Source organism: Paramormyrops kingsleyae, chromosome 20, assembly GCF_048594095.1.
Source record: "Paramormyrops kingsleyae isolate MSU_618 chromosome 20, PKINGS_0.4, whole genome shotgun sequence".
Lineage (NCBI taxonomy): Eukaryota > Metazoa > Chordata > Actinopteri > Osteoglossiformes > Mormyridae > Paramormyrops > Paramormyrops kingsleyae.
The window spans coordinates 18863740-19149976 of record NC_132816.1 but is presented as its reverse complement, the minus strand read 5'-3'; the positions used below and the strand labels follow the sequence as shown (position 1 = coordinate 19149976).

The 286237-nt window shown below is 45.9% G+C and overlaps 10 protein-coding genes and 3 long non-coding RNA genes across 31 annotated transcripts; 6 read left to right on the top strand and 7 right to left on the bottom strand.

Annotated features, from left to right (window-relative positions):
• Positions 1–6233: 6233 nt before the first annotated feature.
• Positions 6234–14585, bottom strand: cxcl12b (chemokine (C-X-C motif) ligand 12b (stromal cell-derived factor 1)). 2 transcript variants are annotated; one of them, XM_023820558.2, is made up of 4 exons: positions 14439–14585; positions 12387–12504; positions 9963–10070; positions 6234–8268 (listed from the first exon to the last, which is right to left on the bottom strand). In XM_023820558.2, the coding sequence occupies exons 1-3, from the start codon at positions 14497–14499 to the stop codon at positions 9983–9985; spliced, it is 267 nt and encodes an 88-aa protein (XP_023676326.2). In that variant the 5' UTR covers positions 14500–14585; the 3' UTR covers positions 6234–8268; positions 9963–9982. The 2 variants fall into 2 exon arrangements, with proteins under 2 accessions (XP_023676326.2, XP_023676325.2); XM_023820557.2 differs by having other exon boundaries at positions 9987–10070.
• Positions 14586–16347: 1762 nt separating this feature from the next.
• Positions 16348–19425, bottom strand: LOC111848458 (uncharacterized). Its single transcript, XR_002839309.2, has 2 exons — positions 19125–19425; positions 16348–18983 (listed from the first exon to the last, which is right to left on the bottom strand). It is a non-coding gene; the product is annotated as an uncharacterized lncRNA (long non-coding RNA).
• Positions 19426–58095: 38670 nt separating this feature from the next.
• Positions 58096–62644, top strand: LOC140581362 (uncharacterized). 2 transcript variants are annotated; one of them, XM_072703918.1, is made up of 6 exons: positions 58096–58531; positions 58929–59013; positions 59387–59506; positions 59945–60111; positions 61087–61183; positions 62018–62644. In XM_072703918.1, the coding sequence occupies exons 4-6, from the start codon at positions 60036–60038 to the stop codon at positions 62328–62330; spliced, it is 486 nt and encodes a 161-aa protein (XP_072560019.1). In that variant the 5' UTR covers positions 58096–58531; positions 58929–59013; positions 59387–59506; positions 59945–60035; the 3' UTR covers positions 62331–62644. The 2 variants fall into 2 exon arrangements, with proteins under 2 accessions (XP_072560019.1, XP_072560018.1); XM_072703917.1 differs by lacking the exon at positions 58096–58531 and having other exon boundaries at positions 58833–59013.
• Positions 62645–62857: 213 nt separating this feature from the next.
• Positions 62858–72271, bottom strand: xpnpep1 (X-prolyl aminopeptidase (aminopeptidase P) 1, soluble). 5 transcript variants are annotated; one of them, XM_023820314.2, is made up of 21 exons: positions 71891–72271; positions 70943–71007; positions 70330–70457; positions 69747–69810; positions 68505–68609; positions 67846–67938; positions 67593–67736; positions 67390–67485; positions 67016–67097; positions 66703–66913; positions 66129–66218; positions 65959–66009; positions 65737–65795; positions 65200–65277; positions 64883–64954; positions 64495–64555; positions 64238–64307; positions 63789–63962; positions 63536–63612; positions 63342–63440; positions 62858–63172 (listed from the first exon to the last, which is right to left on the bottom strand). In XM_023820314.2, exons 2-21 carry the CDS (start codon positions 70950–70952, stop codon positions 63053–63055), a joined length of 1884 nt encoding a protein of 627 aa, XP_023676082.1. In that variant the 5' UTR covers positions 70953–71007; positions 71891–72271; the 3' UTR covers positions 62858–63052. The 5 variants fall into 5 exon arrangements, with proteins under 5 accessions (XP_023676082.1, XP_072560017.1, XP_023676083.1 ...); XM_072703916.1 differs by having other exon boundaries at positions 71895–72271; XM_023820315.2 differs by lacking the exon at positions 70943–71007.
• Positions 72272–72409: 138 nt separating this feature from the next.
• On the bottom strand, positions 72410–86007 carry cusr (Copper-only SOD repeat protein). Its single transcript, XM_023820312.2, has 10 exons — positions 85848–86007; positions 81947–84014; positions 79863–79962; positions 79222–79299; positions 78579–78683; positions 77996–78128; positions 77668–77782; positions 76994–77118; positions 73549–73632; positions 72410–73248 (listed from the first exon to the last, which is right to left on the bottom strand). Exons 1-10 carry the CDS (start codon positions 85885–85887, stop codon positions 73163–73165), a joined length of 2934 nt encoding a protein of 977 aa, XP_023676080.1. The 5' UTR covers positions 85888–86007; the 3' UTR covers positions 72410–73162.
• Positions 86008–95038: 9031 nt separating this feature from the next.
• On the bottom strand, positions 95039–96997 carry LOC111848375 (uncharacterized). The gene is made up of 3 exons (XR_002839288.1): positions 96840–96997; positions 95260–95334; positions 95039–95149 (listed from the first exon to the last, which is right to left on the bottom strand). It is a non-coding gene; the product is annotated as an uncharacterized lncRNA (long non-coding RNA).
• On the top strand, positions 95115–161680 carry add3a (adducin 3 (gamma) a). Of its 5 annotated transcripts, none has more exons than XM_072703984.1 (16): positions 95115–95249; positions 108510–108556; positions 140525–140756; positions 145338–145476; positions 146192–146343; positions 146741–146821; positions 149298–149447; positions 149655–149798; positions 149893–149991; positions 152332–152505; positions 153408–153671; positions 154495–154611; positions 155671–155754; positions 157376–157499; positions 158465–158557; positions 159078–161680. In XM_072703984.1, exons 3-16 carry the CDS (start codon positions 140559–140561, stop codon positions 159326–159328), a joined length of 2070 nt encoding a protein of 689 aa, XP_072560085.1. In that variant the 5' UTR covers positions 95115–95249; positions 108510–108556; positions 140525–140558; the 3' UTR covers positions 159329–161680. The 5 variants fall into 5 exon arrangements, with proteins under 5 accessions (XP_072560085.1, XP_072560084.1, XP_072560086.1 ...); XM_072703983.1 differs by lacking the exon at positions 95115–95249 and adding an exon at positions 95847–95997; XM_072703985.1 differs by lacking the exons at positions 95115–95249; positions 108510–108556 and adding an exon at positions 116380–116569.
• Positions 161681–172330: 10650 nt separating this feature from the next.
• Positions 172331–190554, top strand: mxi1 (max interactor 1, dimerization protein). 2 transcript variants are annotated; one of them, XM_023820466.2, is made up of 6 exons: positions 172331–172960; positions 175936–176038; positions 178545–178574; positions 185850–185964; positions 187303–187468; positions 187857–190554. In XM_023820466.2, the coding sequence occupies exons 1-6, from the start codon at positions 172732–172734 to the stop codon at positions 188030–188032; spliced, it is 819 nt and encodes a 272-aa protein (XP_023676234.1). In that variant the 5' UTR covers positions 172331–172731; the 3' UTR covers positions 188033–190554. The 2 variants fall into 2 exon arrangements, with proteins under 2 accessions (XP_023676234.1, XP_023676235.1); XM_023820467.2 differs by lacking the exon at positions 172331–172960 and adding an exon at positions 175218–175682.
• Positions 190555–196056: 5502 nt separating this feature from the next.
• Positions 196057–199573, bottom strand: smndc1 (survival motor neuron domain containing 1). The gene is made up of 6 exons (XM_023820257.2): positions 199418–199573; positions 198598–198717; positions 198124–198266; positions 197581–197739; positions 197353–197506; positions 196057–196935 (listed from the first exon to the last, which is right to left on the bottom strand). Exons 2-6 carry the CDS (start codon positions 198715–198717, stop codon positions 196798–196800), a joined length of 714 nt encoding a protein of 237 aa, XP_023676025.1. The 5' UTR covers positions 199418–199573; the 3' UTR covers positions 196057–196797.
• A 595-nt stretch (positions 199574–200168) lies between these two features.
• Positions 200169–222216, top strand: dusp5 (dual specificity phosphatase 5). 3 transcript variants are annotated; one of them, XM_072703445.1, is made up of 5 exons: positions 200169–200264; positions 201667–201743; positions 218429–218574; positions 219727–219946; positions 221450–222216. In XM_072703445.1, the coding sequence occupies exons 2-5, from the start codon at positions 201737–201739 to the stop codon at positions 221842–221844; spliced, it is 768 nt and encodes a 255-aa protein (XP_072559546.1). In that variant the 5' UTR covers positions 200169–200264; positions 201667–201736; the 3' UTR covers positions 221845–222216. The 3 variants fall into 3 exon arrangements, with proteins under 3 accessions (XP_072559546.1, XP_023676391.1, XP_023676390.1); XM_023820623.2 differs by lacking the exons at positions 200169–200264; positions 201667–201743 and adding an exon at positions 215643–215781; XM_023820622.2 differs by lacking the exons at positions 200169–200264; positions 201667–201743 and adding an exon at positions 216372–217562.
• Positions 212757–216384, bottom strand: LOC111848527 (uncharacterized). Its single transcript, XR_002839329.2, has 3 exons — positions 216138–216384; positions 215596–215756; positions 212757–213103 (listed from the first exon to the last, which is right to left on the bottom strand). It is a non-coding gene; the product is annotated as an uncharacterized lncRNA (long non-coding RNA).
• A 1680-nt stretch (positions 222217–223896) lies between the features above and the next one.
• smc3 (structural maintenance of chromosomes 3) lies at positions 223897–236194 on the top strand. Its single transcript, XM_023820465.2, has 29 exons — positions 223897–224107; positions 224875–224950; positions 225040–225078; positions 225349–225416; positions 225508–225579; positions 226019–226098; positions 226334–226412; positions 226622–226739; positions 226952–227127; positions 227247–227327; positions 227618–227782; positions 228336–228457; positions 228746–228959; positions 229120–229223; positions 229576–229675; positions 229771–229931; positions 230057–230198; positions 230638–230788; positions 230991–231143; positions 231615–231766; positions 231998–232156; positions 232930–233037; positions 233120–233228; positions 233379–233626; positions 233741–233953; positions 234075–234266; positions 234586–234763; positions 235004–235110; positions 235205–236194. The coding sequence occupies exons 1-29, from the start codon at positions 224093–224095 to the stop codon at positions 235274–235276; spliced, it is 3654 nt and encodes a 1217-aa protein (XP_023676233.1). The 5' UTR covers positions 223897–224092; the 3' UTR covers positions 235277–236194.
• Positions 236195–236425: 231 nt separating this feature from the next.
• rbm20 (RNA binding motif protein 20) lies at positions 236426–284731 on the top strand. 6 transcript variants are annotated; one of them, XM_023820414.2, is made up of 15 exons: positions 236478–236568; positions 236884–236926; positions 268143–269196; positions 269646–269707; positions 270109–270206; positions 270681–270772; positions 276417–276560; positions 276982–277113; positions 277207–277286; positions 277950–278610; positions 278891–278968; positions 279707–280286; positions 280402–280506; positions 281165–281286; positions 282896–284731. In XM_023820414.2, exons 3-15 carry the CDS (start codon positions 268360–268362, stop codon positions 282953–282955), a joined length of 3051 nt encoding a protein of 1016 aa, XP_023676182.2. In that variant the 5' UTR covers positions 236478–236568; positions 236884–236926; positions 268143–268359; the 3' UTR covers positions 282956–284731. The 6 variants fall into 6 exon arrangements, with proteins under 6 accessions (XP_023676181.2, XP_023676182.2, XP_023676180.2 ...); XM_023820412.2 differs by lacking the exons at positions 236478–236568; positions 236884–236926 and adding an exon at positions 241489–241923 and having other exon boundaries at positions 277950–278249; positions 278340–278610; XM_023820413.2 differs by lacking the exon at positions 236884–236926 and having other exon boundaries at positions 236426–236568.
• The last annotated feature ends 1506 nt before the right edge of the window (positions 284732–286237 follow it).

The following is a 286237-nucleotide window of genomic DNA, read 5'->3' as shown; positions in this document are numbered from 1 at the left end:
CTGCCTTTCAAGGATTTTTCGGATTTTCCAGGAACAGCAAACAAACAAAGCAAGTGACCAAAAAACCATGGTAAACAGGGAGCCGTGAATTTAAGACCCTCTCACTTTCTTCCAACAAAAAGCGAAGGTGTGTGCCCTAATGTCCATGCAAAAGTGTCTATGGGCATTGTTAGTCAAGATCCCCCCTGGAGTTCACCCCCTTGTAGCTATTTACTGACCACCAAAATGGCATACACTTTGTGTCATGCTCTGTCCTTAGACTTAAACCAGCCAATTAAACAGCAATGCAGACATGGACCTGCTGATGCACCCTTGAAAACTGAAACACATATACATCCTTATTGGTCACCCAGTGCCGTGCTGTATCTGCAGCGCAACTTCAAAGTTAAGCAATGAGTCCCGTCATTTTCTGCATGCAACCAGCCGTTCAGCAACCATGCCGCACTAGCGAGCCCTTAATGACCAAAACCTCCACTTAACTCTCCTCAAACTAACAAAAGTGGAAAGCAAACAATTCCTCAACGTCAAATGCTTCGTTCCTGTGCAATGGAACGTATCCCGCTTTGGATGAAAAGGGAAATCGGGACCAAAAGCATGAAGCAAATAAACAATAAAAAATGAGAAATAAACAATGTCAAGCCGCAGAACCTGGGCCCATGCGAAGGGGGCTGCTAAGTGTTACAATTCTATTCTCGTGGATAGTCTTAGTCCCATAACAGCCTGCAGTCTCAGTCTCCTCTATGTCACCCACCACAGGGAGATCCACCCCGACATATTGTACCTGTCATTGTCCTGTCATAATAGTACCGATTATTGGGGGGGCTTGGCCCAGCGGATGGTGGAGTTGTGGGGTATCTCTTTTTCCAGCTGCATGAATACCTCCTGCTGTCAGGTGACTGCAGGCTGCCTCTCCTATTAGCAGCTGGAGATGATACCAACAGGACACACAGCAAGTGTCACATGACCAGCAGCTACATATGCAAAAAAGGAAAAAGAGGATAGGTGGGGGGAGGGGGGATTTTAGGACCAGATTAAAAGTCATTCCTAGCAGGGGCGGGCATACTATAAGGCAGCCCCGAAAACTAGGGGCCCCGTGAAGACAGAAATTCCAGAAGTTACATTTAAGGATATAACCTAATATGATTATTTAAATGACAACAATATGTCTGTTATTTGCATTTTTAGCAACGGTTTTCATGATAGACAAAGTTGCCCCCATCCCGGCTGTAATGGACTATTCCACTTTGCGCTACCCAGCTTTCATTTACTGCTGGAGTCTACTGGTTGTTCACTGCCGAGAGAAAACGAGACAAAGATACAAGACTAGCATTACATCTCCCTTGTCTGATACTGTCTCACATCACATCTCCCTTGTCTGATACTGTCTCGCATCACATCTCCCTTGTCTGATACTGTCTCGCATCACATCTCCCTTGTCTGATACTGTCTCGCATCACATCTCCCTTGTCTGATACTGTCTCGCATCACATCTCCCTTGTCTGATACTGCATCTTAAATCAGGCTGATCGATCCAATGATGTGATAACCACCTTCCCCCTATCAACAAATTTTACTGACAGGATTCCCGCCCCCCACCCTTATCTGTGAGTTTTGCTGCTGGCATCCCGCATTTTGATTGGAATATTATTGATCTTCCATTGTTTTTAATTCCCACTTGTTTCTCCTTCTGCTCCAAAAATATCTATGGTGGCCCTCTTGGGCCCCCTACCCATGTCAGCCTGGGGCCCCCAGAGAAGTTAGTCCCCCCGACATTCATTTTGCAATTATAGGGACAATTAAATCTGATGCAAGGGATCAAAAGAGGTGAAGTGTGATATAGGAATGAAATTTATATACAGTTTATTACAATTGTATATAACGTATATTTTTGCATGTGTAGTGACTCTTGCCAGTTCTGGAACCTGAATGTCATTTATATAGGTATTGCTACACTTTCTGTTCATGAACGTCTTTGTTTCTCCTCATATGTCTTTTATTACCGCTGTAGTCCGGGGATTATGGTCATACAGTATGTAGCTGGTGTGTTTTTCCCCATTGAAGGAAGAAAGACTCTATTGAGCTGTATGTTCAGGGTGAATTTAGAATGGAAGACTTTATAAGGGACTTTTCCTTGGAGGGTTTATATCTTGCCGTCATTTAGATAAATATGAAGGAATAAGGGAAAATAATGATTGTATACTTTGGACCAAGCTAGACCCTCTGGGACTAAGAACTGAATTTAGTGTCTTGGGTAATAAAATGTTCATTAAAGGCTAGGTGACCACTGTTTTTTTTTTTTTGGAAAGGTTTTTAATGACGACAAACTCATTATCTGCGCAAACTAAAAGGAATGAAGAATGGAGAAAAGGTTCTGTCAGAAATCCAGAGAACTCTGCCTGCTGTTCTCTGCATTATTATTTGTTATCCAACCAATCACATTTTAATTGGTCACCTGACCTTCTTTCCCATAATTCTGGCCTATTTGCCCAAGGTGGTGTTTTTTCGACAAGGCTTCGCTCTTTTTTTAAAAGAGCAATTACGTCAAATTTCTCACGGTGTATTAATCTATTTTGTTTTTTTACCATTGATGGATCGTCTTCACATCACACCAGTTCTCGAAGACATTTCTCATTCTTTAAGCAAATGTCAGGTACTTTGATGCATAGCACTTTTCCTGGAGATAATTGTGTAGGAGTGAGGTGTTTCTGAAGACTGGAGTCAAACTGCAATTCACCAAAACCCCCAATCAATCCCCAACTTGTATTTACGCCTTAATAAATCTCATGCTGCTCTCCAAAATGCTCAGAACCACTATTCTCTACCGTATTATTGTTCAAGTTCAAGTTTATTTATATAGCACATTTACAGACAACCACTTGCTGTCCCAAAGTACATATAATAAAAATACGCAGCATCAAACATATGCAGCAAATTAATAATAAGAAGCAAAGAGTAAAAAGAAAATGTCATATTACAATTAATCAGTATAACTAAACTATAAAATAAATAATAATAAATGTCAAGCACAACTGGAATTAAAAGACAATTCAAATAAATGTGTCTTAAGTAGAGACTTAAAACTTTCAAGGGTCTGATCAGCTCTGATATGAAAGGGAAGAGCGTTCCATAGTTTAGGGGCAGCAACTGAGAAAGCTCTGTCGCCTCTGGTCTTTAATCTAGAAGTTGGAACATCTAGAAGCAGCTGAGATGTTGACCTCAATGCTCTGACTGGAGCATGTTGGTGTAACAACTCCGTCAAGTAATCAGGTGTCTTTCCCTGAAGTGATTTAAAATCAAGTAATAAAATCTTAAACTGGGATCCTGAAAATTACAGGAAGCCAGTGCAAAGAGGCCAGTACAGGAGAAAGATCAACAAACGTGCTGCTGCATTTTGGACCATCTGCAGATGATGAAGGGGCGACTGATCTAGCCCATAATATAATGCATTGCAATAGTCTAACTGGGACGTAATAAATGCATGGATGACTTGCTCAAATTCGTTTTGAGGAAGATAAGGCTTTACCTTTGCTAAAGTCCTCAGATCATCCATGATTAACATCCTTTAGACAGTTTTGCAAGGCAATAATTCCATCCTTATTTGTTTCGATCTCATGGTCGACTGTGTCAAAGGCTGCCGGCGGGTCTAAAAGCACCAAGACAGCTGGGCTCCCAGAGTCAAAAGTTAAAAGTAAATCATTAAAAACTCATTCAAATCATTAAAAATCATTTAAAAAGTGCTGTTTCAGTGCAACGACATGATTTTAAACCAGACTGAAATTTGCCATTACAAATCAAATAGGATTGCAGCTGTACATAAACTATTTTTTCTAAAACTTTAGACAGAAAAGGTAATTTGGAAATGGGCCTAAGGTTTGAAAGAACAGAAAGGTCTAAGTTATGATTTCTTAAAGGGGCAGTACAGTAGCATGTTGGGATACAGACTGAGGTGAGGGAGGTATTGGTTAAGTTCATTATATAAGGACCAACAGTGTTCACAAGGCGGAACACTGTCACCTGGGCAAAGTGCAGGTTTAAGTTGATTAACTATGACTTTAAAAAAACTAAGGAGGCACGAATATCTGCCCCAGAAACTGCTTTGCTTGATTAATTGGTTTCAACAGCTTAGCTTGTTCCTGTCAGAAACGCTCATTTGCAAGGCTTGACTGTGATAGTGTTTCTGACGTCCAGGTGAACTTTGAGATGACTTCTTGCCGCCGGATATTGGGTTTCGCTTTGCACAGAGGATCTTGCTTTTGCCCGCTGGGAAACCCGCTGCGGTGGAGCCCTGAAACGAAATGTGAGACAACGGGACACGAAGCGAATGACTACTGAAAGAAGCGCGGAGGTGAAGCTGCCGGCTGGTGCGATCCGGATGGGCATGCTCTGGCGACTTTGACGGTAATGGTTCCCAACGTGAAAAGCTACGCTTTCTGGGAAACGTGTTTCCCATTACCGCTTTGCGTTAAACTGCTCAGACACAAACGTATCAGAGCGGATTATACCGTCAGGGTAAATCACACCAGGGAAATGCTGTCCGTTCTTGTAGCGTTACTTCATTCAGGTGATCCATGCTGGAACTGCCAAGAAAATGCCTTGATTGTTTACTCAGGCACTTCAAAAATACCAAGATGGTGTAAATCCCACGGAGGGGTGTCATCTAAGCATCATTTTATAAATTGTGTGTTTGAGGTGCATCGCATCTATTCAGCAGCACCTGAGGGGAGGGGTCACTGATTAAAGGAAGAGGAAACCCACGGTTCCTGGGTCTCAGCGCAGCACAACGTTTTTCCTGTAGCTGTAGTATCTTTGAATATATTGTCATTAATAATGAAAATTACAGATTATTAATGGTGACACTTTTGCAATGGATCAACTAAACTGCCTACTTGTCAAGTCCACTTCCGAAGGTCTTAACTATTAACATCCTATTTTGCCTCCATACTTGTTCCACTGGGTTTAAGGTTTTCAGTGGGAAAAGAGAAAGTTTAAGTCGTGGTGAATTATAGCAGCACTGTTCCATCGTTCTCATTTATATGACTGTTGTACATCCTCCATGTGCCTCAGGAGGACAGGACAGCACCTTAAACCACGGCTACTCCTCCACCACTGCGCACAAGTGACGGAAACCCAATAATCCATCCTAGACTTTCCCTTTTTTCCAGAGAGACGGTTAAGATTTATGAGGCTAGAAAGTACAACAGAAGCACTGTGAAGAGTTCAGGGAACCTGAATAGTTTTCTCTGTCTATATCAGTGCTTGAAATGGGGAAAGACAGGTGTCCGTACTCCCCCTGTTATTCGGAACCAGGTGCCGGTTCTCCCCTCGTTATTCGGAACCAGGTGCCGGTTCTCCCCTCGTTATTCGGAACCAGGTGCCGGTTCTCCCCTCGTTATTCGGTACCAGGTGCCGGTTCTCCCCTCGTTATTCGGAACCTGGTGCCTGTACTCCCTTCGTTATTCGGTACCAGGTGCCGGTGCTCCCCTCTTTTATTCGGTACTAGGTGCCGGTACCCCCCCCCCCTTTTATTCAGTACCAGGTGTCGGTACTCCCCCCTTTTTTTCGGTACCAGGTGTCAGTACCCCCCCCTTTTGTTCGGTACCAGGTGCCGGTGCTCCCCTCTTTTATTCGGTACTAGGTGCCGGTACCCCCCCCCCCCCTTTTATTCAGTACCAGGTGTCGGTACTCCCCCCTTTTATTCAGTACCAGGTGTCGGTACTCCCCCCTTTTTTTCGGTACCAGGTGTCGGTACCCCCCCCTTTTGTTCGGTACCAGGTGTCGGTACTCCCCCCTTTTCTTCGGTACCAGTGGCTAGAGTGGTGCCAGTACTTTGATGAGAAACAAAGAATACTGACCTACTAACACAGATCTATGTATACATACCTATCCTATATATTTGTTTTTGTTTGTTTACTTAATTGCCTTAAATTTTGTTAACATTTAAATAGCTGGATATTTTTACGCTTACGCTTACGCTTGAGTTTGTTAGGGTTTGGCTACCAGTCAAGTTATCTTTAGTAAACTATCTTTGGCAAAAAACCCCGATTGCTAGTAAAATCATGGGTATAAAAATTATATTTTACTGCAAGGCCTTTTATTTCAATATTTTAAAGGATCTGTCGAGTTTTTTTGTGTGAATCCTTTTGTCTTACTGAGACATTCCTGCACGCTATTCTACACATGCATCAGTGGAGGAAAACTTCTTTGAATTTTATTTAAAAAAAAAAAGACGAGAAGAGACTTTCAAAGTTTATTGAAAAATTACGTGAATTCAAACGATGTATTAATGCAAGTTGTATACAAAGTGAAGTACAATTTATAAGCTAAATACAACATCATAGATGCAATATACTTGTATAGGAAGCTGCCTTACAGAATAAGAGGTTTTCTTCACATTGTGTGGGAAAATAGGGAGAAGAAAATGACTTACTACAGTACAACCAATCAGTCTATAACGAGGCCAGAGTCTCTTTTGGCTCTTAAACATCATTGGCAAAGGTAATAAATCCCATAAAAGCCAAAAACGATTCAATTTCTCATGACAATTACCATCCACAGACAGGCTTACCGGACAGACATATTGGGAAACTTTCTACATGTCTATCACGGTGCATTAAATTACTACCCATTGTTCAGTACCCATTTCCTTTAACTTATTCTTGTCTGCCTGTCCATAAATGCACTCACAATCCAGTCTTGCTTTTAGTAATGCACAATGTACACCTTCATATGGGACAATGAGCCTACAAGTTTAAATCCTTGTAAGGCAGCTGTCTTAACGTGGAAATCCCAAACGGAATGAGGCTGAGTCCTATTTGTCACACAAACATTACAAATAGTCTGGCTGTTTTCCAAATGTCTCCTCATTCATTACATCGCTGTACAAAGATCTACTCTGTCTTACTCATTGCTTGATGTTATTTTTCTTAATTTCTTAATTATTCTTCTGAATCAAGTATGACGTAATTTTGATGGCTGATGTCAACATCCAGGAACAGAAAGCTTTTCTCTAATAAAAAAGTTTTTTCTAATAAAACATTCAATTAAATGCTCATTCTCAATTAAGATTTAAGTAACATTAACACAGATCAGTGTAAACAACCAACGTCTGCGAAAAGTTTTGTAATACTGTTAAGAACAGTACATTCTTGGCATAACCCTTCATATTGTACTGTCTGAAATGGAATTACACTAAAATAATATTTATTAATAAAGGTTACGTATTTCATGCTAACTGCTTGGAAGTGAAAGCAGATAAAAACATGGGAAACGACGGAGGCCCTGTCACGTCACCGAATCGCCAAATTGGTGTAATTGTACTGAAGTCATTCAGGATAAATCTCCCCACTGAACCTCACTATAAAAACAGTTTTGCTGCTCTGAAAAAAAAACCATGGAAAAGGGAATCCCAGACGGTCATGCATCCCCTCGAAGGAAAAAAACAAACAGGATTTTGCATCGCGATTGTTAAAGTGCACAGCAAAACCCGGGTGTGAGCGATTACTGCCGCAAACACCCCATGCAGGGACCCTAAGAGCGATACAGTCCTGATCAACCGCCCGCCGTCTTTCCTGCTACCTGCTTGTGGTAACGCAGTGCAGCGTGTCTTACGTCCCTCACACTGGGGAGGGAGGGAATGCAGACCTTCCCACGATTCTTGAGCAGACTGAAGATGTACTAGAAAAAACTTTATTTAAAGTCATGGCTTGTATAAGAATCTTAGTGTGTGTTGATTCTTTTGTGGCTTTTAATATTACATTGAAGTGCATCAGCGACAACAGGAATGTCTGACTGCACAACGTCATTCGAGTGTAAAATAGGGCTCCCTTGTTCCACAGGTTCATCTATGCAATTGTTAAGCACTTAAAAGCACTTAAATCCCCAGACCATGCAACAAAGACGCTGGTGCAAGGCTATTGGCTATATATATACGGCCTGACTGTGAACAAAAAACTACTCTGAATAGCCCATTCCTGCTTTTCAGTAAAAAATATATATTTCTTATGTACATCAGACGGACGACACTGACACTCGGACACACATATATAATTGCACTTTGCACTAAAGGAAAAGTGTCTGCAGGGGGCGGTGATGAGCCACAATCTGACTCGATGCTGCATAAACGTGACTGGTGGGTAAGTGCTGGCTTGGCAAGCAGTCCCGGGAGGTAACGAGTGTTGTGTATTTGTGTGGCAGGCTGCGGGGGGGTGGGGGGGGCACAGAGCGGTCCCGCAGTGTCCCTAAGTGGATCGTCGTCTGGTCTTCTTCACCCTGTTGGGGGGGGGGGAGAGAAGAGGTTGAGCGGTAAAGGAGAAGCACAGCTGGGCAGCACCTTACCGCGACATCCATGACAGTTCCTGTTGAACTGCTGGCCACCTGAGGGTTGGGGGACATGGAGCCACCAGCAATCTGTTTGATCCACCTAATCTAGCAGTAAAATACACTTTCAGCTAGATTCTGCCCGTCTTCAACACGTATCTCAGCCCATCCCTCCCGCCAGAACCACGAGCTGCATCGGGCTCTGTAAGCCCTTCTCATCTGCGTGTGAGAGGAACATTGCTGAGGTCCTTTGGACCTGCATCAGCATCTGGGTTCCTGACGTGCTTCCCGATGCAATTAACGCTTGTTAAGCACCTCGTTCATTTGAGGAAGTTACACAGAGCCACTGGGGGGAGTTGGGGGGGGGGGGGGATTTATGTTCTCTGGGACGCTGTAAAGTCATCCTGCAGTGACTGTGGTTTCACAGCTCAACGGGGGGAGCCCTGCAACATCCTGAAGGAAAGACCACATCAACATACATAGACCCTCCACTTATCTCCGTTTAATTAACCGCGTCGTTAATTAAGAAACGCCGGGAGCATCCTGTGACGTTACGGACGCCGTGTGATCTTTGGCCGCCGACATAAAAGGGCCTGAATCCACAAAGGGGCCGGTGCCCCGAGGTGACGGCCTCACCGTCCAGCTTCCATCGGTCCTACGAGTCACAGCTGGAAGAGTTTTAAGAGTTACAGCTGAATCGTGGCTGTCGAGGGACCGCATGGCCAGGCAGCCAGGCATGCCCCAAATCACCAAGGTCCCGGTCACCAGGCAGACCATCAGCTTAAACACGCCGCAAACGACTCTCCAGTCGGAGTGCCGGCTTCGATTGCTCTGATTTCTAAAGAGCAATGTCACCCCCCCCCCCCCCCCCAAAGACGTGCCAACATGTGGGGAGGGGAGCTGTTAGCATAAGTTCCCACACAATGGGACCATGATGGGGGGTGGAGACATTCATAGACATTCATCTGTCTTTGTACAAAACCGTTACACTTCGTAAACACCCGCATGCACAGCCATTATCGGTGGGACCTGACGTGCTTTTGGGTCGTTTGCACGGTTAACAAGCTCAAGGCCGGTCTATTCTCAAGGGAGGGGGTGCGTAGAAACGCTCATTATTGGAGCCCTTGTAAGTCAAAAGCCTGTGTCCGTGTGTGTGGGGTGATACAGACAGCAGGCACAGCACACAGCTAGTGAGATAACAACAAAGGATCATGGGGTTTCAGACGCTAAGACTGCAGCAAAGTTACAACATTTCCCAACCCTGTCCTCGGGGAACCCCAGACAGTCCACGTTTTTGCTCCCTCCAAGCTCCTAGCCAATCAAGAACATCGAATACCTGGTACAGGTGTGTTGGGAGTCGGGAGAGAGCAAAAATGTGGGCTAGAGCATGAGGTACTACGGATACTAAAGCTAAATATTAAAGCATCTTTTGTCACGCAGGTGAGAAACGCAGAAAAGGAAATACCGGGGTCATTTATTACCCCGTTTTCGTGCGGCTGTTTTCCATCAAAATTTAACGTTAAAGGTCTGGAGACAAATCCCGAAGGGGCAAAGCGTTGGACCCGTGTGCCGCCACGGAGAGGAGCCGCATGAAAACGGGCGTATTTCATTCTGCGTTTCTCACAGTTACCCGCTGCTCCTCTTACTTGTATCGAACGGTTTCGCCTTACTTGTTCAGGGCATTCTTCAAGTACTGCTGTAGCCATTTAGTCTCAGGGTTAATGCAGACCTCTTTGTTGTTCTTCAGCTTGGCGCTGCACAGGGGAACCGGCAGGGAGAGAGAGGAAGACACGGATTATTTTCAGCATTCAAACAGCGGTGGACCCCTCCGCCAAACCCCCCAACCTGCACATTTATCTGTGCTGTACAGCCCTTGTTCCTGTGCACTGAGACCCTAAGAGACACAAAGACCTGGGAGATTCTTATCTTCACTGATAAACCTGCCTGGTCTTTGACTAGTTTGACCCACACATATTCACCGCCGCCCCGTGAATCCTGGGACCGAAGTATGGAGCCACGTTTAAGAGAGAGAAAAGGAGGGGAAAAGAAATGTTTTTCTTTATGCCAATTATCCCATAATCCCCTGTCCAGATTCTGGAACATTTTTGTGTTCATAATAAATTAAACGGAAACCACACACCACTAGATATTGGACAGACTGTCATAAAGCCCTGATTCCGCAAGCTGCAGTAACGTTTCTGCATTTTAGTGGTTTGTATAACCCTCTTATTTTCGTCTAACGTTTATTTGCTAAGTAATATCTATTAGTGTCTTTCAATCTCTTGGGTTGTGGCTTTGAGGTCTAAAAATTAATGAATTTATTAAGAATGTCATTTTTCTAGAATAGACTCTGAATAAAAACAAACATCCATCCGTCTTTTACCTGCTTATTCTGCTCAGTGACATACAGATAATCAGCACCATGCACCAAATTACTGAACATGAAAGAAATCCTGTTTTTATCAAAAGTAATGTTTTTGTCTTGCTTGGCGTTATTATATCCCACTGGATCTCTTACACTGAAATTAAGACTGACAATTTAATTTCTCTGAATTACTAAACTGGTACGAAAATGAATTCCGCCCCGAGTTTCCATCTGTGGGTTGTGAAAGACTAAACAGAATTTGATTACCATACATTTATTTCCTTTATGAAGGTGTCACAGAGCAGAACTGCATACACCTCTGCGTGACATATGCAAGAACCATGTGTGCAGCCTCAAAAAAACTGGCCTTATAAAAGTAGCAGAAAAAAACCTAAATGGAAATTGAAAAATGCAGCATTTTTACAGTCAGTAGCGTGGGAGGTGGACTTCTTAGTTTACTTACAAACAGATGTGTGCAGGAACGTTGCCAAAAAACAAACATCTTAATCTCACATTTGGCCACTGGTGACCAGGAAAAGCAAAGCCTCGAGGAATCTTAGCATTCGAACATCCAATTATTTATGAGACGAGGTTCAAAGGACCAAGACATTTTCCAAACAGTTGCCCGTCGAGCGACGGCTGCCCTGAACATTTGCCCCGGGGGACGTCGGGCAATCAGACGCCCTCCGAAATATTTGTGACCCCGGGAGTTTGAACACGGGATTTCACACCCGTGCACCAAAAGGTCACGCTTCAGTCAGCAGCTGCAAGTGGCAGGACCCGCCACCAGAGTTAACCCCCCGCATCCTAAAATGTAAAATAAATTTGGGCAAAACCACTAGAAAGACGGGGAGTTTGTAACAACTCATATGGTCTGTTAAATGCACAAGAAATGTTTTCATTTCAGATGTGTGATTCTTATTTTTATCCTAACAGATAAACTGTTTGTCATCACTTCTATCAGTCAATACATGTCAGTGATTTTCGGGGGCAGGGGGGGGGCAGTAGACAGGGGGGTTGTGGGGGGCTGGGAGGGAATTTTCAGATTCTGGAGAGAAGTCAGCAGGTAGTAATTACTCACAGTGAGTAAAACCCGAGAGCAAACAAGCAGATTGTACTACTGCTTTCATCTCCGCCGTTTAAGATATCATGCCGGGGAGGGATGGGGGGGTGCAGTGGGGGGGGGGGTCCATCTGCTCTGCTGCCTTTGCAGCCTGAAATGTCACTCCTCAGTTAACTGCATGTAGGCCTGTCCTTTGCTCTGAATCTACTGTTCATTGACACTACGGTCTGCAGACAGATGCTGTGTGGGCGCGACGATATGAAAATGGGGAGATTGGGGGGGGGGGGGGGGAGTTTCTCCCCCCCAAACATTCTGATAAGGCTTCAGGATACAAGGTTCAAGCCCAAGGCACGAGATTATAAAAAGGCCAATCATTTTGACCCTTTTATTATTGTTTCCTGTTAGAAACAAAAACATCCACCGCCGCCCCCCCCCCCCCCCCCCCCCCAGCCACTCAGCTCCCCCCCTCCCAGTCTGAGTATTGTGCAGTGCAGGAGGCGCCTTCCAGCTTCCCATGAAGCTTTGAAGGTCGATGCCGGGACGGGCCGGGCCGGCGTCGTCGGGAGGGGAACGTGGGATGCACCGGCCAGCAGAGGGCCCGGGGGCCGGGGGCCGGGGCCCGGGGCCCGAGGCTGTACTTACATGACTTGGAAGGGGCAGTTGGGCGTATGCAGGAACTTGAGCTCGCGGATGGCCCGTTGCGGGACGGTGCTGACAGTCGAGCGGCACCAGCACCTCTCCACCATTCCGAACGGCTTTGCTGGGGGGAGGAAGTCAAAACAAAAGGGTCAGTGTGACATTTTACACCCCCGTGACCCCCCATTGTGTCAGCCCTAACAGGGAAAATCCTCCTTTAATCAGCAGTCACCTTTCTAACTTTTCTAATACATACTGATGAACCTACTAATTCCAATACATACTGATGAGCGTGACTCTAAGGTAAAACTGCCTTTCCCAGGACTTTAAATCTCTGCTGTCTCAGCATCCTCATCACGCTCACATCCCTGCCGCATCTTTTACCCTGTTAAATACCTTCTTCCTTCAACATAGTCAGAGGGGGGGGGGAATCTTGTAAAAGTGAGAGAGCAAAAAGCTTCAGAAAAGCTTGTGCACACAACGGCCACCCGTAAGAAAAACACGCTGATGAGAAACAAATGAAATTCCGAGATTTTAGCTCCTTTACAAATTGTGCTGCTTAGATGCTTCATTGCGTAAAAATACAACTACATGAAACTAATTAAATGAACTGTACATGCTGTTATATATATTTTTGATTGGGTGTTGATTGCCTGCATTTTGTTGTATGTCGTCAGCGCTATGGCGTTTCTGTGCACTGACCCGTATTTTTTAAGTTCGCTGTGTCCATGGTAAACAGCAATAAATTGCGATTAAAATATGCCTGTTCTATATTTAATGATGTGACTGCTTGTTTTCGTTACCCATGCCGTTCCGTAAAAGTTAAAAAAGTAACCTTTTCTTGGAGTTGAGCATTGTCCTTAAAACTCAAACTGCAGAAAACACAAACCTTGGCTTTATAACAATTCCCTGAACTGCGGTAAGATGCATGTATATTCCCCTAAATTACTATCCTTTTTCTTAAAACGAACGTCTTAATGATTATTTGCTCCCAGATATTAGTGAAGTGGATTGTTTAATCGTTTCTGCAGCGAGTATAATAAAAATGTGTTGGGTGAGTGGTATATAAACACCAAACCTAAGATGGTTTAAATATTGGTTTTAAAGTCGAACCGTTTGCGGCACTGAACACTGCGTCTCAGTACATTTGAATCTAGTGTCAATTAACTACTTAATTGTCGGGCATATAAATTCTCGAAATGCTTCCACTTAGAAACGTACGTTCCTCTTTTAAATGCCTCTTAAACACCAACGAACATTTTCGGCAACAATTGAACGCCATTATGATGTTAATAAAATGACCATTACGGCGCAACAAAGGATGATTCCAACAGGACATCTACTGCTATTACAACGGGTTTGCTTAATCCGCCAATTAGTGGGTCATTAAAAGAAGGAAAAAGGAGAAGCAAATACACAACATGCCCAGGCAAACATCAAATGCAAGGTCGCGTTGCTCATTTGCTTGATTTTCCAGTTCAGCATTTCCAGAATAAATCCATGTGTATCGTATGCGTCGCGTATTGAATTTAACTGACCATAATTTGAAGATACATAAAAGCACAGTACAACGATGTGCTTAAGTAACTGCATTAAATTCTGTGCCAAGTAACTGTAGTAATTGAAATTGTAGACATGTCAATGTCTTTCCCGTACAACTTCTATATTTAAAATGGTGTAAAATTATTTTCAAATAACGGAACTTCAAATTTAAAAATATGAAAACGGCGCTAATTATACAATACACTGTGAACCTGTCGTCCCTAAGTTTACCGATCTTAAAGAAAAATTCTTACTGTAAAACTGCAAAACCACTTAATTCCAGCAAATTAATAAAATCACACTCTAAGCAAGCATCGCATGTTCAAACATTTTCCACTAAGCGAACACTTAAAATGATATAAAATATAAATGATGCATAATATGCATAGTTAAATTTGCAGTGAAGGAAATGCAATGTAACGCGCAGAAAAGCCACGTATTGATCAGGGCGCAGAAGAGCGCAAAACGGGCCGGACGAGAAGATGCCGAAAGGCAGCAGAAACGCCGCAAACTCACCATGCGCTGTGTACAAGGCCACTGCCAGCAGCATCGCCAGCGACAGCACTTTGACATCCATAGTTTGCGACAAACGAGATTTTCCCTCAAGCTTAGACTCCAGGACAAGTGTGACCGGCGAGCGCGACGCGGAGCATTAGAGGATCTCCACGGAGGGGGGGCCCTGCGGGGGCGTGGCCTCGGCGCGATTTATCACCGCTGGCAGGACTGACTTCCTCCATTAAAAAGTCCGCCTGAAAAACCGGGCTGCACTATGGCTTTCACTTTTCTTTTGCTCGCATGTACGACACCCGGGCTATTCAAAGAAAGGTGGGACCCCAAGAGTAGTTCAATATGGCTTTATTACACCCGGCTGATTCGTTATTGTTCACCAAGCCAACAGTGTGTCTTATATGTATATAAGGTATAGTCAAGCCTACATGACCTTAAATTGTTAAACATATAGGTCAATGATGCCGGAATTCTTTTCATGACAGACTCTTTACCGTGTAATCCACTGCGATTTATCAGCATTTAGTCACATAGGGTAAATAGGCTAAAACGAGAGAGAGAGAGAGAGAGAGAGAGAGAGAGAGAGAGAGAGAAATGAAAAAGAACCGCAAAAGTAAGTCTCAAATGTTAACAGGTGTTGGAAAATTGACTCTTAGATAAAGACCATTTTTTTCTGTGCTTGCTGGTTTCCAGAATAATTATCTTAATCGTAATAGCTTTCCATTAGGTCCTCCAAGGATTTTTTATTGTAAGGGATGATGTCTGCGTGTACAGGACGCAGATGTGTTTTTGTTTTCGCTCTCCCTGAGTGCTGCTGGGTGGACCCTCACCTCCGTCCTACCAAACGCATTATTCACCCTCGATACGGGCGTCTGTATGCGGGTGTTTACCAAAAGTGGAGATCACTGGCAATCGCCCTCAAGGTCACTTGCACATTTTTTCGTCTTGTCGTCTGGAAATGAGTAGTTTGTCGTGCATGATGGAGGAAACATGAATCATTATAGTGATTATACCGATAGGCCAATTCAGCTGAAGGTAAACCGTTATGTGCACAAAAGAAAAAAGTTTAAAAAACGCAACATATTTGGAAGGTTCTTTCACACACATTTAATTTCATGAAACAATCATAATATAGCCTAAAGATGATTTTCTAGGTAATGTACAGTCAGAAAAAAGGGTACAATTTGTACCTGTGCTTGTCACTGGGAAGCAAATTAGGTACAAACTGGTACTGTACTCTTTTTTTCTGACACTGTATAGTTAGTACGATTAAAAGTCAACGACAGCTACAAAAAATGCTCATTGTTTTATAATTTTCTTTGGTTTACTGTCATTCTTTTTTGGTCAGATACGTACATACCGCTGACACTGTCACCGCCCCCACCCCAGAACGCTCATGGGGATCCGGGATGATAACACGGTGGTGACAGACCCCCGATTTTCGGTTGCCGTCGACAAAGTGGAGCTGGGGAAATTCACACCCCTCCCGGGCTGGTGCAGGCTGCACGGGGGCCGCTTCGGCATGTAGCGTTTGATCATGCGGGGCAAAGAGGCTCTTTTATGGCCCAAGTCGCACGGCGCCTGATTGAGTTTCACCAAATAAGCATCTCGCTGAAACTGCACTGGTTTCACCACGAAATACATGACTTCAGGCTTGTACCAATTTCCTCAGTGTGCTGTCACCGGCAAAGGCTCCCCATTATTTTTGCTGTCTGATTAAAACGTATATGTTCTGTTTTCTCACACATGAAGGAAATAAGATCTCTCGTTGCCTTGCGATAAAGCAAACACCTTGTCGTCGACTCGGACTGAGACGCATTTGAAACCGAGGAAAAAATCGCTGGTTTTGCGAAGATACCAGAAAGGCGGTTAGTCGAAGTCATATTACAAATAACACGATCTGTGTATTCATGACAAATACTGTATATACACATTTATTTTTTATAAAGAATTTTTAAAGTCATTCAACATCACTGTGTAACATCAACAATCAATCCCTACGTTTATCACACAAAACGCTTATTCTGCATTTTACTATAATTTGTCCATCGCCAGCGGTTACAGAAAAAATTACCGGGCTCTCCGATGGCAAAATGTTTGCGAAGTCTGGTTTATTTTATACTGAGTCTAAATGGGATTCCTTAGTCGGGTGTAAGGTTGCTACACAAATAAACATTCGCGCAAGAAGTCAGAAATAAAAAAAAATATATAAACTTGTAAATGTCAGGACAGTGTAACTGAAATACCCAGGTCAGACTGCAGCAAACCAACAGCTGGTAAAACGCACACTTAAAAAATAATAGCATGCTATAGATATGAAGCAGAAGTGCCTTTAAAAGCTGGATTAGATGTAACAGGGTGGTATCAGATAAAAAGCCTTGGATGTTGTCACTCTGGATCAACCCCGCGAGACGTTAGCAGGCAGGGTGGTGGGCAGGTCCGGGCTTCTCCAAACACACAGCCCAGCAAAGGGAAGTCGGCTTTCTTATCAGATCACACTTGTGTCTGTTCTTCAATCGGCTTTCCTCCACACCAGTAGAATAGGATGGTACTTGAAACCCTCCCCCCACCAGGAAAGGGGGGAGGGGCGAAGATCTGGTCCTGGTTTCTGGAGGGGGGTAACCAGACCAGTGTGTCCCACAGCTGACAGCCCCTCTGTGTGAAGAAGGACCTGATTTGTCATAACGCTGTTGTTGCATATCGTTCTGTCGATGAAGTTCAGGTGATGTTGGTTACATGCCATTTTATGGGCTTCGATCAAACGACTTTCTGGTCTCAGACCCTTCTGTTCAGCATCCACGTCACCTGCTGACCCCTTGTTCTTCTGGACAGTGTAGTGGGTTTATCCCTTAGGACATCCAGCCTCCTGTGCTCCTGGATCTGACCTGGGCTCCCATTGCAGAACATTCTGGCAGGTTCTCACCTTATTGCATTTACTCCATTGACAGTCCACATGTTCCCCATTCATGCAGAGAGATATTTAACCATGATGCCCAGATTTACGTCAAGGTTACAGGAGAGATCAATGTAAGTTTGGAGCCTGCAGCCAAACTCTAATCTTCCCATCCACCATTAGTTTGCACTGGTTCCCAATAAACAGTATCACAGGTAATGCAATGTCATTGTTTGAGTATGTGAACTGCCAAGCCTTCAGAACCAGGCACCTTATTTTTAAAAATATGCAGTGTTTTTAGTAATAAACCACAATTGAGAACTTGCACTAGTTACAGTTTCAGTCAGTTGTGTCCGGGATGCTGAAGTGCTCGTTGAATTGGAGGAGCTAATTAAAGGGTTTGCAGCAGTGCAAAGCTCCAGCCCTCGACCCGTGCAGTGCTGAGCTCCCGATTGTGTCAATTGCTGCATTGCCGTTGAGTGAATTACCCGCCTCATAATGGGAATTCCCCCGGGACAGCCCCGCACCCCTTCGACAAACCCCTGCGTTCTCCAGAGCCAAAAGAGGGGAACCCGAATACGGAGAGAAAGACGGAAAGGGGGGGGCAGAGTGAAAGGACACCCACTGGAAAAAGAAAACAGAGCAAACGCCTCGTGGAGTGTGTTTGGGGCCTCGCGGTCTGTTTATCGAGAGCATAGTTTGGGGCATCAGGGGTCGCCATGGTCTCCTCCATTTAAAGGCGCAGGACACGTTCTGCATTGCGGACACTTTCAATGGAGTTCAAGTGTAGGGTCAGGAATGGGACCGGGGGGGGGCGCACCGGTCCAGTGAATAGGGTGGGGGGTGGGCTGGGTTATTTAGGATGGGAACAGCCCAAAGTTTAACCAGAAAACAGCAGAAATTTTTGTAGTGCAGGTGTCCCAGTAAAGGAACAAGGTGCATCAGCCAGCAATGGCTTCAGGAGAGGGTGGAGTTTGGCCGTAGCTGATCGGGAACTGGCCACACCTTCCGATCACTTGAAAGATACAGGTTCAGTGCACATGCTATGCTATGCAACATGGGCTGTGAATTTCCCTGCTGGGACTCAGCACTGGTTTATATTTCAACTCTGGCAGTAGACGTCATGGCAACCAGATCTCTCCTGGGATGGAGCTGCCTTCGGTCGTGTTGTTGGTGGTCGGCGGCCCATTTGGAGGAGGATGACGGGGGACGGAGTCTGGCTCTCAGTGACTCCCCCCAAAAGCGAGCCGGGTCGGTGACACTGGCATGGTGAGTCACATGATGAGTCACATGGTGGAGACCCAGCGCAGACACATCAGACCGTGACTAATAAAACGGCCTTTCATGTGCTGTTCGTACCCCGCGGCCGTTCCTTTCCGCTTAATCGCCAGCGTTCCCATGAGGCCCCGAGATTAAGGCGTAATGACTTCTAGTTAAGTGCGGAATTGTTTCGTAGCGTAGAGCCTTACGGTACGCAGCTGGCCGGTATCTCCCCCTCACTGGTGCAAGAAGGACCCAGATCGGCAGCCTCCACGCTATGACGTTGCGGTTGCTGACGGCGAGGCCATCATGAAAGGATGATCAAGGATGGTGTGTTACATGCGGCTGGGAGGTGGGGTGTCACAAGTGGGGACAGGAGCTCCACGTCACAGACATCCCATCTGAATCCCCCCCCCCAAAAAGTTTACCATACATTACATATCATTTAGTAAACGAACATTTAGCACACATACTAAACTACGACATCGTATACATATACCACAATTGGCAGCAGATTAGCTAAATTACAGTGTCTGACTCACCGTGTCGTAAGAATAGCGGTTCGCTTATCCCCTTGGAAGCTGCTGCGGATCAGCCGCGCTCATCCTGCGCTTGGGATCGGCCGGAAATGCAGGCGGAGTCGCTGGAAGGAGACAGGAGCCACAGTGACTGTCGGCAAGCGCGGGAACGGCTCCCCCCACAGGCCGTCGAAAGAAAGCATCAGATTAAGGGCGTAAAAGTGAGCTGCCTTCTATCCCGTCCAGCAGGAAACGTTAAGCTGTATGTCTTTAACGCGAAGGGCATTAAAGCGTGCCGCTCTCGGAGCGCTGACTCGCAGTCGGATTTCCCCGCTAAGCGGCGCTTTGATTCGCTGAGATAAAGCTGCCATGATTAGAGTGGAACGCAGCGAAGTCGGAGACGCGTAATGCCGATTTACCAGCTGCTAAATGGCTCACGCTGTTCCCTGTCTAATTCTAAAGGTTAATCAATGGCCATTTCCTTAAAGGAGTTTATTTTGGCTCGGTGCTGAGCTCCAGCCGCAGGCCTGTAATCTTTCATCGCTCGCAGAACCTCGCGGATTGAGTCCATGGTGAAAACGAACAAACATTTGGCCCTTTCATCTTCACAAAAGGCATAAACAGGCCGTCATTCTGCGATATTACGGGCCAGCAGAACCCTAACAGCTTAACCCGCTCATCATACAGACAAGGGCGCCATGGCAACCAGTGGCCAGGGTTCGACCTGTGCTGTTTAGATGGTGTCCGGGATTTAACCGCGACCATATTGTGGGACACCAAGAGGCAAAGCCAGATCCTTGAAGGTGAGGAATTCAGTCTCTGCCAAACAAAAGGGTTTCTCGTCGCCGCTAGTTCTATCCGTCTTGCTTAATCTGTCTGCGGGAGTTTTAACCCGAAGAGCCTCGTGCTTAAATGCTTACAGGCAGCTAGTTCAGCTCCAAAGGCGCCTAACAGCTTTCATGACACCACCCGGCGTTTTCCACGGCTGATTTCCTCCAGAACCCCCAAAACGTGGCAGCCCAGTCCCTGCAAACTGGCCGCCCCTCGCCAGCGATTACTCGCCGTTCACAATGTAATATTTTTCAAAAATGCCTCCCAGATGTGGGCCAATTAATAAATATTTCACCCAATCATGCAACCAGACACATCAAAGGGCAGCGGACCACTGGTGGTGCAGATTCTCAAAATGTATGTTTTTCTTCTTAAATACTGAGAGAGACGAGCTTTGCTGGACTCAGAAACTGTAGAAATCGGCTGATTCTCAGCTCCAGAACCGGAGGCTCATTTTCTTGTTGTGAACAATAAACGCCTTGAAGTAGAATAAGACCCCCTCGCCCCCCCCCCCCCCCCCCGTAGATGGCATTCAGGGGCCCCTCATCATCACTCCCCACATTCCCCACCCCACCCCCAATGGTTGTAATCTGAAATACACACACACATCACCCACCTAACGAATGGCCGTGTCCTGTTAAGTGATCACTGATACATAGCATCCATCTGAATGGACAGCAGGGCAATGGCGAAAGCAGGACAAAGGACCCCCCCCCCCATCTTTGGGGAGGGGTTGTTGCTTTTCAGGAAAAGCATGGACGTGTAAGCAACCTGGGCTTTCATCAGCTGCAAGGAAGAAGTGCAGGAATGAGTCCCCTGTGCAGTGCGAATAGGAAGAAGAATAAAGTAAGACCCCCCCCCCCTTCACATGCTTGGAGTGGTACGTCTCATTTGATGTACACTAAACACGAGAAATCCCATTGGACACAGCAGCTGAGCCTGGGTTTGGCGTCCGGGTGACCACACGCGTCGCAAAGAGCCACGCGGGGGGCTTCATGCCTGCTGGGGGAGTCGCTGGCTCCACGGGGCTCATTGAGCGACCAAGCAAGACCCGGATCCCTCTCAGGGCCCCCGAGGCTGGACAGAGCAACACATGGTCAGGGTCCGCGAGCAGGTCGACTCCGAAAGGCCCCGCAGTGAATGTGGCCAAAAACGTTACACAGGAACCTCACCCCCCATCGCCACCACAACGGCCACGATCCCCTCGTATCCTCGATGTCCCCCGGCGGGATTCAGGATTCTTCCTCATTTCTTTTCGCCCGATTCACCGTATTTTCATCTGCCAGTGATGCTGGGAATGTCATACACAGTGTCGCCGGTTCACGGTAAAAGTCTAACTGTCCCAAACGGAGCCCCCGGCCCGACTCCGGCAGCTCAAATGGCCCGGGGGAGTCCATGGTCCCGCAGCACGCGTGAAAAGCCCCACGGAGACAATGGCGGGGTGGCGGGCCGGGAGGGGGGGGCGATGCTGGCTTGCCGATGTCCTCCTGTTGTCATGTGGGAGTGCGGTGGAGAATAGCTGCTCGTTAGGCTTTGTTACAGGCTGGAGTCTGGCGCTATTTCAACAAGGGCACCAATTCACGCCTCAGATAGCCTCCATTGGCGTATCCTTTCCGTACAGGCCGACCATTCTCTAGACAAACTCCACGTCATCGTTCAGGGGTCCGATTTTAACCCCCCCTCCCCCATTTTACACAGCTGTCTGTTTACTCTGGAATTTCAATGAGGTTCTTCTTTTTAGGGACTGAATTCGATCGGGGCCTGGGTCGTCACGCTGGCCTCCTTTCAGCACCGCGGAACATCTGCCCTCTTTCAGGAATCACTTGAAGATACATGTAAATGATTATACATCCAAGGAATTTCCCGGCCCAGGTCAGGCTCTCCTCTGAAGAGGATGAGAGGAACATTTTAACCAGAGACTCCGTTCTTTAACCGCTAACAGCAATCGTTTGAGGGAATGTTTGCAAGAGGCTGTCATTTAGCTGTTTCTTAACATACTAAAGAGATCTTTATCACTTATTTTTCCAGAGAAAAATCATATAATGTTTCATTTTAGGTTCTCCTAGCGTATTTTAGTAATCAGGTTTTCCTGTGTAAAGGTGAGAACATAAGCTAATTCTCTGCGAAGCCGAGGTAAATTCGAAAGTCTCTTTCCACAGGCGTTCTCCAAGAGCCAAAAAAACCACGTTCATGTCTTATGTAGCAATTTATCTCAGCATCATGTTGACAATGCTCAGGATAGTATCTCCATGACCCAAAGAGAACATTTCTGAAAACTGGATGTAGGGAGCATGAACTCTGCTATTCCAGGAATGTTCTCACAACCAGAAACCCAGAAGCTGGGAAGTGTCTCTGGTGTTTGGACCTTTTCAGGGTTTATGGCACTTTGCCTGCTGAAGATGTTACATGAATTGAAAATTCCCCCCCCCCCCCCACCATCCCTCCTGATTCTCATCCCACTACCAAATCAGCTATAAACAGCGTTAAAAACTATTTTCCATTCCGGTATGTCTAAACATCATGCTAATTTCCAGCAATCCCAAGTGTGTGCAGATATGTTGGTCTTAAATAGTTTGACCTTGGCAATGCCCAAAGCCTGAGATGTTTCCATGACATGGTTCCTCTGGCAAAAGTCAATCCTCAAAGGAGAGAAGCACCCCTTTTCCAATTTTTGTTTCCCTTCTCAAGTCCAATATCAATTTTTTTTTTTTACTTCAGAAGATCCTCATCTCATGGTTGTGAGACCCTGGAGAAGGTGAGCTGACTCGTCCATATATGGACATCTTGCATTGTCAGCTTTGCATGTTATTTTACCCAGAAGCCACTGCCGCTGTTCCATCAGGACAGTCAGGTGTCATCTTAAATCCCTTCCCCATCTGATGCGGATCCACTGGAACATGAACCAACAGCCTTCTGGTTGAACTTCCGTAAGCGCCATTCTGCTTGAAACCCCTTGTTTGTTTGGTATCAATTGTTTGTAGGTGAGAAAACAAAACAGTGGAGGAGTCGGATTGCCATGTGGTGACAACAGACGTCATCACCTCGGAAGGCAAGGGCAGAGGTGAGGTCCCAACCTCTGAACCGTGTCTGGAAGAAGCTGGTAAGAGACCAGCAGAGGTAAATCCCCAAAACCCTCACCACTGAAGTGTCGGCACCCAAAAGGCAGTAAAACAGCGCTGCAAAATCCGCTCTCCGCTCGGATATGTGTGAGGCTCCTTGAAGGCCAGCTGGAAATCATTCTAAATTAGACCAACGGCTTACGGCCTGACGGGCCGCCTCTTAAAGCGACGACACGGCAGGTGTGAAGCATTTCCTGCGTCTCAGGAGAGCCAGGCTGCGACCCCAAATGACCCTTATTAGGCACCAATTTCATGGACGGGCCGCCAGATTACCAGTCCGGGGGACTCGCTGTGCATCCAAAACCTGAGAGCAATAAAACAGAACAATGACTCAGAAATTTTCCCATGAGGCTCTTAACCAAAGCATTTGGTATGACAAGGGTGTCGAAAGGGCGTCAAAGTCACAGACGGTCATGTGCACACCAGAGCCTTGCCAAACTGGTCCATAAGTACCAGACTTATTAGCTCTGTCCTTTTCAGGAGTGATTCTAGGATTGTTTTTAAGTTGGGGGGCACCGGAGGAGCCATAATTCAAACCAACAGGCTAACATTATCATTAGCCAATTAAATGTTATGAATCAGTGAGTGACAGTGAAGGGTCACTCTGGAGACCAATCAGCATTCAGCTTGGGCCAGAGCCCCAGTGGCCCCGCCCCTGTATACATCCCATGGCCAAGTGCTAATTAACCATGATCATCCATCTGTCCTGCACGGGGACACAGTGGCCTACAAACGCTTCGGAGAACGTGGGAACCAGCATGGATATTTTGTCCATTAACTGTCCAGCAGTGACCCGTTCAAACAAGTCTGACAGCGTCATTCTTCAACGTCCCTCATTCAGACACAGGGTCGGGGTTAAATACGTGTAATTAACACTTCACGGCTTTTCCACCTACAGGACGACCGAAATGTAAGCTTACCCCCCCCCCCCCCCCGGCTGGAGTCCAACCACACTGATAAACTTGATAAATGACTGATAAATACTGCAGCGTGGCTCAGAGCCTCTCCGTGCTCAGAGACAGCAGCTGATGCTTAATGCCAACTCCTACTGCCTCTTAAGTCAGAGCGTTGGCACTGGCGGTCCACAGAAGAGCGTCCTGTGTGACATATGGAAAGCAGATCACCCCAATCACTCCTACATTAGCGGGGAGGGGAGACAAAGCCCCCCCCCCAACCGCGGAGGATGTGCAGGGAGTCGGGCTTCCCGTTGACGTGCACGTGAACGCAGCTTCGGGTCGCTCCCGGGAACTCCGGGGTTACGCCGCTGACCCCAAGCGTGACCTCTCCTTCTGTCCGCAGCCCTTTGTCATTTATGAACCGTGCTCTTCCCCGGCGCCCTGCTGACTTCAGGACGCTTTCCAGCTCATATTTTCGCCCTGGAGACGACGTGGCACTTAAAGCAACTCGCCCTCAAATCCCCAGATCGCCGGGGACCGAAAGGAGCAGACAAATTACCCCCAAAGCGTCCTTTTACGCAAACACAGTCTGGCATAAACGTCTGCCTTATTAAGCACCAGTTCTTTTGCACTGACAGATGTATGCAAATATTATCACAACTACGTACATCGAATATTTTTTAATCTCTGAACTTTTTAAAAAATATTTGAAAAAGAAGGTAATATATTTTAAGCAAGAAAGGGAGTAAACTGGCAGTTTGTGAAATAAAATTTGCAGAAAATTGCTGCTTTGCTTTTTCAGTCTGCTGTCATTAAAGGTGGTAAAATCCAGGTAGGTGTGGGTTCTTATCCATCAGTACTGAGATATCCGGCTGGGATCCCGTCTGCCTGTTTATTTTACCTGAGTCTGGTGATTCATGGGTCTCATTTTACGTAGGTAAAACCGGTAGGTTTTAGGTTTTCGTCATGACTACTGGTCTTCCTGATAAGTCACAGTCCTTCACTGAGACCTGATCTGCACACATCTGAACACAAACACACGTACCGGAGCTCCCTACCGCAGAACCCGCAAACCCGCACCCGGCAGGTGGGCACGCAGCTGTCCTGGTCCAGCCTGCCTGATGGTGGTGCTGAAGGGGGGGAGGTTCGAGATCCAGCTGAGTAGCAGCAAGCTGCTGAAAGCTGCCTCTGATTATTGGGGAACCTATGATCTGCTTTCAATTAAGTCCAGGAGACACACGCTGCTGACCAAGGAGAGCAGAGCAGAGATGTCAGCTGCTTGTTAAATTTATTCATTATACCTCCAGAGCCCCGTAAAACATGTTCAGTCTGCTTCCTTCAGGAGGATGTCAGGATATTGAGATTCCAGGCTGACTCCGGGTACCACGGCATAAAAGAGAGAGAGAGCTGACATCCAGGTAGAGAGGGGATCGCGGCCGGTGTCGCTGAGGGGGCCGATTCTTTGATGAAGCCGAGAGGGCAGGAGAATGACAGCATTTCACCGGCAAGTCGGCCGGGAGTCAGTGAGGGAGACATCTTCTCCAGGTCCAGGAGGAAGATGTGCAGCACACCGCTATTAAAATGTGGAGGAGATTCCGTGTGTGTGTGTGTGTGTACACACATACATGTGTGGATTATGTTACATTGTGGGGACCAAATGTTCTCCACAATATAGTAAAAACCTGCTATTTTGGCGTTGTGGGGACATTTTTCAGGTCCCCACAAAGAACTGTGAATGCAATCAAAAAAGGTAAAAATGCCAAAAGTCTCGTATTTTGTTTGCTTACTTATGGTTAAGGTTAGGGCTGGGTAGAGGTTAAAGGTCATCATGTTGGGATTAGAGTTTTACCCAAAGAAATGACTGGAGAGTCCCCACAAAGATATAATTGCTGTGTGTGGGGGGGGGGGGGGTGATGCGTTGCCCCCCTGTTATTGGTTATTCCCAGCCTTGCGCCCATAGCATCCGGGAAAGGCTCTGGACCCCCACATCTGCCTAGAACAAGTACAGAGGATGGATGGATGGATGGGTTTTGATATTTTCTCATTGTTTTAACCCCCCCTCCCACTGGCGTCTCTATGAGTTTCATTTTGAGCATTTCCAGCAGCCTGCCTGAGTAAAAAAAAAATAAAAAATCTATGAGAAATGGGGCTCGTTTTTTCAACCGAGACCCCGAGAGAAGAGGACAGATGTATACAATGCGGTCACTGTCGTTCTGCATTCTGTTGCTAGTGAACTAACACAGCGCCCCCATGCTGTCATTGACTGCGCTGCACATCCGTGTATCTCTGGCCTGATCTGAGTCTCCACCGCTCCTGAATACCCAGATGCCCACAAACCTTCTCATACGCTGCTCAGATCTCACTGCTGTCTGGCCGTAAATAAGGAGAGGGGCTCCTGTTGAGCATTCCTATAATCCAGCCCATACATCCTCCATAACTGCTTACCCAGTACAACAAGGTCACGGTGGGTATGGCATCCAGGCCCGAATGCACCAGGCACGAGGCAGTGCACACCCTGGATGGCACATCTGTCCATCGCATTGGACACTTACATTAGGGGGAAGGACTTCTTAAAGACTATACTACATATAGCTTCATCACAAAAACTTGACATGCTAGAGAAAAACTAAACACAGATTTGATATCGGCATGAAAAATATTACAAAACCCACATAAAATTACCTCTGATGAAAATCACCTGTTAACCTGTGTTACCTTTAAAAATACATTCATTTAAATTAATATAAATGCCGTTTGAATTTTCTTCTTTGGAAGACTGGAGCTCTTTCACCATGAAGACGCTAATACAAGCTATTCAGAGACGTGAATATCCAGAAGGGCCCTTTTCCCTTCTATTATAGACAAAACAGTTTCAGTTTTTCAGTCCATGAATTAGCTTCTCGCAGCTAGGGGGTAGGGGCAGGTGTGGGGGGGGGGGTGATTTTAAAATCTAGTCATGTCTGCTTGGGTCGAGATTAAGGGGCCAACCGGGTGGGTGATCAGCAGCAGACCGCGGGCCGCCCCTACAGACGCGCGTCTGCATGCACCTACGCAGATGGCGGTGCAGGCGGTCGCTGCGCGTGAGCTGCATGCTTTATCGCACCTCAGATGCGACGCCGGGCTCCCATTCTGGCTCCAGAGCCTCGGTCCCCGGTGGGGGCTGGGAAGCGAGACGGAGAGGGAGAAAGGTACTCTCGCTTTCAGGAAGCCAGCAGTCGGACCGAGTGGCATGGAAAAGTGCCCAGTTTTTCCGGGGGGGCGGAGTGTCGCTGAAAGGCGGCCGGTGAGAGGTGGTGGTGGGGGCAGGGGGGGGGGACACAAAAAGAGGGGCCTGCTTGTTAGACATTGAAAGGGGAAAAGAGAAAGAGGAGGGAGAACTCCTCTGGAGGTGCGGGGGGGCTTCCCCAAAGGGGGCCGGAATTCTTTTAACCCCTGACTTCCGGAACAAAAGCTGGGTTTATCCGTGCAAGGCAGCGCGCTCCCGGTGTGAATATAAAATGAGAGATTTCATTCATTCGACGCCGTTTCTTTCCCTGTTACTTCACTCACATGGACAGTATTTTAGCCACAATGATCTGGCAGCCAGTGACGGCTGGCCACTCGTGTGCGGTTTCCAGAAGACGATACGGCGTCTCCAGCCGCCGCCCGGCCCCGAACATCTGCTGCCCGTCTCTCTATCCATCTTTGTTAAAAATCCCAGGTGGAAGACAAGCAGGAGGGTCAAATGGAGAAGCAGACTTTCTGTCCATCATCCTGTCGATTCAACTTCTGAGGCAGGATAACGAGGCTGAAAAAACAGCGGCTCGGTCCGTACCATGTGCATCGGGGGTGGGGGGGGGCACGTCACAGACATCTGCCGTTATGATCGCGCTGAGGATTAACACCGAAAGGCTTGTTATGCGGGCTGCCAACGTCAAGTTATTTATCCAACATGGTGTGCAAGTATCACAATTTAACCCATTTCAGCAACTTCATACTTATTAAAGGCATTCAGATTTTCATACCTGGGCATAAGTTTGATTCCCTAATCACTGCGCCACCTTCTGGTGGTCAGCATACAATTGCATAACTTGTGCCTGCTGCTGGTGGACCCCCTCTGGCTCACCACTCTGGACAGAGGCAGTCTGGGGACAGTCTAAGGACCAATCCCCCCCCCCCCCCCCCCATCCCAGTCCATGTAAAGGCCACGCTGCCAGTCTATTTTCTGCATGTGGGGCAGCTGCCTGAGACAGTGCCCTGATCCCTGCTCTCTGTGGGGGGGGGCGTGTGCAGGTTTCCTTACGGATGTGACCCCCCCTGACCTTTACAAGAATAATAATGTGTCTGCATCATGTCAAATCCCCCCCCCCCCCCCTTGGTGTTATACTTTCATGCAGGAATATTTCATTTGCTTTCAAGGAAAAATGCGATTGGACTGTTTAGCTGTAACTGCTAATAAATGCAGTGCGTTAGCAAAGCCGTGCAGCTGGAGCTCAGTGGCTCTCGCAGGGTACAGCGGGCGCCGCGCCAGTGCCCCTCACTCAGCGCCCCAGCACTGCGTAAGCGCAGTGTGAGTGTTTTTGTTTCTCGTCTCTGACCATTTGTCCACACTGCAGAAGCCACCCACGTGAATTCAGGGTGGGGTCTGAGTGGCCCCAGGCCAGTGAGGGACCTGTCGAGGGGGCTCTCGCGACCAATCAGGCAGCTTTGGGGGTACATTTCAGTTTAACAACGTTTGGAGAAGAACCTCATCCCAATTCCCGTACCTCGAAACGGAATCCAGGTTCTTCAGGAGGGATTCCAGATAAACAAAACATTGAACAAAAGATCTCCTTCCAAAATCCAAGACCCTCCTTTCCCTCCCCGCTCTATTGACAGAGAACCTGGCACACGATCGAGATATGAAACGTATATTCCCTCTGGGCCACCTCTGTCGTATTTACGCAGCTGGCCGGCGGATCGCGGAGGCCGCTTCGAATATTTAGATGGTTAAACGTCGCTTATTTAAAACCTGTTAACATATTTAATGTTTTGATAGGGACAGAGCAGCGGACCTGCGCTTAGGTTTGCAGTGCTCAGCCAGTCTAATGTTTATTTTCTGTAGAGCTTGCTGTTCTTAATCGCCATTAAATAAAACAATGCTAAAATCATAGTGCTCTCTGCCAGACGCACGTGTGCACCGCAAAAATAACAAACAGGACTACAAAGGTTAGTAATCAATGCTAAGGGGCGTGTTTGAGGAAATCCATTAACTCGTCCCCCCCGCTCTGGTAGAAGTCAGATACACACTTATTTTGATTGGCTTTGAACATGCAAGCATGTGCGTGAGGATTTATGCGTGTAAGGGAGCCATTTGCAGAAGGCTCTGCCAGGCTCACCGCTGGCCCCCGCAGCCGGCGTGGCCCCCCCTGCTACACGCTGCCCGGCATCTGCGGCGTAAATCACCGCGGCGGGGGCAGGAACAGCGCCGGTGTCTCTGGACTGGACTGTCCCCCTCCGCAAGTGACGTGTGGAGCAGCCATGTTTATATAACCATATATCACTGCCGTGTTACCAAATGCGAGACTCCCCATGCAGAATTCAGGGGGGGAGGGGGTTACCCTGAGGTTTATGAATCAAAGTCACTGTGGCTCGATGTCATTTCCTGTAAACAAACATGACGGTAAAGAGGACTAGGGTCAGACTCCATCTTTCATTTAAGAATCAGAATCAGCTCACAGCACATTAAATCAAATAAATAGCTTGTGTTGTAAAATACCAGCCAGGCACTGGCCTGACTGCGCTGAGGCACCATGAGGCTGGGGTGCGGGTCAGTGGGTGAGGCCGCTATATATGTGACCAGAGGGTTGTTGGTTTAAGTCCTAGTGTTGGCAGAGTGATTTCACCACATGTCCTTTGGCATATATGGAAAGATATCTGTAATGTGTTAATGGAGAGGAATGGTCGGGCAGGGAGGGGAGGTGGGATGAAGAGCCGTGATTATAATGTAACCATCATGGTGGGGAGACACGGGTGCCTGGAGAGATGGGCTTCGCAGGAATTCAGGGTCAAAATCCGCAGGATTAGCACAGGGTTTACAAATCGGACCCCCAAAGCTTAGTGTCAAGAAGAGAGTGCCCCCCCCCCTCCAATAAACCTCAGGGATCTCCCTGCAAGTGGGATTACCCTGTAAACTTTAAAGTGGTCAGAGATGCTTGGAGGAAGAGGACCCCCCCCCCACCCCAGCCTGAAGGTGCAAAGACAACTCAGCCTGACAGATTCACCACGCAGAAACAAGAGGGGCTTATAGCAGCCCTGACCCCCCCCCCCCCTTTGTCTGACGAGGCCTGCTGACCACTAGTGAAGCAGAACAAGCCACACCAGCGCTCGACAAACCCTGGGAGATTAAACGTTTGCCAATCCGTCCCCGAAATTTTCACAGTCAAACATCATCATTCCTGAAACGTCAGGGCTATTTCGCATTACTATCTTTAAAAGGCTATTTTAACAATCAGGGCCATCTGAGGTAGAAGCTCCAGGGAAATTAACGGCAGTGACATTAATCACTGTCCTCGGGGTAATGAATCGTCAAACGTCAACAGTCCGTGACAATGGGTTGCAGGGACCCGTATCGAATGCCACAGAATTGCATTTTCCGCTCCTCTAACATGGGTTATAAATTCCGACGATGAACCCCAGGCGAGCCGGCCGTTTTCACCTCAGCAGATGGGTTTGTCTTGCCGGGACGACGTCCGCTCACCTTTCGACGCGCCTTGTGTATATTTATGCAGATAAAATCGGCGTTAAACCGAGACGCGCTCGGTGCAGTGGGAGAGCGCTTTCACTAACAGCCACACCAGCCAGGCCATAACTCCACATTAGCAGGGCCCTTGGATTAACCCGCTGCCCCCCCCCCCCCCCCCCCACCCCACCAGCCAAAATAGGTTGTTCCATGCATGTCACCCCTCTGAGTAAATTCTCAGTGTTTTGTCAGTGGTGCCCCATTTTTATTGGGGTGGCAGAAAACAATGATTTATCAGAACTTCAGCCAATTTTGCTTCTAATTACTTTGAAAGGAAGCAAGACTGCATACGATCCCATCCTGTGTATATAAAAAAAAATCACCCCGATTTTTTTTAAGGCTCAGTGGACCATAGGAGTCCTGGTGACTAACAGACCAAGAGCTTTGCTTTGTGTGGTAGATCTGCTGTCCTGCAACAAGTCAACTCAAGCCCTACAGGAAATAACTACTCAAATTAAATACAGCCAGTTCTCCACTAATATGCGTAATCCAGTCCACAAAGCCTTATATAGGCCAAATTTTACGTAAGTCAGAATTACCCCCCATACCATTCAAAAGGCCTTTTAGCAAAAAACATATAACTCAAGAATATGATAAGATAATGTTTTAATATACTGTCATAAAAAGTGTACAGTGCTGGTACAGTTTTGTTCCCCAAGGTACAAACAACATTAATGTACCTCAATGGTGCAGAAATCCAGTCCATTTCTGTACCTTAAAAGGTACACTTACCTATCGCTAGTGTAGAATTCGCAGACCCGTGAGGATACAGTCCCAATGATAAGTAATTGTACCCTTAAAGGTACGAACTGGTACTTTGTTTCCAACGGTGTACTGCATTCACTGTAAACTGACGTACAGGCATATGTTGCCATTTTGCGTTAACTCTGTGAACGTTTCGCGTAAGATCAGGTTTACGTAATTACGTAAATTTCCGAGTTGTTCATCATTCAGGTTCCTTTGAAAGCGGCTTGTAAACTGTGGACACTTTCATCGGCAAGGACCCCCCCCCAGTGCCAGGCATAGCATGGTGACCATGATGGAAATCCGAAACAGAAACGCTTGTGCTAGCGGTCGATGGCGGGGTCGGCGATGGCGATGGCGATAGCGGGGTCGGCGATGGCGGGGTCGGCGATGGCGATGGCGGGGTCGGCGATGGCGATGGCGATGGCGATGGCGGGGTCGGCGATGGCGGGGTCGGCGATGGCGGGGTCGGCGATGGCGGGGTCGGCGATGGCGATGGCGGGGTCGGCGATGGTGATGGTGATGGCGGGGTCGGCGATGGCGATGGCGATGGCGATGGCGGGGTCGGCGATGGCGATGGCGGGGTCGGCGATGGCGATGGCGGGGTCGGCGATGGCGATGGCGGGGTCGGCGATGGTGATGGCGATGGCGGGGTCGGCGATGGCGATGGCGGGGTCGGCGATGGCGATGGCGGGGTCAGCGGTGGCGGGGTCGGCGATGGTGATGGCGATGGTGGGGTCGGCGATGGCGATGGCGGGGTCGGCGATGGCGATGGCGGGGTCGGCGATGGCGATGGCGGGGTCGGCGATGGCGATGGCGATGGCGGGGTCGGCGATGGCGGGGTCGGCGATGGCGATGGCGGGGTCGGCGATGGCGATGGCGGGGTCAGCGGTGGCGGGGTCGGCGATGGTGATGGCGATGGTGGGGTCGGCGATGGCGATGGCGATGGTGGGGTCGGCGATGGCGGGGTCGGCGATGGCGATGGCGATGGCGATGGTGGGGTCGGCGATGGTGATGGCGATGGTGGGGTCGGCGATGGCGGGGTCGGCGATGGCGATGGTGGGGTCGGCGATGGCGATGGTGATGGTGGGGTCGGCGATGGCGATGGCGGGGTCGGCGATGGCGATGGCGGGGTCGGCGATGGCGATGGCGGGGTCGGCGATGGCGATGGCGATGGCGGGGTCGGCGATGGCGGGGTCGGCGATGGCGATGGCGGGGTCGGCGATGGCGATGGCGGGGTCGGCGGTGGCGGGGTCGGCGATGGTGATGGCGATGGTGGGGTCGGCGATGGCGATGGCGATGGTGGGGTCGGCGATGGCGGGGTCGGCGATGGCGATGGCGATGGCGATGGTGGGGTCGGCGATGGCGATGGTGATGGTGGGGTCGGCAATGGTGATGGCGATGGCGGGGTCGGCGGTGGCGGCGGAGCACCTGGAGGGGGCGCCACATCCCGCTCTACTCCCAGCAGCAGGAAGGCAGCTGAACTGCGGCTTTTAATCGCCTTATTAAAGACACGTGAACAGCTAAACCCCCGAATCTCCGTGGACCAACCTGTTAACAAATAACGGAATTATGCAGAACCCAGCCTGAGGGCGATAACAGCCACCTTGGCCGTGGGGGGAGAGAAGATGCTGAAATATAAGCTGTCAGAAAAACAATAACAGTTAATACTTTATTAACCCCCGTGGGGAAATTCTCTTCATGCCTCCCCCTGCTTGCTCCCTGTAGGTGAGAGCAAGCTGGCCGTGAAGGGCAGCCATCCATAGCAGCACCCAGTGAGCTGGGGGTTAAGGGCCATTCTCAAGGACCTGCAGACGTGAGGGGGCCGGGCTCAAACCGGCAACCTTCTGATCAGAAACACAGAGGCTCAGCCCATAGAGCCAGACACTCAGATTTGTTCCCCAACATACAAGCAACATTAATGTACCCCAAATGATGCAAAAAAATTTCCTCAGAGTCCATTTCTGTACCTTAAGAGGTGAACTTACCTACAGCTAGTGTGCAACTGGGGGACCCTTGGGGGTACAGACCCTGGGGGCAGCATGTGGCTCACTGGGCTAAGCTTCTGTGTTTATGACCAGAAGGTCACTGGCTCAGGCCTGACCTTGGCACATCTGTGGGTCCTTGAGCAAGACCCATAACCCCCAGCTCCCTGGGTGCTGCTATGGATGGATGCCCTTCACGGCCAGCTTGCTCTTACCTACAGGGAACAAATTGGGGAAGGTGTAAAGAGAATTTCCCCAGGGAATCAATAAAGTATCAGTTATTATTATTTACCTAGAGCTAGGGTTTCCCAGCTACTGTGAGGGTACAGCCCCAGTGAAGTAATTGTACCCTCAAAGGTGCAAATTGGTACTTTTTTCCTTACAGTGTAGATCTACAGCAACCCACAGGGTTCTCTCTAAAAATCTTTATAAATACATTTGATAACAGCTCTCCTGCGTAGCTTGTCTCTGAAAGCGGGAGAGGAGGACACTATCAATGCTGACTGTCACTGCCACTCTCTTTCCCCGTCTATGAGCCTCATAAAACAGTAACAAGAACCTAAAAACCACTGTGGACCGTGGTTCGGCTCGGTCTTAGAGGAACAAGGCGCTCTGCAAGCAAAAACATCTCGCAAGTCCATCTGGGGAAAAACTGCCAGTTGGTGTTTCAGGTTTCTCAATGGTGCCTAGGCAGGTATCTCACGGCTTGACGTACAATTAACAAACCGCATTAAAATAAACATACATCTGCAGACGATTTTTTAAAACCGTTTGCTGAAAACCTGTCACCCTGGCTGACAAGGGTAATCAGTCGGTTGCCCTTTTCCTGTTCTGTTCAGTGCCCATTTCAGTTTGGCCACATGAGGGCAGTGTGTGGCTCAATGGGTTAGGCAGCTGTATCGACTATCAGAAGGTCATTGGTTTGAATCCCAGGAGTAACACAATTATTTCATCATGGGCATTAATCTTCAATTGCTCCAGCAACTGTCTGACCCTACTTTACATTAATTAAATGTAAATGTCCCATACTGGAGAATTTCAGACAGTCTTAGTTTCATTCTGGTTTAACTGAGATGAGTTGGCCTTGCTTCTGGGATAAATCTTTCCCCTATAACCAGTAACTGTTCAGTTTTGTTCCGATAAAACATTCCGGTTATTCGCGCTTGTGCTGAATTTCAGGAAACTCATCGAGCAAAGGGCCACATACATAAACATACTGTAGAATGCGTCAAATATGCTGCAAATATGCGTCAAATATGCTGCATATGTAATATTCACTGTGGTAAACTGTCCAGGGAGTCAGGGAATATAAAAAAGAAACAAACATATGGAAAATATCTGACGTCGCCATAAATCATTTTATCGCCTAGTCATACATGAGAAATCTGCTGTTACATCACAGAACACACACCCACTTACAACTCTGTCAGAATGTGTCATAATTTGCTGGTAATTAATATGTAACACAAAGCTGCTGTCTTTTGTCAAGCATGTCCAGTTTCATGTAATATTCATCTGTTGGTCATATCAAAGCGTCATTATCAAACGGCCTTTTGTCTTCCTGTGCTGCAGCTGATCTGAGTGCGTGACTTTGTCCCCACAGCACTCTGAAGACTAAGACCGATTTGAGGGGATCGCTCGGGTCTCTGTAGACCTGTAAATGCAGTCTGTTTCATTTAATTCAGATGCAAAAACAGTGGGAAATTTAGAAAGTCATCACGGTTCCACCAAAATGTTTGTCCTCGTGGTTCATGCCAAATACGATCCCTAAGCTTTGAACACTACTGCCTTTCTAGTTAATTCCAGAGTTCGTTTGTAACTGAGAAGGAGCCTCGATTATTGAAGTAATGATGTCTCTCTGGCTTGGGTATGAAAACAATACCTTAAAACAACACTGGAACGATATTTGGACAGAGGTCAGGGGTGAGAGTTTGTTTTCAGTTTGTCTGCGGAAGCCAAACGAGGCTCATCCGTGTACCTCGAACGAAGGCGGGGGCGGAGTGCCATAAGGCAATCTGTCAGTCGAAGAATCCGGGAGCTAATTCTGCGCCCGTCTCCAGCGTTCCTGAAGGAGACGCCCCCGGACTTGTGTTACAAAGCCCAGGCAGAAAGTTCTGCCCACGTGTGGGAGTTTGACTTATCTTAATCTCGCCATTGAAGAGGGAAAACATCATTTGGCGGCTAACGAACGGGCGCTGATGGCGTGGGATCGAGCTGTGTTATGAGCGCAACCTGAGAATTACCCTGTTTACCATCTATTAATCAGCCATCGAAGCCTTCTGTTGAAAAATAGTTTGTCAGGCAGGTGAGAAGATACACCGCGTGGTTGAGGCTCTTACACTCAGGGCCTTTTCTTTATAACCATTAGCTTACAAGCTATTGATGAAATGCATTCCGGTTTGGAAACCAACTCCAACATTCGTGCTGCATTAGCCAGTAAGCCACACCAACGCATTAATGCGTAATAAGCACCAGATGGCAGCTAATATGAACTCCGCCAAAGGAAAATCTTTGTGGACAACTGATCTACGTTACGATCAAGAGAAAACATATCGACGGAGACCTTTCTGTAAACACTGAAAGTAAAGACGATACGGAAGAGCTGACCAACATCCGAACTGCATTAAGATATTGATTTATGAAAAGTCACTAATGGGTTTTCAATTGATGAAACTTGCAGACTTAATCCTGTTGGTCCCACACAGGAGAAAACATCTCATTGCATATTCTGATCAGTAGACAGAGGTCCGTGACACCCACTGCCCATAACTACAGTAATCAATTTTCCCACGCAAGGAAGCTTTTATATAGACTGACCCTGTGTAAGCTAGTAAGCTAGCAAAGCAATGAATTACCCTAATTTCCTGCTCCACTCTGCTCCAAATGTGACCAGAATTTTCTTGATTTTTTTATGGATTTTTTTATCAGTCGTTTGTCCAGTGTTTCCTCCTAATAAAGACACATCTTTGCCAATTACAAACGAATCATTTATCTTTAAATATGTCACCGCTGCTTTAAAATTCCCCCCCCCCCAAAAAAAAGGCACCATCAGAGATCATGGGGAGCAAATGGGCCCTTCCGGAAACTTCCACCTCTCGAAGATGTCGAAAGTCTGTTTATCGTTCATGTTCCTCGTGAAGTTAAAAGTCAAGTGCGACCAATTGGTATGAATGATCCTTTAAACAAGCTGATGGAAGCCCCAATGGTCTGTGACCCTCTCATAAGAGAGAACCTCTTGGTGGGACAGGCCAGACTGGCTACCATGACAACGTTTGTTTTTCGTATTGTTTACCGTCAGATCTGAGTATCCTATTATGTGGGATATTTTGGTATTTTGGCATTGTAGTTGAGGTTTTCCTGTGTCCGGCAGCTTCCGTTACTCATAAACAAGACGGTAGGAGAGGAACGAGGACCCGGCACAGTACATTCTGTTATTTAGGGCTCAGGACCGTGACCCCGCAGGATAAATATATGGCTGTCAGCCTGGACAAGCCTGTTGTCCCCAGAGAAACGTTAATCACTGCCGGGAATGAGGCTGAACACGTTCTCAGGCATTCAGGGGGCACAGGGCACTGAAAAAAACACAGAGTAACTTCAAATCAGGGCAGGTCTGGTGGGGGGGGCACTGAGCCATGTGAATGGCCACCAGAGAAACCAACACCCATCTAACCGATGGACCTGTTGCTCTGATGGGACTGGAACCCAACAGGCACTGGTACCCCTGTGATATGCTGGACGTCCAATTTATTTAGACTGACGCTGAAGCATGAAGCCTGACGGAGCAGAGAGTCACCAGCTTCACCCGGCCTTTTCTCCATCACATTTTTAATAACAGATACAAGCAGTGCTGGAATATGTTTTAAACGTACAAATTATTGTAATAGCAAACCAGACCAGGACCCCGCACTGCATAAGCCTTTATGGAAAATGGATGGATTTCATCTGGCCTCACTGGTGTCTAAACGACGTTTCCTTGAGTCTTGGCAGGACTCACTCTGCGGTGTCGCAGCCTCTAGGAAACTCTCTGCTGATAATGGTTGTTTTTTATAACCAATATGTTACAAAGAATAATCCAATGAAAAGTATAGAATAGGCCCGCTCTACATTAAATCATTTTATTATTGTGGAAAGTAAAATCAGTTTAGACTTCTGTTACTGGGAAGGTTCTCTAATTAATCCATCCATCCATCTTAGACCCAGTAATCCAGTCCAGGGGCCAGGAGTCAGCCCTAGGGAGAACGGGGAAGCAGACAGGGGTGCACTGCTGTCAGGACATCAGTCCATTGAAGTTACTAAATAATGTACACTGTCAGAAAAAAGTACAGATTTATACCTTTAAGGGTACAATTACTTATCACTGGTGTTGTACCCTCAACGGTCTGCCAATTGTACCCCAGCTGTAGGTAAATGTACCTTTTAAGGTACAGAAATGGACTCTTAGGGACATTTTTGTACCATTGGGGTACATTCATGCTGTTTATACCTTGGGGGACAAAACTGTACCAGGGTTGCTCCCTTTTTCTGACAGAATAGTGCAAATATATAAACCCAAGTAGGTTTTGGAGACAGACATATGCTTTACTGTCTAGATGAAGCAGAATTCCATTTATGGAGAAGTTTACGTCGATATGGACGAAACAGCACATTGACAACCTATAGATTACCAGCTATTGTTGTAAGCTGTGCTCACTAAAAATAACAGCATTAGCTAGTCATCAGAGTATGGCTACATTTTTGCTGTATTTGTGCTGTTGTGGGGTCTGGCAGACACAGAACATTCTGTATTTAGATTTTGAAAAATGTCAGCCAACCATAAATAAACAATAAATTAATAACTTAAAAAAAATAACAAATGTATAAGTAATTGTACAGTTTTACGTATTGTAAATTGTGAAAATTGGTCCCACAGGCCCCAGTATAAGATTAAGGGCTAGACAGCTAAAATATTAAATAAATACGGACAAATCCAAATGTAATACAAACTACATGGTTATAAATTTCTTGAACATTAGCGCAGTTACCCTAAAACGTGCTTGCAAACGCGGTGTGTCTGTCATTGCATAATATTTTGAAAATGCAAACGAACCGTTTATTTTACTATTTATTGGTATCGTTTTTTCATCCTATCCTAAGTTCAAACAATGTGTTCGTGAGAATGCTTGTGCACGATTCAAAAAACGTATTTTGACTAGGATAAGAGAAAAAAAAAAATCGGAATAATAATGGTTTATTATTCTGTTTGCTTTTTTTTCCTACATAAAGGCCTTACTATATAGGCCTAGTATATTTGAACTTTTTTCACCCAGCGGAGAGAAGTGAATATCTTCTGTAATATAATACATGGGATGTTTAATAATGGTACAAAACAATCAACCGTAAGATCTGGGAAACAAAGCAGCATTTGTTCGTATGCACTGATTTATATTAACTGGGCGTTTCAGTGTTTTTCGCTGGTTTACGTCGATCTTGGTGTCTGAAAACGTTTCTCTTAATAGTCACGTCGTTTTGCGTTTAATTCCTCGGCACTGCAGCATCGCCCCTTAAACTGTCAGTTTCACTCATTAATCGCATACAGGGATTGAGAGACACGTTACGTTTCTGCTGGCCATGGAGCGACGCGGCTGGTGCCCCCCGCATGGGATGCCCGCTCCCCATCAGGACAGCGGTCGCTAGATTTCTTTGATGCAAATCTTGATGTTTTGGGACGGAACCGGAGCAGGGCTTCCCAATGAAAATGCGCATGATCAGCCACACTGGGTGACCATGCAAGATCCTCAAAGACCGAGCAGAGACACTATTCAAAACCCCAGAAAAGGGAGACTTAAGGCAACAGGCCACCGTGCCTCCCTCTGCTTATAAATTAACGCATTTCAGCATAGAATTGCATTCATCTAAGCGTAATCTGTTTAATTGTCATTTTAAGTTGCCTGGGTTTTTCATGTAACGATGTATTTATACAGGAGGTTATCAAGATAAATACTTCAACCGCTTGTTTAAAATCATTGTCAAGGGGGCTGTAAAGACTCACCTGAAGAATTTCTCTAATGCAAACAATGTAACTGCTACCAATATACAGGGGGAACCGCAAGTAACATAATAACTTCATTAAGCCTGGTTTAGGGACACTAATCAGCGCGGATGAAAAGCAGATCTTAGCGCAATATATGAACGCTCGGTATACGGTCAGCCTGTGAACGCCATCCATTCCTGCTACTGCGCGTACATGCAGGCTATTTGTAAAATAAAAATGCTAAAGACTGAAGTGGAGATACATTTTTGTTTTCAATGGTATTTTTTTAAAACAATCTGTTCGAAACGAACGAGAATTTGCAAGATTGAGGTATCCTGCCCTATTTCATAAAATACCTCTTTCCGATTAGACTTTCTGCTCGATGTGATGTTTAGCTATCAAGTGCATTGTGTATATGGCTTTTAACTACAGGTAAATAGTTCAGTTTAGCCGGTTCGTTTGTATGTGTTCTTGTGTATGTTATATTTAATTTGATATGTATTTAAATTTTTCTACGATTATTGAATATGAGTAGCCTACCCTATCCAGCCGATGCAGTGCCGAGGAAACTGGATCTGAGCCTCGTTTTGACAGGACAGTTTGTATCGAATATTTGCCATCATCTGCACTTGAATATCGGTCTGATTGACGGATTGAAGAATAGACAGATGCAGGGTGAAGTGAAGCCATTCATTGAAAAAAAGAAAACGATTAATACCGCTTTCAAAAAGTACGCGACCTTTCGAAATTGGGGGCGCAGCGGGGCTCGGGGTGGGGGGGGGCGTCTCCTGCTCCCTTAATCTACATCCATATCAGCTGTAACTGTTTCTGCATGCATCCAAACGAACTCCCGATCTTGTCAGTGGGAATAAAGCTAAAGCCCAGGTTAATTTGCCGGGTGTTTTGTGACAGCGCCCCCCACGGTGACAGGATTGCAGGGTGACAGGGGAGGACAACGTCACGGCGGGATTGGGGACAGTAATCCATCATCCTTTTTTTCCCCGTGTCATTTTTGACGGCTAGAGCGCAAGCTTTGCACACCCCCGGACCTCTGCGCCGCTATAGCAGAATGGGCAGGGAGTCGCGTATTTTTCTATTGCTTTTCGTGCGTCTGAATGCATTAGATTCCTTAGATCTCTGTCCGTCTCTCTCTTCTAGCCGTTGACGGACGGGGATCAATGAGACGCATTAGCTAATGTGCTGTGTGGTTTCGGGGCTTGCTCTACCGTAATGGTTCATATCGATGATACCCAGATGTTTGACTGCCTTGTGTTTTTATGGGCCAAAGAGAATAATGAATAAAGAAATATTACATTTTAGAACCATTTTAACGGCACCACAGGGAGTCTTTTAAAAAAAATTATGTAATTTTTTGAGACAAAAACTCTTTTGAAAATTCTGACCTCGTCCGTTATAGTCACCCACAAAGAACATCAGGCCATGCACTAATGGTGAAAATATTTAACTGTGTTCATTATCCTTATAAATAATGGCTTTCAGTATGAATATCAGCAGTAATGAGTTTATTTGTAATCAAATTAACACACTAGTTAGTTGGCTTTCGATGGTTTTAGAAAGGAGCCTGCCAATGTACATAATTCTAGATTAAACAAAAAAAAACATAGGCCTATTTAAATGAAGTGACTGGTATTTTTATAAACCATTCTGTTTTAGGTGGTATTCCAATGTAACTTACTAAAAGAATCATTTTATGTTTAAGAATTTCATTTATGTCGGCCTTCGAAATTTAGTTGTTTTTGTTGGGTGCTCTGTTGAAAGCTCACGTGTTTTTGATTTTGTGTAGTGGAGGCTCACTGAGATAGAGACCAGAGTAACACTCCCTGATTAAATTAAGTTTTGTAATGAGCTTTCTGTTTTCACCCTGATGGTCTCCGTGCTCAATACATATCCCCGAAAGGCACTTTTCATTCTTAGATGTATATCATTAATCATATTAATATGACCATTACAAAAATCTGATTATTACAGCAGACAGGCTTTCCTGGAAACGCCCAGAGGGTCCCACAAAAAAAATCATGTGTGAGTAGTTTTTGTGCAGTGGTGTGGAGACGAGCCTTCATGATCAATCTTCTCCGCCTTTCCTCTTTGTGTCCCGTCTGGGCGATCAAAGCACGGCAGAGGATAAATTAACGGGGCCTTTCCGCACGGACCACCGGTGAGGTCCGGCGAGGAATCGTGAATTTGAATCCTGTTCAAGAGACTTCTCCAAAGATAACAAAAACCAGGGCAGGAACAACAGCGAAATTAGCTTTGGCTGGGATATCGGGGACTCACGACGAATCCAGAAGATCTAATATCACGTTGCAAGTCCACGATACTCATAGAGTAAACTAATTGTTTATTTTGTGGTTGAGGTAATTGGGGGAGCCGGCAAGAGGAAATTTTAAAGACTAGGTACATGACCGTGTGTTATGATATATACTTTTATGGTTTAAAACTGGATATTTTAATGTATGAGGTTCCACATAACTGTAAGTTTACTAGTACGCTAATGAAGGGGGCTCTAACTTAATCCTGGACCCATAACTGATGTACTGAAAGATATGTTGTGATGATGCATAATTTGTGATATAAATGACAAAAGTGATACAATTAACTACAATTTCTTTGACGAAAGCAAACAAAAACAGGCCAAATAAAATGTAATAGGCTAGGCCTATTTATTGGGCATTTGTCTTGAAGTTCATCGTAATTCTCAAAGTTAGGCCTAGCTAAAAAGTTGGGGATTTTACAAACGCACCAGTTTGATATCATTCTAAAGTTTTGCATCGGTTTATCGGAACTGCAGGAACGCTAACAGCCATTAATGCCAGGAATTTAATCAGATAACTCACGAGAATTATTTTAATTGTAAGTAGCGCACCCAGGTTTACTGAAAATGACCTTTCTGTGCGAGAATAAAACAGCCATTGTTCCGTCTTAGGCGAAAGTCTTAAGTCTCCACTAGCTGGAGATCAGGAATGCCGATATAGGTGGGGCAGAGAGAGAAAACGGACTCGCGGACAAAAGCAGCGGACTGGGGTCTCTGACGTTACCCTCTTTGGGATCTCCACCAGCCAAGACAATACGTCACTAAAACCCGCTAAATCCGCGCCGTGCGCCGTCTAGGGGTCTGAATACTCCCCGCAGCCCCGGTCCCACACTCTCGGTAGCGGAGCAGCATAGCAGAAGCCCCCTTTAACTCCGAACTTCGTCCATCGCCCGCATTACTGTGATAGGCTGTGCATGCAGCTGAATAAATATGCAAACAAACCTCGTGAGTAAATTTGTTGTTTGCCTCGTTAGAATAAGTAACACTTTTATTACTAAGACCTGTTATCCAGAGACGTGTGTGCAGCTCTGTCAGCATTTTGTAAACTTTGCCCGGCATCATAAAATTTAGGCTGCAGTAAATGAATCACCTGCTAGTCGCCCAGCAGCGGCTTAAACAGTAACATTTTGCGGACAGTGTTGGTACGTCGTTATTGTGAGGTGCAGTAGCCGAAGCATTTTGTGTCTAATTTTATCATGCACAGTTACATTGTATTTTAGCAGTGACAAGGCTTCCATAATACAAGAACTACAATGTATATATACAGACAGATTTATTCTCAAAAAACAAATTAATGTAGGGCCTAGTATGCCTTACTGTCAAACAGGCCTAAAGGTTATCACAATATGCCCACTGCTAACCGCTTATTCAAGTCAAACAGCTGTCTTGTGTGAACTTTAAAAGAGATAATAAAGCTGATGAACAAGGTTTAATAAACAAATCTGGAAGCTTTCTATTTACTGCACACAAAAATGCAGTTACACTATGTTTCTTTTGGATGTAGCCAAATAAATCCCGGTTCTAGAACTGCTGATTCTGGAAAAAGAGATGTAAGAGGTTCATGTTACTGTACGATAAACTGCAGCACGTTATTACCGGATGGGGAATAGCTCTTCAGGCTCCTGGGGAGTTTTATCATATCTGGGATTTAATGCTTATTGTGTTTGTGCGTTGACCGCTAATGTATCATCTGGCGGTATATATATATATATATATATCTATATATAGTTGTTGAATTGGCCACACTTAAGGATAATAAATACACCACAAGTCGTCCTTACAGTATGTCACGATACCCTTTGGCTTTTCCTTTAATTTCTAAATGATATTTGAGATCAGTTTGTTTTAAGAGCTTCCTGTCGTGTTGGGTCTTTGCGATGCCTTTTATGCAAGCCTGCTCAATGGGCCTTACTGTGGTGCAAAGACAATACTGAATAGCCCTGCCTTCCAGAACGACTCGATTCAATGATTTATCAAAAAAGAAAATAACACGCACAAATGAATGCATTTCTGGAAAATACGTTTATAGGCCTACGATTTCCAGTCGGTTTAATAGCCGATGTAACCGATTGATGAATCTCTAAAATGTCATTTCAGTAGACTAATATTTCAGTTGGATGCAATTTGCTGGGAAATCGCTGACAGTCTTTAATGCATTTTCTGGTTTTATAACCTTATTTAATGGTGTATGTCCCATGCATTAGTATTTGGCTGGATTTTACACACAGACATGTCCGCCAGTCGACCTGGATGAATTCAGCGCCGGTATCCATCGGCATTTGCTCTCGGATGACAACGTCCATTTTATGGCGGGACTGCATTGTAATTTTATTGTTTATCTTGGCGGTCTGCTTGGGACCTGTCTAATGCTTCAGGAAAGCCGGACGATCACCACAGATGTAACACGGTACCGCTATTCTGCCATCGTTGAAGCTCAAATGATTTGCTCCTTGATTTGGGTCGTTCATCATCGTTTCGCACAGCGCTGTTAGTTATCGTCAATGCTTTCAACGACGTCCAGTATGTTTATCAAGTTAACAAGTGTCCGGTTTATGAAAAAAAACGGGATGTTGGATCCGCTCTCTGTATCTTTCCATGGAAAGACTCACTGGGGGCACATTTTTCCACAATTTGGGGGGGAAATAAATGTGGAGTTATTATATTAGGGGCCTAATGACTATTTTTGATGTCGTTTCTGGAGGCCCCGTGTGAGAGATTCCCGCTTAGGGCCTGTGACCTCTTTCCCAGCAGTCCAGTATCCTTCTGGACTGTTTTTGGCCCAGTCTTGTTCGTAAAAGCACAGTCACAGGAGAGCCCATCGATCATGGAGGTTAAGGGAACAGAAAGCCATGTCCAGGTCAGAGCTCAGTTTCTTAGTGATTCCATTGAGGTGCTTTGGTTCGAAACACATTTAGAGTGTATCTTTGTTGGGGTGGGGTTGGTAGAACTGATGATGGGTGGGTCATACAATAGAAACCTTCATGTTTGTTTTCGGCCGTAGACTTTCTGGAACGTTCTGCCGGCCAGTTGAAGGAGAGGCTCATGGAACCCCCCAGTTTTCTTCGAAACAGATAATGGTTACCAAGGTTACAGTCCGTGGGCTGACGCATGTTTGTCCAGATGGAATCCAGCAAGAGACCTGCATGGGCGCGAGGAGAGCATCAATTAGCAAGACGTTAACGAAGGACCTGCAAGAGGGAGATGGAGAGTGTTTCAACATCAATTCCCTAAATTCATTTTTCGCTTTTTCCTCCCTCAACCCAAATTCAATATAAACATGTCAGACAGAAACAGGCTGACTTGGCATTTGCCTTGAACTTAATTTCATTCTCTCAGGAAAACGATGACAGGGGAAAAAAAAATGTATCCCACAACTGTCTTGGAGATTCTCCAAGTTGAAAGCCTAGAATCGCTTTTTAAAAATAAAAAAATAAATCCAAGCGAGCTATGGCTGAATCATTCGTAGACGTGTAATGCCTGTCGTTGTGCTTCGTTACGTTGCTTTAACGTGCTCCAGAAATTCGTGGGAGCATTTGACTTCAAGAGTGAGACACAGTCTCCTTACGGCAGGTACGGGAATTTAGTAGCTGTGAGGCCCCATGTATAGAATCTGCTTGATAATGTGTGCCAACCCTCCATATTACTGGCTTTCAAAACAGGCCGTAACGTTAACATGCAGTAAAAGGGAGGTTTAATATGGTTTCTTCGCTAAATGAGCATTTATTGCATTTTCTTTATCTCTTAAATGCCCAAACTGCTTTAAACTGAGAAATTACACAATATAAGCCCCAGTTAGCAATGAGGTCTAATCTGCACTTGGGCCTGGCATATTTACGCAGACATTAGCAAACGACGACAGCTCAGTGGCAGCGATGATTTGTTGACATCTAAGGAGGGAAGCAGGGCAACCTTTGCGAGCCCCCAGGACCCCTGTGTGATGGATGCGTCTGCCTTTCGAAGAGGAGGTTTTTACTGTGTATTTTATTTTCCTGCATTGACCCCATGCAGCCCTCCCTGACCCCCCCCCCCCCCCCCCCGCCCCAAGCCGAAACGTGGCTGAGAAACAAGGCCAATGAAATAAAATGCACTTTTTTATCATTAAAATGATCATTCAAAAAAAAAATTTAACAGGAATTATTGATGGAAACTTCAGATGAGATTTGCTGTAGCAGAGTGGAATGGAACGGAGAGTACTCGGTTAAAAATGCACGGCAGATTATCCCAAAGTGTAACCGTTCCGAAAACCCTTCTGGCAAAAGGAATGATGAAGAGGATGTGAGGCATCCGACCGTGGAACCCTGCTAAGAGGGTCGCCCAGGGTGGCATGCTGAGGAATACATCGTTTCCATGCCTTCGATGGTATCGCTAACGAACTCAGGAGAAGCTCCGTCTCCAAGCCGGCATGGCACTGATTACGGGCAGCTCTTATTTTCAGCCTCAAGATTTTTACTAAAACATAAATGCATGTCTTCTGGCAAGGAAAATGACACACATAACATACTCTAAGATGTGGCCTCACAGAGCTGGGCTCGCAAACAGCCTTATCTTAACTCCGCTCCCTTAAATTCAATCAGAAGTCGCCCTTTTGCTTACATTCACCCAGGAGACTCGAACAGACTTGTAACCATGACGCCGGGCGAGGGCAGGAACGGCAGCTGCCGAGGGCCCGGAGATTGATGGTTCCACCTCTTTATTTCTGAGTCAAAATCCTGAGGAACCTGTCCATCACCTAGACATGATTCATGTACACAAACACTCTATCTTGATGACACATAACTACTCCATCCCCTTCCATAAAGTAGCATCGTTAACGTTCACTATCACATTAAAGGTGTTTATTATGTATTTATGACCATTTATTTTTCTTTTTACCGACTCTAATATTTTTATGTCCCTTTGATGGGCAGGTTCTGATCGAGGTTGCTTAGTTACAGAACTATTATTCACAGCAGAACAGAACAGCAAACAGAACTCAAGCAGTTTCTTAAATTGCTCCGTAATTCTGACTGACATTTTTAGGCTCAATCAAACCTCCTAGGCTTGTGCTAACCAGTAAGTTATGCTAATTTTACGCTGAGTGTGACAGTAGTACTCTGGCTGTTCGCTCAAACTTCACTATTTCTGGCTTATCGTAACAATAACAAACAGCCTTTTGCTAAAAATAACAATCGAGTAATATGTTTCCTTGCATAATCATTTTCCTCCCCAGCCCCCTCTCCTGTTTTTCAACCTTTGCTCCAAGGAAAATACTCAGAGTTGAGGTCTTGCGTAGGCCCCCCCCCCACACACACACACACACACAAACACACTTTTAGGATGAGTAGAAGCGGCGAAACTCTTTGCCAGCTGAACGTCTGACATTGCTGAAGTCTTGATTCATAGCAGGCCGGGCAGGACGGAAGCCGCCTGTAGGTGACAAGGCCCAGAGCATCTCTGCAGCCGGGGGCCTCACCAAGGGCCCGGGGGAACGGGAGGACGCAGCCATACCCTCTACATGTCTGGTGGGCAGACAGCAAGACTGATTTTTCTTTTTGAAATCCTGCTCTTAATCGCACTGCTTGGATCTGTGCTCTTTGTCTCCAAGCCGAGATACTTACTGGGAAAAATGAGGCGCGAACAGTCGTGTCCATTATGGAACGTGACCCCGGAACCCTTCAAATGTCTACGTCCTGAATCGTTACCTGCTGTCTTCTGATTGGTGATGCAGGACACGCTGTGCGGTGCTGAAATCCAATTGGCCGGATGCTTCTCCGGGCCGACGACTCCGGCTGCCATTGGCAACGTTTCTGACAGGACATTAGCTACCGCTGACTCTCCCAGGTCCTGGCAGAGCTGGGGATTCTGGGAAGCTGGAGTCGGTACAGCAATGGGGGGTGGGTGATTTAGCGCCTGCCTCCCACCCCGCTCACAGCAAGCGTGGTCGGTGCCGGGTCTGCTGTCTCAACGGTGTCTCTGTAGAAGGATGGACAACGGCTCTGTGTTTGACGTGTACAATCCTGGGCCCCCGTCAGAAAGCACCCCCGGACCTTCTCAGCCCCCTAGGGACAGAAGGCTGACACTTCCGTCACTCACGGCAACTGGGGGCCACTTCCTCTGAAGCAGAGCGGCTGACAAAGGGCGCCCGAAGAGGCTTAAGATGTCTGGGGGGGTAAAATATACTGGAGCAAATTCAGATCTGGTGGAAAGGATCTCCGGGGGGGGGTAATCTCCCCGCATCCAGTGCCAGTGAAAACGTGTCAAAGTCTAGCACACGCGTGTGCCGGTACGGTTAGCAGAAGGTTACGGCTAGGAGCCATCATCATGACCTAGCATGCTATGCTAACACCCAAGGTCTCCCTTTACACACAAACTCCTGCTTACAGAGCTCTCCTCTGATTTTCAGAGCCAGTAAAGGTCACACCAAGTAGGGGAATTATTCTTGATTTCCATGGGATGAACTGTCATGTGGTACGCAGTCGCGGGCAGAACCAGTGTGTCTCTCTCGTGGACGGACCTAACGTCTGTGCCGGCCGATGATGGATGGTGGGACCTGTCCGGCCGCCACCAGGTGGCGCTGTCGTGCGGTAACAAGATGAAACGCTCTTTGTTCTTGATGACAAATCGCAGGCGCACTGTGGAGACCCGTTAAAGTGCGACTAAGTGGACGGTGGCTGTGGATGGGGTACAGGCCCGGTAATCTGACACATAATAGCCTGAACGCAGCCCCCAAATATCCGCACTTTCACTCATTCATGATCACTTTATACAAAGGACTATTTCACATTCTGCACTTTATCTAAGCTACGGATCCATGCTGCTATTGTACTGTATACTCAGGTCTTGCATTTAATGTGTGTCTGTGTATTTTATGGTAGTTAATTGTACTGGCAATTTGCCTGGCACCCATTTACTGCCCTGTCCTGACTGACTGCGCACAATGTCTCGTCTTATTTGGATTTTGTGTACACTGTGGGCCCAGAACTTGGCCAGTTTGTCTCTCTGTATACTGCTATATTATGAGATGACAATAAAATTTGCTTTGACTTTGTCTTTTGACTGACAAAGCACGTACCGAAGTGTCCGACATCTACTGGAAGGTCCGGGCAAGTCCCTGGTACGACTGGATGCATTTTCTGTCCCATGGAAACATCACTTTATATTTACAGGGAAATATGTATTCCAGTGAGGGGATATTCCAGTGAGGGGATATTCCAGTGAGGTTTGAACATAGCACTGAGTGTCATTTACCATAAAACCCATGATGAAAAATGGATCTCAAAATGAATTTTAAGCTCTATACCAGCTGACACAAGAGTTTTTTCTATGTCCCAAGGTGTAATTCATCAACTTGTACAAGAAATAAAACCCACAAAATAAAAAAATATCTTTGTTATTTTATTGTCCCACTTAAAACCTGTCACATAAATTATATATATCCATGGGTATTAGATTTATTGCTATGTTATTTTAATGTTTCTGGTGTGATCCCGATTTCACTTCTCCCTCATTACCTTATAGGAATTTTCCCATAAGCAAATACTGCTTTTCCCATAATGATATCATATTCGAGAATTGACATTATTTTAGGCAGTAATACAGTAGTACAAAACTAAGAAAAGATTGACACTTTTCTGTTGTTAATGTCTCATAATGTATTGATCTTGGTAGAATATACTGCACTGGCAAAATAATAGGGAAAATCCCTCAGATTATCAGCATTGATAGTTTGATAGTTAGAGGCTCGAACTGCTTTCCCAGCTCACTGCGTGCGGAATTAGTATGTTCTTCCAAAGATCTCCTCTGCGTTTCCTCTGGATTCTCCGATTTCCTCCCACAGTCCAGAAACGTGCAGATTGAGGTGGGCATGTTTCCCATAATGTGTGCCACTGCCACTGTGCTCCCCAGTCTCAGGTTCACTGTCACCCAGTCAAATGTGATGGTTTCTTGATAAATTGTCCGAATGGGATCATGTGCACTTTTCAATTTCTTTTTAGTCAAATAAAGTTAGTTAAATGTGGGGCACAGATTAAATATCGGTTCCAGTCATAGACAATTTACTCATTAATGGGTTTATAGTCATTTAAAATAATAATAATAATAATAATAATAATAATAATAATAATAATCCTATAGAGTGTAAGGGTCACTACACAAATATAAATACATGCATTCTTTCAAATAATTAAGTGCATATCACTAACATAGTTTATTTCCTTTGGTTCAGGTGTCCTTAAATTCTAAGTGCCTGGGTCCTTAACAAAAACATGTCAATTTTTCCAGACGTTATGAGGTCCAGAGGACACAGACATTAGCATCAGGCTAAAATAAAGCAGACCAGCTAACGGAACCACGCTAACAGATGTGACTTTTCCAATGTTAGATGCTAAAAATCTCTCCCCTCCCCCCCCACCCCCACAGCACTGATTGACACCTCAAGCAGGAAATCATCCTTCTGGAACATTATTGACCATCCCATAGATCAGTGATCGATAACGATGTCGATGACCTCACAGGGCAGAGGTCCCCTGGGCGTCCGTCTGCCCTTGTGGAATTCTGAACATGCCCCTGCCTTTCCGAAATCTGCCCCCCCCTCCATCTTCTCCTCCACGCATCAGGTTCCCTCTTAGGTCATATTTTATCTGTGAAACAGGCTGAAGACAGGCGGTCCGGTGACCCAGCTCTGAGGACAGGGGTTAATGCGTCTATTTTCTGTCTAATCGGAACATTTTTCACTGACGTACAGTTACTCAGCCTGTCAGGGAGACGGCGCACGGGTTCGATTCCCACCCCCCCCACACCGAAGTTAATCACTCTCAATGTGATGTATGTTTGGACAAGTGTAAGGAAAACAATGACCGTGTTCTAGCAGATAGGAACACGCGGGAGAACTGGCCGGGGAATTTCTCGGGGGCTGTGAAGTCTCTCCCATCGAACAGCGAAAACCTTCCTGTCATGGGGTGGGGGTGGGGGTAAATGCTGAGACGAAGGAAGCAGAAGAGGTCATCCAAAATGTTCTCCTTACAGCAATACGCAGAGATAAGGGGGGTGTCCGTCTGCATTATGTTAAGTAAACGTTTTTAACTGGTGTATTGTGTCATGATCCCAGCGTTCGGCATGTTCCTACCTATCTCTTCATCATGCTTTTATCTATAGGAGACACTATTCATCTAAAAGCTATTACAGCAAGTGGCAAAGTCTTCTGCAGTGTGACTTACATGGCTCCCGGCCACGTCCACGTCTTTGGGAAACTAAATTACACGCAGGCTGAGAAATAATGCATGAGTTGGTGGAATGTCTGCATAATGACAATTACCGAGACGGTCGCAAAAGCTACGCGCCGTGACGGCCTGCGTTCTGATGGTCCTGACTGAGGAAACCAGGCCAACTTTGCATTTAAGGAACGAAAGACTCTCAAAGTCGATGCTTTCCTGTCACAGTCTGTCACAGTCTGTCACAGTTCACCGCTTGGTTTTAATGTTACCTGGTTGAAAGGCCTGGCCACCAGAAACGATTTAAATGTTAACATTTTCAGGAACTCGTACATAAAGTGTCTAATGCAATAATTCGATTGAAGTACATCCAGGTGTCCTTGGTGAGACTTTAACCTGCAGAGTTTTTGGATGTTGCAGTGCCAGGTTTTCGTCAACGGCAGGGGCGGTTCCTGGCAAGGGCGGGGTGGGCAAATGGCCAGGGTGCCATCCAGGATTCGAATTACAGGGGGGGGGGGGGGGGTTAAGGGGAACACAGCCCCCCTGAAAGTCTCCCCTGGGAGGGGGGAGCACTTAAAATATGTCCACTTTTGCATTACAGGTTATATTTTATTTTCCGTACATTAAGGTTCCAAAAATTAAAAAAAAAAAAAAAAGAAAAATAGTTGTATAAATGTGTCAATGTTGTGTGTTTATTCACTCATCACATTCCTTTTCTGAACATCTGTCCCCACTAATTAACATAATTCTGTGTCTGTTGTGCCTGTATGACTGTAACTGACGGTATTATCTGCCTGCAGTGGTAATAGTAGAATGCATCTCTTAAATGTGTCTTCATCGGGCTCTCGCTGCATCTCCCAAAGCCTGAAACGTTACCAAAGGATTCCTACGTTGGGGCGACTGTCTCCTAGGATGGACCCAAAGGCCAATGTAGCTAAGCTGTAATAAAAAAATACACAAATCTCCGTGTACAAAGATTAGAGAGACCCACGCAAGTCACACATTCTTTTTAAGGATTTTAAATTGCTATACACTTTGTTTTCGGTGATTTGTGTTTTCAGAGCCTAAATATCTGACACTGTGCCAAACATTCATATAAATGGGACACAATAACCGCTTTGTGCAGCTGCAAAGGATTACACAAACCACAACCGCTGGAACAACGCAGTTAACGCCGATGCTGATCCCAAAAGACATCACATGCTTTCAGCCAATCAGAGAGCAGTTGCATAACTGGCTGTTAGAGGTGTGAGTCTGTAGAGGGCGACATAGCAGATGTGTGCAATACCTGCAGCTTCCCGTTTGTTTGACTGTCATAAATGGTTATGTAAATCCAGTAAGAACTAAAGCAAAATTGCAGGGATGGCCTCTAGGTGGGGACACGAGGCCATTCCCGCTGGAAGCAACTCGTTTCTCCCCACGATTCTAGAGGGCGTAAATGGGAGGAACACGCATGCGTCAAAAACCGCTTCGCACCAGTTGGCAAAGCGAAGGTTCTTCACCTTGCATAGGGCACGTGCGAGCAAGCAGGATGCGGTCCCGTCTGTTTTCTCTTTACATTCTTAACCAAATCTTGTTTCATATTACTAATAAACCTTGATCACATTTTATATGCATTAAGCGTGCAGATGATGGTATCCCGTTAAGAACAAACCCGTATGTCCTATATTCACCTTGCCTTTCAGTTTAACGTGTTCCTCATGTGACCCGATACACCGTTTTGGGTAGCTCTGCGCACAACGATTATTCTTTTGGCTCTAGATGAGAGCTGACCTTTGTTGTTCCAAAACAAACCATAAAAAATGTATCAAAGCACCCGCTTCGGAGAGTTTGAGGATACGGGATACAGAATACTAAGTTGCAATGGTGCGAGCAGAAGATCAAGCTGGTTTGTTGGAAGCAGTCAGCTATGAGAGAGCCGATCGTATTTCCTAATTATCCTGGACGTATAACCATTGTATGTCGTTAATTAACTTTCAAGTGGTTTATCAAGTTGCGAAGCGTGTATGGAAAGACGCTACAAATGCATAGAGCACGTATGCGGAAGATGGGGTGATAAAAAAACAAAGGTGACGTACGGTCCGCTTTTCGGTGCCGCTTCCTGAAGTTCCACGGCGCGAGGCGTTGATGTTTCCCCATTACCAGCCTGCAAATATCACAGTTCACTATAGTGGCGTGTGTGAGTGTGAGGCGATTTTCTGCTAATCTCTCAAACTACTCATTAACCTTGATTTGAAATTACAAAAATGCTGCCAGAAGTGACAATGCCCAGAAAAATCATCGAAATGCATAGAATAACTATAAAAAAAGATGATTTTGAAATATTCACAGACATTATTATAATTGAAATTATACTGCCTTGATTCTACTAGTATTGTCTTATTTATTTTCCTGTCCTCTCGATCCTGTCCAAGATAAGCATTTGGCGGGTAGATGGATGGATTTTATGTTCTATGTCGATATTAAATCAATACGGTCATATCAGGTCACACATCTTTTCATAGTTAGGCTACAGTTTTAAGCGTAGGCTCAAAATCATATAATCCACCCCACCCTGCAGGTTGTTGCCAAACCTTTTTATAAAGTAATGATGCAAGATATTGAAAGCGTGTAGAGTAGCGTCAACACAAAGGGGAAGCTTTGTTGCTCTAATATAATTTAAATTTTTTTTCCCTCATGTAATAGTACCCTCCCACTTAAGGAACGATTATGGAAACTGCACAGTTAAAAGGAAAGGCTCTGACACGAAATAGTGTTTTTCTCTTGCTCTCTCAGGAAGAAAGAATTGGATAAAGTATGAAAATCTGAAGAAGGACTTTAAATATATTCCAGCTGCTTTGTGGTCGTTTGTTCATTTGAGAAATTTCAACAGTTGGTGTTCACACATGGCTTTAATCCATCATAATCTATTCTGACACAGAACTGGCCCAAGTATAACCCCTGACACCCGAACAGATAGGCCGCCATAGGTAGCCCCTGATTCGTCCTACATGCTGGTACAATTACAAGCATCTGTTGTTTGTCCTGGTCGCTTGTCTTTATTGAAACATTGTGCAGTCACAGACAGGAGTCAATTACCGCTGATAATTCTATCGAGTGTCGATTGTCTGTGAACGACTGAGATCTCTTTCCATAGCGATTGATTCGCTTTCATGTTTTAAGGTCTGAATTGGTGGGTGATCATTTGAAGCCCCCCCCCCCCTATTTATTTTGTTTGTTTGTTTATTTATTTATTTTTGCAAGTTTTTATCCTCCCTGTTTGCTGGTGTTCCTGGTTAAATTCAGGGGGGGGCGGCATTCTAGAGGACTGCTACTTTTATCCCCAAAGGGAAGTCATTTTCTGAGCGCTCGCTAAACGGTAATCATTAGCCTGTGTTTATAAGCAGGACCCCCCCCCCCCCCCCCGAACCATAGGAGAACCCTATGGAGGGGGTTCACTGACATGCGGTTTACCTTTCTACAGGAAGAGTCTATTGGGATAAAGGTATGGCTTTGGGCTGTGGGTTCATCCGTGGATAGATGCCCTCATGATCTACTCAGGATCGGCTTGTTCCGGTGAGTTTGAATTACACGGAGAAGATAAAATTCTTTTGAAAAAATTTGGAGGCCGTCGGTTAGACAGAGCGCCGCGCGGTTCACAGAGGCATGCTGGGAATCCTGCCACTGCAGAGGCGAGCCAGCAGGTGGCGTAGCGACAGTTATTTACGTGAATGTTTTCATGCTAGTCTATATTCATGCCTGAGTCTGCTATTGTACCCTAGAGCAATTTAATTCATTTGATTTACTCCAGTAAAATATAAAGCAGCATAAATGTGTAAAACAGCAGTCGCTGTGAGGGGAAATGGTCTAATGTAAGCATTTGAATTGCATTATATGCAAAGCTCCCGTATTTGATTCAAGGCGTAATAAATGCCAGGAAATTCAAGCGCTTGGAAAGTGTTTAACCTGCTGAATTCCAAACACCAGTCTCGAAATTTCAACATAACTCTGACAGCTGAAGCAACGTGAACAGAGCCCTTTATCGAAGAAGAGTGCTGCCGTTATAGGCCAGGCTCTGACCTAAACACTTATGTTCTCCAATACATTCCATAAAACGTACTCTGAAAAAAAACTCTTAAAAATAGCTTCTATGTTCATTCAAACCGTGAAGTGAATATACATACACTTTATGGACAAAAGTACTGGGACACCTGGCCATTACACCCATAGGAACTTTTATGGCATCCCATTCTAAATCCATAGGCATCAATAAGGAGTCGGTCCCCCCCTTTGCAGCTGTAACAGCTGCCACTCTTCTGGGAAAACTTTGCACGAGTGTCTGTCGGAATTTTTGCCCATTCATCCAGAAGAGCATTTGTGAGGTCAGGCACTGATGCTGGATGTGAAGGCCTGGCTCTCAATCTCCATTCTAGTTCATCCCAAAGGTGTTCAATGGGGTTGAGGTCAGGGCTCTATGTGGGTCGGTCAAGTTCTTCTGCACCAAACTCACTCAACCATGTCTATATGGACCTTGCTTTGTGCACTGGGGCACAGTCATGCTGGAACAGAAAAGGACCTTCCCCAGACTGTTGCCATAAAGTTGGAAGCATAGAATTGCCCATAATGTCCCCTTCACTGGAACTAAGGGGTCTCGCCCGACCCCTGAAAATCACCCCCATACCATTATCCCTCCTCCAGCAGGCTTTACAGCTGGCACAGTGCCCACAGGCAGGTAACATCCTCCTGGCATCTGCCAAAGCCAGACTCGTCCATCAGTCTGCCAGCCAGAGAAGCGTGATTCGTCACTCCACAAAACACTTTCCACTGCTCCAGAGTCCAGTGGCAGTGTGCTTTATACCACTGCATCCCACGCTTGGCACTGCACTTGGGGATGTGAATCTTGCATCCAGCTGCTCGGCCATGGAACCCCATTCCATGAAGCTCCCGGTGCTCAGTTTCTGTGCTGGGATTAATGCCAGAGGAAGTTTGTAACTCTGCAGTTACTGAGTCAACAGAGCGTTGGCGACTTTTACACCCCACGCACCTCAGCACTCGGTGACCCGCTCTGTTACTTTACATGGTCTGCAGCATTGTGGCTGAGTCTCTGTTCCTAACTGCTTCCACTTTGCAGTAATGCCACTTACAGTTGACTGTGGAATATCTAACAGGGAAGAAATTTCACAAACAGACTTATTGCAAAGGTGGCCTCCCATGCATGACAGCACCACGCCTGAATTCACTGAGCTCTTCAGAACGACCCATTCTTTCAAAAATGTTTGTAAACCTGACTGCATGGCTTGGTGCTTGATTTTATACCCCAGTGGCAATGGGTCTGAATGAAAAACCTGAGTTCAATCATTAAGAGGCATGTCCCAGTACTTTTGTCTATTTAGTGAATATCATTAACCAACCAAATTATGCTGAACACAGCCCCTAGAATAGAGGAGACTTTTACATATCTGAAGTTGTATCACTTGGTAGTTAATTTATAAGTTCCATCTGTTACTAGCCCAGTGTTACCTGCCATAACTGCTTTTAGTCTTGAATGTCGAGGAGCAGGAATTCATGGGAGCTGCATTTGCAGCCCTGAATTTCCCACGGTCCTTGCTGGCAATGAGTGAGCAAACTTGTCTTTTGAATAAACATCGCAATGTTCATGCAATGCAAGTGTTCTCAGATGTAAATTGTTAGCATGACCTTTATGTAATATGGTTATGAAATATTAAACAAATATCTCAGATATGTAAATAGACATTAAGTAAGTAAAACACCTTCAATGTGTCAATTTTTTCGCCTACTACTGTTTTAAGAAACAATATTAAAATACCCTCTGAGGTAGGAAGCAATTGAGTATGTTTATCTAGAATACGAACGTTTATTGGTATGTTGACATTATAGATGTGTCGGTAATAGACCCTGCTGTCGCATAAATGACAGTATAATATATGTCAGATGGAGACTGACGGGGGCACTTACAGCGAAAACGCAAACAAGTGTGATTTAAAAAAAAAAAAAATCAGTCTCCATAGTGACATCTAGTGGATGAAATGTTATGGCGCTTTGAAGGGGGCATTAACGACACCGACCTATGGAACAGAAACGAAAAGACCTATTTTTATGTACGGTTGTCAGTTTCTCCGTTGATAAATGTATATCGCTTATAGTCAAATATGGCGCGATCCTAAGTGCCACATATACAACTAAGCAGTTTCTGAAAATGTACTTTTCCTGGCCTACCTGACAGTTTCATTTGAACAGATGGAATTCGGTTTAAAAACTTTTTTTAATTAAGATTGAGAGCTCTGTGGCTTTAACCGACAAACTTTGTGTTTATGAGCTCAAAGTATATCATCATCATCATCATCATCATCATCATCATTATTATTATTATTATTATTATTATTATTATTATTATATACACACACACACACATATATACATATATATATGTTCGAATATACATACATACATACATACATACATACATACATATATATATATATATATATATATATATATATATAACCCCTATATATATATGGATATTCGAAGAATATAAAGAAAACTGTTATTTCCCAGCCCCCCGCTGAGCCTGTCGCCGAAGGACAAACAGCGTTTGCACGGTGCTTTACCTCGAGGATGAGAGACACGGATAGTGACAGTGGAACAAATGGACGAATAAGGGGCATCTGCCGGCTTCCACGTTCCTCCATTTAGCTGGAGGGAAGAGGGGCTCGTTTCCCCCGAATGATGAACCGAGCAAAGCAATACGGCCAGATTCAAGCCCCCCCCCCATCCCGCACCCCCCAGCCAGGCTCAGAGCCAAAGTGCGGACAAGGATCTCAGCGGGGTCACCAGAACGGCAGGTCCGGGAGGGAAAAGGGATTAAAGGCTGTTTATTGCGAGTCACTGGGGGGTAGGCTATCAATAGAATGAATGTTATTGTGGAAAATTAAGTATTCAAATATATCAAAAATAGAACATTAGATGAGCATATGGCAGTGCAGCCTCATAGCAGCGTAATGTTGGACAGACGGCGTTTTATTTAAAGCGTGGATAAATAACGTGCTTCCCTTGCAGCTCGACGTCCTGTCGGTCACGGATGCCGGATAAAAGGTCATTAAGCGCGCTGCCATTTCATGTTTACCAACAGCGACAATAGGGGACGTGATCCGGAAAGTCGCACGGCTGCACTTTCACGTCCCAGGAACTGCATTTGTGTCTGATTTTTCCTCGGCAATTCAAAATACTCACTGCGAGCTGGGTGTCCCGCTGGATAACGGCGTGGAAACACGATACTGATATCCCCAATGCGGGATTCACCATTAATTCCATGAATTTGTATTATCCAAGGAAGGAAAACATATAGGCCTGCTGTTTTATAGCCAAAGAGTTATCCTAAATTACCCATCTTACAACGGGGCTGGTATCTATCCGAGCAGCAATACAGATACATAATATTCTGTTATGTTAAGAAAGAATATTCCTGCGATGGCTTGATTCCCTGTCCTGATATTCCCTGCGTTCCAGAAGTCTCCAAACCGCCGCGACCCTGCACAGGACAAACGGGGTTTAGAAAATGGCTGGGTATGTTTTGCAGTAATTCCCTACAAAAATGTTATAACATAGGCCTATACATAAACGCAGCAAGTTCACAAACAAGTTAGTGGCTTAAGTGGTAAAACTGATGAAAAATAACTGTATTTACAAAACGTTATTTCATATTTTTTCATATTTGTTTTCAGCAAGATTGGAAACTATATAAAAATACATCAGATGGAATTAAAATTTACTCGGAGTGTCATAGTAGGTCGATAAATACCACTGCTGCCTCCTACCGGTAGGGGGTGGGGTTGCACGTTCTCCACGTGTTATGTGTGTTTCTCCTGGGTACTACATTTTCCTCCTGCTGTCTGGAGACATCCGGTTTGGTCAATTGGCAGCTCTAAATTGCTCTTTGTTAGTGTGTATTTGTGCTCTGTAGTGGACTGGCATCCCATGCTGGGTGTACCCCTGCCTTATGCCAAATCCTGACTGGGACATTCTCCACTCCTGTGACGCTATGCAGGGTAAGCAGAATGAAGATGGATAAAATTATGTTTTTTTGTTGTTTTTTTACAAGCTTCTAGACTAATGGCTTTGCCTGTAAATATAATGAGACAAGACAGGACAAGACATTTTTCTGTTTGGATAAAAATGAAATGCTATAGATTTCCAGACGATCTTTTCATCATAATGTGTCACCATGTGGCATTAAAGTGTTAAATTTTCACTGAAAGCCAGAATAAGGCCTTCATTGTGCCTGCTGTCATAGGAGGACGACACCATAAAGTCGGCCTTACAAAATAGGCCCCCACAAAGAGCGTCCGCAGTTTATTTTTAAATATGCACCTCGGATTCGGCAGTAATTTATGCTAATCACACCCCTTGGCTCACCTCCAGCCAGAGGGACCTCATGAAGGTCCTTCCTCCTCAAAAGCAGAGAGGAATGGCTGTGAACATTTGCTGCCTTGTTAAAGGATCCAAATGACGTCCGACGCCACGGAACCACATTACCGAGAGGTATTTGTCCGAAATGTTGAGGGACACGTCCAATGAAATTAAACATGTGGCAGCCTCAGTAGTTCTATGGTCACAAAAAAAAAATCCAAAAGAAAATGAAACCCCCCCCCCCCCTTTCCCCTCCAGTCCGTGCTTCTCAGACGAATGGATGGCATATTAAAATTCTTCCTGTCAAAGGATGTGATTGATAAAACTCAAATGTAAGGATCGTCACTGTGAAGTTCTCTTTTCACGATGGTTCTCTTGAATTTTATGTTGTCATTTTCGACAGGAACTAATGAGGGGCTCAAACAAGGTTTTCTCTGAGTACTCTTCTATCTGAAGCCTGTCAGACGGAATGAATAATGAGTAAAAAACAAGACAAGTAGACTTGGGGTGAGGGGGGGGGCTGTTTAGTGAATAAAACGCACAGGCACAAAAGAATCACGATGTTTCCAGAGCAACGCGGCCGAGAGAGCTGGGTCACATGGGCCTTTGAAATCCCCTCGTCTAAGGACTCTCCTGATTCACTGGCCACACCGATGGCGGGATGACGGGGAACGGCAGCAGCGCGGCTTCGGCTGTCAACAGGACCGTCGTCCTGTCCATGGGCGACGCCAGCCACGGTGAGTGACATGGCCGCGCTGCTAACGCTACACGCTAGCCCCTCTCACTAAACCGAAAGCTCGCGCTATACACCCTGCCTGCAACTCTAGGTCTGCAAAATATCTGTCTGCCTGCAAAGTCTGGGACGCTCAGTCCTTGTTGATCTTCGTGACTTTGCCAGAGGTTTCTGAAGTGACTATTAGCCGGAGATGGATGCTTTCCTGACCCATTGACCTAATGTCACAAATAATCCCATTTCCAGATGGACCAGGAATTCGGCCCATATTTCTGACAGTCGCATTATAACTAATAACTCAATATTTCACTGCCTCTTGGAACAAAAATATGTATTCAAAGCACCAATCTGCTGATAGAAAAGTCTCATAAAACTGCCATAAACTGATGTATCCTACATCTTTTCATAATTCAATATTAGGTTGCGGCTTTGCCTTAGTTCATCTTGCAGTCTCCGTCTGGCTAGTTTTGGTCACACAAACTGCACTGACATTTATATTTTATTCAAATGTTGAAAGCTTTATTCGGTGACACGCCTGACCGAAGTGGCAAAAACATTGTGCTATTCATCTCCAGTGAAGGATTACCCTCGAACCCCCATCAGCAGCTATGGCTTACAGCTGTAGACGGCAGAGATGTCATGCCGGAAAAGCAAAGACCTGCATTTAACTTTGATTGAAAGCAGCCAAGCTTACTGCCCATTCCTGTACGGATGAGCAAAGGGCAGCTGTATCTTTTACAAACAGGACCTGTGATTAAGCAGGTTGTTGGTTCCAATCCCAAGAAGGGAACCGCCAAAAAAAGGTCATTGAAGTTCTGTAGTAAACACAGAATAAACAAAACGACCCAGTAAAAGTTTACATCAAAGGAGGACGCAGAGTGAAAGCATGTGCAAATCTAAGGTATTTGAACTGTGTTTCTAAGCCGTCCAGAGAAGCAGAGGACAGGGCTGAAGATTGAGCTCGATTTCTCTTCTCCAGAGTTCAGAGTGTTCAACGTCACGGTGACGTCGCTGGCTCTGTGCCTGCTCACCTTTGCAGGTGTATTCTGCAGCATCTCCTACTGCAGACGTGCTCGGTAAGTCCACCGCGGCCCCCCCCCCTGCCCCCCAGCCCTGCGGCACTTAAAATGTCCTTCCAGCCATTTCTGAGGCTTCTTTCGATCCGGACTGAACGTGCCAGAGAAGTTACCAGAGGATCCTGGTATCGCAGATGGGGCTTTATTATAATCAGTCACTCTGAGCCATTGGTCTCATATGAAAACAGTCTCAAGCTCTCATGTCTGATTTTAATTTTCTCTGAATGGAAACCATCCGGAACAATCAGCATACAGATTATAGATATAGTCAAGCTGCCCATCCGTAGAGTCTTATGCAGAAAGAAAAGGTTTTAAAGTGTGACGTTTTCTGCTGACGTATATTCCCGGGCAATTTAGCAGTTTCATGAATAAAATGAAACTCTTGCCATTTGTGCCCGTCTCCGTGCCAACTGTCCGTGCATCGAGGCTGGTATATAACACCCAGCCTACCCCCCCCCCCCCACCCCGCCCCCAATTTCTTACACGCAGAACAAATGTTAATATGCTCAGAATAAATTTACAGTTCCTTCCAGTAACACAGTTTCCTCCCCCCGTCCAAAACCAGCCAGATGTGTATCTTTAATTGCCCGTAGTGTGTGAGACAGACGGGCATCCCATTGGATGAGCCACATGGGACAGTGACTGTACTATCTTCCTCAGGTCAGGTTTTTGAGTGTTTACATACTGAATTCCTTAATCCTTATTGCTGACATAATGCAGTCTCCAGGCCACAAATGCAGTTCTGTTGACCCGACATTTTCCATACAGTTATTCCTGTATTTAGACCCTCCTGAGATATGCTCACATCTGAACAGACTCGTTTGCGCTCCCAAGGCAGCGGAGGCAGGCCCAGGAGTACGAGAGCGTGGTCGGCAGCCACGGGCCATGGGGCGAGCCCGGTTCCCTGGGAGCAAGAAGACGGCGGGGCCTGATCTCCCGGCTACAAGGGTCAGGCGTGTCACGAGACAACGTGGGGATCTACTTCATATACAGTAACCCCATCCCCATGGGGGACGAGGAGAGCGACCTTGCCATGGCGGAGGGAGCGCAAAGCGGGCTACAGGGGGCGCTGGCACGCCCAGACCACATCAAGGACGGCAGTGATGGGATTATCCTGGATCCATCTGTGTTTTACATGCAGCTGTGAAAACCAGCTTGGGACACTGATGTGAAATTATAATCATTACAATCAGTAAGAGACAGAGGCCCAGTGAATCTCCTTTGCTGAGGGAAAGGGTTTGAATTGGGGGGGGTCCCTTAATAATGTTTCCTAAACCAAATGAAAAAATCCTATAAAATGCTTCTGGGTTATAAACTCAATTCACGCTCCTTGTCAGACTAGCATTGCCAAAACTGGAAGATTAACAGTTTTATTTTTTAAATAAACTGGTTATATGTATTTCACACAGCCTAAGGGAAAAAACTGTAACCAATTAAAAGTCTTTAAGAGAAATTTCAAAATGAATACATTTGTCATTCGTTTTGTACAGGTGACATTTTTTGCCATTTTTATGTATAAAAAAACTAAAGTACTCTTTAAATAATAATCTCTTAATTGTTAATACATTGTCAATCCCATAAGGCTGTTGGTGACCTAGACCTGACCTAGACTGACAAACAAACTGTTTGCCAGGTGGCGGTGTGTGTGCAGCATCCAAGAACGACAAGAAAACATTGCAGTGTTTTTCTTTTTTTACTTAATCGCACTGAATCTTGATAAAACCGTAGCGATAATGTGCGTCTTAGAAAAGAAGAGCAGCGTGAAGAGAGGCCGACAGGAAAGGATCTGAAGTAAAGGAAGGGTGACTCGCGGGCGAATTGCAGGTCAATCACGGGTGACCTGCCTACACGTCAGCTGACACGCTTTCATTACTCGATTGGCTGAGTTTCTCTGATCAGCCAATCAAGGGCTTCCTTGCGACTCTGCCGCTCCAGTTCGGCTCCGACAATCTCTCGGCACTGCCTGTGGTACTCGTTCAACCAATTACGCTGCAAGCAGGGGGGGGGGGGTTGGGATAAGAAAAATCACACATAAACAAAGCTAAGTGTCCAATGACAGATTTTAAAATGCATAAATATGAAAATAAGTAAAGACATACACCTGCCTTTCAGACAGAGTTGACAGGGTGACAGTTGGGTCTGCGTTTACCCCACTTACCTCCTTCTGCGTTAGCATTTCACTGTTGATCATCTTCGCCTGAATCGGGACGAGCGTGATAGGCTGAAAGGTCAAACTGCCACGATTCCTGTAATTGTACTGAAGGAGGAAAGAACAATTGTTTTCTTTCAAAAAAGGAGACACTTTCAGATATTGAGCAAATACCTTGGGGGGGGGATGCAGTGGTGACATACCTTGGGTTTAGTAGGAACCACCAAGACAACATTCTCAATTCGAATCCCAAAAGCACCATCTTCATAATATCCAGGTTCTAGAAAATTCATTTAAAAAGGCATGACGTGAGGTGAGTGATCAACAGCTCAATCATGACGCAATCTACATGGCACAAAATATTCCCACAACTCCAGTAGCGTTACAGCTACAGACCAAGAGAGGTCATAGGTTCGAATCCCAGATATTCCAGGCAGAATTAAAAGCCCGCTCTACCATCACTGACGATCATGCCGGCTTCCAGGGGCTCGTCTGCGAACGTCTTGTAGCTGATCCCGCAGGGCCCCTCGTGGACGTTGAGGAAGCAGCCGACCCCGTGTCCCGTCCCGTGCAGGTAGTCAAGCCCGGACTCCCACAATGCCGAGCGTGCGAATGAGTCCAGCAGGTGGCCTGCAGGGGGCAGTACAGCAAGCTGTGTCCTACATATAAGTTTTGCTCCTCACTGTAAATTTTGACCTAAACCCTGAAAAAAGTAGGACTGTTGATACCCTATGAAGTGACATCATGCACAACTAATGCTAAATTTGTGCGACTGCCCAAGAAATTAACTCATTTAAGTGTTCAAATCTACACAGGCCAAAGCGAAACTCCTCTCAGAGACGCCAATGTGGTTCATCTCACGATATGGGCAGTGTAGAGGCTGGGATCTTTACGGGGAACCATACCTTTGGTTCCGTTTGGGAAGATGGCCGCACTCACGGCTATGTGGCCCTTCAGAACGTAGGTGAAACACTCCTGGCAACAACAGGACAGACATGAACAAGTTGTGGCGGGGGGACATGCCATCTCCATAGTAATAATTTGAGAGACTCATGGATCGAGCAGAACCCCCCCAACCGGCTCCCAGAAGGGGGGCATGTGAGAGTTCTTTAAAATGAGACGGGGTGTCCTCCTGCTGACCCTCCCCAAGGCCAGGAGGTACCTTTTCGAAATCAGAGGGCGTTCCGAAATGCACCGTACGGGTCACGTCCGTCGTCCCGTCGCTGAAAAGCAAGAAGCACAATCAGCCGGAATGAGCACATGGCTTCCGGATCGCAAAACCCGCAGAAACCTTTGTCTGTAGACCAGTCAGTGTCCTAATTCCATGCCCCCCCCCCCCCCAATTTTGGCATTATGCTCCTAATCAGACACTGAGATTTGATCATTTACCTTAATAGTAAAACCCTACAAGTCCGCTTTGTGGTCACCACACTCCACTTTCACCTCTGACTTCTCACATTTCAAACCCCCCCTCCCCCCAAAACCCAGGCCCTCCTGGGACATAAATAAAAGCAGACAATGCAAAGATGTGGGGGGGGGGGTACACCTACAGGTACTGGGCGCCCGAGTCTATCAGGTAGACTTCGTTCAGGGTCAGCGTCCGGTTGGTTTCCGGCAGAGGCCTGCAGGTCAGACACAGATCAGCTGTATTACCTGCGCATATCAATACGACCCAAACGTAACAGTCAGTCCAGCAACCAACCCGGAACCTTCCAGAATGACTAAGGCCTCTCCGATTACTCAAGAACAAAAGGGTTATAAAAGCTGAGAGAGGAGGCATGTACCCTGCAAGGCTGTAAATATTAATTAGGGTCAGACGCTCGCTGTTAATCTCAGCACTCGACTGTGCGGGGAAGCTTCACCTCACCTGTAGTGAATCACGGCTCCATTCGGGCCCACGCTGGAAATGGTTGGAAAACTCAGGCCAACAAAGTCCTTCTGCTGGCTATAGGGAACAATGGTATCAAACAATACCCGTTATAGGCATAAATGCCAACGAACAGTTGAAATTCAAATTCAGCTGAGTGTAGCATAGAAAATCTCCACAGGGTGGCAGCAAAGTACAAATATACACAGAACTACAGGAAATGTCTATTGAATTGAAGATCCACCATAAGGCTCAATAAAAACAACTGAAGTAAACATTAATAATTATACAAATACTTTTGGTTAAATAACGGCCCCTTAACTATATAGTCGATATTACTATTTAACCCTGCAGCCTCTAATTAGCCCCATTTTCTGAAAAATCCATCAGTTTTGTTGTTTTTTTTTTCCCTTTTGATGTAAATGTTTTTTTTCCAAAAGCTGTCGAGTCCTATAACCAAACAGCCTTCGAATTACAAGTCCGTGCCCTTAAGCGCTACGCCATCTGCTGGCGGGATGCAAGTGGAGTTAGACGCACCTACGCAGCTCCTCTGCTTTGTCAGCGGCTGAGATCTCAGTCACCGTGCCTTTGGGGATCTGGGGGGGGGCAGGAGAAGAGCTTCAGGAGTCGGGGTGAAACTACTGGGATTGTATGAGGTCACTCCCCGAGACACCGGCAAAGAGACGCGACCTCAGGGAGGGAAACCTGATACGGGGAAGGGATCTTCCGGAACAAAGCGAACGAGCCGGCATGAAATACCTCTTTTTCAAGCCATGCGAAGAGGTCGCAGAGAGCCACGGCGTCTTTGAGCTGTTTCAAGACACGTTAATCCTGAGTTTAGCAACCACATGTATGTTCTGACCTCAAATCCATGCCAACCTGGGATCTCCCTTCCCCCCCCCACCCATGGCGTCGCCACGGCGACATACGTGCGCCATCTTCATTCCCTGGATCTCGGTGGGGTTCTTCACCGCTTTGGCGAGGCAGAGCGGAGTGTAAGGGATGGGGATCCTGTGGGCCTGCAGGTGAGACAGGGGAGGGCAGCGGAACCCGCTTACTGAGCGACCAGCGTTATTCGGCGGCTCTGCGGCCTGCTTCACTGCGACGGATCTGTTCCTCAGAAACTCTTCACATTCTTCACCGTCTCGCCTTAAGGTGAGCAATCAACTTCTGTTCAGTTGGAATGTTTATCACTAGATCCTCCTCATGAAATTTTAACGAAGCAGTGCTTGCAAAATGCATTTCTAATGATATTAAAGTAATTCCACTCAGCAGACGATGTTTAGTACGCAGGTGTACAGAGTAATGAGGGTCACCATTTTAAAGGGAATTATCGGCAGTAAATATCAGCTCATTTTAATTGCCAATTGCTGCTGTATCAGCTGATAACAATGGCTGGCTGATACAATCAGTGCATCTAATAATTATCCATCCATCCATCCTCCCTCCCTCCCTCCTTCCAGCCCCGCCCAGACACCCATGCCAACAGCCCCCGGCCCCCACCTTGGGGATGATGTCCGTCAGCGCACAGCTGGCCTTGTCGCTGATCCACACGCGGTCCTTGGGCCCGAGTCCTTTGCACACGGCACGCAGCTCCGCCTCCACCGATCCGTACGACACCGTCTGGACCCTGAGGTCCGGCTCGCCGGGGGCGTCCAGCTGCAGGTGGTCCCTCACGCCGGGGTCGGCGACACGCTTGCCGTCGATGCATAGCCTGCCCAGGGACATACACCCAAGTCAGCCCCCCCCCCATTCAGTGTGGGACCAGGTGTGTGTGTGTGTGGGGTCCAGTGAGGTGATCACCACTGCGCGGTACCTTATCGTGTTCATCCCAACGATGGCGTAGGCGAAGAAGATGGGGTTATACTCAATGTCCGAACCTCGCAGGTTGAAAAGCCCTGGAGAACGTTTGACGGGGGGGTTAAAATGACATTTACTGCAGGCCTGAGGAACCTCCTGCTCTTTACCCAAAATATGAGACAGACTCCCCAAATCAAAGAGCATTTCATTGCCCAAAAACATTCATTCATGCCAGCGGTGCTGATTACAGGTGGGACTGGTGACACTGGGCAGGTATCCAGGCAGCATGTGGCTCATTTCACACTTACTAAGGGTGTGTGTCCAAAAGAGGGGGTCACCGATAAACATGTTGCTCGGGAAACGGGAGCAGGAGCGAACAGACAAACCTACAAGCGATTTCATCCAGAGCCGTGACGATAAACCAGGAAATCTTTCGCTCCGACATCTTCGCCCTTAAAGCCACGATCTTCTCCTGCCAGGTCATGCCTGCAGAACAAATTAATTACATTAATTAATAATTTAAGCCCTTCACCCTTTCTTTTTTGCTTTCATCAACATTTCACTGCTTATCTGAGCTTCCAGAGGGCACTCACCAGTGAACGTCAACCCCAGCGTGATCAGAGCGGTGCTGGGTCTTGTGGGGCGATCCTGCCAAATGGCGTCGATGAGGTTCTCCTGCACGCCGACCAGCGAGTGCCCAGCAACGCTCAGGGCCTTGGACATGGTTTTCCATTGGTCTGAAGGGAAAGCCAGATAATGAGTAAAGTAGCCACGCCCACCAGCCCAAGACCAGCGTTCCTCATGCTTAAAGACCCCCGACTGTGACGACCGAGTCTTCAAGCTGACCTGCTGCGATGATCCAAGGATCCACACCCACTCTGGAGTTGTCAGGAAGCACGCTGATCAGCCAGTCCTCCTGAGTTGGTGTCTCCTTCAAACCTGCCAAAACACAAGAAATCTCATTTAAAAAAAAAAAATCACTGCCACCACAAATAACAGACCATTAACTGTTCAAAACAGTTTCTAAAACTTCTGCTAAGAGCATTGAGGTCACCATCTTCAACTCAATAGACACCAGGTAGTGATCACAGCCAGAAGTACAGATGATGCATACTTTACGATGGTTTTTTTGATGGTGCGATAGCAAATTTTGAAATCTGAAATCTGTTCCCACGCTAGCAGTATGCTATACGATACTTTCTATTGACGTCGGGCGATGGTAGCATGTACACAGCCACGTTTCCAGTCTCCGTAGCGATCGCGTAGCGTAAATAACTCATAAAGTATTTAGCAAGTATCGTAGAGTGATTTTTTTATTTTTTTTGGTGTTTAACCAAATATTTACTTATTCAATGACTACAGTAATTCACCTATTTATCATATTCGACAATATTTTCAACTTAAAGTAACCCCATCAGTAGTCGAGGAGCATCTGTATACAGTATTAATAGTAGTAATAACTTGGTTGGTAGATTTTGTCATTAATGTCACCAGGTCCTGCTCACCCATCTTCATGAGGGTCCAGTTGCCATCCATCTGCTGGCTCGCCTGCAGGAAGTACCGCCCATCCGTCCACATGGCGGCGTGCTTCTCCGTCACGATGGCCGTCCCTGAAAAAGGCCGGGGCTCAGGCACGCTCGCCCTCAGAAACGGCCCCCGCCACCCTGACCGTCGGAGCGCTTCTCGTTCATTCACACCCCACGTCACGTCGACGCCACTCTCACCACCTCGTAAACGTCCAGCGACAAACTCAACATAAAAAGCTTCTGAACTATTGCGATGGAGAGCTGAAACGGACGTCCGTGATGCTGCCGGCGAGGATGGAAGTGGGACGGCATTCATTTATTTTATTTCAAGCCCAGCTGGATTCGCAGGGAGAGTCACTGGGGGTCCTTTTTAAACGCGTCTGCTGTTCACATCCCTGCATATTTCATGGTAAGATGAGCACAGGGGTCAGCTTACAGTGGTGGGGCACAAGTCTGCATTTTACTGAATATGCAATGAAATATTTAACAAAGTATAAACAAAAAAAAAACACAAAGCAAAAAAACTACTGTTTGATGACTATTTCCAATGCATATTAAGGGGTCACATATCTATAAGCCCCATATCTGAGTCCTTTAAACACAGATACCTACAAGAAACACAATACCACACCAGTCACATTAACTGACTCTGCCAGATCACTCTGGGTCCTACTGGTTCGTTTCCATCTTTTGTATTAATTCAGCGGTCTGTACCGGAAAGTTCTTTGAAATCTGCTGGTATGTGGGGCTGTGACAACCCCCCCTATATTCAACTATGGCACTGAGCCACGGTGTCAAACACGGGGGTGTTTTTGCTGTCCAGCTACACGTGTCTAGGAATCCCTCCCTGCCTGAACCATGACCAATACAAATATAATCTATCAATATAAAAGTGAATCGACAATAAATAACCCAGAGATGCACAAGTAACAGCTGATGTGTTACTGCTCTGTGTAAGACTTTGTTCTCTTTAATTATATGTAATGAGCACTGGGATACCAAATATGGCACTAATGCCCCAGATTTTTAAAAATAAATCTTTACGACAACATCATAATAAAATAATAAATAGATTTACAGTGGGAACACAGAATCCTAGGCCACACGGGAAGTACACAAGCATCAGGCCTGCACACGCACACACGTTTTCACGCACGTGCACACGGAGCGCCCGCACTGTGCCGGACCCCCGCACTGCGCCGGACCCCCGCATTGCCGTACCTGCCGAGCCGTTGAATCCGCAGATGAACTCCCGTCGGCAGTCACAGGGGGCGATGTACTCACTCTGAAGCGCAAGGAGAGCGGGAACGTCGGCTGTGATTAAGTGCAATCAGCAGCGAGTGGCCCCTCGGACCCATTAACGAGCCCTAATCAGCCTCTTCTTCCCTCAGTGACAAAAATTAACAGAGGTGGGTTAAATAGCCTACGGACAAGTGGCTGCGGCGCAGAGGTCATGCGCCCCTCGACCTCTAAACAGCGAGCAGACAACCCTCCCCCCAGAAAACACCCTCCCATCTGAAGCGGCAGGAGGTTCCACGAGGAATCCCCTGGAAAAAAACGGGAAAATACCCACCCTGCGCAGTGGGCACATCATATAAATCAGCACGCCACTAAAAATTCCGCTAATCACACGCAATTGATTATTGTTATTAAAAAAAACACGGCATCAAAACGACAAATATTTGACATCTGAAACGACATCTGAGGTTTAGATCACAAATGTCACATCTAAACTGTATGACGTGGATATTTCCCAGGCAGAATCTGACAGCAGCGACAGCGTCGGCGGCGCGCTTGCACGTACCTGGTGCGCGTCCCCCGACGGTATGATGTAGGCCTGCAGCGGCTCGCTGACGTATCTGCTGCTCTTCATCACCTGTCTCAGGTGCCGAAGAAGCTCGGCGGTGATCTTCGGGGACATCGCGCTGCCGTCTGGGGACGGAGGCCATGCGTTAATCCACATGGCCGCTTACGCCACAAGCGACTGTCTCAGTTATGAGCAGACAACACGCATCTAATCTTACAAAACGCGAGTAGGGTAGCTTATTATAAATGAACTGCATCTAGGATTTACTTTCATATTATATGTACTTAAAATATAGCTCAGGTAGGTCGCTTGGGTCTAATCGTACAAGAAATTACTATGAAATTTAAGTATTTTGTTTATTTAGAAAAAAAATCTATTTCAAAGAAGAGTAGACTATCTGTAAACCCACAGTTTGCTGTAGCTTTCCTTAACCAAAAAATCTGTTAAATGTTAAATTACTATATAAACATTGTAGTCACCTACAAGTAATTGGCGATACTTTCACTTAAGTATTTACACTTTCTTCCGCTACAGTATTTCAATGACCAAAAAAATGACGAAAGATATATTCTATCTCAAAACAATGACCAAAGCATACAACACAGTTTACCTTGTTTCATGGTCTTTCCAGATGATGTATGCGAACACACGCTTGTATTTTCTGATCTTTAGCCTCTAAGTACATTAAAGGGCGGATTCAGCAAATCGCCGAGATATGGATATGGTTAAATATTAACAATCTCACCCTTAAAATACTCCATATATTCAATGTTCTTATACAGTTTATTTTAATGAAGAGTAATCCAAACCTATCTTAAATCTCGTTGCACCATTATATTATAATATAGAATAGGGCGCATGTAACGCAAGTGCCATATAAGTAAAAACAGTTGCTGTTTTTTCAACTCAGACCATGGTTTTAACTTATCGCTCCCAGTGAGTGTTCTGATTTAATCCAATTTGCATTATACAACAGCAGTGACTAACTTTAGGGGTATTTATAATATTATAGATTTTAAAATGGTTGTGCTTGGGGTGGAAAATACAGATTGTCGTTTCTCAAAACTCGTTAAAAAACCGCGGCGGCCGCTGATTGGTCGGTTTATTAAAGAAACGGCGAGCCGGATGGCTCTCTTTATTAACACGCTGTTATCACGGCTAACGTCTAAGATCTGATGCTGAGGCAGCACAAAAGGACCCCGGAAACCCAATCGGCGACGCCTTCGGCCCCAGTAATCGGCTAATTTAAGACTCGGATCCTGACATGTGAGTTATGTTCACTGAAAGGAGTTTAGCTGGTTGGTTAACCAGCTAGTTCCCACCTAGTCCACTAAATAACTAGACCGCCAGCTCTCGATAATTACGACAGATCGTGGTCAGATCGGCCTGGACTCGCTTTAAAGTCCCTGAACACGTCCGATAGTAGCTAAACACAAGTCAGGGAAGCAAGGAAGGCATGTATTACTTTAGCAAATCACATGTCACTCCACGAACAGCCAGTCACAACACACTGCATTCTTGTTAATTTACTGTGCTGAAACAGGCATTGAAAACGCACCTGCCTGGTTCGCTTCTTGCTGCTGTGGACACTCTTTTTACAGAAAGAAATATTAGGCTACAGAACGAGCGCCGATATCAGTGTGTGTATCTGTAGGCTGCCATTTCAGCCGTGACGCAGGAGGTCACGTGACGCGTAATGTCTTCCGGGAGCTTCGTGTGTTTCAGACATGAACTGCTGAGTTGCGTCTTGGCGCGCTTATGTATAATGTGATATCGTTGTAAATATGCAAATATTTTCTCAAGTAAATTATAAATAGGATAGCTAATGGGAAACAGCTCTATTTCTTAGGATTATTGCATGTTGGCAATGCTCACCCAGGTATAACCAAATAGTACACGTTAATTCACACCAGTTTCACTCAGTGCCGCAGCTGGGAGGGGGTTGGGTGTTGGGGGGTGTGCTCATACTCGCCTACCTCTGCTATTATGATTTATTTTATTATAATTATTAACTTCAGCTCAATCCCCAAGTTGGGCACCTTTCAGATTTACCATCAGTAACCAATATCTGGCAATGTTCAGTTGATTCTCATTTAGTGGCGAAAGAAAATTACACAACAAAAAACCTTCGCATAATCGAAACTTTCAAAACACACAGTTATCAACTGGTAAACACTTAGAAAATGTACTAAGCAAACATCTTAAAACATAATGTCCACACCTCTTAACAGACTACATAAACATCTTTACAGTTATTTAGTCATCTGTTACATGAATGATCCATTAAAATGAAATGTGGTCAATAACTGCATAATATAAGGAAAACTGTCGCCCACAACAGGCCTACACTGTATCAATATTGTATTTAACTGTCATTCAGAATTAAAATATTGCAAAAAAAATATCAAATGCTTGAGCGTCTGAGTGACACAGACAAAGTTCAGTAAATGGACCATTTTCATAAATTTCTCAAAGCTACCAGAGCAGGGTGGATGTTTTGAATTCTGACAAGCTCCAACAAGTGTATCACTTTAATATTCTTTTTTAAAGACAAACATCCTATGTGTGCAGTATTTTACGATTCACATTCATATATATATATACACATTTCCTCAGGTAGATCATGAATATTTATAATAATAATATTTACACCCGTTCAATGACTAGACATTAATTTGTTCCAGGTTATGGTCAAGACACCACCAAAAAGATCGCACTTCTTTCAGGTTCGGGCCCTGATACAGCCGTGGATGCCGTCGCTATCGGGAGCGAATCAAAAACTGGCTTCTGCCATCTGAACATAAGGAAGCCATCAGGAGTGCAGTACTGTCTACTGCAGCAGGCACAGAATGATATGTGCTGTAATTATGAGCATCAGAAGTCTTCCGTTGATCTCAGGCCGTCCAGAACTTCCACCTGGTTTAAGAGATTGAACAGCTAATTAGACCACCAAGAAGGGCATTTACAAAACCAAATGTGAACACTTCATTTTCTCTGTCTTTGCAAAGAGTTTCTTTATTTAGCTGTAGAGATACAAAAAATTGCTCCATAACAGAAACACACACAGCAAACGCTATGGTCTTTTCTGACATGTGCAATTAAAAAAAGTCTGAGACATATAAAGAGATCAAACCATGAAAGAATATCAAGCCAATTTTAAAAAAATGCATGAAAACACCGGCTAATCAACTTAAAATGCTTAAAAATCGTACTAACTTTTGGGGCACGCTTGGGATTGTTTGAATGGCCCCATCTTCTCGTTGTCTTTGACAGAGTTCAGCACCTCTTTGTTTACGTCCCCTGGAAGCAAAAACAGTGCTGAATGGTTATGGGCTCGCCAGACATAAGCTGAAGTAGTGAGTATCTCAACCACCTTTCAGGAGGTACGTCACTTTAGCTTAGTGTGGTACAAACCATCAGAAGTGTTTACATTTCTCTTGTAGCTGTCACCTTGGTCGAGTTACAGCATTAAACCACATCTATGTAATTTGGTAGTGTGATATATAACCATGCCTGAAGGTATGAATAGCAATGGGATTTTAATTTATGATCATCTGCTTGTCTTCTGCTAGAACAAATACAAGAATCGTTCTTTCTAAAACTTGCACAAACAACTTTAGTTAGAACTGGTGAATCTGACTGGACTTTGAAGGGCACTCGACAAAAGTTTAACCACTTAACCTTACAAACATTCTCCACGAATCAGGAGTCTTGCTGATGCTCATCAGTACCAAAGACTAAGTGCCCCTTGCATAATCAGTCACCCATTAACCCCCTCATTCCTCTCCTCCATGTGCCTAAATCTACAGGAGAACCTGTCAGGTCCTGCTCTGTATAATCATATGACTCTGAAGTTCTTGGTCTCTGCTATGGCATTTGAAAAGTCACGATAGTATTCATATGAATTGCAAAAAAAACCACCACCACGATCGCACCTGTATCTCATCATGCAGAAGCTGTCTAAGTCAAATAATGTAAATTGTAACAACACGTTTCCAAACTGCTTCTGTAGCAGAAAATAACACAATCAGAAGATTATTTAGGATATTAAAAATTATATATGTTGCAGTGCACACTTAAGTCAAAGGAAAATGCAATATGTGAAATATGAATCCCATTTTTCATCCATTCTATCATGTAAGACCTTTGCCACATCAAACCGCTGAATATGAAAGTTTCAAGCTGCGATCACGAAAGGCGGCGGTTTCTGTCAGAAATTCACACTCTGGGGGCTGCCGGAGGTGGGTAATGTGTTGGCTGTATACTGCCTGGATGCAGCCCCTTCTCCTGTTTCGCATTGTCGCGGGTGGAGGGGGGGGGGGGAATCTTCAGACACTTCACCACAGCGTTGGGTTACCGTGCAATTTTTTTTTTCTTTCCGCTTTTTTGTGCTTGGCTTTTGAATGGGTGGGATTGTTCATTGTTCAGGTAAAAAAAGGAAAGGCCTTTATCTTGCCTATTCCTCTGAAGGGAGCAAAAAGAACAAAAGACTATAGATGTAAAAATCAACCCTTTCGCGAAATGAATGAAACCCAAGAATACATATTAACAAATTTTTTTGCACCATGAACTCAATAAAAGTCGAAAAAAAATCTTCTCAAAGGACGTGGCCTCTTAATTCGTCTGCTCAGCTTCCTGCTGTTGATCTCACATCTGCAGGAGACGCCACCCCAAAGACACTTAATTATTTCATCAAAAAAATGGGATAGGATCCTGTGAAATCCACCCTTCTATCTTCTACCAACATGTCCTTATTCTGTCATGAGGTATGTTTGATATTGCTACTGTTCGTACCTTGATTTCCCATCGAGGATCAATTGTTTCTATGAACACATCTGCTGAATCACATCTGCGGACCACAAGCATCCTTTTTCCAAACAAAATTACCTTTGCACTACATTAAAACTCTTCTGTTTCATGTTTGTTGAAACCCCCTTGAAGCTGTTCCAATGGCTCTCACTCACAGCTCTACCCATGCAATCCAGACTATTTCTGTCTGCACTTCTTCTTGTGACCATCTTCTGTAGCCCAATAATTAGAGCATGACACCACTACCCGAAGGTTATGGTTCAAATCCCACGGAATGTGCGTAAGAATAGCCACTTCCGTGTAGATTCACCACCCACATTTGGGTTGCAGCAAGTTCTGTAAGGGTCGCGACTGAGCTGGCATGCTAAAAAAAATGGGTCGCGGTGCAAGGAAGGCTGAGAACCACCGCTATAGCGTAACTTGCCCTGGACAGAAGCAGCAGGTAAGTAAATAAATGAAAAATGTTCTTTAGGTAAGATTTGGAGTCTGGTTTCCTTCTCAGTCTGTGAACATGTTCTTCCCCAATGGCAGTAATAACGGCACCGACAAAGATCACATAATGCTTTCCCTGTGAACCACTGTAGTTTTTATAACAATAAGTAAACCTATTCATGCTTTTCAAGCCTCCAGTCTCAGACACTGGATCTCAGTAGCTGCCCACTGGATATGGGCACTGTAAAAACATACCATGCCAGTCTTTCTATTTACTTCGCCTTGTGCTTTTGCCTACAAAGGCAAGAACCACAAACTAGACGCTATAAAAAGTGACCTGCCACTCATTCACAGCATTTTCTTGTTCCCGTCTAGGAAACTTTCCTGTAATTGCATATATTTCGGTCTCTGCCACTATACAAATACTTGGCGATTTTATTTATTTATTTATTTTAAAACTTAAATATTCCCTAGCATTTTACAGAAGTGGGGACATTAATTGTAAATAAAATTATTTTATTTACAATTAATGTAATCATCTGCAACATTATGCGCTGAAATATGATTTAATCCGTTGTATGAAACTGTATAATGGAGAAGCGAAGGGCCGTAGGAACCGGGGAGGGGGGCGTGCTTCACCCAATATTTCATTTGGATTCATTCGCCCATCTCCCAATAAATAGACCTAATGTATTTATATTATTAAGTCCCCCCCCATATCAAACTCTCTCCTACATTGTTGGAGTAATGCTGCTGTTACTAATGCATCTTTTTGTCCTGCACCATTTGTATTTTATTTTGTGTTTCGTCTCAGGTCTGGTTCCTCTCGAAAAACAGACTGTCCACGTCCATTATGAAGGATCAAAATAGAGGATAGAATGGAAATGGGGGGGGGGGGTTTGGCATGAAGTATAGCACAAGTAGTGTTGTTGTTGTTATTATTATTCTATACTGCAAATTGGTTTTGCGCCTGCCCTGAACCTGCCATTGGTTGCACTATGGACACCAGGCACGTCATTTAAGGTCCTGGACTCACAGGCGAATGGATGCTACCTGCAGACCCAAATGAACTGATACAAAATTAAATGAAATAAACATTTTACACATTTAGAAAGATACTGAACAATATTTCACTTTGCATTTAGTTGCATTACAGACTAGGCAGTTTGCTACATATGTATGATATATGATTTAAGTTACAAAAAGTAAGAACAGGCCTAAAGAAATGTTCTTTAAACGTCTGTGGTCTGCTGCTTTTATTTTGCCAGGGATGCCAAAATGGGGGGGGTAGAAAATCATGAACATAATTGGATTGGTCGGGGTGGGGGGCCCAATACTATATGCTTTCAGGGGCCCCAAAATCTCTAGCAGCTCCCCTGATTATGACCCTTGCTGATGTAACGGATTTCGAATGACACACCTGACACCAGAAAGGTGACTTGCTGACACGTGCTCCCGGGAACAGGTGACAGCTCGTCGGGCAAGATGGTGACCCTCCACAGGTCCACATCGAGGACGGCCGCCACTCGGCTGCGGAAGTCGAACCTGAAACCAGAACATATCCGGATCAGGTTACTCCAGCTTTTCAGCCCTAGCTAGCAAGGGTTAATTTCACCCAAAAACCACCATATTATTAACAAAAATAAAAACCATGCTTATTTACATTTTAATATATACATCTTAATTAGCACATTACTAGCCCCCACCCCCAAACTCGCCCCACAAAAAAATACGAAGAATGGATACTGGTGTTTGAATGAAAACCTGTTATGGGGTCGTATGTACCATTCCTAGAACAGAGTCACGCTAGTGCAAAATTCCACCCCCTCCAGAAAAAAACTGCACATACCAAATGTCAATATACCCCCGTTATTGCATCCTCAATACTTAAAACCCCCGCTCGTGTCTGCTTAGTGTCGTTCCCCAAACATGAGGACGTAACCGATCGCTAACCTGCCGCCCTTCTAATATTGGCCGGCTCGGGTTCCCACTGGCCTCGGCCAGAAGCAGGAATGCCCACATTTGCATTTGGGGTACGGAAAAATTGGCCGGGGGGGACGGGGAGCGATGGCTTCTGGGTGCACGCACACCTACCTGCTAAAGGAGGTCACTTTGGGAAAGATCAGAGTCGCCGATGGAGAAAATGGCAGGATATCTGCACAGGACAGGATCCCATTTCCACTCCAGAGGACAACTGACCTGTACATGACTGTGACAAAACCAGCGTTACAGGATCTCTCTGCCAAACGCCCTAATGGCACTTATTCACGTCCACATCTGATAGTGGGCCGGAATGAACGATCGTGTAACTTAACCTCACAATTGTGATTTATGCCATACAAAAAGGAATTCCCGTTCAGGTGACGGTTTTATGATTGACGCGGCCGCCGGAACGTAGCGGAGTCAGAGTCACACATGTAACCTGTAAAATCTCCGGTGAGCTGCAGATTGGCGTCCGTAAACAGCTGCCTGATGGTCAGGTCCACCGGGCCGTGTTTGTTGGTCAGATCTCCCACCTCGCAGTGCAGAGGGTGCCTGGCAGAGCAGCTAGCGCTCTGAAGAAATGGGAGAATGGAGCAAACTTTATGGGGTTTTTTTCCCCCACAATCCCCTTCTTTCACATTGCATAACAAACAGGAGTGAAGTGAATATCCAGCAATTCTGGCATCCTCGGAGGAGAAGTCAAATTGTCAATATCGGCGGTCAGAGCCTCAAGGTCTAACAGGTGAACAAGACCACTTAGCATATTAGCAACAGGTCAAAGGTCACTCTGGTATGATTCCAGGGTGTGCATTTTACTAAACTGGCAACCCGTCCAGGCGGTACTCCTGCTTTCTGCCCCGTACTGCCTACAAAAGGCTCCAGAATAGGCAGCGGGAAGATGGATGGATTGAACCAAACTCATCTGAGGAGAGCAGTATGTGCTGTATTTGCTTCAAAACATTCTTAGGCTTAGACCCGATGAGCACAGTGAAAATGATCTAGAGGAAGGGAAAACAACTGACCTCTGAGCTTATGTTGAAAGGATTGAACTGGTCGCCCACGTCCGAACACTCCTGGATATCCTCTCCTGTACGGTGGCTGTGTATGGACCAGGAAACCTCAGTGACCTTTGAACCAGGATACAAAGGACAGGACGTCAACGTGAACAACAAAGGATGGTCAAACTACAAACGACATATGACCAAAAAAAAAATCCTCTACAGTTACTGATTCAACAGAGTGCTGGCGACTTTTAAACACTCAACACTCTGTTTTTCCTAAGCACTTCCACTTTGCAGTAATACCACTTAAAGTTGACTGAAGAATATCTAGCAGGGAAGAAATTTCATGAACGAACTTATTGCAAAGGTGGCCTCCCATGACAGCATCACGCCTGAATTCACGGAGCTCTTCAGAACAACCCATTCTTTCACAAATGTTTGTAAACCTGACTGCATTTGATTTTATACACCTGTGGCAATGTGTCTGAATGAAACACCCAAATTTAATCATTAAGAGGTTTGTCTCTTTTGTCCCTATAGTGTATGACCAAAAATGAGGTTAACCTTGGAACTACAACCACCAAGGGTGCTCATGTCGGCATTTGTTTGTGTAGCTTGATGTTAGGTGTATGGATGGAGATGATGGTTTTACATTCATACTCACATTCATCTCCTGGGCCGCATGTATGTCCACCTCCAGTAGGCTGTCACCATGGCTCCCGTCTTTAAATGCCTGCTGGGACTAAAGAACCATGTTGCCATTACTTGCGCCACCCAAGAAGGCCCCAAGACCCCTGCCACCCCGCAACTCCTGCACCTCCGCAACCTGAGTGATTTAGCGTGGTAAACTGACAGCCGGGCGCAGTTGTGAAGACCACACTGCCAGCCCCATCTGCTCGGCGAGGGGTGGGGTTCCGGGGCAACCACAGAGCGGGGAGGACGGCAGTAGACACCCCCCCCCCCCACCCCACACAAATGCATCGCTTGCACACGCAGCCCCAGGACACCAGTGTTATGATCCATGCTGCTCATTAATTCACAGCCCCCGCCCCCCCCAATAAAGTGTCATGTTTTCCTGGCAGCTCTAAAATGACCCCTCCCCCTATTATTCAGCTCCCTTCTGCACTCTCTACCGTGCCCAGACCTGTTCTGAACCTCTGAGTTCTTTGTAGGACCTATTCTCTACCCCCAACCTCTTTTTAAATACCCTGAAGAATCATACTTATGTATGCTTAGAAGAAACTGATCAAAATAATAATAATAATAATGTAGCAGTGAAGGAGTAAAGATTGCTGTAAGTCTTACCAGCTTGATGGTTCCTGTCACAGCACCTCCGAAGACGACCTTCGCTTTTACCCAGAATCCATCAGAACTGTTATCCGCAACAATGTTAGCACACTGCATTCTGGGTCGGCGTCGGGTCCAAGATGCCAGAGACAGAAGACACAAATTCCTTATTTGAATAAGCAACATTTTTCAAGAGTTTTTTTTTTTTTTTTTGCAGGCTGGTCAGACTATTGAACAAGCCAATAAGATCTATAAAACAGCCAAAAGTGTCTGAAGGAAGCAGTAAGTAAATGATAAAACGGATTTTGTTCTTGATGCGTCAAACTAAATAAAACACATTTTCTTACATATCTTTTCATAATTCACAAACAATAAAACATATCGTGCATTTTCTGCAACTTACACTACACGCAGATGGGTGAGTCTCTACTAAGAAAACCAAGAAATCTTTTTACATTTTTAACTTTGCATGAAGAACGATTATCTTGTGGCCATGTGTTACCAGACAGTAAGAACCAGATAGAAAGTAACTCCAAACAAGGAAGGAAATTTCTTCGCAAACTCAGAAATCCTATCACATAATTACTTAATTACTTAGCCAAAGGTGGAATATGAAAAGAGAGGCATGCGGTCAGGAAGACTGATGAATTGTCCATTGCTAGATCAAAATCTAGACAGATGGATGATGATCAAAATAGGTAAAATCATCTACAAAAGTTTAACACACAGCGTGGAAAAAAGTGCATTTAAGTGTGAAGGTTCCAGCGAGGGTCCAGCGCCGTCCAGAAGACGGTGTTGGCGACCAGACACTCGGCAGTGAATTTTCACACGACAGACTTTTTAACGTTGACTTCGAAAGGCAAACCAGAGAGGAACTGACAGATTTAAATGTGATCCAGCTCAGGAAAAGCAGTATTAAATAGTTTCCCCACAAAACAGTGAACAGGATGCCATCTGTGCCTCGTCATAAGCTTCCTCATAGCATCAGGCTGTTTCCTTATATTATTTTTACATTTAGGTATAAAAATGGTCCAATATGGAAAATATGTCATGCGAATGTAGAAATGTTATATTTTGCATGGTTCTGTCTCACTCATGCTATAAAAACACAAGAAGTACAATATTAAAGGACATACCGTGGAAACCACTTATAGTGATCACAGTTATAGTGATCAATTGCTTATATGGATCAAAAAGCTTGGGACCGAATCATTCCTGTATAAATACTGCTTAAATAATTCACTTATAGTAATCATGTAATCTGCTTAGTGTTCATTTTGAGATTATTTTATACATGACAACATATGGAAAAAATGAAAACCAAGGTAATTCATTTTTTTTTTTTACTTTACGGTAGTCCGTCTGCTTCTGGCTAGCTACCCGAGGTTACTGATGTGTGTATAGAAAACATGAAGGGAAAAGGAAGGTCATTTGCTCTCAATGACAAATATAGACTCATAAAAGTTTATGATAAACTGCCAAAAACTAGCCAATGAGATGCACTAGCAAAACTACAATAAGATATATTTTATATACAGTACTGTATTATAGAGTATTTGAGTTATACAGTGATTTAATTTGTACAGTACTGTAATTTGAAAAGCGTTTTCAATAGATGTATTTTGAAAGACTCAATAAAATTCAGTAAATAGCCAAGCTGTCCATTCTATTACCTTATATTCATGTAATAAATATACAAATATTAATTAGATGGTAATCTGCCTGAGACATAAAGAAAAAGTTAAAAAATTGGTTATAATGATCATCCGCTTAAGTCTGCTTATGCGCAGTGTTGTCTTAATGGTTAGGGAAGCGCACTTGTAATTGAAAGATTGCTGGTTCAAATCCCCGACCAGCAAGGTACTGCCCTCAAGCACTGCCCCCTGGGAGCTGAACTAGCTGCTCCTTGCTATGTCACAATGTCACATATGGGTTAAATGCAGAGGACACATTTCGTTGCGGTGTGCTGTGGTGTGTCAACAATGACCACTGATTGTCTAAATCTTATAGTGACCAATTTCACCCAGACAGACGTGATCACTATAAGCGATTTCCACTGTATATTCTTGGAAATATGTGAAATATCCTTTCTTCACACTTACCTGGATCCATTAAGGTAGTGAATGACCAATGACCGTCCAACGATGCTGTTCGGTCCAGTCAGCGGCATGTTGCAGTCTTGATATTGGTTTTGACTCTGGTCCTGATCGATCAGCAGCCCAAACTTTCCACTAATGTCTCCGATCTCATACTGGTCCACGGTGCCATTGCCGGGGGGAGGGGAAGAGGACTGATTGACGGCCAGGGGATTGAAATGACCCATGATGTTCCTATCTGAACACGGATTCACCGTACTATTGATGGGCAGTTTGTGGACGTGGTAACCCCCAGCCATCCAGTTCAGGTTTGACAGCGACACATTGATGGTTGTTAGGCCCGGGAAGTCCTGGGAGAATTGGACATGACCCTCAGACGTGCCAGACCCAAACCAAGTGCCCGACTGCGCTTTGACCAGGTGAACGGCCGTGATGTTGGCGCAGGCTAGCCGGGCGGCATTGCCCTCAGTTTCGTGGATCACCACTGACCTCCCGATCATAGAGTCTGCTCCCACCGTCCAGGAAGTCGTGTCGGTAACAAAGTACTTTGTCCGGAATTTGCCCACAACGGGGGTGATGCTGATCGGCTGATTTTTGCCAGTCAGGTCACCGATCTCGCAAGCAAAAGGATTGTCTGGCCTGCAGTCAGTGGTATAGCTGCTGTCGCTGATGTTGATCTTGAATGGGTTCCAGTGATTCCCAGTGCTCCCACAGCTGCTCTCATTACTGTCTGTCTCGGTGCTGATGGGCCACTGGTGGATGTGCCAGTTATGCCCATTGCTGACTGGAGCGGATGAATTGCCGTAACTGAGATCCATGAAAATTGACACATCAGTGTACTTGTTACTCTTCAGTTGGGTGAAATAAATGGTTCCCACCACAGGGTTTCTGAACACAGATTTTAACACCATCACCTCTCCCGGGTAGCCAATGGTACCACAAAGAAGCCTTGCACCATTGGACTGGTGGATCACCACAGACCGACCCACTATGCTGTTGGTTCCAAAGAGGGGCAGGTTCCAGTCACTGAAGAACTGCTCGACATCGCTGATGTTATCCAAGGACCCGTGTCTCCCACTGAGGTCCCCGACCTCATACATATCATGGGTGGCCCCTGGACCATGGGGATAAGCGGGATCACTAACGGTTACCTTGTGTGGGTTCCAGTGATCACCCACGTTGTCATGGCTACAAACATCCTCTTCAGTAGACCTGCTTTCTGGCATGGGGAACTGATGCACATGGTAGGTTCTCGTCAGGTTCTTCGTGTTCATCAGATTAACCCTGACTTCTGTGACATCAAATGGAGATACCTGACTAAACGTAAACGTGCCCTTGGTTCCTTTCATGTCTATGAGAGCGTGCACAACCTTTTCTTCCATTTCTCTGATCTTGCTGCAAGTGTAAGTCTCTTCGACTTTGAGGAGTAAAAAATGTCCCTCCCCAATGAAATCTTGAACATCCCTGCAACACCTCACAGGCTTGACGGGGGACCCCACTGCTAGGTCTCCCAGCAGCGACAAATCGGATGGCTTCAGGTTGTTTATGAGGGCCTTGCAGGTCGGGGAAGAGCTTTGGGAGACGTACACAGTGACATTAGCCACCACGACTGTGCCGCGGAGCGTTATGAGGCCGGAGAGCACTCTGGTGGCGTTCTCGCCTACATTTTGGCGGATGTACACATCTCCTGCCACGGGGTGGAAGAACCTGGCCTGCCATGTCCTGGTGCTGACGTTCTGGCGAACATTGCCACAAGCTGTCATCCCGTTGGCCATCTCCACCACCAGCGAGAGGTCATCGAGGCTGGGCCTTTGCCGGAATAAGTCGGATACGTCGACCGTGGCTTGCGGCCCGTCAGCAGCGAATGTGAAGACCTTGGGGCCAACACTTGCTTCCCGGCACGGACTGAGAAAATGCCCGTACATCACAGGAAACTCGGCGAGGGAAATGTTCATGGGACTCTGAGCTCCTGTGAGGTTTAAGGTGGCCGTCCCCAGACTGGAGTCAAATGTCACCTGTCCAGTCATCCCTGCCATGTTTATGCTTGCTTGAAAGACCACACAGTGGGCAGCTCCTGTACGAAGGACGAAAACACTGAAGCCTGGACCCAGACATGTTGCTATATCATACACCCATCTCTTTTACATAATGCTTATCTAGGACCACTTCATAGTCAATCTAGATCCGTGGTCACCAACCCTGTTCCTGGAGATCTCCCACCCTGTAGAGCATAGGTGCAGCCCTAATTTAACGCACCTGATACAGTATTGGAGTCAGCTATGTAGAAACTAAGTTGGCTCTGATACTGTGATGCTACTGAAGGGCCTGATTTTTTTTGTATCAGGTGTGTTAAATTAGAGTTGCAACTAAGATCTGCAGGGTGTTAGATCTGCAGGAGCAGAGTTGGTGACGATCATGGGTGTCGTTAGGTCCGATCATATTTTAGCCCCGATGCCAATTATCCTCCTTCAAAAACAAAAAAGTCAAGCCCCAGATAAACTTGACGTAGTCCCTGATCTTCTCAATAGCTAGAAACGACTGATGACGACTGATCTAGAACATAAAGAACACAAAGTACTCTTTAAAAAAACTCTTTAAAACCCGGTGCTTTTTCTATGATCGTCCCTGTGAGGAACTGTTATTTTCTTTGCGCATAGGCTTACGATTCGCATAATCACGCCAAATAATATTCTTAGAAAGAAATTTAAAACGCTGATATAAATTTACATCTCCTCGCGCTTTAACATCACCACCAGCTTCGCTGACAAAAATACCGTAAAGAAAGAAAAAATCCAGTTTTAGTAAAACTACTGCAAGCTGTCAGAAGGTGATACTTGTTGTCTTTTTCATACACCTTGTGTGATCTTTGGCTACACTTTTCAGGCGTAATCCGTGCAGATTAAAATGTTAATTTTTAAAGTAAAAACAAATAATTGTAGTTTTCGGTCAAACTAATTTAATCACCGTAGGTTTTTAACCAAATCACGTTTATATTTTCCCTGTTTCTGTTTGGTAAAAATGGTATTCCGGCCTTTATTAACTTAAGATAGAATATACCAATTTTAGCAGTTTCACAGGTTCAGCTAAACTATTCGTAGACTACGAGTTATGCTGATTTCAGTACATATTAGTACGGTAGACTTGTAATGTAGCTTATCTGGCGACCACTAGAATTTTCGCTAAGTTCTTTAAACTCTTTAAAGCCAATTAACAACCCCCCCCCCATGTTGGCATTCGTGTTCAGCACAGTGTTCAGGATACACTCGACAGCCACGTCCTGATTCACTGCTTCCTTTTCATCTCCATCCACCAGGGGCCATAAGCATAAGCCTGAATCATCTCCCACCACCCAAGCCTGGGACCATCAGAGATGTCTATCACAGCACTTACTTACAGCTTCGTGTATCCACACTATCAGCAAACTGTTGCTAAGCAAACAGGTGTGTATTGCAGGCGAATATTAACCAATATAAAACATTAAATTGATTCATGATATGCAATGACTTTCCTGTTTATTGTAAAAAGAGCATGGACTGATCGCATCAGTAATCCGTTCGCTTTGGGAAGTATTACATCGCGAATGACGAACCAAAACAATTAAACTGTATAATCGAAATGATACATTAAGCGGAAAACGAGGCCATTTCAATTTGTCCCCGCATCACTCTTTATCAACAAACTTTTACTCTCTTTTTGCTTTAACTTTCTAACACCAACCTTTATCCACTTCAGCATCAGGAAAACCAATGACCCGGCTCGGACCTTCGCGTCCGCGTAATCGCACACAGACAGCAGCTAACACCGACCGTGCCATCGTGGCACGCTTATGTATTACACTCCGAGTCCGATTTCAGCGGTTATAAACACAGATACGCAGAGGCAGAATCAACAGGCAGCAGTTACTCACCCCAGAGATTCAGCAGCGGGAGAAGCAGGGAAAGGCACATGATGGCAGGTGTGAGTGTGTGTGTTTGTGTGTATGTGTGTGTGTGTGGGGGGGGGGCGGCACAGCAGCAGCGGGATGTCCACACTGACTAAAGGTGAGTTAGTTGTGAGCAGGACCGTTCTATCAACCCCACCTCATATGGCAACCCAAGCTACCATTGGCTCACACAGGGCCACCTCTGCGTGACACTGCCTCAGAGGTGGGAGGGAATAGGCTGGGGGGGGGGCCAGCACATCCCCCATTCCTTATTGCCATGACCTGCGTCTCACAACACCAGAATGCGTGCATGGTCATCTAGCATGCATTCAGTCCTATTTAAGCTTTGCCCTTATAATTCTGAGAAGAAACTATAAACCAGAACATTGTCCCCGGCTTAAATGAAGCCATTAAAACGGACAGACCTGAAGGTGTTTCCGTCCCTCAAACCGCCTTGTTTTTAAGCCCTTAGCTTTGTTTTCACACTTCTGACTCACCTTCTTGGGACGGGATATTAAAGGTATTTCTGTCCGGGTATTTTCAGGGGTCATTACGATGATATGATGATATGATGATATGAGATGCCCAGAAGTCCTGTGGCTAATTGTGACCTGCAGGTCATGCCGCTGGTGACATTTTGACCTTTTCTGTTCTATTCTCGGCCAGGGTGGGGCCAATGCCCCACAGATGTGTGTCTTTGGGGGCGGAGGTGGGGGTCACGGTGTTGGACCAATCAGCAGCAGATTAATAATTTTAATCATTGCATGGGTACGCAATAGTATAATTTTTAACAAATTATTAAACACCAGTTTATGCAAAAAAATTAAATCCATCCATCCATCTTCCAACTAATTATTAAGGACAGGGTCAGGGGGAGTGTGACATCTGGCCAAGCACACAGGAACTGGGGAATAAAGGTTGGGAAGCGGGAGTCCAAAATGCGGGATTTATTGGGGGAAACACAAGCAACTAGAACGACACGGTGTACATGTTAATGACAGACCTGGGGAAACAGACTTGAACGCGGACTGAAATACACAAGACAAGCCAAAATAACAGGAAACAGCTGGTCACAATTGGGGTTTCACATTGAGGTAAATGAAGGGGCGTGGCACACAGGATGGGATGCCAATCCATCACGGGGCACGAGGCAGGGGGCGCTCTGGACAGGATGCCAGTCCATCACAGGGCACGAGGCAGGGGGCGCTCTGGACGGGATGCCAGTCCATCACGGGGCACGAGGCAGGGGGCGCTCTGGACGGGATGCCAGTCCATCACGGGGCACGAGGCAGGGGGCGCTCTGGACGGGATGCCAGTCCATCACGGGGCACGAGGCAGGGGGCGCTCTGGACGGGATGCCAGTCCATCACGGGGCACGAGGCAGGGGGCGCTCTGGACGGGATGCCAGTCCATCACGGGGCACGAGGCAGGGGGCGCTCTGGACGGGATGCCAGTCCATCACGGGGCACGAGGCAGGGGGCGCTCTGGACAGGATGCCAGTCCATCACGGGGCACGAGGCAGGGGGCGCTCTGGACGGGATGCCAGTCCATCACGGGGCACGAGGCAGGGGGCGCTCTGGACGGGATGCCAGTCCATCACGGGGCACGAGGCAGGGGGCGCTCTGGACGGGATGCCAGTCCATCACGGGGCACGAGGCAGGGGGCGCTCTGGACGGGATGCCAGTCCATCACGGGGCACGAGGCAGGGGGCGCTCTGGACGGGATGCCAGTCCATCACGGGGCACGAGGCAGGGGGCGCTCTGGACGGGATGCCAGTCCATCACGGGGCACGAGGCAGGGGACGCTCTGGACGGGATGCCAGTCCATCACGGGGCACGAGGCAGGGGACGCTCTGGACGGGATGCCAGTCCATCACGGGGCACGAGGCAGGGGACGCTCTGGACGGGATGCCAGTCCATCACGGGGCACGAGGCAGGGGACGCTCTGGACGGGATGCCAGTCCATCACGGGGCACGAGGCAGGGGACGCTCTGGACGGGATGCCAGTCCATCACGGGGCACGAGGCAGGGGGCGCTCTGGACAGGATGCCAGTCTATCACAGGGCACGAGGCAGGGGACGCCCAGAATTGGATGCCACTGTTATCGTACATGAAGCATTTGAACAGACTCTGCAGCAAATATAGAAACGGTAGGGTAATAAATTCATAAAATATTTGAGGTTTTTATTGCAATTTGAAAAAAAATAAAGATGTGTGGAAAAAATGTAATTTATTAGTATAATCCCAGAATAATATCTATTTCCCCCCCCACACCTTCTTAGACTTAAATGTCGACCGTGCTTACATGTCATAATTGTTGCATGCGGGAACGAATATCTTCCAGTATGATACAATTTCATTCATATAAAAAATGTATACATTGAGAAACTAATTTGTCCCAAAAGGGCCATTACAATGAAGCAGAAAAGCGGGTGGTTTATGCCCGCAGGAAGTACAGCTGTCTCTCTCTACCCATCCCTTGGTTCACCTTCCATAAAAACTCATCAAACTCATCTAGGCTACAATTAGCAGTGGTAACATGCGAACAGTTTTTCAAATGAGACATAGTCCTACTTTCTTCATCCCCAATCATTTTTATCTATGGGCTGTGGTCACGCACCTGGCAGCGGGCTGAACTTCCAGCGCCGCCACCAAAAGCAGATTCACCATGGTGTAGTTTATGCTCTCATAGCATCTCTTGAGAAACAGAAACATATTTGCTTCTCGTTTGTGGGTCCAGTATTTTTTTCAGCATTTTTTCTTATTACTTGGATATTAAATTTCGTCCATTTATACGCCCACATATTTTAACAGAACAATTCAGGTTAAGCAGGTTTTCTAAAAGATATTGTAGTGGATTTCCTCCTGGGACTTGATCCAACAACCCCCCGGTTCTTCAGTGGAACACTGCTTATTGGGTTACAGGGCCGAGGCCCAATTGGGCGTCTCCATCAGCTCGCCATCACCCATCCAGCACTCTGTTAATTATCACAGAATTTGGTAACAGAGTTTGATGCAATCGATACTTCGATGTTGCATATCATTCGCTTTCCCTCATTGGGTTTCTTGTGAGCTATAACGGTCTTGATAAACTGCGGTTCCGCTGCGCTGCTGTGCATTGAACAAAAAGAAAGGATTTAGAGAAAACAAGAAAAAATCTCTAAAGAGTAAAATACACAGAAAGCAACAATGAAGGAATTACGTGAAAGAACTCCCCGTCATTATTTCTGAGAATTAGTGGCTGCGTTTTAAAATGATTTATTCATTTTGGCTATGCGATGTCTTATTGTGTTACGGTCACAGTGGATTTCACCTTTTGGATCTGAGGAAAGTGATGCCCGTTGTCAGTCAGGAATGACATCGAAAAGAAAGGAAACAAAATGGTCAGTTCATTAGGGGAACAACGTCTTCCTATAACAATGTCTTTCATCAGCCATGGGAACAAATTGCAGTTTCTATTTTTGCATGACTTAGCCATGAACTGTCAGCCAGTGTGTAAATATCTCCATTTTGAGAACTGATCCACTCATTAAAAAATTAATAGTCATGTACAGTAGATGACAAACTCATTGAGGAAGCCTTTAAACCCCTAATCTCACTTCATTTTTCGGAAAAGTTGATATTAGTGTAATTATCGTAAATCAGTGCATAGTGTGGTTGGCACAGTGGCGCAGTAGCTAACACTGTTGCTTCGCACATCTAAAGACTAGGGGTTGAGTCTCCAGCTCTGCTAGTGTGGAGTTTGAATGTTCTCCTCATATCATTGTGGGGCTTCTACCAGGCAAAGTCCAATAACACACTAAGGTTGCCAAACTATCTGCCACACAGTCCATAAATATCCATCCATCCATTCTCTGCAGCTCATTTGGGTCCAGATTGCAGGAGGTCTAAGTAGGGGTGCTGAGACCTCCCTCTCCTCAGCCAGCTCCTCCGGGATATAATCTCTCCAGCACGTCTTTGGTCTGCTCTGGGGTCTCCTTCCAGTTCAAAAGACCTCCCCTGGGAGCCATCCAGGAGGTATCCTAGATAAATGCACAGACCACCTCAACTAGTTCCTCTCGGTGCTCCTCACCCTGTCTCTAAGGTTGAGCCCAGACACCCTGCGGAGGAAACTCATTTCTGCTGCTTGTATCCATCATCTCATTGTTTTGGTCACTAAGCAAAGCTCATGAACATAGGTGAGGAACGTAGATTGACTGGCAAATCAAAAGCTTTGTCTTCCAGCTCAGCTCCCTCCTTACCACAACAGAATAGTACGGCTTCTGCATTACGACGATCCTGAGGCCACCAAACAGGATTGTCCATAAAAGTTATGAATAGGATCGGTGACAAAGGGCAGCTCTGCCGGAGTCCAACACCCACCAGAAACAAGTCAGACTTACTGACGGCAATGCAAACCAAACTCTCGTTCCATTTATACAGGGATCTGAGGGCCCACAACAGCACACCCCATAGCTCATACTCTCGAAGCCCCCCCCCACAGGACCCCCCATGGGACACAATCATATGTATTTTCCAAGTCCAAACATGTAAACTGCTTGGGCAAACTCCCATGAACCCTCCAGTATCATTGTGAAGGTGATGAGTTGGTCTCGCATTCCATGACGAGGACCAGAATCCGCATTGTCACTCCTGGATCTGAGGTTCATCCAATGGGTGAGCCCTCCTGTCCAGTACCCCAGCATAGACCTTCCCAGAGACGCTGAGCTGTGTGATCCCCCTGAACATGGGACACATCCTCCGGTGCCCATTCTTATATATTGGGGCCACCACCCCAGTCTGCCAATCCAAAGATACTTTCATCATCTCCACACCATGATAAAGAGGCATGGCAACCAAAAACAACCCAAGAAAACCACCTGCCAATCAGACCAGATAATCCACCTACAGCTAAGCAGGTCAGGGCCTGGCCAGTACTTGGATGGGAGACCAACTGGGAAAGCTGGGTTGCTGCTGCAAAAGGTGTTGTTGTGGCCTACAGGTTAGCCTGTCCTGTGATCTGTGTGGATCCCAATCACCCGGGTAAGTGACATGGACAGTGTGCTGTAAGAATGGTGCTGTCCTTTGGATGAGACATAAAACCAAGGTCCTGACTCTCTGGGCATATTTTGAAAGAGTAGGGGTGGTACCCTGATGTCCTGACTAAAATCACTCACTGTGGCCCTTTCAAATCTGGCCTCCTAATCATCCCCTATATCTAACTGGTGAATTCTCTCCTGCCCCTTCGCCACCTTACCTACCGTGTGGTGACAGCACTGCAGTTGACAGCTCAGCTCCTCTCTTCACCCAAGTGTCCGAAACATGTGGATGCAGATCCGATGATATTATTACAAAATCGAGCACCGAACTGTAGCCTAGGGTGCTCTGATGGCAAAAATAACCACAGACACTCTCCAAAATCTTGTGGGAAGGGGGGGGACCGACTCCATATTGATGCCTATGGATTTAGAATGGGATGCCATAAAAGTTCCTGTGGGTGTAATGGCCAGGTGTCCCAGTACTTTTGTCTATATAGTGTAAGTTCCTACTCTCACCTAGGGTAATGCTTTGGGTAATGACTGAAAAAATGACACAGTGGATACATGCTTTCCTTGCGAGGGGTCAGAGCTCAGCCTTAGAGGGTGAGGAGCTCAGACACTCGAGAGGGGAGCCGCTGCTCCTCCACATGGAAAGGAGCCAGTTAAGGTGGGTTGGGCATCTATCTAGGATTCCTCCAGGACGGCTCCATGGGGAGGTGTTTCGGACATGTCCAACCGGGAGGCTCCGGGGCAGATCCAGGACACGCCGGGGAGACGACGTCTCTCAGCCAGCCTGGGAACGCCTTGGTATTCCCCCGGAGAAGCTGGAGGAGGTGGCTGGGGAGAGGGAGGTGTGGGCATCCCTGCTTAGACTGCTGCCCCTGCGACCCATCCCTGGATAAGTGGCAGAAAATGGATGGATGGAAATATTACATGGATGGGCTCCATGTTCCTGCATACGACAAGTGGGTTTAGAAAATGGATGGATGGATGGATGGAAAGTTTATAGTGCATAAAGAAACGCCTGCATAGTTCTAGATTTTACTGCAGATTTACAGTTAATCCTGGATCAGTGGTTACTTTCTACAGTGATCTTTGTTTGCGACACCTGGTGGATAAAACTATAACAACGGGTCAGAAGAAAAGCTCGTGCAATAAGACGGTTTACCATGTGGATCTGATCAAGGGATTACGGGCCGAACCGAGGCCCACTAGAGGCCCACTAGAGGATGAGAAACGTCCAGCTAAATGACATCTTTTGATAATGAACTAGTAAGAGACTAGCGACACGTGTATTAAACGATAGTTGCAACCGGGAGACAAGTTTAAAGCTATTAAAATACATACAGCTCAAGTCTACGGACATTCACCTGAGCTTACTGCTGAGAGGTATGGCGAAAGTGCTCTGGATGAATGTGAACAACTAATAATCTTAGTTTATGAAGAGTATGCGGCTGTCGTTTGGACTTTACACTGAGTGGGTATATGACATTGATGACTCAGCATGTGATAGTGAAATATAAATATATATAACAGAAAACAAAATAACATCTTATTTTATCATTTTGAATTTATTGCATTAGTCGAAAGCTTAACATTACCTGAATATCCACTCGTCACTGATGGATCTCAAATAGTTAATGTTACGGCGCCCGCGCGTCCTACACCGCGCATCTGTTGCGTTTTATTCATTTGCGTGATTTTCACGCTAGGTGGCAGCATAAGCAAACTATTTGAGCGTAAGTATCTCGACGTAGAGTCGAAATAAAACTAATGTGCAATTTATAAAATTAAACTGTATTTGGATTATCAAATATAAATAACAGAATTGTATAGTCCACATCCAAGTCATCAGGACAAATGATTAACAGATAGCTCAAGACAGAAATGCTGGGTACGACGCTCTTCCCCAACTGAGCATATGAAATACAACGTGGACTTTCACCCATATGCAGCATTTGAGTGCAGAGCTCAGTTTAGCAACTGAAGAATCTTTTACCAACCACAAGATTATGATGTATGTCTGAATCACGTAAAAACACCTGTATTATCAAAACGAGTTCAACTAGTTTGAGTCGTGTTTTCTGTGGCTGACACGTTGGTATGGGTCAAATGTTTACGAATTTCACTGTGACCGGGTAAGAAGAAGACTGAAAACGGAAACTGCTCATTAAACACGTGATGCGATCAGTTTGGTTGATTGCAGACTTAAAGTAAACGAGTTTGTAGACTGCAGACACTTGACTTCAAATTAAACAGATTCTGTTACCCGTCTAGGTATTTACCTGGAAATGCTGTCTCCATTGAAGGGTGCCCTATGTTTCCTGGAATCTGGCACCAGGGTCACCAAAACCCTGTATACTGGCCAAGTGGCTATGGATGGATGGATGGATGGATGGTGAATTGACAGATATCCGGATGTCTTTGTATAGTATCTTATGGCATTTGAAAAATGCTTATTTGTAAAGGAGAACACTGCGCTCGTAAATTACAGAACATCGCTGAGCTGTCAGCTTGATGGCATTTCTAAGGGATGATATTAAGGACCCAAGTGTCCTGCTGTGACATTTTCAGCATGAAGTGATCATCTAACCATGCAAATGAATTCTCCACTGCGCTTCTATTCTTAAAACTCAAATTCGCATATTAGGGGAGGTGCGTATTACCATTCAGACGCAATAAAGCTGGCAGACAGGGCGTATGCAAGGAGAGGGCCTGTTTAAGTGGTGTTACTGGTGTGGTTACTGAGACATGCCTGGTGGTTCTTCCCACAGTAGTGCACTTCAAGAAGGACCTAAAGTCTCCAGTGAAATATCCAGTTATATAGCCTAAACGGATAAAACTCACACGTTCTTTTGGAATAAAGTTTTAGTTAAGCGACTACACGTAAACTGTAGCTAATGGCCTGGCGTCTCTCTTCTGGAAATGAGGGATGAAGTCACGGAATTGCTTCAGCGGTATTATGGGCCGGTGGGGGGGCACTGCAGTGCTGCCGGTGTAAAATTTCAAGAAGAAAGGAACGGAAGCTTTTTGTGTCAAATGTCAAAGCAGATAAAGTGAGACATAAATTCGTAGATGTATTTTTGTTTGACTGAGACGGCTTCGGCTTCATATTTGCGACGCTTTTGACTTTGACGACCCCACAGCGGAGGCTGCGGAGAAATGGCCGCCGAGGCGGTGATGGTGCAGATCACATACGGCCACAGGGGGGCGTATTTATCCAAAGCGGGCATGTGGGTGTGGGATAGAGTGATAGTAAAGGGAAGAGAAAAAAAACTTAAAATGCCGTGCAACTAAATCAAGGCAGAAGTGCTAACGGTGCTGGTTTTTCCAGCCCACCTGCTGCGGCGTATCCCTGGAGTTTTGCGTTTGCATTCTTAATAAAAGTTGAGTTGTGCTTTAGGTCTATTGCATGTTTCATGTTGTCGCTGTTTACACCGTAATTTCCCCATGGGGATTAATGAAGTCTGTCCATTTAGATTTGTTATCTCATTCCTGCTACATGTGTGGCCTCTTCTCGGCATGGATGCCATTATTTATTTATTTATTTAGTTAGGCCTAATTACCTATAAACAGCACACAATATAGACTATGACTATAAAAAATACTTCTGCCAAACTGGCAATGAACACCACTCACTCATAAAAAATCTTAAGGAATAACTGCGGGTTGCGCTTCTAAATTATACGACTGATTCGTGGGAACTGTTATGAATGATATAACACGAACAGAAACAGCCTGGGGGATCGTGTTCCCGAAAGAAATCCTGTTTTGACGAAGCGCACCAGTATTACCTGATACGGCATCGTTCTTGCCTAAAGGCGGTAAGTCAGTTGATAAAACCAGCTCAGTTTGTCGGGGCACTGCGGGTCTAAGGTATTATTTATGCATCTCAGCCTTATTAATTCTCCGTATGAGTGGTTACGGCCATTGCATGTCTACGTCCACTTTGCTACCAATTATGAGAACAACGGGATGTTTTTTTTTTTAATTCACAAATGAGCAGGGGCATGTTATGGGCCTATTAAGTTATGATTTCTATGCCAACAGCAATGCAGTAAATGTCTATACATGAGGGAGGGGGCGAAGAGCCTCTTCGAGCCGGCTTCTCATCCTTGGTTTTACTGCGGTTGATGCCATTGCAGGAGCACTTTCTTTGCAGTATTTCGCGGAAACCCCAGCTGTCAGAGCGGCGTGCAGATGAATCTGGAAGCTTCGCCCCTGGCAGCCCGCAGAAGCAGTGCCGGTACCGGTCTGGCGTGATGCAGCACTGCGGGACGCGGTTACTCAGGGGAAATACGGTTCCTACACAAACTGCTAGAAAACTCGCCGCCTGCGGACCCAGAAAAGAAGACATCGGGGATCCCTGGGTGAGTCTACCTGACTGGGATGCGAGCCAACTCCGGCGAGTGGGCGTTGGTTTGATGTACCTGCATGGCGCCGACATGCGCAAATCTGTAAGATAAAATGACCTACTGTGACAAATGTTCGGGGATTTACGGTATCTGTGGGCAGAATTGTATTTCTTTCTTTCTTATATATAACAATATAATATAAAATAATTGTACCAGCTGTTTTTTTCATATTTATTTATACGCCTTGTTCGTGTAAACGTACACGGTAGTGAAATTGTACATGTAGGTTTCCGCAGTATAAATAGTATGGTTAAGAGTACTAAAATAACAACATATTACAACAATTAAATCTATAACCTGACGACACAAGACCAAATGAAAAATATAGGCTGTAAAAGTGATGTGCCAGTGCAATATAATGACTTTTAAAAATGCTGATGCATTGAAACAGAAAAGAGATGTCACGTTGTAAAAATAAAGAATATTATGTCTAGAAACACGCCTCGTAAATACATAAGAGAGTAACACGGTCCGGGGGATCTTTCCGTAGGTGAATCTGCCAGATTGTGATCTCCGTGTTAGTAAAGCGAGGTGGAGGCAGTGACTACTTCCTGCCAAATAGTGAGTGTTAAATTCAAAAACGCTCGCAACAGGAGCTGCCGCATCCGCAACAATCCCGATCAGCGCGGAGGGACTGAATGAAAAGTGGCCGATCGCTGTTCTTTTTTTGCTTTTACTTCTGCTGTTTACGTGACTGTTTCAGGTAATTCCATTCCTTAATTGTAGATAGCGGTCGAGATAACTTGCTATAGTTAAATCGTACTTACTAATAGGGGTAATGTAAAGTGAACGCTACTTGCTCGTCCCGTCTTAGTGTATGGTAACGTTTATATGATTTGCGAGTTCAATAATAAGACGCGTTTCGTGCAAGGGGTGTATACTTAAAACGGGCTGCGGCGTTTGTTTGTGAGTAAACTAGCCGTAGCCACATTGCTAACTATCCCGCTGTGATCAGCTCGTAGGTCTCACCGCCTCTTGCGGACTGACCGTCCGAAAGCGCGTAGAAGTAACATAAGACACGCGTGGTCGCGGTAAGTTGGCGGCGAAGATGATTCTAAGCCGGTGTGGTTTATGAGACCGGTCATTTCTGGTTTGCTGGGATGCGAATGCATTACGCAGCATGCATGCATGCATCCAAAGCGTGGCGGCTTAGAGGTAAACGTGAGCAATCCCTGCATTCCCACGGTGCCGCGCCATATGGGATGCCCACCTACAACTCTGCCTTCCTCCATAGGGCCACATTGTTTCGTGCGTTATGGAACCAGTTGCCAAGGCTGAGAATCGTTAATCGTTTCCGTTCCCGGGGAAGGATGATAACGACCGTGGCTGCCGTAGTCAGGATTTGTTAGAAAGTGCTGCCTTACACAGTCACTTATGCCTTCATTAGAACTGCTCGGATAGTACATTTCTTAAGAGTCGCTGTGCAAAAATTCAGGGTTTCAGATCTTGCATTTAAATTCTGGGATGGGCAGCTGGATGTGGAGTTTTGTTTAATTGTCAACATCTTTATCTGATCGGATGGGAAGCCCGCTTACATCCTGGTACCTGTTTGGATTTAAAGTCACCGCAGTCATTGGGATGTTTAATAAAATCGCTCCCTCGGTTCACTGTTTCCAACTTCCACCGGTTTTCACAAATGCAAATTTTGCTATTAGACTTAGACTAAGATCAAGCGCGTTAATTACGGCGCCGGCAGCTGGATCTTTCTGTAGCTCATTTATTTTTCATTTTCTAACGAATAAGGATGTCGATTTAAAAGTGGCCGTTGTTTAATTTGAAGTGAGCAAACGTCCTTGTTCAGTTTCAGATTTGCAGTGTGATTTCCTCACTCTGGTCCCTGACAGTCGGTGACACCTTCCAGCGCCGCTCGGGGATGGTCGCGGGTGGGGCGGCGGAGCGCTGGCTCGCTTCCCGGCGATGTGCAGCCTGAAGAATGGATCGTAAAGGGATCCTGGCTCTCTTAGAGAAATAAGCCGCAATGCATCTAAAGCTGCGCGCAGGGAGGGTGTTTGGACATGCAGGGGTGGTGCGCTTAATGGAGCAGATGGTCTTCATCAAAGGCATTTAATACAGTTATAGTTTGTCGAACCACGCTTCCCCTCCAGGGTTCGTATTTTCAGGGTGCAGAATGAGCTGCTCTTTAAATGGTCTTTATAATGCCAAACACTCCTTTTTGTTTTGCGTGAGATGAATGTTTGCCGGTTGTATCTCGCCCTATAAACGAGTCTTGGTATATTTTCCTGTAGCCACCGTTGTTCATTTTAAGGACTCTGGACTTTATTGTCAGTAATAGCCTACAGATGACCAGATCATGGTTTCCCCTAAAATATTCATTCTTTTTTTTAAAAAAGGGTTTCTAACGAAATCTTACCTGTCACCATTCAGACCGCTTATCCACAGAGATTACGCATTTGGTACTTGTATTTTTCGCCATACTGTGATTTAAAAGAATGGCCGTTGACCATATTAAAATAGGCCTACTCGTCCCATTAAACCCATATGAAACTCCTGTCATCCCAGTCTGAAGAACCAAATTACTCAGACTGAGTACTTTATAAACAGTGTTGGGGAAGTCACTCACAGAAGTAATCCATTACAGACGGAGGTGAAAAGTTCAGGTCCAGAAAGTACAAATCCAGACCAAGGTTTTGTTTCAACCAACCAGTTGAATACTCTGTGACTGTGACTCTTTATACTCAACTGCTTGGCTGAAACAAAACCATGGTCTGGATTTGTACTTTCTGGACCTGAACTTGTCACCGCCGTCTGTAATGGATTTCTTCTGTGAGTGACTTCCCCAACACTGTTTATAAATCCTGGATTTTAGCAGCTCATAAGCACTGAATTTGTGAAATAGAGAAATTAGCGGTTGCTGCGGGCCGACGGGGAGTCGCGGGGGGGGCCGAGTCCAACTGCAGGCGGGCTCTTACACCCCACCGGTGACAGTTTATTACGGCACGCCGGGCCGTTTCGGAAGGGCCTGGAGTTATTTATACTGCGGCTCATTTGGAAAATTGCTGCTGGGGGTTTTTACACGTGATTTATGATGTTCAAAAAAAAAAATCAATTAGGCTTCTATCACTCGCTTGAATCATTATACCCCTCTGGCCCTTACAATAGCAAATGAAATGTGCTGGAGAAGGTGGTATGGAAGTATGAATGAGAATCGCCTTTCGGAGGTCTTCTATAAGGTGCCCAAAAACGGTGATTGATTAGCCTCGTTTATGAGCCCCAAAGAGACAAGACGTTTCTTGCTGGAATCATGAATGACTTTGTTAGCGTGTGTTAGCCATTAACCTGGTGGTGTCCCGTGCTCTTAGACGATGTGTTTCTGTTAAGTAAAATGAACGCATTTGGTAGATTAGTCAGTAGAATGACAAGGGGTTTATTATTCAGTGCGAATGGGGAGTGCCCTATTGTGAGCAAGTTCACCAGCGGCCAGTGATGCAGCAAGTGCAGTTGAGCAAATCTCCCAAAAATTGCCAAATCGGAGTGAAAGTTTGCTGAGAAATTGGAGTTTTGAAATTCCGGTTAAGGAAGTTACTCAAAGCTATGTTGACAGGGTCCTCCCTCAAACTTGTCCTGAGGATGTTTTGTGTGCAGGTCTTCTGGCATGTACCTGTTTGTGTGTGTGGGGGGGGGGGCATAGACTTGGGTGGGGTATAAGAGGGGTGTTTCAGGGCATTTGCGTAAATTAAAATGCAGGCGTGATGCAGTGGTGCGTAACGTTCACCGGCGCGTTCTGTCTTGTAACACTTCTTGCATCTGTCTTGGGTTTCTGGTGCTGCGTCTCAGTGAACCTTTTCCCATAGCGTGTTATTGTTTTTGTTCTTTAGCGGATACTTGTTTCAGGGCTGGGGAGGGGAGGGGAGGGGAGGGGAGGAGGGGGATCGAAACGCCCTGCTGGCTGTCTGGCTGGCTCTGTGGACAGGCTGATTCGTACCCCATCCGCGGTGTCATGCTGTTTCACGCATGGTCTTTATGGCTGGGGGGGGGTGAGAGTTCCGGGTGCTTCATGCTGCGCGCAAGTTAAAAAAAGATACACGTTTGTGCTTCTGAAAAATGCCTGTCAGTTATTGTAAGGGGAAAAATAATTAAAATCTTTGCTTTTTCCTAGAATTGCAATGTTTTCCACACAACATAAATCAGAAATGTTTGGGAACTTGTATTGCTTTTGAGCTAGTCTCTTCCGTCTGGTTCACAGGCATGAGTGTGGGGCCCCCCAGTCTGGTCCTGGTGCCCCCCCAGCTTTGCTAAGCTAACGAATTAGTTCATGAAAATGGCTGATATGTTGGTTTAGTTGACTCCTCCACCTGCTAATCTTGGTGGGGGTCACAATGGGGCCTGGAACCTGTTCTCGGTAGCAGAAGTCGCAATGCTAGGGTCAACTTGGACAGATAACGTCTCAGGGAAGGCTTACACAGAAACATGCACATGGCCACTCACTGTGACTAGTATGTCGGTTAAGCAGGGAGAAGATCTAAACTCCACTCCCACAGAGAAGAAGTGAGGTTTGAACCTTGGGAGATGGCAGTGCGCCGCCGTGCAAACCCATGACTACATGCTGTAAAACGTTGGCTATTCTACAAGGGCCCGGAGGCTGAGATGACCTTTACTGAAGACCCGGAGGGGTAGTGAAACAATGTCACCCCTCTACTGAACATTTAAAGCCCCCTTTACCTTTTGATAACCTCAGGAATAAGCGCTGGGGGTCAGGGTGTCATTTTATCGGAATGGATAGTAGGTGTTGGGGTGGAGCGCTGTCAGGAACGACAGGCGCTCTCCACGCGATTCGTATACTTGCGAGATCTCCAAGCGTGGTTTACGAGCTGTGAGGCTTATCCACTCCATACTGCCGCCAGCGTCATCTCTCCGAGAGATCTCTCTTCTGCGGTGGCTAGCCACCTCCTCCATCTCCTCAGGTCACACTCGTTGAGCACGTACTGGAGGCCAAAGTCTGGCTGAAGCGATCACAGCTGTGTTGGGTTCCTGCCCTGAAACGCTTGTCGCTCAGGCCGATCCACCCTGACAGGCTGTGGGCTGACGCCAAACCCCGAGCCTCACACTTGTGAGGTTCACAATTGTGCTTTTTTTTTTTTTGACTCGTATGACATGATGTAACCTTCTGGAAAGGGTGGGGGGGGGTCCCTCCCCCAACACAGTCAGCCACCCCTTGTGTTTTTTGTTGAGGGTGTAATGTTGCGAGGCGACTTCGAGGGGAACCCGAATATGAGCGTCCCTCCCCCCGCCCCCCCATTCCCTACGTTATTGTCGTTCACCCTGGCAACAAAGGCACGACCAGGCCTTGCCCCGAGCCCCGGCGCGTTTAACAGTGTGGTGGCATGCCAATCCCCCCCCAACCCAGATTACACCAGCGCTTTCCTGCGGCCTGTTTTCAGAATTCGTCTGGACCTTCAGCGCAGGGTGAGCGTGACTTCATCGTTACCTCACAGCCTCTCTGGGAGGCTTATCGAAAACATGTGGCCTGTTCCCCCCCCCCTTACGAATGACACGATCGAAGGGAGGCTTTGGCCCCCGGGTTGCTATACCCTTTACTGTGGGGGTGTACACATTTCTGTGTGGCTCCTATCTGAGACTTTTCATTTTCTTTTTTTTTTTAAAGGGGTGGGCGGTTTGTTTTTCTTCTGCTTATGGATTTTTGGTCGCTGACTCCATCTGTATCTTATTTCAATCCCTTATCTGTGCCTCTCCCACCCTCACCCCCCCCCCCTGCCAACAGCCCAGAACATGATTTCTCCATTCCGCAGATACATTTGTACAGGATGCAGTTTTCCAATGTTTGCACATGTTGTTTTGGGTGGGGGGTGGGGGGGGGGTGGTAGACCAGCATCTTACATTATTCTCTCTTCTGTTGTGCTGCTTAGTCTAAGAGTCTGAGATATCGAATGAATGTCCCAACAACTGGATCTTCTCTGTAGCCCCCGGGATCCACGCTAATAGTCGGCGTATTATTAGTGAGGTGATATACTGAGTTGTTTTGGCTCTGGCAGTGCCAAGGGGAGGGGGGCTCGGTGGGGGGGGGGGGGTTCTTGACAATGTAACATGAAGGAATAGAAGAGTCTATATTGGCAGCTGGACTGGAGCCCATTTTTTTTCTTCTGACAGTAGGAAATTCTTTTCCTGGGTAAAGCGTGGATGTTTTTTTTTATATATATATATTTTTTTTACTATGGTTACACAGTTCAGATACGCCATCTCACACACCCTGCTGGGGGGGCATTAAACATAATCACCCTGAACGGTGGAGAAGCAAGAACAGGCTTCTGTCCGTGACGGTAGCAAATGGGGGGTGTATTCTTGGCGCGTCTGCGGGTGTGGCGGCCCATGTTTTCGGGACGGTCCGTGTTACTGATCCCTGCGATTTTGCCGAATCTGTGCTTATGCAGGTGGTGTTACCACTTCCCGGGCGGGGGAGGTGGCGAAAGCGCCGCTGAATTATTTGATATGTATCGGTGCATGGGTTTGCGGTGCCAAGTATGTGCAGTCGGGTGGGGGTGGGGGGGGGGCGCGCATTCCGACCCGAGGAGAGCGTTTATTTCTGCGACTGAGGTCAGGGGTCGAGTGGAGCTCAGCGGTGCCATCGCTGGGACCTGCTGGCGCTCAGGACGCACCTCTTCCTTGAATTTGGTGGCCTGCTCAGTAGCGCCCCCTATAGGATCCTATGTGATGAAGCTTTATTGGATTGATCTTGGTAGAGGTGCCGTGTTTATGCTCCCATCTTTCTGTCCCTCCTTTCTCTCATTTGAGGAAAATCCTTTTGCAAGTACTAGATACGACAGACACATAATGGGTGTTGGGTGTTTTTGTCCTCGGGTGTAAGTTTCTCAGAAATCTGCAGAATAAAGTGACTCGAGCAATGACGGTCGACGCTGTTACACAGAGCAAACTTCTCCCGAGTAAATTTAAGCCGACGCTTTCTGACGTGTGGAGATTTGCACCTTTGCCTGCTATGTATACGCCTCTGTCGTCCTGCTAAATGCGGATTATAATGGCGCAGTGGGGATGTATGGTATGGTATGTTATGTGTGTGTGCGTGTGGAATGTGAACTGCATGTTGTGATGCGGATAAGGGTAGATAACCTGTGATCATCCTTATCTTCATGAGGTTCTCCTGCTTGAATCTTGTGGGGCCGGTTTTATGTATCGAGCTGGGTGTAGTATGGAAGTGTGAGAAATCAAGCCATTTCTTCTCAATCTGTGTCATAAGTACCTTGCAGCTGAGAAGTGCGTGTAAATGCTTGAGGGCTAATCTGTCCCTCACTTGAGACTGTACAGTTTTAATTTCACAGTGCAGATGTTTTGAGAAACTCTCGGGGAAGAGTGGGTGGCTCCGCTGTCCGAGTGTTATGGTTACAGTGGTTTAAATGGGAGCGACATCAGCTCTACCACAGCGTGTGTAAACGGAGCTTCATAAGGGGGGGGGGCTGAGCGTTTCCATCCGCACACGCTCTCTTAGGCGGGGCGTGAAGCCGCCACGGCGTTTCAGAGCTGGCTGAAGGCGACGTGTGACAGACGGCTGCCCCCACCAGCCAAAATGAGGGCGGGGTGCCGGCCAGCTCTATCGTCGTCATGGCGTTATGGTCTGTTGGATCTCCGAGGCTGACGAGGTTGGCACGCTTCTTGCGCCCGGTTCCTCCCCCCCCCCCCCACGGCGTGAGAGGTCTTGTTAATTATAAACAATGCAGCGTCCCGCCCCCAGATCAGTGAAAGCCGTTGAATTAAAGGTGCACCGTCTCTCTTCCGACACGCCGGCACTGTTCCGGGTCGCTAGTCAAACTGCACCAGCTTCTCAGCTCCCATCTGGTCCGTTCAGCTGCGTTTTATGGGGAGGTGCGGCACCGTCCCTCAAAGGTCAGGAGTGATGGAGTTGCACTGGCCCGTGTGACCCGTGGCGGGTGGCGGCCTGCAGTCACATGACGTAGCCCCCGGAGTCGGCGTGGAACCGTGTCGCTTAAAGCAGCGCAGGAAGTCAAGGCAGTAAATTAGACAGATTGATGTTTTCTTTGAGTAGTCCTCTCCGGCTCATGGTCAGCTAAGACAGTCTCCCTGCTCATTAGACCACAGTAACCTTTAAGTTTAAGGTATGTTGTCGTTCACTGAGCCGACACAACAGTATAAGCCGGCATTGTTACGGCCCTGCTGTCTGAGGATGTGTGTGTCCTGCTTGAGGCTGTAACTGAGGGTTAGGGATGTGTGCACGTATCCGAAAGGTTGTGGAGTCGCATCTCGTTCCCAGCAGAGTAATCGTGTATCAGCCCTGATCTCTGATCCTCGTGTAGCTTTGGAGAAAAACATCTCCCAAATGATTGTGATGTAAATATTAATACATCCTGCTCCATATCTATAGAAGCATCTATGGAGGAAGTCTGGCCTGGCAGGGGGTGTCATGGCTGCGTGGGGGTAGGGGAGAGCAGGACCTGGTGTGCACCTCTGCCGCCGCCGTCGTTTGCTTTCTGCTTCAACGCTAAAACTTACAAATGCTAATTATTTCTCATAGTGGCAGTTTTGTGAAAAGTGCTAATTCAAACTTTGTGGATTTAATTTGTAGAAAAAAAACTTAAAGAACTCTATCAAAGGGTGTGAATTTTCTGTAAATAAACTGAAACAAGGTTGCTCATTCTTTGATCTTTCCTGCTGCCATATTCTTCATTTTCCAAAATAATCACCCTGGTGGCCAGGTGATGTAACTGCAGTTTGATTTTTCATAACAGTCATTTACAAGGTGAACATTGCACCCTTGTTTTTGGTGACATCCCACCCTCCAGGCCTCTGCATACTGCGAAATTGCGAGGCTCTACTGAACCGACAAATGCAAAGAATATTAAATATTTCTTGAAAGATCGTATCGGGACTTGGAATCGATAGCTATAACAAATCTCTGTTTAAAGCCTGAGTTTATCGGCTCGCACGCCGTTCTGGGTTTTTCCTGCCTTGTGTCTTATGTGTTCTGGGGATAGCCTGGTCCTGTACTGATCACGCAGGAAGACGGCGTGATGAATGGACAGATAGTCAACTTGAGTTTCTTGGCTTATGCATCCGACCAAATCACTTGGCGTTTCCCCCATTTGCACTGTTGGATAGTTTTACCGGGGTATTTTAGGTACCTAATTCAAAGGTGTACAGTAGGGCCGCAGACCTGATGGTCGAGAAATGTTGGTGCATTCATTTAATGCGCCCTCAAATGCAGTGTGTTTACCTAGGGCCGTGTTTAAGGTTGACTGGATGAAATTCAAGGGCAACAGGTGGCTTGGATGTTAACGCGCAGGAGAAGGTCTCTGTGTTACGTCTTGCTAGGATGAGTGCTTAATCCATACTGTAACACCAGTGCGACTGTAAAGTTTCAGTCACGCCTTGTCTGTTATCTGCCTGGTGCTTTAATTAGAATCTGTGAGCTGTGAACTTCTTTTTCCAGTCCTGCTGCAATGAGCAGGTGTTTGGTCTCCCTGAAGACGGAGACATCAGACAGTGTTGCAGCGTTCGTGTTTACGGTCGGCTGGCCGGGATGCTCCAAGCTTTACTGTAATGAAGGCGATTTCAAAAGCCAGCCATCGATTCCGCGATGGGGAACGAGCAGATGGCGATATCACACAGACCCCTGTCTGGGGGGTGGCCGCTAATTAGCCGTGGGGAAGAAAATACTCGCAGTCCGAGTCTGTCGGATAAAGTCCGTAGTGACACGGTCACAGTCCGATCACCGATCTCAGCTTTGAAGCTGTTTTGATGACTCTTCCGTAGTTTTGATGGCACAGAAGGTCATCACAGACATCAGTTAACACTAATTATTACCAGGGATGCACATAACTGGCATGCAGTACTCATTCACCTCTAAAAGTGATACGTGCAGCAATCGATTGTTGTAACAGCGCGGCATGGTTGTGCAGTGACTAGCGCTGTCCCCTCACTCCCCTGACTGCGAGTCTCCGCCGTGGCTCCATGTGTGTGGAGTTTGCATGTTCTCCCGTGTCATCATGGGGTTTCCTCTGGGTACTCCGGTTCCTTCCACAGTCCAAAAACATGCCGGAGCTTTTGGTGTTACCAAATTGCTCGTAGGTGTGAGTGACCTGGTGTGTGAGTGACCTGGTGTGTGAGTGTGTCCTGCGATGGGTTGGGGCCTCATCCTGGGTTGTTCCCCACCTTGCGCCTTTAGCCTCTGGGATAGGCTCCAGACCCCCCATGACCCTGAACAGGATAAGCGGTTTCAGAAAATGGATGGATGGATTCAAGGATTCAAAGTTTTTATTGTCATATATGCAAAGTACAGTGTACAGAGTGCAATGAAATTCTTGCTAGACTGTCTTCTCAGACTAGACAATTAACAAAGCAGCAACATTACAGTAACATTAAATATACGAAAAAACAGTAAAGAACTAGCAATCGATAACATGTACAATTAACAAAGTGCCCATGAGCTATGACGGGAAATGACCGTGCATTTTATCCTTTATACCGCAAAGTACGAATGTGTATGAATCAACACATAAAGGTTAAAATGCGCCATAATTTCTTGTCATCGATTGCCGCACGTATCGCTTTTAAAGGTGAATGCGTACTTGTGTACAAGTTATGTGCATCCCTGATTTATTTAAAAAAAATGCCTGGTCATTTCTATTTCACACGGAGCCAAAGTGCGATCGTGTCGGCGGAGGTTGATCCCTGAACCTGCATGCCAATTACATATTTGTGTATTAATTTAGTAGAAATTAAGAGTATGCTGTCGGCACACTCCGTCATGTCTGCCCGGCTAATACGCCGAGCCCGGCTAGCCGTGTTAGCGTTAGCATTAGCGCGGTGCTCAGGGGACTCCCCCGCCCTCATTTACACACCCAGAGCCGCCCCATACCTCCCGCTCACAGTATCTTAGTGTTTTATGGGTTTGGTGAACCATTAGCTAAGGGAAAATAAATGCTGTGACAGCTGCCGCTGCTTTTGCTGCAGGCTGAAGTTTCCCGGTAGTTTCTTTCCTTTTCTTTCTTTTTTGGGTGTGTATCGCCTTGCATCCCCCCCCCCCAAACACATGCGTTCATTTTTATTTTTTTTTCCTTTCCCCTACGCCAGGCTATTGCAGACTAGTGAAAAGAGACAGTGAATGACATTAATCTGTTATACATTTTTCGACTGGCAGGACTGAGACAGGACCGGACGGTTTTCCAGCACCGTTTTTTGTTTATTGACTTTCCCCCCCGGGTTTGTCGGTGCTTTTGGGATGTCCGCGCCCCAGTCGCCAGGGGCGGGTCCCAGCACGGCCAGCCGCCCGTTTGTGTAGCTGCCTCGGACGTCGGTAACTCGCCCGTGACTTTTTCAAAGCTGAGTCGGCAGAAATCTGCAGGACTGCGGCCGCACAGACAGACATTTTTTCTATTTCCTGCAAGCAATTTATTTTTTTTTGGTGACCCAGAGATGATCAGATTTGTTGCTTTATTGGGCCCCGTTTTTATGTGGTCTCTGTTTATATATATAATATATAATAATAATATATATATATTTTTTTAAGTTAACATTCAGTGGTGGATGTTTTAGAAAGGAACATTTTTTCCTTAGTTTAACAGGTCGTTTGCCTGTTTTTGTTCATTTTTAGCTTTTGGGCTGGTCATAGGGAGCTAATACCTTGCCCCATTAGCCTAGCTGGTACACTTGATTAAAATTTCGATAGAGCACCATGATTTTGTTGGCCATTCTGCATGTACCCCAGCTGGTTGGTGCCCGTATTCAGCCACAGTAATCCGGGCGGATGTGGCGAGCTGAGCCGGTGTCGAAGTGGTTTCCGCCTCGCCCGCTCCACTCATCTGTGCGGTGTCTGAGTAATCAAGTCCTCAAACCGGTTTGAGGGTTTCTCAGCCGCATGACACAATCTGCACCATGGCTGCTCTTGCATAACCCCTCGGCCATTAATTGGGGCCCCCCCTTTTGATCCTGGAATGCATCTGCTTGCCTTCAGCAACTCCGCGGAGTCTCTAAACATCTCGGATTCCCCAGGGACTGGACCCAGACTGTGTTTAAAACTAGCGGTCGGCCATATTTCACACTTGGCACGTAGCAGATCCCAGCATACGGCTGTTCTTCATGATTAAAAAAAAAAGCAGCCTTTTTTCTCAGCCTCGTTCCTTTAATTCAGGTTCGCGGGTCCTGTACCATTACGGTATGATGCATTGTGTTAATCCAGATTCGTAATGCGACACCCGTCTCTGAAGATTTTTTTTAAAGATAATCCTTTTGTGTCGATAACAAATTATACTCTTACGAATAGCCTGCCGGGGCCAGGGTTATCAAAACAGCCTTGCTGTCATTTGCTGACTCAGTCCCTGTAGGGTGATATGCACATTTGGGTGGGATACTCAGTCAACCCTGGGAAGTTCTGGCTGTTTTTAGGAATCACCAGAGTAAACAATGAGGTAATGTTTAAACCAAGAGATGCTTATAGTCTCACACAATGTGTTTGGGTACCTCACCACCTTCTGGAACTATTTGTTAGGACTGTTGGTGACCTGGCCCATCTGGTTTAATTCCTGGGTCACCTGGCAGACTTGGATGTCCATTATTAGATGGATCAATGGCCTTTAGTTGCCTTTTTTGTGTTGTTGAAAGAGAAGATCTTTACCGTTCGGGATTTAGATGGCTATGGCGCTGATGTCATCCTACACCTAATGTATTGCTGTTGGAAACCTTGACCAATTGCAGTTTACTGGTCTGCCTTAGCCAGTCTCCCAACCAGTGACATTTTACAGTGTGCAGGAACCTCAGTTCCATCCTTTTGGGGTGGGGGGGTTCAGTCAGCGCTCTCCTGAATGAGTTACTCCTTGAACCTTGAACCGGAGCAGTTTGATGGTTCGTATAGCCACACATGGCCGTCACTGTCATTTCCTGAATCTTTTGTGTCCCTGAAGATCATGACTGATTGACATTGACATTAGCATCTCTGTTGTTTGTTGGCTGCGGTTGACCAGTTTGAGGGCCGTTCAATGCAAAAAAAAAAAACAATATATAATATATATATATATGTGTGTGCGTGTGTATGTGTCTATGTGTGTGTGTGTGTGTGTGTGTGTATTTTTTCTTATTGTTAGTTGACCGCTTTTGAAAACCAGTTATTTCACGGTCCACTCATCCGTTGTTCCGTTCAGCGTTTTGCTTTTGTTCTTCTGACTCAACTGCTATTAGCGGACGATAAAAATGGAATAATTTCTGTTTTTGTTTTAGGTGAGGCAGTTTTAGCGGCGGACTGTGGAAAGAGAAGCTTCCAGAAGGTAAGTCGATTTGCGCACTTCCCTCTGCTGTCTCATAGAGATCATATTTTTACTACGAGGAATTCAATGAAACCATTCAGTGACTGGTAATGGACACCTTGCATTCTCCTTTGTGTGACTAAAGTTTGCCTGCTAGTTATAACATGGAGCGGAGTTGGTTTGTGTGTGGTTAGTTTTCAGTCGTAATAGTTATCTAGGAAGAATATGGTGCACTTTCACGATTTCTGCTCTGAATCAAAGCAGTGTTTTGTGTATTTTACACAATACTTGGATTATTACTCATGGGATATCGCGTCATGTTGAAGAATGCCAGATGTTCCTTTCAAGGTCTTGAATGACATAATACGCTTGGCTAACAGGAGGGAGCCTCGGCACGCAGGCCGGATAAATTCACGCATATGGACAGTTCTCTTGCCGTTGGAATCGTACTGACGGACGACGAGGAGGAATTTCCTGACTGGCAAAATCATTTTTGCTCCTGGATTTCCCAGTCGAGTCTGAATACGTCGCCTTAACGGCCCTAAAGGCCGATGGTCTCGAGAAGGCTAGCTTGAGCTTGCGGGTTGTCCGCTGTTTTTCTGACCCGATTTCAATGGTCCCCTGACTTGTCTCCAGCCATCTGTTGTAATCCCACTTCCCGAAGAGGCAGAGATCGCGTTCGGCGCCAGAGATGTGCGTCAGCAGGGCTGACGGACCCTTGGCGAAGCCACAGCGCATGTGGGTGGGCAGAACCTCTTGGCTTTAAGTCTCCATCCGCAGCAGGAAGGGTAGGCAGTCAGGCAGCCGCGCATCGCAGTCAGGCAGCCGCGCATCGCAGACAGGCAGCCGCGCATCGCAGACAGGCAGCCGCGCATCGCAGACAGGCAGCCGCGCATCGCAGACAGGCAGCCGCGCATCGCAGTCAGGTAGCCACGCATCGCATCCTGATGCTAACCCAGGCACACAGACACAGTCCTGGCTGACGTTTCTGGGGTTTGGGTTTTCACCAATGTGCCTCTAAAGTGTCAGGAGGGTTATGAAGGAGCTGTTCCCTTTCGCTCGGATTAAAGATCCTGCACATCAGCACATTTGTTTCATTTTTATTTATTCATTCTTTTTTTGGATAAATGCTTAATCGGGCTTTCTCTGGTCTTTCCCTTGCCTGTATTCTGGCTCTTTCCAGCAGTACCTCTGTAACTGTGATAATTCCAGAACAATACAGACCTTCCTAACGTGCCTTTGTTTGAGATCGGTCACCGTGTCGAACTCCAGGGACCCCGCCATGGTCTCTGTGTGCCTACGCCCCCCGCTTGAGGGGGCCCGAGTTGCCCGTAGCCGGTGCTTACACCACTCTACAGTCAGCTTCATATTGGAGACTAAAAAGCATGCACCTCCCTTAATTTCCGGAATGTCACATGTATCCTCTAAGGAAGTTGTTGCTGAAGATGACCTCTTAAAGCTCCGATTACAGTGCCCGTGAGCGCCGATGCTCAAGGTCTGGGTCTTCGTTACACAGTCAACAGTCATACCTTGGTGACCATTCATGTTTACACCCGTTGTTCGGTTCAGTGCTGTAGACAGGGGTGGTGTTAAAGTACCCTCATATATCGGGGGGCTGCCAGAGCACTTTGCACCATTTATGACTGAGAAGCGTGATTGCAGATCTCGCTGATAATGGAGGCCGTCTCTCTGACAGAACATCAAACATTGCTGCAGACATCGATGTCTAACGTGGGGGAGTTTTCAGCTTCCACCTCCCCCTAACCCTCCTAGGTTTGTGGTGCTGCGCCGTCTCTGTTTAACAGCTTGTAGCATATTTAAGGCCTCTGTGTTTCTACCACAAGTTAGCAGTAGTTTCTGGGGGTGTGTTTCTGTGATCGTGCCGGAGTGGTGATGTAAGTCAGGGATGGTCTCGGAATGAAACCCTCAGCGGAACACGGGTGGATTTCAGGTTTAGATCCTTCATTATGGGGCTCAGATCGTGTGATGAATGTATCCCAGTCCTCCGGAATGTCCGGTGGGACCTGTGTCATTCAGACGGGTGCAGAGGCGTTACGGTGTCTTGGAAAAGGAGCAAGGTGTGAGCATTTTACCAGACGGGCCCAGCTATCCATAGTCATTAGGGGGGGGCTGAGCTGTGTCCCCCTCCTGCTCAGAATTACAGGGGTGCCCCCATTTCTCCCCACCAGTATGAAATGGCCAGTTTTTTTTTCGACTGGAAAAATAGCATCTAGTGTCCCAATAGCCTATTAAACGGCCGGCAGGTGACGTTTTGGCACTGTGGGCCGAGCCCCTCGGCAGGGAGCCCCCGCACGTCTGAATGCAGCCGGGGTGGATTGGTGGGGTGGGGGGGGGTATCCGTGAATGTTGTGCCGCAAGCCTCCGACTGGCTGGAAAAGCAAATGAGTCCATTTCCATGAGAGTCCCGAGAGGTCGTGCTTGCGTCATGCAGGGCCGGCTGCCCCTCCCCCCCGGAGAGTGACCGGGGGTGTTTTCCGAGCCCATCTCTCACCGTGGATCACATGCCGCCGGCTCGGCGTGCTTGTTGGGTCACGTTCCCAGCCCTCAGCCTCTGGATCTTATCTGCTCCTGAAGGAGGGAGGCCCCTGTCCTCCATTCCTGTCTGCATACCTCCAGCTTTCGCGGTCACCTCCCCCCCATATGGGGAGGATCGGGGGGGTGGCTGTGTGTAAGGCCGAACCACAATGGTTTTCATCTAGATGTTTATTCCAATATTTCCTTGATGATTTTCGCCTGTTTTTTGTTCCACGTCTTGAAGGCGGTTCCTGGGCCTTTTGGCTGTGGTGTTGCCCCTCTGTAAGCCGGACGGGACGGCTGTTTGCTTTCCGTCCAGAGATGCTGCTCTCTCTACGTGTCGGAGCTGTAGAAATCTGGGCCGCGGTCTCTCCATTTCGACCCTCCTGCTCTCTGGAATGCCGCCGTCCCTGGCGGAAGCCCATGTTTCCCGAGCGCCCGCTGCCACAGAGGGATTATGGGGTTGCGGACTGCGGGTGACCTCAGCCCTATAAGAGGTCTAACTCCTGAGGCTCTTTATCTGTGGCGGCTGGCTCGGGTTCGAGCAGCTGGAAGGCCCGGATCTGGCTGGGTGTTAATTGCCTGAGCTAAAAGGCCCTGGTTATCGTGCTCTTTGTGCGGGGTGAGGTAGGGGAGTCGCTGGGCACTCTCCAGTCAGCCACCCTCAGTCTGCCCTGTGCCAGTCTGTGCCACCCTGTGTCGGTCTGGCCCACCCCCTTACGCTCCACACATCAGCCCCCCTTAGCTTCTATAGCTGTGGGGCCCCCTGCTTCCAGTGTGATAGCCCAGTCGCAGTGTGTGGGGGGGGGGTGATGGTTTCCCCGTGTGTCCCGCCGCCACCTGCTGCTTTGTACCTCTCACCGATGGCTCCCCCCTCCCCCATCCTTCATCAGCAAGTCGACAAATGGCTGCATTGTGTCGAGGCTGCTGGGAAAGGAGCTCTGATGTGTTGTGCCCCCCCCCCCCCGTGCATTCGTTTGCCCCTTGGTGCGACTCAGCTGCGCACTGTGATGGAGGTGGGATGGCCCCGCCCATGTATGACACGGCCGCTGATGACGGGCCTCCCCTGCTGGCCCCGCCCATGTATGACGCCCGCTGATGACTGGCCTCCCCTGCTGGCCCCGCCCTCCCCCCGTCAGCTCCGAGCGTCACACCTCCCGCCTCATTGCGCCTCTCGCTCCGCCAACCTCCTACACAGGCTCCTTTGTTTGGGCCGGTTTCTGGGTTTGTTTGGACCGGCGCCGACACGAGGGGGTGGTTGGACAGGAAGTCGTGCCGGGCCGTGGAGCCGGGGCTGCCAGACCTGAGCGAGGTGCTTAACCTGGCCCGCTTCCGTGATCGGATCAGCGGATAAGCGGATTGGCTCCAGGTGAAGGAGCGGCGCCATAAACACCCAGCCGCCGGATGACCTGCTAAGTTATACGCGGCACAGATGATTCGCTTTGAAGTTAAATTAAGTAATTTCCTCCCCGACCGTAAGGGGAAGACGGTGATCCTGATGCCCTGGGTCTGTAGCCCAGGGTAACGGCCCGTGATGCCTTGTCAAAGTGCGTCCTCTTCCCCCGTCACTCACACTCCGGCAGAGAGATGACCGCTGACCTTCTTGAATGACTTTGCTCTATTTTCATGTTTTTTTTTCTGCTGTTTCCTGCCCTCCTCGCCGTTTGAACTCGGCATTCGTCTTGGAAACGCGGCATAGCCGTCGTTTATCGCACAGTCATGGCGTCCTGATGCTGGAGCTGCGACTGTGGTGACTCTGTCGTCTGGTGGGAGGGGCCAGGCCCCTCGGCTCAAACACAGGGCTCACAGTATGTAAGGAAGGATGAAATCGATTCATCAGAATCCTCAGTGCCCCCCACAGTGGGAATGTGTTCCCAGAGCCTGCGTGGTTCATGGTGGGGGGGGGGGCTCGAGAGTTCAAATACAGTCAAACCCCCCCCCGCACCATGCGAATACAACACTCCCCTGTCTTTAAATAAGCACAGACATGCACATAGGCAGCATAATCATGTGTTGTGCAATAACGACGGCAGTGATGCATTGTGGGGAAAGACATGAAACACGATAGGAGTATATATAGTGCAGTGTCTCTACGCAGTGCTGCTCTTTTAAAGTACAAATGTCAGGCCACTGTAGGTGAACCTGGAATCATTTCAAACTGGCGTGTAAAGTCAGTGGAAGAGGGAACCGAGTGGTGTGGTGTTGTGATTGGCTGGGTTGCTCACAGAGTCCCGCCCTCAAGCAGGCAGTGGTCAGGGTATTGTGCCAAACACCCACTGAGCCAATCGAAGCAGACGGTGTGGCGTCCCCTGGCTGAGGGGGGCGGGGACTTTGGCTTGGCCTTAGGAGCAACAGTTGTCGGGTAATTTGAGGTGTAATTTTGGCAGCCGTTCACACGAAGTCTTAAACGGCACATGTAGAATTTGTGATTCTTTTTAAGTGTTTTTCCCCTCCATCAGCTTCCTTTGGCTGCAGATGTGGGCAACTCAGGTTTTCAGAAAAGTGTCAGATTTTACGATTTTGCATCGTTTTAACATCCCTCTTGGTTACACGCGGTTTCACATTTTGAACAGAAGGCGTTTTTGTCTCCTGTCATCCTGATCTCTGTCACAGTCCTCATGCATCTTTCATTAATGGAACATTCTGCGTGTTTCCGTTAATTAACCAGAAATGCAGCGTTTGTGCTGTGAGGAGGATACTCGTTTGCCTTGTAAGGCTAAGAATCAGTGTTTTAGTGACTGAAATAGACCTGCAGCTAAACTACATTGACTGAGAGGATTTAACAGCCGGATATATTTGACCGTAATGAACGTTTGATTCATTTTGCCCTTTTCTGTGCTCATTGAAAGAACCATCAGTCAAATGTCTGCACGGTCCAGCAGGCCGGCCTGTTCAAATGTTAATCGAATGTGTCCGTAGCCTTTTTCAGTGTCTCTCGAGTTAACAAATTGACCCGTTTGCGAAGGCAGGACTTCATTAAAAAGCTCCCAGATCCCATTTGCATCAGACGCGGCTCTCATTGAAGTATATTTGTTTATATTTTTGCATTTGCCTGCATATTTTGTTTATTGTTCCAAAACTTTAATAATATTCCGACTGGTCGGGAGAGCGGGGGTTCTGATTGGCTTATGTTGAATTCCCAGAATGCACTACTGTTAGATACAGCTGCCTGATTGAGCAGTTTTCTCTCCCCAAAAAGTTGGCCTCTCCCCATGCTGTCTGCACTTAGCCCTAATTAATCCCCTTGTGTTGTACTGTTGGTGCACCCGCCTTAGGGTAGGAACAGGCCATGCCCGTTGTGCTCATCCGCCAGAGGTGTGGGCCTCTCCCCCTTCAGACTCCTCCGCCGGCTTCCCGTAAACGTGAGCTAATGTTTGGGTTATAACTTGGGGAGCAGTCACATGCCCTTCTCTTTGTTCTGTTGTGTTTTTTGTTTGCCCCACATTGCTGTTGGCGGGGGCCGTTGTGTGGCTCAGGATATTGGAACCCAGTGATCAGAAAGTCGTCGGTTGAAATCCCACATTTTAGCAGAATAGTTTCACCTAGAGGTGGGCGATCTGACGATTTTATATCGTAATCGATCCTGAAGTCGTCCGCGATCTACTTTTCATGCAAATTGTAAAGATCATGATCGTTTATGTTCCCAAACTTACATAAAACTTCGTTGGCCTGTAATAACGTGGGTCCATGCTGTGCCCACAAACCAGCAGAATTACTTCCTCCTAGATGCTGTGCTGATTGGCCAAATTATATCACATGTCTCTTACATCACAAGGTCTCTTTTATGCCTGATATATTTGAAAACACCACTTGATGTCACTGGTTTGACTGTGTCATTTATTGACAGCTTATTGCAACTTTGTCTAATATTTAACATGAATTTTGACCATTTTGAAATCAGTGTTTTTAGTGCAATATTGTGTTTTAAATGACGCTAATGAATAAGTCTGCAGGCATAGGCTTCAGATGTGTTTGACAGAACATTACAAAATTGGGAAGAAGGATGACAATCAGCTCATGGGTCGTGATTGCGATATGATTTTTACTTGGAAGATGACCCACCCCTAGTTTCACCATTTGGCCCCCAGTTGGATCCACTCCCTCAAAAACGCACGTCGCTTTGATTAAAATGCCTGCTAAATTAATGTGAAAAAAATGTTAGCGGATTTCCTGACGGAGTGTTTTTTATTGTGCCGAGTGCCGCCCCTTTCTGAACCTGCGCGTAAAACGGCAGAGTCGCGGTGCAGGCCAGTGTGCACCTTCAGCGACGACCGGTGCCCATCTTCCAGGCTTAATGGTGCCCGCGTCGGTCGCAGCCAATGACCTTCCCCATTAGCGTCTGGCATGTCTGCATCCACAAGTCCGCAGCGGTTTGTCATAACTGCTCTGTTTTGTTTTATTTTGGAGTGACTGTAATTCGGAGGAGCAGCTGCTTCGAGCTGCGCTGTTGGATTCTAACACCGGGCTGTTCAGTTAAATAATCGTCCTCGGCGAGTATTAGCAGCCGTCCGTAGCTTAAGCTAATCATTCCACGTCATCCCGTCTCTGCTTTAGGGGAAAAATGTAGGTAGGTATTGAAATAGTTTTAAATCATCCTCTCTGGAAATATAAAGCAGATATTAAAATCTTGTAAAACCTCTGCTTGGTATGGTACATTAAACACGCTGTAAGTTTATCTTATTGAGGTTCCTCTCAGAGATATTGGTGGGGGGCTTGGTGTTCAGCAGAGGGTGTGTGTATGTGTGAATTAGGTTTATATTACATTGTGGGGACCATTTTTCAGGTCCCCACAACGATCTGTGAATGCTGTCTGTGTCTGTGTTTGCCTGTGTCTGCCTGAGTGTGTCTGCCTGTGTGTGTGTGTGTCTGTGAGTGTGTGTGTCTGTGAGTGTGTGTGTCGTGAGTGAGTGTGTGTGCCTTTTTTACTTACTACTCTTTTTTTTTCTCTCTCTCTCTCTCTCTCTCTCTCTCTCTCTCTTCCTCCCTCTCTGCACTGGCTGTCCAGACCTGTGTCATGTTCCCTTCAGGACATACAGTCTGTGTCCACAAAGCCTCTTGTCTTATTGACTTTGACGTCCTGTGTCCGGTGTGTGACACCCCGCCACGTGCCGCGACAGTGGGCCCTGCGCTGTTAAGTCAAGATGTCACCCATCTTGAATGTGCTTAGAGGATTGTGCTCCTTCGGACACCCCACCCTCCCTAAACGAGCCCCCCACCGCCAGCTGCTCTCCAGCCCTGCTGATAAGTTTTCCAAAGCACGCACACACACGCACACACACGCTTGTGCTTCCTGAGGTAAAGCAGGACAGCCTGTCCTCCCGCCTGCTTCACGAGAAGCCGGTGAGGTGACACCAGCGAGGGGACGCGGGGGTGTTCGCTCTTCCTCCCTCTCCGTCCCACGGGGGTGCGTGCAGGTCAGCATAGTGGGGGCGCACTGAGCGCAGGAAGAGGACCGCGCTGGGATTCTCACGCTGCCCTCGGACGGGACGCCTTCTCCAGGTCTGTTTCACTTTGCTTACGGTGTCCACTCTCTGCTTGTAAGCCGGTCGGTTAATTGAAGCGTGAGATGCTTAAGCGACAAGGTCTCGGTAAACAGCAGAGAATAGTTAGAAATCACAGAAAAATTACAGCCATGGAAAAAATTAAGAAACCGCTTCATATTCTTAAAGAAATCAGCATTTTTAAATCCTGGCTTAACCCCGGCTTTGCTGGTGGAAGGCTACACTGTGAGGCAGGTTGCTTGCAGGCTTAAAATTTCTGAGACAGTAGCACAGAAGAATAAGGTGAAGCAGGAGACACTGGGGAACGACTAGAGACCAGCCACGTGGAGGGCAGAAGCGACTTCCTAATGCCAGAGATGACCACCAACTTCTCATGAAGTGACCTTCTAAAGGAATGGGAAACATTAAGTGCAGGTGTGAAGAGCACTGCTAGGATGGTTCATATCAGGCTCCTAGAAGCAGGACTGAAGACCCATAAAGCAAGGAAGAAGCCCTTCATTGTGAGAAACACAGGACAGGAACAGGCTGCAGTTTGCAGAAATATATATAATTCACAGATCCACACCCATAAATTGAGAAATGAGCGACACAAAAATGCGCTGTGGTCTCTTAATTTTTTCCCTGCCTGTACAGCTGCTCCAGTGTTCCTGAGCTCCTCAGCCACATACAGTCTGTTGTTTGGGCTCTAAAGAGGTTCAGAGTGATGAATGGTGCATGTGGACTGTAGGAGCCCCTTTCTGGGTCTTTTGTTTCACATTTGTAAAGATCTTTCCTTGAGAAAGTGGGCGTCCCGGCCGCCCCCGGAATGCACTGAGCACATGCGGCACTGTATGGAGAATAATAATTTGTTTATAATAGTAATCATAATAGAGTCACTGCCGGTGGTCTGGCCTGGCGTTCAGTGTTAGTGTTGCAGATTGAAGCCTGGAGTCGCTGGCTAATCGGTCAGGGAACCGGAGGCACATCTGGGGCGAGAGGTGGATGCTGGGAAGGGCTTAAAATGCTGTCCCCCCCCCCCCCCCCTAAAGACTGCAAATTTGATAGGCTTCTGTTTGTGGACGAGTGCTTAAGTGGCGATAAGAGATGGAAAGTGGCAGCCCGCCCCCCACGACCTCTGCAGGTTTTCAGATGAATGCCTTCCTTTCATGGTCGGATATAAGCAGGAGGTCTCCTCGTTGGCTCGTGTGATAATGCCGGGCTTTCACTTTCCCTGGCCGTCCGCAGTGATACTGCGTCACGGTTAAACCACCTGTCACATGGTCACATGGTGCCTCCCACCCAAGCGCCTAAACACTCATCAGCAAACTTTTTTTTGTGGTTCATCTCGTACTGAAATCACACTCTTGGTGAGACAGAATCATTTAGTTTTACAAATGCTGGGGAGTTTTTCCTGCCTGGGTGTGGAGCTGCAGTCTAGGGTTGATACAAAAGCGTCGTCTTCAATATGGGAGGGGTTGTTGGAAAAGCCTGATTCATTCTTCTACCCCAAATGCCTGTCCCTCAACACGGTTGCGATAAGATCAGTTTCTTACAGTTTAGTGTGCATATTAAGTGATCAGGGTGTTCGGAGAGCCACGGTGCGTGGTGGGCGGGACACGGTGAGGGTTACATGGCGATGCCTCAGTGTGGCCTGCAGGCAGGTGACAGTGCTCTGCCTTCAGCCGCTCTGCCTTCAGCCGCCCTGCCTTCAGCCGCTCTGCCTTCAGCCGCTCTGCCTTCAGCCGCTCTGCATTCAGCCGCTCTGCCTTCAGCCGCTCTGTATCAGTGTCTGGTCATCGCTGACGTAGTATTCCTCACCCTTTTCCATTCGTATGCGTGTTTGTGCACAAAAACATTTCTCAAAGATGAGCTCAATCGGTTTTCTTTCCAGCCGTTCAGCCAAGCAGCCGGCCCGGTCCGGTACCGACCGCGGGGGCTTCTCTGGGCCCGCTCCGTATCTGGAGTTCTGGAGAAGACGCCCACTTTCTTATTCCAAACCCCTTCCTCCCCCTGGCCAAGACCGGCGACCAGGAAAACGGCTTCCACGTCCGTCAGCGGGTCAGTCTACGAGTCTCTCCTAAGTGCCGTCTAATTGCAGCAAAGGGGGTCGCAGTCTAAACCACCACCCCCCCCACAAAGAAATGGGAAAAATGACGCTTTCTGCCCAGAATAGGTGGTAAAATGAGAAAGGCGTGGACGGGGGGCCCACGTTACGCAACGTTGCGCTGGGATCGCCTGTCGTTATGTCAGCGCGGGGCCCTTTCCAGCCGCTGAGGTCATGTGCAGCTGCCTGGTGTTCACCCCCTGCTCCCTGCACGTTACTCATCCTGAGCCTTGGCATCTGCTTAGCGGGATTTAGCTTGACAGCGAATGCAGCTTTTTAAAAATAATTTTTACGACCCCGTCAGCCAACCGCAATATGGCCTCCACCCCCCCCTTGTTTCCCTCTCTCCTGGGTTGTGTGAGAGACTGTTGCTTGACACCCCTGTTTAGATGGGCTGGACATTTGCAGGAGGCAGCCAGCAAAGCTGTGATAAGTGTCTAACGCCAGGTCGTTGCACTTCCTGTTAGCAGTCCCACTGTGCTCTCTGGCGCCCCCTGTCTTATTTTTATGCGTCAGGACAGCCCCGTCCAATAGCCAGTTTTTTGGGCATTAAGACACTCCGTGATATTAAAAGTTTGTGCAAACGCAAGGCGTTCACCTTTGACAGACGGCCAAGTGAGGGTACGGGGGTTAGTTGGGGGGGGTCTGCTAAGCTCTGATGTTGGGAGAGCAGCGAGTTCGCCATCCGCGTGCCATTCCCGAGGCTGGCCACCCGCCGTGCCCGCCGTGCCCGCAGACTCCATCGCCGGGTCCTCTGCTCCTCCCCTGAGGATCCCGTGGTAACATCAGCCACCAAACACCCTGTCAGCGTATGGCAGAGCTGTTTTAGAAAACGGTAGCATCCCTGTAGCGATGAGAGCTCTGACCCCCGTTCACCAAACGGCTCTTGTGGTTTTCTGCAGTCTGCGCGAAGGATCCCAGGTGGCCCGAGGCCCCCCTCCGCTCAAAGCTGGGGGGCTGGGGGATGCCCAGGGCCCACCGCACCCACCTGGTCATGTCTCCCTCAATTGCTTCTGGGGTGAGGCTCGTTCTTCCAGAGGGTCACCTCCAGTTGGCACGGAAACTTGCTCCATGCCTCAAACCAAGGTGATGACCATGCTTACCGCGGTATGGTGCCTGTCTTATAGACTACGACTTCAGGATCGCTCCATCTGTAGAGCAGCTCGCCATCCCTGTTCCCTAGGAGATTGCCCAACTTCCTCTCGGGCCATTCTCAGTCCGCAAACTTGCAGTCGGGATTGTTTCAGCCAATTATGAGGGGGCCTCTTACTTGTTCTCACGCTAGTCTGAGAGGAGTCAGTCGATCAGACCAAGCCTAAGTATTTTGCTGTGCATTTCCCAAGGAGGGGGGGGGGGTCTTTTATCTCACGTTGTCCTCCTGTCATTCAGCTGGGTCTAACAGTCAGAGTTTGCAATTTAAAAAAAAAAAATGGAAGCACTGTTCGTTTAGATTCTGGCGTAAAATTTCGGGGATGGTGCCTGGGATTCCTGAAGTCGGGATTTGTCACGTTTCGGGCAGAAATCCAGCCTCTGGCTGATTTTCGTCTTCGTAACCAGCCTTAAAAGTACATCCCCATATTGGGAAAAGCTGAAGTTTAGTGGAGAGACCTTGGCCTCATGTGATTCGTTGCCATAGCAAAGCAGCTGCTTCTGATGAACGGAAGTAGAAATATCGAGAGAGAGTGAGTGAGTGATGCTAATGCTAATGTACCTTTGATCACACAGCTTGTATCTGCCTGTCTGGTGGTTATCAGCCGAGCGAGTCAATGTGCGTGTGGCAAAATTTACCGAAAGCCATGACGTAAACACAGAGCTTTATGGTTTGTTTTTGTTAGCCTGAGATCGCGGCTATACCCGGAGCAACAAAAGGTGACGTCAGCATGGCGCCGTTCGCGGACGGAAGTGTGAACGTGCCCTCTGGGATGGACAATGCCTGAAGATGGCCCTTTTCCTGGAAGCTCCTTTCTCGACTCGTGTCATGTTTCCCTCCATAGGATGTCCTGTGTGGTAGATAGGGCGCTGGCGACCGGCGATTCATGGAAACAAAAACACGGGGCGTGGGGGGGGGGGGGGGCAATAGGGAGAGGACAAGGGAGGAAGGATGCAGTCGTCTTTTTATCCCGGGACTTGTCAGTTTCCAAGATGACAGCAGATATTCCGCTTCCTCCTCAATCAGTGTGTTTTTCTGGCACTGGTCGGCCGGCTGCGGGCGCATCTCCCTCCCCGGCGAACCTGTGCGGCCTCGGGCTTTGCCGGTTCATATCATGCATGATTCCGCGTCATGTGACACAGGCTCACATGTCTGGTGTGTGTCCATGATCTTTAGCACTAGCGTGGCCAGTGTAGCGATGTTAATCTTGGTCAACATTAAAAAAAAAAGTTTGGCCAAAGGGTGGTGAGTGGAGTTGAAATGTCTGACCCAGTTGGACCATATGGAGCAGTGGTTATCAGACATGCTATTGGAGATCTCCCACCCTGCAGAGCTTAGGTGCAGCCCTAATTTATTGGAGCCAGCTATGTAGAAGCTAAGTTGACTGTAATACTGAGATATTACTGAAGGGCCTGATTATCTGTATCAACCGTGTTAAATTAGGGCTGCAACTAAGATCTGCAGGGTGGTAGATCTGCAGGAGCAGAGCTGGTGAGCCCTGCTATAGAGTAACAAACGATGAGTTATCCCGCCACGTAAGTTTCAAAGTGCCATTTCTCTCATCGATTGTTTTTGCAAAGTGTATAAATGTGTTTTTCTGGCATTTCTCAAGTGTGGATGGGGTTGGTGTGGGAAGGCATGTTGCATGCAAGGGCTGGGGGGAGCTATCAGAGCCTCGTTTCTGATTTGTTTGTTATGTTTGGAACGATAGTTGCCCCCCCACCCCGGAGCAGATTCTGGGCGGAAATGAAGGCCTGGAACGCTGAACTAGGGAATAAGCTGCAAGGGACGCCGTGAACCCGGACATCCGTACGGCTTTGGGAACGGCGGCGATGGATGTGGGTCTGTGTGCGTGTGCTGACGTGGCCGGTGGAGCCGTGAGAGATCAGCGGAGATCAGTGTCGTTATTGAAATGTGTGGGCGGCGTGGAGCCCAGTGCTGCCTTGGCCTCCCAGTTGTCAGGGATGACTGGTGCATCGGTGGGGCGTTTCCCCTCTTACAGGATCTTTGTTTTTGAATAAAACTGAGCAGTTTCATGCTTCGAGAAAAGCCCGAATAAAAGCAGGAGTGTTCAGAAAGCAACGCGGACGACATCAACGCCTTTAAGGTCGTCTGCAGTTAGTGGGGGGCTCCACCCACCACTGAGGGGACCTGCCCCTCATTCCAGCCTGCTCTGCTGCAGCCGGAGGTGGTGGCCGCGGGTCCCGTGTGGTAACGCGGTCCACAGCGTGTGCCGTGTCGGTGTCCAGCACCACACACACCCCACCAGGCTTCCCCGGGTTTGGCCAGAGGTGGCGGAGCCGTTAGCCGCTGAGCCACACTGCTGTTTTTCCTTAACATTGTCATTTCCTCCACAGCTGTTCTGTACGGGGGGTGGGGGAGCACAGGCAGTGAGGAATAACAGTATTAAGGCCAAAAAGTTCAGCTGCCGAGCATTTACTCCCCGCTCGCTGTGATTGGTTCTGTTTACTCCACGCTCGATGTGATAGGTTCATTTTTACTTCTCCTTCTTTGCAAAGTTAGGTTTGCTCTTCACCCTGTCCAGCTTTGGGACAGGCCCCAATTCCCCTCAACCCTGACCAGGATAAGCTAAAGAAGAAGGATGGAATTTGCTCTCTATTTGTAATTAGTGTGATTAACATCCTTTTAAGCTTTTCTTCGCCTCATTTGGTGTCTTGCGCGTTGCTCTCAGGGGACGGGGGCTTTTGGCCGTGGGTTTTCCGCGCTGAGGCGCACGCCCGCCTGTGGCCCCCACCAAGGTGGACGGCAGCGTGTGATGGATGTGTTACCCACTGCCTTTGCCGATAGCCATAATGCGCAATGTTTAACATTTAATCTTTGTGGACTAGTGCATGACGAAAAAAAACTTGGTAGATACACACTTGAATAGACTGGCCAGGTAATGCAGCCTGGTAATAATTTTTCTAAATTTACGTTTTGAGAGGATTTTTCCCCTTGTTTTCTTTTCCACACAGAGCAGGGATACCAAATTTTTATTTGTATTATTTTTTTTTAATGTTGACCTCTATTGCATACTCCTCCACTCCTGCTGTGTGTTACAGGCACAGTGAAGTCTCCCTGCCCCCACCCCAGTCAACTAAATCCTCAGACCTCCCACTTTGATAAGGAGGCCGTCTCTCTTAAAGGGTCATTGATTTGCGCTTGACACACCATTAAAGGGAAGTGCTCTCTGGTGCCGATCTTATCCGTTCTCCTGTGTTGGTGTGGAAACAGGGCCTCTGTGGTCGGCAAAAGTCATCAGCCGAGATTAAAGGCAGCATATTTCACGGATCTCACACATCTGCCAAGGCCCGCTCGCATTTTCCTCAGCGCTGGCTTGTGACCCGGAGTTATGGAAGTCATTAAAATTCCTCCCCCGGCACGTGGCCACGTGTTTACTTTCCGCCGGGCCGGCCGATGTCGTGGACGGCGCGCTGTCCTCTCCGCCACAAATCGAGTTTCCGTCAGGCGTCCTCCGAGGGCCTCCAGAGATGCCTTTGGGGGGGGTTGGCAGACATGCTGCGGCCAGCCAGTCTGAGGTCTGGGGAGCGGCAAGGGTGGGGAGCCACAGAGACAGAGCGGTCGTTAATCCGTGGCTGGGAGTCTCTGCTCCCTCAGTCTGCTGCTCCCTTTTCCGGCCCCAGAGGGGATCCCAAATATGTTGACTCACTAAATGTGTGTCACTCCACTAGTTTTTGATATACTCAGCAGTACTAGTCAACATTAGTCGATATAGTCGACATTTTCTGAGGGGGTGTTGATTTAGCAAGTCGGTTTCGCTTTGTCCCAGACGGAAGGCCCCGTCTGGGGAAACTTGCTTCAAGAGCTATATGGGCTTTGCGAGGTACTGGCACTCAGAACCGGGCAACAAGGCCGCCACCTGTCGATCTGCGTCTTTGACCTGGCCAAGCATCTTCATGCTGGATTCCAGCCGGCAGGAAGCCTGGCTCTCTTGGCCGGTGGAGACTCCGTTACAGTTTCATGAGAAATATATCCTTGCAAAAATGTGGAAATATCAGATTCTTCCTCTGGGTCTGATCCCAAAGCCCACATGTCGTCTCAGACTGATTTTTAAAACAGAAAGGTGGGGGTGGGTGTGGAAGATGGGGGTGGGGGTGCTTTAATACTCAATTTAGACCCTCGGGACACGCAAACAAACTTTTGCTATTGATTTAACAGCCTTGGGCTGACTCAGTTGGTGCGCTTACCTGCCTGCTCTCTCCCGTCTGGTGCTATGTCTGGTTGGGTGCAGCTCCCATCATCTTCTGTACAGTGGTTCCTCTTTCCTTGGCTCTTGATTGTTAGAGGCCCAGCTGTGGTCAACGAGCACGACCCAGCCCATACCAAAAATGGACAGCTTGGGGAAAAAGGAAAATCTCTGCTCCGTAGATCAGTCTCTTTTACATTGCATCTAAAAATGAAATGGGTGACTTCCTCTGCCAAAGTGTGTGGAAATAGCTTTTTTATATATTTCGTCTGAGGTATTTCAAATTGTATATTTGATAGGTGGTTCTTTTGACAGCCCAACTTGCCTGTGGTGAGGTGGGTGTGGCTGATTGCAACTGAAAGCTGCAGAGAACCTTGCCTTTCTATACCAATGGCAGGTTGCAAGACGAGTCATAACATTCCTTGACACCTAGAAAGCGTCCTTTGCTGAGGCACAGATTGCAACTACAGAAAACTGAGAGTTGTAGCTTTGAAGACTAGCTGGTGTTTCCTCTGGCACTGTAATGCTTTCCATCCTGCTATTATGCAGTCGAGTGTAAATCGGCTCGTTGTGATATAGTGTTTATTAGTTTAATGGATGTGCCCTTTGGTTACCTCCATCGAACGAACGAACGAACAAGATGACAGGTCATTTGTTGGGTCCCGTAGGCCTGAAGGCTGAAGGCTGGGTCTTTACAAACCTGTCTGCTTGAGCACAGGTCTGTCTCTCTGTCCTGTTCTTCCTTTCTTTTTTGCATTCCAGCTCTGTGTACCAGAATGGGCTTTGATGCCCTGACGATCCCCTACCAGACAACAGCTGTATGTGGCGGTCTCACAGCAGTCTTGGCCTAGTCACATCTGGTACTTGGGAATGGAGGTTCAGCTCCTGTGCCTGGAAGTGGACAAATGAGACTACCTTCGGGAATGGCTGAGGGCGCAGGGGATTGAGAGAGGAAGTAGAAGTAGAACAAAAAGCAGAGGGACAAGGAATTATTCACAGCAATAATATGCACCTACCTCCCTCAACACTCCTAAAGAGACCTCAGAGGGACGCATGAGGGAGTGGTTTTACTATGTCGTGGGAGAGTGTGGGGTAGAAAAAGTTGCTGAGGAAGGTCTCTCTTCGAACCCTGTTCCAGATGGGAAGGCTTAAGGCCCTGACCAGTCCTCTGGGCCAAACAAGTGCCGTTCTTTGTCATCCCATGGTGGTTGTTCGTAGCATGTTATATATCCTGGCCTTCCAAAGCAGGACGTTTGAGGGATGGGTTTGTTTAAACATGGGGTCTGGTCTCATCACTCAGTGGTAATACTGTTTTTTTTTTTCTTTCTCTTCATTCCTTTTGTTTCTCGAGCTCTTATGTGATCCAGCAACCCCATTGAGCGTCGTTGAAATGAAGCCCGATTGATTTGAGGTGTGGCTAATGGTGTGTCTGAGAGTCAGCCATGGTGTTAAACTGTGGGACCAAAGCCCTGTCATGATGTCTATTCATTACCAGTGAAGGATTGATTATTGGGCACTGATGTTGACCCTTTGGGCAGAGTCGTTTGATTGGCTGCAGTAGGCATTGGGCTGTCTGAATCACATGAAACAAACATTTATCTTTTCGTGAGTTTGAAAGATTGTGTGATGTGAAAACGGATGTCATGCTGTAATTATTACAATGTAAATGTTGCCCTTGTCTTTCATTGCGGTGGTTTGTACCCCCTCTGGGTCTTGCCCAACCCAACCTACTACCAGATACTCCCATTTTCCCACTATCCCAGCTGAGAGGAGAGTCCTGGCATGAGGCCCGGAGCATCGCGACGGGACCCCACTTCCTGACAGGAAGTGCTGTTTTTCGCTTCATCGACTCAATGAGCCTGCCGCTGGGTGAACAATGGCCACTTAGAGCCGTGGCCATCATGGCTGGAGCTGTGGCCAAAGCCTTGGAAGCCCTTGTGGTGCTTCCTCCTGTAGAGGCCCTGTAATCCCAAATGGCCCCCACCCGTCCCATCAGAGCAGCTATCAAAGCAGTGGTGGTCCACCAGCCACTTGAATGTTTATGCTGTGGCCTTCGCCCTCCAAGAAAAACAGTTTCCATACAAGCTCAATGGACGGGGGTGGGGGGGGGGGGCTTGCATTTTCAATGCTGACTCCAACTCCAGAAATGTCTTCCTGTAAATTATTTATGCAACCCATTGTCGGTCAAAGACTCTCGAGGCAAGAGTGGGAGAGTTGTCGCTGGCGTCCGTTTTAGTGAAATGCTTGGACCGCCAGACTTTGTCTCCAGATCCGGCCCCCCCTCTGAGTGACACTTTGTGTTAATCCACGTCAAATTTCTGCCGACGGGGCCGGGGATGTTCGAGAGGGAAGAGACCCGATGGTTTGACAATGTGCCTTTTGTTCCATTTGATTTCTGAGATCTTGAAGCTCATCTCGTTGCTCTGACTTTGAGGTTCCGAATCGAGACAATACGGTAAGCTGCATGAAAGCCTAGGAACTTCTTTAAACCTTGGCCAAGACAGACTTGTACCCATGCTTGAGTGGCCATTTATTAAACAACTGCTTCTCTTTTGTAGCCGATGTATTTCATGCAAAATACCTTGCTCTGGCTCTTGGTTCTGGACTGCAACTAGACTGTCAACTGGTTGGATAAGGTTATGTAAGCTCCTCGAGGGCTGAACTGCCGTTGTTCACCTGGGTTTCAAGCCTGCAGGGTGGAAGTGCATGGTTTCCCATGACCTGTGGAATGTTTACACGTTCCTTGTTTTCCCCTCTCCATGGTGGTGACATGTGCTTTCTAAGATTTATCGTTCTCCAGTATCCCCGGAGGCTCTGGGGCAAGATCAGTTCGCAAGACTCCAGGTGGATCCTGGCCAAACATGAGCTCAACACTGCGAACGTGCATGTATTGTTTTGTATGGAATCGCTCAGGTGGGCCTGGATCACTATAAGACCGTGAGAGTCTTAAGATCAATAATCAAACTGCCTTTGAAGCTGGCTGCAGTTGACATTGATAGACACTATAATGGCAATAGAGCTGTCAGAAGCAGCTTGGCTGGCTTCTGCTCATCATTATGTTGACTATGAATGCAAATGGCTTGGGTACAATTCAACTTTTGAATCCTCTGCCAGCTTTGCCACCCTGCCATTTTCCCTGACCACCAGTTCTCTTTTTATAACAACTTGGAAGTATTTGTTTGTTTAACTTCGGCGAATACTTTATCTGCAACGCTCCGGCAAAGGATGAGCCAAGTGCCATATGGTCGAGCCAAGGACTTTGAACCCACTCAACCTGTATTGGCTGCACATGCCTTGTGTGATGCTGTTTGCCAATGACAGGAGAAGTGAGGTTTCTGCTGGGTGAGCTTATTGTGAGGTGTCAGTCATCTGTTGGCTCGACACACTCCCCTTTGCTTGATTTATTGGTTTCCATTGGGTTCGACTGAGCGTTGATGGAATCTGCCCTCAGTAATTGAGTTTCCAAGGCTCATTTGATCCACCGCTGCCTTTCACTCCAGTGGCACTGCTGTGTGATTGGATCCCGGGCGTGTTGTCCCAGTGCTACTTCTGGGCCTTGTCTTTTAGCCATCAGACCTCTTCAGCACCCTCAGACTGGGTGGCCTGATTAGATTTCCCTGAAGGAATTTGGAGTTGGTGCGGTATAAACCACCAGTGAATGCGGGGGCTCTGGGAAGAGCGCTGTTTCCATGGATTCCGCTCACTCCTCCCATGAACTAACCTCTGCTTTGTCAAGTTAGCAGGGGTACGATCAAGTTCGTCGTCGAGAGAGTTTCAGTGGAAAGGTCAAACTTTTATCACATCACAATTGGTTTAACAAGCATTTAGCCTTTCCCTCCAATTTGAGGTTTAGATTATTAGTGTGGCAGGCTGATTACTCATCTCATAAATGATTGCTTATAAACTTGATTAGTGCACATGTGCCACAATATATAGCAGAGTTATTTTGTTTCTCTCTCTTTCTTAAATGGCCGTCTTTATGAATGACTTTGTCGTCGGTAATGTGAGCCACCTGAAGCCTCCAGTCACGTATTTTCGTAGGAAGCAGGGACCTGCTGATGATAAGCTCCGCTCTCGGGGTGTTTGTTTTGGGTTTCCAAGGCAACCTCCAAGCAGTGTCTGCAGGACAGATGTGAGAGTTGAGGAGGGTCGGGGGGAGGTCAGTCAGATCTACGGCGACAGATCTCTGCTTTTTGCCGTGCCAGGCCGTGTGCCCTGTATCTGGGCCGCCCCTGTGGCTCTCCGCCGTTTCCTGGTATTGTGAGAATGAGCAGGGTGTTCTCAGTCACCCACTGTGCCCACCCCCCAGAAGCCTGTCCCTTATTACAGGTGACATTCTGGTAACACCGGCTTTCATGTTTGCCAAGTCTTTTCTTTTAATGAACAAATACTAATGTACTAGTGTCTTTAGTGATCAGTCAGTGTTTTTCCCTGTTGCCTGTTCATGCTGTAACACAGGTGCTGGTTCATCAGCTCTGTAGTTTTCTGAAATCTGAAGTCAAACAGTGTTTTTTTTTTTCCCCCATCCATAATCAGGAAATGGATTTTGTGTGTGTGTGTGTGTGTGTGTGTGTGTGTGGATTATATATATATTACAAATGGTATATGGACCAAATGGTATGATGTTATTTTGATTATGGGGACCATTTTTGCAAGGAAACTCAATTTTAAAAAAATCTGTCACTATAATTGGAAAACTAAATATGTCAAAAGTCTTGTATTTTGTTTGGTTACTTATGGTTAAGGTTAGGGCTGGGTAGGGGTTGTCCTTGTCGAGATTAGGGTTATGTCCATAGAAATGAGTGGAGAGTCCCCACAAAGATATGAATACAAACGTGTGTTGTGTGTGTGTGTGTGTGTGTGTGTGTGTGTGTGTGTGTGTGTGTGTGTGTGTGTGTGTGTGTGTGTGTGTGCACACGCCCACTTGTAGTTATTTTAAGGTATCCTGGAGCTCTTGGAGCAATGACTATTGCCCTGAACTTCTGCTTTCCTGCCCGCGGTCAAGGGAAGGGTGGAGTCATCCATGTGACCAGCTGACGTGGTCAGAACTTCGGTGTGGCCTTCTAACGATGTGGAGCCCATTCAGCACTCAGCCCTGGGGGTCATTAATAATTCTGTCACGTGTGGTTACCCAGAACAAAACGTCTGTAGCAGTTCTGCGAAAGTCACATTTGTCTTGTATACGTTTTACATTCAGTTGCTTAGCTGAGTGTTTTTTTTTTTTTTTTTTTTTTTTTTTTAAAGAGACATGCCATTTTTTAATGCAGAAACAAGAATTTAAATTAAGGACCTTGCTGAAGGATGCTTTATTTAAATGCACCTCTTCCATGGAATTCGTTTCTAAGACCTCAGGCATTCAGGACGCTAACCTCCCGGGTAGCGTGTGCCCTGACAATGGCCACAATCTCGAGGGTCCCCACCTCCGTCCTCCGAGGCACAGTGGCGGCTCGTTGAAGACCACTGAATGGACAGTGCATGAGCACGCCTCCCTCATTCTCCTTGTTTAGTCTGTTCGCGAGGGAGGAGACGTCCTTCTCGGAGCAGCACCGCATGGGACAGCCCGGTTATAGAATTTGCTCGATCCGTTGGCTGGCATCCACAGACCTGAATGGGCACATTGTCTTGGCTGGGTTGCCTTGAGGAAGCTGTTTGGGTGCGTCGGGGGGCATGTGGCTCGATGGGTTCGGACACTGTGCCTATGATCAGAAGGTTGTTGGTTCAAATCCAGTTCACCATTGCACCCTTGAGCGAGGCCCCTAACCCCCATTCGCTCCAGGGACTGTCTGAACCTGTTTTCTCAACTGTACGTCGCTTTGGTTAAGAGCTAAATAAATAAAATGTAAACGCAGGTGTTATTACTATAACAGAACTGAATTAACAAGTGTGGCTTTTCTTAATGGGGTTTTCAAGTGCGTTACCTACACAGTGCAGTATTATGTCATGGTGCTGTGGTACTTCTAATGGAGTCGTCTTCTGACATTGTGTAACAGGACCGAAGTCCAGTCCACCGCCGCACACGCCTTCTCCTAGCTCCCTGCCAGTGGCTCTTACTCCCCGTTTACTGTCTTGTAGCTGCCCTTCCCGCCGCTCCATCCGGTCCCCATGTCTGCCTGCTTTTTCATTTTATACAGGGCTGCTCAGCTCTCGTTCTGTCGGTTTGCCGGCTTACGTTCAAATGAGCGCATTAGTGTCCTAATTAGCCAATTTCACTGCAGGATGCGTCTGAGGCGTCCCTTTGTAAACATGAAGGGCCTTTTGTGTCTCCCCCAGACAACGTGGAAGTGGCTGCCTTTCCTTTTTTGTGCTTTTCTTGCCCTGCAGTGCAGTTGTCGGCCCGAGCTCTGACTTTGCATGGCTATTGATTGGATGTAAAAAGCCGCACGGTGTCTCAGGGGCTTATAACGTCCACTTGGCTGGAATTGTCACTCAGGAAGCACTTTCAGGAGGAATTCTGACTGGTCTGCAGATTTGCTGCTTTGCCCAGTCACATCTATGCATCTAAATGTGTTCCTTGGCTATACAAGTTGCCAGGGTGATTTTGCTGGTAAATCATTTTGCGAGGCTAATTATTGACCAAGTTATTAATTTACCATGTGATTCTGTTGTCAGTTCCATCTTTATCTAAACTCCACAGCTATAGATATATATTTTTTTTTTTTCCTCACTATGCAGTTGGACTTGACGGTCTTGATACATGACGTCTTGATGTGCTGCGGGTTTAACAACATCTGTCTGTTAGTTCACTAAACTTTTTCCAGTGTCATTTGGTTACTTGGGTCTTGACCCCAGTCCTGTTATGCAGCACGGAGTGTAACCAAAATGAGACTCTTCACTTCATTTGGCATGTGGCTGTGTCCAAGGGGACGTGCATAGAGTCCAAGGGGATGTGCATAGAGTCCAAGGGGATGTGCATAGACTGCTGCTTTTTCAGTAGGTTGCACATTTGGGCTTCCTGCTAACAAATCTGACAGAAGCATAACTCACTAAATACTATATAGCGACAAAGGACGCGAACCCACAACCTATAGGTGACGAGTCCTATTTCGGCAAGAGACTACGTGGGACAGCAGAATTGGATAAAACGCAGTTGTAGATAAAATGCATATTTGGCGAGAGGTTGTTTGACTCACACCACCTCTCAGCTGCCAGCTACTCCAAAATCCTCTTTAAATATGGGAGGGTTCATGCTTGCTTTTGGAACTGTGGACGTCTTTCAAAACTTCCCCATGGAAAACCCAGAAAAACCTCAGAGGATGCATGAAAATTCTGTGCTAGTGTGGCACAGTAGCCCTGCAGGGCACCGGACCCTTATCTTGGGGTTGAATGTTACCTCAGGCTTGTTGCGTAATCCCCAGGTTCAGGGGGGTGGGTTGGGGAACAGAGCCCCCCTTTATGAAGTCCTGTCATTCTGGTCATGCGCTGCGTCCATTTTAAGCTTGTGGTCTTTGCCTGGGGTATACAGACGGCAGCGAAGTACTAACCAGTTGTTTGACCCGGAAGCCGTGTTTCTCGCATGTCTGTCATGCTCCGGGCCTCTGCTTCCCTCGTGACTCTCATGGAACAAAAAGGCAAATAACGTTTTCTGCTGATCGTTGTGTTACTTCTGCAAGTAGCTAGTCCCAGTCCTCGATGGGAGCGCCGGTCCTTCTCGGTCTCAAGCCAGCGGAGGCTTGTTAAAACACACACGTTTGTGGGCTGCTCATTAAATCCATAATTGCAGAGTCGTTCAACAGGAGAATGTGTTTTCTTCCTCTCCCCCCCCACCCCCCCACTCACCGTCGTACTTGAGGCTGGAGCGCCAAGGTCATCCTCTCCCTTTCTCTCCAATTTGCGGTTGGCTGGCCTCATTATTTTTTTTTTTTTATTTTGGTAACAGAAAAGCAGACGATTAATGAACTGTTCAGATCGGCAAACGGCGCCGGGCATTTTGCGAGCTTATGCAACGCCGGGTTTGCCTGTGACGGACCCACCTCCGCCAGCCTGGTCTCCAGTTAAGACCATCTTGACGTTGGTCAAGCAGGAGAAAATTCATAAAAATGAAAAGCAGAGCGTCTTCTGGCTGAGCCATCGGTAAATATATCAAAAGTGACACAATAGTGCACATTTTTTTTAAAATACAAGGCGGTTTTCAGCAGAGGATCTTCCAGTACATTTTCCAGACTAGAAAAAATCCTCACTTCTTCAGGCTGGACAGCTGAAAGAAGATCACTGGTCCTGTTTGTAAGGATCTGAGTTGGGTTAATGTCAGTCTGCTAAATGTACATCAAAAGAGGCGCAAAACAATTATAGTATCCTGATATCAGCTGAGCAAAGCAGGGCCTGTTTTCAGTAAATTGCCCTCGTGCGATGGTTACTATGTGTAGCAAGTTTATGAGTAGGAAAGGACTCACCGTTACTGTGTTTTGTTTACATGGCTTTTTTACTTCCTTGTTGTGGAGATAGATATGTGTACAGCGTAGAATTATAATGTGAAAACTTTGGAAGCTGCAGCTCCAAGTCAGGACTAGTGAACCAAATAAAGAAATCCAGCTCAGTGCCTTTCCCTGTTTTTCTTTCCTCTTAAGGTGCATCCGGGGGGGGGGGGGTTGTCAGGGGCTTGACAGGAAACAATACTCAACTTTTTTCCTTGTAACTGTAGTTCCTGCAGCCTTGTAGCTCCTTGCTGGCAAGTTTGCAGATAGACCCGCCAGGTGGTTGCAGGGTCGCGGCCCTGCCCCCCGTTGGTTTGCTCCGCCCATCGACTTGTTTTGCACCAACTAGCTCGTCGTGAAGAATAACTCGAAGCACGATTTTTCTTTTCTTTTCAGAGGGTAGACAACATATTGTCTTAATATCTGCAGCGCTGTTGGCTTGTTCCAGTCATAAGCAAAGTGTTGGTTTTGTTTGTGTCAGCTGTCTTGTGCAGCGTCTGGCATGTGCTGTTTTTCGTTCGCGTTTTGTCTGGCAGCCGACATCACGTGTGTCTCAAGGTCGGTGGGACGATTCGCTCTACATCAGACCCCCGAGGAATGCTTTGATTACTATCTACTTTTACCGTCCGTCAGTCTTCATAGTGCTTTGTTTGAAACTGACCCATACCTGACTGTTTCGCCTGTTATATACACTGATGGAAAGAAAAGGTGATGGGGGTTTTGTTGGGGGGGGGGGGGTCACTCGTATGAAATCCGCTGTTCAAACATTTGACCCAAGGCCATGGATGAAAGGACATCGCTGAGTTTCTTCTGGTGCAGTTATAAATCACAAGCCTACCAACTAGGCACCCCCCCCCCCACCCCACCCCACCTCAAGAAACTGGGGGTATTTCACTCCTGCAGACTTCCCCTTGACCTTAAAGTGTCCAGTGAAACACCTCCCACCTGGAATCGTATTTTCTGTGTTGTGTTTCCAGTTGCCAACTTGTGGTTTGGAATTTATTTACTTTTTGCCTTTGACTGCCCCCCCCTCCACCCCCCAATGTTTCTTGTTAGTTTTCTTCAAACCCCCCCCCCTCCCCCCACACACAACCAGCGGTCATGATTTTCAGGTGGTCGAAAACAAACAAACCGCCGACATCTGATTAAATTGCAGGCCTTGATGAGGAGGGAGGTGGGTCAGTGTTTCTCATCAAACTTTAATTTGGCAGCGGTGATTTTGTGAAACGTGCGGTGTGTTTGAGTTCGATCTCGGATCTGAGAAGTATCACAGTCAAAGAAAAGGCAGCTGTGTGTGTGTGTGTGTGTGTGTGTGTGTGTGTGTGTGTGTGTTTATAACTACAGTCTCTGCGATGTTGAGAGTTTAAAGAGTAAGGAGAATATCTCAGGCTTAATGATAAACACCTGCTGAAAGATCCATGTCTTTCTATGGGCCCTGCAGTGGTGAGTGTTGCTTTGGGCAAAGGCCCGAATTTGTAATGGTGTCCATTGGTGCAGCTGGATTTAAACCTGTGTAGAGGCAGACGGACGCGTTGGGTAACACCATCCCGCTATGCGAGACGTTTCGGTTAAAGCGATGGCAGGAATCCAGCTCACGAGTCACTGGTTATCACTGTTGCCACAGCGACTCATTGTTTGATGCAGACGTGAACTTGAAAGTGAAAACAGTAATGTTTTGAAGCCTGAAATCTTAAGACATGGGTGTGTTTGTGACGTTAGAAATAAAGATCTCAACACCTCTACATTTTGGTTTTCATTCTATAAGATTTATTTCCTCGCTTGAATATCTTTTTTGCAGTACTGAGTGCAAGTAATGAGTAATCCATCAAAATCAAATATTAATCACAAATTTTGCAGCCTGGATAACTGACGTCAACGTGAAAATTGGAAGGAAAAGGCGTCGTAGATCTTGAATCTCTGGAGGCTATGAATTACCAAGCTCAGGTTTGCGAACTTACATTTTTCTCCCCTCTCCTCGTCATAACTGTGAACATGGCACATGTGAAAAATGGCAGTCAACAGCATGATAACAAAATTACCTTGTGAAGCAATGGGCTTGTGTGGGGCCCTGGGGATGGTTATTATTACTGGGGAACCAGGCGTCGGGTGTGGCCAACTCTTCATATCTGAAAAATCTGTGCTCTTTCATTTTTATTTTCCCCAAATTTCTTGGGAGCCATCCAGGTTTCAAGTGTCTCGCCTTATGATTGCCTCCCCTTTGGGAGCAGTTTTCTCCTTTTCCAGAGGACGTCTAGGACTTGTTATAAGAGGAATTGATTGATTGGGCAAATCATTGCTTGCTTCCACTCAGCGAGATGCTATTCCGTACCCAGGCTCTGGGTGGCGCTGGAGTAACGTGCGCCTCTCCAGATTGCAGGTGCTTCTTCCTCACGTTTACAAGGCATGTTTTTTGAACGTCGTCGAACTGAATCCCGTGCTGTTTGGTGTTTGGAAAGCTTGGAAAGAGAGTAACGAGTGACCCCATGGTGGTAGAATCTGGACATTTCAAAGGGGCTAACTGGCTGTGATAGCCCGCTAACAGAATGAGCTATCATTAGTCTTCCAGCAACTTGTTTGTCACAGATTGTTGGTGTGTGGCATATCCTGTAAGCACCAGCATGACACACAAACCAGGAAGCGGGGAGTCGACCTTTGGTAGGGTAAACATAACATGACTGTGAGACGTGGTGATCACAGCATTTCAGGTGGACAGACTGGGCCAGTTTTTAGCATCCTGCACTGCAATAGCCCGAAGGTGTCGATCGCTGTTAGAAGTGGAATATTCTGAGACAGGCCCCCTCCCCCAAACAACTATGGCTTGTCCACTATAAATTGTCTTTTGTCCGAGTAGCAAAGAGCCACATGACAGCCTGTGGTAATTCTCCATCAGGTCTGCTACAGATTCAAGCTGTTCTCCAAACCCCAGCCTGGGGGAGGCCTTGGGAGTCTTATCCCGCCCGCCACTGACAGTCCCACTTTTAGGTCTGTCCACTTCTCCTGAGGCGCGAATCACATCCTGCCAAGCCCCATCGCTCCCAGCTTCCCCCGATCTCGTAAAAGATAAGTTTCCGAAGCAGACCACGGTATCCCAGCATAATACGCCTGCTAAACGGCCGAGGAGGGCGGTGGACCGCGCCGGGTTAAATATTGACAGAGCCGTCCCCTTCCTGCTGGCTCGCATACCAGACAGAGACCCTAATAATTGTCCCTGATACACCGCGCCTGGCCCTCCTCACTTTACCCACAATGCACCTCTCTGGCCTTTTTTCCCCCCATGTCATTGCGGTATGTTTGTCATGGCCGACATTTAAAGCCCACGTGCTGTGAATCCTGAGTGAGCACGTTGGCCTGAAGCTCAATCACGGAGCTCAGCTGTGCGCAAAGCGCTCACTTAAAGGTTAAAGGTTAAAATGCAAGGGTGGGGGGGGTGTATCAACAGTCCTTTCATTTGCACAATTCTGTAATAAAATGCAAGGCGCAGCTGAAGGATGTTATTCAACTATGTAACGCATCAGTCAAATAAACCCGTGTGATCTGTGAAACGTGGTTTCATTTGTATGTCTAAATCCTTTTATCTAATAAGTGTCTTACTGTCACTGTCTCTCAGCATTTTCTTGTCATTCTGTTAATGGCACTAATTCCACTGTCACCTTAAAAGCCGTGTGTGTGTGTGTGTGTGTGTGTGTTTGTCTGTTTGTGTGTGTCTGTGTTTGTTTGTGTGTGTCTGTGTTTGTTTGTGTGTGTCTGTGTGTGTGTGTCTGTGTTTGTTTGTCTGTTTGTGTGTCTGTGTGTATTTGTCTGTTTGTGTGTGTTTGTGTTTGTTTGTGTGTTTGTTTGTCTGTTTGTGTGTCTGTGTGTGTGTTTGTTTGTCTGTTTGTGTGTCTGTGTGTGTGTTTCTGTGTGTGTGTGTGTGTTTCTCTGTGTGTGTGTGTGTGTGTGTGTGTGTTTGTGTGTCTGTGTGTGTGTGTGTGTGTGTGTGTGTGATCAGTCGTCAGGAGGCACCTCAGTGTCTGATTACTCCAGGCAGTGTGCTTCTGTGTACGGTTCAGGCTCCTTCGCTGGTCCGTCCTTCCTGCCTTTGTCTGGGCCGCTGAAGTAAAATCCAGCTGCTGCGATGCCTTCAGAGATCCTGATGGACGCAAGGCGGGCGAGGAGAGACGGGAATCGCAGGAGAGCAGAGAGAAGGGAAACTTGCCAGCAGCCTCATGATAGAGTTGATTTTTATCTGTTTTAATTGAGCTTTGTTTGTTTGTTGGTTAAATACACGTTTAAAAAGTGATGTACGTAATATAAGTTTTTGTGGGCTGGGTGGGAAGTTGGCAAGTTTATATGGGGTTTGACGTCAGAAGTGCTGACCTTTGACCTCTACTCTAAAGGGGCGGCGGGGCTTTGGAGTAAGCCTGCGATTCAATTGGCCAGACAACAATGTGCACTCAGCAGTGGGCGGATTAGAGGAGTCACATGGTCCCTCAGCCGCTTTTCACACAAACACTCCCCCACACACACACACACACACACACACACACACACGCGGGCGCGCACACACACGCACACAAGCGCAGCTGTTGAAATCCTTTGCCCTGGGAGCAGAGCAACAACAGAGTGCGCCGCTGTGGAATCGCGTTACCCAGGAGGCACACTCCCGCCACACAAATAGGATGTACCGCAAGGGCGAGTGAATGAACTGGTTTACCGCTTCCCTCTTTCCCGATCTGGAGCTAGTTTTGCGCTGGTGAGGACGGCGTCATGCTGCTTTTCCCAGGATACCCTGCTGCCCAATGAGAGACGCCAAAGAAACGGCAAAACAGGTGTGCAAACCGCTGCCAAAGTTAAATGAACTGTTAGAGTGTTCAGGTTGGAATGGCTCTGTTCTGCGGCTTTGTGCCATGTTGTCTGGTTGATGTCTAGCAGCCTTGTCATGTATTTGTTAGGGACTTTGTGCCTTTTTTCTCTCTGTTTGAGAGGAGCACACAATGATGTCTCTGTTCTTCGCCAAAGCAGTCTGTAATACTTTCTGTTTTATAGTCGGCGCTAGTATCTCCACCCTCTCCCCCCCCCCCACAGTGAAAGAACCTGCTTAGGATCGCCTGAGTGCGCTACTCCATGCTTTTTGAGGAGTCATGATTTTCAGTGTAGCGGGTGTGTTTCCCCAGAAGCAGTATTTTGTGTTTTTGCTCAAAGGGATACTGAGCAGACGGACGGACAAAGCTGTCTCTCGGGCAACTGCCGTTTCCCTCATGGCTAAACGGGCATCTCATTCTGACCGCCGTGCCATTCCGCAACCCTGCCGAGTGACCACGCCACGCCTCTTAATTTAAGCGCTTGCAGAATTTCATCATCAAAACGTTTCTGCAGATTGCAGCGCGGTTCCGGCCCCTCCCCTGTGCCTTGAAGCATTTTCAGGCTGTAGTGCATGAGCATTAATCCATCGGAGCCGCGTGAAGCCCCCACCAATAGCGTCTTTGGGTTCTTTGGTCTCCACGTTCCACTAAAATTAGAATGGATTCTTTCCTGGTATTGTTACATTCGGTTTGAAACCTGACCTAAAAACTGCTCCGTACTAATTATAGGGTTAGCGGCTAAGAAAAGGCTGTTTCCTTGAGGTAATCGAAGCGGAACCGCGAGAACAGGAGAGGTTACGTTTGAAAATAATGATGAAACCAAAGAAAGGGCTTTAATTGGGCCCCCCACCCCCCACGTTTTCCAGGCATGTTTCCCGCCCTCCGGTTATCCAGTAATGTGATCTCGTTATCAGAATGTGGCCGACTGGCGACGTCACTCCGTAGCGAACCTGAGAAGCCCTGGCCTCCTTGCCTGAGGCTGCGTCCCGCCTGCCTTGTAGTCTGGCCGTGATTCTCGGGTTGGGCTGGTGCGCTTGGCCGCAGAGGAGTCAATGAGCGAACCCATGAGCGCCCATTCACAATAAGCCATTGATTAAACTGACATGCAATCAAGATCTTGTGACTTGCAATACACTGGGGTCCTCTGTTTGGTCGCTCTCTGGTCCCTCCGCATGCTCGGATCCCTCTAGAAATAGGCAGCGGATGGGTCTGAGTGAGGGGGTCATCTTCATCACGCCTGATACCGTCACTATGCGGAGGGTCCTGCTGTTCGATCACAGATGGCGCTCGTATATTTTATCAAGTCGGCCCATCAAAATTCTTCTAAATATATTTGCTGGCTATCTGCGTTACATCAGGTTAAGCTCTCCTTTGCTACAGGAGTCTGTTTGTTGATTGCACACTGAGAGATATGATTCATCACGTTAACCAAAGCGTTTCTGGTTTCCTGGAGTATTGGAGACGTGTAGCTGAAACGTGGCCCAGACAAAGTTGTCCGTTTTCATAGTTGTGCTGTGTGACACATTTCCGCCAGTTTCGGTGGCATAGATGTTAGGGGCACACCCTTGGCACCAAGCAAGGATGCCACAGTAAACTTTTAAAAAAAATAAAATGGACGTGTACTATTCTGACCGTGCTTTACAACACGCTTGCACTAATGGCCGTTGGTGGTGGTTGAGGGCAAAGTTTTCAATAGATTGTTTGTTTGTATTTGTTTTGTTGGGCTTTTCTGGATGAATTGGGAATCTCCCGGATGCTGGGTGAGCAAGGCGTGGCTTTCGGACTGTTGTCCGTGCTGCTAAACGGACTCTCATCCACCCTGTCATCAGAACCCTGTACGTTTCTTTCAAGGTTGCAGAGACAACTGGGCAGGCAAGTCTAGGATCTCGAGGCAGGGAAAGGGTGTTGATCTTCTTCTGTTTTTTTTTTTTGGGGGGGGGGGTTATTTAGGTCTCTAGCTCACCATCAAGTAAAGTCAAGTGGGCTTTATTGTCATACCATCCATAAACTCAAGATAACGTTTCCTCAGGACTGCGGTGCAACATAACGAACCGCAAGCAACAAGGGGAGGATCTCGCGGTGCAGGACAGTGTGAAATGGGGGGGCTGGATGCAAGGGGTTACATGCTAGTTGCATTGAAAGTTCTGTGCAGGCAACAATAACAATTCGCCAGGAAGATCCAGTGCTCTGTCTGTAAAGATCTCAGACTCAGAGAGCCCCCGCCTTGGCCGCTCTCCCCTTCTTCGTTGTAAATTACGCTCCTACATAACGGCTCTAGCCCCCCGTCAGGCCATCGGTCTCTCAGCTGCGAGGAAGACCGTTCTGCGTGGGAGGGGGGATCTTTTGAGCCGAAAGAGAAGAACGATGACGCACAGTGAGGCACTAAAACTTCCTCCTAGTTCTGGGTTAGAAAGCAAAACACGGGCTGTTGAAAGAAAAGCCGCTGCTTTCATGCGAGGAAACTGAAAAGGTTCTTTTTCCCTCCATTTTCTTCCCCATCTGGCGAGTGCTGCTGCTTTTAGCGCAGTGGTACAGCTGAGGCATAACCTGCAGAACCGGGACCTTTACAGCGGCCCCGGGAAGAGAGGGTTTCGGGCTGAATTTCTACTGTCATCTTGGGCACTGACTCCATAACAGAGGGCAAAAATTCCAGTTTAAGTTCCCACAGGATAAAAGGAGACCGTGAGGGGACTGGGGGAGGGGGGGGGGTGTACTTCAACCGCCCCCTCTTCAGCTGGCAAACGAACAGAGAGGGTCTGACAGTTGGGTGTTACTGGGAGACGACTTCTCAGTCATCAGGTCGGCCTTGTGTAATGCCGCCTTTTTAATGTGACATCTGGGTCCGGAGTGAGGTTCTTCCGGCCTGACATGGAGGAATCTGAGGGAGAAATATTTCATTTTATTTTATTTATTTTTTGCTTTAATTTAATGGCTATTGAATAAGCTTTTTTTTGTGCCCTTGTGGGGGGGGGGGTCACAGAGAGACTCTTTCTCGAAACCTAAATGCACAGATAAAAGGCCACCACCCCAGAGGACCTGGAAAGTGTCATGTTAGGATCTGGCTATCAAATCGATGGCCCCCCTGAGGGGGGTGGGGGCCCTCGATGGCCGCCTGCTTCCTGTTTGTCTGGCAGGGTGTGAGCTTTATCTTGATGGGCCCCGCCCCCCCAGTCCATGCTGTACATCTGCCCCGCCTGTTTTTCGGTTGAGTGCCGCAGGGCTGCTGTTTGACACCGTGCCCCCCTCCCCGTGTTTTTGCAGGTGACGAGCGGCTTCCAGGACTGACAGACGAAGCATGAGCACAGCTGCTAGCCAGGGGGTGGTGACGACCCCCCCGCCACCCGGCGCCACTGCCCACAAGGAGCGCTACTTCGACCGTGTCAACGAGAGTGACCCTGAGTACCTTCGCTCCCGCAACATGTCCCCGGACCTGCGGCAGGACTTCAACATGATGGAGCAGAAGAAAAGGGTCACGCAGATCCTGCAGAGCCCGGTGGGTCTGCCCCCCTCTGTCACCTCAAGCTTCACGCTTAGTCCTGAATGAAACACAAGTCCTCTCCACCCGCATTAGCCATTTCAAGCCTTTATTTACTCGTTTGATGCATTTCTGGAGATTCTTCAGCCAGGAGCTCATTGGCCGAAGCTCTTTGATTCAGTTGTTACGACACTAACGGGGGTAATGAGCCAAACTCCTGTTTTTTTTTCCCGCCCAAAATATAACTAGAGCCATGGTTGATACAGGAGGGTTTAAAAGCCACATTGGTATGCTGGTATGCTAAAAACAAATGATTCACTTTAGCATTTACGTAGATTTTGAAATATTACAATGCCAAATCTTAACACTTTAAACTACAACAAATAAGGAATAGGAAGCATGTTAACCCAGTCTGATTGGCAGACTGCTTTATTCCCGCCCACCGTGGTTGGAATAGCTGTATATTCTCCCATGATTCCCCTGCTGCTCCTTGTTTGTGTTTATTTTCTATGTACTGTCTGTGTTTGGGTCGAGTCCTGCCAGTAAACTGCCAGACACATCTTGCTTGCAGAATCTGATCCAGATTCAGATCGTTTCCATTCCCCCCCCCCCCCGCCCAGCTGTCCAGTACGTCAGGTGGTCACACCTTCCTGGGAAATGGACGCTTCCTAATTTACCACAACGGCGCATTAAAAGAATGCATCCTCAATGCCAGCACCTGACCAACCACGGCAGAGCGGGCCGTGTCACACCCTGCGACCCCTCGGTCTCTGATTACCGCTCGGAGATGTTTCCCCCAAAAGTGCCTGTATTTACCAGAGGCGTGCAGTCGCACTCTGCTCCAGACACCTCGGACATGCTCAGATCACATTTGCACGCAGAGCATGACCAAGGCATGATACTCATGGGTGGGGGGGGGGGGGTCTGTGAATTTCTTGCAAATTTTGGCATGTCCCCAGGGGTGGGTGGGGGGGGCGGGGGGCGGTGTAAGATCACGAGCTGCTGAGGTCAGAAATCTCAGCGGTGGTTTGGGTGCGGCGGAGTCGCTAACCCACACCATCACACCCGCTGTGATTTACCGCGCCAGCGAATGACGCTGCGATCGGATTGCGCTGCTGAAAGGTCCCGATTATTTATGCTTCCTGCTGAGTGTAGAAGAAGCCATCTTAAATATAAGGAAAAATATGCAGATGTATTTTTAATCTCCAGTGCGTGCGTACAGAGACTCGGGTATTCGGGGGCAAACTGCATCGTCTGCGACATGCGGCTTTGTGTCAGGGAACATTTTTATTTACAAAAATAAACAAACACCCACACAGCTTAAGATCTGCCTGTAAATAACGGCATCGATTATCTGATCCTGATTCAGCACCGTGCCTGTGATTTGCTGCCGGATGATTCGCTGATCAGTCAGAGGAGTCTCAATTGCAAAAGTAACTCGCAAGAAAAGAGGTGGGCAAAAATGTCCTGTAAACATGTCAGCGCTCTGCCTGTCCGTCTCTCTCTCTCTCTCTCTCTCTCTCTGTGCTGGTCCAAAGCCTGGGTCCTCCACCCTTTCCCCAAGCTGCCCGGGGAGTTTCAGTTCCTCTCGGTTCCTCTGCAGGGAGTTCCTCCTACTCAGAGGTGCTGCCACCCCCTTTTTTGTGTTTGTTTTTTTCCAGTCCGGCCGCCACTGGCATTGTCATCGACACAGATGCGCCATTGTCGTGTTTGTGTTCTGTGCGGCGTTGGGGCACACGCCGCAGGCCCTGAGCACGTGCAGCCACCGCATTAAAGGGCCAACAATGGGCCGGCTGCAGGCCTGCGTGTGTTTACGGCACGCCGATCCTCCCACGATGACGTCTCTCCGATTGCCTCGGGCGGCACTACGATTTGGAAGGTGTTCCTCAATCATTTAAGGGGTGTTATTATCCCTGAGACGGCTTTAATTTTGCGGATGTGTATTGCGAATTAAAATGAGCCTTTAGCTACAGAGGTGCACGTGCAGGTGTTTAATACAGAGGTTTATTAAAGACTGTGAGTATGGTTCAGTATCTGTTCTTTAATGGTGACTGCTAGGTCTAAAATCTCGCTCTATGGTGTGTAATTTTGTCTCCGGTGCCTGTTTGTGTCAGTCTGCAACCTGACTGGGACGTGCCACCCGGCCCAGCACGAGTGTCGCTCCTCACAGAGCCGTCTGTCCTCGACACCTGAAGCAGGACTCGCAGCCGTGGCTGCTTCACTGTCCTCTGCTTCACTGTCCTCTGCTTCACTGTCCTCGTGTTTCTTGCAGGGCAGTGAGAGTGCTGGTGAATGGGGAAACGGACTGACCTCGATTGCTGTCTGTTCAGCTAGTTTCCCCCGAGGTGGTAATTAATGCGACGCCAACTGGCTGGACATGTCAATACCTGCTAGAGATGGACAGATGAGCTCTCGCGCCCGCGTCCCCGCCACGCTCTCGATGGACTCTCGCGTCCCCGCCACGCTCTCGATGGACTCTCGCGTCCCCGCCACGCTCTCGATGGACTCTCGCGTCCCCGCCACGCTCTCGATGGACTTGAATTATGAATCCTATTTCAGATTAATAAGAAAATCTTGAAAACACATGACGAATCTGATCTGGCGTGAGGAGTCAGCAGTGGGGGCCCGGCAGTCGCCCAGAGTCCCCGCAGAGTCCCAGCTCGGCCCTTTAGCCATCCGGACCTGCTTGCAGTGGTCAGCAGTGGGGGCAGCTTGGCATGCAGTGCCGGGTCAAGCGGGGTACTGGGTAAGGAGCTCAGCAGAAATTGGATCCTCTGGGGTTTGGCCAGGGTCATTGTGCGGAGGGGGGGGGCACCGGATTTACAGCGTTCCGTCGGAAGGGCATTTACAGTACCCCCCCTCCCCCAAAGTCCAAATTAATACTGTGTACCACAGGACGCTGGGAGCAGAAACTTGGCTCCTGTTTTTGCAGTACGGCCTTGGGGGGGGGGCTGGGACTTCAGCCCACAGCACCCTCCACCCCCTTTCAGCTTGAACGGGCTGGAAGTAAAGACTCCCCCCCCCCCTGACGGGGGCCGAGTGTTTCCCACCCGCTCCCTCCGATGTCACAGGGGAGGGGCGTGGCCTGAGTCAAACGGCAGAAAAATAGAGTTTGCAGTCCTATAAAGTCGCCTCTGTCTCCATGGCCGCTGCATATTGCGGCTCTGTCACTCGGGCGCCTTTATTTGGCCGAGTTGGTCTCTGGCTGTCGCCTCACCGGTTTATGCGCAAGTCACGCTCCGGCAGTGCTGGGAAATGACTGACTCGTGTCGGTATTGTGCAAGCCTGCGAGCCTCTGGCTGTTCCGCACCTCCTCCCCCCGCGTTCCGGGTGCCGCTCTGAGCCTTTTCTCTTTGTGCACAATTGACCCCACCCCCCTGCCCCTCCCCGTAGGATGACTTCAAGTCTTTGCTATAAATATGTTTTTGCAGGAGCAGCTCTGGCCCGATGGATCATGACCTCCTGGGTCATTTTTTGTTTCGAGACCCTCCTTCAACTTCCTGTGTCCGTCAGCTGTGTTATTAAAAATGAAAACTCCGTATTTCCGTAATGGGCCGTAGCTAATCCTGTTTTCGTTGCCCGGCTTGACGCGGTGATTCAAAGCAGCTGAGAAAATGAACCTGCCCCCCCCACGAATGTTTTTCTGGCGAGTTTTAGGCCAGGTGCCCTTTGCTCAAAGCCACAACAGCGGGATTGTGCTTCCTTGACATCCTGAGATCGAATGGTTGTTTCTTGTCTGCTTCATTGCGTTCACCATGGCGACCAGCCCAGCGGTGCCAGCGCGATGGCGCCGCGTGACGATCTGTGCCAGCGGCCGCGGGGTCCGGTGCCCTTGCGGTTCCAGAACGGTCGGAGGTTTCCACGGTGACGCCCGGCCTTCTGCGGCATGGACGGGTCGCTGTGGGAACAGGAAAAGCGGAGAAATCCCTACATTCTCATGCCATGGCCTTCCGAAGGGGTCAGAGATGCTGGAAGTCTCGGCCAGCTGCCCGACTGGTGTTATCCCAGTTCAGAGGGTGTCCTTTAAAGGCTCCGCCCACTTCCTGTTCCAATTTACCCATTTCTCCTGTGCACTTGTACATGATGAGATGTTTAACTCTTACTTGGAAATATGGACACTTTAGTTTTCCTGTTCCACTTTATCCTGTTCCTTTATCCAGGTTCAGTGTGAATTTTGTTGGTATTAAGTGTCATCTACTGAATTTTAGTCCGTTGAATTTAATTGACCTGAGTGGGTTTTATTGAATCTCCTTTTAGCCAAAGTCCTACATTCCTAATGAGTCGACATGGTCGGGGTTCTGTCTCAGGTCGTTAAATTTGAGTCCTTGAGTCTCCTGAAGTCTGTCACAGTGCAAATAGAGGCTGTCAGATCTCATAACGGCTCTCGGGCGTCCTAATCTGCTGCCAGAAGACCTGGACGAGGATTTATCCCATCTGACACTGAGACTCTGTAGCCCGGCCAATCAGGTGCTGAGCACGCCAAGACCAATTAGAACAGTTCTGCAGGCTGACCAATCAGATGGACTCACCCAAAGGCCATCTGAAGGCTGTATTCATGAGCCTGCTTGGCTCTCTCTCTCTCTCTGTTTGGTTTACCAGGCCTTTAAGGATGAGCTGGAAGGACTGATCCAGGAACAGATGAAGAAGGGGAACAACCCCACGGGGCTACTGGCCCTGCGACAGATCGCCGACTTCTTCATGGCGAGCTCTGTGGCTGGCTTCTCCACCTCCCCCCTCAGTGAGCACCGCCGCCTTCGCCTATCTGCACCCCCGGCACGCACGGGGAAGCACCTTTTTCACGTTTTGCGGTGTCAGCCCTTCCCATCATGACATCGGCATGAGGAATATGATTTCTTAACTGCTTCATATTTTGGGTCTGTCTCTGGAATCAGGCTGCCGGGTCTCTGTGGGACTCGCCGGTTGGTCTGACGTCCCGTCTGAGTGTTTCGTCTGTACTTATTGCTCTTTGGTCGTTTGCTTGCACTTCTGTGAGCCCCGTTTCAGTGAAGCAGGGGGTCTTCGGGGTAAAATGCTCCCAGATGGTCCCCCCCCCCCCCCCCCCCCCACTGTGAAATCCTGCGTCATACTGTCGTAGCACATGACTCTTATTTAAACGACACATAAACAGTGCAGCCGGCCCGCTGATTCTCCGGCTCGCTCTGGCCTGTGAAGCTCAGCTTAAATACTATAAAACGTAACATCAGCAGACAGACAAGAAGTACATGGCGCTTGTGATCACATGATCATATCGCTAAGCACTTCGCAGAAAGCCCCCCCCCCCTCCACATAACTCGCCTGTTAAGGCTCCATTATATGGAGATGGTTCTGGAAAGTTAAAGGCTATAGTGTGGGAGATCTGCTACGGGCCGGGTGCATAGGTGCATATTTTGCTGGGGGTGTCACCCTTCCTGAACCCAAGTTCTCTACTTGCCCCTGTCACCCCCCCCCCCCAGGCCTCGGGATGGTCACTCCCATCAACGACATGTACGGAGTGGAGTGTTCCACACTGGCCAAGGGGGAGAAGCAGATTCGCTGTAAACTGGCCAGCCTCTACCGCCTGGTGGACCTTTTCAGCTGGGCCCACTTCTCCAGCTCCTACATCACCGTAAGTCCCCCCACCCACCAAAACCAGCCACCTCTGCACAGCCCAGCTGGGGATCCTGCTCGGAGGCCTGGCTTGTCGTCAGCTAACTTCGGTTTAATTCGGTTAATTTTTATATAGTGCCTTTCCCACAATGTGTTCACCCTAAAGCGCCTAACGGAGATTGGGCGGGAACAATGCTAGCAGATCTGCAACAAATTAAGGACGACGTCAGAGCCGACGAACAGCCGCTAATGTTTCACACATGACAGTGGAAGCTCCCATCTCCAGGGTGACCATGTGACCGTTAGCCGTTAGTCTGATAGGGTTCCCCTGCGTAAGGTGCAGGCCGGACGGATTCTCCTGCCCTGTTGACCTGTGAATCCTTTCTGCCGACTGATTTAATTTCTCATTCTCTCAGGTTCGCATCAGCAAAGAGCAGGACCACATCCTGATCATCCCCCGGGGCCTGTCCTTCGCAGAAGCCACGGCAGCCAACCTGGTAAGCGCTCGTTCTGGCTCGCAGAGGGGCGCCGGTCTGGGTGTCGGTGTTAGCCCGCAGAGGGTGAGGGGGGGCGCCGGTCTGGGTGTCAGTGTTAGCCCGCAGAGGGCAGGGGGGGCACCGGTCTGGGTGTCGGTGTTAGCCCGCAGGGGGGCGCCGGTCTGGGTGTCGGTGTTAGCCCGCAAAGGGGCGCCGGTCTGGGTGTCGGTGTTAGCCCGCAGAGGTGGGGGGGGCACCGGTCTGGGTGTCGGTGTTAGCCCGCAGAGGTGGGGGGGGGCACCGGTCTGGGTGTCGGTGTTAGCCCGCAGAGGGGCGCCGGTCTGGGTGTCGGTGTTAGCCCGCAGAGGGGCGCCGGTCTGGGTGTCGGTGTTAGCCCGCAGAGGGGCGCCGGTCTGGGTGTCGGTGTTAGCCCGCAGAGGGGCGCCGGTCTGGGTGTCGGTGTTAGCCCGCAGAGGGGCGCCGGTCTGGGTGTCGGTGTTAGCCCGCAGAGGGGCGCCGGTCTGGGTGTCGGTGTTAGCCCGCAGAGGGGCGCCGGTCTGGGTGTCGGTGTTAGCCCGCAGAGGGGCGCCGGTCTGGGTGTCGGTGTTAGCCCGCAGAGGGGCGCCGGTCTGGGTGTCGGTGTTAGCCCGCAGAGGGGCGTCGGCTTTCCGGTTAGTTAATCAGCAACCTGTTTATCCAAAATATATAAACAGAGAATTGGATTAACTGAAATGCGAGCCTTGGCAAGCGGCAGCGTCGCATGCTGGCGTCGCATGCTGGCGTCGCCGCAGTAACCGGTAGGCATGCGATCCTTTTTGTCTCCCTGCATTTTCTCCTGCATAACGATGTTTCTGTCACGCTCCTCTCTGAGGCTTCTCTGGGCCTCGCCTGACCGTGAGCAGGTTCCTGATACGTGGCGTGACCCCCGGCATGTGCGGGCAGCTCCCGCGCGTCCAGGTGCCGCTTTCCGTCGCGGTTCAGCGGTTTCCAGGCTGATGGTGCCCCTGGTGCGAAAAATCACCCCCCCCCTCCGGGAGCTATCAGGCCAGCCAACGCCGACCAATCCACAGGCTCCGCATGAATAAATCACTCTCCAGTTTTGCCTCAAGTTGTTCCTTAGGGCGTGATGAGAGGAAGTTTGTTTAATTGCCTCTGTAATGCAGTCAGACCGTCTGGGGCTCAGTTCAGCCTCCCTTGCAGGTCGTTTAAAGATGTTTGATCTGCTATTTGCCTCAGAATGGGATTAATCCCTAAATGGCTTAGTGGGTGCGGCGCCCCGAGCGCTGCCCAAATCCCCCAGCATTGCATGTGGACCTACCTGCCAGCCAGGGGGAAATGGGGGACTGCTGATAGAAGAGGGAAACTTCCTGCTTTGTCAAGAGGAAACGTGACGGCAGGGAGCCAGGCCGTCCGAATCGCATTACAGCGGGATCCATGTCATACTGTACTGTATCATAACATAGCATTTTATTTAATGCCATTTTCAATTGCTGTTGACTTCTTGGTTGGATGAGAGCGCCCCCCCCCCCCCCACATTGCTGCAGCACTAGGCTCCACCTCCTTCCAGTTGTTTCTGGCATATTCCCACGTGCTTCCGGCAGACGTTGCGTGCTGCCCCCCCACGTATCGGCAGCATGGTGTGGGGGGCCCTCTAATCTGTTTTTTACCCCGGCCCGTCCTCCCCAGCGCGGTATTTTCCAGTAAGGCCCTCTTGTTTTAGATTCAGGGCCCCACTGAAGCCGTTCTGTGAACCATTGAGTAATCAGTTCATGGGAGTGGCAGTTTAATTTAATTACCACGCATGTTGTCACTGGGGCAAGGGGGTTTTTGGGGGTGGGGGGGCATTGGTTTTTAGAGGAAATGCCATCAGCGTAGGCGATGGGCTGTTTACGGAGTTTGGCAGTGACACACACAACCGCTGGATGGGCTGACGTTACCACTGGCAACAAGCTGACCCGGGGCACTGACCCGCTCCGCTCGTTGACGGACGGATCAAGGGCAAGTTCTGGTATTTTCCATCCAACAATTACCATCCCATGGCTTTGTTTTTCTCGTCGTCCAGACGGCATAGAAGTATTTGTGCTTGGGGGAATCTGAACATGTGACTCGGGAAGATTTGATTGGCTCTGGCAGGCTTCGCTTGTTTGTTCAGTGATCATACTTAACGTCATTACACATGGGGTGGGGGGGAGGGTCTAACAGATGTGGGGGGAAGAGTGTAGTTGTGGCGTGGAGATGTATTTATGAGAAGAATCCACGCAAATCGCTCTCAGATGTGTTAAGAGGAACCTCCCTGATGATGGAGATTGCAGATGTGAAATCCTGACACCATTAATAGTAGTAGTAGTTATGCTAATAGTTGTTAGCTTGTCCAAGCTGCATGTTTCTGAAGACGTGTCTGTTCTGTGTGTCGCTATGCACGCGGTCGTTCAGCGGCGGTACGCAGGGCGTCCCTCTTCTCCATGGAAGCCGCACCTCCACGTTCCTCTGTCCCCAGGTGAAGGTGAACATCCTGGGTGATGTTGTGGAGCAGGGCACCACCAACCTGCGCATCGACCAGCCCGGCTTCAGCCCCCACGCTGCCATCTACTCCGTGCGGCCCGACGTGCGCTGCGTGGTCCACGTGCACACCCCCGCCACCGCCGCTGTGAGTGCCCGGCGGGGGATTGGGGAGTGGAGGGGGTGTTTCCAGATTGAAGTTAACCGGAGCCAGTAAAACACCCCAGATGGGGGTCCATTTCAGTAACAGCCTGCTGCGCTCTGCCTCTCTCGTTCAGCTCATTGTGGCTTTGGGCGTTTCTGCACCCCCAGTCCTGACTCCTCGTTCTCCATGCCCCCCCCCCCCTGGCTGCAGGTCTCCTCCATGAAGTGCGGCATCCTGCCCATCTCCCAGGAGGCCCTCATCCTCGGGGACATCGCCTACTACAACTACCAGGGATCTCTGGATGAGCAGGAGGAGAGGATCGAGCTGCAGAAAGCCCTGGGCCCGTCTGCCAAGGTGAGCGACGACCCCCCCGCCCCACCCCTGTGCTCTTTTATGGGCTCCCCTTTCCGCATCCTCAACTGGTGGTCTGGACGTATCCACTTTGCAGGTGCTGGTGCTGAGGAACCATGGTGTGGTGGCGCTGGGCGAGACCATGGAGGAGGCCTTCCACTACATTTACTCTGCGCAGTTTGCGTGTGAGATCCAGGTACCAGTGGGAGCCTGACCCTCCAGCCGTAGCGTTATAACGTTATAAGCTATAGTGTTATAACGTAGCTGGCGTTAGTGGTACCGTTGGCCTTAGCATTAGCATTAGCATCAGCCTTAGCATTAATCTCATTAGGCCACTTAAAATTAATAAATTGTTTTACATGACTCAAACTTCTAAAATATTGGTGAGTAGGGTGTTTTATATTTTATATTTTTAGCGAAAAGACGATCGGCAACAGAGATATACTAAAACTAGAAAATTAAACTTTAATTTGTCAGTATCTCAACATTTTAAACTCTCAATAGTTCAAACAATTACAAGAAAAGAGAAACCTTCAAAACAAATGCCTAGTCTAAGTGTTTAATGGTCTTGCCACAGAATGGCCCAATAAAAGCGTCCTCCTGACAATAGCAAAACAACAGCACTTCCATTGTTTCAATGTTGAATTCACTATTATTGGACCACCCTACAAGAGACTACTTGCTCACAGTGCACAGGATATCAGGATTTGGCACATTGACGATCTCTGACAGTTTTTGAGGTGAAAAAAACGGATTTTTTTTTTAAATATAAAATATTTAAAAAATCGAGGCGACACCAAAAAATTGAGGCGGGCGGCCATGTAAAACAATTTATTAATTTTAAGTGGCCTTATACATGGGTATAGTGACAATAAAAGGCATTCATTCATTCATTCATTCTTTAGCGATAGCGTCGGCCTTAGCATTAGCATTACCGATAGCGTCGGCATTAGCATTAGTGATAGCGTCGGCCTTAGCATTAGCATTACCGATAGCGTCGGCATGAGCATTAGTGATAGCGTCGGCCTTAGCATTAGCATTACCGATAGCGTCGGCATTAGCATTAGTGATAGCGTCGGCCTTAACATTAGCATTACCGATAGCGTCGGCATTAGCATTAGCAATAGCGTCGGCCTTCGCATTAGCATCACTCACACAAGTGTATCTGTTTTTGCCGTTCCCTGTTCAGTCTTGGAATGACACAGTCATGATGTAATGGCACCAGGTAGCAGACATACGTTTCTCGGTGATACCTGTCAAGTAGCTCAACGTAAATAAATATGTCAAAGGATTATTATTATTATAGGATTATTGTGCTATTAGAGTGGCTACTGGAAGTGGCATGGCATGCGCGTATGAATAAGTGAGGCACACTTTTACACGCTGGGCGTGTGCCCTCTGAATCCCGACACATTCACACCCAGTGATGTGAGCACCCTGCTCTTTCACACACACACACACACACACATTTTTATCCCTGGTTCAGCTTCCCAAACGGGTTTGACCAGCAGCAGTTCCTTTCGTTAAAACGCTGCAAATCTTCCTCCTTTCAACACACTTTTGGCCGCCTGACTCCACTCCTGCCTTTAGTCTACACCAGGATTCCACAAATCCAGTCCTGGAGGGCCAGTCTGTAACACAGTTTGCTGACTTCCCTGCTCAAACACACCTGCTAAACCTGGTAATTAGCTGGTGAATAAGGTGTGTTAGTAACTGTGGTGCAGACTGACCCCCCAGGACCAGAAATGGTGTGTCCTGGTTTCCACTTTGATATGAAACACTTTGATTTTATCCGTTTAAACAAAGGAAAAATAAACTCCTGATGATAAGCATTAACATTTATTAAAGCTTGAAAGTGCAATGTGTTTTGGCAGGAGTGAACATGATGACTGAAATGAATCTGTGATGTAAATGCGCACAGACACGCATGCACACAGTTTGTGGACTATATACTGTTTCCAGAGGTCGTGTCCAACTATGTGTTACTGATCTTTTTGTCTTCTGAAGTCGAACTCAACCTGACTTTCTTCACTATAAATTCCTAGTTAACCCCCCCCCCACAAGTGGTTACACTGTAACATAGTAATAAAACTGTTTTGTTGTTAATTCCAGGACTAAAAAGTCATTTTATCCTGAAATAGGTTAATGGGATTTAGTGGCTTAGAAATCTGGGGGGTCTGACTGACGTGGGTGGGGTGGGGGGCGTAATAAGCGCACTGATCCACCCCCATGAAGCAAACATAATAATCCGCACTGCAAAGCCTGTTTAATTTCTATAAATAAACCTGCTCTCTATAACTGAGGCATATTAACCTTGTTGATCCCATAATATCCTGTCTGTGTGCATTATGCATTCTTTTTCCCAATAAACAAAAATTAGACAAATTTAAAAGTGAAAGGTTCCAAACATGTTGTTCATTATTATGTAAATAAATTGTGTAAACCCATATGTGTGGGAGGCCCCCCACAGGTGCAAAGCCACAAACACGACCACCACCCGCCCCCCATCGCAGCTTCTTGATCTGTGCATCCTCAGGTAAACGCTTTCTCCTGTGCTGGAGGAATGGACAACCTCATAGTTCTGGATGTGGAGAAGTACAAGCCTAGGACCCACGGAGTGGCACTCGCCGGGGTCAACATGGGCAGCCAGACCAAGTGGAAAGCGGGGGAACTGGAGTTCGAGTCCCTGATGAGGATGCTGGACAACCTGGTGAGGGGCGGGGCCACTGGGGAGGGGAGGGGCCAAGGGGCGGGGCAGGGGGGGTTACCGGTCAAGGAACCAGGCCGAGGAGGCGGCTGGAGCGAGGTACTCGACTGTAACTCCCCAAGCCCAATCGGAAGATCTGCAGATCTTTGTGAAGGTCCTGCTGGCTCTCCTTCTCTGGACAGGCTTTCCCGATGCAGCCGCTGTGAGCGTTGGCCTCTGCTGTGTGAATGTCCACACGTCGTTGCACCACCACGAGCCCAGATGGTGCGTCTGGGCACCAGGTCGCCCTTTCCTGTGACTCTGTCACCTGCCTCGTGACCCCTGCCCCGTGGTCGCCTGAAGGAAACTGCTCGGGGAACTCGTTAGATGACCTTGAGTCATCGACCATGGGCTCAGTGGCTCGCTAACGCAGCAGAAAGGGGGGGGTAAGGCTCCTCCCAGCTGCCCCCCAAGTCTCCAGTATGTTTCCTTTACACCCCTCTACTTGGTAGCTGTGGCGTCTGAGTCTCCTGGCCGGAACTCGGAGTTAAACTGAGACCTGACAGGCAGTATCAGTCCCAGCTGTGGTCGCTGCCTCTGCTGAACATATTTGCTGCTGTTTACCCAACGCATTGGTCACTGCGGCACAGAAAAACTTGAGAACCAGAGATTTTTTTTTAATCTGTCGTTTCAATAACAGGAAACTGAGGACTTACAAATTTAGATATCAAAAGAAAACAGCTGCTTTTCAGAGTAGGACTCTTAAATTCGCTACAGGGAACGTTACCCTGTTTCTCCTGGTAACTATCTGACTGCTGGGAAATGGAGAGCCTAACAAATTCAGGATGTTCATGAGAAGAGAGATGATCGGGCTGTAATGACATTTCTGGCAGTAGGGGGGCGCTAAAGCGCAATGTTGTTCTCAGGGCTACCGGACAGGCTACGCCTACCGACACCCCATTGTGCGGGAGAAGCCCCGTCACAAGAGCGAGGTGGAGATCCCCGCCACGGTTACGGCCTTCGTGTTCGACGACGAGGACGGCGCCCCGCGGCGTCCCTTGCGCCTCCTGTCCCAGCGACAGCAGCGGGAGAAGACCCGGTGGCTCAACTCACCCAACAGCTACACCAAGGTCAGCGTGGCAGAGGACGCTTACAAAGAGGACATTGGCAGCCCCCGGACCAAGACCATGGTGAGCTTCCATTCCTCGCAGCTAGGGGGCGCTCATGTGCTCGGTTCTCTTTCAGAACTTTTATCAGATGGCCAAACCTCAATGGTCAGGTTATGATTGGCATCTTGGTGGCTCATAGCGTTAACGGAAATGCACAGTCTCGTCCGTTTCCACATCCAGTTGTATCTGCCCTGCTTACGTCCCTATTACCATTATGGGTAATTTGAGGTCATGATTATGCTGTTTTACATGTAAAGTACCATGAATCAGTACCTGAATCTCTCCAGCCCAGTTCTGGAGTGAACCTCGAGATTTGGGTCTGTCAGGTGCTACTGGTCTGCCCCCCGCCCCTCCATAGGAACCCTTGGAAGTATTGTCCTCCAGACAAACCAAGTGAAATTTGTGTACACAAAGGAACAGGATATGTGCAACTATGATTGTGGCTTTTTAAATGGATTTTAGAAGGAAAAGAGAGTTTGAAAACGATTCAGTTCCCTGCCGACTTACAACAGGAACATCCTGCCGCAGATGTTATTGTCTGGATTTGTTATTTTTATTAGTGTCATGTTGTATGCTGAGTAACATCTGTATGATTGATTATTCAGGGTTGGGACAGAAGTATTGTTTGAGTTCGTCCGAGTGATTTATGAGGGTTTTCATATATGGTTAAGTCGCAATAGGCTTTTATTTTGTACACAATACTGCCCTCGTGTGGAGACCTGGAGAACTGCATGCTTGAATTGCGTACCGGCACATACTGTGCGAACATCCTGCGCTTTGCTGCCGGAGGAGGAGTGTTTGCTCGTGATATCTGTGTGCGACTCAATCCGCCGTCGTCTTGCAGTGGATGAAGGCAGAAGATTCCAGCAACGGCAGCGGCACTGCAATCAGAATCGAGGACCCCAATCAATTCGTCCCCCTGAACACAAACCCAAGTGAAGTGCTGGAGAAGAGAAACAGAGTGAGTAAGGAGGGCAGCCCCGCCCCTGCCCCACCATTAGCTCCTAGCCCAAGTTGAAGTGTGACCCTAATCGGCATGTGGGGGTTGGTTGCGGATTCACCATAGGTGACTCTAGGGGGGGTGCAAGGTGAGAGCGCCTCATTCATCCAGATAAATAATTTGTAAAACCATACTAAATACATTTAAATTACTATTCCACATTGATATGACTAAACAAAAATTTCCAAATATAACTTTACAACATAATTACATTTTGTTGAACTTTAATATGTTCCAGTGCCATTTTCATTTGACCATTAGAGGGTGCAGTTTCACTCCTGGGAAATGGTCGTCCTGGTGATGGTCTCAGTCTGATGATGTTTAGACCGGGGGGGGGGGCTGTTCGAGCTCAGCTGTGACGTGCCTTGAGCCGAATTCGCACAGTGGATCAGCAGCTTCCCGGTCCGCTCTCTGCTAAAGATGAGTCAGCTGATTGTAGGCTTTTTGGGGACGGAGGCTGGCCACTTAAAGGTACAGGAGCCGCGAAAAGCCCGGCATTGCAGTTCCTGTCCAGTCCCTGCAGGCCCAAAATTATTGGCAGTTACACCGCAGCCCTTTTCTCTGACTTCTTTCATTGGCCAATTGTCATGCCGGACCCTGATTCGCTGAATCGCATTACAGCATTATGACATTATTCACCTCATCATTGTCCCCATCTCCTTGAAATGCTAGTCAGGTACTTCAGTGACATAATTTTTTTTCCTGTAGATAGGTTAATGATGCTGTTAGCAGGCCTGCTGGTACCACCGGTGTTAGCAGGCCTGCTGGTACCACCGGTGTTAGCAGGCCTGCTGGTACCACCGGTGTTAGCAGGCCTGCTGGTACCACCGGTGTTAGCAGGCCTGCTGGTACCACCAGTGAGCCGGATGCTGATTACAGCTGTTAATGCACCGTTTCTCTGCCAAGCTCTGGCGGTCTGGCCTTTTGCTGGTTCAGGTTTGCTTAAGGGTTTTGTTCTGTGTCTCCGTCTTTGTTTTCTGTTTCGCTGCATTTTAACAGACTTCCCACTATGCTTCACAGATCCGGGAGCAGAACAGACACGACCTCATGACAGCCGGACCTCAGTCGCTGGTGTTGGCCGGAATCGTAGTGGATCGTCAGCCGGTGAGTCCCACCATAACCGCCTCGTTCCTCAGCGTCTCGTCACATTTATAGACCCTTTACACACTTGTGTTTAACATGCATCATTTATATCTTGATCTGTTTGCTCAAACTGGATTCTGAATGACCTCAGTTGGGTCTTTAACCTGTAATATTTTTCAATTTGTATTTAAAAAGAATCATCCAGCACTCTGTAGTGGTGCATCCTATTATAGATGTTATGCTGTTTTAATTTCAAAGTTAATTGTTGAAGAGGACTTTGCAGGGCCTGTAGAATGGCCTTTCCTGCAGCAAAATGAACGTCAGACGGTGGACAAACTCCTAAGAGACCTTAAATCAGCACATCTGCTGGTGTTGTGGCTGGTGTCCTGCACATGGATTAAGAGGGTGGAAGGAAAGGCAGAATAATGCAATCTCTGCACAAATGAATTTAATCATGTTATGTTGCTATATTGACAGTACTCACTAGGTGGCGCTAAGTGTTAAGCTTCAGAGCAGCTTGCAGTTCATGCCAAGTTGCTCTGCGCCAGCCTTGTGCAATGACATCAGGCAGTGAATTGTTGCATTTTTTATTTTTTCATCCCCTGGTCTAATTTCTCCCAAATTGTGGGTCAGGATCACGTTAAAATAATAACGGAGTGTTTTCAGATGCTCTTCCCAGGTCGTTTGTGGTTGCGTTAGTGGGTTTTGCTGTAACGTTACCTCGCCGAATGACGTTTTGAGGTTTCCTAGAAGCGATTTGTGCTCCAGAACACAAATGAAGAACAGAAGTCGGCCTGGTAGTTTGAAGAAGCGTGTGACGGTTACCAGAGTGAGACGTCCACAGCGCTGCTCCGTGCCGCCGGTGGACAGCGGCCATTTTGTGGCAGGACACACTGTGCGGCACATGGAGTGGAGGGAGACGACCAGATGGGGAAAGGGCACTTTGGACCTATAGCCAAAACGCTCAGGGTAACGGCCCTTTATTCCTGATGACGTTTCTGGATCTGACGGCTGCAGAGAATCTGCCGTATCTACAGCAGGCAACTGGGTGACCAAAGGGTCCCCCCGCCCCCCCACCCCTGAGCACCCAGGAGGGGGCTCACCTGTGTACCCCGACTACCCCGCTTCTCAAAACCGTGTTTTTGTGGGGTCCTTGCTGTAGTCCTGTCGGAGCCAGGTGGTCCCTGCCAATTGTGTTGTTTGTTTTTGCCCCTCCCACTTACAGAATTGAGCCAATGCCGTTCCAGTATCAGGTTCTCCAATTTACATGGAATGTAATTTCCGGTAAAACCGTCCAGGATTCAGCCGGGTCTAGTGCTCACTCACACAAGCAAAGGCTTGACACGTTTCGCCATGAGGCATCCAAACACGCGGCTCTGACAGTGAAAGCTAGCGACCTAAAGCCATGTGCCGCCGTATTCTTCGGTGTATATGTGTCCGAGCACTTAGGCAGCCGTGTGCCGGCGTATTCTTCGGTGTATATGTGTCCGAGCGCTTAGGCAGCCCTGTGCCGCCGTATTCTTCGGTGTATATGTGTCCGAGCGCTTAGGCAGCCCTGTGCCGCCGTATTCTTCGGTGTATATGTGTCCGAGCGCTTAGGCAGCCCTGTGTCGCCATGCCAACCATGTCGGCCTCTCCCCAGCCCTTCGTGGCACCCGAAGATGACCAGATGGAGCCTCTTCCTCCCAACCCGTTCAACCAGCTGTCCGAGAAGGAACTGGAGCAGTACAAGAAGAACGTGGAACGTGGACAGCTTGGCATGGAGGGTAAGGCCACCGGAACCCGGCCGTGTGCCGGGGCATGGCCGTCACGGCCGCGCGTGTCCCTTTAAGAAGGGCACCAGCGGCTGATCTTTCTACCTGAACGAGGGGGGCTGTGTGCTCTCAGAGGAGCGGGTCAATTTTAATTAATTATCTTACACGACGGAGTGCCTTTGAGGCAGGAATCGATGGGTTGCAGGGGCGACAGCCTCACTGGTGAGGAACTCCAGCATGGGGAGGGAGGGGTTAGCATAGCGGGAGCGACGACTGTCTGCCGCATGCCTGGCCTCTGGCCACTGTGTGTCACTGTCTCTTTGCTCTAACTGCACTTTAACATACGTCCTGCGCCAGATGGCTGGTTTTCTGTTTACTACCAAAAGACCCATAATCCGCACTTGCATTTTTAACAGCCTATAAGGTGTGTATGTGTTACATCAGACATACTGAAGGTAGTCTGTAATGTCAGTGAGACAAAGACCTGCCCCCCCCCCCCCCCCCCAGGGAACACCTCTGCCTTCTCTCATCCCGCCTGTAGGCTTCCTACAAAAACTGCAGTGATGTGACACAATAACCTTCCCCCAGCCCCTATGAACCTCCGGAACTGCCTCCAATTCACGTTGACGTGATGTGGTGCATTGCATTATGGGAACATTAACGAATGTTGCATGTGTCTCGCACGAGCGTGTGGACATGCAGATCCTTGTGGCTTAACTGGTGGACTTCTGCGTCATTCTGTCAGGTCGCTCAGGATGATGTATTCATGCAGCAAAGGTATTAACTTATTAATGCAAAGGTAATGCACCAGTCTGGGGGAGGGAGGCAGTAATGAATGAAACCTGATACCTGCAGCTCACACAGGAACACCTAACTATCAGTGTCGGATCTGTGTCTAAATCAAATGACTCTGCATGGCATCTAAGTGTGTGTATGTCAGTGTGTTTAACCACTAACCGCCCACCCCCACCTTGCAGATGGTGAACACGTGCAAACCTCAGAGGACGGGTGCACTCTCTCTCATTCTGTGTCTCAAACTGAGTCTGCACAAAGCACTGCAGCTAAAGAAGGTACCAAGGGAACAGCCACCCGTCAGCAGAATCAGGACGCATCGTGCCGTTAACCCTTTAACATGGCCGCCTCTGTCCTCTGTGCCTCTGCTGGGGGGGGGGGGGGGAGTCTGAGGTTAACGTTTTTAAAAACCTGATGCTGTCCTGCAGACGTTAACCTCTGGAAACTTTACTCTATGGAAGTCCTGCCTATTTAATAATGTATTTTTCAAAGACAGAGCTTAAACCCTTGGAATTTTTGATACTTAATAAGCACTGGGCTGGTAATATAAGGTCAGTATGCGGTGGAGTTGCCCACTGATGGTGCCCTTGCCCTCATTGCTCTCCCCAGCTGTGTAAACAGGTGTTAAAGCCTGAAGCCGTAGGGATTCGTAGGGAGGCTGTGTGTTTAGCAGAGGAATAACACAGCTTTGTCTGACAGGCTGCGTACAGAGACAAAGTCAGCTGCATGATTGTGCTGTTCAGCCTGATGTCCTGACACCCCCCTCCCTCCACCACCACCACCCCCCCCCCTCCCCAGAAAACCACACGGGCGTGATGCTCAATGGCAAGGACGACGACCACGACACGGAGCTGGAGCTCAGCAAGCGCATCAGTCAGCTGACCACCAGCGGCGAGAGCTTAGAGATGACGCCCAGGGCCGGCGAGAAGATCGAGGAGGCGCTGTCCCCCGAGAGCTCCCCGTCCAAGTCGCCTAACAAGAAGAAGAAGAAGTTCCGCACCCCCTCCTTCCTCAAGAAGAGCAAAAAGAAGGAGAAGGGAGAGGCCTAGGCTCCAGGCCCTGGGGGGGGGCCGTGTTTGCGACCCACCCTGTTAAAAATGACGCTGCACATTTTGGGGAAAGGAAAAGAAAAAATAGTGTGAAAGTGGTGACTTGAGTTTAACAAATCTCTATCTAGGGGGTGCTTTATTATTCCCCTCCCCCTCCAGGAAGGGGGAGAGGGTGTGTGGGGGGGGGGGGGGTTATAAATTTGTGAGCCAAACAAAGTGGGAAGCTTCCTTAAAAAAAACTGGCTCTTGTCGTTCCCATCTCCTCTGCCAAGCACTGAACGCAGGATTCGAGCGCAAGCCTTGCAGATGCATCCTAGACGGGCCGGGCTGCGGCCGCAGGCGCTGCAGCTCGACACGCGTCAGTCGCAATTAAACTGCACAACCGAGGTTGTTCATAGCTTTCACCCTGGAAACTCTGCCCTTGTATTACCAGCTTTGGTTTATTCTGATTATTATTGCTATTGTTGTTTAGGACCCGCCTCCATTCATGTCATAAATCCCCCGGTCCGTAGCGGATCGCAGCTGGACAGCTAGCGGAGGCTGATGCCACACTGGAAACTGTTAGTACGAGATCGCGAGGCGTTCCCCGTGAGCGGCTCGCCAGCCATTAGTCCCCCCCCCAGGCTGACTTTCGGCCAGTCGCCCTCTGGGGGAGTAGCCGTTCATTCTGCACTGACTGTTTTTAACCCGTGTAGCGTTCAAGCTGTTTTTCTCCTCTTTTTTTATTTTATTTTAAGTTTCGTTCTTGCCAAATGGAAAAACACACAAAAAAAATCACGTTTTAGTGACTCTCAATCTTGACGTTTTTTTCTGGTTTTTTTTTTCTTCTTGTTTTTTCCTCAAACGACTCAATTTTTATTTTTATTTTTTTTTACTTTTTAGAAACCGAAAGCCTGGTGGTAGCTCCTGTTTTATACGCATTCTATAATTTTTTCAGAGAATAGAATTCAAATAGGAAGCATGTTATGAATTTATACCGCTGACAATTTGATAATGCCTGTTTCTATAGGATTATATTAAAGGCATTATAGGTCAGATTACTAAAACTATATAAAGGAGATTATATAAATATATATTATATATAAAAAACTAAAAAGTGGTTATAGATTTTTTTAATTATATATTTTTTATTTTACTTTGCTGCACTTTTGTGGTATATAGCGAACTGTAGATGCAGAAGTTTCACCAAATGAAGGAGAACGAGAAGAGAAAGGGGATGTTTGTGACAGGCAGGTGCAGGGCGTGCTATACATTAGGTTTTGGTAAGTGCGTTAATGACAAGTAATGGATACTTTTGTGCATTACAGCAAAATGTCATTTGTGTTTGAGTTTGTTTCAAAAATGAAAATACCCCACCCCCTTTCTCCCCCCCCAGATAAAGCACAAATGGCAGCAGTTTGGTCTTATGCAATTTGGTTTTTAAGGTCCACCATTTTGACCTTTTAGGCTCCAAGGTCATTGACAGGCATGGCGGATACACACCCGATCAACGCGACACTCCGGTGGGTTAAGCCCCGCCCCCTTTCCACCCATAGGCTTGCACAGGTGTCAATCACTGCGTGGTGTCAGTATCGCTTTGTCTGACCGCTTCCAATTGAAGTTCTTCAGAAAGTTAATATTTTTTTCAGCTTCTAATGATCGGTCCTATTCGGTCTCCCCTCAGTCATCTGCAGATTTTTTTTTCCCCCTCTGGAGCATGTCCAGACGGGGGAGGGGGGGCGGTTCACCTCGAGAGGCCGAAGTTGAGCTGTCTGTCATTCTGCAGAGCTACCACAGCTTAATATCCCAGCCAGCAATGTGAATTGTTTGCGTTTGACATGAAGAGCAGGGGGGGCTTCTTTTAAGCTGTGTAAATAGCATGTTGCTTTGGCTGGGTCTGGGTCTGGACACAGAGATGGATGAAAGCTGAACGAGGCGGTACCTTCACGTAGGCGGCAGACGTTGGCATTTACTCTGTAGGAGAGGGTCTCTCCAACAAACACCAATACATTCTAACTTGTAGATTTTCATAGGCTACTGTTTTCTGTTCAAATGTACCTTTTACCATTTGTATTACAATATGTTCTAAAATTTAGTTTTACCAGAATACTAAAGCATTTATTAACCATTTAAGAGCGCGAACTACTCCCAGACGAATGGCTTGGCTTTGATTTTTTTTCTTGACGTTTCGCACCTTGTTTGCTTTTTCCGTCTTTTCTTTGATTTTTCTTTCTCCTCAGATCGCTTCGGCATGCGAGTTTGAGCCAAGCTTACCTGTGACCTGTGGAAACTATGTAAATGGATATGTCATGGAGTTGCTTTTAGATGTATTGCTAATCAGTGTAAATTCACAAATAAAGTGTATTTTAAGAAGCTCGTGGTAAATTGTATGATTTTTTGGCGGAGCAGCGCACGTATGGGCGCCTTTTTACCTGCTAAACTCAAGTTTCCATTCGGCTTATTTTGGTGATCGACTACGACACCAATCAAAGGTTACTGAAACCGCGCCGGTTATGTTATTACTGTTGCTCTGTCGCTGGCAGCAGCGGTTTAGCAGCTCAGTCGAGCATAAATTAATCGTGAGGGCGGCGGGGCGGAGCGCCCCCCCAAGCAAGGCGAGTGTGGCGGCTGGGGGCTAATCGGCGTCCCGGCTTGTAAAAGTACAAATAACAGCGTGACAAACATATCACTGCATATTTAATAGGCTTACGTTGCATGTTATGTATTCATCTCCGTGTTTAACATTATGTGATTGTAACTGGATTCAAAATATTAGCGTTTGTTTGGTTTATATTAAGTTCATATTAAATTACGTTTAAGTTTTACATAGATGCAATGCTGCCGCAGACACCTGTTTCACACATTTGTGCACACTGCTGTATATCGCGCAGTCCCTGGTTCATTGCACCTTATTCGGTTTCTGTTTGTGGCCCTTTCGGCATGTGCAGGGTGGCTCTCACGTACACTCAGGCTTTCAGCATGAAATCTTACGGCAAACCTATATTATTCCATTATAAACCTAAAAAAAAGCGTTTGTGTAGTTTGCAAACCCTACAGGCCATTTCCAATGTAATAAAACTGTTACGTACACGAAAATGCGTGTGCAGACTTGTCTCGAATTGAAAGTCTCGCTCCATTTAGCTCACCAAAGTTGGCAGCCCTGACAGTTTATCATGCCGATTTATCTGAGCTGTCAGATGACGCTGAATACTAGCGCAACTCTGCAGCGATCGCGTCCTCAGACCAAAAGCGGCACTTTAAAAAAATCAGTCGGCTTTTAACGCTGGGATGCTGCACATTCACGACGCTTCCTGTGGATGTCGCGTTTACGCCGCTGCGGACGAGGCTTCCAGTCTCTACGTCGCTCCCTGAAGGCAGACTGCCGCCTTGAGACTGAGCAGGAGGACGGTGCTCACTTCCGCAAAGGAGGTCTGTGCTCCGGCTGCTCCGCTTCCTCCTCCATTCGCTGCACGCGGGGGTGGGGGGAGCCTGCGCTGGGTCAGCTGTCACGTCTGACCTGCTGTTCGTTTGTCGGGGGCATCTTATCCAAACGGTGCATTTCTTATTAGTATTAATTAATGCTCCCCAATTGTTTTGTTTTACAAAAGGAAATGAAGAAGATGGGGGTAGCTTGGAAACAGATCTTCACCTGCTAAGACATATGAAATATGCAAGACGGATTGTATTGCTAGTATCATGGAGTCATCAATATTTTCAATTTGGATTCGACCACGTCGACCACGACAGTTCGCATTCACAATGATACACCACAACCGACGTCTTAGTTTAAATCCGAAATTAAGTGTAATAGTCACTTCGAATTAAAGGAATCGGAAATTTATCAAAAATGAATGTGGCGTGAAAGTGTTGCACTGCAAAAGTGAAGTTTCTTTGTTTGCCTTTTGTACGTCGGTACACAGGAAACCCTACTCACACCACCCAGGCAGTAACATGTAACAATTACGCAGCACAAAACATCCTGCAAGTATACATGTAACTGCAGAAGTACAAATAGATATATATAGGCCTATAATTAAAATCTGTCTTGCTTTTAGCCGAGATCAGGTATTTATAATCACAGACGCGTTTAGCTGTTTAACAATCGAGGATGTTCAGCCTGTGCTGTAATGTTCAATAGATTATTGTAAGAAGTTGCCGAATCACAGAAATACATGGGGGCCACAGCGAGCAGTTCTGGGCTGGGGAGGGGGGGAACACATCCTTCTGCTCTCCAGACGGCCTCTTGCTGTGAGTGTCAAAACAATGAGCCGGCTCCAATGCAGATGGGCAGGACGGCGCCCCTACAGGCGCATGTCGTTACTGCATGCGTCCTACTCCAAAAAAAAGGTGAGCGTCTTTTTGAGAAGGCTTTTATTTTGATAAGTGAAATAATCATTAATGACATTTGCCAGGAGAATCCGAGTCTCAGATGTCTGTCCCACTTTAGGCAACTTGAAAAGGCAGCAAATGGAAAAGACGAAACTGGCGGAACTCTGTTTTTTATGATATAAAGACGCCAGGTCCTGACCCCTGCGTTTCCATGGTAGCCTTATGCGAACGGAGCAGAGCAGGAATCTCCCCGGTTACAAAGAGTGGAGAAACTGGAGTGACGGCTTTGATCCCCTGCAGCGGTGCCTCGGCGAGAGCAGAACTGAGCAGAGCTGCTGCATGCCTTTGTAAGTACTGCAAACTCACTGATATGGACCGGCTCAGCACACCCAAGTGGCACTGGAGCACTGCTGCGGTGGATTGCCGGCGTGCCCGTCTTAACTGATTCCAGTGTAAACCCCCCCCGGAGCATTCGTCCTTCAGCTGGATTCATCCAAGGGAAATGGAGTACCCCACATCCCCCTGTTTCCAGGAGGAGGGGGGGGGGATTGAAGGAGCAAGGAGTGGGGGAGGGCAGGGGGCCGGAGGAGCAGATGGCATGCCTGAGTAACCGTGCTTCAGTCTGCCCCCCCCACCGTCAGCCTATCATGGTAGGACGCAACAATTGAGTTTAGACAATGGCGGCAGTGGTGGTGGTGGGGGGTGGGGGGGGGGGTATGTGTGCACTTATTTGAAAGGGAGTGAGACGGAGGGGGAGGGAGGCTGCTTGCTGCTTAAAGGTCACAGGGGTCACGTTTGGTAACAAGCAGTCGTAGGGAGGCTGGCCGATTGACGTACATGAGGAAACACAATGACTTCATGGAGGCAGCCAGCAGTGCAGCAGAATCCAAATAAACATGGTGGCTGGTGGGGGGGGTGCATTTCCCGAGAGGGGTTTGTAAGTTGTGGCGGCTGAGCTGTGAAGAGTCTCCCAGCTGGAGGGGACAGTGTAAGGGGGTAGAAGACCTGCGGCAGGTTCACAGGAATCGGGAATGTCTTCGTGTGTGAAGGTGGACACCCCTCTCTCGCCGTGCGGACACCCCTCTCTCGCCGTGCGGTCACCCCTCTCTCGCCGTGCGGACACCCCTCTATCGCCGTGCGGTCACCCCTCTCTCGCCGTGCAGCTTGCAGTAGGAACGAGCCTTAATTGAAACGTCACACTGCTAACATGTTCTTGTGTTATGCTTCTCGTCCAAAGGAGCTTCCAGTTTCACGCAGCTGAGTGTTTCAACTGTAGTTATTTGGGTCGAGTTGCTCTCTCACACGTGCTGCGCCCCCCCCCCCCCCCCCCCGTGCCATGAAGTGGAAAACCTTCAGGTTCAATGCATTCGTCCATGTCCCCTACAAAGCCTTTTTTTTTTTTAGCATTTTTATGGCTGGAATCGGATTAAACGTTATTCTCCGTGTGCACGGCAGCCTAGAGGGAATCGGTTTTGGCTCTCGGAGCCGCACTCGGCTCTGCCTGGCTGCTAACCTGATGAATGAAGTAACTCTATAGCGTCAGCGTGTGTCCGCAGCATCACCCTGACAGGCGACACGTCCTGAAAGGCCAGTGGACCTTCCAACTGGCAGCGGCTTCACAATGGACCGACGCACCATGGAAACCGGATGATTATTGCATGCCATACCCCCCCCCCCCCCGGACTGCAGCACACAGGCCGCCTCGCATCGTTTACATGTGACCACATAACCTCATTATGAACGTCTCCCGATCCTGGCCTATAGGCTGCCCTTCTGGCCTCCTCCCCCCTCTACTGAAGGGCGTCCTTCCTCCCCTGCCCTTTGAGAAGGTGTCCCAAAATGAGCTCTCGCTGTGGTGGGTGGGGGGGGACTTGCTCTCTCACGCGCATCCGTTACAAGCCCTGAACATCCAACCCCACACTCCACCCACTGGAACGGCCACATCTGCAGGGAGGGCGGCCATCTGCGGCCTTTGTCTGCCCCAGCGACCCCCACGTGAAGCGGGGCTCCACTCTCCGTCTGTGGCTCTTCCTTTTTCTGGCGCGAGAAAATGACTTATTAGGTGGTCGAAGGGCTGCTAGGGTCCAGCGTCAGACGCAAATAAATCCCACTGTGATTCAGCTCCGTGCTCCACTCCACTCCCCGCTGCAGCTGCAGTATGAAATATAAACCTTCCCCCTGAAAGTCTCCACCCCACCTCATGCAACAATGTGACTCTGTCTGAAGTGGGGGGGGGGGGAGGTTCTTCGAAATCAGACCACACAAATAGTTCCCTTTTTTCAGATTTGATTTCCCAAGCCCCTGAGACAGTAACTGGCTTTTTTTCCCTCATCTTACACTGATGCTCGGCCGTGGCTTATGAAGACCGCTAATGGTGTCTTCTTGGTTAGCGCTGTTAGCATTACAGGGCCTGAACTCCCGTGTCTGAACCACCCCCTTGATTTTAATTTCTAGAGCGAGCCCAGACTGGCGGGGGGGGGGGGAGATGCACCTGGAATGAGGGCCGTTTGGGTGTAAAGCAGAACGTTCTGCACGTAGGACCACGCTGTGTGTGTCTCCTGCTGTTAAGTCGCACATCCAGGGAGAGTACTCAGTGGCACAGATGTTAACCACCCCCCACACCTTCTGATTGGCAGCTCGAGCTGTCCATCACTGTTAGGGGCGGGGTGAGGGTGGGACAGGCCTTTGAGGGCCAGTTGAACTTGGAGACCGGCTTCTCGGTCAGGAGCGGCCCTAATTCTCTCCCCCCAACTCCCCCCCCCCCCCCCCCAGCCCCAACCATATTGTATCCTGAAAGTCGTCCCGGAAGCCCTGGAACTGACACTCATCCTGAGATTAGTTGCTGATGGAATTAGAGCAACTGGGCGCGTCGCACTGAAAGGAGCCGTGCATCCCACCTCCATCTTGCCAGGCCGGGGGGGGGGGGGGGGGGTGGATCTTAGGGAGCCCCCGTCACAGACAGAAGGGCAAAACAGATTAAATACCCCTCATGTTTGCAGGACGGATATCTCGTCAAAAATGTTTTTTCCCCTCATTCTTATTGCTCCAAATAAGAATAACACATCTTCTGGTTATAATTTATTTATAAAGTATTAGGATAAATATTGGAATGTCAGATTCATTCATTATGACTCTTGGCCAATCTGTGCTCATGTTCTTAATCCCCCAACAGCAAGTTCCCCTTTGATCTCTGTCGTCAGCGGGTGTGGCATTTTCCTTCTCGGGGGGGGCATCCCCTAAGCTCCCCAAACCAAGCCCACCCCCCATTACCCGTTTGCTATGGATCACCAGACCGGTAAAGGCTTGATCCAGATGGGCGGGAGCATGGTCTGTTAGGAGATGACGGGCTGTTCCCCCCCCCCCCCCCGCAGAAGCTAAGTAGGGTAATTAAAGTGTCCTGGGGGACGAGCACGGGCCGAGACCCGGAGGACCTTTGTCGATGTCGGCGTGGCGATGTGGAAGGCTGCACAGACACCCTTCCTTACGCAGTGATTTATTGGTGCTGATATTGCTGCTACCCTCTGACCCTCTGTTGCTTATTGGCTAGCCCTGTTTTGCGGCCGTCCGCCGGGTCGCCCTCCCACGGTACAGAGGCTCCCGTAGGTCACGACCTCTACATGTCTTCCCCATTTACAGGCTAACTGGAACGCCACAGCGATGCTACGCAGTGCTAAATGCTAAACTCAACGATGCTAAGCAATGCTAAATGCCAAAATCAACAATAGCGAATGCTAAACTAAAATCCCGGACAGTAAGTACCGCCATCCATTTCTGTAAATAAAAGGCCCTAAATGTTTTTTTCCATCCACAACTATAGGGGGGGTTTACATATTGAGATGAATCTGCTCACAGTACCACAATATAAAGTGGTGCAATTATTAAAACAAAAAAGAAAAGCCTGTAGTATCTGCATGCAATCCTGTGAAATACCGGCACTGCAATCTAAGCGACAGTCCCCTGAGGTCAGATCTCCTACTCCTGCTGGGTGCCATCTTAACCTAATGAGATTGGCACACTGGGAGGCCGGTCGTAATGGGGGTGATGGGACCAGCAGAGACCCACAGAAAGATCACCGCTTAGCAGGCCTTCCCCACAGACCCGCCTCCCCCCAGTCTGAGTGGAATGTTTCCCATTAACCTCTCAGACAGGTACATGAGACATGCCCAAGACAGCAATGCAATTCATCATGTAAAACTGGAATATCTTGGATCTGATTGTGGCTGTTTGCGGAGGTGGGTACTTCATGAAGTTCAACATCTTGAATATATTTAAAACCATAGATCTGTACGAGAGACTGGATGCTTCCCAGTTACAAAGTGGAAATCCATGAATTCTTGAGTAATTGTACAATTTCCCCTTTGATATGAAGGCCGGCGTCACGCCCCCGCAGCTAGTGAAGCCAAAGCGACAATTTACACGTGAAACTGGTGGGGGGGGGGGGGGGGAACACACACACACACACACACACACACACACACACACATACCACAGCGACTGCACAAACAAACAGGAAAGAAAAAGTGATCATGTGATGGAGGTGAGGCTGGTCAGAGGCTCTGAGGCTCCACTCAGAGACGGGATTCAGGAAGTGGGCGTGGCCACAATCTGCAGGGCTGCTGTGAAAATTACAGGAGGACCATTCCCACCACCTCCTGTCCCCTGGCTCTGCCACATTTGAAGATAAAACGGAAGAACCTTTGTGTCTCCGGGCCCCCAGACAGCAGGGCAGCACAGGGAGGCGTTTTCTGGACTGAGGTCAGCCCCGTTGGGCCATTTGTACTTTCAGCTTGTTCTCTTTAATCTTTTTGGGGTTTTTTTCCCCCCTTCATCTTTCCCTCTAATTTACAAGGACAGCGACAAACACCATTAGGCGCGGAGTTAATTTCGCTCCGCTCTGTATCCAGGGGCGGTTCTGGGGGACAGTGAGCTAACCACCTCAAGACGGAGACACACAAAAAAATCTCAGCAGGCCTGTGTTGCGTCAGTAATGACAGGCTGGCTGAAATTCAGGGCAAAGAGGAACCTGAGCACCCTCCACCCTAATTAAAGGAGGGGACGTTCTCTCTCACTTTTTATCCCCCCCCCCCCCCCCCCCCCGCCCCCCTTTGGCACAAGTGCCATTGTCACCAGATGGCTTTCTTTGGGAACAGAGTTAAACAATGGTCACGGGCAAGCCTAGGGCCACCACCCCTGTCGATGGGGACTCTGCCTCCCTGACGTGAACCCGTTCACGTTGCAAAGGGGTCCCCGGACCTGGGAATTCTCTCCGCGAGCCAAAGGACGGAGCGTTTTTGGCTGCCGGGGGAGGAAGCGGCGGGGGAGACTTTTTTGTGGACTGCGTGTCGCTGGGGGTTGGGGTAAATTTTGGGAAAGGGGAAGGTACAGAAATAGCGTGACCGAGATAACAGTCAGGAAGTTTTCTTTTGGTAAACGCAGACCGCGTTTCACAAAGGGAAGCAGAGTAACATCTGATAATAAAAGGCGATAAACATGTGCTTAGTTTCTGATAAAAGACAGCGTCTACTGGGCCGCTCAGATTGTATTTTTATTTTTTTTTTACTTCTCAGGAAACTCTTTCTATCCCCTAAAGATTATTAACCACCACTGACATCTTATTCAGTCCGGCCTTATGAAGAATATCATGTTTCTAGAGAACTGTTACTATTCTTTGTAAATGTAATTAGCTCATTAAAGCAAATACATTGCACTTATAGCGTTGCCACAAAACAAAATAATATATCCTTATCTTTTCCGGATTTTTAGTAGGATATCGCGTGACTCTTCATATATTATGTGCATTAACTAGTAAATTCAGATAAAATGTTACTTTCATACATTTCCTTCATTGTAGGATTAATTCATCTTAAGTCTACCGGACGCCTGTAGATGCGGTTCCTTGGTAAATCAAAACCCTCGCTAGCATAAGATCAATGTTACTTTCTGTTTTTTTTTTCTCTCTAGAGGTTAAAACATACATACTTGGGAAAGAAAACGCTGGTTTTGTTTCATTCCATGGGTTCGGGGTTAACCACAGGAAACACGAAACGGAGATTATTTGATATATCTCGCGAATAGATTTTAGTGTCACCGTAACGTCTACCTTCACGGATCTAGTTTAACTTCACAGTATCGCTGCCTTTCATCCAAATGCACCCCCCGTCCTGCCCAGTGTCCTGACATCCTTGCCTTGTCCGCCACCGGTGTGTGAATGTGAGTGTGGATGGGTGAATGTGAGGCATAACTGTAAAGCGCTTTGGTACTCGTAAGAGTAGTAAAAAGCGCTATATAAATGCAGTCCATTTACCATTTACCATTTGTCTATATTTTACGTTGCGGTGCCCTGTAGTGTCTGGTTCTTAATCTCAGTATCTACCATGCACTATTCAGAATTTGTTCCAAGAAATATTTTAATAACTGACCGTGCCGGTTTCTGCTTAAGATCTGTGAGAACTAACCAGGGGTCTGTATCACGAAGTTGGATTTTTGGGTTAAATTAAGGATAATTTATCAGATTTAAAATCATCTGGATTAAGTGTAACTGAACGAAGACGAACGATAACGCCCATTTCAACTGGGGTACCTTAAATCTGACAAGTTATCTAGCTAACCAATAAATCTTGCTTCGTGATACAGGCCCCTGGTGGTGATTAGTTCTGTGCCCATTTATTTTTCCAAACAAAAGCACGGTAAAGAATCATCATTTCCTCGAATATGGTTTGCCTGTCGCGGCTGCCCAGAAATGCTAACCCATACAGTACAATAAAAGCGTTTGTGTGGCGTTTTTGGCAAACTCGAGCGTCATCCGCGTGTTTGTACTGCGGACCTCTCCGTCCCAAAGCAGGACTGTCCAGCGACGCGCGGTCAGGAGCGGGGGGGTGGGTCTTAAACGGGAACCGCATATTAAAAACAGCCTGCATCTCTAGGGCAAACACGATTAAAAGCCACACAAGGCATTCAGGGGTCACATGCCACCCTGCCTAACAGCGCAGCGATACGGGGGCTAGTATGCAAAGCAGCAAGGAGCCATAGATCATTGGATAAGGGCGCAGACTCAACAGCTCGCCTTAATTCTGCTGTCAGCTGAATAACTCTGAGATAAACTTCTCTGATAGGCTTAACTTAACAGCACGATTCTACTTTTACATACAGTAAAAGTTACATAAATAAGAGTGACAGGAAAAATGTTCTAGTGCAGATTACATCGTCTGAGAGTAAGGTCGTTTTGACTTTTAGTTTAGTTATTAACGTTATTTTATAAATGAGAAATCAGTTTAAAATGGCTGACTTGACACGTCTCGGAATAAAACTTTCTGCACGTCACCCACAGACCAGAGACGTTATGTCAGAAATTGATTTTGCTAATCCTGCTGTCGTTAATCTATAACTATAAAGCATTATAACCACACCACCCCCCGTTATCACATACGTCTCCTTGAAGCTGGGGAACTTAAGACATGCATTAAATGAGTTGTTACCATGCAGAATGGTGCCGGTAGACCCAGTATGATCAGGTTTCATTAAACACTTGCAGGTCAGTACGTGCCGTGTCAAAGGGTTTATACACCTGCCGCGTGACCTTTACTGACGTCATATATTTACCAATAAATGTCGGCGTACGCACCAATGGTATAACTAAGTTTGATTTTTAATGTTTTAAGGTTTCATACATCAAACAGGGTTGGGTGAAACCCATTTTGCCTGTTCCTAATGCCTTGCCTAATTTTTTAGGGACTGGAATTAAAATTGATATATTTATAGGCCTACATATAACCTGAAATTGCTGTATAGTGTTATTCCTTCTGTGAGATGTTTTTGTTAGACTGAGATTCCCGTATTTTCCATCGAAAGACTTAATTAATCTAATGATTTCCCCGTGTCATCTTGTTTTGTCAGATACGCCAATTTCACTTTGCATATTTCGGAAGCGAGAACACAGGCCACCAGTAGCATTTTCTGTTTCCATGTCCGTTAAAACACGGGTATGCCTATATTTAATCAGGCCCAGCCCAGACTATGTCCCCGAGTTCTCGCAAAATAGCAAAAAGGCTGTAGTAAGAGTCACAAACATCGGCTCCCTCCCCCGTTTATTTTTGCCCCTTGGGCCTTGCACTTAACCAGTACGCCTAAAGAAAAAAAATCACAAGGGGCTCAGTATGAAGACTTTGTTTCCTGCTATGCTATTTCTTTTTTTATTATTTTTATTTAAAATGTACTACTTCAGCGGTCTCCCCGAGGTTCCTCCGCGCATCGCCGCTCTCCTACTTTAACGGCATTGAATGCTCCCCTTGTGAAGTGAACTTTCAAGTCTTTTCTGTGAACTTTACATCAAAACCGAGCGTCCCGCTGCGGTGCCTTTGAAGTGGCGGATACTGAACTGCGATCCTCTGTTCTGGCTGTGGAAAAAGGTTGGACCTGCTCTCACAGACGTGGAAAAAAAAGGCGATTGGAAATGTCTGGAGTAGGGATGCCTCCCCTAAATCGTTTTTTAAAATATATCATTATTATTATTATTATTCGTACTTATCGCAAGATTTTAAGATATTTTTCCAGATTCAGTTTAACCACGCATGGGCAAACGAATCACTAAAGTCCATTATCAAAACTTGATTACACGTATGATAGAAAAAAAAGAAAGGGGAGCGCCCATTTAACACCCGGAGTGTTTATTTGAGCTGTGTGGGAATCAAATCAGCACTGTCGGTGGAAAATTAGTAGCGCCGTTATGCTGAGCAAGTGCAACGTAGGGAGAGAATAACAGAGTGCGCACAACTACACCGTGATTCCAAAATGTCACAAATGCGTCGAAATTGCATTTCAAAGAATGTTTCACTGGTATGAATTTGGAGGGGCAAGACTAGTAAATCATCAAATATTTGGTTTTGTTAGGAGAATTTGCGGCGCGGATATAGATTGTGGCGCGTTGAACAGGGCGGGCGCAAGGACCATGCGCGCCGCGACGAGAGCTGACATCCCCAGGCATCGCATCCCTCACTCATTTATGCCCTCTTAAGACGCAACGCAGGAGGAAAGCCGAGCAGAGGATCTCCGTCAAAAAAGCGTATCTTCCAGGAAAAAAATAAATTAAATTAAATAAAATGGTCAAAAGTGAAAGGCAACAGAGGCGACTGAAATCCGAAGATGTATTTCTGGAGTCCGAGGGCTCGGTGGATCAGCGGGATTTCACTGAGATGTCTAGTTGTCCTTTCAATGACGTCTTTAACGCCAGTGACTCTGCTATGGACCAGATCGACACTTTCCTGAAAAACGTTCAAGTTTTACTGGAGGCAGCAAGTTACATTGAAAATAACGAAAAGAAAGATGGAAGTAAGTCAAATTGCCCAGAGTGGTGGCGTTTCCTCAGTATTTAATGCTTCAGAAAGAAAAAAACAAAAAATATCATTGTCACCAGACTCAGACAACAAAGGACTGAGTTGAACGAACTACGAACAACTAGCTAGCCATACAAAAACGTGATCTGCCTCAGTACAGTTTATCATAAAGATTTTCACAAATCCAAGAAGGGGGATGCACCATAAACTTGTATTATTACTGTTTAAGATTCTCTTTTAAGTCTTACGTTGAACTATTTAATTTATATTCATGTAATACATGTGTGCAGTGATCTAGAATTTTGTTATTGATTTCTGGGATTAATCCGAATACAATATTCAGGTTTTACTTTTCTTATACTTGGAAACAGTATTCTTGTGAAAACTACGTACGGACATGCCCTCGACTGCTGGGCTCACAAGAAGCGTAGGATGAAATATATCGCTGTCCTCCAAGTCTTCCCACACAGTATACATTGCGTGGTCCCCGACGCCCCCACACTCAATTTCATACTAAGGAAAACTCTAAAATATACTGCATGGCCTATATAAAGTTTAATTTTTTTAACGTATATGTTGGTCCGAGGAACAAGCTAGCAAACGGCGACCAGATAACTATATTGCAGATGCTCTGATCTTAGTGATACGGTTTTTGAGGAGGAAAAAAATATAATCTGGTAATTATTAACCTGCTTATAGCGTTTTGACCTATTTTATGCTTCTGATCCCGAAGTAATATAAAACAAGATTTGATTAATGGGGACGGCGCACAAGAGTTAGCTGTGTAAACCATTTATCGCACAATTGTACTTATTTGCTATGCGTCACTTTGAAAATACATCTTTTATATTTTACCGTAAAACAAACGAATAGGCCTACATGAATGTCAAAAATTTAGCCCGGTGGCTATGAATCAGGTCATTCCCTAGAAAAATCTTGTGCGTTAGAGATGAAGATTATTTTGCCTGTTAAATATACCGTGTGCATCCGCGCATTTTCAAGCAAATAATCACTTTATTGTACATTTTAAGCGAATGTTTTTCTACAAATATGGATGTGACGAGGTAATATTTACTTGTTTACTCTACCTGCCTTTGTAGGAACAGAAACGGTCGTTCATATTGAAATTTTCTGTTATCTATGCACGTAAAAGGTTGGACTCATAAAATACACCGTTAAAATGCATAATTTGTCTGAATTACTTTTAGTCACTGCAGAACCACGGGAAATCAAGTGCAGCACTGCGGCGACGTGCAGCATATTCCTCTTTAAATCATATTTTTAAAAACATTTTTGTATTACCTAATTAAACTTCATGGTTATACGGAGGTGTGTGTCAAACTCAAATGTTTGTCAGCGGGAATATTAAGAACAGCCATTAAAAAATGAAATGAAAAATGGAAACAAACATGAATGTACACAAATATATACCTGTATCTCCATACATATCGATTAAAATATGAGGGAAAAAAGACTATTAATTAAAGTTCAGCAGTTAGCAAAAACAAATAAAAATGAAATTGCACGACGCTGCATTAAAAAAAAATTATCTGCTTCCTGGTCTCAGCAGGAGTACTCACATGATTTCCACATGGAGCACATTCAAGCTCTCTGATTGGTTGAATGTTAGTTTGCTGACTGTACTTAGCGTGCATGTCCAATAGACCACGTGGTTTGTGATGATGTCATGTGTTGCTGGGCCTGGCCACGAGTTGCTTTAAAGACCCTAATGTTTTGAGGTCTTTTGGGACTTGTAGGATGTGTCGCAATAGCAAACGTGACTACGGAAGTCGCGTATTCTGTCGCCCCATGTCATAGCAATATCATACGTATTATTTTGATCATAAATGCATAACACTATTGTATATTGTTCATAAGATGACTACTGCATTCCGATCTGCAGCAGAGCTTGACCCGTCTCGTCATATTTTCTGTTAATTTTTTTTCCTGTGTGTCACGCGTTTAAAGTCACGAGCAATGGTTCACGATAAAAAAAAAAAGACATATAATAACAACGGTTAGTAAATCACATTTGTTTTTTAGATTTTTACTTTTTATTCTTGTTCTGTTTTACCGTCGTTTGATAAGTACGTAACACCAGTACGTTATTATGCGAATATCAGGCTTGTGCTAGTAGTACCAATACAGATAGACATATTATTATTATTACTGCTACTGTATTATGGAGACTCGCTTTCCCATGAAGCTTTGCGCCGTGGCATGTCTCCTCCCTCAGCTGTGAGGCAGGTAAACAAACTGGGGGTGGAGTTAAACAGGCACCAAGGGGACTCTGGAGGCTGTGGGCTTTCGGGGGGAAGAATTTTATATCGTTTATATCTGTTTTGTACGATTTGTAGTTGTGTGATTCCTAAGTATTTTTAATACTTTGATATTATAATGTTTTATTTTTAAAATAAAAGCGAAAGTTGAGTAAACTAGATAACGCCAGCTACGAAATATTTCGGTGCTTTGGCAGCTAGACGTAGCAAGCTTTATTTTTTAAAAATATTGAAAAATCACGAAAGTTTAATTCGAAGCAATACCGTATACTGTATAAGTGACAATATCTAGTGTTTCTAGTGAGATATAAATCTGTTCAGCAATATATTTCAGTAATAATCATAGCAAGCTACCTACACGCAGAATGACGGCAGTGCAACTCATTAATATCCAAAGGTTATTGGAGGCTGCGGAATATCTAGATAGGAGAGAGAGAGGTACGTAACCAGGAAATGTTATTTATTCCCAGTTTTTAAAACTATCATTGGGGTTTGTAGTGTGTTGCATTTCTTCGGTTGGTGGCTTGATGGTTTTGTGTGAAGCTGCAAACGACCGACATGAAACTGGGGTTTTAGTGCATGCACGGTACCGATAGGAACTGACATGTACAGTATATAGCCTGTGTGTGATCCTATGGGGGGGATGGTAAACTGGAATGACAGGCAGTCTGTCTTTTGCCTTTCTCGCCAGAATGTGAACACGGGTACGCTTCGATGTTTCCATCAATCCAGAACACAAGCTATCAAAGACAACGGAAATTTCGAAATAAAAAGTACAACACCAACCACAACAGGTAAGCGCCGCATTTGTCCTCTGCAACCGACCCGGTTCTACCCTAACGAGACCCTAGCAAACTGCACCGCATCGCCGCTGCCCTGAGTCCCCGCAACATCCACTTTCTGTTTCTCATTCTCGCCCCTATACGCATTTTGCAGCCAGACGATATGAACTTGCAAGATAAGGAAATTTACGAGGGCAGACATTTAACAGCAGCGATAGCCCCGTAACTTCGGCGTGCGCTGCAAGAAGGCTCCTCTTATCTGCGTGTCAGGCAGCAACACGATATTTTAATCTAATGGTGCTTATATAAATTGCTATTAACCCATGCAGTACGATAGGAAGATGAAATAAATATTGCGGATGTGTGTTTTTTTGCATTGCACTGGCACTTGTTCCAGCTCCTGGCTTGGGGGAGGGGGGAAGCTCTCTCTCTCTCATCAGCTGATTGTCAAACTGGCTGCGGCGCTTAGGTTAGGGACCATCTCTACGGTGTTGTCTTCCATGTGTGACGAACACTCTTTGCCTTTCATCGATATTTCACAAACGACGTGACCTTTACATTCATATATATCGCCCGGATTAATATGGGAACATTAACACCTTAGGATGATTAACAGTTTGAGAATTAAGCCTAATTTTATTTTTGTCACGTGCATGCATTTCGCATCGAACCCTTACGTGTAAAAAAAAATCTCTTATTTACTCTTTGGTGATGTTACAGGACGTGAGGAATAGATCTAGAGTCGATTTTACAAGCATGAGAAAAGCTTGAATACGTATTTTATTGTGGTGTTAGGAAAATGACTTGAATCGCGTGGGTTTATCCATTGCATCCTTCTGGATCACGAAAAACACGCAGTTTGTATTCTGTCATGCGGTGTCCATTTTAGAATAAGTGCTGTACCCCGTATGAAGTAAAAGCAGCAGCTCATTACTATGCAATATTTGACCACGAGATAGGTGCCGTAATGGCACGGTAGTAAATGATTTATTGTGATGTTTATGACATGCTCCGAGGCATTCCGTGATCGAGGATTTAAATTAAATTAGCTCTCCCAAGGTCGCAGAGCGTAAAGTGACTTTAGGTGAAAATGCAGCTCGCTTTGGCATTTTGGGGTCGCTTATTCTCCCATTAAATCTGCATTTAGGATGACGCTGCTGGGTGCCTCGAGGTGATGGATTACGTGCGCGTGGCGCCTTGCTCCAGGTCCCCGCTGTATTTTCTGTGCCCGGTTTTTGTTAGAAATTCAGAATAGCCATGCAGCACATACTGCACCAAGCTCTGAACATTTTAAAGAAAGATAGTCGTGAATGTTGATATTTTGTTCCTCTGGCATATTTATTACACTGCCTTTTCCATCTAAGGCTTCCACTCGGGTTTCATTTGGTATGCTGAGGACTTATCTACAAACTCTCTTTTCAGTCCCTCGATCCAACAAACGTCATTGTCTCCCACGCTACAGATGCGTGTGTGGGCTCCACAGACTGCCTGGATAAGAGGCGTGCGGGCTTTTGATTAAAATCAAGCCATTCGAATGTATCCTAGTGTAAAAGATTGCAGAGGCCTTAATGCCTCATGACCCAGGCACCCAGAGCTCGTGAAGCTGCATGCTCAAAGGAAGCGCGATGTCACTGTGATGAGATGACTGCAGCTCGGATGTGCAAAGTGAAGCCGACAGCCGTGACTACCCTCCATGGCGTTTTATCTTCCCCTTTCACAAAAAAAGGTTCAGGCCGGTTGATTTTGTTGTCCGTGGAGCCAACGTGACATACACAGAATGATGATTCATCTTTATAATTATCTCCAGCTATTTTCTGCGTTTATCTTGTTGAACGTGGTATGCGGATCAGTAAGAATATGCCCATATGCTTGTGTCATTTTCATAAAAGGGTTGTGAAGTCGTTCTCCATAAAGCACTAGTTCCGGTTTATTCTTTCACTGGTATCGAAAATGCGCGTGCCAGCCACCACACATGCAGCGTTATACAACACAGCGAGCCCCAATCAGCCACACGACCCTTTGGAATAAAGTGTTAATAGTAATGACCAATAGGAGAGGAGCAGAGCAGGTCCTGGGCAGTGGGTCTGCCCGTTGTGTGTTGGCCTCGTCCGTCGTGGAGCCGGGCTGTTTAGCCGTCCGTGCCACATGTTTCCCTGCATCGTGTTGCCTCACAGAGAAGCTCTTCGGGGCCCGGCCCTGGCAGCCCTTCGGATCGGCTCGCGGGGCCGGGAGGGCGGTTAGAGAGGCAGCCAGTCAGGGATTCACTGCTGCAGGTCAGATTAACGACTAAATCTTCTTCCTGGCAGGATGCATGTGACAGGGCTGGACCTCCTCTTGTATTTGTTTATGTATTTGCCTCGTCTGTTACAGTGTCAGTATTAAACAGCTTATGCTTTTGACCGAACGCTGTTGCAAGTGTTTATATTGTCTGAAATTTTTGTTTTCTGTTGGATCAGTGAGTGTGGAGCCTGTATAATCTGATTGCCCCCCCCCCCCCCCCGCCTCTTTTTAACTGCAGGTCTACACACAACGAGCTGGAGAAGAACAGGTGAGTCGAACTGGATTTTCCTGAATTGTGCCTTGGGCTCCTGTGACACGGTGGCCTCGATGCAGCGACACGTACCCAAATCCTGAGATGCATTTAAATAATAAATCATATAATACATTTCTGAAAGCTGTAGTCAGACATTAGTATACTTAAAATGGAATTTTACAACTCATGTAATTATTGTTCTTTCATTTTGTTTTTATTGCATTGCAATATTATTCCTCTTAATAATAATCTGAAGTCATTTGGAGAAAACTTGTTGCCCTGCACATGTTCTAACGCTAGCAGGAGGTGACCCAGTTCTGCTAATTTAAGGGTATCCCCTCCTCTCTGACTCAGCACGCTGCGATTGGGTCATGCGGTGCTGACCTTGTTGCTAAGGTGTTAGGTTGCAGCGCGGGAAGGTGCGTGGACGCGGTGACACGGGTACTCTTACCGCGTTATATAACGCAATGTCGATCTTCACGTTGGTGGCTCACTGACTTAGAGGGACGATTCGCAAGGGGCGCTGAACGTTTGCATCGGCCTCGAGTAAAACACAATCTGACAAGCGTGTGACTGGGGCAAGCTGGGAAATACCTGCAGCCAGTTCGCAGAACTTTTTAGCGTTAAAGTGAAACAAACGTCCTTAAGGTGGTATAATCAAAATGAAAAACTTTATGCTTCCTGCAGAAATGATTCTGAAAGATTTTCCGAAAACTGTCGCTGCCCAGGTTACTTCTGGTTAAAAGAAATTTTACCCAACATCTATTTAAGCAACGTGAGGCATTAGCTTTAAGGAGAATATGCATATTTTGAAATTATATGGTAATTTAGTGTAACATAAAGCCTTTGATAGACCAGGTGCATTATCCACAAACTCACGCTCCAAAACAATAAGACTAAAGGGAGAATGATCTCCCGTTTCCGCTCTTTACAGGGCAGCTCGATGAATCGGGTGCTCTCTCCAGTTGGTCTCACGGTGAGCACTATGGGCTGGGATAAGCGGGAATGTCACGGGACAGAACAAGGATGTGGCCTCGGCGCTTAGCCGTGATGTCATCGCCCGCGGGCCTCCCAGGGATCTCCGTACCCCCTCCTCCGCTCGGTTCTCCTAAATTAAGCAGTTTAGCAGTCAGACATTTAGTTTAATTTTAAGGTATCATATCTAGACAGATCAAGGAATGCAAAGTGTTCTCTGTATTTTTACTTGTCTCCAGTATCTGTCTTCTCCGCTGCTGGCCCTTTTGTTCTCCTCCACTGAAGATCCGTCATATCTGATCTGCCATAACACGCCGTCTGCGTCTGGGACGCCGTCCTGAATTCACGCGACCCGTTTGGCGCCCGGCACCCATGCGGGTGACGCGGTTCTGCCACGGGGCCTTGGCGAGATAAGGCGGCTCGCGTGTGGGGACGGGGGAACAGGTCCTCTGTGGCGGAGCGGAAGGTCCATCTAAACAGCGCGGCCGACTGGGAGATCTGCGTGAACCCCTCTTTGCTGTCGGGCGTCGCCGAATGAGGGTTGCTCGCCAGGCATTATCAAACGATCGCCGTGTACTGGAGAGATGGCCTAGGGATTACTACTCTCGATTAGAGGAAGAGGCCGTGGCTCAGACTCAGACTCCTTACTCTGACTCCTGGTGCGTGTGGCGGACTGTTTGGGTGCAGTCAGCAGGCTGTTAGAGACCCTGGCGCGCCCCGGTCGGGGGGGGGGGGGGAGAGCGGCGCGATGATGTCGTCCTTCACAGCAGCGCTGCCTGTCAACACAATTCACTGAGAGTGACGCAGGATAGCGAGGGCTGGGGGGGGCGGGGCCTCCGTCAGAGACACGGCTGTCATTGTTCATTCTGGATACGTCTGTAAAGACAGGGCCGCGTTCCTAGAAGAGAGCAGCTCCTCTTATAGACGTCAGCCCCCCACGCTGGCCCCGCCCACAATGGCCCTTTTCATTACCTCATGCTTCTCCTCGTGGTTGCGGACAGGACATCCTTAGTGAAGCAGGAGCGTAATACGCAGCCACGTCCTGCCCCCCGTGCCCCGATCCCTATCCCTGTGTGCTTTAACACCATCGTAGCTGCCCTGGCCTCGCTGGTCAGATGCTGTTTTGTTTAGCTTGGCGGCACGTGCGTGGCGTGTGTCCGTGTACGTGTACGAGGTACGGTGTCCTTGTCGTCACACCGCCTTGCCCTCTGCTGGCCACTGGCTGTAAGGTCTCCGCTTCCTTCCATTTACATTACATCTGCGTCTATATACCAAGCAGATGGTTGTATCCAAAGCAGCGCGCACTTACTCGATAAAGCAGGGTCGGCTAATCCCTCTAGCACTTGGGGGTCAAAGGCCTTGCTCAGGGGGTCAAAGGTCACGTCACTCTTCGAACTACGGGATTTGAACTGGCGAGACACCGGTAATCTAGGCACAGGGTTGTAGCCCACAGAGTCGCACACCGGCCCATTCTGCATGCGTGGGTGTGACACACGTGTGGGCGTGTCATTTGGAGTGAGCGTGACCGCTGGCTAATGGCTGGGGGGGGGTGGGGTCACTCGTGTCAAGGTGGGAGTCGTGTGTCGCTAAATCGGTCGCTAAGGGACAGGTAACCGCGGCGACATGAAGCCTTTAAGCCGACCGCAGCCCCAGAAAGCAGCTTAGGGGCCGTGATCTCGGGGGACGACGCGCCCATGTGCTGGGGAGGGATGCCGCTGCTGAGCCGCGACTTCACGGCGCTCCCCCAGGCGAGGACACCCCGAAGCGGAGCCATAGCATCGTACGCGGGACACGGGCCGGGTTCCTGGAGGGCCGGTGTCAGACGCCCCGTACAGCAGGTCCTACTCGCAGCGAATCTGTAAGGAGTGCAAGAGCGGCGAGGCCCAGCGTACGGAGGGTTTACAGGTTTAAACCGAAAGCGAGGGCTGGCCTAATTTAGCTGTTAATCTCCGTGCTGGTTGTCTGAAGGCAGGCCTCTCGACCTGCCCAGGGAAAGGGCCCCCGGGTGAGTGGCCGGGTTTCGGCACATGTTACCGGCGGGTGCTGGTACTGGTGTGGAGGCCAGGGAGTATCTGGAACGTGCATCCGGCTGGGTCATGTTCTGTTTGCATGGTTTGGCGTTAGTCCGGTTTATAGGGCTGAACCTGAAACTCTGCGGTTACAGGGGGTTTGGGGAACAGAACCATTCCCAGCCACGGCCGTGCCACACGGAGTCCTGCTGCCCCCCTTCACTCGCACCCGAGACACTGGGCCTTCGACCGGCAATGCATATGTGATCCGTGCATCAGCATAGCGCCATCCGCTGGCCGCTCTCCCACACAACTGCCGTTTTGTCCCCCGCCGTGCCGCACAGCTGCAGCCGAGCGCCATCGCGTGATGATCAGCTGCTCAGCGCTGTCGTTTTGGCTGACGGTCGACGGAATTCGTCTTCGACGCGGTGGGAGGGGGGGCTCGCCATTCACACGCATGCTGAGATGCGGCGAAGTTACGAGCGGCACGCAATAAACACGTTCCTCCATGTTGACCTCTGTGGTTCATCAGGTTCTGGCTGCACCGTGACGTGCCGGGACCCGGCGGGTCGTGTGGGTCGGAGGCGCCGCATTCCTGTGGTGGCTGCCTGACTGCCACCCTGGAACGCGTCCTTCAGGAGGTCGGCTCAGGTGAGCGAGGGTGCGGGCCGCCGCTGCCGTGTTTACGCGGCCCGCTTCCGTGCTCAGCTGCCGCGGGCCGCAGACCCGTCCCTGACTGACCTTTTCTTTGTTCATGACCCTGTAAAGAGAAGAGAGACTCTCTTCTCCACACTGAGAAGTGCTGTGTAGCTCAGCGTGCTAGAACACCATGTCGGGTTCAAATTCCAAGTGTCGTTTTAGTGATTTCATTATTGGGCCCCTGAACAAAGCCCTTAACCTCCTTCCCCCCCCCCCCCATTGTTCCAGGGACTGTATGACCCTGCTCTCTCTCAAGAACGTGCATTGCTTGGGATAAAAATGTATGTAAATAAATCTGGGCAATTCTACAGCAGAGGTAATTGGTAATTGCGTTACCAAAACCCATTCTGCAGTATAATTTGATAGTTGGGAGATGACAGCAGAGAACTGATGGTATTTCAAGCAAATCAGGTCAGTTCTTTTCAGATTGTAGATAGATTTTCCTCTGATTGTAATTCCTTTACCATAGAACAGGGTTCTTCAAATCTGGACCTCAATTCCAAATCCAGGCCGTGTTTTCAGTTCTCCCAGGTAGTTCGTTTAATAATTACTGATTCTGATTGGTCAGAGGCTTCACACCTGACTGACAGGTAAATGAAGGCTGGAAAACCAGCAGTGCTCGGACCTCGAGGACCGTGATTTGAATAATCCTGCCATAGAACTAGCAATAGATGTAAATTCAGTAGCTCTGGCTCAATCTTTGTAAGGAGAACGTGATTGTGAGGAAGCGTTTACAGCTTGAAGTGCCCAGACTTGGCTTACAGGAACATCACCCAGTGCTCTGTTGTGCTCGTTATGTAGAGATTGTAAGAGGATAGAATGGCAGGCATATGGAGAGCCCTGTGATTGGCCAGCTGTCATGTGAGGTGGCAGAGAGGTCATGCCCCTGTGTCAGCTGTGGAGCGCATGTAAATGCTCTTTGTTCCTTGTTCCTTAATGCCTTTAGGGGCGGGGGGGGGGGGTGTTTAGTTGTGTGCTTTACGTCTAGATTACTGTCTGCGAGTCGAGATAACAAGCAGAATGAGACGACGTATCTAAATATGGCAGGTCATTAAAAACCTAACCCCCCCCCCCCTGATGTTGTTTACAGTGTAAGAATCGTTTGTCCGCAGAGTGGCGTCCGTCAGGGTAAAGCAAACGCTTCAGGCGAAATCTCTCCGTGATCGGTGCGAACTTCGGTGGGAGTAGGCATCCGTGAACGTGGAGGCAGCTTGGAGCCAGCCCCCGTGCCGAAGGCCGCGGAAAGGGCCCGATTTATCGCCGACAGCAGCGTAATTACAGGGCACCCGGGGGCCCACATGAGTCCTGAATGTGCCGCACGGGTCAGTGGCCCTGATTAACTGCGCTTTACCTGCCGGGCAGAACGTGGAGGCTTGGTATCCCGATTTGTTCAGAACGTAATAAATGACCCCGTCGTTCACAAACAGCGGCCCTCTCAGTCGTCGGCGCGTTTCGGCTGTTGCTGGAAGTTCAGCAAGGCAGATCAGATGTGTAATGGGAGATACCTGTCTTAGGAGATACCTGTCTTTTCAGCGACACGGGCTAACAACACAGAAACACAACAACCGTGTCGGGACAGGGTCTCCCTGTACCGTACCCCCCCCCCCCGGAGCTGGGAGGGTTAGCAGGGTCCCCGTAACCACGTGCGAGTGTGTGGTCCAGGAGGTGTTTTCTTGGTGGTTCCTCTGGTTCTCTTACAGTTGAGCTCTCAGAGCCTCTGTGGGCCTGGAAGGTCAAAGGTCAGAGGTCGCCTCAGGGAACAGAAACACAACACCCATCATTGTACAGTCGAACTTCGTTACGACGTACCTCGGGGGACATTAAGAATTTGTACGTTATAACCATAGTACATTGTAACCAAGTCCCTCAAAATGAATGGTAGAACACAAAATGTATATTAAAAAACTTTTAGAAAACACCCCTCAAGTTGACACTATGACATCCAGCTTGTGCAGTTTGAAGAATATAATAGGAACTATATTCTTCAAACTAGGTTAATATCAGTTACTCATAGACAGCCGACATAACGCAAAATCCACTGCCGGCTTATCGTTCAAATCGCCTTACTGTAACCTAATGTCAAACCGAAATTATGCACCTGTATATGATTCAATTGGCTGAAATAAATTTCGATACATGTGTTAGACATGTCTTTTGTTAATTTCTTTCACTATATGTCACACAATTACCCCAATAACCACACAGTTTCAGAACTTAGTTCGCGTCGGCTGCCATGTATAATTCTGAATTATTTCCACCTTGTCGGTCAGTGAAATCCGTTTCCTTTTAGCAGGCATCTTGCTTGATATGCGGCAGCATGACACCATGCAAAACCATGAAAAAACGGGGGCTGCATGCAAGGTTCATACAGTTAGGCGTTGCTAAGCGATGTAGATGGCCGGCAACAGCTGATTCTGAATTGTGCGCGCGCTCGGAAGATGAGGCTGTACGTTGTAACGAAGGTCAGTTTGCCTATTTTCCTCTGAAAATCATACGTTGTATCGAAGTTTACGCTGTAAAGGTGTACGTTCTAAGCGATACCGGCAAATGGAATAATGCATTACGCGAATTCGGGACATCGAAATTTGAACGTTGTATTGGTGTAAACGTTATAAACGGGGTACGTTGTAACGAGGTTCGACTGTACTTCAGTTCGCTGCCTGGAGGGGTTCACCAGTCCTTCGTCCTCTGATGCTACTTTTATATATATATCTGTTATCAATAGTCTTTAGTCATCTTGGGACAGCCATTGTACCTTGGACTCCATACGTCAGCAGTGATGACATTATCAAACGGATAAATGCGCAACGAGGGCTCGTCCAGCCATCTGCGAATGCACCCTAACGTTTATTATTCCTGGATGGAGGAGTTTAGGGCTTACCTACACCCTCCCGCAGGAAAATGGATGTATACCTTAGAAAGTCACAAGGGGTGGCCATAAGTCTGGCATGTAGCGATCAGAGGTCATCGCAGAGTAGATAGAGTGAGTTTCGGCGTTATGGATGGTCAGGGACGCTGCCTATGGGAGCATGACAGAGTATTCGAACCCGATGCCGTCCCTTCCACATCTTCCTTGGGTACTTTTAGAGCTCCAGGTTGCCGTAGCGACTGAATTTAGCTGGCAGACATTCCTAGTACATGTAAACAGTCCTGGAGGTTAGCCGTGATAAATGTCCCCCTTGCATGTAATTTGGGTGGTGTGTGGAGATGTGGGTGGGGTATCTCAGCTTTATTTACAGCAGTAAGGAACCTAAGGTCACTGAGGGGTATCTGCAAGCCATTCGTCCGGGGGAGGCTGACAGGGGGGGCTGATTGGGGGGGAAGGGGGATGAATGACAGCACTCCAGCTCCTGCTGAACCTCAGCTCTCACTGTCGGCCCTGCATGCCTTCTTGGGAGGGGGGGGGGGGTCCTCTTCTTCCACGGGCTGCTAAAAATCGCCAGATTTATGGCGACGGCAGGAGCTGGCGGTTCCTTCTGGAAATGCGCAGCGCCCGGCGAGCTCCTGGCCCGGCCCGTAAATCTACCCTGGGGGAGGGGGAGGGGGGGGCTCGCCGTATGTGCCGGTGTGGCGACTCAGCCCTCTGCCCCTGCTTCCTGTCTCGCAGGAGGGCTCATCTCCGGCTGTGTCTGGAGCGACTGAAGACACTTATACCACTGGGACCAGACTGCAACCGGCACACAACCCTGGGTCTGCTGAACAAAGCCAAAACACACATTAAGGTACGCCGCAGCCCCCGACCCTCTGCCATCTGGGACTGGGGGGGAGGGGGGAGGCCACCTTGGCTTCGCACACGGCAAGCAGACAGCAGCGCAGGCCGGCGGACGGACACAGGCGGGTCCTGTGCACGCCTGTGCCGAGAGCTCGCCTTTGTCTGTCTGTCAGGGACGTTCATTTTCCACGTTTGCTGTCCTGAACATCACTGAACATTCCATGTGTTACTGGGACGCATGTGAGACAGGTAAGGAGGTCGACGTGTCGTAAGTAGGTAGATGGACAGTGGTAGATGATCAGTTCCACCTGGGAAGCTCTATACCAAGATTCTTTACTGTGCAATTACCAATGTCGGACAGCAGGTGGCGCAGTGGCCAAAGCTCACTGACTTGCGCACCCTGGTGGGTAGTTTGCCTCTTCTGTGATAATTTGGACGGCCCAAAGCACAAGGTGCAGACACCACAGCGGCTGGCGACAGATCGTTCGCCCCAGCAGAGCTGCTCTATGGGCTCTCGGGCCCAACAGGCCATACTGCCTCCCCCGTGCCCCCCCCCCCCCCCACACCCAGTTTACAGCTCGATGGTCATGCAGAAATGTCAGCAAACGATGCCAGAGCGATCCTCCAAATATGCAGCTATTTATAACAAAAAGGGAGGACAGGGCCCTGTATTGGGGGGGGGGGGGGGTAGTGCGTTCACTATATTCATTAAGTGTGTTTAGGGACGTTCACGTTCTGAATATCAAGCTTCACGGTGCATCTAAACAGATGAGACAAGGCAGGCCGGACAGCACAGAGCTCCCGTACGGAGACTCTGAACTAGCCCCCCAAGCGAAACGGGACAAAAGGCGTCCCAGCAGGACATGGGGCGTCTCCTGCTTGTCCCTGATCTTTCACTCCCTGCCAGAGGGGGACCACAGCAAAGAAGGAACATTCTGGTCTGAGAGGGCAGAAGGTAGGCCGCAGCAAGGAAGGAACATTCTGGTCTGAGCGGGCAGAAGGCAGGCCGCACTCAGCCGAGCACCTTTTCTTTCTGGGTAGGACGCCAGCGATGGAGGATAAGTTACCGCGGTGTTGTGAGGTTTTGGGCTTCGCTGCGGCTCCTGACCAACCGCCCTCCGAGGCTGTCAGGCAGTTTTATTCCCCGAAGATGGTGATCTGTTGCCCTTAAGGGCCTTCCGCTTTCGTGGAGGCCAAAGCGCCATTTCATGCATGCGGGCAGCTTCAGCCGGGCCCCCCGTTTGACGCTACTGACATGGCAGAGGGACGGCGGGGTCTTTGACGCTCTGTAAGACACCCCTGTCTGTGACTAACAGGGCCACTCTCTCTCTGTCTCCCTCCCCCACAGAAACTTGAAGAGGCCGACCGGAAGAGCCAGCACCAGCTGGCCAATCTGGAGCGAGAGCAGCGCCACTTACAGCGCCAGCTGGACCAGCTGCAGGGCATCGCCCCCGGCGACGGCGAGCGGATACGCATGGACAGCGTAGGCTCCGACCGCTCCGACTCGGACCAAGGTAGGCGGGCCGGCGTACCCGGGGAGGAAAACGGCCTTCCGTGTCTTGCTTTTCCCACGCCAGAACCCCTTCTCTTTTGCCTGAGAGTAACTCGGGGGGGGGGAGTGGAACAGGGAGAGAGACGCCGAAGGTGGATCGATGCTGTGCTGACGCGCTGTGGATTAACATGACAGGCTAGCATAGCTGCCAGGGGAAATGTGCAGACTGTCAGTCGCTTCGATTTCCCCTGGCATCTGAATCCTCATCTGTGCAGATAACAGTACTTCATTAATGGTGCCCCCCCCCGGACAATTTGACACTTAAACGTATGCTGCTGTTTTTAGAATCCCGTCCTGATGAGTTTTTGTTGTGTCTCTCCCCGACCAACCCCCCCCCCCCACCCATGCAGAGGAGATCGAAGTCGACGTTGAAAGCACTGAATTCTCCCATGGAGACATGGACAGTGTGAGCACTGGCAGCACCAGTGACCTGGACGACCACAGCAGCCTGCAGAGCATGGCCAGCGATGAGGGTTACTCCAGCTGCAGCATCAAACTCGCCTTCTCCTCCTCGTCTTCCTCCTAGAGGGCCCCGAGAGGGGGGGGGCAGATTCAGGGGTCTAATGAGGCAAGCGGGCCCCTCCAGCCCCCAGCCCCGCACAGTGTGACCAGAACAGGAAGCAGCTTCAGAACGTGACCCAAAAGGTGGACCTTAACGGCAGCGAGCCGGATTTGCAGCTTTGCCCCCCCCCCCCCCCCCAATCCTTAGTAGCTGTGCAGATGCCAGCACGAGTTCGGAATGTGACACGCAGAAAAATTTTAACGTTTCGGAATTTTTAGAACTCCTGCAAAATATATATTTTTTTGTGTTTGTGAAGCTGAACGCTTTGAAATTAACAAACCTCATGAAAAGATTTAAATATTTGAGAGGAAAAAAAAAAAACAAAAACATAAAAGTATCTTAAGCATGAATTATATACCAGAGTTTTATTTCCTTACAAAATTAAGCATTGAATTTGTAGGTTTTGAAGATTTAAGGCTAAATTTGCAATCAATAGGTTTTTCGTTTCTCGTTTGCAAGAATCCCTGACGTCTGACTGGGATCTGAACTTGTTTTTTTGAGCTGGTCACCTGTGCCAACTGGTTCTGCAGATAAAGGAACAACTAAAACTCCGATGCGTGCAACATGGTAAAACTATCCATTTTTGCCATATCAAGATTTATTTATTCTTACTATTATTCTTGTCATCATTATTATAATTTGACCCTCGAGCTTCAGCCAGTGCACAACACCACCACAGCTCAAAAACTGGGAGGAGGGGTTTAAAAAAAAAAAACTCATTGGTGCTATGTGAAACAAACCAACCAATCAGATAAAAGGAAAAAAAAAAAAAAGCAGTTGGCAATGGCAGCCTGAATCACGTCCGTCTACAGGACGCACATTCCCATTACGGTGGGTTTCGGTGCGTTCAGACGCTGGGCCGCGTGCCGCGGTCCGGCGTGCAGCTAGCGCAGCTACCATTAAGCTACCTTGTTATCTGCCTGCATCACGGCAGAGCGTAGAACCGGCGCTGCGGGTCCATAGCAGACGGCCGCCATAGCAGTACACTGTACGTCCAAAGCAATAACACTCGTAGTTCTGTCTCAAACTTTGGCTATTTTTTTTTTTCCCTTTTCTGAGGCACAAACCTGTGTCCGTCCAAGAGAGCAAAGTGTACTTGCTTGTTTTGTATATAACTCAAAATAGTTTCATAAATTAAAAAGGAGAAAAAAAGTTGGTGGTACCTATGAATAGAAACATTGCCTCTGTTGCCGTTTTTGTCTGTGTTTTGTGCATTTTTAAATTATATAAAATATATATATATATTATTTTTTTGGGAAAGATTTCTTTTCAGAGTGATGGTCGTTGTGGCATGGGCAGTGTTTGTGAAATTTGCTGGTTGAAACAGTTGAAGTTTTCATTCTGTAGCTGCCCGCGAGGGAGAACTCACGCCTGCATTTAAGACAGAACAGGGAGGGTAACAGACGGATCCCGCCTTGCGTTCCAGGCTGCTCGGAGTGTATACTCCACTCAAGGGGAGTAACTGGGTGATTCCAAACCGCACTTCTATGTCTGGCTCCCCTTTCCGTCTTTGCGTTTTTATGAATATCCCATGTATGAAAAAAAGTGTAACAGCTAGATTGGATTTTTTTTTCTAATGTTTATTTATTTAAACTTCACCCCTCACACAGAAGTGTAAGATTTTTCTTTTTTTTTTATTTATTTTCCTGTTTTATATATTCTTCGAGGCCTAAACCCTGTTTCTTATTTTTTAATTTTTACAAATTGAGAGAAATTGGTCGCATAGGCCATTCTTTGTTTTTCTTTGTCCAACCTTTTGGAATGTAATCTTCACAAGCACATTCCCAGTAGCAGATAAGCTTTGCTGGTGTAGGTCAAGCCGCGAGCCCCCTTTATGTGACTGGCAGAGGATGAGAGACCCCCCTTCCTGTGGAAGATGGGACCCCCTGCACAGTGCTAATGTCCCAGTGGCCGGCCTGGCTCCTCACTGTACTGCCCTGTGACCTTTTGCTATCCCAGTTATCCGGCAGTGATCTTCAGTGATGCACCAGAGGTCAAACTACCGTCTCACAAGTCTAACCCTAAAGCTACACATTTTAAAATGTTTGGATTTAGTTGATGCCATTTAGGGTGTTTACCTTGAAAACATATTTTTCTGGCTTTTATGAAAATTTAAGTGTAAAATTACTGTCAACATAAATGCTTTTCTTTTCATTATTATTATTATTATTATTATTATTTTATTATTATTTTTATTATTCAGCTTGTGTCTTAATGTTCCCAGTTTATTCTTACAGGGCGAACTAGTTTTCCTTTGTTTCAAATCTATAATTTGTCATTTTCCCCTTTATTTTGTGAAATGCACTATGAAAAGGACTCGTCTTCAGAAACACTTTCTAATTCCTTCACTGATCCTGTCTGTGTCTTAGAAACTTCCGGAGCCACAGTGGCAGCAGAAACGACCCCATTATTTTTGCATAGATGTCGGTCCTGGACACTGGCAATGGGTCAATGAAATAAAGTTTCCACCCCTCATATTTTTTCCAGCTATGTCCTGCTTGTCATTCATTTACACAAACAAACACTCAGCAGTTCAGGAATATGATGCAGATCGCGTACAAATCAATTAAGCTCAGAAAACTAGTTTACAGTGCGAAAGCTTCAGCGTCTCAGTGTTCCTATTTTGTTTAAATTTCTCTGATTTCAGTACCAAACACGAAAATCACCTCGGAGCGCTGTACATATTTTTAAAATAGCTGTCATTCATGCATCCAGTTCACATTCAATTAATTTTGGCCAGACGGTAGTTAAGGTCACCAACTGTTTGCTGTGGCTTCCTTGAAAAATATAATCCACATTTTGCCAATGAAAATATACCAGTGTAAAATAGAGGAAAAGCAACTTTTTAAAGGGGTTTAAAATCCACTGAGGATCTGCAATTTTGAAGCAAGACTAATTGTAACTTGCCTGTCGGTCTTAATGCATTATTTACGCAAAGGCAGTAAGTGCTGCCATCTGCCGGCGCCAGTGAGAAACGCGCTGTTACTGTACCATGGCGCAGTGCTTCTCTTCCATTATATGATGGAAACCTTTAGTTTCTCACAGCAGTAAAGCCAACGGCCACGTATAGGTGTATATTTGCCTGTTTAAATGCAAAATAATTTGGGTGACATGTAGGGGATATGCCGAACACAAGCAAATTACAACGCTTCTCCCCTGTATTTATTTTCGGGCTTCCTGGGATTTTTGGGGGATTTTATTATACAGTTTGTGGAAATATCTATGTAAATATTTATCCCCGTTATAGTGGCAGTATAAACTAAATCAACGTGATGTTTCTCTGAATTCAAAATGCACGACCCAGAGAATAACTATAATCAAATTACTTGCATCTGAAATTTAGCAAACTCTTTCCCCAGCGGTGCGTATGTAATATTTCTGGAATTTTTGGAAGCTTTGTGTATTGTATAATGTAAAACGCGGGACATCTTTCTATAAGAGGATTCCTTTTCATTGAACATGAAAGCGCTGCTTTCAGGGGTGAGTGGCCTTCTGTATTTGATGCGTCCATACACGGCCTTGATCAAATTATCTCAAATTACCTTTTCAGTAAAATAACAATAAAAAGTATCATGCCCTCTCTCTGTGGTTAAAATGAATCAGAAAGAGCGGGGATGCTTTTAAATCATGACAGCGAGGAAAGTCGTGTTTGCTACAAATTAATTTGATGAATTTTGAAGAAATGCATTAGAAGTAAATGCTTTTTCCCGAGGAAGATTTTTGTTCGCTTCGAAAACCAGACAATTTGTTCTTCTTGTTACTGATTCTGGTATCAGTATGCTGGATCCATGTGGGTGTCTACGTTCCCCGGACTAAACGATAAATATTTCGACTGCTTTTTCCCTGCAAGTTAACAGGTGTTCTGACGAGTTGAGCTACCTATCGAAACGCGCTGTCGAGCATTTCGGCGCATGTGCAGTTCCACCGTCTTGGAATTAGGGTTAGGTTTTATGGGTTAGGGTTAAGGTAAGGGTTTTAGGGGTTTTTGGGTGGTTAGGGTTAGGGCTATCGATTAGCACTACGGTAGCCTAACTCGACAAAGTAGCTCAACTCGACAGAACACTGGCGCCATTTCACAATGTTTAAAATAATTTAAAAATTGAACTAGAACTGGGCGTTAATAAGACTGTCACTATAACTCTCACTCTAACTGCCCAGTAACATTATTATAATAAATATAATTATTTGCAAAGGCGCCGCTAAATGATATGGTTGCAGACCTTCGCCTATAGAACACAGGCTATTAGTTGAGGACGCCGAACTTATGATCTGCGAAATACCAATAACAGATATATCACCCAAACCGTAATTTTAGCTCATGTGCTTACATAATCTAAAATTTTCACCTCTATATACATTTTGTTTAACCCTATAGGTTGATATGCTATATGAAACTTTCCTCGTTGTCGTTAGGCCTATATATAGATTCCTTATTTAAGTAACAGCGGGGCTTTTTGCACCTTATCGGGCCTTGGTCAATTTTCTTTTTTTATATATGTGAAAGCCCCTGTCGAGTATGCATGTCCCAGCATGCTCCGCGTGTAATTGTGAGTAGCTCTTGTAATGTTGTTATGGTGTAGCTGCATTCACAATTGTCGCGAGTGTGTTTCCCGTGTCTTATGTGCACCCTGTACGATTCTCGCGTGTCTCTAGTGTTGTGTATATTAACCACCGCGTGTGAACCTGACGGTACAGCGTTTGACCTCCTTCTGTTTGTTGTTGTGAAGGAGGGTTCGGTATCCGGTGGGCGCCTGTCGTAGTTATGCTGCCGCTAAAGAGTAAGTAAGAAAGTCTTCTCTGATACATATATGCAGGTGTTACATTTATCACTATATATTATATGTATAATGCGGTTATCATACATTATATATAAAGGCAATTCAATATATTAATTTATTTATCTTACTGGAACCTGAGATTTCAACTCAATCATTTATATCAGGATTCTCACTTCTCAGCTGGAAAGGTCATTAGAGAGAAACAAAACCTTGACTGTAAAGGCTGATTTTTATTTCCGCGTCGAATAGATGCCTTAAGTTTGACGTACTGTAGTCATGGACTCTACGCCATAGCCTGACATGCACCTCCCCAGACCGCAAGAGTTGTGATTTGTCTGCTTGGTACTTACACTATATTGGCAAAGTTATTGGGACACCCTTCCAAATTATTACTGAATTCAATAATTACTACTAATGATTGAATTCAGGTGTTCCAATCACTTCCATAGCCACAGGTGTATAAAATCAAGCCCCTAGGCATGCAGACTGCTTCTACAAACATTTGTGAAAGAATGGGTCACTCTCAGGAGCTCAGTGAATTCAAGCGTGCTACCGTGATAGGATGCTACCTGTGCAATAAGTCCATTCATGAAATTTTCTCACTACAGTGGTACCTCGGTTCTCGAACTTAATCCGTTCCGGACTCCGGATCGAATCCTAAAAAGTTCGAGTTCTGATCGAATTTTTCCCATAAGAAATAATGGAAAACCAATTAATTGGTTCCCGCCCCCCCAAAATTACACCTAAATATGATTTTTTTTTTAGCATTTAAACACAAAATGAACAGGATAAAACAAGAAGAGCATTTTTTTCTTAATGGCTTCCAAAACGATAAAGATCTTATCCCAACATTACCCCTGTCCTGCCCCCTCGTTAACCTCGTGTGGGATCCCCATGTGATCAGCTGTTTCTGGTTGTTGTCATTAGTCCTCTGTATTAAGTCCGCGTTTCAGTTTGTTTCCCCAGTCCGGTCATTGGGTGCGTTTGACTTGCTTACAGCGCTGGCTTAAAACAACGCATTCTGATCCTGACGCAATGCATTACGGTTAGATGCATTGCGACCTCTCACCCGGCTGCACAAACTGGAACCACCTCCGTGACGACACACCTTTGCCCTTATTGGCTGAACACGCATGACGTTTGTATCCCAGACAGTTCCGATGCGTAATCTGCTATTTCTGCCGAATATATATTACATAAAGCAGTGAGAACTGGTTTTCAGTTAATTTACCTGTTAAAATAAAGTTTAAATAAATGACATAAATGCTCTAATAGTACACATAAGTTAGTGGTTTATTTATTGTTAGTTACTGTAATGTTGCGCTGCTTTATTTGGTTAATCGTCCAGTCTGTGAAGAAGGCATTCAAGTAAGAATTACATTGTAGTATGACTCATTTCCTGGCGCGTACAATGTATATTAGGTCAGCGTCCACGGTTCGACTTCTGATATTCAGATCGAGTTCTAGGTCAAACTGGTTTGTTCGACTTTCAAGAAATTCGAGTTCTAGTGAGTTCGAGAACCGAGGTACCACTGCACTAAATATTCCACAGTGAACTGTTAGTGGTATTATAACAAATTGGAAGAAGTTGGAAACAACAGCAACTCGGCCACAAAGTGGTAGGCCATGTAAAATCAGAGAGCGGGGACAACGCATGCTGAGGCACACAGTGTAGAGAAGTTGCCAACTGTCTGCAGAGTTAATAACCACAGACCTCCAAACTTCATGTGGCCTTCAGATTAGGTCAAGAACAGTGCATAGAGAACTTCATGGAATGGGTTTCCATGGTTGAGCAGCTGCATCCAAGCCTTACATCACCAAATGCAATGCAAAGTGTCAGATGCAGTGGTGTAAAGCACACCGCCACTGCACTCTAGAGCAGTGGAGATGTGTTCTCTGAAGTGACAAATCACGCTTCTCTATCTGGCAATCCTATGGACGAGTCTGGGTTTGGTGGTTGCCAGGAGAACGGTACTTGTCTGACTGTATTGTGCCAAGTGTAAAGTTTGGTTGAGGGGGGATTATGGTGTGGGGTTGTTTTTCAGGGGTTGGGCTTGGCCCCTTAGTTCTAGTGAAGGAAACCCTTAATGCTGCAGCATTCAATGCAATTTTGGACAATTTCATGCTCCCAACTTTGTGGGAACAGTTTGGGGATGACCTTTTCCTGTTCCGACATAACCAGTGCACAAAACAAGGTCCATAAGGACATGGATGAGTGAGTCTGGTGTGGAGGAACTTGACTGGCCTGCACAGAGCCCTGACTTCAACCCAATAGAACATCTTTGGCATGAATTAGAGTGGAGACTGCAAGCCAGGCCTTCTCGTCCAACATTAGTGCCTGACCTGACAAATACTATCCTGGAAGAATGATCAAAAAAATCCCATCAACACACTGTGTCCGAATACTTCTGGCAATATAGTGTATATTGGTGACAAAACCTGCCGTTAAATAACTTTAGTTTGTTAGATATAAGTAACGCTTCGGTTTTGTTTTCTCTTGTGTCTCCAGAATTTGCGCTGAAGCTTGTTGTTGCCGTCTTTCTCTGATAGCATTAGCAAACTGTGTGCTCCGCAATATGTTTCATCTTTAGATGTCTGATCAAATTGCTTGTGTTAAATCATTTCCCACCCTCCAGACACTAGCAGAACAGAGCTCAGTCTGCTTTACTACTGCCATCCTCCACATATGCTGTACAGCAGGGGTCTCCAACTCCGGTCCTGGAGAGCTACCGGCCAGTAGGTTTTCTATCCTACCTGGCTTCTGATGAGCCACACCTGCTCCTAGTATTTACCTGAGAACAGATGTGGCTCATCAGAAGCCAGGTAGGATAGAAAACCTACTGGACAGTAGCTCCGCAGGATCGGAGTTGGAGACCCCTGCTCTACAGTTTGCCAGTGCCAGTGTTGTGCATTTATCCTTCCCAAATGTTTCTGGCTGACAAATCTCCTCGCTAAATGCCAAAATCTAATTGGGCAGCACAAAAAAAACCCCAGTGGCTTTAAGTTTTAACGTAATTTTGCAATTAAGGGACATCAGTTCTTGGTATCGGATAACTTTTATGAGTACAAGTATGGGCATACGAGCGTAGCATCGGCCCAATGCTGGAATCGGTGCATATCCCTATTCTTAACATACTTAACACATTCGGGACAACTACAAAAAGAGAAATCATGTAAACTCAAGGGCTCATTTATAGTTTGCAGACGATGGCATATTTTAACATTTATTTAATAAAAGGTAAACGAACAACTGAAAAGTAGCATTTAGTAAAAAGTCCTCAAAAGGGGGTGGGGGGGGGGGGGGGGACTATGGCATTTTCTTTGTTTACTGCGCATATATTTGTACATTATACCAGAACAAAAAGGAAAAAAAACAAGCATGACCAATTACCATTTAACTTAATCTAAGTTAACATTACAATAAAAAAAAAATCATTAAACTGTTCTGTACTGAAACACTTTCAGATGGGGGGGGGGGAAAGCCACTTGGTCTTAGAACAGCACAGCTTTTGATAAACCAACCCAATTATGGGGGGGAAATCTATAGCATCAAACAATTCTTCTGTGTTATGGAAACTGTAATACATTTTGCAGGTGCAACTCAAACCTACATGTTTGTTAAATTAGCATTGTCTTTACCTGAAACTGGATGCTAATTGAATAATGGTGGATGAGTGGGGTGGGGTGGGGTGGGGGCTACCCAGTCCATCATCAGTGAACATCAATAATGCAGAAATGAATTTAGGCATAGGTCTAACTATATATTAGGGTGGATGCCTCATTTTTTTTTTAAAAAAAGAAACAGTCAAGTCTTTCCCTCACAAGCATGTGAGCCTTTGTTTGCTTATTTGTTTTTAAAACACCTTCCCTGGGGTGAACGCAGCTCACAGACGACTGGGCCAACTTGGAACGGTCTGGCGGCCACAGAACACATGCGGCTCGTGGAACCCGTTACTGCGGCATGAGATGCCGCACGTTGTATTTGGATGTATCCTGGTACTGGGTCATCGGCTTGTCGGCAATGCCGCATGTCCCGACTCCGACCTTCCCGTTGACGCTCTCTGGTGATGCGAATATACTCCTTTTCACCTGCGATGGGGACAGGAAACGGAACCTGTCATTCCTTAGGCTACTCCTATGCAATACCCAGTTGGGCTGCAAGCGCCGTTACACTAAATAAGCCACTAATGAAACATGCATATCTGGGCTGGAGGGCAGATGAGTGTAGAGACATCCGGGATTCAGCAGACATAACGGCACACAGCGATCACTATCTGCAGATGTGTTCTTCATTCTTCAGCAACAGGCTAGATAGAAAGCCAGCATTCCACGGTAGCGCACAAGCAGTACTTAAGCACTGGGTTCCTTCATTTAGCCGCGATGCTAATCACTGCCTGGCTAAATGCCCTGCGCATTGATTACCTTATTACAGGATTAACCCAGGCCGTGACGGACACACCGTCTGCCTCAGAGGGGAACATACAGCACCCATAACGAGCTACTGACCTGTCCCTTCTTATTCTTTGAATACGCTTTGTTGTTAAACTGCTGCCATTTGGATTTCTGATCCTCACGCTCCTGTTCCAGCTCCTTCATGCGCTGCGCCTTCTTGAACGCTTTCTTCTTCTTGTATTCCCTCATCTCTGCGATCTGCTCCTTCCTGCAAGTGAAACGACAGTGACAGCCTCCGATCGATCTCGCCGAGGATAATCCAGGCCGTGGGTCTGGCCTCACCTGGACTTGGACTTGGCACCGTCCTCCTCCGAGCGAGATCCTTGCTCCACGGGCTTCAGGTTCTGCAGAGGCATGACTTCTGCGTTGCCGTAGCCCAAGAAGGTGACGGCAGCAGTGCCGTTCTCCTTGTCTATCTCCTCGATCTCTGCCTTGTACAACCTGCCAATAAATCAGGGCTGTAAGCAGGTGAGTACGGGTGTAAAACACCAACTCAGAACAAAACTAAACAGTTTATTCTACGATTATTTTAAATGTGATCAGTGTTCTCCCGATCATGTGTCAACACCAAACTAAGCATATGCACCAAGTATATTCTACCCTCTTACAAGCAATTTTTTCAATATTTGTTACCATTTTGCCACATTCAACAAGGTTCTTAAGTTATTAGTCATAACTAGTCTTAACTGTTGAACATGCCAAGTTAAACAAGTTACTTTAAAATGACCTGTTCTTCGCCAATCATATATCATGATAAATAATAATACACTCTTACCATTGCACTGAAACATGTGACATAGTGTAGCAGCCAATCAGAGCACTTACTGTCCATCCTCATTCCAGACGGCCATGCATTGGTCCCCCACCTTCCACGAGTGGCTCGAGGTCGTCTCAGCGGTACTGCTGGAACTTGTGCTGGCCACTGAGGGCTGGCTTGATAGCAGGTCCTTAGTTAATTCTATAACTTCCTGGAAGAGAACCAGTGTGCCGTAAAATCTGGATGCTTGCACGGCAAACTGAGGCAACCTGTTATGTTTTCATTTCAATGAGATCCAACATGTCCACTTCTTGCAACCTGACTGGACGGGCTAACACAGGTTAGTAGGCTACACTCGTGACCAGAAGGGCACAAGCGGACCTACTGCTGTTGTATGTCTGTCAAGTACTTAACGTTAATTATCTGAATGTCTTATGCAGTTTTGCTGGACAAAGTCACCATTATGGAATGCTCGCTTGCTGGCTGACGGCAGGTATTCGTGACACTGAATGCCCACCCTACCTTCTCAAGGAGATATTTACCTGCAGGTCTTTCTGGAGTTTTAACAGGTCATTATTTTCTTGGTCAGTCGATAACGCCGCCTCTACCTGCTGCAGCTGCGCCTTGTAGCTGGCCAATTGCTTCACCAAGTCATCAGACATCTGTATGGAAACAGGTGCCATTCATTTGATAAATTCCATTTAAATATTATTACATGTTGTATTATTCTTCTATGCAGACTTAATCATATCAAAAGATTTTTTTCCCCAGTTTCAGATCCATTACGTCATTTGTGATACACAAACAATAACTAACCCGATGGTTAAGGTCCTAGATACTGAACACTAATTTAATGCTCCCTCAACATATCACCTGTCACATAAGTTCACTATCTCAGGTTAACCTTTGTAATCGGTTCCGGGGGGAATTAAAGTTACGCAGCGACAAACGCTAAAGAAACAAGGAAAAATTCAACTACGTCTGGAGGTGGAAGCCTTATACTTGAACAGCCTTTCTTAGTGTCGGACACACCGAATCCACTCACCGCCTATCACACAGCACGGCACCCGGCATTTTTACCTCCATTACCCAGATGACCTCTCCCAATCAACATAACGGCCAAACAATCGCCTTCACACACCAGTGGCCATGTAGCTGACCCTATTTAACGTTAGACGTGGACCCAGAAGAGTGTCTGTTTTGCGGGAAGCCCACACAGGCCGAGTCGGGCCTAGCGAGCCTCCCAGGCCTGCAGAGGCGGCCGACACGCTTAGGTGAACAGCGACACCATTTCGTTTCTGCCGCCTAGCCGCAGCCATTTTTTCCCGACTGTTATATGCTAACCGCTATCTATTGTCTTACCTTAAATTACCTGACGGCTGTAAACAAAAGACGAAAGAGCTCCGCTGTTTATTACGACTCCCGTATTTGTTTTTCGGGTTCCCCCTTTTCGCCACCAGACTAATCGTTTCAAAGTCTCGCTAAACAGCAAGTTGATATCGCGAGGTTACCGTTGTTGCGTCACTCCCTCCGCTCGAACGCACGCAGTTTGGATCCCATCCAGCGCGGCCCATGCGCCGTAAGTCCTTGGGGTGGCGCCCTTGAGCCGCTAACTCACTTTTAATTTTCCTTTGCATTTTAATAATCGTCAGTTTAGTTTGTAAATGACTAAATATGAATATAGTATGGTCGGGACATGTTTATGTATATGTAGAGTGAAATTGGCGAGGTGTTCTTTGAATAGGATTAGCATGTCACAATTCTTATAGGCTAATTTAGTGCTAGGTGTCAAAATAAATTAAAATGTCGCTATATTCCATTACGCGTTATAACATTACAAATAATGTTATTTATAATTCTGTATAATGTACTACATTACTAATTTAGTTTATGATTTTGGATTCTTCCTTGTGGTAATCATCTGAAAGGTCACTGGTGATATTAATAACTACAGTTTTATCGTTTTCAGTTAGCTCGGGTTTCTTTTCTTCAAAGATGTGATTTCTGCGTGATATCTGAGTTGGGGGGGGGGTGGGGGTGGTTTCTGGGAAGACCTCGCCGTTATTTTCATTTTTTCTTTTAATATGATGCGGGCGTCGTTTAATTTTACCGAGCGAAAAGTACCGTTTTTACTTTGAGATGCCAAGTACAGACAGTAAGGAGAGTCTTTTTCAATTCTTCCGGGCTGATAGACCTACGATTACCTCGGGTAATTAAGCGGATAATTGACTTGCGAATAACACTCGTGTAAGAAAGGAGATGTGCTGTACTTGTGCATGATGATTATGGCAAGCATACTGACTATAGCTGACTAGACTAAGTTATGTTAAGTTTATATTATCTCCAGATAACTATCGCATTTATGGACAAGAGCTCTAGCAGTTTGGACTGGTGCGCGGTTTTAGGGGATTTGCCAGCGTGGAATCTTAGTGATTCACCATTACTGTAACCCTCCACGGCAGGAAGCTGACGGCGACCTCTCCCTCATAACGACAAGGCCGGACATGCTCCCCTAGTCCTTATCATGTAATACGTGGCATGATGAATCTAGATTTAATCAGTTGCTTTTAGTCATTATCTGACAAGCCCAACACCTAAACTATCCCTGAAACGTTTCCAACAATCAGTAACATCATGTTATTCCCCAGATGTGTTTGTGGACAGGATTATTGTAACCGAGTCCGACGTAGTGTTTAAGTTTTGGATCACTAACGGTCTCGGTGGGTTGTGCATTTTTATTTTATTTCCAGATATAAGATTTATTAATAGTAAAATCTCTGCCCAAATAAACACGATGATAGACGGTTCACTCCTGGCAAGCTGTACGGGCCCGTCTGTGGGTTCGCGTCTTAAGTGAAACCAAGTCCACAATGAATAGTAAAGATCGGTATTATACATGTACAAAATATGTATTTTTTCATGTATTAGGGGGAGAAAACATGCCATGGTATAAATAGATTATACTCCGTGCTTGACTAAGCACATCGCTGACAGCGACGGGCGGTTCACTGTGATCCTCTGTCTCCGTCTGACCAACTGGAAATTCAGGTTCACAGAAGTTCAATGGAATTGGCATGTTTTATTCCCATTATTATGTTGTTCTGAATTCCGTTTCGATTTTTCAGACGTGCATTTCAAGTAGCTCTATGTGTCATAGCTTTTTATTGACGATTAGGTTCGCGAAACTGGAGGCCTGCATATTTTACGCTACTGTATCCTCTAAAACAGTGATCTTGCGACGACGCTTGTTAGCGATCAGTGCGTCAGCGTGTGTCACCGAAACCAACTACATCCAAGCATAATCTTAAACGGAACCACAAGCCTTCATATTTGGGACTATCTAGACGAAATGGAAAAATATATACAGAGTGTATCTCATCAGTATTGAAATTGAAATGAATGTCATCGTTCTGATATTTGGCACTACAACAGGCGCATGTGTGGGTAGTTGCGGCCAGGAATTCATACCTGCACCGGTGCTACTAAGAGAGTCGGGGCACCGTGGCCTGGGATCGCGCAAACAAACGGTGGAGGGATGGGAAATGTCATTACGTAGCGCATCACAAACTCTTGTGCTGTAGAATGCATCAACATCTTCTTTCTGCTCCCAGAGATGTGCAGGACGCACCTTGATGTGGCACAAGATGTCCGGGCGTAATTCCGAAGCCCCCCCGCCCCCCAATGCACCGTAAGTCTGTAGTGCAGAATAAACTGTGCGTGGCTGGGTGTATGAGATGGATGAGGGAACATAGAAGCTGGCCGATGGCAATACAAACCGTGGTAATCCACAGATAAATGGGGCTTGATACTGGAGCGCCGTCCCCGCGCTGAGTGGGGGGCGAGCTGGCCGCGACTTCCAGTCCGCCTCGTTTCGTCACATATATTTCCCCATGAGAGGCAGGGGAAACGCAGGGCTGGGAAGCAGCCCGTGATGAGTCATAGCTCTTGCGGAACCGCGGGGCATCGGCTGTGGTGCGTATCCAAAGAGGGGCAGTTAATGTATGACATACTTTTAACTCCCTGAATTATTATCAGATATAGATCTGTGTGTGTATGATTTATTCAAAATGGCGTTTCACAAACGCTGTTTTTTTTTACTGAGTTCCCCATTTGCAGTGATAATAAACAAGAAAGAAAAATGCATTAAAATAAGATGCAAGTTGTGTGATGTGCAGATGCTTCATCTTCATTTGCACATAGCCTATAGATTTCCTACATATCTTTACTCCAGGCTGATTTCCCCTCGTCCTTCTGCATCTCAGTGCTCCCAGTGCTACTGCCGTTATTTAATTTCACCATGCAGCACCTTGTGCCCTATTTATAAAAGCTAAAGGTTTTTTTGTGTCTGCGGTTATCTGGGAAAATTTCACATGCCAGTTCATATTTTGGTTTTGTAGATACATTTTTGCAATGCGTGTTTTCTGAAAATAACAATTGTGTGTGTGTGTGTGTGTGTGTGTGTGGGGGGGGGGGGGGTACTTTTTTGACGGTGCATCTGTGAATGTTCAGTGCTGTGGAAAAATCCGCCTGGAATAACGCGCGTATGAGCAGATGTGCGCATCTACCCGTGTTTTGAAAACGACACGGTTCACGCCTCGCTTACCAGTCCGTGATAGCGCTCTTTCACTGCTTTTGTACTTTTGTTTACTCTGCCCTGCAAGTCACTTTCGGAGGGGAGTGGACGCTAAATAAATTAATATAAATGTAGATGCAGATTTGAGGCGCCGTTGACATGGCGACTGGCGTACCCGTAATCGTATTCACTGTGGCAGAAAGTGTCGTTTCGCACCATCTCAGTGGCATTAGTCAAATTGGATGGAGGCTTTTTAAAAAACGCATCTGAACTGCGACGTGCGTCATTAGGGCGGCATTTGCACATTCGTTGTGTTGGTGTACTGACTGGGCTTGGGGGGGATGCTTTGCTCTGTAAACTCCACCTTACTGTTACTCCAAGGGCTAAAAATGAACCTCCGATGGCTATATGGGCATCGCAGGTTATTCTGTGTCAGCAATGGGACTTGGCAGCAGAAGGGCCATCCCAGCGTCGTCCTCACACATCCCCAGGGTAGTGCCCACCCTTGTGGGCAAGTCCTGGGCAGAGAGGTTGTCTTGGGCTAGCTTGCCCAGGCTCGGGCCTGTGGCTGCATTCCTGTGGGACTACACAGAGGGCAGGTGGGCGGTGTACCCGATGACATGCTCTGCCATCACCCAGCCTCACCCAGGGCAGCTCGAGACGGCTCCAAAAACGAAGGGCAGGCTCTCATTTCCACTATCCAGCATCGAGACTCTTAATGCCACAAATACCGGCAGTGTGCAGTTGGTTTATAATTACATTTTACTTACATATTATTGGCTCCTCTGGTCTCACATCTAAAAATGAAGCAATTTCCTCACTAACGGGTGATTTCTAACGTTGCTCGTGGTCTTGCGTAAGGGCCTGGGCAGCGCTGGTCATCTGTGGCCCTGTAGCGGAGTGGGGGGGTTGGGACGGGCATCCTCGGTGCGTAATTCGCTGAGCAGGCGGAGCCTGGCAGGCCCCCCCGGGACAGCGTGGCAGATAGACGTGTGGCGAACGTGAACAGATTGGCACAGATTATTCGGTGCGGGCAGGATGCACTCGCACCGAGGCGGCTCCGCCGTGCCGGCTTCCGCGGCTCTCGTTTCCTGCCCTCTGGCCACCCTTGATACGGTGAGCCTGGCCGGGAGCCCAGCCGTACCCCACAACACATGCGACCTGGCGGGGTTTCGAGGGCTAGACAGCCGTGAGAAGCCTTTTTCGGGGGGGAGGGGCAAGCTGTAAGCCTTATGGTCTTAATTACATTCCATAGCTTTCGCTATTTCCATCAATACAATCGTCATTATTGTCATTAGAAACGAAACTGAAATGTTTAGTTAAACATTAGTGAGCACCTATCCAAAGATTTGCACCATATGCACATGTAATTGCACCATTTGTACCATTGGTGTGTTTTAAATTTGGTTACTGGAACATTCATGTGACGTTCCCCACTCGAGGGTACAACAGCAGGGCCCTCGTGAACATTTGCACTCCTGGCTTCCAGCTCACAGTCTCTAATCCCTGCGCCGGGCTGCTGTCTGCCTTGTTTTCATGACCGTCTCTCTTCTGTTTCTATTTTGGTGGTGAAAAAAATTCTCACTTTCTCTCTTAGCAGTTTTTTTTTTGCCAATTTATTTTTTTTTGATCTGATAATGTATGCATTTACGCACTTGTCAACAACGTGAGATGCATCCACTTCCCATAACCCTATATTTACATTCGCCCATTTACGTTGCCATCACATTTTTTTCTCGCATTTCTGTCCCTACTGTGTTTAAACATATCGCAGCTATGAGTAGCTACACGTAGCCACCTGCTGTTTTGGCCCCGCCCCCTCCTGTGGTGAAAGTGATTACGTGTGTGCTGGTGCCTCACGCCCGCCGCTGTGGCGCATGTGTCTGTTCTCTGTTCCATTGCGATTTTCCTACACGTCGGTGCGCTTCCTCTAACACTTGTCACTCTCCGCCCAGCACACCCAGATGTGTAAGTGGTTTCACAAGCCCAACATTCAACAGAGTGCCCCCCCCCCCCACTGTGATGTCAGAGCAGTGTCTTTTGTGAATTAGCATCCCTGCTCTGCTCACACAAACACGCAAATCAAATGACTTCTTTAAGCTGATGCATTGTCGTGTGTGCAGACCATCACCAGATCTCTCCAGGCGCCTACAATTTAAAGAAAACACTTCTATTCAAACACTGCAAAGGATTTTTTTTTTATCTTGGTCCCTAAAATCTGATCGAAGCTGAATCATCAGCAGCACATGGTTATTTCATTCTTCCACAACGCTTTTGTCACTGTGCTGACACGACAACGATATTGCAAACAGCCCAGTAATGTAAGACGCGTATTTTTAGCGTTCCCTGAAATGTAAATAGAAATATTTTGTTCAGGTTGGCCTCGGTTTTCTTCGGGAAATGAATGCGCACGTACGCGTCTTTTTGTTTCCCGTGAGACCATGTCAGGGAGCGAATGCTGTTTCCTGACCTGAAGGAAATACACGGAGGCCACAGGCTGTGTCACTTGACAGGCCCGGGAGCAGGAGAGGTGACAGCCATGCAGGAAGTTCTGCCGGGGGAGCTCCAGGCATGGCCAGTGCCCCCCAGGCATGATTATTATTTTTTTTTACTTCCTTGTTTGTTCTGTGAGGTTATCTGTGAGCACATTGTGCAGGCTGCATTTTTTTTTTTGCTTCATTCCATGCAGTTTCATGTATGAAAGAGTCAGCAAACTCCTCATTTGTACATTTAAGGCTGATTTGTACTTCCACGTAGAATCTATGCAGCAGGTAGCTGTGTAGCTGTTTAGCCTGTGCTGTAGCCTAATGTGCACCTTCTCAGAAATGTAACAACAGACATCAGGCTACGGTGTAGGGCTCACGTGATTGCGGCTATCTATGGCATGGACTCTATGCAGAAGTGTATATCAGCTTGTACTCACATATCTGCCGGTTTTATCCGAAGTGACTTACAGTAGAAGGGTTACAGTATATGTGTAATGACTGGGATTTGAACCCACTACCTTTGTGTTGTTGACACAATACTCTATTTGTAATTTTAGTGCAATCTGATAACACCATAATTCTTAAGAATTCTAACTTTTTTGACGAAGGTGATGGTTATTTGATGATGCCAATATAATTGTCAAAATCTTTGCAGACAAAAATCTATACAGCTGGCAGAAAATTAATTCTGACTCATTAATCTGTCAATTTTAAGAGCGCCAGAGCAGTGGCTCGAATGAACTCTATCCATTTTGCACTGGATAATTGTCACCTTGTTACTTGATTTGAATTTGACTGCCCTTTGTGACTTTGCTAATCAAAAAATTCAACAAGACTTCAGACCTTGATCTCTTTGTGTGTGTGTGTGTGTGTGTGTGTGTGTGCAGGCGCATGTTAATGTGATTAACCTGCTAACAGTATACATGTAATTACTCAAGTAAAACATAAATGAGAGGCTTATAGGGTACCACTGCTTACGCACAGTTCTTTGGCAAGAAAGTCCAGATGTAGCCACAAGAACTAGAAATCGAAGGAAAAAATCCTTTTGACTCTTAGCTGATGGGGCAGCCGAGTTGGTGGGTCCCAACTCCACAGCGGTATGTGGTGGAACTGGACAGACTGGTGCAGAGGGACCCAACCTTCTCATGCTAATCGTAGACCAGGCCTTCAGCCCCTCTGACTTCCCGGCAGTCTTCCTGTCTGGGAGGACCTTACCCGCCCGGCGTCACTCCGTCTGCCTCGCGTGTGGAGCTTCCACCCGACGAGGGGCGGAGCCATGACTGGGTCAATGCCTTGCTTCTCCGATTTTGCAGACGGGAGGTTGACGTTGCCGATGGTCAGGAAGGTGACGCAGAAGCAGGGTGTGATTCAGCATGATGCCACGTGTGCTGAGAAACAAACAAACAAAAATATATGTGCAAAGATATGGACACCCGTGTGACTGAGACTTGTGAGACATTTAACGACAAATTAGCGAATAAAATTAGCCTAGCTTAGCTAGCGCTTCAGGTTTGCAGCATGAGGTCCCGTTATTTGCCCAAATGGATGAGTAAAACATGGGTGTCCCCGCAGCCTTCCTCGTCCCACGTGCAGAAGCGTTATTTACATTCTAGGAGACGAGGCCGTGTTAGCGCTGGGGTATGAGCTGATCTCCCCCGAATGAGAAGCTTCGCAGGCAACACAGAGGAAATGGCGTCATGGTTCACCCGAAAACACTCTGCCGGTTACGTCAGCCCCCGTATCTGCGCCAGACCCGCCTTGGAGGGGTCGCTCCTGGAGTTCAGGCCCATGCTATGCTGGCTTCCTTCCAGCAGATCTGCATCCGCATCTGCCGGGCCCCCGGCGAGCGGAACGGGGGCCCGTGTGGTGAGGGTCCCCCTGCTGGGTTTACAGCAGGGTTAAATGAGAAGAGGGAGAGTAAGAGAGCTGGCAGTGCTGGGCTCGGCTCCACCCTAACCCTGCCATCAGCGGGCCGCTCCATCTGTCTGATCCACCCTCGGGGGGTGCTGGCTGACGGTGCTGTGTTCAGCGCCAAAGTTGTGGTGTGCGCCGGCCCTTTAAGACTCTGCACTAACGGTGCAAGCTCATCCCTCACCTTCTACACAGAGGAAACACACGAATCTCACACTATATAATCATGACACTATAATATATGTGAAGTGTCGTAGGGCTGATGCCCTGTTAGCATATCACAGGAACAGGGACGGTATGAATAGGCTTTTTAACAGGCCTTGAGCTTCAGAGCTAGGCGAGATCTTTACTTGCTCTCAAAACAGAACATAGATACAAAGAATTCCTGCAATTTCCCCCCCCATTTTTATCAGTAATCTAATCATTGCTCAGCGCTGATCACGTTTACCTTTTCATTTATATCATATGTCATTGTCACGATTATCATTGTAAAGTGCTAATGTGATTTAGAGATTTAGCCATTGTAGCCGATTTAGCTAACCGTCTCAGTGTGTCGCCGTTATGCTTGCTGTTACATTTTTTCGATAATGGTGGCCCTGTTAAATCATGCATTCGCAACATTGGATCATGTCTGCCTTGGACATGATACTTATCTCCTCTTTCCCCATCTGTCTCACCTTTGAAGTTCCCAACATGTCCCAGCTTCCAGCAGGAATGTCCCCCCCTTTGTTCTACTGGTCGGTGGCTCTCGCTGCCTTGCCATGATTGGTCCGCGACCATGTCACCTGACCCTATTGTCTTTGTGGGGATGTTACTCATGTTATAGAATGACTCAGATTTGATATTTGGCTTTAAGTGGTTGAATCAGAAGTCCTGCTTATTTCCATAGTTTTCATAAAATGTGTGAAAGAACAGGTCCACTGGCTCTCCTCCTGGTCTGGTCTATTACTAAGTAAAGTGGTCTATAAAAGGATCGTGTAGCTCATCAGTCTGGAGGAAGTCCTGACATCGATCCGCCATCGTCGATAAGCAGGACGGCTCAGGGTGCCTCTTGTGAGGAGCTCAGGCAGACGACCACATTCCCACTGTACTCGTCCCTGTGCCTGAACATCCGTCCAAGAGATGCTATCAAGGAGCGCTCACTCCACTTTTTCCTCCCAGACCCTGAATCGACGATGTCATAGGTTTGTGGGCGGGTCAGACGCCATGTCTGTCACAAACCCCGCCCCTCGCTGAGTCACCAGCGGGGTCACTTATGTCTGTAACTCGATGCATTCTCCAGTTTGCCCGACCACATTATCATCGATATTTTTACCGCCCTGCTTATTGGATTTTATCGACCAATGTAACGAGAACAGAGGACACACAGATTCAGCTCTTGCACACTCCGCCACAGCCTGACAGATTAATATTCGTAATAATCATACATAACCTAAATGTAAATGCACATTCTGAATATGGCAGTGGCATAATTTTAGCGGCTCCAGAGAGAGACAGTCAGCGTAGCTTCCAGCTACAGGATGTGTCACCGTCCTTTTGCCAGTGTCCCCTCCCACTCACCCACGCAGAAACACAAACACACACACATATACACACACCCCTCCCCCCCCCCCCCATGTGACCTTCCCTCCTTCCCACTGGAGTCCTGAGCACTAATGCCCGTAGGGGAAGGGGTCATTCTCCGCCTCCCCCGGATCAGAACCAACACGCAGCACACAGAGCCGTGAGTCACACGCTGTGCACGCGCAAGCAGGTCCTCGTTAAGGATGGCGGAGCGAGGCGGCGATGTCACGGCGCTCCGAGACGAGCCCGGCCACCTTCAGGAAAACTCATATCTCTGTAACCACCCACCCCCCCCCTCCCCATTTTCACGCCCACGTTCCCCGGGCTAAAATTAATTCTCTGGGTCTAGGCACGATGACTGTACTCTTCTCACCCAAAAGTGAAATTTCAGTAGGGGCCACGATTTTGCCCATGTATCTGCACAAAGCCTGATGCGCGCGCAGCCGTTCTGGGATATTTGGAAGCCGGGTATCTTATCTTATCAAGGAGCGACAAGGATTAGCGGTTAGATCTCTGGTGGCAGTTTGGTCCTGATATCCTCGCACGTCTGACGGCACATCCACGGGATCCTGTGCGATGCCTTTCACCGAATCTGTACCCTACAGCTCAGAGTCACATTGGGGACTGCTGCAGGAAACTGACACGTAACTCTCTGCCGTCATCCTGGGAGTCTTATTTCCCCCCCCACCCCCCACCCCCCACCCCCAGCTTTTTGTCAGATGACAGGGAGAAAAAAAACACCTGCTCTTTGGGTAATGGGGGGGTGGTCGACTGATCTAACTGCCAGGCCACTATCCCTAGTCCAGATTGTATTTTGCTCTATGTCTCCCACACAGGTGAGCTGGAGGGGGGGAGGTGAGGGGGCGGAGGTGACAGCCTGGATGACTAAAGGGACATCCTGTTGTCTGTAAATCAACAGGGGAGGGCAGCTTCAGTCCCTATGTGATGAACCCCTGTAACTTCCGGCTTGGGGACAGAGTGTCTCGCGTGTCAAGAGGTGTCAGGGACATCGTTTGTCCGTTACCGTCAACGCAATTCCTGCACGTACTTTCGTCTTTTTTTTTATATGTCACCACGCAATGGCTTCACTTTCATTTACATCTCTGCTCATAGCTTCTTGTTTCTATATAAACCGCCCCGGTGAGCACCTGTAGGCAGAGAGAGAGTCAGCTGTGGTCTCGCTGAGGCTTCGGGGGAAGACCGAGGCGTCAACGGCAGGCCGGAAACAGGGAGGGGTGGGGGCGGGGGCGGGGGGAAAGCCACAGATGTCGCCGCCCGAGTGGCAGCCGGCTGGGGCTACGGAGATGAATCAGAAGTGGACCGCGGTCGATTGGTGTAGAGTGGTGCTAACCTCCGGATTAGCGAGGCTGTTACAGACCCCAGGCGCTCCACGGCCAGAGCTATAAAGCTATAAAGGAGGCAGGGTGTAACAGCAGCCACCATTATTTCATGAGGGTGTGGACTTTATTAAGCACGCTAAATATAGAAGCGTAGGTGTAAATACACAGAGGGTCTCCTCAAAGTCTTTGGACAGTCACTTGTTACTATAGCTTCATATAAGACCACATACCTGAGCCCAATGACATCAACGGGGCCTCCATTATGCACAGCCCCTCCCACCTGGGCCCAGGACAATCTCCTCAGTGGACCCCCCCGGGATAGTGGGCCTGCCTGATCAACCTCCCAGCTTCAACCAATTCCCAAGACACGATACAGACGCTCCCCAGTTTACGATGGTTCGTGTCATGATATTTTGACTTTACGATGGGTAAAATTTTCCGCTTTCAGTACATTATTCAATAAACTACATGAAGTATTCAGCTTTAAAAAAAAATAATAATAAAATAGGCTTTGTGTTAATGATTTTGCCCAACTGTAGGCTAATGTAAGTGTTCTAAGCATGTTTAAGGTAGGCTAGCACTGTATTAAAATGCATTTTCGCCTTGCGATTGGTTTGTCAGAATGTAACCCCGACGCAACTCAGGGCGAGTCTGTACCTGCTTCACTCTTTCCTGAACCGGAGTCCTCTCCTGTCTCCAAATCCAGTCCCTGTTCCTTCCTTCTACCCCTGTGTACTGTTAGCTGTTCGCTTTCCCCGCTAGAACACACTTAAGGAGTCACTCTTTCACATTTAAAAACATCTCCGGCCTTAGGGCGCACGTGGTAACGGACCGTTCTGCCAGCGCCGGCAGCTGAAAACAGAGGTGCGCTGCATTTCATGCTTTGGACTTGTCAAAATATCTCGCCTCTAACTGCCAAAGTCTCACTGCTTGATTTCAGTATGATTGCCTGATGTTGCTAGAAGGGCTGTATGGGAAAAATGCGATTATTTGTTTTTCACAACCTCTAACTTTAATATAGAGGTCAGACCTTAAGTAGTATTGTGGTACAGTGTCACACCTACACCTCCCCCTAAAATTACATGTGGCGTTTAGACAATGATGTAAAATTAGAGGGAGGACCTATATAAATAGACAAAGCATATAGCACCCCAAGTGACTGCCTTTGTTGTGGCTCAGCGTTTCCGCTAAAGGAAGTAAGCTCGGTGGTCTGGTGGCCTGTGTTCAGCCAGTGCTGCATCTTGTGGTTATTTGTGTGAAATAAAATTAATCACATTTCACGTTACTGTACTGCTGAGCTGGACCCGGCTGCCGTCTTCCACCAGACATTTCTGGAAAGTCCCGAAAACTGGCAAGCCCGCCCACATCAACTTATGTTGCGTGGGACTGGGTTGAACGCTCTGATTCCATCTAGAAGGTTTTGTCGGGTTTAGCCTCTATGTAACATATGTCATTTCTTAAAAATAAACCGCATATATAATAAACCTACGTTGACAGTGCTATATTAAACTTACTGAGGCACTGGAGAAGAAAAACGGCTATCAGTGTTTCACTTGGATTGCATTGCTTTGTATAAAATTCGTGCAATCGACTTTTAATGCTAACATTGTGGTAGTCCCAATTATGTTATGGGGGGGTTATAGCTGATTGGTCCCTACCGATGTTGATATTATAAATAGGGTAAGAATGACATGTAGGGTAATGGGATGGTAGCTAAAGGTAGCTGTGCTCACTCAATGAAGGCTATTTACAATTGATAACTGCTCCTGTCATAATGACGGTAATGAAGAGGACATGGTCACCCCTGCATGAGACTTCGGGGGCTGCTTGATTGTGTGGACTGAGTGACTACATTTCTCCAGATGATCAGTTCCAGCTCGGTGAGTGACATCATCTCAGTGGTGATGTCAGGCAGGAGCGGGGGAATGGAGCTCTTAGCTAAACACCATCCCACACCGTTGACGGTCACCTTGGAATGTGTGACCGCTCGCTGCCTTCTCTAAGGCTGAGGGTGAATCGGGACGCAGAGAGCGGGAAATGGGGAACTGGATGTGCCCATAATGTAGCCAATTACCTGCGAGGCACCGGGCACCATAGCAGTCCAGGAAGTGAGGTCATAACCTGAAGATTGTAGGGTCCAGGCTCAGGTGGATTTCCTGCCACAGCATCCCAAGCCCGAACCGGGGCTGCTTCACTCAAGTTTCCATCTAAATAGGTGAGCGACCATCCCATCGTGTAGATATACATGCTAAGCAAATTTATGCTAAATTCTTGGGCCACATGCTGAAGACTTAAACATTCCACATGTGATTGTGTGTCATTAAGCATTTCTGCATAAGTTGACTACTTGTGGATAAGTGGAATGTCTGACCTTTTATTTTAAGGTGCGTAATCAGTGGTGATGGACAGCCAAAGTATTGTTTGCTTGCCGATGCCATTGTTTGAGAAGGAGTCTTGTGGAAGGTTCTGTTGTCTTTCGGGATGCCTTGTTATGGGTGTTTTGCCGCGGGGCCCTGGGAACACTCTCTCGTTGGCGCTCAGCCCCAAGGTGAGTGCATCGTGGGACTGCCGGTTACCAGTTTTCAGTCCGCCGTCCAGTCGTTATGACAACAGATTGATTTTCACAGCCCAAGTTTCCTGTTGGCAGTGACCGAGCAACGGCAAGAGCCAAAGAAGGTCATCAAATTGGCTTAGTAAGTGTAACTCGAATCAGTGTTGCTTATTGTCACTGTGAGGACAATAGAGGTAGTGAACGTATCCTCACTTCCTTACTGTGAGAATGAATGAAACCGCGTGGTAATTTCCAGTCACGGCCTCTTATCTCACAGTTATCTCGCCTATTAAAAATAAGAACCGATACCCTGCTGGATTACGTCTTTACCATCAACAAACCGCCGTTTGAGCTCATCCAGTGTAATACGGTTTTGATAAATGCTTCTTCCAGACAAGCAAGCAAGTTAAGAGATGCAAAGTCAGCTGAAGCACATGGGGACCAATAATCAGAGCCACTGGTGACATCAGTGCCACAGGACGTGTACAAAACGGCTGAGCAAAATCAGGGACTTCGAGGTGCTGGATCGCTGCCCCTGTAGCCCGACGTCTGATGGCATTTGAGGAAAGCTGAGGCAGGCTTGGGTCCCGTCCTGCAGTGCCGGCGATGATGGTAGGCCGCAGCCTGGCGGAGTGAATTAGACAAGAATTATAAATGTAGGCATGGGAGCAGGAGTGAGTCAGGGCCCAGGGGTATGTGATCAAAAAGCACGAAAGGGTACAAGAGTTTACAGATCTGTAAAGAGCTTAAAGCTGCAGAGATTTTAGGAACTGTGGCAGCTTGGATCAAAAACTGGCTAACTGACAGGAAGCAGCGAGTAGTTATTAGAGGCACAATGTCACAGTGGGCCTCCATTCATAGTGGGGTACCGCAGGGTTCAATTTTAGGACCACTATTGTTCCTAATTTACATTAATGATATTGACACAAATACATACAGTAAACTGGTTAAATTTGCAGACGACACCAAGGTGGGCGGTGTAGCAGATACTGATCTAGCAGCAGAGAGGCTTCAACGGGATCTGGATTTAATTAGCGAATGGGCTGATACTTGGCAGATGAAATTTAACACAGATAAATGTAAGGTAATCCATGCAGGGAGCAGAAATATAAAGTACAGATATTTTATGGGTTCCACTGAAATAAAGGTAGCTGATTACGAGAAAGATCTCGGTATGTATGTTGATGCTTCCATGTTCCACTCTCGCCAGTGTGGGGAAGCAATAAAAAAGGCGAACAGAATGTTGGGTTATATCTCTAGGTGTGTGGAGTTTAAGTCAAGGGAGGTGATGTTACACTTATATAATTCCTTGGTAAGACCCCACCTAGAATACTGTGTGCAGGTTTGGTCACCATACCTCAAGAAGGACATTGCTGCCTTAGAAAAGGTGCAACGAAGAGCTACGAGAATGATTCCTGTTCTTAGAGGAATGTCTTATGAGGAGAGGTTAGCGGAACTGAATCTGTTGAGCCTTGAGCAAAGGAGACTAAGGGGGGATATGATTCAGGTCTATAAGATTCTAACGGGTCTGGATGCTGTTCAGCCAAATGACTATTTCAATATTAGTCTAAATACTAGAACTCGTGGCCATAAGTGGAAATTAGTGGGAGAACATTTTAAAACAAATTCGAGGAAGCACTTCTTTACACAGCGTGTAGTTAGAGTATGGAATAGACTTCCTGCTAGTGTAGTGGAAGCTAAAACCATGGGTTCCTTTAAATCAGAGCTAGATAAGATTTTAACAACTCTGAGCTATTAGTTAAGTTCTCCCCAAACGAGCTTGATGGGCCGAATGGCCTCCTCTCGTTTGTAAATTTCTTATGTTCTTATGTGTGTGTGTGTGTGTGTTATTTTTACTTGGAAGGGTTCATCAGAAATGATAGCTGCAAGTCGTCAGAAACTATCTTAACACATTCTTCTCCTGTCATAACTCATGGGGCCCTCATTTTACCGCGGTAATCATAATTAAAGGTACCACATTCGCAGTCAGGCCTGAACATGTGGCTTCTCGGGAAACGTTCTCGCCCGTTTCCCTACATCTGCATGCTGGCTGATGGTAACCCAGAACCGAGTGATCTTTGTCTTGTTGGGAAATGCCAGGCCTATTTTAGCATAGCTATGTGCAGACGTTCATAGCACCAGGAAGCACCTGTTAAGCAGAGAGGGAACCGCTATTGTCTCCCTACTGCGTTGAGACCTTTCTGTGGAATTCACATGTTAATCAGGAAATTGCTCATCACGGCACAGGCTGTGAGGGTGAATCACAAAAGAATCGCAACTGTGCCGTACCTGGACTAAAGTATAGGGAGATGTTGCTTAGTTATTAGCTACAGATGAACTAAACGGATACCCTGTGAGAAAAGTAGGCCCAGGTAACATTGTAATTGCACATGACGCATGTCAGGCAACTACTGATAGACATAGAGAAGCTGGCCATGAAATGGAAACAATGTGGGGGGAGGAAATGCCCTTGTGTATTCACACATACCGGCTTGTACTCAACCCTCTTATCAAAGCTGACAGAGGTCAAGGTGACTTATTACTTGTGAGGAATTATACACTTCACACTGATGCCGAACTCTGTACAGAGCACTAATTGTGACTAATTTTGTTTTACTTGAGTTACCACAGTATTTGTGTGGGGGCAGTGGTATCTTGTGCTAGGGAAGCACACTTGTAATTGAAAGATTGCTGGTTCGAATCCCTGACCAGCAAGGTACCACTGAGGTACCCTGAGCAAGGTACCGCCCCCAAGCATTGCTCCCCGGGCGCTGAATTAGCTGCTCCCTGCTATGTCACGATGTCACATATGGGTTAAATGCAGAGAACACACTTTGTTGTGCACTGTGTGCTGTGTCAGCATTGATCACCTAATTCTACGTAATCTTCTTGCTTGATTTGCAGTGTTATTTATTGAATATCTAATTGTTTTGATAGTAATCATTAGCAGCAACTGCTTAAACAATAATTTATTATTAAATGCAAGCGTTTAAGCCTCAAATGAAGCTTTTTTGGTAACCTCATGTAACGTTCTGATTACTTTTTTATGAAGGCTTTTCCCAGAACATTTCACATTTAGTGTTTGTCAGAATCCACGTGTTTTTTTTTTTTCTTACCTTTTTTTGTTGGTTGTACTTTCAATTTGAGCCTCTTGCCGATGTTGCACAACCGCTTGGCTCGTGCATCACAGTGCGCGAAACGCACCCCGCACTTAAGCCGCAATCGGAAGCGGCGGCGGACCTGCAGCACTTTTCGGTCGAACCGGCTGGCTGGCTGCCTGCAGACGCCATAAACAGCTTAAGGTAAGTGAGGGTCTCGCGGACGTAAAATATCACCCTGCCAAAAGGAGAAGGTGCTTCACTGGCACATGCGTAGGTATCACAGGAATAAAATCTCCAGTCTGATTTTGTACACTCACGTATGTGTGCTAAAGCCCCCATTTCCTCAGTCACAATATCATTGCATCTTTAAGATATTTTATATTACCTCCTACATTTTTCTGGTTAATTCGCATAACATTTTTACGGTCCCACATTTTGATGCATAGATCCCGCTGCCTCTACTGAATGCATAGAATAGACAATACTTATAGTTTGTCGTGTGTTAAAACGTTCGTGAATTTAGTAGAAAATGCTTCTACCTTCTGTTGCGTCCTTACCGTAATTGGAAAACATATGGGTGGTGTCTGCCCACACTATCGTGATGTCATACGGAGAGATTAAACCCAGCCCCTATGTTTGGCGTCGTAATCCCGGTACCCTTTCATACAATCAACGCATCTTCTATTGGTCATCATCCACATTATATCTGGAAAAGACAGTATAAAGACGGTTCAATGCATAACTGATTTGTTTCCTTTAAGCAGGAGGACACAAACCAACCCGTACCCCAGTAACTCGTCTGTCTGTTTTTTTTGTTTATTCTGAAATTGTGTTTCCCGTTTAATCCGTAGGTCTTTAGTTTCACGAGTCTGTATTTTAAATGGTATACTAATGTTACTGGTTCACATCCATAGAATGTGTCCTTTTAAACCTGTTACCGTATTATCAGATTACAACCTACGGAAATGGAACAGGTGGCTAAAAATGGGAACGGACGGAAGGTGATATCAACCTTATTATTTTTAGTGAGCCTATCTTAATTTATAAATTTAGAAGTTCGTATTACAGACAATATTATTTTAATATAATCGATCCTTTCAGTACAATGAAAATAAGCTCGTCGGTTTTATTATATATCTTATACAAGCAAGTACCACAAGTATTCGGCGATAATAAGCGTGGCCAAGTCGTTGGAAACTTTTTATTTAGGCTATACCATTAGGTATCCAGAGTATGTCTTGGGATTATGGGTTCTGTATATCAGTTTCAAATCCATAAACCGTTGCATTCGATAACTAAACCAGAAGTTTTGTTATGACTAATTGCTGGTTCAGGCAAATTCACTCTCTCGTAAGGTGGGGGCTATAGCGTGCACAGTCAACAGCAGTGTGGGCGGTCTTTGCCTAAATCATGCCCCGTCGGTATCCATATATGGTTCGTGGCGTCACAATCCGGAGGTTCCATTCGTATAAAGCAGATAGAGCGGAATCCCCTTAGAGGAAATGTGGACACAGACGCACCGGAGAGTGCAGCTCACTCCGTTCTCTAGCCCCATGTAAGCATAGTTGAATACATTTCATTCTCGTTCAGTATTATCAGCTGTGAAGTGGCAATCAATATGAAGGTCAAAACAATAGATTGCCGGCGTCTTAAGAAAATTCTAAGGAAGGAACGTGGAAACTGCCTCATTGTGGATTGCAGACCGTATTTTTCTTTTTCGAATTCAAGTATAAAAGGTTCATTCAACGTTAACTTGAACTCCGTTATCCTTCGGAGGTCCCGGGGTGGCCCGGTACCTCTTCATTTTGTTATCCCGGATGAGAGAGCGCAGTACCAACTTCGAGAGGGTACGATTTCGACGATTGTGGCATTAGATGACAAATCGTCCCACTGGCAGAAACTGAAAAAAGACAGTATAGCACAAATTGTTATAAATACATTGTCACATCTTGCAAGTGGAACAAACATCTGCTTTCTTAAAGGTGAGTAACTGCTGTGGTTTTACCCATTCGTGAGCAATCTTTTGTCTGAACTCGTCGGCTGGTCAAGTACTAACAAGGTTTTATATTCGGAATGAATATTTAAAATTAAAAGTTAAAACTGATGTCTTTGGATTTCCAAATTTTTAAGGTCATATTTGACCGTTTTATATTAGAAAACAGTGGCTGATTTTTTTTCAGTGTCTGAAATGATATTACAGTAGTTCAGGGGTAAGAATGCAAGAAACAATAACATTCAGATAGATTTTTGTGCGTTGTTAACGGTTTCCTGCGGTTTGAAATTTTTTCTTCTGAAATAAAAACAGTGTCATATTGTTTATCACAAAGTAGCATGTTGTTCACGTTGCTGATATTTGGTTGCTACAATCGACCGAGGAATGTTTCATCTGTGGGATGAACTTAAAACGCGCGCTACGTCAAACGGGTGTTGATGACTCAGGCTGTGATCTCACAGATGTCAGCGAGGATCCTGTAGCTATTGTATTTGGTTTCGTTGCGCATTTTTTTGTAACTGATCATTTGTTGAAATATCGATATCAATAAAATGTTGAATCCGATTCAGAAAATCTCTTGTCATTTTAAAGTTAAAATGTGAAGAAATGAATGTCATGACATGACATTATAATAGTTTAAGTACTATAGTACTATAGTTTAAGATGTTTTCTTAAATAAGTTTGCCACACTCCGAATCTCAAGATCCTGTTATGACTATAGAACTTAAAAGACAAAACCGTCTCAACAATGTGTTCTCTGTGTGGGGATAATAAGGGGAAACGGCAAAACAAATCTGGGCATTATCAGCAAAGAGGGGCCACACTGAAAGGCCTTTTTATGCTTTTGTCCGACAGGAGGATATGAGACCTTTCATTCCCAGTACCCTGAACTTTGCACGGAGTTGAAACCCGTCCCACCGGCGGGAACCGAAACCGAAAAAATGGTCGGGATCAACTTGTGTGAGAAGCTCGGCGCCCAGCACAAACCAGATTACGATCAGGTACGGAAAAGGAGAGACGCTCGCGTTTCCTGGCTGCAGCCCGATTTCAATGTGGCCATTTCCCCCTTGGCAATAAATTCCTCCCGCATACATTTTAATTGTCAAATACCGTCACGCATGTGCCTTTAAAAGACATTCGAACTGATCATAGCTGTGTGTGTATATAAATAATAAACGTAATCAAAACTGTGACTATCATAGGGTATAAGAATGTGTTTTCATCTCAGATGGGAGGTCATCAATAAGTACATAATGTTTTTCAGACAGCAGTTATCATAATAAAAAAAAATTAAAGAGGAGCTGTTGGAAGTGTAGCCTATTTAATATAAAGATTAAAGTAAGACAGTGGTTTATTTGATAGCTTGAAACAAGTCTGTATTTTGTGGCACGTTTATCAGTAAAGAGAGACCGGTATTTGTATCAGATGATATGCTTGTGTGTCAGCTAAAACAACACGCTCGGCTGGAATTTGTACAGGAAACAATGTTTACAGGATTATGATTAAGCACTTACTGTCTGGCTTACTGGTTTAACGGCATCCAGGTCACCCTGTAAAATGGCGGAATGAAATCTAGCGATAGTTACGGATGCCAGCTTAGTATAGGGAGAGTGAGACACGGAGGCCTTTTCGTCTGCAAATACTCTGAGTTCACACCTGTCGCATCTTAATTTATTCCAAGACTGAAACGGTGATCTACTTTCATTAAAACGGTAGACTAATCATTTGTCATTACTTAAACGGATTAAAGCGACTGTGCTGCCTTCACACAATTCCATTAATCCTCCCACGATTTCTTGTAAAGGAGTCCCTAACATTCCACATCGTGTAGTCCTCTCAGTGAAACGCGGTGTTCCTCTGACGTATTTCTAAAGGGCGATTGGTATGGAGTACGACGATTGTGACGAGGTCACCCTGTGAAACTCAACAACACATGATAACAGGAGTGACCACTCACAGATCCGGTTTCATAAACATCCATCAGCTGTCAACGTTGCCTTAGGAGATACTATCAGCGATTCCTGACCTTGCAATCTCCCCGCATGTTTTTGAAATTAGCCATTAAGAAAGGATTTGTTGTTGGTTGTTGTTCATTTGCATGTCTTTCATTTTATCTGTTTCTGGAATCTAATTTGTACCGCCCTCTCTTCCAGGGCAAGCCCGTAGAGATCCTGCCTTTCCTATACCTTGGCAGTGCCTACCACGCCTCCAGACAAGACTACCTTGATGACCTTCACATCACAGCTTTGCTGAATGTGTCCCGAAGAGACACAGAGCAGTCCAAGGGCCACTGCAATTACAAATGGATTCCAGTGGAGGACAATCACACAGCAGACATCCACTCTCATTTCCAGGAAGCCATTGACTTCATTGGTAAGCACTGTTTTCCTCTTGGGCTTTTGTTCTTTCAGTGTACGAGGCAATGTTATATGATATATGAGATATGGAGATCCATACAATGAAATACCAGCGGCAGGGTTGATGGACATCACTCATTCATAAAGCTCCATCTCTGTGATTATTATCCATTATAGGTTACAAATAACCTTTTATTTTTTTGCAATTTTATCTCTGAGAATGAAAGCATAGACATTGTCGTTTTGCCTTTAATTAATAGCAATTCATCTAAGAATTTAGGCAGCATATATTTTTTCTCCCTACTCCGATTTTAAACCACATTATAAAGTTCACTGGCATTTCCCAAACATCTGAGAGACATCCCAGCTGCTGTGCAGATAGTATAACTGTCTTTAAAAACCGCAGAGGGCTTAAATAAGAATTTCTGTTATTGCTGCTGTGAATGAAGCAGGCAGGGCTGCCGTTCTCATTTATCTCGCAGTGCCTTTTCCCACGTCCTGCAGGGGATTAAGCTACTGTTGTTATGGGGGCTGCTCTTGATTTCTTTGAAGAAGGTACTTAATGAAGGTGTCCTCTTCCTTAACCCTTTGTACTTCGTGGCTGGGTGTGACCGCCACGTTGCTAAATTGGGTTTCTGCTGAAGACGGGTGTTGGCTAAGGTTGTTTATCTCGGGCAGGTGTACTTTTGGCTTGGAGGCAAGTAGGGAAAGGACCTGAATAGGGGAAACAAAAAGAACTAGGTAACAGTAATAGCCGAACAAAGACGGGAACTGAACTATTTACTGACCTACTGTGTGTGTCTGTCAGTGGGGGTGGTGGGGGGGGGGGGAGAGAAAATGACCTGAGGTAATCTTCTTCTTGATGCGGAACATTGTTGCACTATTGTCGACTTTAGTCCACAGCTAGTGAATTTGCTGCTTGATCTTTCAAACCCTTTAAGTAGGCACAGAGATGTGGGCAAATTGCACAGTACACAATAGGTGGGTCTTTAAACAGGCATTTTGCCTCCACCATTGGATGGTTCTGGCTTCTGTTATGTGGTTACGGGGATCTGAATACTAATGGCTATTCAGCTGGGTCCTTGATGTATTGTTGATGTAAGAATAAATCAGTGATTGAAGGGAGGCAGAGAAAAAAGGCCCTCTGAGTAATGGGCGGTGATAAATTGCAGCGCTTCGTGTGCAGCGAGCCAGTGAGTCAGGAGTCACGTGGGTAGCCACAGGTGGATATGGGCAGAAGCTGCATGATTGCGGAAAGTTTCACCAAATGACAGGTACTCTCCAGGTTGGAGGAGCTGCCAACTAAGAAGCCAGCCAGCATCATACTCATTCCGTCATGATGGTCTCCAGCATCCACCCCTCAGCTGAATTTCAATATTTGAATCTGTTACCCATAATGCACCGTTGACCTGATTTGACAACTGAAACTTGATATGAATCTGAGATGTGAAAATGGCATCCTGTTAACATTATGCAAGTTTAATTTATCAGTTTTTTTTGTTTTTTTTTTGTCTTCCAGACTGCGTAAAGCAAACAGGAGGAAAAGTCCTTGTCCATTGTGAAGCTGGGATCTCCAGGTCACCCACCATATGCATGGCGTACATCATGAAGACCAAGAGGCTGCACCTGGAGGAGGCGTTTGACTTCATCAAGCAACGGCGAGCGCTCATCTCCCCCAACTTTGGCTTCATGGGCCAGCTGCTCCAGTTCGAGTCTGAAGTGTTTTCCACTGCGTCTCCAACCTCTGCTGCCCCCTGCAGTCAAGAAACTGTCTCATTCTTATCAAAGGACTTCACCTTTAACAAAAACTATGAACCCTCTGTGTTTACGCTCCCCGGGGGCTTCCTGGCACCTATACCCCTCCAAACACCAGTTCACCAATTTAAGTTGAGTCCAATAACTGCACTTCCTTAATGTTGCTGCTTGGCCTCCTACTTGTCTCCGAATACTTGAAAAACAAAAATGTTCAGCCATTGTACAAGTTATTGAAATGATGAAGCTGGTTTGCTTGAAAGAGAGAAAAAATGACAAAACATATTTTGAAAGGACTGAGGACAAGGCAAATCTGGTGGTTCTTGAAATCCATACACACTGATGCTGTTGCCTGTGATGTATGTGTAGTAAACAGGATTATATAATTATATAATTATAGCAATAGCTGCCTTACCTTGAAGTTCCTATTACCTATTCACAGAGTGTGGAAAGGATTTTTTAATTTATTCTTATTCTTGTTTTTTACAATTTCTGTGAAAAGGTTAATAAAACATTCTTGCACAATGTGACAAAGGCTTTGTTTACTTTTTCACTACAGGAACACTATACATTAACCATACACAAACGTAAATAATTTAAATTGGTTACATGTACATGAGATTTGATACTGAATGCATCTTAGACCATCGGATTAAAAAAATAATGGTATGACGTTATATTAAGAAAAATGACGACATAATAAGAAAAAGTACTTATTTCCTAAAATGTTACGTAAACTACGCCATAAAGTAAACTAATCAAATGAAATAATGTCAATTACGTCTTCAGGATGAACAATCGGGTCTGCAGTCCTATTTGTGACATGCAATTGATAAGCAGGAAGAATACAGGAAACGGGCCGTTGTCACTGAGGATTAATTGGAGGGAAATTAATAATTCTGAGCTAACGGGTAGCCAATGTAGTGATGAAAACTGTTGTAGGCAAAGGGTGCGGCGCAAAAGCTCTAATCGGCCTCACTGGTGATAAATATTTGGAGGTGGTTCACAGAGATTCCCACGCCGGCAGCGTTCCTTCCCCACTACGCACAGGCGGTGTCTCCATCATCTTCATCGAGAACATTGAGTCATGCACTGGCGCCTCACGCCCCTAGGGCTGGGAGCGCGCAGCCGTAATCGCACGTATTGTTAGTTTAGATGAACTTCATTGATCCCAGAGGAAGATCATTGTACACAGACCTACATTTAAAGAAAGGCTGCCAAGACGATACAATCAAATAAATGCAAAGTCCAAACAAATATAAAAAGTACACTCAGAACTCTTCATTGTCAGCATGTGAACATACCGCAGTTGGTAGTGGTTCGGTGCAAACTGAAACCAGAGACGACTACAGTTAACGGGACGGTGCAAACATGAATGAAGAACAACTGTTCACTACAAATATCACGGAATACAATGGGGTTAAAAAAGTGCACAAAGAATGCTGAAAAATGGAATTTTACGGAATATGAATGAAATAAATACTACGAAAACGTTCAAATAATAAATTAGGTAGTAATATATGTACAATTAGAGGACAGACCGGACTTTTACTATAGCAGAGATTAGATGCTATATGGCGGGGGTGGGGAGCGGCGCGCCGGGAGGAGGCGTCGGAGTGCCGGATAGCGCAGGTTGGAAGGATTCCCGGCAGCGCTTTTTAGCTCAGCGGCGGAATGAGCCGGTGGGTAAAAGTGCTCCAGGAAAGCGCCCTGCGAAGCGCATGGGCAGAACTGTCCGTAACGTGCTCCAATTTTACCAAACACCTTAACATTAGATAGAAGTAGTACATTCTTTCATTTAATTCTTTAAAAAGTCAACGAATTAAGCCACCGAAAGGAAATTAACGTTTTATTGTATTGGATGGAATTTTATGTATTTTTGTTCTCTTAAGATACACCACAACACTAATCGTATATCTAAACCTACTTCAAATTTACTGGCGGTCGATATCTCATACTATACTGCTTTCGCGCCTAAGGTCTTATCCTTGGTGGGTACCAGGTGAAGAACTAGGGGTGACTGTAGAGTTAGAAAAATATATTTTAGAATTCCCCATAATATCACCGCAATATATTAGTGTGTCTAGATTTCTTGAAACAAAACTACAGTGAAATTATTCAGAGAAAGGAATGTTCGTCCACGCAACTATAAATATACAAAGAGGTTTAGATGTAGTTTCCCCCCTTTTTGTCCCTTGCACGGTTCACTCCTTGGCCCCGCCCCCGTCGCCATTTTACTTGTTATCTGTTTTGTGTAGGCAATCTGAACAATTAGTAGTTTTGGGGTTTTCAAATTTCAATTTGATATAATTAAACTTTTTTGAAGCAGCCCTTCCTTTTGTGGAGGAGGAGGCGGGCGTGTTCCGTTTTGTGGGAGATTTTTCTGAGGGAAAATAGTGCAGACCCAGCCATGTACATTAAACAGGTAAGCTAGCTAAGCTAACTTTTGCTAGTTAGCTACTAGTCAAATTCGACGTTCTGCTTAAAACTACGATATTGCGTTAAATTGCACGACGAAGAATTACGTGCAGCTAAATCTCTTGCAGAGACAATGCATAACAGTATTTAGACGTCGCAAGAACAAAAGTTGCTAATTGCTATTTCGCGTTAGCCCAGATCGTAGCAATGTGACGTGAGCTGAGCGCTTGAATAAGCGTCCGGCCAGGTATCCAGGAGCTGCTAAGTTATTACCACATTAACGCCTTAGTCTTTTAAAATTGACCATAATTGGCAAATAAACCTTACGACGTAGGTATTTCTTGGCAGTCCTGCTCCATTTCCACAGTGGTAACTGATTATGCGAATGAACGGCCATTCTGATAGCTGTTCGTTAATCCTGCACTGTGACATCTTTGAGCGAGTTTCTATGCTTTACAAGTTTTTTAAACATTGTTACAACTGCAAAGTGCGTAACGCGAACTTGTGATATAGTTCTGGTGAAATTTAAATAAATTTCTTTTTTGTGATAAGATGACTGGCGATTTTTTAATTGGTAAATAAGGTAAAAAATGTTACTGTCAGAAAATGTTTCACCTGCTTTGTGCAACAAAGTACATATATTAATCTATCTGTTGCCGTTAAAATATAATAGCACCACTAATTAATACTGCCTAAAAATAAAAAATGTTTATATACTTAATTTTAGTTTATGAAATAGATGTCTAACTTCTCTGAATTACTTCTGTCTTTTAGGTCATTATTCAAGGATTTCGAAGTTACAGGGATCAAACTGTTGTCGATCCATTTAGCCCGAAGCACAATGTCATTGGTGAGTTTATATAATGTCTTATTTGGGGTCCCTCAACCTCATTGGGCTGTGAATTTCATTGTCTGCCATCTTTTTGTTCTTGTTTGTAGTGGGGCGAAATGGATCTGGGAAAAGTAACTTTTTCTATGGTAAGTAATCCTTATCTGGTTTACAAAGTTCTGCTGTGAAGGACTCCGGTACTATCATCTGGGTTGCCAGTTTTGGATAAGGCTGGATAAAAGGTGTTATGTGTGTAGGTCAATCACTAGTGACAATGTGCAAGTGATATAAATTTTTCTTTTTGGCCCATAAGTATGAATAGTAAACTGGATATTTAACTGGGCAGTTGAAAATGGTATAATACAGTTATCATGTGTGTAATGAATTACTGCTCGACTAACACCCTGTGTCCCATACAGCCATCCAGTTTGTGCTCAGTGACGAGTTCAGCCACCTTCGTCCTGAGCAGAGGCTTGCTCTGCTGCACGTGAGTGCTGTGCATTCTTTGTTTTCCATTTATTTACTCACTCACCTGCACTCCCTCGTGTTCAATTCACCACATGCTCTCCCTGTTTCAGGAAGGGACTGGCCCTCGTGTCATCTCTGCTTTCGTGGAAATCATATTTGACAACTCGGACAACAGGTTACCGGTAAGCCCTCCAACGTAAATTCAAAGCGGCGCTAATACGAATTTAATTATTTGGTGCCTGTGTTTGGAAAGTCATTAATTCAGATCTCACGGCCAGCAGAGTAATCCTTACACTGCTGTGCCCTTGAGCAAAGCCCTTACCCCAGTTGTTCCTGGGACACTGGATGCTAGCTGACCCTGTACTCTGAGCCCAAGCCTTGTGCTAACCTGTATTTATTAATATTTTTATATGATACATGAATATCCTTTTGTGTCTCTTGGAGCGCAAGGTATAGTGTGTGAAAATTACCCACTTTTCCTGTGGGAATAAATTAAGTGTCTCTATTCTATTCTCCCTGCTATTACTTTGAATGATTTATGTTTTCCCATATGTCAAGTAGAGATCTGCATTGTTGACAGAGTGTCTTAGTTGAATTGTCAAGCGCTGCATTTCCTTGTAGATCGACAAAGAAGAAGTGTCACTGCGTCGTGTAATTGGAGCCAAAAAGGACCAGTACTTCCTGGATAAGAAAATGGTGACGTGAGTATTGCTTTCTCCGTGTAGAGGCATTTTGTTGATGACCATACAAAATTGCCTTGACCTACTTGTAATGTCAAACCGTGAGAGCATAATTCAGATGTAAACTTCAGATGACGTCAGTGCCTCGGAGCCAAAAAAAAGTCACAATAAAGTAGGAGCACAATGACATACCCAAGCAAGATTATTTTTGGTGTGGGAAAAAGTACCAAAGAGATTGGAATTGTCTGTGTTCCAGGAAAAATGATGTCATGAATCTCTTGGAAAGTGCCGGCTTTTCCCGCAGTAATCCGTATTACATCGTGAAACAAGGAAAGGTAACGGACATGATATTTTTTTTTCTTATTGTTATGCTGGCACGTCAGTGTTTATGCATGTGCACCTTTATTTGGTTTGCATTTTGTTTAACAGACATAACCAAGTTAATTTCTAAAAGCAGCAATAATCTTTTGGCGGCCTTCTCAGAAGTCCATGAGTTTCACGCATATTCTGCTGCAGTCAGGAAAACACTTGTTATTGACTTCAGATCAACCAAATGGCAACAGCCCCAGACTCTCAGCGTCTGAAGCTGCTGCGGGAGGTAGCAGGGACCCGAGTGTATGATGAACGCAAAGAGGAGAGCATCTCCCTCATGAAGGAGACAGGTAAACCTGTACTGATGGTGCATGACGACAGAGGGCAAAGAGGCTGAAACTGTGGGCCATTAGAGCTGTTCATCTTTGTACCTGATTAATGGTCAAGATTAATAACCAGAGATGGGGAAGACAAGTCATCTTCGTTCTGTTTAATTCTACCAAACTCTGCTTCAGTGCATCTCGACTGTGCATTGTAATTATTTTTGGTATTTAACCATCAGAGGGGAAGAGGGAAAAAATCAACGAGCTGCTGAAGTATATCGAGGAGCGTCTGCATACTCTGGAGGATGAGAAGGAGGAGCTGGCTCAGTACCAGAAATGGGACAAGATGCGGAGGGCCCTGGAGTACACCATCTATAACCAGGAGCTGAACGAGACTCGCGCCAAGCTGGACGAGGTGCGCCTGGCAGACGCAGGGCATCGGCACGACACCGGCGATTTCTCTTCCCGTTCATTTGGTCGCTAACCGCTTGCGTCGTTTCTGCCGGTGTTGTGTTGGTTCTTTGTGTCATCCAGCTGTCCACCAAGAGGGAGACCTGTGGGGACAAATCGAGGCAGCTGCGTGATGCCCAGCAGGATGCTCGGGACAAAGTGGAGGTAAAGGACCGGCACGGAAGAGGTCAGGGGATTCACCAGTAACGTCTTAAAGGCGTTCGTTCAAGCGTGTCAGAATCTTACGCCCTCCCTCCCCGGCTGAAGCTTTTTCATGTGATTTGGACTGATATGAACGGAGGGGGAGGGGGCGGGGCCCGGGCCCATCTTTGGGATTCCAAAAAGCTGCATGATGTTTCTGCATTTCCTGCTGATCGCTGTGGCCGCCCTTGCATTTCACTTCCTATCTGGAAACATGCCACCACTTTTATTTTGCTCCACCCCCCCCCCAAAAGGAGACGGAACGTTTGGTCCGGGAGCTGAAGTCCAAGATCTCCGCCATGAAGGAGGAGAAGGAGCAGCTGAGTGCGGAGAGGCAGGAGCAGATCAAGCAGCGGACCAAACTGGAGCTGAAGGCCAAAGACCTGCAGGACGAGCTGGCGGGCAACAGCGAACAGAGGGTGCGGAAGCCTCCGCCTGCGTCATCGCGGCTCAGGCGCCGGATCAAGAGCGCCGGGATGGCAGCGCTCCTTCAGAGCCACATGGCCGCTTGCCGCTTATTTGTCCCATCTTATTTATTTATTTCCGGGGAGCCGTGTTAGGGGAGGCCGGCAAGGCTGAGTTTGCGTGGGGTTGTTGAGGACTGGCGAGGCCTGGATGCCAGCCACCTGAGTGCTCTGGCAGGCCGCCGGGGATACTGGGAAGGCGCCCGTATGACTGTGGGGCTTCTGCCTCAGTTTTTATTGTGGAGCTGGGAGTTTATGCCGGGTCGCCACGCTCGATGGCCGGCCTGTCGCAGCTCCTCTTTGTCTTGTCACCCTTGGTTCTGGCGGGGAGCATTACTTCCAGATTTTCAGCACGGCTGAATATTTCTGCTTCTCGGCTGACCTCTCACTGCCTGGGTTCAACCGAGTTGGCCTCTTCCTGGCGTTTTTTGCCGTTGCGACTTCTTGAACCTTACACTGAAGCCCAGCAGGACCAGTGTTGTGAAGCAGTGTCGTTTCATTTGATTAGAAACGACTGCTCAAGGAGCGTCAGAAGCTGCTGGAGAAGATAGAGGAGAAACAGAAGGAGCTGCAGGAGACGGAGCCCAAGTTCAACACGGTGAAAGAGCGGGAGGAGAGAGGCATCGCCAGGTCGGTGTGACGCAGCCGCGCGCTGAGCCAGCGCATCGCTGGCTGTTCTCAGACGATTCGTGTTGGGAATTCATGAGAAAAGAGAGGACTTTTAGGAAGTGTGGGCAAGACATTTCTGCTTCCATATTTCTTATGCCAGCTGTTGACAGCTTGCGATGGGCTTGTTTGACATTGCTTGATCCAGTGAGTTTCCAGTACCTTTGTATTAACATTCATTGTTCCTGATAGGTCTGTGTTTGGGACATAGACAGAGAGGACAGACTAAATCTCTTCCTTTTATCTCGACAGGTTGGCCCAGGCCACACAGGAAAGGACGGACCTGTATGCCAAGCAGGGCCGTGGCAGTCAGTTCACCTCCAAGGAGGAGAGGGACAAGTGGATCAAGAAGGAGCTGAAATCCCTGGACCAGGCCATCAATGACAAGAAACGGCAGATAGCCGCCATCCACAAGGACCTGGAGGACACTGAGGCCAACAAGGAGAGGAACCTGGAGCAGTACACTGTACGAAACGTCCTCCGTTCAAAGCATCTGTCACATTTTACTTTTCAGGCTGTGGGGTAACTGCTGCCGGAGACTTGATTAACCCCTGCAGCACCCGACCCTCGACCCGCCAGCGGTCATTCTCACGCTTGTCGTGACCCTTATACTTCGTGTCTTTTAGAAACTGGATCAGGATTTAAACGAGGTGAAGACTCGTGTTGAAGAACTGGACAGGAAGTATTATGAGGTGAAGAACAAAAAGGATGAGCTTCAGAGCGAGAGAAAGTAAGACGTTTTCTTAAAGGATATGCATGTTTTTTCCAGCTTGTGGGAGGGTGTTTTAATATGAGACTGTATTTATGCCGCATTGTTGCGGTGTCATGACATTTAACGTGTTCCGTGTGGGACCACGCAGGAAAAGATCATGTTATACGTGAAATGGGCCCCGGGTGGCTGTGCTTTTCCCATCGGGCTCAGCTGAAGCTAAGTGGGTTTCCAGCAGCCCGTGGTACCTGTAACGAAGGTACCAGAAATGACGGATCGCATGTAGACCGGTGTGGCAGTGGGGTATCGTGGATTAAAGCCCGGGGGAGTGTGGATTTCTGAGCCCTGCCTTCTCCCACCCCACCTCCCACAGCTACCTGTGGAGGGAGGAGAATGCGGAGCAGCAGGCCTTGGCAGCCAAGAGGGAGGACTTGGAGAAGAAGCAGCAGCTTCTGCGGGCGGCCACGGGAAAGGTCGGCGCAGTTCTTCCTGCCGCCACATGGGGGCGCTACTGGTGACGATTGGCATTTGCAGAAGCGTGAATGACTTGTTTTCCCTCTTTGGGCAGGCCATTCTTAACGGCATCGACAGCATTAACAAGGTGCTGGAGCACTTCCGTAGGAAGGGCATCAACCAGCACGTCATTAACGGTTACCATGGCATCGTGATGAACAATTTTGAGTGCGAGCCTGCTTTCTACACTTGTGTCGAAGTGACTGCTGGCACCAGGTGAGTAGGTTTGCCCTCACGGTTCGCCCTCGCCCCACACCCAGTGTGAAGACTAGCTGTACATTTTTTCCATCATAATTAATGGATGCAGTGTGGGTATTGAATCTATATTTTATTTCTCTTAGGCTGTTTTACCACATTGTGGAAACTGATGAGGTCAGCACCAAAATCCTGATGGAGTTTAACAAAATGAATCTTCCTGGGGAAGTGACCTTCCTTCCTCTCAGCAAACTGGACGTCAGAGACACGGCCTACCCAGAGACCAACGTAAGCGCCGCCTCTCAGTGTTTACTGCAGATCCAGCTTTGCTCTGTTTTCGTGATTCAGTAGGTAGTGTGTTTTATATAAATTGCTTGTGTTTTTCTTGGACACGTTACTGGTTTTTGTGTCCCAAGAAGTGTTCAGGCCTTACGACACAAAATCTATTTGTGTTGTTCTCACCGCTATATTATCACAGCTCTTAAAACTGCGACACTTTTAATGACCTCCTAATGGCACCAGCAGGGCTTCGTCCTCATTGGTTGCTGGTACGCCGTTACCTGGCAGCAGACCGCATGTGCCTATTGCAGAGCTTTATATTCCAATAACCTCCAGCGGCTGTGATTCAACCACACGTCTTTGGTATTTGGGGTTAATCCAGTCTTATATTGGATTTGCCAAGTTATTAGAGAATGACTCATCATGTTGGCCTTATTTATTTTTCCAGGATGCAATCCCGATGATCAGCAAGTTGCGGTACAATCCCAAATTTGACAAGGCTTTTAAGCATGTTTTTGGGAAAACCCTGATTTGCCGGAGCATGGAAGTTTCCACTCAGCTGGCCAGGGCTTTCACCATGGACTGCATCACGCTGGAAGGTGGGTCTCAACAGAGGCCCTTGCAAAATATGACCAATTATGTAAAATGCAGGAGTAGCTGCATAGATACATAGCATTCATCCAGAGCTTAAGATAGGACCACATATCACTGAATGTGCTTCGGCGAAAGGCTGGTATACTGCTGGAGGAAGTGGACTTCTGTTGCTCATGCACGCATGTCATGTGACTGGTTTCTATGCAGGTGACCAGGTGAGCCATCGGGGGGCTCTCACAGGGGGGTACTATGACACCAGGAAGTCCCGACTGGAGCTGCAGAAGGACATGAGGAAGGCTGAGGAGGAGCTGGGCGAACTGGAGGCCAAGCTGAACGAGAACCTGCGGCGCAACATCGAACATATCTTTCCCAAGCTCTTTCTTACGGGGGGGGGGGGGCAAGGTGTGCGACTGTCACGACTGCTCGCTTTGCGAGGGCGTTTGTTTGTCTGTGATGGGGGGGCCAGGGGATTTAAGGCAGCATTTGTTTCTTGAGCAGATCGGGAGCGTGCTTGGTAGATTAGCAGATGTCAGAAAGCCTGTCGTGTGAGTCATCGGCACCATCATCCATTAGCAGATGATTGATTGGACACCCTGCGTCGTGTCCTTTGGTTCGCTGTGTGTGTGTGTGCGCGCGTGTGTGTACATCAGTCGGATTGGTCACGGCAGACCTAGAGGACATCTGACTCATGGGAGCCAATGTTAAACCCATGGATATTAGCCTGAAAGAATGAGGGGCTTGGCGATTACAGTAACCTCATAGCGCCCCCTAGTGTGTCACATGGTAGTCTTTCCTCCTGGATATGGCGTTGCATTCCTTAGCGACCTACACGCATCAACAATGAGATTGATCAGCTGATGAACCAGATGCAGCAGATCGAGACCCAGCAGAGGAAGTTCAAGGCCTCGCGGGACAGTATCCTGTCCGAGATGAAGATGCTGAAGGAGAAGAGGCAGCAGTCGGAGAAAACCTTCATGCCCAAGGTGACGGGCCATTCGCTGTACAGGGTCACATGACGACTTCGGCCTGATTTTATAGGGCGACGTCTGAGTGTGCTCAATAGCGACCCTAACATTTAGATATCTAATGGTATAAAAGTGATGCAATTCTTTTGGAGTACTGGTACTGTGCAATGCTATTGTAAGTACAGTTCGTAGCTGTGCTTTGGCTAATCGCTCACTGTAATGTGTGGCTACTTCCCATCCCCCACCCAGCAACGGAGCTTGCAGAGCCTGGAGGCAAGCCTTCACGCCATGGAGTCGACGCGCGAGTCCCTGAAAGCGGAGCTGGGGACAGATCTGCTGGCTCAGCTCAGTTTGGAAGACCAGCGGCGAGTGGATGACCTCAATGATGAGATCCGGCAGCTGCAGCAGGTGCGCTATCTTCATTTTTATTATTTTTTATTATTTTATTATGCTGTGTCACGGGGTAAGGTGTCGAGAGGTCTCAGGGTCGGGCAAAGACAACGAAACATCCAAAAAAGACTTGGGATTGGTGATTTATTTAGGCATCAGCTCATGTCATGGCTCTCCCATCAAAGGTTCCAAAACAAGAAAAAAAATAAAAAACAATAAAGAAAAACTAATACAATTAACTATCAAACAAACAAAAAAAACAAGTACACCAAACTGTACCGTGGCCTCTAGTCCCCACACACCTAAGGACCTCCCACTCCGAGAGCACACAAGTAGCTGGGCCCCAAAAAAAAAGAACTAACCCTTCCACCATCTTATAAACCCTTGTCCCCGCCCCTCTAATTGGGAGCTACCATTCCCCTCTGGGTATAAGGGTACCACCCTACCATAAGGGAAAAAAAAGGCAATAAATATAAATAAGGACTCTACGTAGGTCCCACATGTGCACGCCCATCTGCTTCCACCCTTGCCGATCCTGCAAACAAAAACCTTGGGAGAAAGATATCAACACAATTCATTGTTGTGGTAAAATGCCACTGTCCCCTTAAAATAGTGAGGACGGTTCCATACACGCGGCCTCACATGCTGCCCCAAGAACACCCCCAGATCAGACTGTGGTGACTCCAGTTGAAGTTTCAGCATTCAGTGCTGCAGCTTCTCGGCCTGCTGCGCTTTTTACAGCGAATACGGTAAAATGCGACTAAAAACGGTTTATTATTTCATCGATGTAGGACAACAGGCAGCTGCTGAACGAGAGAATCAAGCTAGAGGGGATCATGACCAGAGTGGAGACGTACCTGAACGAGAACCTCAGGAAGCGTTTGGACCAAGTGGAACAGGTGGGCCGCGTCGGCTGTGCGTGCCGACGTCGCATTTCTTAAAGGCGCGTGACCTGTGACCCCCAGCCTTTTCTCCACGCAGGAGCTGAATGAGCTCAGGGAGACGGAGGGAGGGACAGTTCTCACCGCTACTACGTCAGAGCTGGACGGGATCAACAAACGCATTAAGGACACCATGGCGCGTTCAGAAGGTGGTTAATTTAGCATTATGCTAGACTGTATCTCAATGAAGGCTGGGGATGAGGTTAAATGTTTTTTAACTTTTTTTTTTTTTTGGTGAAAATTCAGGTCAGGATAGTTTTTAATGTGGCTTAAACATGCTGTAACCCCCTGGTCCACAGATCTGGATGGACTCATTGACAAGATGGAAATTGAGGTGAAAGATCATATGAAGAGCATGGATCGCTGGAAGAACATCGAGAAGGAGCAGAACGACGCCATTAACCACGACACAAAGGAGCTGGAGAAGATGACCAACCGGCAGGGGATGTTGCTCAAGAAGAAGGAGGAGTGCATGAAGAAGATCCGGGAGCTGGGCTCACTGCCGCAGGAGGCCTTTGAGAAGTACCAGACGCTCACGCTCAAACAGGTGAGGAGTGCGCTCTTCTCTGAGCCTCTCAGGACAGTTGCCCAGAAAGCCCATGCCATCACTGGCAGCACTGCGCTCACTCACGCGCCCTGTGGGCCGCTTGTGTCATTTCAGCTGTTCCGAAAGCTAGAGCAGTGCAATACGGAGCTGAAGAAGTACAGCCACGTGAACAAGAAGGCCCTGGACCAGTTCGTGAACTTCTCAGAGCAAAAAGAGAAGCTGATCAAGAGGCAGGATGAGCTGGACAGAGGCTATAAGTCCATCATGGAGCTGATGAACGTTCTAGAGCTACGGAAGTATGAAGCCATACAGCTGACCTTCAAACAGGCGAGTGGCATCTTTCAGTGAGGAGTGCAGTGATAAGGTCCAGTCGCTGGGTTGAGTCAGTGTTAAGTCAGTATTTTATATGTATTGACATTCTTGGCTCCTCCCCCTCCCTGAAACCCAGGTGTCAAAGAACTTCAGTGAGGTCTTTCAGAAGCTTGTACCCGGGGGCAAGGCCACCCTGGTGATGAAGAAAGGGGATGCCGAGGGGAACCAATCACAAGATGAGGGGGAGGGCGGTGCGGAGAGCGAGAGGGGTTCGGGGTCCCAGAGCAGCGTTCCCTCTGTCGACCAGTTCACTGGAGTGGGAATTAGGGTAAGACTAGCCCCAGATTTCGAACTTTGTTAGAAACTTGTACAGTTGTCAGTGCGTAGTTAAGTCTCTCAGTCATTTTGTCTCTTGGATATATTCCTTTTCGTGTATCTGAAAAGTCAGCCTCCAGATTTCTCACTTAGTCTCCATCTGCACTTTGTTGTGCTTTTATTGGCTCATAAAAATGAGTCAGACCCATTGTCTGAGAACAGTACATCTTTCCACTTATCCCTTTATACGAAGCCTTACTGAGAAACTCGGTGCGGAGGAATCTGGAATGGTAATGAGTGGCTCACGTTTTATCACGCGGCCCGTGCTGCAGGTGTCCTTCACGGGGAAGCAAGGTGAGATGCGAGAGATGCAGCAGCTATCAGGAGGACAGAAATCCCTGGTGGCTCTCGCCCTCATCTTCGCCATTCAGAAATGCGACCCGGCGCCCTTCTACCTGTTTGATGAAATCGACCAGGCCCTGGATGCTCAACACAGGAAGGCCGTGTCTGGTAATTCACTGTGCCGGTATTTCCATTAGTCGGCCCTGTCAGCTGTCAGACCTGATGCAGTTCATGGAAGTGCACTGATTGCTTATTGGCTAGTAATGGGCGGTGTGCATTAAAATTTGCATTTTATTTGACATTAAAATTTGCATTTTATTTGACATTAAAATTAGCATTTTATTTGACATTCCCTGCCCCTTGAAGTCCGCTTCGGTTTTTCTGAAGTCGGTTTTCGATTTTTGTCAGATATGATTGTGGAGCTGGCTGGACATGCGCAGTTCATCACGACGACCTTCAGGCCTGAGCTTCTGGAGTCGGCGGACAAGTTCTACGGGGTGAAATTCCGGAACAAGGTCAGCGGCGGATAAAATTTAACGTTTCGGCCGTGATTCTGAGGGTAAGCGTGCACATGTGGGACGTATTCATGCCGGATTTGCTGTTTTGCAGGTGAGTCACATTGATGTGATATCAGCGGAGCAGGCTAAAGACTTCGTGGAGGATGACACCACGCACGGATGAGCAGAAGCGCCCCCCCTCTGTCTTGCATGCACTGTTACCAGCTTTCCGGCTTTCTGTACTACTGTTTCCGCTATCTGGCACACTCCCTCTATACGTCTTCAGTAATTGTTTTCTTTCAGTACTCAGCTGAAGAAAAAAACTGGGTAATGACTAAATCCTAAACCACAAATTAGTGGTGGTAGGTTGATTAAATACCAGGTGGTAAATTTGTACCTAAGAATTGCCTACGGAATTGAACACAGCAGTCTGTTAAAGGAAAAAGTTGTATGTTCATTTCATATTTACGCCCAACTTATACCTTTTGTTTATCTTTTTTTTTATATATATATATATGGAATTGTATATCTTGCTGTTTTGAATGTTCTAGGTGTTTCAGTGCAGAGCAGAAATAGAACAGGCTGTAGACTTTGTTCCAGAGGTTACGCACCCCATGCCATTGCCTGAATTAGGGTGGAAGAGGCCTCACCTAAAACAAGCCAGTAATAACCTGAAGTATTCTTAGAGGGCACTATCTGGGTAAATGACTTGGCCCATTACTGTGCGACTGGTGTATTTTAACACGGTACACCACATAAGCTGGGCGGAGGAGTCTCCTCCGATTGCTTTCATTTCCTTCTGACCTCCCTTAAAGCTGTAGCTGTCGCCAACATTTTAAACTGGCCTGCATGTTCAGGATTGATTTGCGGTTTTAAATTAATTGCCACCTCCCATTTTTATTAATTTCTTATAAATAACCTTCTAGTGCATTTCCTGGTTTCTGTCTGTTTTGCTGATGTTTCTATTTTCTTGTTTTGTATTTTACTGTCTGCTCTTTGCAGTTTTAGGTAACAAGAACATAACTGGTTATAGCACAGCATCTTCTCGTACGTTGTTTTTTTCTTATGTTGTTAGAATAAAAACAAACTCAACTTTAAAAGAGCTGATTGTTTACCTGTGATGTTTTCTAATTCGTTTGAATGTGTATGCACTCAAAAACTTATACTGCCTTTGAAGCAGGATGCTTAAACTGAATGGAGAGTAACCGTTAAGTGAATACTAATCATAAGGCATCTTACCTATTTCTCGTGCGTATGCATACAAACATACACATACGTTCTCCGTGCTTCTGCGTCTATGGTCATCCGCTCCGGCGGTAGGAAACCCACCGGAACTACTTGCGCAGCAGATGGCGGGAACGGCGCGTGCCGGCCGTTGCGTTTGAGCCGTTTCACATCTCCGTATCGTTAAACGTGAGGTGATTTAAGCCAGTCTCACCCAAGACGACGAAATAAAATGGCGTTCGGTCCCATCAGGTAGGAAAACGTCGTGTGGTACATTTCCACAGAATACAGTGATATTTAAACGTTCATGTAATTCCACATACTAATTATACATGGAAAATATGTCAGTGTTTCCCCGAGGTTTACAGCTTTTTTTGGGGGGGGGGCAAATGGACACCGACAGGATTCATGGTGTTCATGTGTTTTTTAAATGACAGCAGTCAATATAACAACTGAACTAAACATCAGAACATTTCTTTTTAGTGTTGCCACTAGTTTAGCGAGTGTTGTCATCTTCACCACCCTGGGAGCGTTTTAAAAACGTAGATATTTTTGTCTGCTTTTCAGGTGGTTGACGCAACATATTTTCCGACGCGCGCTCTGTCCGCTGGTGAGTCTGCTCACCTGTGTGTGCGCGCACGTTTCTGTGCGCGCGCATCGGGGCGGAACTCCGCCGTGCGCGATACAGAGAGCAGAGGAGAACTAAACGCGTGACCGTGCAGAGACAAAAATGACAAGCTGGTGTGTGAATAAGATAAGGCTGCTTTGTTTAGTAAAAGGACAATGTATAGACATGTTCTATAGGAAATGTAACCTTAAATGTCTTCTGTTGTGATCTGGCGCTATATAGAAAATAAAATTAAATATAATTAACTTAACCTTCAAGAGGGAGCGGGGCGCCCCCCTAATACAACGGTAGGGGAAACACTATATGTATACTGTACTATGGCAGTTCCAGTCATTTAGGCTAACAGGATATATATATATTTTTGGTTATGGCAAATATACTGATTTGTCATTTTTGTCATTTTAGATGTTTTTTTTTTATATATAAATAAACAGTCTCGTATCAAAATAAGATTAGAAACAGTTTTTTACAACTCTTTTGATGGATTTTTATTAATTATTTGCAGCAAGACTGGGTTTTTATGATATGAAACCATTGTAATAAATGGTTTGAAAAATGGTGCATCTGTTACCGGTAAATCTTGTATTGTATCAATAGGTGGCAGTAAAGCTCAAAATCAAAGAGTTCCAAAAGAGCCTTCATAAAATTATTTTGATTTTGATGAAGGTCATTGCCTTGTTTGAAGGTTTTGAAAGTTTCTGCCCAGAGGTAAACTGTGTTGTTTTATGTAGAAACGTATCTTGCATTAAAATAATAATTTTGACGCCTGCCATTTAATGTTTTGTCATTTTAATGCACCATGAATTGCCTCATGTTTTTGGACTACAGTTTTGGTTTTCAGCTGGTGCAAGTACTTAATTGATGTTTCTCAGAAAATTATACTTTAGATTTTTTTTCCAAAAATGTGTCAATATATTAAACATTTTATTTTGCTATTTCACTTAGAAGTATTGTGCACTAGAAAGTTTCTTTTTCCTAAGGTCCTGTGTTACTGACCTTCAAAGCTATAAATACTTTTGTGAGTCATTGAATTAATTGAAAATGGGGCGACAGGCCTCATTAAAAACAAATGCGGTAGTAGTAATGGCTGAGGAATGCTGATAACAGTGTGACTTAGATAAGCAACAGGCAGCTGGAGGTGTTCTCTAGCTATTTAGAAAGAATGCTTGTCTGCTGAAGAGATCTGTCAAGTATAGAAGCCCAAAATACTTAGATAATATTCATTAGATCATTTTGTGAATAAAAAAGGACACGGTTTTGTAGCAGGGAGAGAGGGTTGGTGACGCATAGTGCATGGCTGTAGTGCTGAGTTTGTGGCCTGTGGCACATATTGCAGGGGATTAAAATAGCACCAGCTGCAGGTATCACAAGGCTTTTGTGGGTGATGAAGCCTGTTATTATTCTTAGCTATTACTCGAGAGCACTGTTTTTTACTTGACTGTGAACTGGATGGTCTTCTAGACTCAAAGGATAAAAGGACACTGGAAATATTTTTTCGCAGCAGGTCACTGCTTGTGTTTCACAGCATCGTTGTTATTCGTTGTGGTGCTGCTTGTGATCAATATTATAGTTAATTCACATAATTTTATATTTAAAGATCACCTTTGTCTTCAAGACCTAGCATACTTTTACTATATTTAATAGAGGTAATTGATGAACATATGTGTGCATGTGAGTTTCCAATACAAGACAGTCACATACTTATTCAGCCATTTGTGGATGGAAGTGTGAGATATCTTGTACACAGGGCTTGAAAAATATAAAATCCTTTGTATGACTTATTGATGTTTCGTCTTGTAGACCCAATGTAAAGGTCCCATATGTACTGATCTGGCTACTCTTTTCAGCCAGTCACTGGATTTATGCAAGACCTGCCTTGTCTATCCACTATTTGCTTGCTTATTACTCCATCTCAAAACAGCCCCGTACCCTGAACTTACAATCATATGTTTATAATCATGTGAGGCTGCTTTGATAAACAACGCATTAATCTGTCTGGGTTTATAAACTTCTGAGTGCAAGTTAATTTGTTGTTCAACAGGTGCCATGTGTGAGTACTGGACCCTACCCTCTGTGTCAGGACCAATAAACTTGTCAGTTCCGTGAGCTATTGTGGGAACATTTGCAATCTCTGAGGTTTTGTGTGGCTGCATAAGACAGCTTGATGGTACACATAATTTTGATATAATGGGTATTGGTGCGGAGAGCAGATTATTTTTTTATTAAGGTGATGTTTGCTTAAATTTATTTTATATCTTAATTGTAATAATTTGCATGCATTCATATTTAAATGTTACTAAGCATTTTAAATTTGAAATAATTATTTACGAAAATAATTTTAAGTAATACTAGTCAAAATGCGTTTTTGTTGATCATAAATCTTTATTTTACACTCCTAAAATTTCACAAGATTTTATATTGGCTTGCCAAGTTAGCTTTCATTATTTATTACAAAAGGTCTAGCGATTTTTGGATTTTCTTCCCCACAACCACAAAAAACATATACACTGTTGAATAGATATTCAAACACACAAGAGGCAGTGAATTGTCCTACGCAGCGGGTCCTCATGTTACAGCGGTGGAATTTATATTTTGTATTATGGTAGCTTGTGGCTTTTTTAAGCCAGTTTTATGAGGTCACGTGTGACGCTGCACAGTGTGTCAAGGACAAAGACACAGAGAGAAGACCACACAAACTAGTTAAATCATCACACCCCGTAGTGAATTCTGAAAGACAGGCAGCAAGGGACAATAAATACCATGGCCATTGATCAACATCCTAGGGTTAAACATGTATAACTGCAAGAAAAAAACCTGAGAAAACACAGCTATTCATTCCAACTACAGTCAGTGAACAAATGAAACTAATATAATCATAATGATAATCCTGGTAATGGCTTCACACATGCCTGCTTAAACCTGTCGTAAGATGAACAGTGCCTCTTTTTTTCTGGCTGACTGGGGCTGTGGCACTGAGTGGCATTCCCAGCTGTACTAAGAATTTTCTGGAAAACTGATCTTATGAATAGGGAGCCTTTTATAACTTAACACTTAGAAAAAGGCGTCTGGCCAACATGACGTGGCCAGTGGCCATGCTGGAGTTTATTTTAGTGTTTTTGGTTTATTGTAATTAAGAAAGGTGTGGCACTGATATACAGAACCGGCACATGAAGGAAAGGATATATCTTTTATATGAGACAAAATATCACTACAACAACTGTAATAATCCGAGAGCTACTATTTATATTTTCAGTATCAAAAATAATGCCATAGTTTAGTTAAACATACACAGAATCCTGCATTTTTGATTCTGTGAGGTTTGCGTCATAAAGAGGACATTTTGTTTTGTGCTGTGTATTTTGGCTTGAGATGTGTCATATTAATGGTATCCTCTTACGTATGGGCCAAAAATAAATACTGTTGATTGTCATTGAGAGCTTTGTTTCACCTAGGGGCTTGGGGTGTTGGGATTATAATTTTTTTTATTGCCATTTCATTATCAGTCAGTCACTATCAATCATTATTAGTCTCTTATTACTGTTTTAGTTATGCAATTTGTTGAATTGTTGTTGATTTTTGGAGGAATGTATTATAACAAATGATGGGAAAGATTCCAGAGGCAAACTGAATTCAAACTCCTTCCGGGACTTAAGAACACACTGTTTGTGTAATAGGATGATGTTTTTAGTTACATGTATTTTTTCTGATGTGCTATATTTTTGGATAATCCCAGCTGGGCTTGTGTTTTGCATTTGGTTTGTCAAAATCTCCCAGACTGTGTTAATATACCTAAATTTGTCTTCCATTTTGTTGCTGACTCTGTAATCAGATTTCAGTCTTTTAGAGAACTCTACTGATGTTGTTGCTTAATTTACATTGAGAGCACTGTCAGTTGCCTTGATAGCTGTTGTTTTTCTACAGATGGCAAGATGAATTTTTCAAGGTGCATTAATGCGGTAGCAGAGGCCCCATTATTATAGAGATCGTGTTTCCGACTGACAACATAAAAGGCTTTTTGAGCATAAAAGCGTTTTAGGTTTTAGTTTTGAATGAATGTTGATGTAGTGGATGGGAAAAAACTGTAAATGATAACCGTGAAAGGTTCAAAATATATTTAGGCTTTCTTGAGGAGTTAAAAAATAATTATTAATTTCTTTGAATTAATAGCAGGTATATGTCAGTAAGAATTCTTTAGACATATTTTTACTCAAAAATTTGCAGCTATAGAGCTACTGCTGTTTGCTGACATTCTCCCGCAAAGGTATGTCATGAAAATGCTCCAGTCCGTTGCTGCTGATACAGCAGCTTTAGACAACTGGCCACCACAAAATTGTAATAATCTTAAGCAGTTTTCTGGAGATAATCTTTAACTGATACAGATGTTAAAGTGCTTAGACACCTACTGAGAGGTTCCACCAGGCTCAGACCCAGTGGGGAGACTGCTAATGGGGATATCTGTAAGCGTTGCTCTCAGTGTGTGGGCCCCCACAACTGCGATTGGTCAAGTGTCCTTTGCGCTTCCTCCTGTTCTTTCCTTTAAATGTTCTTCCAGCCCCTGGTGCAGTCTCCTTTGAAGAGGTCCTCCTGCGTCCTTGCCCTTTATTTTCTAATTTGGAAAGAGGAAAGTGGAGGGGGGAGGGGGGCTTTTGGCATGTAGTGCTGTTGGTCCTGCACTGAGGAACAAAGTTAGTCAAACTTGCCTGCTACAAGCTGGCTCTTTCCTCTTTGTCTGATTGCAGTGGGGGATTCCTTCAGGGCTGGTTTTGTGTGACTTCTTGCTCGGAAAGTGCTTTAGAGTTGTCATTTTGGATCCGCTCATTTTAGAGGTGGACGTGGATTTTTTCCATCATGAAGCCGGCTTGGGACAAGCGTATTTTTGAGGGCCATGTCGAGAGTCTCAAAAACGGACAAAACAAACTCCCTGGACAAGCTCCAGGGGGGGTCCCAGGAGTGAATACTGTTAGTGAGCCCTCACAAAGGTGAGTAGAGTATCTGTAAATGTTACTGGAAAAGGTATTTGCAAGTGAAATGACTGGTTCATATACATAAAGTTTTTCGATCATGCAAATTCATTTTTGTGAATCTGTTTTAAGCATTGAATGGCACTGTATGTTGTGTATGGGTTTGTTTATGAGGTCTCTGGTCTATATAAAAACACATGAAAAATTCTAATTTTGACAGCAAATTGATTTTGCAGTCATTTTAAGGAAAAAAAGCATGACACCAATGTAAGAGTGTTTTTAGAGGTTGGTAGATTAAACTGTACAATATATTTTCATAAGCTTCATAACTTTCCATCCTGGTCAAGTTAAAGGTTGTGCAAGGCCATGATTGAACTACTTTACTGTGAACTTGACTGGAAGTATTCAAATGTGGTCTGTTATTTTGTTTGCAAAAAGACACCTTTCTGTCTCTCTTTAAGATGCTACCATGTCAAATTTTATCATAATAATATAAAATAATAATTTTGTAATTCTACATGCTGAAACTAAGTCTGTTTGAAAGCGTCAATATTAATCAGCGAGTGCTTTACTGAGTTGTCTTTCAATTAACATTTTTAACAAAAAAGTATGAATTGTTATAACTAACTAAGTTCCATTTATGTTCTGAATAAAGGTACAGTGTAAACAATGACTTGGATAATGACACTAATGCCTGAATAAGAACTTGATATATCGAGCCCTTATATGAAATCACAATGCACTGTTTACTGTAACCTTTGCATGAAATGTTAAGCAACCCAGTGCAATCAAGTTTTGCTTTAGCCTTGATGAAGCACATTATTGGATTGTTAAAAATACATATTCATACAATTACAAATGATAAACTATTGTAAAATTTTCTTTCATGAAAAAAATGCCCTTCATATAACTTTTGTAATTATATTTTTGACCCTGAAACCAATAGTTTAAATTTGTGAGATTGGAGAAGTTGCCTTTTTCTGTGTGATAAACAGATAGATTTGATAAATTTGACCTCCTTCTAGATCCCATTTGAACTGTTGCAAATATGATCGCGTCTCATGAGTAAACTCACTATTTACACACATTTGTATGTGGGAAAAAATATCTGCCATTAGACATGTAGTGTTAGAGCTTCTTTGGATTTTGTCTGTAATGTTTAAAAAATATATTATATAGAGTGCTCAGAAGTATAGGTTTGAAATTGTAAATGAAAAGTTTTAATGTGTCCCGTTTTAAAAGCTAAACAAACTGGAGTTTAAGAATATTACCAGAAACAAAAATATATAATCTTAGGAATATTTTCCAAAAAAATAATTCCAAAAAAGTCATTTTAAAATTAGGAAATTAATTACGTGAATACAGTATAAAAGTTAACAAGTATTGAATGACCATTGCACACCACAAATGTTATTACTAGTGTATTTTTATTGCACTTAAAATTGACAATTGTAAATGTAGTTTAATCAATATTTTAAAATGTTCTCCGATATTCTAATGTATTTATTGTATATTTGACTTTTTAGGCATCATTTTAATTTCTGTTCTTTCTAAAGTATGTCAACCTCCATACTTCATATTTTTAAGCCATGTAAACCATGGTTTTTGTTTCTCAATGATTTTTCGGTAGTCTGCTCTAAAGCCATTTTTTTGCATAACATTAAAGCAACAAAGCTGAAACAATATCCGGGTTCTTGAATTATTTCCACAGAAATGCTATAGATATATATATATATATAGATGCCCCAAAAGGCAAAAAGGTACTGTTGTCCATTTATGGAATTACCATCCACGGTTTCTATTTTTAAAACAACAAATAATGTGTTTGCTTGACCTGTAATTTATGAGATGTAGTTTGATTTATTTTTGTGAAATGCTGGTAATGTCCGAAGTGTGTGTGTTTCAGTTTTTTCTTATGTTCATTACCTTTAAGAGAACACTGATTAACTTAGACGTTTTTTATTTTCTGTCATAATCATGAACTGGCCAAGTGAAGCTTTTTTTGTCAGTCAGATAGATAGGGTAGTTTGGTCTTGAATTGTTTAAAGCTAAGAGGAGTAGTTCAGATTCAAGACTGAGTTATTTTAGTTTTGTCTGTTTTTTTAAATATAAGATTTTTTTTTATCATGTTTTATTATAATTTTTAGTGTATTTTTAACACATTATTCATGAACGAATTGGAATTATATGTGAATTTTCTGCCAACTAAAAATTTGAAGATAAAAATATATTCTATTCACATTTAAAATGATTTAAAAATATATATTTTTTCTATATCAATGCAGAAAAATCTCTTTTATTTATAGAATGTTTTGGTTGAAGCCCCCGAATTTATATATTTATTTGATATGTGACAGAAAGTGAAACAGATTTCCCAAAAGTCTGTTTCTCAAAAATCTAACTCATTGATGTATTTGACACTGACATATAAGACTAACTTTATTTGAAATGTATTTATATTAAATGATTTTTCTTTAACGGAGTTTAGTTTTGATGTATCTGGTTGTTTATTTGTTGGGTAGTGGAATGTGCTGTGCGATGAAAGTACTGTCATGCAAAATGAACATGGAGTGTAGGAAAGAGGCAGTAAGGTTCTGCTTTGCCTTGATTGACTGATTTAAACAACCACATTGTCAGTTGTGAAGTGAAAGTGTTTAAAATGTACCGCTAGCTATTATACTTTGGTGCCTCTTACATTCAGCTGCTGGTTTCAGGTCACCTAGTCCATTTTTCATTTGGCGGTGCGGTGATTGCCTTTGATCTTGCACTGAGGAGTTGGGGTGTCATGATGCAAACATGCCATAGAAAAGGTAACAATCGTGAAACAACTCCCTTTTGGTTGGGAGGGAAAACCCCTTTGTGGCTTGAACAATAGGATCAGAGTTGTAAAGTCTTTGTGGGCTTTACCTTACCTTACAAGCATTTCTCCCATGGCTCACAGGGAAAGTTCTCTGGCTTTGCTGGGGTTCGTGTTGCTCAGTTCTTGCTCAGTTATGCTCAGTAGTGCCTCATGATACAGGCTGGCTTTTTGAAATCTAAAAAAGTACAAAAAAATATAAAAAGAGTATTTTTTGAATGTATTTTTTTGTTCATATAATATGGCACGATTACAGATGTATATAATAATGGACATATAATGTAACAGGTGTGCTGATCTTTTTAGCACACGTGGAAAAGTATGCATTGTTAATGTTTCATTGAAATTCCAGTAGATATGTGTAGATATTATTACATAGCTATAAACTGTAATATTCCACTGAAGTTTTGGCTTTTTGTTCAGTAAATGGCTACCATTTTTGTTGGAGACTAGTGTGGGAAGCAAGAACTACCCTGTCTATTTGATTAAGTACAAGCCAAACGGATATAAAATCTGAATTACCATGAAACTATAACAGCTCAATTTTAGGTATCAGCTTTATCGTATAGAGTGTTGAGAGAAGGGATTCTTTCACTGCAACATAGTGATAAACACTGAATTTCCCACGCATATTTTTTGCAGCTTTGTTTGTGAAAACTATCTTTTTGTACCTGCCAGTGCTGACAGTGATTAAAAGTAATCTATACCTTCCCCATGAAAACTAATTGTTCCGATAATAGTTCTTTCATGTGCTGGGTATTTCATGGTGGGGAAAACTATGTACATGGCTAGAAAGCATTGCAACCTCTTAAGATCTCCTGGTTTTACAGAATAGAGCTACATATGTCATCACAGGCAATGCAGTTTTGTCCTACTTTATGTTAATGTTTTTCAGGGTGATGAAAGTTAAGATGCATGAGTTTAAACATTAAACATTATAAATTGTTTAGAAACTCAAACGGTAATATTTGTCTGTAAAAATAATAAATAACCAAAACAGTACTTTATGGAACATTGGACAGAGCTTCTCAAGGCACCAGATAACCCTTGTAAAACTAATTTAGAAATAATTCAAGAAGCACCTCCTCAACACTCCTGCGGTTCTAAACTGTCATGGCTGGCTTGTGGCTTGAGCCAAGGATTGTATCACTTTGCGGAAAACTGCGTTCACAGCTTTGCTACCTGATGTCTGAGCATGTAGACACTGTGCAGTGTTCATTGCCGTGTTGACACAGAACAGCAACTGGGCTAATCTGTTTGTTAAACTGCCAACAGCTACATGGCAAGCACCTGGAGTTCTTAACAGCTTTTTAGGGTTTTATCGAAAGCTCATTGTTTTTATTCACACTTTACACTGTAGCTAATTTATTGAATTTAATGGCATACAGTTTAGTGATGATGCCGATCTGTGAAATACTCTGCTGAAGGGATAGTCATTTTGACTCCTCAATACTTTTGTAGAAGTACTTCATAGATTCTGAAATAGTTGTTTGTGTGTCCTTAAGATGAGCTGTGGCTTAGAGTTTCACCCTCAGAAAAAAACAGATGAAAAGCACATTTCAGCTGTTACCACAAAGCCACAATACTTGATTATCTTTGGTTAGAAAGCATTTGTGGTTGGTTGGACATTGTTATACGACTGACGCTTTAAAATGTTTGGAAACTGATTTATTTCTGTTGGAGGAGTACACATGCTTTTCACATTCAGGCTTGGCTATTAAAGATCCAGCATTTCAAAAATGGCTTATACAGCAGGGTATTTCATTTTCCTTAAATACTTCTCACTAATGACTGCTTGCGAAAGAACTCTAATGATGGCCAAAACACTGCAGATTGCCATGTCAGGAGAGGATCTGCTTTTGTACCCACAAGCAAGGCACAGATTCAGCTGTGTGAGCTATTAAAGGCGTGAAGCTGTAAATTATCATCACTTATTTGGGATACAATGTTTGTTAAATATTTAATGGAAAAATAAGTATATGTAATCTCTAATTGGTTCATTAGTAGGGTGTAATGATACACGTATTTGTTGTGTTCTATTCAGTACATATTTTTCAGCCTGGTACATACAATGAAACAACAGTGCTTGACATGGGCAAAACCTAAATTTATTAGTAAATGTTCAACATGGAAAACATTTTGTTACATGTGGCGCTGAGTTGTTTATGGCTAATGCTGATTACAGTCATCCATAATCAGCGGTCTGGGAGCATTTTAGTTTCCCAATAAATTACACTAGAATTGGAGAGAGTAGTTGATAAGACTAAAACTATCTGTCAGTGTTATTTTACCAAACTTGGATATTTTGCTGTAAATGCATCCAGTATGCTAACTCATTTCAAATGAGATCATCTGAGTGTGTGTAAGACCTGAGTCTGGCAGAAACAGCCTCTGCAAAATAGTCTTTCTTTTGGCATCTAAGATGCTTTTGCCAGGAAATTCAGACCGGTTTAAAAAAATAACTAAGACTATAGCTACAAATATGCAATTATATGCAATAGCACTAGCGGAACTAAAGGTAGTGGAGCCTGTGGAGCCTCAGAAACACGGGTACCCAGGGTGGGTTGATGGGCCCCTTTGTGGGGAGGATCAGCAGGCTATTGATCATTTGGTTTAAATTCCCGAAGCATGTTACATTGCATTATGAACTGTCAGAAACCAAACAATATACATAGTGTTATCTGGCTGTCAAATCTGTCTTACTCAGAGTGTTCAATTTTTATTTTAATTTTTTATGACAAGGCTATAGTTAATATTGTGTACCTTTAGGATATTTCACAAAGATACATAGTATATCTGTAACATTTAGCTGTTAAGGGTCAGGGCAGGCATGTAGCCATGTAGTAAAATTGCAGCTTTGACCCCCCAAAAATTTGTTGCTCTCCACCTGGCATATAGCCAGGTAGTAAATAAGGAGTTTGATCCTGCCTCGAATTTTGCCGGACCCTCCTTCAAAATTCATTTCTGGCTATGGACCTAGGTTGGAGGCATGGACATGGGGGGGTCCATTATAAGAAGCTTACCCCACTGCTAGGTAATGTGGGATTTAGACAGGATTTAGTTCATTATGATTGTTATAATGCTATATTGTTGATTTTTTATTTATTTTAATGCACAAATAAGTGTTTCTTAGGTTCTGTTATTCAGGCATGTCGATAGATGCATTGCCTTTGGTTTAGAACTATTGCTTATTGTGTTTGTGATTGCAGTTTTAATAATAATTTCAAAACAAATTCTGTTTTCCCTACTATAATGAAATTGCACCGAACCATGAACCTAAAACAGGTTTGTACCAATCGGTGAATTCTGTGTAAGTTAAACCCTTATTCATTAGTGTATGAATTGTTCTTAGAATTGGCTAAGCCCTTCAAAACATTTTATTTAGTTATTCCTTAAATCAAACTGTAGAAACAGTTTGCTATATAAAATTCACTTTATGTCATGTTATAGTTTCAAGGAATTGAAAATGGATTTCTGGATTTGGCTCTGTTCTGACTGCTCCTGATCAGATCTTCTGAAAAAACGTGATAATTAATTTTTTTGTGAAACATATTAACGATGTGTGAAGGGTATTAAGATCTAAGCTGAAAAGAAATGTCACATGTATGTGTCATTTAAAGTTGCGGTCCATTAATCCTCTAGGTCTGCAAATGCTTTGGTATGTCACAACATGAAATATAGTGTTTCTGTGTTGTGTGCTGATGGTTTTTATAACAGGTGGTAAAATGCAAAATCACATAAGTATGGACTTTGTTCCTCAGTCTGTTGGCTGTAATTGGGTTTTTTTCTTTCATGGTTCTTTTCCATCTACATTCTTTCTTTGCTGTTTTGCAGTTGTCAATATTTTTCCCACTGAAGAGTCATCAACTTTGTTGTCACTCATCACATTTCATGCACCATGTGACTTTGGAGGTCTTGGCATTGAATTTGCTGCACAGGCATGCAGTGTGGCTTCCAGACATTATGTGTATTTCTTGTTTATGGTGTGTGCAGGTATTGATGCATTAAATTGATGCATTGATGCATTGATGCATTAAATGTGCCCTGCTCTTAAAATGGTTTAATCAGTCTTAAATAATGTGGAACTGTGGAGATATTCTGTAATGTGTTTGTTATAAAGCAACCATGCCCAAGCCAAATTTCCCTACTGGGACAATAAAGTTTGACCAAAAAAAACCCAAGATCAAGATTCTTTACTATTCAGGAAGTTTTTACCTTTAACTGAGCAGTGCTATCTGTCTAGGCAGTGGAAAATGTGTCTGGTTTTAAAGTGTGTTAAATCTTTGAATGAAGAACCTTGCTGTTGCTGCTGCTGCATGACTGTGCCTACTGTGAACAGCTGAACTTGAGAGTTTGTAGAACCTGCTGTCACTGTAAAGGCATTCTGCCTGCATCACCATAGGAACAATTTACAGGAAATCAAATTTAACCTACTGTGCAGGGTCCAAAGTCTATCCTTCTGCGCAAGTCTGTCAGAACCTGTTTCAGGTTCTTTTTTGTGTCATGTGTGTTTAGTTCTCTGTCTTGCCATAACAGTGATTCACAAACTCAATTTTTGTACTACATCAGTGATGAAGAAACCACTGGCATTTCTGTAAGAATTGTCATTGTAGCTATTTCCAAGATCTCTTCAGTGTGTTATTTCTCTTGAGTATGTTTTGAAATGTGAATTGATATGGCTGTTGAAGTCCACCACTGATTTAGAATAAATGGTTTACAAGAGAAACAAAGAGTAGTCAAATACAGGAAACTTTTCTGGAGCCCATCTAATATGGCAGTATTAATCAACATTTTGATAAAACTTCTGATTAGATTGAACTGTCTTCCATTAAAAGAAAGGGTCATGTTTTGTTCAGGACCTCTGAATGAATAGCTGTTTAACACTCTGTCTTATGCCTGACAATAACAGTACTTAATTCCACTAACTATTGTTCAAACTGTAGTACAGAGGGGTACTAGGGGTTCCTACATCCAAGTCTGTGGTCCAGTTTGGGTCCGTGGCTAATATTCCCCCGGGCCTCTGAACACTGGGGACAGATTTGCCACCCATCCTGTATAGTATGGGACTGTCCCATACTGAAAAAGGAAAGGCCATGCTCTACGAAAATGCACAGTTTGTCCAGTATTTTCATACCCCCGAACAGCAGGTGTTATCAGTTTATTGGTTACCCGGTCTAATACAATTTTTGTGTGATGTAAGCTAATTTGTGGATGTCAAAAAGTTGGGAACCCCTGCTATAATCCATACAATTATGTGTTAAACCAACTTGCTAACAAAACAATTACAGAGAAAATACACATAATAAGTAAGAACAATGATGGTTTAAGTGGAGCTTGTACCAACACTTTCTGTTTTGTAGGTAGATGGGAGGAGCAAAATACTTATAATCTTGTTATTAAGATTCTAATTCTGGAACTGTTGGGGTAAGTGAATATAACCAGAGGCATAACACACATATCTACAGGGCCTGAGCTATGTATAGCTCCTCACTGACTCCAGCACCTGGTTCAGAGCCTCTGACTCCTTAGATGTTCTCCTGAGTGAGATGATGGTTTGTTTTGACTGGCTGGAGAACTTAAGAGCAGCTGATATTTGTTTGAATGAGTACTGGTGTAATACTGTTTGTAATCATGGCCGTATAGTAAATAAAGCTGCATATAGGACTGTTTCAGCTTATACAGTCAGCTGACATTATTACTTTGATGAGTTTTATATATCAGGCAATTGATTGCAAAGTTTGTTTTGCGCCAGCATAAGACTCTCTCTTAAACATTTATCCTGTTTAAATGGTTTAAAAAGTGGTTGTCTTGCACTAAAAGCTTGCAGTGAAAGCCATGTTCTTTTTAGGGCCTCTGACTGAATAACTATTTTGTACAGGGTTGATTTCACTGCAGTTACAGTCTCTGTTGACTTTCAGGTCACACCATAGGGGCCAAAATCAAGATGAAGTGTATTATGGTATAATCATTTTCAAAAGACACATATGATGCTGCGCTCCAAGAGTTAGTCATTTCTCTTATTTTAGCTATTTTACTTTGACTTTAATTGGATGATTTAATTAGTGTAGTGTATTCTAGTTATTTTGTGATTCTTATTTGTCCCACAGATCATAAATTATCTATTTGTGGGGCTACTTTTTAATGTAGGCATAAAGATGTTGACCTACGGAGAACATGATATATGTTGGTATTTGATCTGAAAGGGTCACCCCACCAATGCCAGAAGTATGGCTGAACAGAGCTTTAAGCTTGGTGCAAATTGAGTGAGTCAGTGAGTCACTCTGTCTTTAGTGAGAGTAACACACAGTGATTATTGTCAAAACAAGAGACACCTGTGTTTCAGTATTGGAAGAACTAATATTAAGAACAATAATGAATAATTATCTGTTATCAATTAAATATCATAAAAGTATTTCTTAGATTTGTATTGATATTGATTACAAGCAAATGCAATTTAAATGGTATGCTTATGGAATTCTGAAAATACTTTATTATGAAACAAGGGATTTTTAATGGTTTTAGTGACTCATCTTCAGTGAAACACAATAGCTGCTCTTCGAGTTCTGTATGTTTCCTCGATCTGACTATTCAGAGGCATTATCACGCACTGCTCAGCACTACTAGATCTATGAAAATTTTCTTGAGAAATCTGATCAGAGATACTTTTGTGCCAGGTGTAAACAGGAGATCTGGTATAAGCTGTTTGTAGTTGTCAACACTGTCAGGATAATATTTTATTTTTTTCTAATTATTAATAGAATTCTGCAAGTCTATAAAACATCACGGAATGTGTTATTAAGCAATGGTAAAAAAAATTTGCCTAAGGGTTTTGCCTTAGCAAATTTGCAGCAATCCATGGCAAGACCGGTGGCCTGTAAGCGATATGGAAATTGCAGTGTTGAAGGAAAGATCACGAGGGAGTGTGCTGGGCATTCCTCTCTTCAGCCTTTGAACACACGTGAAACCAGAGAGCCACATCTGAGAAGCCCGTCTCCCTGTCAGCAGACCAATCTGCCTGTCACTCAGTGTCAAGGAGAAGAGCGCAGTTTAACTCTTTCTCGGGGAACCCCCCAAATGCGACTGCAGGCCTACAATGGCCAGCTGGCGTGGTCTTGTAGAGATGGTAATCTTTAAATTCCAGGCAGCGTATTAGGTATCGTTACACAGTTTGTCTTAGAACGCTTGCAAATTTGGGGTTAAGCTAAGGACTGTGGTTATAAAAGAAATTAGTCCAGGTGAATCCAACAGAAGTGGCATTTTATTGAAGTTCATGTCATTGTGTTCTGTCTTGTATCTTTTTTTAAAGGAAGAGGGAACTTTTACATTTTTTTGCATTAGCACAAACTCAAATGTCACAAACAAACAAAATTGATCAAAGTTACTGTTATGGCAATCCAATACGTTTACATGTTTGCTGTGATTACTGTTACAGATATTACAGTATGTGAATAACCTAGGGAGCTCACAGAAATCTTAACCCTTTCCCTCTACAGTAATTTGCTTTGGATAAAAGCATCAGATAAAAGAGTTAAATCAAAATGTAACTTCAATCGTCTGCATAAGTCTTTCAATTTCTGTAGCATTTGTTTTCCTCAGGTCATGGTTTTTGGCTCTGAAAATGTATCATTTGGAGGGAGCTTTTGTAGTCTATGTTGTCTCTACTCATATTCACGCTTTGCATTAAGCCCCATTTTTATTGCATTTAGATTTTGATTCCCATTAAGCTTGCATGATTTGTAGCATGTCAGGATCACAGTGCTTGTTTTGTTCTGCAAACAGCAGACTATGCAAGTATTTCACTGTTTCCCTGCTGTGCAAGGGACTGCTTTTCTGAATACTGACTTGTCTTTTCCTGCACAAGCACCGCATTTGGTGTGGAGCTGTCTGTGCCAGGTGCATGGTTTATAAATTATAAAGCATGCCAACACCCCATTGCAGGATTCATCAGCTGGCATGTTATGGATCTATATGGTTTTACAAGTCACCATTTGTAATTTTAGATACAAGCAGCGTTAATGCTAATGGGCAGCAATGTGTGATACTTGGTATGTGGCGTCTGAGAGTCTCCAGTCTATGTCATCTAACTGATTTCAACCTATAAGTCGCGTGCCTGACCGTGGCTTGCCAGCATTTTGTCAGCTTGTTGACAGTCAAAAGCTAAAAAGCTTTTAACCTCTGTTGCTGCTTCTGTAGGGCACAGCAGCTGCAAAGCACATTCAAATGGTTAACCTGAAATACCAAATACAATTTACATTGATCAAGTGATGTCAACACCTATACATATTCTGCATTGGAAAAAATGCCATTTGTTTGTCTATACTTATACAGTGAAAAACATATATGCAAAAAGCAATATTTTGCATGAAAATTGGAAGTTGTAGGGTGACAGTATAGGATAACTTAGAACTTTATTGATTCCTGTGAGGAGAAATTTCTCTGTCCAGTATCATAGGACCATTGCACAGTATTTAACACTTTTGCTTCACTCCTCTGGGACCAGGGTTCAAGTCTCCACCCTGTCAGTATGTGGGTGGGGTTTGTGGGGTTTCTTTCATGTTCTGTGATTTTCCCCCCACAATCCAAAACCATGCTAAAGTGACTTGGATTTACTCAGTTTTCTGTGTATGTATGTGAATGGTATGAATGCTTTGCAAACTTTTTTCAATTGTTTTTTTTTTTTTTATAAATTAGTGTTTTCCTGAGATTGTAGGTAGTTACAATAATGAAATATCTTAATATTGCATTGTTTGTGTGTTCATCGTGTTGGATCAGCCAGTACTCTTAACCTTCATTCTGTATGTCATATCCTTGTATGCATTATTTTTTATGACATTGCTTTGTATTTTGGAGCTAAAACTGAACCTACTGCGCTGTGAATTATGTGCATACACTATATGGACAAAGGTATTTGGACACCTGGCCATTATACCCACAGGAATTTTTATGGCATCCCATTCTAAATCCATAGGCATCAATGTGGAGTTGGTCCCCCCTTTGCAGCTGTAACAGCCGCCACTCTTCCGGGAAAACTGCTCAGGATTTTGGAGAGTGTCTGTCGGAATTTTTGCCCATTCATCCAGAATAGCATTTGTGAGGTCAGGCACTGATGCTGGATGTGAAGGTCTGTCTTGCAGTCTCTGTTCTAGTTCATCCCAAAGGTGTTTGATGGGGTTGAGGTCAGGGCTCTATGTGTGCCAGTCAAATTCTTCCACACCAAACTCATCCAACCATGTCTTTAAGGACCTTGCTTTGTGGGGCACAGTCATGCTAGAACAGAAAAGGGCCTTCCCCAGACTGTTGCCACAAAGTTGGAAGGATAGAATTGTCCAGAAAGTCTTGGTATATGTATATGTATATGTCTGACCTCACAAATGCTTTTCTGGATAAATGGGCAGAATTTTCACAGACACACTCCAAAATCATGTGGAAAGCCTTCCCAAAAGAGTGGCAGCTGTTATAGCTGCAAAAGGGGGGGGGGGCATATTGATGCCTATGGATTTAGAATGGGATGCCATAAAAGTTCCTGTGGGTGTAATGGCCAGGTGTCCCAATAATTTTGTGCATATGTTGTGTATCATCCATTGTATTGGTATAGAACTTACAATAAATGTTGGGCCATTTCTTTTTCCCAAATCACTTAACAGCATTGATCGTGCTGTTTGCACATTTTCTTGATTTCTAAATGTTGTAGCTGACTTGTTGTCCAAAAGCAATTACTTTGAACAGCATTAGCAATGTACTGCATGTTTGTTGCATACTTTGCAGTCAGCCCCTATTGGGAGAGTATAATTATGATACTGTGACTCAATGTAAGCAATAGCACTTAACAGGAGTCTGACGGAGAAGCCTATAGGATCTTGCTCATTCACGCCTGATTAGTTATTATAGTGCAGCTGAAAGCATTTTTCTCTGGGATATATTAATCGCATTTACACAGTAATGTGCTTTACATTAAATGACAAATAGAACAAGTGAATGATTATTATTCTTTTTTCCTCCCAAAGGAACAGGGAGCACTTGGCCAGACCACCACCTCAATGAGCAATATCTACTTGGCATCTATAGGCAGCAGTTTTTTTGTCCCACTCACTCCCCTTGAGACCAAGCATGAGAGGGGGATGCACACAAAAATACTTGAGAAGGCAGCTCCTGTATATGAGCAATACTTCATTTAGAAAATGCTATAAATATATCCACTTTTATGAACTTGGGGCTAGTAGAAATATGAAATACTAATTCTGAATCTGGCCACTCAAAATATACAGCCACTTTGGTTGTGGATAGTTTAATTAATCTTTATCTACTCTTAAAATGGGAAGATATTCACTAAAAATGAGTCATATGACAGGACTTTTGGTCTGCCTGAGTCAGTTCCTCCTACACTCAGCAGAACTGTGAATTACTTTTTAAACAAGGCTGATATTACTGTCAGCTGTGGTTTAATCAGTGGTCAGAGACAAGCCCAGACCTTTAACACTCTTTACCAGGAGTGTCGTTCATGCAGCATTTTTTCATCCATTTCACTTCGGAGCAAAACAGTGTTGTTGTGTAACTTAAGACCAGTGTCCTTGAAACTGCTTTGTTCTTACATGAACTTCTACTGAGAAAATGATGCGACATTGGCATAATATGGCTTCTGAGAGCAGGCCAAAGCACCACAATCAGTCATTTCTGTTTGGTCTATGTCAATAGCTTACTGTAGCCCTTCAGTATGTTCACCCCATCAACTCCTTCTACGGAGATTTTGGGTCTCTTGTGGCTGCCAATGAGCAATTTACTATTCCCCCAGATACCTCCTTGGCTCACACCTCAGTAGTACCAAAAACAGAGATTGGACTGGGGGTATGAACTGGAGAAGCCCTAAATCAAGGATAAGGCTGAATCACCAGGATCTCAGAACTGACTGGCCCCTGCAGTGTTTATTTCTAGGCACCATTATCACAGAGAAGTACTCACACATTCCTGCTGTGGAGACAGTGGCGGACATATCAGGGCAAGGCATGTTGATTGCTTTCGGAGCGGCGGTAGGATAGGCGCATCATGTGAAATGAAGGGGTACTGGACAATATCTGCCTGTCATCACAGGGTTGTGGCCCAACTAAAAGAGGCTTTGGTCAATTAACCCTGGTGCCTTTGATTGGCCTAGAGGGAGGAACTGTGTGATTAATAGTAGTTTGATGATAGGGTGTATTAAGGAATTGGCTGCAACCGGACCCGTGCAGCTTGTGTCTGCAGTGCCACAGCCTGGCCTATCCGGTCTGTGTTTGTGTGTGTGAGCCTTACATTTTGTGTGTGCCAGTAGGACCTTTTAGCTGTCAGCAACTTTCACATGGATGATAGAGGGGCACTGACGTTGCCATCAGTGTTGTTAATTTACCAGCTGCTCGCTCCAGAGAGGTAAACAAAGATCACACCACTGTTGTGTTTTTAAATCTATCAGCTGTTTTATCGACATTTATAAAATAGTTTAATGGCTAAGTATGACTATTTTGTTTTGCATTTTAAATATATAATAACCCATAAAACATTATAAAGCAGAGCTGCTAGGCAGGAAATGCAGCCAGACATGTACATACCTAAGCTTGTACCTTCCTTTTGAAAATGATGCCAAGTATGGTATCTTGCTAGACAAAAATGTTATGTATTTTATTTCTTAGTTTAAATTTAAATGGGTAAGTCAAAAAGCCAAATAATAAACCCAGACCAGAACTTGCACTGTCTTGGGGAGCAGTGAAGTCTTGCTCTGAATACAATACATGTTTTTTATGTGTGAATTGTCTGTAAAATACAATATAAAAAAGAAAGCATTTTTGTTTAATGAAGACTTATGAATGTTTTAGGAGGTTTGAGGGACATGTTTAAAACTAAGAATAAAACAAGCCAAAGAGCAGAGTATAAATTTTACAGAATAGCTTATATCCATTGTTACCAGCATGCATCCTTCAGGACAGAGTAGCAGAAATACTTCTCCAGCCTTTTGGCTGCTTGTGTTGTGCTTTTATTTGGAGCGTCCTTTGCTGGGCAGAGTACTTGCCAGCAGTATTACAGTAGCTCTGACTCCACGCTGAATGTTTTTAATATTTGTGTCTGAGGATGTGTGTGTGATGAAATGGTGACATCGGAATTCTCCCTTTGCCCTCTGTCATCTTTTCACTGCTCAGCTGGGATCTGTGTATAAATCATACAGCTGAAGAAATTGGTCAGTTGGAAATTTGTCATGATAATGTAACCTTTTGACAAGTTGTGGTATCTTGACAATATTTAACCTAAAATCTTCAAGCTTGAATTCTTTTGTTTAAAAAATTTGGATTTATGGCTGCTCTAGGCCATAATAAGCACCAAATAAATTAGTAATATACTATAACATGCTGAAGTATAATGTGACAACAGCAAAGGTCCATAATAGCCATATTTCCACAGACCTGCCCTAGCAGTATTACCCCACACCATGCCAGGCCCAGTCCATCGAAGGACAAAGGGCTCTCATTCATCTTATTCTTTCATTTCCTGCAGCTGTTCCGAACTACCAATGTTTCTCTTTCCTTATTTACATTAATTTTGCTAATGGGTATCTCACTGGCCAGGAAATCTTAGATGCAGCTGGGTGTTTCTTCAATGGACCATATGCTCTTGGCATTTGTCAGTTCCATGTCTAATCGCATCCTGCATAAAGGCATTAACAAATAGCACAATATGCTCTTCCAGAAACCTGTTTTAGTGTTTTCCAGTTATCTAATTTCTGGTGGGACGTTGCTATGGTGGTGCAGACCTTAACTGTAAAAATTTGTTTCATCAGTAAAAAATAAGTGTTATTAATGATGCTATGATGTGTTCCATGTCATATAAAAATTAGCTAATTGATGGAAATTGCAAGTTGGATGTACTCTAGTTCATTGTCATCTGTTTCTTTGCACGTTGTGGTGGGCTACACGGTACCGAGAACACAATTACACTGGACAGAAATGGTTCAAATATTGTAAGTAAAAACACTGTGGAATATTTTAATGTATTTTTTTCTGAAAACAGGCAAAATTGTCCCAAAAATAATTAGCAGTTGAGTTATATTGTAGACCAACACTTTTGTTTTTGTGGGCACAGTGTACGAATGCTTTTTGCCAGGACTCATGCACGATAGATCAGGTGTTTCGCTTTGAATGTGACATTTAATTGCAGTCACTTGGGATAATTTAGGCAACGAAAATGGTGGCTATGGTTACAAATGTACATTTTCAACTTTTGCAAAGTGAAGACATTTGTTTGAACAAAAGACTGCTCACGCTGCAGCCCACAGAAAAGTGTTGAGCAGCTTTCAAATTCCTGTGACTGCCAGGTGAAATTCATTTCTGATAAAACACTCTTATGCTAAAGAGAGAGCTCAGTATTCGACAAATAGTAGATGATAGAACACCATTGCAGATTTGTCTATCGGAAGACCTCCAGCTGCACCTCTGTGGGTCTCACACAAACATGACATTTGGCTGAAAGTACTGCCTACTATTTGTTCAACCCAGTGTGAATCTCACACATGCTATAGGCACGTGTACTGTATGAGTACCTTGCTCAGAGATACCTAAGTGCAAAGAACCTGCATCATATAGAATAGTTTATGTTTTCAGGATTTGCAAGTGTTTTACCTTCTCATTGGACGAGGTCTGAACTAAAATAAGCAGAAGAGGAAATGCGAGTCTGTGTGGAGCTGCCTGTAATCAAAGATCTGGTGTCACTGAGCTGATGTAGATCAAGTGACAGTGAAAGGGGAAGGGAATGCAGCCTGTGTGCAAGTGGGACACAGCATGGGGTGTTTAAGCAAGTTTTCTCAAACCCACTGAGAATGATTGCTGCGTGGGCACTCTGTCAGAGGCAAGATGGCTGTGGACACATGTGCGTACAAGCCTGCTGAATAGCCTGGGGTAGCAGCTGGTGCGCTGGTTAGCATGAGCTTGTAACCAGTAGGTATCAAGTTTAGATCTCAGGAGGAATACTGTTGTTTAAAGTAAGCTAGAAGATGGTACTTAACCTGAACTGTTTCAGTAAATAGTCAGCAGTAGAAAGTGGTAAAATTGCTTTCTGGGCTAAATCATTTGTATATAATTTCAGCAATGAGAGCTCAGGAATTCTGTGCATGTGGGTGGAGAGCGTCCCTATGGTGTCATTTTTGTTTGAAGGATGATTTATTTTCCTGTATGTGGCCTGAGCAAACCTGCTGCATTTGGGGGGTGGGGTTCTCTCCTCAGTGGCTGGAGTGACACGTCAGACCCATGTGATGGGGGTGTGCTGGGCTGACAGATGGGGCCATGACTGTGCAACACGGGTATCTCACTGTCCCAAAAAAGGAAACACGGCCAGTTGAAGTTTTATTGGTTGCCTCACAGTACCGTACTAGCTCTCTTGGCCCCAGCGGTTTTGAGAATAACTGTCAAGTCAATTTAACTTTTTACTATCGATGGTTAAAGTAGCTTTAGGCTTGAAAGGAGGACAGGAAACGAGGAAAACCTGAGTATTACAGTGATTTATATTGCATTTCCTTAGAAATGAAGTGTTTTAGTGTCCATTCATGAATATTTTGTGTAGCTTGGCGCTTACCAAAATGGTCACTGATCCTCCCCATGTCTTATCATGTTCCAGATTGAGAGGTCAGTGGAATCTTTAACATGGAACACATGGCAGCGTGAAAAATTTGTGCCATCAGGCACATAACGATGCAGAGTATCATTTTGGTCACATGTATACGATTAAATTAATTGGTACACGTTCAAGATGTTTTAGCATTCACCTCCCCCTCTGGGTATAGAACTGCCACTCTTTATAAGTCGTCTTGCTATATGACAGATACTGTTAGCATTTGTTTTTTTTTTTTTTAATATGTTCATATCCTTCATTATTACTTTCAAAATAAACAAGCATGGCTCTTTTCGCCTGTACTAAAAAACAGAATTTCTGTATGTACTTTATACACATTAAGGTGTTGTCTATGCATCCATTTTCTATACCCTATTGTCCTAGGTGTGGTTGCTGAGATTTGTTGGTTTATTTTCTAAAAAGGCTTAATAATACAGCAAAAGTGCTGCTAGAGGTAGCAGTTCACAGCAGCCCAAAACAAATATAATATGGAATACTTGTATTGTACAGGTTAGTGACGCCTACCATACTGTTTCACAAGTAATTCATTTTTCTAATGCAAAGAAGTGCCTGGCACAGTAAACGTAGCTGATTTCAGTGGAAGCATTGCCTCTGTCATTTACTTTCCCCATGCAAGCTGAAGGCTGGTGATGGTAAGGGCAAAGGTTCCTCACATGTCCCTTAAATGGTAAGCGACAGCTTTCTCTGGACCCTGGCACACGTTGTACATGCCTGAGATCTTGAGCTCTAATTTTTCACTCAGAGCAAATTTCTGCTGGAATGTTCGGACCGGCAAACAGTTGGAGTGCAGCTGTCTGAAATTTTGTTCAACCTACAAGTGAGGAAGCAACCAGCATGTCCATGTGGGACACCTTTCTGAACCTCAACCCGGATCGCTACACAGCTGACTGACACTGAGTGCTGTAGCAGAATGCAGAACTGCACTGCTGCACCATCATGCTGTTTGACAGCTATGTATCATATATCCATTTTCCGACTTGTTTTCCTGGTTGCGGGGTCTCAAGCAGATTCGGGCACAAGGCTGGGTGCTCCGTACATACGAAGATACTCAGACAATCATACACTATCGTCAGTGAAGTGATGCCAGTTAGCCCAACTGCATGTATTTGGACCGTGGCAGGAAACATAACACATGACACAGGAAGAACATACAGACTCAACAGGAGACAGGATTCAAGTCGCAGTCATTTGAGATGTGCGGCAACCATGCTACCCAGTGAAGCACCGTGCTACCCAGTGAAGCACCATGCTACCCATATCATATCGTAATAATTTCAAAAAGATTAAGGGCTTTGAGTTTTAATGGAGGTAGTCATTGGATCCCTTAGGATCAAGCCACTAGGACCTGGATAGCGATCCCACTGCACACTGAGCCCCAAGAGCCGAGTCCTGCTCTTTCTTCGTAAATCAGGGGAGCTCCCAGCTGTGGGTGACAGCTCGTGGAGCCACAGCCCCCAGCTGGCTGGTCCAGTCGTCGCTGTGCTATCTGATTTCTAAGCTGCTTCATGCAACAAGTTGTATTTGTTAAGAAGCCACACAAGCCCTCATATTTATGATGCTTGTTACATATAAGGAGGATTTTAATATTTTAAAATATTTTCCTGTCATCATAATAAATAACTTGATTGCTGTTTATTTTCCATTATCTCTGACTTTTTTCTGTCTGTCTCTATACGTGGTTTTCTATGTGTAATAGGTCTATAATGGGATCAATCAGAGAATAATTTAGCAAAGAAATTATCAGGCCTGACTGACCCACTTCATCTGCTGCATTAAAAAACCCAACACGAGCCATGGTTTGAGTGTTTGTCTTATTTCATTTTTAAAAGCAATGGAATAAGCAATATACCATTCCGTAACTTTTACTGTGTCACCCATTTATAAACCATGAACGGTTCAGTTTCAAGTACTTAAAAGGCGACAGTAGTCTTTCACTCAGGATCTGAAATTGCACTCTTGGTTTAATGTTTTTGAGGGACCTCCAGTTTCCACAGAACACGAACTCAAATGAGCATGTCCTTTTTTGTACATTCATTCGGCTCCATCTAGTGGTCTGGATTAGGTTTTCACGGTTGGTGCTACATTGAAGGTAATTGCACAGTAAATTTATCATCCACTGTAAATTGATGTGGCTGCCAGTAGGTGTTTATGGCATTGATTGTTGGCTTGTTCCTTCAGACTTGTCCTCACCTCTTAACTGGGAATATAAAATTGGAAGAGAGAATGATTCAAGAAGAACGATTTACACATGTCCTGAAATGGCATGCCCTGAAATGCCAGTGTTGCAGTGTCTGGGTATTACTGGGATATGTGCCCGTTCCTTGAAGCATCCTCGTAAAGAAAAAGCTACCACTAACTGGCCCTCAAACTTCTGTTGGGTTGTGCAGTTGTACAGCTGTTATTTTTCCACCCAAAAGCAGGAGGTGGAATTTGACCTCCAGCATTTCCAGTGGATGGCTTTCACACACTCCAGGAGTCACATGTCTGATTTCCAGTGATCCGGCCCCATCCCACGGGAATGCCATACAGGCTGGCAGTAATTGTGGTGAGCCTGATGTGTCAATAGGTTTACAACCTAGTGGCCCGCTGGGCTAAAAGGGGAGGGAATCTGAACACAGGTTGTTCTTCCATTATGTGTTGAATGGCAGCAGATGGAGAGGTGGTAAATCTGCCATGCTGGCACCTTCACTGGTAACTAGATTCCTCGATGTCTAGGTGAAGGACAACTTATTTACAGACCATTGATGCAGGACTATGGGAACAGTCAATGTCAGGGATTTTGAATCAGGGTACCAGCTTGGACCAAGAAAAAAATATTTTATTGTGATTTGGTTGGGTGGTTTCAAATTAATCATTCATTTTTGCCTGATTTAGTTGTTAATTATCACTTTAGTCATGGTGGAATTTAACGTGTATCTTTAAATGCAGTGGACCAGTGTACACAAGCACCGCTTTTGTTCGATTTTTTCATTCTGATTCGTCGTTTTGTAGAATAATTAATCATTACGATACTTACCGCCCATTTTCGTGAAAATGAAAAGAGCTAGCCAGCGAAATCTCAAGCAATAAATTAACTGCCCCCTGGTGACTCAACCACGAATTGCATAGCGCGTTTTTATTTCGGAAAGGATCACCGAGTTCGTGCTTTTTCAAAGGTTGATATTTAGATTATTTAATGTGTTAAGATAAGTTAGCATACCTCATAATTGTAGTACTTTTAGTGTAATGTAATACTAAATATGCAGTAATAAGTCAAAGTTTTATATGGCCTTATAACACGAGAGAATGACTCACATAAAATGCTGGACAGTATAAAAAGACGTTAGCTGACTTATTATTTGTCGGGGCTTCAGCCTCAGGAGGCGGAATAAACCGATTATGCCTGAACATTCATGAAGTGCACGTATCAAATATAAGTGTGATAGGTTTTCACCGTAATGACATCGTAATTGACACTTCCCGTTCCTTAAAGGCTCTGCGCTCTTGGTTCCATTTGGCGCTTTGACGCGCACTTTGGTGTGTATTGGGGGGTTTTAAGACGGCGCTTCACCGTCCTTATAGTAAGTACAGTGCTACAATCGGGGATCGCACGTCTGCTTAAGTGACTCAAAGTCACTATAAAAAACTTGATGCGTTGGACAGCAAAACTGTAGGAAAAGCGGAAAAGTTAAATAAGGTAAATGAGTTTCGTCCTAAAAAAACAAAAAAGATCAAATGAGTTGTTCTTCAGTGTAAACTTTGAAAGAAGTGATGGGTCGTTTATTTGTAGCCATATACTGTATTTATTGAACATTTACTAAAGCATGATTATACCCCTAACTATAGTAGTGATTCATTAAAAATGTCTAAGCATGCCTGGAATTTTGATTCAATGTATTTGCATTTAAAACCTCTCAAAAGATTCTGAAAGGAACACTATATCGTAATTGAACTGTAGTCGGATCACGGCGCTTAGGTCTAATCAAAGTTTGCGTTCTTGCCGTGTCCGTGAAACCTCTATAATATACACAAACTGCTCTGCAGCTTCATTAAAACGGGCGGCTTAATTGCTCGATTAATATCAATCCGTCTTCCACTGCGTATCCTGGTCAGGATTGCGGGGTCGAGTAAAATAATATTATTCTGTAAAATTGTCAAATTAATAACTTCATTGTTATGAAATATGCGCTTCTATTTTCATCATTGTAATATTTTGTTGTAAATCTCATTGCATTTCAGAATAAATCAATGGGTACCTATATATGCATAGTTTGTTTGCCCCACATTAGTTTAATGAAATAAAGCAGTGGTCTTTCATGGATGTACTGTACTATGGAGGATTAATTATTTGGCAATTAAGCCTTAGTTAATACAATAATTAAATGAAAACCTAACTGTAGAGAGAGATGTTTTTCTAATTAACGTTACAGCCGTTTATTCGTTCACACTTATGCTAACCATTTGTGACACCTCATCATTCATGACCCCTGTAGCGGGAAATGAGCCCAGGCATCAGGCTGGGCTGTGTGACGGCTGAAAGGAGGCTGCCTCACTGCGTGTCCGAGCCGAACAGAACGTGCGAGGTCCCCAGTGGGTCCGTCTCTTCAGGTCGGTACGGCTCTCTGATACTACGGAGCTGGTACTCCAGAGGGCTTGAAGCGTAATAATAACTGGTCAGCCTTACACTGAGACTGCGCTGCCTGCTTTATTATTATTTTTGTGCATTTCGATGATTCTTCCAGCAAGTTGCTGGCCATCTGCATGACCTTAACATTCACTCTCCTTTGAGCTGGTCGTATTTGTTTGTGCGTCAGGAGTAAGGAGTAGTATTGTCGGGCTCTCAGTGGGATGTTGAAACCTCCATGAAGTAATTCTTTGAGATTTTGAGGTTAGTGGGAAAAGTTGGTGGAAAAGTTGCTTTTTAATGAGTTTGAGGTCTTTGATTTTAGTTAATAAGCTTTGTGTAGAACATTTTTCAGATTATTGAAAATCTCACATCACCGTGAGAAAAGGGTGAAAAATGATTTGCCACTTATAAAATATTCTGTTTCGGTCTATATGTTTTGTTTACATGAGTTTAACATAGATACAGTATTGTATGTTTAAAAGAACAATTGAATAAACATATGTTCAGTATGTTAAATAGGACTTAAATGGAAGCAATACGGTTCAGTTATATTTACAGAGGTACCTGTACAAAATCTTGTGATATGCTGATTTCTATGTACAACTACAGCCGTATACGCCATATAGCTGTGGTATGCTTTTTGTTACATTTATTGAATTTGCCAGAGACCACAGGGTCCTACTAAAATTGGATTAATTTGCTGTATTATTAATGATATACTGTTTGTTCTTTTGAATAGTTAAAAAGTAATATCCATGCTATATACTTGTAGTGTTACTGTTTTTATTTAGATAATACTCGATAAGCATCAGGCCTATACCGTCACGTACTATATGCTCAGTCGTATTAAATTGACTATTAATATTGTTTAGTTATGTGTGAAGGCCACTTTGTAGCTACCATGAGCCACAAATAAATCAGAACCATTTTTGGTATTAAGCAAATCACACAGACCACACAAAATATATCAACATCAACACATTATAAAAAATGAGTCTGTTGTACATCATTGTGCCTTTGGTCCATGTGTATTTGAAGTTAAAAGTACAAAATATACCTTAACAAAATTCAATTACTATTAATTTAATTCACTTATTAAAATATCACAACTATCAAAATACCACATTAAGTAACATTCTTTATTGGATTTTAAGACATGGTGCATGAAACATAAATATGAAAATGCTGTCATGAAGTAACACTGGAAGTGATTTTTTTTATATATCTGCCTAGTAATTAAGGATTAATTTCAAATTCTCGTTAGAAGTGTTCATTTACAAATTGCTGGCCATTAACCTGGGGCAGTTTTTATCTGTTCCTCAGTGGGGAGACTAGTAATTTTACTATTATTATTATTATTATTATTATAGATTATAATAATAAATATTAGCCACATAAAGAGATCCATCAGTTGGGGATGCAGACAAATAATGGCGAGAAGATGCGATGGAGAAACATAGTTCTGACAGCACCGTCGGTTTTCCCGTTCACCCGACCTCACGTACTCTGCATGCAGTGACAGGACAGGTCGGCGTCGGGCACTTTTGGAACCGGGGCCCCTGAGTCTCTATTTTCAGGCTGAAGTGGCCGGCCAGCTTCGTAATGGTGGGTTTTTAGTGTAGCACTCCATAGAGTAAGGAGGCGTGTACGAAGGCCCTGTGCTGCTTCAACTCAAAAAAACTATCCAGTATATTGTGTTACAGCCATACTCATCATGTTTACATGTACTTGCGGCATGTGTATTATGCTTAGTCTTAATTCAAAAATGATTTTTATGTCCATGAAGTTCTGCGTGAGCACCACCCGCCACAATCCTACATAGTCACGCTATAAATATAAGAACATAAAATAGCGTAACATGAGAGGACGAAACACCAACAGCTAAAAGTGGCGTGTTTCATTTACTCAGATTACTATCTTGCACGCTGTAAAGTTTGTCTGTAAAACAAATAAATGGAATTCATTTGCTTTAACTGAAACATAACATATGAATGGCACTGATTCTGACATTTGACAACATGCTCAACATTCTTCATCATCATCCTCATATTATTATTATTATTATTAATTCAATTACTGTTTTATGGAAGAAAACAAAACTATGAATGAAACGTTGAAAACAAACAATAATAGGCATAGTTATAATGATAGTGAACATTATTATGCCAGTTATAAATATTATATGCCATGTATCCTGGTGGGAAGAGGTGAGTCCACTGTTGCTTTAGATATAAAAGGTGACTGGCAGCCTTTAACAATAAGGCTGGCCGTCATGGAAGCACTTCGAGGTTCACTGGGGCACACCAACAGATTCTGCCAAGATACTCCATGTGCTAATGGTATTTTTAGAGGCGCTGGAGACATTAACCTCAGGGCTGCTGCACAGGGACAGGCCTCGTAAAGCCGTATTATTATGCCTCACACTTTAAGCTAACTTAGCTACGTTGTTACAATATGTTAGTCATAAGAATGTAACACCCGGACATGCTAAATCTACTGTAACTGCATCACGATAACATTTGTGTAAAATCGTGTTATTCACAGACGAATGCCTCTTATCCCAGATCGTCCTTTAAGTGGGCAATGTTTTGAGAGAGTATTTTTAGATGGCAGTAGTACTCAATGTACGTGGTCATTACTAAAGTGATTTAAATCTGCTCTATTAGTGATGCTCATATAACTATTGCCATTTTAAAATTAATTAATCATAATCTTATAACAGTCTGAGGACCCTCTCCTAGTGGCAGCCTCAGGCCTAACAGTTTACATCTTAGGCATTCTGCTCCCTGTTTGTACAGCTGTTGCCATTTAGGTAAATGGCTTTGTTAAAGGATTCAGCAGTCATATGTGCAAAACAGGATTGTATTGTGGGTTAACGACTGCTTTACTTGTTCAACTTGATATGTCGCAGTAAAATCCATCAGTACAAAATTTGGCATGAATTATGTGTCTTTCCTGCAACCGTATAATATCAGGAAGTTTATTGGAAAAGTAGATTTTGATTCTCATCCCTGAAAAACTACCATAGACAAAAATTTGTTTCTTACAGAAATATACATTTCTGTTTGAAGTTGAAACAACACTGAACATAAGACTGGTTGGCTCTGCACACTTTGGGTTCAATTCCGTAACCCTATCCCTCCCCCTGCTCCTTTTATATGCAAAGATGCAGTATTAGTTTTATTTGTCTTGTTTTCCCTGTAAAATTGACCAGATTAAGGTTCTTCTGTCATCAAATGAATGAATACATGCCATATGTAGTATCTTGCCTTCTTTAACAGTACTAATTATCGAATTATTAAGATGTTGAAATATCACACCATGCTGGTTGTTAAAGTGGATGTATATTTACAGCTGGCTGTTATGACTTTATGGTCTGTCAATGTTTCTTCAAGCCCCTGTTATGATTTTCAAAGCCAGTGAAAGAAACAGTAAGAGGTGCTAAGTCTACCAAAATTTTGTTGCAGCAAATTTATGTTTGAAAAATATGCTGAGTCATAAAATAAACATTTGATGTTAATAATAATGATGCCAGTACACATGGTTTGATTTTAGTTGTCGGTCTGCTTAGTACATCAGTGTGTCCTACATGAGTTTAAATCTTAAACTGGTACCATGTACAGGGTATTCCCTGCCTTGTTCCCTTTCCTTCATGGGATGAGCCCCAGGAACATACAGACCTTGCATTAGATAAGTTGACACATCCAAAAAGGATGGAGGGATGGCTGCATGCAAAATTTCAGATTGTATGAATTAAGGATCCCTTCCTGTCCTTTGGTATGCCTTTCATTTAGAAAGCTTGCTCTTGTGCTTCTGCCAGCTCTAATTGGTTTCACAGCACCTCACCTCTCATTGCAAATTGGTAAGGTGGTGGTGGGTTTGAGTAATGTCCAAGACTCAAAGACAGTTTGATTAATAAACGAAAGGGCTAAATATAGCCACCATGTGAGGACATCCATCAGGATCCAAAAGGACAACCCAGTTAAACAAGGTCACAAATGGGTGTCTGCTTGGCTGTCGGATATTTGACACTAGAATCATGTCATCTGCTTGTCCATTGCAAACTCAAGCACATGTTAGCGTACTGTATATTCACCAGATCTGTTGTTGATTCATAGATTTTTTTTTTTCCAGCACCAGTTCAGATTCCCCAGATAAGAAGTTACTCTCAGCTGCAGCCACACCAAGTGGGTGTGTGCAAAATCCATTGCTGCTGACTCCAGCCAGCCTCCAACTCGCTCAGCTTCAAGCTCAGCTCACTCTCCATCGGCTGAAGTTGGCCCAGACAGCCGTGAACAGCAACACCGCAGCAGCAGCCACTGTCCTCAACCAGGTTCTCTCCAATGTGGCGATGTCTCAGCCCCTGTTCAACCAGCTGAGGACCCCTGTTATGATCAGCACCCCCCACGGTCACGCTGGTGGTGCCCAGCTGGGCCCGGCCTTTGGCCCCAGCACTTTGCCCTTCCCTCCCCAGGTGGTTGGCGGAAGCTTCGTGAGAGGTGGGGGCCTCCAAGGTCAAAACACCAACGTCAGGCTCGGCCACATGGGAGGTGGGTCACCGCAGCCTCTCAGCCAACATGCGTCAGAGTACGGGAAAAAATCGAACCTTCCACCTGGTGCGCCATTCCTCTCGAACAGCGACAGATGTGGCCAGTTTGGCTTCCTTGGTGGGATGTCTGGCGCCCAGAACAAAACCCATGACAGCCAGTATGCACCTCTCAGCACACAGGCCAAGGCCACCAGCGGTGGTAGTTTTCAGAGGGATTTTACTGCATCAGATGACCGGGGCCCCCCTTCTGGGTTCACCGGAGAGCAGAATCTGGATTCGTTCCCTTCAAGCAATCACAAGGATCACTGGCAAATTTCCAGCAGTTTCCCTCATGCAGGAAACCTGGAGATGGCTCCGAATGCTGGTGGTGCGTGGGCAAACACCAGCCAGAAGTTCCACACCAGGGGCGAACTGTACAACCCAGAGGAGCCCACCACGGATGCCAAGTTCAACCCTGTTGGTGGGCCAGTCTTTAGTGCCGGCCCCCAGGGGTTTGTGGGATACCAACCAGGTGAAGAAGCTCCCCAGGCAGCGCCGATGCCTCTGCTGCCCCATCAACTCAATGACTTCCATGCTGTCACTCCATCACTCCTGCCGCACCACTGCACTATCTGTGATAAGAAGGTCTATAATCTCAAGGTGGGTGGAGCCTGTCAGCCAGAGTGTCAAAAATCTGCCTCCCATTAACACACTGACTGGTAATTTAAGAACTATGACTGGCTTGGAAGGATAATCATATGACTGTAATAACGTTATACTTTTATTGTTATGTGATAGCAGTTTTGATTTTTTTTTAGTTAAGTAAACCTACTGTTTCCTTTATAACTTTGAATAATGTTCTTTTGGATATAAGTAGCAATACAATATGGTACTGTGTTCCCAGGCATTCCATCATAATAGAGTATGTGTAAATGCTGGTCATATCTTGCTTTCAGCTGGGAGTTGTTCTTTCACAAGATGAATGTGCCTCGAGCTGTTGTGTCTTTAAATTGCCCCCACATTGAAGGGGGGCGGGGGTGGTGATCTCTTTGTGACTGAGTGGGGCAGACACCATGCTGGGAATTACTACAGTGTCTGTGTCCATGCAGGACTGGGACCAGCATGTGAAAGGGAAACTCCATCTACAGAACCGTGCTCTCTACTCAGAAGGGTGAGTCGCGTAAGGGGAAACTGATTAATGCTCGGGAGCTGGGGCTAAAATCTGCCGTAAGAATTAGCAGCTGTGAGCAGCAGCGGGTTCTGTGTCCTGCAAAGGGGGCAGTCTGTAATAATACACCTCAAGAAAAATACTCACTGACTTCGCCTTTAATTTAGTGTAGTATGGTTTGTTTTTTTCCTGGTCAGAAGTGTTTTATTCACCCAGTTGCCTTTAAAGAGGTTGGTGGTACATAGGTATTTTCTGTGCAAAATCAAATCCGCCGATTAAGATGATATTTTATGATTTTAGTTCCTCTCTATCATGAGTCGACCACCTGAACATGAGCTCAGTTATCAGATGTGCCCTGGGAGTGCTTTGACTTGGAAGTTCACAGCGATACTTCGTTATTTCAGCCCGGCCGTCGGATCTATTCATTTTCCTGCATCTACTGAAGGATGTGTGAGCTCCCTAGCTAACAACTCCATGGCTTATTCTGCAGCTGCCAGTCAAGGTAAATTACAACATTTTCTTTCCAGTTTATTTTCCAGAGATACCTAAAAGAGTGAAACTTTACAAGAAGGACTGCCATGTGCTGTACTTTTAGGTTAGGTGAGTTAGTAATTGAAATACATGCTACTATCTAAATTATTCCTGAGTAGCATAATTATGCTGTCGTGCCAGTGTCAAATGAATGGCCTGAGCGTGTGAATTTTATGATGTGTCTTTGCAAACATTCCATACAGATCAGTTTCATTTGACCAGCATCTGACCGACACTAGAAATACCATATGTACCACGTATTGTAACGTTCATCTGTCCTTTGTGTTTGCTAATAGCCAACATAACCAAACATTTGGCTACAGTTAAGCTGATTGATATGCTGACATTTAGGCAGTTCTAAGAATATTCTTGTTTTGTGTCTTATTTGGCTTTTGTTTTGTTGTGTCTTATTGGTTGTTCTGCTTTGTTTTATTTTTGTGGTTAGATGCATCTTCTGGACCCTACTTTTCTGCAGCACCTGTGAAAACACATCTCTTGCCAGGAGTGGGATACTCATTGCCTCAGACGGGGTCAAAGGTCAGCCCCAATCCAGTCAAAGTTGTGCAAAAAAAAAAAAAAAAACAGATCAGGTTGATAAAGTGTTACTATGTTTAACAAAAAACTAGTCAGTGTTGGTTAATATGATCTGCAATTTGGACTGGCGATGGCTGGTGTGCTGCTCACATTTGTTTTCATTGTGCAGAGGAATTTGTTTATTTTAATATTAGGATGCACTTTATTGATCCCAGGGGAAATTCCTGTCATGTCAGTGCATTGTGAGGGTTCCTAAGCCACCATAAACAAACAAAGCACTAATTCATTCATTTTAAAAGCGTAGTTGTTGGGTTGTTTTTTAACTGTTAATTTGAACTTTTTGTTACATTATTCACAAAAATTCTGTACCTCTTGTATTATTACCGAACCAAACAGCTGTACTTGGAATATCCTCCCTAATATCACACTAGGAAGCAGGTTATCTTCCTAGCACAAATTACTACTTACAGCCACATACTTTCGTATGTCATAGGGTATTGCAACATGTTACACTCATTAAATAAATAAGATTACTTTTTAATTTGAAATATGCATTTGAAAATGATTTTGAATCGACATTCTCTGCCATGCTTAGAGTTCTGTTCTTTGAATTTTCCTTTTTAAAATCTCAAAAATATTTTTTTTACTTTTAATGAATGTGAACATGAATTAACTTTTTGAAGCATTGTTCTAGAAAATACTTTGCAATGTGTACCCTCTGGCCAGAAAATAAGCTTAGTTAATAATCAGTATCCATATAAAGAAAAAAACAACTTTGAATGAAACATAGTTTGTTTTTAAGAAGAACCAGGTTTTGTTAAGTGCCACTAACCTGTTTGGTTGGAAGGACTGAGACTGCAGATATTTACATGGATAAAAGTAACCTCACCCACACCTCCAGCCACCTCCCCCCCATAGCTCTGTCCAAGATGTGCAGTTAGAAGAAGGATGGATGGATGTGTACAAGGCTGGTTTTATGCACGGGGTCTCCTCGGCTGTAGCCCAGGGCCCTGAGTTTTAGGAAGCCCACATTTTGTTTTTGGTTGTTACTGCAACATTTTATGTGGTAGGTAGGGCCCCAGAAATGCCTTTAACCCAGCACCCCCCTACATTTGGCCCATAATGTTGAGGATGGATGGATATACCTAACTGATTTTTAAATGATTGAAGAAAGAATGTTTATTTTCATTAAACCAGCATATTTGAAAGTCCTATGTACTTAATTTTGATTACATTTAGGTTTTGTGGTTATAGATAAGTGCGGCATTGGGTGCTGGTTTAGCTGTGTGTCTGTGGCTCATGCTTGTTTTGGTTTTAAGGGCAGGCTGGAAATAATAACATACTATACATATAATCTTTAATAATTGTTAGAAGTCTGCATGTAAATGTAGGTACTTCCTAATATGTAAAATGTGTATTTTGTGTTGGGCTGTAATGGAAGATTGGGGTTCCTGAATGTACACAGGCTGTTGCATGTATCAAGTGAGATCACTTGATACATACACATCACTCTGCAATAGCAGCTTCATGTTTAATCTTGATTTTAAAAGTTACTAAATTTCTTAGGTGCAAAAGCATTTTCTGTCTGATGTGATAGGCTGAATACTTAACATTGCTGCTGAACATGGAGGATAGAGTCATCCAGCACTGAGGTGTCGATGTCCCAGCGTAAGGGGGCTCTGTTTATAAGGTGTTGCAGGAAGTGAGTAACCTCAGGGGAGCATCGGGGAGCCGCTGCCTGGTCACACTAGCAGTGACGAAAGGCAGCAGATGGTCACACGGCACATGCAGCAGGAGTGCTAATGGCAGGGTCAGATGCCGCCGACGCCTCTCTCACACCCTCCTGTGGATTCTGACCTCCACTTGCCATGCCTCCGTTGTCCCAAGTTCTTGATGCCCAGACAGAAGTGTCTGGCTGGGGGGGGGGGGGGGGTGGTGCTGTTCCACTTCTGCTTGCATGCTTAGACAGCAGATCAAGATTACGGTGCCATGCACATGAGAAGGACAAACGCACAACGCTGAGTCCAGGACACCTCTGCTCATTCATCCCCAAGTGCAGGGATCAGGCTGAGACACTGGAGACTCTGGGCAACAAAATCCATACTCCAACTGCCAACCTGGGACCCCGCAGCGTGACCAAAGGGGAGAAGGGCACTTGGCCAGGGATCGCAGCAAGCGACAAGTCCTAACAGTGACAGAAATATAGCTTGGACGTGTTGACAGTGTCCCCAGAGACAAACACACTGTCACTGCAATTTCTGAAATGCAAGACCCCATACCATGTGTCACAAGGGCTTTCAGGGCCAACAATTCTGTTTATCGGTGCACAGCAAGAGCAACTAACTTAGATTTCACATGAATTCAAATCTTGGTTTTACTGTGGTTGTCACTTTCTCAAGCAGCTTCATCTGCTCCCCTCTGAAAACACAAGTGATTTAGTGGGTAGTTCTGTCATTTTGAAATGACAGTCTGCCTATAAACTGACAGAAATCATCTGGAACATTTTTAAAAAGGGACGCCAAGTCAGTTGACCGGGAAGAACGTACATTACATTTTTTCCTCTCAAGATCATAATTCTGTTTTGGCAGGCAATGTGTCTTATTTATGAACGATGATGTCTGGGTGTCGTGGATGAGTACTGGACATCAAGAGAAAGCGGATCTCATATTAAACCTATAGAATTCTTTATAATCCTTATTTATGGCTCTCTCATCAGAGGGACTCAAATGTGTATGTGTGTGCTAATGTTAGCTCCTTTAAAAGCCCACCTGCCTGAACAACAGGTGTTCATTTTACTGCCCCTTTATGACATCATGGTATACTTACACAAGTCTGTGCCCTTAGTTCCTGTATACTTTTCTAGTGTGGTGTTTTTTTGTATTAGTTTTCATGTAAAGATTCTGGCCAAATTGTACAAATTACTTTTGTGGAAGAGCTAAATTAACTAATTGCAAAATCTATTATGTTATTTGTCCTGAGCTTAAAATTTTAGTATAAAGTGATTAAATTAGCCTGAATTGCAGTAGACCAATGGTGAGACTCCATGTTGCACTTGAAAAGGCAGGGGGGGGCTGAAAGTGCAGGAGTTATGTTTCTGATCTAGAGCAGTAATGCAATCTGTAGAAATCCATTCCACTCGTGTCTGATGAGCTCTAAGACCTGTAGTCAGCACTGAGTAAACAAACTGGAATGTTTTTGGATAGGATCTGTTAGCTTCCACGGCTTCGCTAGTCACGTGATGTGATCTGCTCAATTAGCAGGTGCTTCTTATCTAAGCAACCATGGTTTGCGGTCAGGATGTTCCTGCTGGCATTTAGACTGAATTTGTTTTAAAACTTTTTCGTCAAAGCAGTTTTCAGTTCTGTCTGGTTTCATCGGCTGTAATTTTGGCTTACCTTTGGCCATCATGAATATATATGTTTACCTGAGTGAAATAACACACACAGAGTGCAGTGGGTGCACTGTTGTTTTATGTAAAGCACAGACCTTACAGAAACAAGATGAATCCCTATATGATCACACAGAGAGAGCAGATTAAAAATGGATCCATCCCGAAATATCCTTGTGTATTTTTGTTTATGTTTGCACATGCTGATTTGCTTAGATCACACTCCCTTTAGACAACAGAAGTGTCTCAATGTTTGGGAAAAAAAATATGACGCCTAATTTAGTGATGAAAAACATCATTATTCTGGTTGTATTCTAATATGCAGTGTCATCTGTCAATAGCCTAGAGTATTTTGTGGATTCATATTATTTGGAGCTGCACATTTCCAGATTATGTTCAGATAGATCCATGATAAAACTGGTGAAATATTCCATATTGTTCACAAGGCAACCGTAATAATGATGAGAAATTGAATTATATAGACATTCTGTTTCTCTAATATTTTCTAATAATATCTTAATAAAAATACAAAATAATAAATAATTAAAAATAAGTCACATTTTTGCAGTACCTACAGCATGTGCTTTAGTTGGATGACCAAGAAATTTTATAACCCCCAGCACCCTTCTGCCCACATGCAGTATACAGTTATCTGAATACTGAGTATTGTCTCAGTGTAATAACACTGCAATGTGCAGTGGACTAACAGAAACAGTGCGCTGCCCTGCGGACTATAATGAGTCAGTGCTGCATCTGTATTCCTCTGAGAACACCCTGCTCAACTTCCTCTGTGATTTCCCTTGGTTTCAGTCTGTGGTCCAGTTGGTGCCAAGGTCACGTCCTCGGTTGTGTCAACAGTGCCCGTCGCCGCAATGTGATTCTTCCTCTATAAGGTTCAAAGGAAGCCATTAAATGAGGAGAGGTTTAACTGGACAAAGACGTCGTCCCGAAAGATGCCTGCGCTTCTTAAGTTTCAGAGTCACGAACATCCTGCTGCGAATCTATTTCTGTGTTTGTCGAGCTGGGCCAAGAATGACCTTTCCTGGATCTTCTATTAGCGGGTTGCACTGGTATGGGGTGGCAATAGAATTATCACTTTCATATCTGAAAGCGATAAGGCTAGCTCGCAGGCCAAAGGCCATTAAATGAGGTATTGCAGCCAAGCAATTAGGCTTTGGAGGATTAGCGTGGGGGTGAACCATTTCACACAGTAATAACATGTAAGTGTGGGCTGATTAACTGCATCCCGTGTACGAAGTATGAAGGACAGCCTTTAGATGCTTTATGGGAGAGCCACTGGACACCTCTCAGACAGTGTGTTTCCCCAGGAGTTTGTTAAACATATTTTAGGGCATTTCGTAAACACAAAATGTCACTTTTGGCCCAGGGGCCCAAACCTCGTGCTTTATTTAATGGGCTTAAATTCGATGACACGCAAACTATGCTGGCATGACAGTGACTTTCCCCACAACTGCCTTAAATCTGTCAAGTAGAGCTGTGTTTTCTCCTCAGAAATACCAATAGGAGCTGACCCTTAACCATGTGGTCTGGGACTGTTCTGCAGATGTCACAGTCTGTCAGCCCGCTTGGATGGCAGCGAGGTGCAAGCAGTTCTGTGGAAACATCAGTCATACTTTAAGTGACAGGTTGTGTGTAATGTGGAGCAGACAAATGATCACCATGAGTGATTTTGCATGTGAAATGTCGCTTGTCTGGGGTTACTGCTAAAATACCTTTACTTCATTCTATCCTAATATACTGTGCTATCGAATTCCCACCACAAGTGTCTGCCCAACCACACTTAGGTTGTTTTAACCTTGTAGGATTACATCATGCTCAGGCCCAAGTGTCACTGGAGACAACAAGCATGAGAACGTGGTGTTCTATTCTCAAAGAGAACGCCGTCTTAACCAGTTTCCACAGTCTGACGAATAGACGCTGCCACCTCCAGTAGAATTAGCCGGGTAGCCGAATACGGCTTTGCACGTCAACGTCTTCCTTGATATCTTGTGTCATGCTGGAATCATACCAGTTCTCTGCTCGAGAACAGTCATGTGCAGATGGTGTGAAATAGATACAGTGAAAAAGCTTTTATGATGTGCAGAAGTGGTTTTCCTGCATGCATACATGTTTTGATTTTATCTACCTGTTCAGAAAGTAGGATTTCTTTCTTGTAGCACAAAGAAGGGTGTTTTGTGGTAAATCGATGTTGCTACATTGTGGCTGTAACACTGCTTTGCATCTGTGTTTCTCCCTTAGTTCCCCCTTAGGAAGACCACCCCGGGTCGAGTGGTTCATATCTGTAACTTGCCAGAGGGCAGCTGCACAGAAAATGATGTCATCAACCTGGGTCTTCCATTTGGCAAAGTTACCAATTACATCCTCATGCGATCTACTCACCAGGTGGTTTTCACTTGTCTCCTGGCATCACGGACTAGTTTTAGAGTTAGATAGTTCAGGTCCAGAAAGCAAAATCCCAGACCAAGATTTTTTTTTTTCCAACCAATCAGTTGAGTACTCTGACTGCGACTCTTTATACTCAACTGGTTGGTTGAAACAAAATCTTGGTCTGGATTTTCACTTTCTGGACCTGAACTATCCATTTCCGGGTTTAGACTACTTGCCTTTTTAATATTAACATTTGTTTGTGTCACATAGCATCAGTTATGCATTTGGACTGATTATGTTCTAGCACATCATTTGTTACAATTCTTTGAGGTATTATTTGAGATTTTATTCATTTGGGAAAGTTTTCGGAATGCTGTATCCTCATATCAGAACACTTGAGTACCAAACCTGATCTGCATATTGTCTTTCACCTCAGGCCTTTTTGGAAATGGCTTACATCGAGGCTGCACAGGCAATGGTGAAGTTCTACCAGCTGCAACCAGCAATGATCAATGAGCAGAAGCTTCTCATCCGAATGTCGAAGCGATACAAGGAGCTTCAGCTGAAGGTAAGCTTAGTGTGGGACGCCGTGGCATTCAGCTGCGGCTTTCATTTCATGGAGGATTCAGATTCTCCGCAGGTTTAATGATTTGCTTTCCAGAAACCAGGCAAGGACGTGGAATCCATTATCCAGGATATTAATTCTCAGAGGGAAAGAGATGAGATGGAGCAGATTGACCGGTAAGAATAACAATTACTGTAGCATTTCATACCAAAAAAATGTGATTTAATCATTATTCTTCACTGCCTTTTTTTTTTTTTTTTTTTTTTCATTTACATTGTTATTTTGGTCATTTGGTTTTACAGAGGTTCAATCTTAAATCTTAGAAACATTGCAGTTACATGTTTTTACCCACACACTGTAACTAATAGAATCGCTAATGAAATTAATTAAACTTTACCAAGACCAGTTTTTCCTTTTTAAGCTTCACTGCCTTTTAAAACATTTTTTTTTTATTTTCGGTTCAGGTGCTATAGTTTATTTGCAATGTGTATGTGTAGGCCTGTTTGCAGATTGTTCAACTTTGTTTTAATACCATTAGTGAGAGGCCCAGTGGCAGTCTATGAAGAATCTGTCACGTGCCAGAATGAATGATTTAATTTTGTGCTGTGGTTTACATTCCATATGTATGCAGGCCGCTGTTAATAACATGATGAAGCAGTAACAACTGCCTGGCAGTGATCGATACCTCAGGATCAGTGTCCTGCAGTGCAGGGCTTTCACTCCATCAACAGGATGTATCTTTGCTTAAATGTGTTGACAACTAGCATCACAATTGTGAAATGCAGAGCGTTGTCCGCATCACGCCCGGCTCTAATGCGCTGCTCGGATGTCCCCCCCAGTTACCCAGTGGAGCGCGCCAGGTCACGCAGCCCCGTCAGCCGCTCACTGAGCCCACGTTCCCACAGCCCCAGCTTTACCTCATGCAGCTCAACACACAGCCCGCCAGGTGCGGCCTGCCGCGGGGACTGGAACAGCGGCCTGGGCCCCCGGCGGGGCTCCTGGGACTGGTCTTCGCAAGCGATGCGGGAGGACGAGCGCGAGGAGGCGTGCTGGAGGAATGGTGACGACGACAGGCCCAACGGCAGGATGTGCGACAGGAGGAAGCCCTACCTCCAGCTGACAGACAGGATGAGCCCCAGGTCGGCAGAGGAGTGGGCTGACTGCCTGAGGGGGGGCCGGGATCGCTACCCCAGGGGTAGCCCACAGAGCTTGCCCTTCTCATCATACAGAAGCAAGGAGGAGGACTTTTACAAGAAGGAGTTTGCATATAAGCCAGAGAAGCTCCAGCGGGTACCCTACCAACGTCACGAAGCCAAGTCAAAAAGAAAAGACTCCTCGGAGCATTACAGGTCACGACACGTGGAGGTGGAGCTGCTGGAGGATCCACCGGCCCCACGGATACTGGAGGACAGGAAACCAGCATCACCCGCAAAGGGGAAGAGCAAGAAGGTTCATCGCAGGCAGGAAGTGAGAGGCGACGACAAGGAGGCAGAAAGCCAAGTACGCGCTTGGACGTTATTACAATGTATCATATGCAGAATACTTATGTATAATGCAGTGTCATCAGATTTATGCGTAATACAAACAATAATAGAAAATACAAAATGGAAACAAAAATATATGCATAATATAAACGAACATGTATGTCTTACTATGGTGTTATGTGCTGAGTGGTACAGAGCGGCTGATGTTCATATGAAATGACAGGTGTGGTCAGTACAAAGAGGCTTGGCTTTCTAAACAATCACCTGATATAACATTAATGACGGACTCCTTTCAGGAAGTGACGGAGACTCAGCAAAAGGATGCAGCCACAACGCCGCCACACCCCACAAGTGAACGGGACAAAGAGAGCCAGGTGCTCCACTGCACACAGCCCCCCCTGCGCTCGTTTGCGTAAACTGGCCATTGAGATGACAGCGTGCTGTCCTTAAACACTAACCCTACATCAGTGTGTTCTGGTATTGAGAACTTTGTATTTACCGCCTGTGGTTTTCTAACCAGCAGGAGGGGGCGGACCTGTAAGCAGGCTCTATATCAGGGGTGTCAAACTCCAGTCCTGGGGGGCCGGAGCCCTGTGTAGCTTAGTTCTTTCCCTGTTTCACCACAAATGACTCAGCTCAAGAGCTGTGCTGTAATTAGCACAAGGAGTTGAATCAGGTGAAACTGAAAACTGTGCAGGGCTCCAGCCCCCCCAGGACTGGAGTTTGACACCCCTGCTCTATTTGGTCTTTCGTTCAGTCAACAATGCCATTTGCACAAGGTCAGGAATATCGGACGCCTGACATTATCAATCAGTGACCATTGTATAGTCATACCTAGAATGTACGTGAAATTTGTCTCCTCTCTGTTAATAGCTGTCGTGAATTATAACATCATTGTTAATTCACAACCTTTGGCCACCAAACGATTAGGCATGCTTGCATTTGTTATTCTCTTGCTTTCTTTTAGTTATAAGCTGATGTAGCAGATTTACATGCCAGGATATTTTATTGAGACATCAGCTTCAGTTACTTGCTGAGAGATACGGCTTCCTGGCCCGTCCTAGAAGCCCAACTGGAGAGTGTCAGTATGTGACTCACTATGTGTGCCCCAGGTGGAGCAGTGGGAGAGTGGAGATGAGGAGAAGGAGGAAGAGGAGTCCTGGTACCCGAGGAACATGGAGGAGCTGGTAACCGTTGACGAGGTGGGTGAAGAAGAAGACGATGGCATGGTGGAACCCGACCTCCCGGACCTTCAGGAGGAGGCCAAGGTCGAGGCCGACCCGGAAACATCCCACTGCACTTCTTCTGAGAGTCCCGAGAAAGGGGGGGTCCCAAACGAAATTACTCAGGACGGGACGGCGCCATCACAGGAGATGACAGGGACGCCGCCGTCTGATGCCAGCACGGGCACCAAAGATTCTCCCCCCGACTCGGGGACCACGGGGCAGTCTGACCCAGAACCCAGCCAGGAGCTCCAGGTAGCCTCCCAAGAGACATGCAGCTGCACGGACCCGGACGTACCAGAGGCCCAGCCCCTGCAGGAGTGCCCTGAAGGTCCCCAGGGCGGGAGTGAGGCCACCCAGTCTACACACACGCTCAGCAGCAGGGCGGAGACACCGGCGCCTGTTACCCTGGAGGCAAACAATGAGGCTCCACGCAAGGAGGACCCATCAGGAGAGAAGCCCAAGGAAGGTATTCTCAGAGAAAACAACACCATTATAACAAACTGCTTTCCCACATTTTACATCCTAAGTTACATTTACTGTGCTTGAAATAGATGCAACCTTTCAAAATAATTAAATTTCAGAGTTGCAGAATCCGTCCCAAAGCCCAACAGATGATGGAGTCAAACCGGTGCCGTTGGCCACGTGGGAGCACGACAAGGTTTTGGGCGAGCGCAGCATCCCATTGGGTGAGCAAACCGCAATTTAACGCCTGCTCAGCCCGTCTGTGGTGGGATCAGCAGTGCTGGAAAGTCAGCATATTACGTAAGGGCTGATTTAGAGGACCGTAGCGAGGACAGCGGCACAGCTGGCCGTCCCCTGGGAATTGCCTGCCTATTTTCGCTGCATGGTTTCAGAGCCTTTGGTGTCACCGAGAAGGTTGTGCATTTTAAAGTCACCTGTTTTCACTTGGGTGTCAGACATACATTTACAACTGACCGGTGTCTGGTCATGACATTAACTTTAAAGATGAAATTATATTGCTTTCACTTGTAGAGTCACACACTACCTCAAATGATGTATACCATCCAAGTAAAACAATTTCATGGGCATAGTCAACAATATCAGAGAAAACCTGGTAGGATGTAGTCAGTTCAGGTGTCTCCAGAAGAGATAGATGGTTCCAGTGAAGTAAGTTCTGGTGTAACTGTACAGACCAGATATAATGGAGGAGAAATGTTGGGGTCATCTGGGGTTTGAACCCAGGAGCACAAATCATACCCCTAGACCATCAACCTTGTCTTCTGGGGAGTTTCATTTTGCAATTTTTTAAAGTGACAGTTTTTAAAATGCTCGTTTTGAGTGCATTTTGTGAATGTCGGTTGATAAGCTTGATCGTGTTCTCAGGGGTGGAATTCATCGTGCCCCGCAGTGGCTTTTACTGCAAGCTCTGCGACCTGTTCTATACGAGCGAGGAGACCGCCAGGACATCCCACTGCAGGAGCACCGTGCACTACAGGAACCTGCAGGTGGGGGCCGGGGGGCTGTCCATCCGGGCCACCGCACTTTCACTTTCCTGGGGGTTTCTGCGGGGCTCTCACTGAAGCAGCATTCCTTTAAAGGCATACTGGTGTTACTTTAGAGCGAGGATGCTTGTTGAGTTAGTGAGCTTCATACTTTAGCACACAGAATGGCCAGTCCACCTCCTCTCTCTGTCCACATGCTAATTTTGCATTGTTAAAGATCTCAGATTGCAGAAGAGGGCATTGCATAGCTACTGGCAATTTCAAACTGTGACATGCGTCACTTCACAAAAGGCTTTTGTGCTTTATTTAAACATGACACGACCCCTTTGTTGCAGAATTGGGTCTTGATAAGGTTTTAGAGCATTCTGGCCAAACCGCTCGGTAGCGGGGTTGTACTTTGCACCTCTGCTGTCGTTTGTTTTTATAGACATTGTCTGGAACCAGTTCAAAGTAGTGAAATAGCTTACGGCTTGACGGGATGGGCTGGAGTTAAAGAAATGTGGAACATTTATTAGTTACGACATAAAAGCTTATCACCATTGTTATGCCAGCAGGAAAGAAAAATCATCCCAGTTATGTCAACACTTGTTACTCTATGTTAAAACAAAGCACAAGATGGAGAGGTCACTCACTAACCTGTTAGCTAAACTTGGCTGCCAGCTATTACCTGCTGGACAAGAGTCAGAATAATATCTGATTCTGCCATGGGGTCCAAAGGACAAAGAGTATGATGTTCCTGGAAGAACCTGGTCCAGCTTTTGACCACTGAGAGGCTGTGGGCTGCTACTTTGAGCTTGCAGAATGTTTCCCTTCAGAGATGGAAAGTTCAGGTCCAGAAAGTACAAATCCAGACCAAGACTTTGTTTCAGCCAAGCAGTTGAACACTTAGTGAATGTGACTTTTTACACTCAGCAAGTGGGTTGAAGCAAAATCTTGGTCTGGATTTGTACCTTCTTCCACTCTCCACCTATGTTTCCCTTCTCCGGCATTGCCTACCCTGCACCCTTGGGGGGGGGGACTGGATTGCAGTTCAGCAGCCTCTGCTGACCCCCCTATCCTCCTGACCATGTGACAGGCATGAGTATTTTATGCATTGAGCAGTATTAAGTTGCCCTCTACTATCCAGGCAGAGTTATGCCGCCGCCACCCAGGCCGCCCGCACCCCCGCACCCCCGCTCACCCGGCTCAGCCCTGGCACAGCTGAAACCCTGGGGGCGAGGTCTGCCCAGCATCTCATGGGTGGCATTCCCAGGCAAAATGCTCAAAAACAGATGTGCTGTCCATCAGACCGGGCCGGGCCTGGTTACAGAGCACCATGTTCCTTCATACAGCCCCTTGTTCAGGGTCAGAGCCCCATAATCCCAGAATGAGAGCATCCATGGATTGTTTCACGCACATAGGGATTGCTGGGAAACGGTCTGCTTAAGGCAGCATGATAAAGGGGACTTTGGTTCGTTCTTTGCTTTTAACAAATCATGGCGGTTTAAATTCCCCATTTTGGATTCTGCACTTGACAGAAGAAGCACGCCTCGATTTCTATTCACAGCTTATTCATCATTCATAAACCATGCTACACACTGTCTGATGATCTCTGCTTTTTTTTTCTTTACAGAAATATCTGTCTCAGCTAGCCGAGGAGAGCTTACCGAGCATGAACGCGAGTCCGCCCTAAACCCAGCAGACATGTCGTGGGGGGGGGCAAGGCTCTGCCAGTGAAACCAGTCACAGTACATGCTAAGCTGTGTCTGGATTCCAGCGGGACACACCTAAGGCACCAAGGCTCTGTTCAAACATCACAGTTCTGCACTTGGTCTCGGTCGGAAAAAGACTTGGCCCGAACACGAGAGTGACCCATTCACCTATGGTGGGTGATCTGCCCAAAACTGAACATACTGTACATTTTGGACTTGTGAATGGTACTGCAGATTAACTTTATTCTGTTAGCCCAAAATCCAATACACTTCTTGTCCAAATCAACATATCTTGAACCTGCGAAAGAATTTATAGGTGGTCCCTATATGAAGTGACTCGTACCAAGTGCCTAAAGGAACCGCCGACCTTTAGCTGGAGAAATCCTGCAGATTTCAGGGTCTTTTCGCTGCTCTGCAGAGCAGTGGGCTTGCTGGGGCCTCGTGGCAGTACATGTAAATGCACTGTTATTTTTTTGCTTTGTACGTAGTGTGTGACGGATTTTATGAGATGTGTCTTCTGTGGTCATCAGCCTCCTTTCACGGGAGGATTCACTGTGTGGGCGTCAGGCTGCACAGAAATGAGACTGAAATTAAATTAAACTTCTGCTTTTTCAGAATTTCAGAGTTTGCACAGCAAAGTGCAGCCAGTTTTCTGTCAGTTTTATTTTTCTAGTTGTTTTGAAGATGTTTGATCAGACCAGTGGTGCAAAAATACTACTGTTGAGCTTATTTTATAATTTGCAGAATGTATTTTAATTGTAATTATTATTTATAAATTTGTTACATCGGAATATCATTTCATAGGGCCATAAATATGAAGCAAAGATTTGGCTCAGACAAGGTGCTCATGTACAGAATGTTTAGAATGCTCTGTAGTCTACAGTGACGCTGTTGTTTGCTCCATTAAATGGGTTAGCCGTAGATCCTAGATGGAGCGAATTCAGTCTCTCCAGGAATAGCCTACTCCGTGCTGCAGGGTGCAAACCCTTTGCCTCTTGGCAGTGACGTAAATGCCAAATATCAGGGGAATAGACCCGAAGCAACCCAGTGGGAAACAAGCAGGTGTCGGTGTGACATTCAAAACAGGTCTGACTGTTTCACTTTCCTGTTGTTACACAGGTACCAAGTGGTCATTTATTCACTGCTAGTATTCCTTGTCTATATGTGTGCGAATGGCCAGTGTATCACAGATAAAGCAGGTCTGAGTCTCAGTTCCACATCAGGCTCTACACCTCAGCTTCACTTCAGCAGGTGGCTCTGCCTTGTTGCAAGTGTACAAAATTAACAATCAGTTAATTTTTAGAATGCAGTGGTGCATTATGGGTACTGAGCACACTGTATTAACCAACAACATCACAGAAAAACTAACCAACAGATCAGACACAAGGGAAGATAAGATAAGATTTTTTTAGTTTTACCCAAGATGTGACACAATATGTTTTTGATGTATCCATATTGTGAATAATGAAACAAGAAATGCAATCATTACCAGGTCAGAGATTTATGACATGCTGACAACATAACTTTGATAAAATGCTGTGACTGGAGACATACTTGAACTGGACCATGTTTGTAATTTAAAATTTAAAAAAGTGAAATTATTTGTGATGGAAAGAGGTGATGAACACTGAATTCTAACATCTTTCTGTTTTATATACTGTGAAAACCATTACATCCATAATTATGTGGGTTGTAATTTAATTGTTGAATATTTTGAGACATTCTTAAATAAAAGTTGAATAAAATATTTAAGAAGAGTATACTTTAACTTGTCTTTTTCTATGCTGCAGAGGAATATAAAACATAAACAGTCTGTTACGATCGCGGTAGATGGGCAGGCAGGAAGCGGGGAAGGAAGGGGCAGGCAGCGGGATGTGGGATACGAGGGTTTATTGGGGAATCCACAGGACAGCGACGGACTAACATTAATGACGGATCTGGGGGAAACGGACTCAGACACGGGCTAAATACACAGGACAAGCCGAAAATAACAGGCAACAGGTGATCACAATCGGGAATTAACACGAGGTAACGAGGGAGGCGTGGCACACAGGAGGATCGGACGAGCAGGTCATGACACAATCACAAAGGTAAAACATTTCACTCTTACATTAAATTTATTTCTTTAGCAAACACTTGTCAAAATCAACAGACAAGTGAGGCAGATAATTCAAAGAATTTATTATTTAAAATGCAAATCAAATGACATCTAGAGAATCTAGTAGGAGCTATCAATGAAAAGTGCAGTAGAGCACTCAGTGGAACCATTTCAATACAACAGTCAACGAGTACAGAAAGCCCATGGGTGAATCTTAAGATGTTTCTAGCATGAGCGACTGTACAAATCTGCTTTAGTGTGGTAGAAATTCAGAGCTCATCTAGGATTTAAACTCGGGAGCTCTCGCATCCGAAGCGACAATTAGGCCCCAAGACCAATGAGCCATGACAAGCTATTTTTAAATTAAATTCTATACTTTACAACTTTTGAATTTACTTTTTCAAAAGTCAGTTTTGACATAATGATAGAAAATGCCCTTTCTAAAATAAACTGTTTCTTAAACAAAATACGGATGTTTAATTTGTCTGGTAAGTTTTTCACTTCTGTTGCTCTCATTTCAACCCTTGTCAGCTGTTTTGACGGTTTAAAATAAAGCCTATTCCTTCACGGACATTCCCGTTCAAGATTCAAGGTTACTTCATTGTCATCAACAGCTGTGTTCATGTCCATAGTGAGATGAGACAACAATTCTCCATGTACCACGATGCACGATACAACATACATCGACATATAGCAAAATACAGTCTGCAACAAGGACAAAAGCTGCACTAAACAGTGCAACAATATGACAATATGGGGCGATTGGGTAGTGAGGTACTTTATACATATTTAAATATAACTGGCATAATGTAAGTGTTAGAGAACCACTGAGCTGCATGCTGGATATCAATTATTCCACACAAGGAAAACAGCATTGGTTGAGTGCTAACACATCATATGTTATACACTGTAGATGAGACGAAATGTGACCATACTACACATGGAGTGATTTGGCAGCCTTTGAGTAAGGATTGAGTTATCATTAACAGAACATAGCTGTGCATGTTGTAATAGTCGTAATAGTAGGCAAAGGGCAAGTGCCATTGACATGTTGGAATTATTGTGAAGTATACAGTGAGGTGGTGTATTACAATGGCATTTGGCTAGGCAGAGATCTTAACATGAATATGCATTAAGAATTCTGATGGCTTGTAGTATGAAGCTT

Coding starts and splice junctions, on each gene's coding strand:
- dusp5 (XM_023820622.2), top strand. CDS start 217,199: ATGAAGGTCAAAACAATAGATTGCCGGCGTCTTAAGAAAATTCTAAGG. Junction 217,563..218,428: donor AAACATCTGCTTTCTTAAAG/GTGAGTAACTGC, acceptor TTTGTCCGACAG/GAGGATATGAGACCTTTCAT. Junction 219,947..221,449: donor GGAAGCCATTGACTTCATTG/GTAAGCACTGTT, acceptor TTTGTCTTCCAG/ACTGCGTAAAGCAAACAGGA.
- cusr (XM_023820312.2), bottom strand. CDS start 85,887: ATGTGCCTTTCCCTGCTTCTCCCGCTGCTGAATCTCTGGG. Junction 78,129..78,578: donor CTTTCAACATAAGCTCAGAG/GTCAGTTGTTTT, acceptor CCATTTCTTCAG/AGCGCTAGCTGCTCTGCCAG. Junction 73,249..73,548: donor ATCCCAAGCGTGCCCCAAAA/GTTAGTACGATT, acceptor CTCTTAAACCAG/GTGGAAGTTCTGGACGGCCT.
- mxi1 (XM_023820466.2), top strand. CDS start 172,732: ATGGTCAAAAGTGAAAGGCAACAGAGGCGACTGAAATCCGAAGATGTA. Junction 178,575..185,849: donor AACGAGCTGGAGAAGAACAG/GTGAGTCGAACT, acceptor CCTGTCTCGCAG/GAGGGCTCATCTCCGGCTGT. Junction 187,469..187,856: donor CCGCTCCGACTCGGACCAAG/GTAGGCGGGCCG, acceptor CCACCCATGCAG/AGGAGATCGAAGTCGACGTT.
- smc3 (XM_023820465.2), top strand. Junction 225,417..225,507: donor AGAGGCTTGCTCTGCTGCAC/GTGAGTGCTGTG, acceptor TCCCTGTTTCAG/GAAGGGACTGGCCCTCGTGT. Junction 228,458..228,745: donor GAGGAGAGAGGCATCGCCAG/GTCGGTGTGACG, acceptor TTATCTCGACAG/GTTGGCCCAGGCCACACAGG.
- cxcl12b (XM_023820557.2), bottom strand. CDS start 14,499: ATGGATGTCAAAGTGCTGTCGCTGGCGATGCTGCTGGCAGTGGCCTTG. Junction 12,505..14,438: donor GGCCTTGTACACAGCGCATG/GTGAGTTTGCGG, acceptor TCCTCCCCCCAG/CAAAGCCGTTCGGAATGGTG. Junction 10,071..12,386: donor AACTGCCCCTTCCAAGTCAT/GTAAGTACAGCC, acceptor TCCCCTGTGCAG/CGCCAAGCTGAAGAACAACA.
- LOC140581362 (XM_072703918.1), top strand. CDS start 60,036: ATGACGGGGAACGGCAGCAGCGCGGCTTCGGCTGTCAACAGGACCGTC. Junction 60,112..61,086: donor CATGGGCGACGCCAGCCACG/GTGAGTGACATG, acceptor TCTCTTCTCCAG/AGTTCAGAGTGTTCAACGTC. Junction 61,184..62,017: donor TCCTACTGCAGACGTGCTCG/GTAAGTCCACCG, acceptor TGCGCTCCCAAG/GCAGCGGAGGCAGGCCCAGG.
- xpnpep1 (XM_023820313.2), bottom strand. CDS start 68,841: ATGAATGCCGTCCCACTTCCATCCTCGCCGGCAGCATCACGGACGTCC. Junction 64,955..65,199: donor GGAGCCGTGATTCACTACAG/GTGAGGTGAAGC, acceptor TCTGACCTGCAG/GCCTCTGCCGGAAACCAACC. Junction 63,441..63,535: donor TGGTTCCTACTAAACCCAAG/GTATGTCACCAC, acceptor TTCCTCCTTCAG/TACAATTACAGGAATCGTGG.
- add3a (XM_072703984.1), top strand. CDS start 140,559: ATGAGCACAGCTGCTAGCCAGGGGGTGGTGACGACCCCCCCGCCACCC. Junction 153,672..154,494: donor GCCCCCGGACCAAGACCATG/GTGAGCTTCCAT, acceptor GTCGTCTTGCAG/TGGATGAAGGCAGAAGATTC. Junction 155,755..157,375: donor TCGTAGTGGATCGTCAGCCG/GTGAGTCCCACC, acceptor GCCTCTCCCCAG/CCCTTCGTGGCACCCGAAGA.
- rbm20 (XM_023820409.2), top strand. CDS start 241,793: ATGAAGCCGGCTTGGGACAAGCGTATTTTTGAGGGCCATGTCGAGAGT. Junction 241,924..268,142: donor GTTAGTGAGCCCTCACAAAG/GTGAGTAGAGTA, acceptor TTTTTTTTCCAG/CACCAGTTCAGATTCCCCAG. Junction 270,207..270,680: donor TTCTGCAGCTGCCAGTCAAG/GTAAATTACAAC, acceptor TTTTGTGGTTAG/ATGCATCTTCTGGACCCTAC.
- smndc1 (XM_023820257.2), bottom strand. CDS start 198,717: ATGTCTGATGACTTGGTGAAGCAATTGGCCAGCTACAAGGCGCAGCTG. Junction 197,507..197,580: donor GGTGCCAAGTCCAAGTCCAG/GTGAGGCCAGAC, acceptor TTTCACTTGCAG/GAAGGAGCAGATCGCAGAGA. Junction 196,936..197,352: donor CAAAGAATAAGAAGGGACAG/GTCAGTAGCTCG, acceptor TCCCCATCGCAG/GTGAAAAGGAGTATATTCGC.